This window comes from Thunnus maccoyii, chromosome 1, assembly GCF_910596095.1.
Source record: "Thunnus maccoyii chromosome 1, fThuMac1.1, whole genome shotgun sequence".
NCBI classification, from domain to species: Eukaryota; Metazoa; Chordata; class Actinopteri; order Scombriformes; family Scombridae; genus Thunnus; species Thunnus maccoyii.
Window position 1 is genome coordinate 2,498,841 of NC_056533.1, and position 288,358 is coordinate 2,787,198.

The following is a 288,358-nucleotide window of genomic DNA, read 5'->3' on the forward strand; positions in this document are numbered from 1 at the left end:
ATACTAAGAGAGGTAAATAGTGCATTGCAGTAGTCAATGCGAAAAGAGATAAAGGCATGTATAAGCATTTCTAGTTCTGTTGAAACTACAGATCTCAGTTTACTGATATTTCTCAAGTGGAAAAAATAAGATCTGGTCAGTTGCTTGCTTTTCAGCATTGAGCTGTAGAAAGTGTTCTGCTGTCCAGTCTTTAATAGCATTAAGACAGTCCAGAAGCCTGGATAACCTAAAAGCCTCACTAGGTTTGAATGAGCAGTGGAGTTGGATATCATCTGCATATAAATGATAAGCAACCAAATCTGTTGATGATCCGTCCCAAGGACAGCAAATATAGAGAGAATAACAGGGGCCCCAGAACCGAACCTTGTGGGACACCACAAGACAATGGAGAGGAATCTGACACAAAATCACCAGTAGAGACGGTAAAACTTCTGTCAGTGAGATAAAATAAAATTCAGTCCAATGCTATGCCTGATATGCCCACCCAATCACGTAACCTCTTTATCAGGATATGATGGTCTACTTTGTCCAATACAGAAGTTTTCAATTCAGTTCAATTCAGTTTTATTTATATAGTGCCAAATCACAACAAAAGTAATCTCAGGGCACTTTTCACATACAGCAGGTATAGACCGTAGAACTGAGGTCAAGTAGCACTACCACAGAACAATCAACCGCATCAGAGGACATTAAAATGTCATTAGAAACCCTTAGAAGAGTAGTTTCAGTAGAGTGCTGTTTCCCAAACCCAGACTGAAACTTATCATAAATACTATGCCTCTCCAGCGCAGTGGTGAGTTGACTGGCCTCAGCCTTCTCTAAAAATTTTTGACAAGAATGGGAGTTTAGATATGGGCCTATAATCCTTGGGCAGAGCAGCATCTAAGTCAGGTTTCTTTAATATGGGCTGGATAGTGGCATGTTTAATATAGGAAGGGACACATCCTGAAGACATTGAGGAGTTGACAATAGCTAATATAGCGGTGCCAATAATTGGCAAAACTTGTAAAAACAGAGAAGATGGCATTACATCTATTGGGCTAGAGGATAACTTCATTTTCCTAGTCAGTACTATCCGATCTTGTAAGCTGATTGATTAGAAAGACTCTACAACGAGAGAAGATAGAGTAAGGCTAGAGCTGGGCAGGCAAGTCCTAGGATGAATGCTAGACCTAATAGCCATTACCTTGTCCACAAAAAAAGTGAGGAACTTGTTGCAATTATCGCTAGAGAAAGATGGTAATGTAGAGGGCAGCAGTGAGACAATGTTATTTATAGTGTCAAATAAAATCTTAGGATCTCTTCTTGAGGAAGAAATTAAGTTGGCAAAATAAGCAGTCCAGGCTTCCTTAACTAGTGCATTGGAAGAGTAATGGAGATCTTTATGTAGGTGATGCACCCCTAGCCCAGTGGCTTTCCATAGTCGTTCTGTCCTGTGACACTTCTGTCTCATGTGGCGGACAGCGTTGGAAGTACAGAAAAGTAGGTCTACTGTGTTCTATCTCAGATCAGAGGGAGGGGAGTGTATTCTTGTTTAAATATAGGCCCAACTCTGCCCAACCCAGTGTCTGCAGGCTCAGCTCAGAGATGGAAGTGAAATACTGTCAGGTCAGGGCCAGAGAGAACAGAGAGAGAGTTTCCTGCTCTCAGGCTGTTTACTGAGGATGTTTTTTACCCTCTTTTCCCTCTGAGGTGTGGTCCATTTCCTTCACACAGCACAGTACAGTACAGAAGCAGAGCCTGTCTACTGTGTGCTATTAGATCATTGTGGTTGAGTTAATTTCTCCACTGAGACATCCAGCATATAACCAAACAAGAGACATGTACTCTTACACCATAATAACATTTACCATAACATTTACAAGCCAAATGGTATTTTTTAAACTTACAAACTAAATGTCTACATTAAAAGTTAATCACAGAAAATGACATGTCAAATTACATTTTCAAACATAAAATACTTAAAACTTAAAACTAACATACAATCATGATGTGTATCAATGAGGAACAGACATAGAATGGTAGTTATAAATTTAGCCCTATCCCAGTTTATATAGACTCTTTGACTCTGGTGTACAAGCTTTACCTTCAAATATCTACTTTTAAGGACCTGTTTTTGCATGTTGTATCTCATTCACTACTGCATACTTAATATGGGTAATATGGGTTATTATTCAATTCACTACAGAATGAAAACCAGGCTGCAGAAATATGCGTGTGATAAGTCATCCATTACAGTGAATGTCATGCCTAAAATGTTTTTGTTAAAATTGCATTATAGTGGTATGATAATGTAGCACATAATTCAAACTGAGGGTGCACAAGTCTGGGTTGCAGGGGTAAAATTCTTGCTGAGCACAGCAGTGATGCTCAGAGTAACTCTGAGCTTGGTCATGCATTCCAGTGAACACATTAAGAGGGAAGAGTTATTTCAGGGAGCTTGGGGGTTCCAGTCTTTTTTGCATAGACAATGTTAGGTGACTGGCAGTTGGATCACTTCCAAGTCTTGGATGCAACAATTCCTCCAAACTAAAACACTACATACAGTCACCTTTAAAAATATCCATGTTTGTGCTTTCTGATCTGGCTTCCATATAAGTACTTTCCAAACTGTTACAAGTCATTATGAGTCACTGTCACAGAACTGAACATTTATTGATCTGGTGTGGTTAGGTTTGTCCAAAAAAACAACTTGGTTATAAGGTTAAGGAAAGATCATTGTGAAGATTAGGAAACCTTTGTTGTCATGGTTAAACTAATAGCCACTTGGTTATCGTTGGGGAGTGATTTGAAGAAACAAGTGATACTCTTTTTCTTGGAAGGACAGCCTCCTTAGATGTGATTGCAACTCTCCTAGTTGAATCATCAGTATAAAAGATAAGCAACTGCACTGAAAAATAAACATCTTCATGAAAGGTACAAGGCTGTGCTCAGAAAAAAGCTTTAAAAAAACTCCCAAGGTGCACAGCAGTAAGAAGCATCAAATCACCAACCTTAAACTTCTGTGCCCCACACAGTAGAGATACTTTGTATAATCCTGTTTACACATTCAGCCGTTTCAAACAATTTTGTTTCAGGTCAAGGTCAATTTTGGATGAATTCAGCAACTAAAGTAGACTTACAGTGTTTTGTTCCTGATTGTAATGACGATGTGTTCAACATTTGCACCTGTGGCTGGTTTCTTCTACACACTGATAGTTTTTTTCACTGAAGTCATTAGAGATGTCACAGTGATGAATGAATTCCATTTAACTGCTTCAGATTCAGGGTCCAGGTATTGTGCATGCTGGCTCACTGTCACACTGTCATGGCTTACTGGAACACTTGAGTAGAACTGAACCATCATTGATGTTAGTCGTAACACCTGTGCTTTTCCTACCATCACAAGTTAAAATGTCAGCTGTGAAAAAGGCCTATAGCCACTAAGGCTACCATACTATTTGAAGCCATTCACTATACTAACAGATCAATCAAGAAGCTTGATTTCTCAGAAATATACCGTAGTTGAAATATTTAGGTCAAAACATTACATTATTGTAAAACTATCCAAAAGACATTCTGAGGAACATTGAGGTAATCTGTAATGAAGGTTTAAAAGATGAATGATACTTCTGGTATCATGGCTCTGCCCTCTTTTTTGCTCAACTGGCATTGATCAGGTGGGAAGCCAGTTAAGGTTCATGTCATGGTCACTGCAGCAGGGACTCCTTGTGGTTGGTTGAGGTCTGCCCTCTACTGCACTCTATTGGTACAGTAGACCAAGCCCAATTAATGTTCCCCCTGCCATGACATGTCATCAGATTGCCTCACTGAGCCTGGCTGGCTATAGGTAAGTCGCCTCAGCCCTCCTACTACTTTATAAACCCAGCCCAGCTGCTTAAGTGGAGCAGTAGGGGGCTCAACCTGGCCCAGTAACATGAACATGAACTGGGAAACCATGGCCTAACCTTGCAGGGGTCCTTGCACACTCCATTCCCTGAGTCATCTTGGATCACAGGACAATGCAGGGGGGGTGGGGGGTAGTAGAGCACAGACCTTGAAAAGGTGCCTGTCATGTCCAAGAGATAGAGCCTTATGAACAGACAATGCATAGACCAAGACATTTCCATGCATATGTCCTCGACACTCACCCCACTGAATAAGGCAGTAGACACTGCTTCATGAACAGGTCTTTAGCAGCCACTCCCTCTCCATAACACACAAACAGCTGCTCAGGGCACCGAAAGGGGGTTGTGAATTGAACATAACATCCCAAAACATGTACTGGGCACAAAAGGTGCAGTTTTGCCTCCCTGGTGTCCCCATGTTGTGGAGGACAAAACACCTCTAGATGAATAGTTCTCAACCTAAATGAACTCTTAATGTTCTTAAGAACAAAGGAGGGGTCAGTCTGAGAGTCGCACCACTGTGGTTACCACAAAGCAGCAAACAGCTGGGGTGAACCAACAGGGTGCACAATTCACTCACTCTCTTAGCTGAGGTCAGCACAAGCAGCAAAGCTGTCTTGAATGACAACACCTTCAGAGAGGAGCGCTCCAGAGGCTCAAAGGGATCACTCACTAGGGCCTCAAGCACCATCGGCAGTTCCCACTGGGGGGTGGAGACACATATCACCAGCCGTTGTCTCCTAACCCACTGTAAGCTCCTGTAAATGTTTCAAGAGGGGGTGGGTGAAGACAGGTCTATCAGCCCCTTTTCTACCAGATTTTGTAGAAAGGAGAGAACCTCTCCCACTGCACATGTCAAGGGGTCCAGTCTCCTTTCCTTGCACCAGTGTTGGAATTCTAACCACTTACCTTTGTAGCAAGCAATGGTGGACCCTGCTCTTGCCACTTGGATAGTCTTCACCACCTGTGCAGACAGTCCAGCCCGCATCAGCCTGTCCTTCTCAGGAGCCAAGTCTGAAGAGGTTGGCCCAACATGTGCAGCAGGCCTATCAAGCTCACCTCCCGGGACAGAGCCCCCCACACTTGGGGAATGGACCAGGGCTGGGCCACCAACATCTGGGTCATCTCTGTGCACCATGGTGCAGAGTGGTGGTCCGGGGCTATCAGAATTACCAACAGTCTCTCTTGTATCACTCTCTCCAACTGAGGGGGGATGAGATGGAGAGGAGGAAAGGTGTAAAGCAGCATCGTTGGCCATGGTGTGTGTGCAAACGCGTCCGACCCCAGAGGTGGATCATCTTGCAGCGTCAGAGAGAACCACAGTGGGCAGTTGGTGTTGTTTCAACTGGCAAACAAATTCACTTCCACTCTCCTGAACCGGTTCAAAATCTGCTGCACCACCTCAGGGTGCAGCACCCACTCATCTGCCGGAGGGCTGCCTCTTTGCCTCTTGACATGAGGTCAGCACCCCTGTTCTCCAGACCTGGAATGTGGACGGCTCTCAGAGACAGGAGGTGTTCTGAGGCCCACACCAACAGATTCTCCGCCATCTTGAACAGGGCTGTGGATCAGACTCCGCCCTGCCTGTTGATGTAGGCAACTGTGGAGCGGTTGTCTGTTCTCAGCAACACATTTCTCCCCTGAACCAGAGTCAAAAAGTGTTAGATAACCAGGAGCACTGCCTGAAGTTTGAGGAGGTTGATGTGTCGGTTTTCCCTTGAAGGTCACACACCACCTATCGCTCTCCCCCCACCCGGTCAGGGATGCATGTGTGAACACCCCTATGTAGGAGCTCACTCGACCCAGTGGTGTTCCAGTCAACAGATGCCGTGGGGACCCCTGATAATGCAGGTACTCCTGCGCTGATGGGGTAACATTCACCCAGCAGTGCTTGTGCCTTTCGGAATCCAAGCACAGGCTGATGAACAACCATTGCAGATGGCACATGTGCAGGAGCTCTTGTGGAACGATTGGATGGCCCGCTGTCATGAGCCCCAATGCCTGCATGACAGTCCAAGCTGTCACTGCCATACCCCACTTTAGTCTGAGGACTGCCTGCTGCAGGACTGTCTGTCTGGGTTCCGACAGAGCAGCCCACAGCCTGACCAAGTCAAACACGACTCCCAGATACTCCACCTGCTGGCATGGCAGAGGGGCATTCTTCTTCCAGATGATAGCATAACCAAACCGGGTTAGGTGCAGCACCAAACTGGCTGTGTGGAAAATGGCCCGTTCCTTGGACCTGGCCATGACAATGAGGTCATCTAAGTAAAAGAACCCTCATGCCCCAGTTGTGTAGTGGCTGCAGTGTTCAGCACCTTGCTGCACAGGCAAGTAGCGGAACGGTAGTCTGTTGTACTCGTAGGCTATCCCCTGAAAGGTGAAATGCAGGAACTTCCTGTGTTTCAGCACCACCTCGACGTATTTTCTTTGAGACCAGACTCTAAAGAAGAATCCAAAAATGTGTGGCAGGGGAAAAACTGGAGGAAAAGCCTGCGCTAAGGCAAAGACCCACTCCTCTCGTGCCAGGCTCCAGTTCCCAGTCGGCCATGTCCACAGGCTGCCGAGGAAGGGGAACTATGCGGAGTGTGTCAGTACAGGCGCCCCCGTTTACCTGGTAGCTGTGGAGTACCTGACTGCTGAGATCCTGGAGCTGGCTGGAAATGCTGCGTGACTGCTGAAAAATAAGAGTCTTTCAGGTAGATGGTGGTGAACCAACCAGTCACATGGCTGAACCAATTCCAGCAATGTCCTCATGGTTAGCATGCGGAGCGTCTTTCTGGTGATGCATTGTTTCAGAATGTGGAGATCCAAAATGGGTCTGAAACTTCCCATCTTCTTGGGAACCAGGAAGTATGCAGAGTAAAACCCCTTCTGTCTGTCATGAGTGGGAACGATCAAGACAGCCTGTTTCTATAACAGGTTCTGGATCTTCTCAAAGAGAAAATCTATCTCCTCTTGGGAGGATACTGTATTGAACAACCCAGTCTCAGTGTTTTGTCCATCTACTCCGGTAGTGCGCAGCTATGACATCATTCCTCGTAAAACCGTGTCAGAGGACGGGTGGTCAGCTGGGGGGCAGCAGCCAGGAAGCTATAATATTCTGATTCAGCCCTCTCCACTGCCATACCTTCCATAAACACAAGACTGGCCCAGGGGGGGCCGGTATCGAATGGGTCAAGCTGACGGAGCTGAACACATCAACGTCAGCTGCCTCAACAAAGCGTTAGATACGTCTATCCATCATCCTCCGTGTTTTCAGTGTTTTACAAATAACCGGAGGGGGGCAGACCAGACTCTGTGTCTCCTCCCCTCAGTCCATGAGCGGGCCCAGGGCATTACTCTCTAAGGAAGAAGTAATGCTGCCAGCCGCACTAACATAACCCCAAGCAGTGAGCTGTAAATATCGGTCCTGTGCAAGGCGACGTGAACAGCGGGAGGCAGTGCTGACACTAAGCAGACTTGAGATGTCCTCACTCTGGTCAATGTGTGGGCATGAAGCCTTATTCCTGTTTGAGGATATAACGCCACTTGCCGCCTCACCGTTTTCCAGGGAGATGTGCCACGTCTGCTGGTCTGATAAATAACGGTACTAGTGAGTGCAGCAAGACACAGATCTGCTTTTGAGTGTTGCCATGTTGGGCGGGATGTGTTTCTTTCTCATCACATCGCACCTACATTAGTGCTCGTGGATGCGCTCAGCGCTGGGCTTTTTTTGGCTAGCACAGTCTGCAGCTGAATGAAGCCGCCCACCATCTGCTTCTCTAACAGAGAGAAGAGAAGCAGGGGCACAAGCTGAGCAAGTGCTTTCTGCATTACACAACCTCTCTTACTGGTTGGATGACGCAGCTTAAATTGCTATCAACCTAGAATCACTTATTTATACACCCATAACACAGAGACAGCACACCATGTAACATTTTTTACAACCTAACTTTGTGGAAAGGAGAAGGGGGCCAACAGCTTATGGAGAGTCCCTTAGGAGAACTTCGCACCTGTCAATAGCTCAGCATTATCACTGGTGAACACCCCCAACTCCAGGAGTGATGTCCAAATAAGGAAATGTGCGTCATATAGCAGGTGGATGTGACTCCCCTTGTTGAGACCTGCTGATAGACGTAACAGCAGAGCAGAGGAGAGAGACTGAGAGAGTGATGTAACCCACCTGCGTGCTGGTATTTGACATGTTTTTTTTTCTTCCCAAAAACAAATATTTTTTTTATAATATTTGTATGAAACAAATATTCGTAAAAAAAACCCCCACTATTTGTGCTTTGCCAAATAACATATTTGTATTCGGGCACACCCCTAATGGGTCGACAAGACTTGTCCCATTTCAAAAGCTTTCTTGTTGCTCATCAGTTGCTTAATGGAGTATTCAGGGATCCTCAACAACTCAAGGTCATATTTAAGTATCTGTAGGGCATTCAAAATTGCCAAATTCAAAATTCAAAATTGTCTGCCAATTCATGTTAGTCTTTCACCAAGTCTGTTTGGTTATTTTCTCAACAACAAAGCTCTTTAATCCAGGAGATCCACTAATATTACAACATATAAGAGTACAGCTATTTCAAAGAAGGAAAGAGAGATATTTTCTGTTTAAAGTGTACTGCTGCTCTTTAAAACCACGGCCAGCAGTAGGTGGAGATGTCAGGAAACAACAGCTAATTACTCTGTTTTATCTATGAGGCTGATGATGTCACTCCACACTGTTTGTAAGATAGAATATGCTGTCAATATGTAAACAACTTCAGAATCTTAGGGGCTTTTAGACTACTGTTCAGGGATGGTTTATATCCGCTGATGGCAAATGCTTCTTTAAGAAGAAGGATCTCCTAGTATTTACTTAAATAAGTTTTTGTATATTGTCCATAGATGAATGTCTTTTTTTCATTGTCCCCAAGTTTGTTCCAGATATCAATTCCAATTCAACAGGAAGTTTCATAATATCAGTTATATGTATGAATCTGTTGCATGAGGTTAAATGTTCATACGCAGCGCTGTTTGGTTCCCTTAAGTGTTAAATTAATCTGGACATTAAACAGCATTCAGGTTGCCTGTAATTAGCATTACAAGCAGGGCACTTGAAGTTATAAACAGCTGAACTTTTGAATACTTTAGATTTAGGTTCTTTATGGAGTCACTTTTTATTTGTACTGCCCAAAATCACAAATCACCAAATTTACCACAGAGTTAATTTCATGAAAAAGACTTCATGAAACATAAAGTTTGTTATAGAGTCCCATAGTGTTATGACAAAACAGCTACATACTGTACATGGACACCTGTGATTATCCCATCTTTTCATCCAACATCTTACTGCTGGACAGTCCTCAAACTGAAAGAGACCTTTATAGGAATTTATTGTTGTTATTTAACCCCCCCATCCACAGTGACACAGGTGAGCCACTAGAGGGAGGCACAACAGAATACATGGCAAACTCCTCACACTGAGGATATCTGACTCATTTATCTAAATGATGTACAAATGAAGAATTCTGTTGGAAATGTGTTTGTGGGAAGCAGAAGCCTCATGCCACATGTGAAGACCAGCTTGGGAGACTACTGAGTGTATATTGAGGGACTACTGAAGTTGCACAGCCACCATACAGCTGCTCAGGAGCAGCTCAGTGAACAGGGTCTCTCCCAGTGGTCAACAGTGGATGAAAGTTGCCAGGTGTAAATGTGAGGCTTTCCCTTCATGGGACTATTTCCATTATTCATGTTTTGGTTGCTTTCATGCATCTTTCACACACATCTGGGTGAAATAAGCTAATGACTTATTGAAAGGAATTTAAGGGAACACTCAGGGATTTTAACTTGCCTTCCAGCAACTCTAAAGCTGTCTAATTTATAAGTTGCATCTTATTACCTTGCAAGCTAGTCAGCAATCCATCCAAGAGTCATCTTGGTTTTGTTCTGTGTTAAGACAGTGTGCATAACCTTGGCCACCCCAGTCTTACAGCAGGACTTGGATCATGAACAGGGCCCAGATAAGTTCATTTTGGATTACAAGAGGTGAAGATCCACTTGAAATAAGGTTTTTATCCAGAAAAACAGAGCGGCTCTTCAGACACTTGGTCTGAGGCAGTAGTTCCATAAAATCATTAATGATAAATAACCCTCTAATTTGTAAAATATCTGCTTATTTTGAATCCTGTGGTTCTTATCTCCCAAAGCACCATAGGTGTTCTGCATTGTAGACCCTCCTTGCGCACTTTCTAGGAGGCCACTATATATCAGATTAAACCCTTCAATAATGCCACATATAGCAGCCACAGCTGCTATATGCAAGATAGTAAAGTGATCTCACTGAGCCAGTACAGTGGCTTCAGTGGTGAGAAATTCCAACCACACTCCAGTCAATTTATGCCTCATTTATAAAACTGAGTATTTCACTTACACTATAGTACGTTTGGCCAGGATATGAGTATGAAGTGCATTCACTCTGGAAAAATGACTGAATTAAACATATGTCATTTTTGAATGTGATGTTGAACATTACGATTTTTGTATATTAACTGCAAAGCACTATACAATGACGGTCAGTATATAGTAGGGGAGAACAGGGTAACATTGGCCACTTTTTACATTTGATGATTTTAATGCAAAAACGGAACTGTATTTGTTTCAAATAATAGTTACCATATATACCTCAGGTTGTTGTGTACCCATGGAAATTAAAACAAGTTATCTAATCAGTATGGTTTTAGAACAATGAGCCATCAAAAAAAGTTAGTCCTATGGCACAATTTGGCCCAATGTAGGGGTAAAATGAGCATGGGGATGGGGTAAATAGTGCTACCATTAAATACTGATATAAAAATGACACAAAATCAAGCAAATAAATTATAAAATTAAAAATAATGTTGAACTTTATTAATGCCATCAATCTAACAAAGGCGAAAAACTTGTACTTTTAAGTAAAACCATATGTGTGTGTCTTGTTGTTCAAACATTTTCAGTAAAGAATAAACTGTGATCCTTGTGGTTTAGCTCCTGAAAGAATGTGTGTGTAAATGTACTTTTGTGTAAACAGACAAGTGACAAATTAAAGGAAAAACTGGTCCAGGTCTGAATGCTTGACCCCTACAGTGAGGGGATCTGGTGGCTCTGTTATGCTTTGAGGGGCATTTTGTTAGCATGGTTTAGGTCCACTTGTCCCTTTAGTAGGAGGGGTCACTGCAAATCAATACAAAGTTGTTGTGAGTGATCAGCTTTATCCTATGATGAAACATTTCTATCCTGATGGGAGTGGTCTTCTCCAGGATGACAATGCCCCAATTCACAGGGCACCAGGGGTCACGGAATGGTTTGATTAGTATGACAATGATGTGAATAATATGCTATGACCTTCACAGTCACCAGATCTCAACCCAATTGAACACCTATGGGAGATTCTGCACTGATGTGTTAGACAGCGCTCTCCACCACCATCATCAGAACACCAAATGAGGAAATTTCTTTTTGAAGAATGGTGTTCATCCCTCCAGAAGAGTTCCAGAGACTGTAGAATCAATGCCAATGTTTATTGAAGCTGTTCTGGTGGCCCAACACCTTACTAAGACACTTTATGTTGGCTTTTCCTTTAATTTGTCACCCATCTGTATGTACAGCATGTTTGTGTGTGTGGTTTAAACTTAACTTTAGTCAACAATTAGGTATTTATTCATCAACATTGTAGCACTTGTAACAGGGATCAAACATGAACAGTGTCTCTAGTCTCTAGAATATCAGAAAATAATTTTTGGGAGTAAACTGAGCCATTGACTCAACTTGCCCCAACATCACTGGCATGTTTTACCCCACAACCTCCATTATGACAAAACTGTTTCACACAGTGGTTCAGATCCACAATTATGCTGAGTTTATGACCTTGTTTTGTAGCTTACACTGAATTCAATTAACATGTAATAATGTCCAAAACTTATCTTTTTAAATTAAGATACAAGACTGGTAACTTTAGCAACATGATGAATTCACTTGGCGTGACAAAAGTCATTTTTTTTGTTCTGTTTTGCTGACCACTCTCTCCATGTGCTTGTGTCCAAAATGGATTGAGTAATGTGAACTATACTTTTTTAATTTGTGGTCAGATAATTACTTTTGTTTATGGTTACCTAGATAAAGGGGGTGGCTCATTTTACCCACTGGCTCTATATACCCCGTTCTCCCCTATATACTATATATAGTTGGCATTTAGTATGGAATTTGGACATAGCAGAAGGTCTGTAGTAGAGGGGTGCTCCACCAATTTTACATGTTTGCTAGTCATATAATCTAGTATAATTAGTATAATGTGGTTCTGTGTCTCTGGAAAAGTACTCAAGTGACATTAAGTCTCTTTATGGTTGGACACTGTCATGTTGCACTAATTAATATTTTTATATTAACATTGGCTCAAATGTTACACAAAAATGTGAAAGGAATTGCTTGTAGTGATGAACCCACAGATAATTCCCACCAACTCTGCAGTTCCCCTCAGCTCTACAAAGACTTTTAGCCTCTTTCAGCTCATTGTTTTGGTTTTATGCCCCCAACTTTATTGTTTGGTTCACTTTAAAACTCTCCATAGCTGAAGAGCTGCTAAATGCTGGTGAGGAAAATTAGATTTTTTTTTCTCTTAGTTGGTTTAGACCAAACCAGAGCTAAAATCAGAGTGACTATTGGACTTACATTCATCTAGTGGACACTAACACAACTCCAAATCAATGCTAACTGTTGGATGGTCACATTGGCAGCTGGTTGGTAACACATTAGTCATACCAACTTCATACGATCATTTTATGTTTATTGTCTTGCTGCCCCTGAGTGGCCAAAAAAAGCTTTAACGCTTTAAATTTGTAACAGTATGCCTGCATTATAAACTGCGGACAAGATGTGGGTGTTTACTAGGCAGGGAAAGTCCAATGCTTCAAGTCATTGTACTTGGAACTCAGCAAAAAACAACCTCCAACACAAAAATATGCAATGGAACAGTCACCAACAGAGTTTGCCGACAGAAACACACCTGATGTCACAGCAATATGGCGGCACACACAGTGAACAGTGCAGAATTGCCTTTTCATCAATTTTTACTTTATGTAGTTGTTTGTGTTGTGAAACATGCTGTGACAACTTTGTAGTTGCCATTTCCATTTCCATTCAGTTCTTCCATTTCCATTCTTTAAAAGAGACTCCTCCTGTCTCTTTTAAAGTGTGCTAATCTGTTAAATCAGCTGTGGTAAATGATATAGGTCCTTAGATGCTTGTGAAGTTCAGACTTGCCATAAAAACATTAGTTTGCTGTAGGCGTCCATGTTTTCCCAAGCAGATGCACAGGGAGACATTTCGATCAGAAGTCAGGAATACCGACTCGGAACTATCAACTTCCGACTTGCAATGGATTGCACCATAAGACTCTATTCAGTTGCATTATGGGAAGTGTAGGATCCGGTGTTTTTGGAACTTGACCCATGTTAGAGATTAAAAGGAAGGATATCTTAGCCTCTGTTGTGCTGATTTTGTCAACAGGTCAAGCCATCAATTTCCTTATTCTTTCTTAATCTTCTGTGGATATTTTGTGGTTGACACCACCAACAAGCCAAGACTCTACCCAATAAATCTCTGAATAGCAAATGGTTGAATTTGGGTGGTGGAAGGTGATGAGAATTTTTCACTCTCATCATTATTTTCCCCACACATGTAGTTATACAATTCAAAACTAAGTTTGAATACACAACAATACAAATCTTTGTCTTTAGGCTTAAATATCATCAAGTGAAGCTAAATGTGGCTGTTGTGACACAATGTTGTTTGACAGCTCCTGCTATATAGCAGCCTTTTTGCTGAGAATGTTGGAAAATAGCCCACATTTAATGTTCCTCCATATCCTAAACCACATACCAAACCCTATAAAGGCCTCACCTCCCATCAGAGCCTGTCTAAAACAAACTGAGTTCACTCAGAGTGGGTCTGTCCATCCACAGCCTCCACCAGAATCAACCCAGATTTGCATATTTACAGCCCAGTGCTGCAGTTCAAACAGCACTGCCTAAGACTGAAAACTAGACCCATACACACACATACACTAAATGTGGAGTGTGTGTTTATGTGTACACTGGAGTGGGCCACAGAGAATTTATTCATACTGTGAAGTACATGTACCCACACATACTGAGGGCACACACACACACACACACACACACATGAAGCCTTGTAAAAGACTACAACCAGTGTGTGATGCAAAGTAGGTGTGAGGTCAGGCCCAGCTAAGTGCGGTGTGTTTTCCTCTCTGGAGCTGGCTCACAGGAAAGGGGCAGTGATTTTGGGGAGCCGTGCCTTACTGAGACACACTGTTGTGTTCTCCAGACAGAGGGGGAGGAAAAGGAGGGAGGAGGACGGAGGAGGAGGAGGAGAGGTACAGGCACATTACCCCGAGATGAATCACAGTGAGGAAGCCATATGCTCTGAGTGATACGTCAGTTTCTGACCCGATGGTCTGTCTGGACTCCTGCCTGTCTGTCTGGAGTAATTCCATCTTTTTGCACCCTGAGTAGAAGCAGTGGAGGCTGGCTAAGAGACAACATGATCGACTACGGTGAGTAGGACTTAACAGTGTTAATAAAGTTGTGCAAGTTCATGTTTATCTGAACGCTGTGTCTCTCAGACTGGAATGTAATGCATGAAATGACTTAAGATTATATGGCAGAAGTGAAAGTGAGACAATGTTGTTTCTGAGGCTTTGAATATTGTGTAACTATCAAAATTAGTTACAGAGCGGGGAAGTTAAATGATGCACTTGTTGGCCTGAGGGCTGGATGTGTGTGGATTCATGGACCCACTTGCACACAGAGGTCTTTTAGGAAAACACAAATTACATAACACTGTGAATGTCCATTCCAAAGCGACCTTTAGAGCACAAATAGCCCAGTGAGGCCAGCAGTGGCTTCCTCTCTGCTCTCCCCACAGCCACGCATATGCCATAAACCCACAGGGCCAGGCTTAGATACAACCACATGGCCATACACAGCACGTAGTTGTCATTCCACGCTGACACAACAGGGGCCAGACTAGCTGCACCTCCCTAGAAAGTGTGAGTACATTTGCATAAACAAAAATTCAAGATCAGTCGTGTCCCCTTCAGTACCAAAACTCATAAATAATCCCCAAGACTGTACACATTCTAAAAGTGGTACAGTTTTAATTTGCAGCATGACTGAGAGGTTTCCCATTCAGGTGGCTCTCCACTGTCCATTGTGGGTCCCGCTCTGGAAAAAACTCCAAACAACACACACGTTGTTCTGCTGCACAGCCACCCCACCCTCTGCTTTCTCTCAATTAGGTTCTGTTAGGCTGCAGTGCCTGCCTTGCTAATGCTACAAACAGAAAGTATGGTTTCTGTGAGGACACACACACACATATATGAATACGCATGTGTAAACACACTGTTTATTCAGCCTCTATCATAAACACACCTTTCAACGTGACTCACGCTCCTCACTCTCCTCCTCCTTCCCCCATTTTTCCTCTTCATCCAAGTTTTTTTATACTAAACAGTGTTGCTACTGTGAGCCATTACATCAATAGAGTAGAGTGTGTGTCAGAGGAAAGTTGGACTGTACCTCTGCTGACATCACAGGAGGTGGTCTGACATCACAGGAGGTGGTAAACATCTTCAGAGTTTTGAAAGAAGAGCTTTTTATGAAGGAAGGCTGTAAATATACATATTTACTAACACACAGCCTGCACTGAAGGGCTTTAAAGCCCCCTGACCTGGGGACTTCATGGAAAACTGTGACTGTCCCAATTCAGAGGCTGGATACAACCCATGAAGATATGTCTGTTAGGAACTTGGAGACGAGGCTTAACTAGAATCTCCTCCACAAATACTAAAGCCGTCCCTGAATCTCATTGGTTTAAACTGCATATTTACTGCCTTCAGAGCAACTCAAAGGAAAACTTCAACATTTTGTGAATACACTTATTATTTTTCTTTACAAAAGTCAGATGAGAAGATAGATATCAATCTCATGTCTGTGTGTTACACAGAGCAGGAGTCAGAATGTGGTTAGCCTAGCTTAGCATAAAGACTGGAAACTTTGCTTCCAGTGTTAAAAAAACAACAAAACCTCCTACCAATATCTCCAAAGCTGACAAATTAACATGTTATATCTCAGTAGCCTAATCATGTCATTACTGTGAGGCAGTGTTGCCAACTTTGCAACTTTCTTTGTAAATCTGACAACTGTTCATATCAGCACATGAACATGCGCTCATCCTGCTCACTGTGGCCACAGCCTTCTGGACTGCAGTGAGCAGGACAGAGCAGCAGCAGCGCACGTTCAGTCAACTAAAGGGGCCAGTATACTCCATCAGAACTGCTTGTTGGAAGTTTAAATAGCTTCAGAATCCCCCTCCTCCCCACACCTTTTCAAAGTCCGATTAGTGGTGGCTGAGTCCAACCATTTCTGTGACTTTCAGAAATGGACAATCTGACGTTCACACCCACTTCATACAGTGATAGTTCAGCTGTGTGGAGGTGAGAAAAGAGCCAGTGTTTGAACTTCTCTCCCTAGCTCTCTTTTGTGCAACACTAATACTAAGACAACACTAATGCTTCGACAAAAAAGGCAGTGCAGTGCACCTTGTGTTTTACAATCTGCAAAAAGCGATCTGACTGACTGGGGCCTATGACTGCCTTCCAGGAGAGATTGTCTGAAAATGTTGCGTCATTGCGTTCCCCATATTTAAAATATATCTTCTTAAACTATAGCTTTTCACTCCGCCTTAGAGTGTGGCTGTATGGAACAACTATAAACACTTAAGATTTCCATTGTGGACAATGTATGACTAGTGTACCAACTAGTTCTGGTCCAGTATAAACCAACCCTAATCATTAGCCAGGGAGAAATGTGCCTGAGCCATGAATGTGCATGCTATAAGCTAGGCTAATCATATCATGACTGTGCAGGGTGTGGATGGACGTCGTCAGCAGTGTGCTCTGTTGCACCTATAACCACACCTAACAGTGATGTCACTGTCTACTAACACACCCTGGAGTACATGTCTGCATCACTGCAGCAATGTGGCAAGTTAAACCACTGGAGGTCAGCAAAAACAAGATGTTCAGCTGCTGTTAAGTTGTTCTTAAACAAACTACAGTGCATTTTTACCTGTGTGCAAGTTCTTTTAGTTTTCTGCTTGAATTTAGACATAAAATTTGTGCTAGATCTGTGTGAGACTAGATCCTGACTTCCTTCAAATACAAGAACCAGATCTGAGATCAGAGACGGTTGCTGTCTTTACCTCAATGCAGATGTAAACTCATATTTACCTAGCAGTCCAACGGATATGATGTTTGAGCAGTTGGTAGCTGAGATCGATTTCCATTCCACTAAGTGTTCCCATTGTGCTGGCATACATCCAGCTGGAAAGTGTGTCGGCCTATGAAAAGAGAAGAGAGAGGGAGAGATGAAGTGTAGTCTATGGGGCTTGTAAGCCTCCAGCATAGAGATCCATGTCTCTGTTTCCTGTCTATCTGGCCAGCACAACAACCAGGCTAATGTTCCATAATTGCTAACACACTTCCAGGATCAGAGCTACAGATTCACCAGAAAAGAAAGCTTTTCTTCCATACTCATCCACTGGAACCAGGAGGATCATTACTGATTTATTTATTTATTTACATGGCTATTCAATTATTTATATGGTTTCGATGTTTTCATTTAGTTTATTTAACAATGCATTTATGTATTTTAAATGACTTCAATTTATCCTTCATTTAAATATCTGATATGTACCATGATTGACATCATTTTATCGTTGTCATTTTATTTCATATTTCACTGTGTAGCCTATCTCAGTGGTTCAGATGTAAATGAAACTGGGAGTTGAGTGCCATGTGGTCAGCACATTATATTCCATATTTACAGTTTGTTCTATTATATTTCACTCACATGTAATATTCACAGCACACAGAGGCATTTGTCAGCATATGGGCTGTCACATCACTGTAGCAGAACAGCAACAGCCAGCTGTACTGACAAATACACACACACCACAAGCTCAGACCAAAGATCAAGAGTCTTTTCTACCATTAGGCTAGGTGGATTTATCCAACTAAATACAGTACATTCGAAATGACATTATGACAGAGTGCCTCACTTAAAGCAACATCTGCACTGTAACTCTCTAGACCAGAGGCCAGATGTATTGCGTATGCACAAATACCATGCACACACCATTTCCCACACATAAACTGGTGTTTAGAAAAACAGAATGTGTGGTGAGAATGTGTGTGCGTCACGCAGACTTCTTCTGACCAGCGTACACGTTTTTCCAGAGCCACTTACAGTGTATAAGATGAGATGGAGATAGACACCTGTGATGACAGACAGAATCTAAATATAATAAATCATTGTATGTTTAGGTTGATAACCAACTGCACTGACTGTGTGAATTTAATGTGTTTAACACAACAATCTGGAAAATGCCAATCAAAGGTGCATTTATAAACTTAATTTTGATTAATTACTTTTGTGTGATACATTTTATCATTCTTTTAATGTACATAGAGGGCACTATTTTATTTAACTGTTAATGTTCTTTTTATTTTACCTTTAACTAGTGCAGTGCCCGTTCAAAACGTTCCTGTTCGGAACAGGCTGATTTCTCAATACCTAGAGAGTTGTGCCCATCCCTGAAACGCCTCTCAGGCTGACTATATGTATGCTACAATTTACTGATGTTCCCTAAATGCCTCACACTAAGGGTATCAGTGGACGCAAAATTTACGCCTGTTCAAAACATTCCTGAGACATCCTGCACTGTGTCTTGAACATACATACAAAGTTCCCGCATGTGAGGAACAGGAATGTAGCTTAACTCTCTAAACTTTTTCAATTCATTCTCTATAGTAGTTCTTATCACTATGAATGTAATCCCACCTCTGACCACAATGTGGATTACAATGGCAGAGTGATGCTGTCTGTATTTCCGTTCGTTGAATCAACATGCAGAAGAAGAAGCAGAAGTAACATTATTTATGAGGTATTTTTATATATTTCTGAACATGCCTGAGATATCCAGCACTAACTCTTAAATGTACATGCCAAGTTTCATTCACACTTTACAGTTCAATAGTGGAGTTTCGATCTCTTACACGCTAAGTCATTAACACTATGGATGTAATCCCACCTCCAACCACAATGTGGGTTGCAGAGTGGCGCTGTCCATAATTCCGTTTGTTTACTCCGAGGGCAGAAGAAGAAGCAAATCAACGTTATTTATGAGGCATTTTTATATATTTCTCAAAAAACGCTCATCAAAACAATAAATAGCTGGGATCCTTTAATAGTTAGTATGAACAGGAGGAATGATTACAGCAAGCAAAACCGGTTTCAATGTTCATTTGGACATATGGCTGACAGACTTGAAAAATTGTGAACTCGTCCTTTAAGGTGGCAGCTTTTGGACGAAAAAGATAGTGTGTTTATTCTGTTCTATTGTAACACAATGCAATGCACAAATTTGAGGAGGTACATATGACTGATGAAAGTAGATTGTGGTGCGACAGCTTCAGAGACACCCGACGAAACACAAAAAAGTAGAAATCCATGGAAAGACATTTTTTCTGGCTTTTTTTCTGGCATTTGAAAAACTGTATGGCATGCTGGAAAGTTACATTTTGTTAGCTGTCTGTTGACATGTTTCTTGTATCATTTCCTGTACAAAATGGTAATTATGACCCAGAGGTCACATGTGCCCGGAGGTAGCATAGAAGGAAAAAGGAACTGTTTTTTCAACAACGGAACCTTGAGGCACACCACATGTGATCAAAATGTGTCCACAGATATGAGAAATCTTCTATCAGTCACATAGCACAAGAACCAGTTAAGTGCAGTCTGTGAAATACCAATATTAAAGCACTGAGATTTTAAAAAATATATTTTGTTTTCCATCTTATTCAGACTCTGTTGAGATTCTGCGTGTTCAGCACAGAGAGCACATCTTGGCAGAGCTGGAATAGTTTGGAATAGTTTGACATTTTGGGAAATTTGCTTATTTACTTTCTTGCCAGCAGTTAGATGAGAAGATACATAAGTACTAGGAATGTGCCCAAATACAAATATGTTATTTGGCAAATCACGATAGTGGGGTTTTTTTACGAATATTTGTTTCATACAAATATTTTTAATTTTTTTTGTTTTCAGGAAGAAAAAAAAAACATGTCAAATACCAGCACGCAGGTCAATTACATCGCCATCTCAGTCTCTGTCCTCTGCTCCACTGTTACATGTATCAGCAGGTCTCAACGAGGGGAGTCACATCCACCTGCTACATGACGCACATTTCCTTATATGGACATCACTCCTGGAGTTGGGGATGTTCGCCAGAGATAAATCTGAGCTATTGACAAGTGACCTGTTGTTCCCCTGCTCCTTTCCACAAAGTTAGGTTGTAAAAAATAGGCAATAAATAAAAAGTGCAAAGCAAGAATCGCCTTTGAAGTTCTTCCCTGTCTGTCTGCAATGAGGCGATGAGTAAAGCTTTAGCTCAGTAGTCAGCACAGCTGTTATGATCTGGGAGACTCCAGTTTCAGACCTGGTGTGGGGACCTCCTTCATAAGGTAGTTTATTCATGAACACTTATTGTAACACTTTAATTTTCTAAAATTAAAAGCATAATAAAAACAAAAACAGGATTTTTAAGCCTCTTTCCATTTTTATTTGAATACAAATAATTTTGCTGCCTCAACAAATACAGATACAAATACAAATACTGGGCTCTCTGCACATCCTTAGTTGGTACCACTCTCATGTCTTTGCATTAAAGATGAAGCTGGAGTTAGATGACGGTAGCTTAGCTTAGCATAAAGAGTGGAAACAGAGGGAAACAGGTAGCCTGCTCTATCCAAAGGTAACAATATCTGCCTATCAACACTCTAAAGCTCACTAACACATTATATCTCCATTGTTTAATTTGTATAAAAACTGAAGTGAAAAACTGACAACTCGCCAATTTTTTGTGCAGTTTTGTTTTGGATTATTTCTCTACTACTTCTACTAACAGTGGATACTTCAAGAAATTAGTGGTCCCGGCCAGGAAATAGTTTGGCACATAACCTGTACTACGGTGACTTAATTGAATATTTTCAATTGAATGTTTTCAATTAAGTCAAGTCTCACTTCTTCATTTTTGTGACTAACGTCTGCATGTCAGAATTTTCTACATGTTCCTTGATATTGACCAATAGGAGCACAGAGCAGTCTTCCATGCACCACTGTGATTATGGTGAAGCAAAAGAGAAATGATGTTGTTATTGTCAGGTACCTGCCACCTCCTTCCCCATCACCTACGTATGCACATATGCAAGTCGTGAAAGATGGCGAGCTGTGATTGTTGAGGGTCCAACATGTAGTCTGGCATGTCTCTTAGTCAAGTCACAGCAAGAAGTTATGACTCTTTGATCGTCTAATCTGACACAGTGACCGTCTGAAAAGACTTAAATATCTTGTCATTGATCCTGTCATTAGATGTGTAAACTTAGATTAATGCAAAACTGGAAGCAGAGGAAAACTGTTGGTAAATCTTTGATGGTTCACCCTTTCTTGAAAGAGCTCTTGTACCTAATCACTAAAACCTTAAGCTGCAGCAGTCACAAAGGTGGAGCTTATTAGTATTCTATCAATGGGAAAGGATCCCAACCAGGAAATTGAGAAAGTCACATCGCTCTGACAGTGAGGGGGCTGGGAGAGAAGGTAGCAAGATAATGATGTCAGCCTTATGGGTTTCAGTTAAAGAGCCTCTGCACATTGTTTACTAAGTGTTCATGGCAAATGTGAGAGGACATCTACACTAGCATGTATAATGCATTTGAGGGTCATCATGTAGTGCTCTCTGGAGTGTGAAGCGTTCAAGTGTGCAGATCATCATTCACTCTAGCCCATTAACGGCACCAGTAAGCCATAGCTAACACCATTATCTGTTCTAACATAGTATAGCTTGTGTGCACATTAAAAAGAGTGAGCCTCTAATGCCTCATCAGTTTCTGGTTTTGTGTCCATGTTCCATGTCATTTGGTCATTTCAGGTCATTTCATTGCACATCAGTGTGTGTGTGGAGTGTCCGTGTATCCATGTGTTTCTCTCAACAGCAGTCTGATTAAGTCGCAGTCATGAGGACTGAGGAAAAACTTTGCCTCTTTTTTTTTCAAAGCAGGGAAAGAAAAGCGCTTTTATCCTCCCTAGTCTCCACAATTGCCTCAGCAAATTCTCAGAACACACACACACGGATGCAGTCAGACTGTCCTAACTGAATTTTCTAATTGCTCTCCAGAGCGTCCCTCTCCATTAGGCTTTGGACCAGCTGGGAGGGGTGCGTTGGTTCCTGAGCTCCCGGCGCACACACATACACACACACTGACAGCCATGCCTCAGAGATACTCCCACCAGAAGAGGAAAGCCAGCACAGCGGCTGCTAGGAGGATGGAAAGGAGACGCAGGGACCAGGGGAAAAGCAACAACAACAGCAACCCAAACAGCAGCCAAAACCACCGCTCCAAGAAGCTGGCCATGCTCTCCAGGTACCCTCACCTCGGTACAGGCTTAGAGCTAGGGCTGTACAGGAAGCAATAGAAAATAAAGTTAAGTCAGGTTTGTTCATTTATGGACTTTGCCTCATTTTTGCCATCAGTTTTCATTGTTTTTATTCCTTAGTACAACTTTACTGTGGTGTATTATTTTAGGAATAGGGTAAACTCTATGTACCAGGGGCACAATAGTGTATTCTGTATGTGTCTGTACATATGGAGGTTTTGTACCTACAGTATATTGTGTGTACCTTGTATGTTTCTGTATGCAGCTTTATGCAACATATTTGTCCTCGCGGACAATGTATATCTTATCTTATCTTATCTTATCTTATCTTCTCTTATCTTATCTTATCTTATCTTATCTTATTTAGAGGCTGATGTAATTTTTAATGATCAGTATTTAGATTCATAGCCAATCACAGACCAGAGGTACTAGTTATTTTAGCTTTAAGTTCTGATATACAGCATGTTTGCGCACATCAGTGTTGCTTTTACTCTTCCTGCCCTGCAGGACTGCTATTTTTGTCCCTCTCCTTTAATACCTGACTTTCACTGACCCCGTCTAGGTCCCTGATCCTGTGTCACTCTAAGACCACCGATGACTGCCCCGGTCCAGAAGAGAGGCATGCTGGGGAAGTGTCAGAGGGGCGCAGGACATGGGGTCCAGGCTGGAGGACAGATCTGACTGCTGGGAATACAACAGGCTACAGAGACACAGAGAACGGACAATGGAAAAAATCAGCCATGGAGAAAAGAGGAGGCACAGATGCAGCCAACCAGCTGCATCACACCACCACACATAGGGAGAATAAAAAGAGCATAAGGAGGTCCTTCAGCATCAAGGTATGACTGCAGGACTTTGCTCTGGGGTAGAATCTATGCATACCTTTTTAGTTCCTCAAATTCCTCCTCTTTCCTCAAAAGAAGCCATTCATAAAAAACAGTTGTTAACAAACTTCAGATAGAGTTTGCTGTGTAGCTGATATTACTGAGTCCATTTGCTGACTTTGACTCTTCTTGAGTTTCTGATACACTATGTTTTAACAAGAAGTAAACACAGTGTTGCTCAGCAGGAGACATACTTACAAGAAGGTGATATACATTTCAGGACGTCCATGAGTTGTAAAGTTCATCAGACACCAAAACACTGCATAGCAGTTTAGAATACTCTGAGGAAGGAGTTTACAAGTCTGGAAAGTTATCACTGTGGCGGTCATTTTATTGTCTCTCTCAACAGTGTTAAGGTAAACAGTGAAATTACACCAATCACGCCTCAAAGTAATCTACTAGGAATGATCACTTGCATATAATCAAATACATGCGAGTGAACATTCCTAGTAGACCAATGTAGGGTGTTGTTGGATTATGTTGTGTTGTGTTGCTACAAAAACTGAGGCAGGTCCACCCCATTGGCTGATGGACTGCCTCATTGAAAGGAATGAGGGGGCTGCGCTTCTCAATGCAATGCTGATACCTATCAGTGCCAAGGCCTTGGGCTGAATCAGAATATCTGGACTTCACACTCACAGACTTAAAGTCGAATGCCTTTTTAACCTTTTTAGATCACATCCCCGGTCATATTGTGCAGCTATTTAACAACATGTGCCAAAAAATTACAAAAAAAATCTATTTCTTTGTATTCTTATATCAAAATCCAATGTTTTCCTCCTGTAATACATAATATGATGTGTGCTTATGTAGGATTGGACCAACCCATTTCAACCAGTAATATCATGACATCCACCTATCAATCAATCTTCAACTTTTAGCAGCTCAGAGCTAAGATTCATTATGACATGCCCACTTTTCAACATTCAAATCAAATTCCTCCCAACGTTATGTCCCGCCCGTCTATCCCGTTTCACTCGGAAGTACGTCATGATACGGAAGTTAGATACACTCAAAATGCCATTTCATATGGACTTTAACAGCTGTGTTCCCAGGAAGTTTTCTTGCCTGAAGGGGCTTTACAATCTGTACAGCTCACGACATCTTCAATGCTCAGACCCTCGATTCAGATAAGAAAAAACTCCTCAGAGAAAAAACTTTAATGGGGAAAAAAAGAGGAAGTGGAAGTGGGGTTTTAGAAACACTATGAAAAGCAGCAGTTAGTGACACTGCTTAAGTACATGACTGAAAGGTTGTGTTGGATTCATGTTGCAATGAGAGTAGTATGCCATGTGAGTCAAGTGGCACCTTGAGGTGGCCATCTGAACTCAACACTACTAAGAACCATTGACATTAAGTCTTTGAGAGGGGTGACAGGGTCAGAAATGTTAGTTCATCTCAGTGGAAACAATTCAGGTCCTTAGTCCCCTCTCATAGCACATTTTATCCCAAAAGTGTCCAGAGGTGAGCACATCAGAGTGCATATGACCAAAGTTCCACCACATGAGCGACTTTACCCACACTCACTTCACTATATGATGATGTCACTAAAACAACTGACTTAAGACGTCTTGGGAAATGCGGTGAAATTGAAAGTGCCATTATTCTGTGATTACCACTTGTGGCCACAGTGGCCGCTGTTCCACTGTGTTAAGCTGTTACATACATAGTCTGTCTTTGAATGTGCAGCCACTGCTGTTTTTTTTCTGTTGTGGATGGTCTCATAATAATTCACAGTTCTTAGTTGCTGCACTGTTAAATGTGTGTTTCCACGAATTACACAGTAGATAGTTGTGGAACAACTGTGGCATGGATGTGTTCCTATTTTAGATGTAGAGACACATTTGATGAAATTTATATGGCTGAACTAACCAATCAGAAACAAGTTTAGCACATCATAGTCACAAGGCCTTCACTGTCATATTCATTTCACAGTAACAACATGTTCAACACATGTGGCTCCTGCAGCCTCCCAGAGTTATTCCTTTCAACTGACCGACTGAAACTGACCATAAAGCTCTAGACTGTCAGATTCATGACTTACCCAGCAGTAAACTCATTATGATACATTCAACAGTTTTCATTCTGGTCAGAATAATATGTAGAGTTGAGTGTCTGTCGTTTGTATATCCCATGCCTGGTATGGTACGAGCGTGCTAACACTAAGCTATGTACCCTGTGTCGAGTGTTTCTTGTCTCAATGTAATGATAATCACATGCCCTGTGTTGGTTGAGAGCTGTGGATGGCCTGAATGTCAAACATTCAGACAAACACAGGGTTTGTTGTGCTGTGGTGTTTCTACAGCTTGGCCTCACACCACATTCCACTGATGTCAAACAGGGTTAGATTGTTGGTCACTCATCACTCACCTCACAAAAACACACGCAGGTTAAATAGATGAGTGATGATACTTGTTCTCAGGTTAGACTGATACTGTAAAATGATTTTCTAATACTCTATCTGCTTAGCTTTTACTAACATTTACACCTGGAAGAATGAGGACCATTTGTTGTTTTCATGAAATTGTTGCACAGTTTTAAGCAAATTAATTAGTTCAGACTCTTGAGATCAACTCCATTCCACTGCTACACTCACATGGCATAGTCCTCTCACAGCAACATGTATCCAACATACCCCTCTCGTGATGGCAGAGGACTACTCATCAGTTCTCTGCTTATTCTTTCGCTGGATGCCTGCTGCTACACCGCTCTGATGCGGTCCCTTGCTGCTGCTGCTGCTGCTGTTTATATAGCATTTTATAAACTCCACCTCCACCTGTAGGCCCTGAGTCTACCTTACCTTTGGGGAGAAGCTATTATTGTCACTCCCCACTCCCTGCTGTACTGAACTTTGGGAGTGATGAGGTCAGAGCTGAGATAACAAATACCAACAGATCATAGGGCATTTCATAGTTTTTTGTCAAGATGGCATTTGTGTTTTTAATGAATTAATTTGTCTCTTCTGATCCATGTGTTTCCAGTCTGTCCTAGGAATTACATCCATATAGGAACATTCTGTACCTCATGATTAATGGTACTTTTATTGTATCATTGTCTAAATTTTTTGTGTCCTGTGCTGTTTTGTATGTATTTCAATTTGGAGTTTTTGTATTTTAAAGACCCATACAGATGGGCACTGCAAATTAGCGGAGGCTATAAATGCTGATATCGGTTCGTGCTATATACTTGTCCTTATACAAATAAACATTGACTAAATAACTACAAATTTACATCCAGTGCCAACCTCCAGTACCAAAGCAGGAAGTAGTGTGCCCTTTATGTAGTGAGGTGGAAAGTAAAGGTATGGAATTTAAAGTAAATTATATACAGTATATAAATTTGGCCATGCCTTTAGTTATTTAGTTATAGGTCAGATTAATGAGGGGCTGTTTAAAGTCTATTGCTCAGTTTATTGTAGAAGTAAGACATTCATATCAAGCCTCTGCTGCATTTCATTGTTTGTCTGCATGTGTCCTCTTGACAAGCTGTACATTTTGTCTTTGACTTATGATTTATTGGCTCTAACTAAAAAAAAAGAACAAAATAATATGAATGAAAAAATAAAGCTACTACTCCTAAGAGTCTACAGTAAGAGCAGAGGCTCTGTGTTAACAAACATGCTGGTTCGTATGCTAACTGGAATGCTAACATTTGCTAATTAGCACTAAGCACAAAGTGCAGCAGAGGCTGATGGGAATATCAGTAGCTTTGCAGGTATTTGGACATAAACCAAAATATAACAGTTCATCCCAGGGGAACATAAATTCCTCTACCAAATTTAATGGCAATCCATCCGATATTTGACAAAATCTTTCAGTTGAGACAAAATTGGTGAACTGACCAACTGATACTGCCATCCTTAAATAACAGTATTCAACAACCCATGACAAGTCCATTTTTATATATATAGCCCAATATCACAAATCACAAATTTGCCTCAAGGGGGTTTACGGCCTGTACAGCAATATGACATCTTCTATCCTTAGACCCTTGATTTGAATAAGGAAAAACTCCCCAATAGGAGTTAACAGGGAAAAAATGGAGGAAATGTCGGGAGGAGCAACAGAGGAGGAATCCCTCCTCCACGGACAGACATGCACCAGATATGTGTACAGAATAGACCAAGATAGCAAAATTATAATATGGAGAAACAGGATGATAGAAATTATAGATAAATTGATAAGTATATGAACTGCTGGGTGCCTCCTCACACATGACATGGATTAAACAAATCAGTTAAATTGTTGTGATCTTTCCACAATACTATATAGCAATATGAATACACAATATTAACCATACCAACCATAGATAACATAGATTGCATGCCCATTGTAATGAAGATGTTACAGCTTGCTGTTGTATACCACTTCATGGAATCAAGCCCAAGTTGCTAAACAACCCCGACTGAGGCTGAGCTCAACAGTAATTTAATGGAGCAGTGCTTTTCCTCTGGGGCTAATTCATGCTAGGTTGGACATCAATCACTCTTAATCACCTACCAGACAGAAACATCATGGTCATATCATTGTGCCTTTCATGTTGAGACTGAATCCTGTATCATCGAATAGAGGTTTATGAATGAAATCTGTGTGAATAAAGTCATATTCTCATGACTTGTCAGAGTGTAATTTTAGTGTGTTATTCATCACTTCTTGGATTTCTTTGTGTCACTTGCTAAAATGATCCCCTCTGTGGAAATATAACGTGTTGTAATCTCATTAGGTACATTTTATGACATGATTGCTCCATATTAAAAGTCATTGATATAAAGGAAATACTTTGTTATTCCTTTACAGAAAACAACCATTATGTCTGTATTATATCATATATATAATAACGTGGTCATATACTGTTCCCTTGAGAGCCATTTAAACATACACAACCATGCCTCATATGCGTAACCTCCAAACACTAAAGGCTCAGTTCATGCACCTATAAAATCTTACTCTTTGTTTTCTTTTTCCTTGGCTGCCACCTCACTAACCCAGATGGTTGATATGCTCATAAAGCATGCTTTCTACCTCCTAGTATAGAGGTTCCCTTATGCCTGTTCACTTTGTGTGTGTGTGTGTGTGTGTGTGTGTGTGTGTGTGTGTGTGTGTGTGTGTGTGTGTTTGTGTGTGTGTGTGTGTGTGTTGTTACAGGAGAGTAGTATTTGGAGGATGTGTGTAGCCACAGGGCCCACTGAGGAGGTGTGCGGACCACAAATGGCTGATAACAGCGTCCAGACAGACGACAAAGACACTAATGTGGAGCCAGGGAGGAGTGGAGGGGACCTACACAGGTAATAAAAGCCAAGTGCTTTCATTCCCAGGAATGTGCTGGAAAAATAGGAAAAGCTTAATTGGGTGATATTTTCATACAAAAATACTCTATATAACTTGTCTTATCAGGCTAAAAGAGAAACACTTCCCATCATCACCAACAGAGAAACTGTCGATTCAGAAATTCTTTCATCAAGTAGAGTATATGCAGCAGAATGGCTTCCAGAGACTCTTTAGTGACCGCTACATTATGCAAGGTGAGGGTCACATTGCCAAGCTAGTGGTAGTGCAAAGCCAGCTTCTCCACTGACCAATCACCCTCTTACCAAGTAGACCTAAAACAGCCTTGTGTTCAAAAACACAAGGGCGCGTGGACGTGTTGCTTCAGGTACAGTGAGATGGTAACTATGAAGGCTGGTTGGAGTAGTTTGAAGGCTTCTCAGAGTAAACACACTGCATATCAGTTTATAATACTATGAGACAGGATTTTACAACTCTCCAAAGTTATCACAGCGATAGTCATTTGAAACTGTAGAAATATACAGTTCATATTACACATATTTAATCAGCCAACACAGAGTTGAACTTTTTAGCCAGACAACCCTGAATCTTTTTGCCAGAGCTCTCTGTATCAGCAGATGCCTTTGGCTGTCTCTGTCATGTGACCCTCACTTTGCACATCATAGTGGTCTGTCAAAGATATCCAGCATCTCTCCCCGGACTCTCACCAGATCTGCTTATCTAATTAGCATATTTAGAGCCAATCACAACTATGAACAGAACAGAGAAAATGAGAATGCCCTGGTGGTGACACACTGTAAAATGTGAGAATGAAATGCATTATGTCTGCTGAGCAAGAGGAGAGAGACCCAGAGAAAGCTGGAACCGTTTTAGACCTTTTTCCTCTCTTTGCTTTTTGATATACTGTATGTTGGTTAGTTTTTAAGCTAAGTGATCACATCACTGTTCAAACATTATGACATCTGTCTTCAGTTCAGTCTTGGGATAGAATCCAAAGTTCAGCTGAGCTAACAATAACACTTTTAGTCACTGTTGAGAGAAGCTTCAGTGCAAAAGCTTTGGATTCTGTCAGTGACACTGATGACTATACTCCATATTCATATTCAAGATAATTTGTTCATGTACTGTCTGAACAACTCCAGTTCTTGGTAATGTGCAGGTGTTGTGCATAGTAAAGCTCAAATTTTTAAGTCACTTCTGGCCACTTCTAGTTATCCTTTGTTTTCCTCACAATACTATTTAGCCAGCTACAATAAAATAAATAAAAACAGGTAATAAATTAGACCAAAATATGTTCAGCATCCATGCTTGTCATTCCTATTTGTGGTACTGTACACATGAACTGACACATTAGTTATCATGTCTTATAAGCTCTCAGACAAAAAAAACCAGTTCATATTTGTTTGATGACGACAGGACTGAGAAAAAAGTCTCACATATCTGGATATTTTTAGGTAGGTATACAGTAAACTGACCTGCCCAGAGGTGAGTATAGGCCTACAGTACCTGCGTATACCCACCTCTACTAAGGATGTGCAGAAAGTCCAGTATTTGTATTTGTATCTGTATTTGTTGAGGCAGCAAAATTCTTTGTATTTGTATTTGAATAAAAGTGGAAAGAGGCTTTAAAATCCTGTTTTTGTTTTTATTATGCTTTTAATTTTTGAAAATTAAAGTGTTACAATAAGTGTTCATGAATAAACTACCTTCCGAAGGAGGTCCCCACACTAGGTCTCAAACTGGATTCTCCCAGATCATAGATGACTGTGTTGACTACTGAGCTAAAGCTTTACTCATTGTCTCATTGCAGACAGACCTCTACCTATTTATACACCCATAACACAGAGACAGCACACCGTGTAACATGTAGGGAAGAACTTCAAAGGCCATTCTTGCTTTGCACTTTTCATTTATTGCCTATTTTTTACAACCTAACTTTGTGGAAAGGAGAAGGCGAACAACAGGTTATGGAGAGTCCCTTGGGAGCACTTCGCTTGTGTCAGTAGCTCAGCTTTATCTCTGGGGAACACCCCCAACTCCGGGAGTGATGTCCAATTAGGAAATGTGCGTCATGTAGCAGGTGGATGTGACTCCCCTTGTTGAGACCTGCTGATAGATGTAACAGTGGATCAGAGGACAGACACTGAAATAGCGATGTAAACGACCTGCACGCTGGTATTTGACAAACATTTTTGTAAAATTTGTACGAAAAAAATATTCGTAAAAACCCACTATTTGTGCTTTGCCGAATAATGTATCTGTATTTGGGCACACCTCTAACCTCTACATCTCGTCTTGACAGTCTAGTGGTGTCAGCGATGAATGCTTTCTACAACATTTCTGATTAGGTAAATGGTAAATGGACTGTATTTGTATAGCGCCTTTCTAGTCTTCCGACCACTCAAAGCACTTTTACACTATGAATCACATTCACCCATTCACACACATTCATACGCTGAATGGGTTCAGGGGCAAGGTCCCAACCAGCCCATCAGAGGAAATCTAATCATTCACACACTGATGGCACAGCCATCATGAGCAATTAGGGGTTAAGTATCTTGCCCAAGGACACATCGACATGCGGACAGGAGGGGCTGGGAATCGAACCACCGATCTTCTGATTAGTGGACGACCAATCTTCTTGTGATGACATATCCCAGACTTGAGGAAACAGTCCTGGGTGATGGGGTGCACATTATTTCCAGATAACTGCTTGGCTCTGATGTGGCGTCCTTATCAGTGTTCTAAATGAATCCTGATAGTTGCAAGGCTGCTGGTTTCAGCTGCTGATAGGTTGCAGCTTGTCTTACTTGTAATGTTTACTCAAAGGTTCACTTGGGTTCCTTTTAAATATCAAGTCCAAGAGCAGCAAAACCAACTCAAGACTGAGACCAAAGAAACAAAACAATACCGATATACTATTCGTCATTCTGTTGTATTCCTGCCGTTCATAGCAAGAGTCAACTTTGATATAACTTCAATCACTCTGTACAGTGCTTTGGATTTAGACAAGGATGAAATGTGATTGGGACAGCTAGTCAGGTTCATACTCCTTCACCAATACAAATTAGAGCATTTTATGTGTAAATTTGCCTGGATGGTGTCACAGTTAGCAGTTATTTAGCCAACTGTGACAATATAATACTGTATCTCTTCACACATCTTTGCATGAAACTAAAATGAGGATGCTTGGTTGTTATATGGCAAAGACACACTGTGGAAAATAAGTCCCAACAGTGCTTTTAAGTCAGTGCGGTAAAGTGCTGTGATGAACTGACAGCTGACTTGCAGCAGAACATCCTCTCCTGTCTGCTGTGAGAGCAGCCAGCCACAACTGGATTCTGTCAACTCCAAACACTGTGATGGGTGAGACCAGTGGCAGAGACCGAGACACGTCCGAGTCACCCACCACCAAGATATTAGAAAAAAAATCTCAACTTCAGTCTTGACACTGATGGAACTTAAGTACTACAGTCCTGATATTGATAGTTTATTGAAAGGCATTGGCTAAATGATGAAAACTGAAATAAAACAAATGAAAAATTCTTCACAAAAGCTAAACTTACACTTTTAACTCAATAAAAGACCTTCTACCTCTTTAGAAGACCCAAAATATTTTACATTTGGATATATTTGGCTTAAAAATTGGCTTCTAAATCACATATAGGCTCGTATTTTGAACTAGTTTTTGTGCAGTGTCCTTCATTTTCAGCTGTGTCTATGTGTGTCTCCTTAGAGGCTGCAGCTTCCTGAGCCCAGACAAACTGGCACCCTTTAACGGACAGAGTCTAAACGGTGGTGCTTGGATGGAGGGGGAGGGAATGAGGAGCGTTCACATTAAAGCCTACAGTGAGGTAATAGCACAAGACACATGAAATGGGCTCTGCTGTGACATTTGTTCCAAATGATTTAAAACACTATCCTACTGTCTTCAGTGCAGTACAGTAAAGTACTACATCTCTAAATGTTGGTAATGGACACAGTGTTTAAGGTAAATCATTTCTACAGTGACAATTCATCAGTGAATAATGTTTGTGGACATATGGCTTTGATGTGTGTTTACTGCACATTTGTTACATACTGCATTCTGTATCTTGAGATAGTTTTATTTCACCATGTCATAGTGCAACCTCTACAACCTCATATCGTGCATATCATATTTTTGATTCTTTTGTCTGGCCACAACATGTACTACTCCTGCATATGCGATTCTCTTACATTCTTTCAAACTTTTTGAAGCATGTGGTGATCAATGCCCTTAATTATTCTAGTTATATATTAATATTGTGTTCCATTTACTTTAACTTATTATGAAGTATTCCTTTAGAAGGACTTTGATTTGTTTATGAATCTACAAAATACACTAATCCAAGGTAAAAAGCCCTGGTATTATAGCCATGTTGAGCATGCCCCAGTGTTATCTGTGAACACAGAGCCCATTAATGATATTGTACTTAAGTTGCAGCTTCTGTTGTTCTATACTCCGCAGCAGCCCCACACTCCTGAATTCATCACTACAAAGAAGTTTGAGCTCATGCAATTAATAAATATTAAATAATGTTATTTTGCATCACCTGATATGTATCCCTAAGTTTAGTTTTCAGTCTAGATTTATCCAACTGTAATAAATCTTTTGTAGGTGTTGTTGGATCTGGGAGATGCACGGCTGGTAATTAGCAATAATTATTATTTATAATTATATTATTATGAGTTATAAACATTAATAAATATATTAATATGAATTAACAATAACAGTTCACCACCCAGAAACCAGGACTGGAACCAGACAATGAGGTAGTATCATAAAAGAGTTCATCTAGAATGCTAATATCTGATGGATATCAACGTTCACAGCTGACTCTCTCAATCAGCCACGTTTCACAATATATATAAACACAATAATGACAAAAGACGACAAAGTTAGCCGATGCTTTGATCAATAAATCACTATCCTAAAATCTAATTCTACCTAAGCAATAACAACAGCAGCTATGTACAGTGAAAACACATGCAAGCAGGAGCATGCGTGTGTGTGTTTGTGTGTATGTGTTTGAGAGCAAGATGGTGGACGTGATCTTAGAAGATGATGTCATGCAATATTTAAGACGGCAGACGTGATTTCGTAAGATGAGAACCAAATGGTGGATGTGACAGCGGTGTCTTGGTTAGAACAACAGCAAGATGGCACTGCCTGGGGGTCAGCGTCTCTGTGTCCCACGTTATTTGACCGTCAGATGTGTAAGAGAAGTGTGTGTTGTGTACGTACATGCATGCATGTGTGTGGGTTAGTAGCACGAGAGGGAAGAAAGAGGAGGGAAAGCAACCGTGGGGGGGGGAGAAACGGTTGCTTTGTCCACAGAGAGCGCGTGTACAGACAGCAGTCTGTACGGAACATTGTCTGATTTTCGATTGCAAACAACTTAGTTTTCACTCACGGTGGCACAAACACAGCAGTCCTGAGTGGGACAAACACAAGACAGTCTAGCGTGGTGAACACAACTAAACAGGCAGCAAACTTTAACTACTCTTCAGAGTATAGCAGGCAAAAGAAATTGGCGGCTCAGCAATTCTCAACAATAACACAGGAAATAAAGCTTAAAAAGCTAAAAGCTAACAACACACAATATAACACTGTCTCTGCCCAGACTTAAGCCTCTTATGTGTGTCACTTAAAGAAGAGAGTAGGTTGTGTTTCAGTCCGTCTTTGGGCCCGGCTCAGTTCCTTGGCTCGGATGCTGACAGGGCCATCCTTGTGCTCTGTCGGCGGGTTTCACGGCAAGCTGATCCTCAGTGGCGTTGAAGAAGAGCGGGGCATAGAAGTTATCCTCATCTTCATGAAGAAATCCTTTTCTTCCTTCTGCAGGCAAACAAGAGAACGCTGGGTTGCAACAGCGATCTGTCTCTTGGATCCGGTGATTGTTGTCAGGTGAACACGGGGCGAAGTCTCAGCTTGTCCAGCGAGGGGAGAATCTTTCAGTCGGTGAGGGGGACACATACACAGGGTTACCTCCTTCAGTAAACTGGCGCAGTTACAATGAAAAGGTGATGGGTGTTGGGGTGCAGCTGGTACTTAAAGCTGTGGTGACGTTACAGCTGCGTCACCATGTGTGACTTCCTCTGGCGTTGGAGCGTCTCTGCCAATGAGAGAAGAGAGTTTGGAGCTTCCTGGATTCAATTCCAAGGTGTGAACTGAGAAAAGCATGATGAGAAATGGAGTCTGATCAGCAACATTTTGGTGCTGCTCTTCTGTTTCAGGGGTTAAAGGACAAAGGCAGCCTTGTGGTCAGTCTTCAGAGTTCACATGTAGGCCTGCCTTTGTTTAACCCCATGACTGAGGCCCAACAGCGTTTAAGAGAATCCTACAGTAACATCTAAAATATTCTGGTGGGCAGTAAAAAAATGCTGTAATCATAGTGATGTGAACAGATCATCTGGTGTTATTTAGAGTTAAAGCTTGGCTGCTGAATTTAGAATAAGGTGAAGAGAATTGAAAAACATCTTTTTTCTTAACTTATTTGCCATATTCTTAAGTGTGTGGCATGAAAGGCATGAATAACTTTCAGTCTCAAGACAAGACAGGCAAGACACAACCGTGTGATGTGCTAATTTGAGTTAAAATGTAATTTAAACATCGCAATTTTCTAAACATATGCATTAAACTAATTTAAATCAATTCTTAAATTCTGAGATGCATACTCTACATGACTACACAGAGAGTTGTTGATGGGTTGAAAATGACAGAATAGTGTCTGTAATTCCCTTCTCTACAGTAACTGTGTCTGTGTGGGCATGGCATTTTTCACACGCTGCAATCACATTCTCAGTCATCCCACACACACACACAGGCTCAGTCAGACACAGTTAGACACATAAAGGAATTTAAAGAATTTAAATTTGGTCAACATGACGAATGTGAAAAGAAGACAATTCAGTAACATTTATATAACGCAGGCTTCACAGCGCTCCTGGAATTTCTGGAATATTATGGTGTCTAGAAAAAGTATAATCCAGACAGGCTCAGTCAGAGAATTTGATACATTCTGACATCATTAATAAACCAGGAACAAAGAACAGTCTGGGGATGTCTCCAGTTTAGTCACGGAAAGTCATGGAAATATTTGTATTTTAATATCAGGACCTTTTTAACATCTTAAAATGTAAAATCATGTTATTCTATGCACACAGATTTAGTTAGGTGATACAGTACAGAGAGTATTACCTTTAGATCAGGGAGAGCATCAACAAGAATGAGCAGCACACGCAGTATTTATGGCTATGCCATTGCGCAGCAGAGGTGTTGGTACTGAACCCAGCATGGTGTGTTTTCATTGCTCCTGAGCAGCCTCAGAGGCAGTATATGAGGGCTTTTTCAGGTTTTAGTATCTTTGTTGCAGCGCGAGCTTTCCTGCTGGGCAGTGTAACACCTTATCATCCTGCCAAGTCTATTTGAGTCACTTTTAAGAGGCTGTGGAAACCTGAACAGCAGAATGAAGGAGAAATGGAGAAAAAGAGCAGTAGGAAAGAATGTCTAACATGTGACGGCTGGGCTCAGCTGATTCTCTTTTCAACGCTCTCTCTGTTTGATTTTTTTATATATATAATGGCTCCCTGACAGCAATGAAACACCCTCTTTCACGTGGTTCCAAAGACTAGTTCATAATAATACAGAGAATAAATAGATCATGTTACCATGGATACATGGAGCTTTAAAGTCCATAGGAAATTAAACTGCTTTCTTTGTCTACTACAGCATACATACCTGCTCTGTATATCACTCACAGAGTGATACAGTGCTGTGGTCTCCTTTGAGGAAAAAAAATCATAAACCAAAAGGGAGAATTTCATCTTTTAAATTCTTTGGTTTATGATGGCTCCTCCTAGTTTTGTATTAATTTGATGAAATATCATTCTTTTATCCTTCTACGTAGCTGGAGTCCTTATTTCAATACAGCAAATCAAATCTTGCATAAAGTGATAACGTGGTGTGATGCATTGAGCCCTATTAAGGTTGAGGTACTGAGGTTATTTCCTCTAGTGCACCACAGTTGAAGAAGAGGCGCAGTAGAGGGTGTGGCGATGTTAATCCAGTAGTGCACTGTGATCCTGGTGCCAAGAATGAGAGTGTCATGCGCTCACTGCTCAGCACTCTTACATTACATAATATTTTGCCACTTTATTTGGTGAAGGCACACCCATATAAACAATCTCTCTGAAATCACACAAACTGTTATGTTTTGCTCATCCACTTTCCACTTACAGTTTTTTCTGGTTATGGCATTAACGCCCATGAGACTGAATTGAGATTAACAAGTGATTCTTACCAGCATCTGTCATCCACAACAGCTAGCACTGACGGCCTTTCCTTTACCCTGGTGACTCTCTGTAAAGCCATGTGAAGGCGCCATAGGGATCAGAAGAATAGAGCCCATAGTGTAACAGTAGCATAAGTAGAGAAAAGTCATAAAGACAAAGAACTGACTCAGTAATGTCAGTTATTCAACAGCATTTACATAAACTTTGCTAACATTAGCCACCACACAGTAACCTGCTGGTCATACCAGACCAAGTAAGGCTTATAAATGATGTTATTTCCTCTTTCAAAAGTTACGTAATCTCCTTGCTAAACAGTTTATTTGAATCTGATATACATGCTGTATATCCATGATACTATACTATTCTCTACTATACTATATTAGCCTTTATAACACTACTGTATAATACTATACTATACTACTCTATATTATATTACTTACTCTATATTCTACTCTGATATACTGTAGTGTACCATAGTATACCATATCACAACTCTACACTATTGTGTAATATACTATCCTGCATTGATTCTACTCTACCTTCTATACTCTACACAATACTAGATTTTACTATCCTATTGCATAATATACTGTACTGCCTTGACTCACTTCTACTAGCTATACTCTGTATAGCACTTTGAACTGCCATTGTATATGAAATACGCTTTACTAATATACTTGCCCTGCCTTGTCTTGCCTGCCTTACTACCCTGTGCAGATAACTGTCCTGATGAGCAGGATTTAGAACCACAGTAAACAGGGTGATCTATTAGAATGATTATGGCGATGTATTGCTGTGTACTGTACATCAGAATCAGTCCTTAGACGGCCATGTGAAATGTGTATAATGCATGAGGTTAGGCTAAAGTGAACTTTAAAGATATTCTATTTCTCCTTGCTTGTGTGTTGTGTACTGTAGAACATTTCCTCATGTGAAGAAGCTCTCCATTCACATAGTCTGGCTATAAGCCCGCAGCATCCAGCTCTCATTTCCCCATCTGATCATCTGTCATTGCCTGGATACACAGATGAAGAACTTACGGCCAACAACAACCATCTCAAGGTAAATTCATCTTTTGCCAAAAGTATAGCCTGACCCACTTTAATATTTATACTTCTATGAAAGGAAAACAACCCACACAGGCATCTTTATGTCTCCCTTTTACATTAATGTTTGAGGTTATGTGAATCCATGTGTTCATCCAAGTGTGTGTGTGTGTGTGTGTGTGTGTGTGTGTGTAGTTGCCCATTCCAGAGGTGAATGAGGAGAGATGCTGGGAGACAGAGAAAACCGAGCAGGACTCACCAGGACAGATGGCCAGCAATAGGACACGCTCCAATTCAACTAGTGTGTATCATACAGTTCTATCCCAGTAGTAAAAATCATCCACCAAGAAGGCTAAACCAGTAATTGGACTGCATTTTACTTTGTGTGACACTGGGTTAAATTTAGGTAGAAATCTGCACAAACAGGAAGATGCAGCTGTTCTGTTCTATCAGTGCAAAGACAGTTAAAGCTTTTAGAGTCTGCAGCAAACACAGATAATGGAAGGAGAGAGAGAAGGTGATGGGAAAATTATTTCTAATATGTTTATTGTCTTCAGTGAGGTATGAGGGTGGTGTGAGGCCAGGGAGTAATATCCTTTCTGCTCCAGGAAGCCACACCACCTTTGGGAAATGTGGTCCTAATTGTGTGAAACACTACCACTTACAATTCCACTGCTGTTAGATTGAACTGAACAGATTGTAGATGCCACTGTGGGTTAGGCTAGTTGATACAAAGACAGCTAGTTTGACAATAGCATTTATTTCCACAGAGAGAAACACTGAAACCTGAAACAACTTGTTGCCATACAAATTTTATACTGATATTAAAGGTCTTCAGAGGATAAATCTTTATGACTTTGGTGAACCTCTGACCTTTCATCTACAGCCAGTAGTAGGCTGACATTTTCACCAAATGACACCACCACTGATTGCCATGAAATTTACACATTCATGTCCTCCTCAGGATGAATTGTAATTGTAACTGTGATCCTCTGACTTCTCCTCTAGTGCCATTGTCAGGTCAACATTCCCATTTGTCAAATACTTTGGTTTACATGTCCAAATACCAGAAAAACTAAATACATCTAATCTGTACTTGTTTACAGCTAAGTTCATTTTAAGTGTTAGCATGCTAACATACTAAACTAAAATGGTGCCCATGGTAAATATTGCATGTGCTAAGCGGACTGAATTTATATAATGCCTTTCTAGTCTTCCAACCACTCAAAGCGCTTTACACTACATGTCCGCATTCACCCACTCATACACTGATGGCAGAGGCTGCCATGCAAGGTGCCTGCTCATCAGGACACTCACACACCGATGGCACAGCCTTCAGGAGCAATTTGGGGTTCAGTATCTTGCCCAAGGACACTTCAACACGCAAACTGGAGGAGCCAGGTATTGTGATTAGTGGACAACCTGCTCTGCCTCCTGAGCCACAGCTGACTCCTGAGTATACTTAATTTCCTCACTTTCCAGTATGAATTTACTCAAAATTAGTAAGTAGAAAGGACCTGGGATACAGCTTATGTTGTAATAATTCTACATACAGTACATATTTAAATACTGAAATAGGGAAGTCAGTGTAGGTTTTACTGGAGAGTTTTACTGTCCCTGATGGTCTTCTTAACAATATAGAGCAAAAACATTTTGAGTTAAAATCCTGACATTTATTTTCTGATGATACTGTATTTATAACCAGGTGTTCATCCTTACTGGATTGGGGATCTGGACAGCATCATCATGAAGACACCAGAGCTGTATGCCAGTCATCCTCATGGGAATGGCAGTTTATATGGAAACAGGAAGTCTCTGTCCCAGCAGCTGGAGTTTCCTCACACCACTACGCAGGTATTTGATCCATCTGACATTATAAATAGAATACACTGAAGATCACACCTGGTAATCTATGCGTATTTATTCATATAATTTTGAAATACACAAAGTTGGAAAATAGCATTTAACTTTCTTTCCTCTTAAAAAGAAGACAGACAGCAGACAGACGGTGATAATCGATATTTTTCATTATAACAATGTATAGATGACAGTGTTTAGGCCTAATGTGTTGGTCATGGCTCGTAGTGATGAACCTACAGAGAATTATCAGCAAGTCTGCAGCTCCCCTCGGCTTTACGGAGCTTTATAGTGAGTTTCAGCTCATTGTTTAACTGTCCGGTTGCAACTTTATTGTTTTGGTTCACTCTCATCGCTCTCATAGCATCGTTTTCAATAACAACAGGCAGCTTTGTTCAGAGAAAAAGCTCTAAAACCCCACAGTACACTACCTTTTCAGCACCAAACAGCAAACACACTTAGCTGTAGACTAGCTGGTGAACATAGTGTAGCATTAAATTAAATTAAATTAAATTAAATTAAATTTTATTTATATAGCACCAAATCATAATAAAAGTCATCTCAGGGCACTTCACATAGAGCAGGTCTAGACCATACTCTTTAATTTACAGAGAGAGAGACCAAACAATTCTCCACATAGCACTTACAGCGGTAAGGAAAAAGTCCCCTTTAACAGGAAGAAACCTCAAGCAGAACCCAGATCTAGGTGGGCGGACATCTGCTTTGACCGGTTGGGTTGAGAGAGAGAGAAGAGGGTGGGGGGTAGGGGACACAGAGAAGCAGAACAACAACAGCAACAACAACAACAATAGATACATGACTAGCAACAACAAACAGCAACAACAGCTGGAGAAGGACAGGGGAATGACGTCCCCACGTCAGCACAGGTCATGGGGTTTCCTGCGGATGAGAAAGCACAAAGAACTCCAGGGAAGAAGTCAAGTTAGCAACATGCATTAATGGTAAATGAATACATACAGATGGAGAAGAGGAGAGAGGAGCCGGCAGTCTAGACCTGTAGCAGCATAACTAAGGGCTGGTCTAAAGCGAGCTTGGTCGGCCCTAACTATAAGCTTTATTTAAGGAAAGTTTTAAGCCTACTCTTAAACGTAGAGAGGGTGTCTGCACCCCGGACCGAATCTGGAAGATGGTTCCACAGGAGAGGAGCCTGATAGCTGAAGACTCTGCCTCCCATTCTACTTTTGGTGACTATAGGAACCACAAGTAAGCCTGCATTCTGGGAGCACAGTGTTCTAGTGGAACAATAGGGTACTATGAGCTCTTCAAGATATGATGATACCTGACCATTAAGAGCTTTGTAGGTGAGGAGAAGGATTTTAAATTCAATTCTGGATTTTACTGGAAGCCAATGCAGTGAAGCTAAGATGGGAGAAATATGATCTCTTTTTCTAGTTTTTGTCAGTACACGCGCAGCTGCGTTCTGGACCAGCTGGAGAGTCTTTAGAGACTTGTTGGGGCAGCCTGATAATGATGAGTTGCAATAATCCGGCCTAGAACTAACAAATGTGTGGACTATTTTTTCTGCAAAAGGATGTGCCTGATTTTTGCAATATCATGTAGGTGAAAAAAGGCAGTCCTTGAAACTTGTTTTATGTGGGAGTTAAAGGACATATCCTGATCAAAGATAACTCCAGATTCCTTACAATGGCGCTGGAGGCCAGGGTAATACTATCTAGATTAGCTATATCATTAGATAATGTGTTTCTAAGGTGTTTAGGGTCAAGCACAATAACTTCAGTTTTGTCTGAGTTTAGTAGCATAAAATTGCAGGTCATCCAGGTCTTATTGTCCTATATGATTTCATCTGGCTTCATTTTCATTCAAAAACAGAGCTAAAAGAGAGTGAATATTGGACTTCTATTCACCAGGTGGACAGTATTACTTTAATTAACACACAAATAAAAGCTTCAATCAACTTCAGTCTGTAAACTCAAAATCATTATGTCCTTTACAATTAAATAGTAGCTAGGTAAGGTATCATCAAGAGTCTATAGCCATGCCAGTGGTTCTGTGAGGTTGTACGCTGGCATCATGGTGCTTTGAGCTAAATGCTAGCATCAGCTAGCTAACATACTCACAGGGACAATGCCAAGATACTGATGTTTAGCAGGTATAATATTTACCATGTTCACCATCTTAGTTTAGCATGCTAACTTTAGAACTAAACACAAAGTACAGCTGAGGCTGATGGGAATATCATTAGTTTTGCATGTTATTTGGTCATAAACCAAATTATTGGACACATTTTGACCTGATGATGGTGCTAGATGAAAAGTAAAGAGATCACACAAAGTTTTTGGTACAGACATTCATTAACCCTGAGGGTGGCATGAATGTCCAGACCAAATGTTATAGTAATCCATTCAGTTGTAAAGATATTTTAGGCAAAACCAAAACATCTAGGTGCTAGGGGAAAAGGTCAGGGGATCACCGAAGTATCTGACTTTCCGTACAAGATGTTATGTCAATCTAATGAATATTCGTGTGTGTGTGTGTGTGTGTGTGTGTGTGTGTGTGTGTGTGTGTGTGTGTGTGTGTGTGTGTGTGTGTGTATGTGTTTGTGTGTGTGTGTGTGTGTGTGTGTGTGTGTGTGTGTGTGTTGCTTGCTGTTCCTCTCCAGCCTGTGCACCGCCCGTCACGCTCTCTCAGCTCTGCCCAGCTAGTTCACTCCTGCAGCAATGTACAAGCCTTCATAATCTGTAATATTGTGTTGATGAAGGGCCATGGCAAGGTAGGAAGCACACACCACCATCAATTTGAATTGTCTCTCATGAGCTAAGGTTGTAGCAGGTCTTTTGTTCCTCTAAAACCTGACAGTCGCAGTTTTATCACAGACCATAATAACAACTGGACTATAAGTCAATATTTATAGTAACTTTTGAAAAACTACTGTCTCTGCACTAAGAGAGGTCACTTAACACACACTTTAAGTATCTTCATCCTGTTAACACTGTGTACACCAAACCACCTGATTCCATTGCTCAAGAGCAATTTTGTATTTATTTATTGCAACTTAATTGTCAACTGGGTCACTTGTGATTCAACAATACACATTGTTGTTATTATTTATACTATATATGGTGTGTACAGTACCTCTGTTTTTATTGTCATGCCTTATGTTGCATTTAGTAGGTGCTTATAATGTATAAAACTCTACTTTGACAAATTAATCTTAAACCAAGTTTTGGTTAACTTCTCTTGTCTATATACTGTGAATAACACACCGAAATGTTAAACTGTTCCTTTGATTATGATCATGATTACAATTATGATTGCGACAATATATGTGATAACATTAATTGTCACCGTTGTTTGATGACAGTTTAACTAACGATACTAGCATTGGATGATGAGTGATGATTGTGCTGCTGTTCCAGGGTCTGGGCTTCAGTATAGTGGGTGGGAGGGACAGCATGTACGGACCAATGGGGATATATGTCAAGACCATTTTCCCTGGAGGGGCAGCAGCTGCTGATGGAAGGCTACAGGAGGGTGAGGGAAACACACATGCACACACACACACACACATACACACACACACACACACACACACACACACACACACACATACACACACTTTATGAGTGTTAAAGTAATCTAATCTCTGCCACTGTGAATAAGACCATGTGTTACTGATTGGTTACCTATTTCCAGTTCTAAAAGACACACACTGCAAAAATACTCCAACTATCAAATCTGCAAAGGAAATAGTTAAAAGAACAGTAATGACCACAGCCCTACACATGACTATTAGAATGCAGTCAGTCAGACAGATTTGAAAAAATCTGAAACTATCCCTTTTAGGTTTTTAATGCTGTAGCTGCTTGATATGATGATGTCTTTCGTGGAAAACGTGATCTGGGTCACATAAATGATGTGTTTTACAGTTAGTAGTAATTAAGCTGTGCCTCAATAACATTTTATGTACCAGCCATGTTCAGAGTATGTAGTTCATTCACACTGAAAAAATACAATATGAAGTATATTTAAAGATGTACAGTAAACATACTTCTTAACCCAGCTGAATCATGTTTTTGCTGACCTCCAGTGGTTTAACTTCTGATGTTGCTGCTGATGTAGAAGTGTACTCCAGTGTGTGAACTCCACCCGAGATGTTGGGTGTGTTTACAGATGAAACAGTCCTAAAACTTTCAACCAGACAGGGCAGTGAAGCACTGCTGTTAAACCATCTCACTGTTGTCCCACAATAATATGATATTTACTTTAAAATCACATGGTAAAATGTAAATACAAATCATCCCTTTGAGTCAAATGGCTATTTAGAGCTTTACTGGAACAAACTGTATACGTTCCATCAAGATTTTGGTAAAATTAAATTTAAAACATACAATTTAGTTTCACTCATTAAGATATGGGAAGTGTCAGGTTTGATACTTCTATATTAGTGTTATATACAGATATAATAGTCTAATGATGTGATCTCATACCCTATGTGTGTCTCTGTGTCTGTAGGTGATGAGATACTGGAGCTGAATGGAGAGTCACTGCATGGTCTGAGTCATGATGAAGCCTTGCACAAGTTCAAAGTAAGGCAACCGCATGATGATACTGAACAACAGATATGAACTGGAAAGGGGCTTTCGGTAGTTTTACTTATTCAGTCAGGCATTAAGTTCTGTCCTTGTTTTTGATGGTATCAATGGTATTTTGGTATTCAGACACATTCTGTAAAGCACCCTGATGAAGGCACTGTCCTACACATGCTTGTTGAATAGATAGAAGACAATTCTAGTGAGTCATTTAGTTTAACCAAGTTGTTTTCTCACATTTGGTTCTTTATTATTTGAGCACCTTGTAATCTGGTGAAGTAGCAATAATACACACTTCCTAAAAGCCTTTTTTAAGTGTCACAGGTCCCAAGCAAAAGGGTCAATCTGTCTATTTTGACCGTAGGAGGTACCAGCTATGAGTCAATTAACTTTAGAACTGAAAACTGAATAACTGAAAAATATCAATTTAATACTCAAATGTATCTCATTTTAAATAATAAAGGGTCTCTGTTCATTAGATAGACAAAAGGGCCACCCGAGATTCTTTTTTTACAACAATATGTATAAAATATTCAATGAAATACCAGAAAAATAAGAACAACTGTACAATCTAATGCAATACAATACAACAGCCCTGGAATCCATCCTGCCTGAAACAGATTATATTCAGTTTTTGTTGAGTGTTGGAGATAACTGATGTATTTCTCTGATCATTGAGAGGCTGAACTGCCTTATTAGAAAGATGTTTCTAATATTTTGTCCACAGAGTGGTAAAAATATTAGAAAATGTACATGTGCTCTCTGCAGACATTTTGCATTTCAAGCATGTTGAGTCATAAGAGCTTTTCAAGCAACGTAAACAAGTTGAAATGTTCATTTACTGGTAAGATATTGTATGGGAGTAACAGTTGAAACACTGAAAGGTTTTGACATATCAGTTGAAAGAGTTGTGTTGGCAGGTAAAATGTAAGTGATGAAAGCAGTTGATACATCTGTTGAAGGTTAACCACTGCAATGAGAGAAGTTTCAGTTGATGAGAAACTGCTGAAAACAGTTCATTTAAAGAGTATGAGATGAAAACAGTTGAACTGTCAGTTGAGTAGTAGAAGAAGAAAGCTGTTTAAATGTCAGTTTACATGTAATAAGTGAAAGCAGTGGAATGTTTAGTTAAAGGTGTCCTGTAGAGTTTCCTTGCAAAAAAACTCAAGTTCTGTTTATTATGTGTATCCGTGAGGTCTAACAAATGTGTCAAATCCATTTCCTTCCTGTTAAATCATTTGGAAAGGTGATTTTTCTGAAAAGTTTGAATCCTGCTTTGTCTAAATCCCTGTGTAGACTAGCTTGCAGTATTCTTTTTTTCTGCCTTTGTTGGAAACAAACTAACAGCCACCTGTAGATCAGTGGAATCGTGTGAAACCACTGGCAGGACTATGTATCACCTGATCTGTGTACATGTAAGCGTGCATGTGTGTCATTGTGCTCATGCATGAGACAAACATGCCCTACATGTTAATCCTGTCCCGATTACATCTTCAGCAAAGGGTCAACCCTTTTTTTTTTGTCTTTTGAAATGTCTTGCAGCAAATCAAAAAGGGCCTATTGACTCTGGTGGTGAGGACCAGCCTGCGTGTGGGGGCCCTGTGTGGCCAGGCCCAGGTAGCTCAGCTGTGCAGGTCGCGCTCCCTCAGCTCCACTACAGGCATGGCCAGGGTCAGTGCTGACATGGGAGACTACAACTACCTGAACAACACTTGCAGCAACTCACTGAGCATCCCGGGTCAGCCTGCTAAACCCAGGGATCGCATTATGATGGAAATCATTCTGCAGAAAGGTCAGCCATGGGTGACATTATACACATTATAGTTATTGATGATGATATGGATGTTTTTGCTATTTTATCAAAGATACCAAAAGTTAGTGGTTAGAGTTTCTCGAATGGGAGGAGTTGCTTGCTTTTCTTAGTTTCATATGATTATTAATGGAATATTATGATGTCATTTAGTTGTTTTTTTTAACTGCTGACAAAATAAACTTTTTAAAGGGTTATTCCAGCACATTTGGGGATTCACAAGAGAGATTACAAAATTGTCAGAATGGAAGCAGCAGAGGCCAAGGTATCGACATTTAATTCCTAGAGTGAGTCAAGCTCCAAAGAAGCTGAATCTTAGGCCGTATTCAGACCAAATCAGGCGGTGCGGCATTCAGCCGCAGGGTCGAGCAGAGGTGTGGGGGGGTTGTGGGTGTGTTTATTTGTGCTCTAGAATGTAAGCTCTGTGGAACAATCAGAAAATAACGTTTTATTGATCTGATTCACTGGCTTTCTCGCTACCAGCGCTCCCTCTCTTCATCTACTCTCTAGCTCGCTCGACCACAGCTGCTCTCTCTCTTTCTCTCTGTCTCACCAGTGCTCTTTCTCTCTCTCTTTCTCCCTCATCTTTTTTAAAATGAGTGAAGAAGCTGACAGCAAAGTCTAACTTTACTTTTAACGTTATCATATGAAGAGAAATGTCCTCTCCTTATCCTAGTAATGTCTTTATGCTCCCTCATGGCAGACTTTACAACTCTGATCAATCTGATCTCTGGGTGTGATTGGCCACCACAGCCTTCAGCCGCAGTGACGTCAGGTTGTGTTTCTCCAAAAGTTGACTCTGGCTCAATTTTCCGGCTGCAGTCCAGTGCGGCACCGCAGCGGCCAAAACAGCCGTGGCCAAGCTGCACTACCCCCATTCAAATGAATGGGAGGACTGGCATTTTCGCCGCACCGCCTGATTTGGTCTGAATACGGCCTCACACTTCCCATAATGCAACCAATAGCATCTTTTGGTTACAAAACACCCACCTCTTTCAAACAACAATAACACAGACTCTGTGTTCTATAAATTTATAGTTTCTGAGCCATGATACATCAGTATTCATCAGATCTGTGATCTGTGATTTTTCACCTAGCATGTCACATTACATTAACACAACTTGTATTACTATTATTATTATTCATCAACATCATTATTCATCTCTTCTCACTTAGAATATACCTCACATGTTTTTCATTGTAAATTTCTTTCTTTTTTATATTATTTAGGATTACTTAATTTTGTGTATATTTTGACTGCTAAGCACCATAATAGTTAGGGAGTTCTCCTGCTCTGCACTATGGCACTGCAGATGGACTCAGCGATTACCTTCAGCACTTGGTCGTGGCACCAACGATAGCAATCGTCTCTTAGTGCTTTAGGACAGCTGCTGAGAATGTGTTCCAGTGTTCCTCTTCCTTGGCACAAGTGACATTTTGGTGCTTCGACCTTGCCCCAATAAAAGAGGTTAGATGGGCTGGGCAGAACATCATACACAGACTGGATGAGAAATTTGATGCAGAAGGGTTCGGCCCTCCTCAACTTGGACCATGAGATCTTGTGGTCCATCACCTGTTCCCATCTTGTCAATGCACCCTTTTGCTGCATCCCCACCATCTGGCTTGCATGCAGCTCCTTAACCCCGGGTCTCACTTTCTTCTGGACCAGGTCTTGACTCTCTTTGCCCTTGGCTTTGTTGTAGTGGGTTGTTGGAGTGCTGCCTAAACTTCAGGTCCCACGGGTTTTTGCCACCACGACACCAAGTCAAATTCTGTGTATGTGCAAACCTATGTGGCAATAAATGTGATTCTGATTCTGATTCATGATAAGTAAACTGACATTTATGTATTAAATCACTCGAGTTCCCTTTTAAGACATAACTTTGGTCACTTGTTGGTCATTTGTCATTATCTTTAATATTTATAGACTACATGATTGATTGCTCAATCAATAATGAAAAGTTAGTTTCTAAAACACAGTTTCTTTCTCTCTGTTGTGGTTTACTGTGGTGCAAATGCTAAATCTATTTTTAAGAGAAATCATTTTGATCATCATAATAAAACTTCATATGCATGTGTAATTTTTCAGAGGCTGGTGTTGGTCTGGGCATTGGACTGTGTTGTGTTCCTTCTGGTGATGGATGCCCTGGGATCTACATCCATACCCTCTCCCCTGGATCTGTAGCACACATGGATGGTAGACTCAGGTAAGGGCTGGATACATGCCAAGATGTTCTAAATGGAACCAGGAGGTCAAACATAGGTCAGTTAGTAAAAAATGGGTACTGTTAGGTACATATTGATATGATGTGGACAAGAGCACACTCATCTACCTGAGTGACATTACCAACTCACTGATTTTATTTGAATTATCTGAGTTGAACTATGGATTGAATAAAGAAAATAAGTACTCTTGTATATGATAACCATTTTACACAGTTGACAGAGTTTTAAGGAAGCACCGATTTTATTGGAGACCATTTAAAAGTCATATAACCAGATCTTTGGCTGACAGTGTATATACACATTTATATGCACTGTGCATGTACACATGTTTCTCTCTTTCCAACCCTTTTACCTGAACTCTCCCTCCCTACCTTTAGGTGTGGGGATGAGATCATGGAGATCAACGACACTGTGGTTTACAACATGGCGCTGAATGATGTCTATACAGTCCTGAGCCAGTGCACACCAGGTCCAGTCCAGGTCATCATCAGTCGACACCCTGACCCCAAAGTATGCCACACCTCCACTTCATTTAATTTAACCATCACTAATACTATGCTCACATTTACAGGCAGATTTATGGGCTTACAAAGCAAAACCACTACTCTCTCAGCTGTAATGTTGCCTCATGAGTTCAAATGTGGGCTTCTGTGCTGTTAGCATGGACTCTCTTTGGTTTCCAACTTGGCGTCCTGGCTTTTGTCCAAACTCCAACAGCTTGTAGACTCTTAACTTGCCTGTGTGTAAACATGAGTATGGGTGTCTTAGTCTTTGTATATCTTAGCTCTTTGACAGTGGTGACCTTTTTCCCTCAAAAAGTTTCCAAGACATCTTCCCAGTGCATGCTTGGATAGGTTGCAGACCCACTTGTGAAGCTGAGAGGAAAAGTGAATGATGATGTCAGCAACAGGCAGTAATTGCTTGTGATGACTGGTATTGTATTGTATTTATTTATCGGGACAGTGTACAGTTTTTAACATTTAAGATGCACTGCACCAGAGTTAGCGCAAAGCTAATTTATATCTGCAGTCCTCCACAATCAAAACATACAACAACATAACAACAAACAGTACAAAGAAAAAAACACACAGAACACATTATACAAAATACAAAATACAAAGCCACACACAATAGTACATCACATACACCCACAATGTCAACTGGACATTAATAATGTAATTGCCCTCTGGCAAGCTATGTAACACGAGTGGAGCAGCTAAGTGGCCATAATTGGAGGTTTATGGTTGTAGTAGTGACCTGTTCAGGCTAAATTAGGTTTTAAGCAAAACTAAGAGTCTACAGCCATGCTAGCAGCTCTGTAGGGCTGTACTTATTCACAGTGGTGCTTTGAGCTGCAAATTAGCAACAAGCACTAATGCTTAAGTACAGCTGTAGCTGATGGGAATGTCATTAGTTTTGCAGGTATTTGGTCATTAACCGAAGTAATTATATAAATTGAAATTTTGACCTGATGGTGACATTAGATGAAAAGTTACAGGATGACAGAATATGAGAGTGAAAGAGGAGGAGAGGGTTAGGTTGATATTTATGGGATTACTGGAAGGGGTGTGGTTGAGGTGTGGTCCTGCTCCTGAAACTTTGCTAGATAAACTTCAATTTTAAAAAATGATCAAAATTGACGCAGCACAAACAGAGATATCCTCCTTTCCGATTCAACACATTCTTCTTCCTTGTAAAAATCTAATGCCTACATTGCCCACAATGCTACTCAACCACTAACAGTTTGATCGGAGATTCAGGTGTGTGATGCTAGTTAGCAGCTAATGTATCCTGGAGCTGCTAGCCTCCAGCAGAGATGAGGATTGGGCTACAGAGGCTTACTAACCTCACTTCTTTCTAACTCCACACCCCCAGATTCTTTTACTTTTCAAACTTGTAGTCTTTAGACTTGGACTAGCAACCAAAAAATCTGTAAAATCTCACAGATGATTTGTTTTTCGTTTAAAATTTTAAGTTCACATTCAAAATCTTGTTCAGCTTCAGTTCAGTTTTTGATGTTTTCTCTCTACATGAAATGCCAAATTACTTTTATTTTAATGTATTCATGAGTATATATGAAGGCATATTTTTAATATTTTGTGTCAAATAATACTAGTATCAGCCTTAGAAAACCAACTTAATTGCAATTTGTGTAAAAGTTTAGAATGTGAACTGTTAGTAAATGTGACCAGCTGATTGGCAGTCCTCTGTCTAAGAAGAAGTCCTCAGTAGAAAGGAAGACCTTTATTTGCTATCTGCTGTCTTTGATTTCCAGTTTCTTACACTGTATCTAGCATGTGATTGGTTGCTGGTTTGCCTCTCAACTAAAACACTTACTCTGTCCTCTGCACCCATCATCTGTGAAGTACCACATGGTTCATTTTAGGCCCTGACTTATTCTGTTCACATATGCTGCTACTCGGGTATATTTTTTAAAAAAAACATTCTGGGTTTTTTTCTATCACTGTAGGCAGTTATGTTCCATGACACAAACCTTACCTGTTCAAAGATAAAGTTGTCCATTATTCTATAGTTCTCTTATCAACAAATCCAATGAAAAGACCAAATCTAACAATGTGTTCGTCCATCTCTCAATACTTTCTGACTTCCCTACCCTGTCCCCCCGTGGCTCTCAGCTCCAAGCCCATTGGTTCCTTATGAAGATACACATCTTCAAAAACAGCTCACAAATAAATGGTCATAATAGAGTATGACCTTTAAAAAAGGCTCAGCAATTGGTCAGTAATGATCAATGTAGTTTCTAGCAAATGTTAAGAGGAGGAAATAGTGCTTTTTTAAAGGACTATTTTCTGTAGCAGATGAATCCACATTTGGTGCTCTAGTGCACATTTCTGGCAGCAGGATGGTGGGTGTGGGATTGAGTCAAAATAAATTGCAGTGTGTGTGTTCATGGTAATGAAGGATTATGACACACAGTGCAATAGTGTGACTCATTGATGTGTTTTTAATATCTTTGAAATATTTGTGAGTTGCCCTAAGCATCATTTGGTTTTCATTCTCCTGAGTTACAGTATACAACAATAGCTAATGAATGCACTGTAATGTTCATATTCCCATCTTCTTCACTCTGTATGTCACAGGTATCAGAGCATCAGCTAAACGATGCAATAGCTCAAGCTGTGGAAAACAGCAAACTGAGAAAGGACAAGAGCCAGTGGAGTATTGATGGTAAAATATTCATTTTTTCCTCATATATTCATTCTTGTTCAGGGCCATGGATGTTCTGGAACTTCCAGCACTTTCCCCACAGAGCTTGCATGTGCCACCAAAAAAAATATTGAGTTTCTTGTTTTGATAAGGTTCTTTACATGTCACCAAGATAACAATTTTTCTTATTATTGCTTTATTCCAGATTATTTGGTTAAAAAAACTTTAACAACATAAAACTCTATCTCTATAATCTTGCAAGTTATTTCACAAAATCGACAGATTTAAAAATCAATCAAAGCATGTGCTCGGTCTGTGGTCCAGGGGGGTTGAGATACTTGGCACTGGGCACACTGTTAAGTCTGCTACATTCATCGAAACATAAAAAGTCTATTCAGCTTCAGAGAGGTGCAGCATGTGGTCAGGAAGGGTAATCAGGTCATCACTGCTGATAGACAGACAGAGGGAAGCTGTGCTCAGTGCTGATGACAGTGAGGATGTGCACTGAATTTAAGAGCACTGTCATTCCTTTTTTTAAATTTTGATTAAACTTGTCTACTGCACAGACAAATTATACACAAAAACAAAAAAAGTAAATACTCAGTCTGTCATAATATACAAAGTCCTGTCCGTTGTCATTCCAGCCAGCCTCCCAGCTCTCCTGGATATTCTGTTTGTCACTTACACTGACATCCCCACCACATCAGAATACAGTAGTTCCAAACATTGCATATAACAAGCATTACAATGCATGATCCACATGATCCATATCAGCTTGTCATTGAAGGTAGATATTTATGGTGATCCAAACATTCATCTCTTCCTGTTGATAACTAATATTGAAAAATAGCACAAAGTACTATATATGCTGATGCGGAGGGGCGTCTCATTAGAACTGGCACAGTCATTGTTTCTTAGTTGAGGGGTTAAATCACAGACTTGCTAATTTCCATTTGAACTGCTCCTTTATTTCCACCACATTTGAAGGTGTACAAGGAAAGGTGGGTGTATGTGTGGTTCTGAAATAAATATAAATGAAATATACAGAGTATGAAACAACAGTGAATTATAATATGCCGATGTATATGTTATGGATGACATTATTACAACAACTTATCAGCCAAAGTGAAGAAAGTTAGCCTAGTGCAAGGAATAGTTCAACCAAAACTGTCAAAATAATATGAAAAATACGACAATGATACATCATTTGACACATCAGAACAAGATAAAGTGTCAAAGTGAGAAACTTTTCATGTTATTAAAATGATCATGATGGGAGCAATATGCTGCCACAGCATTTATAACTCTGACATTGTATACTGTAAAAACTCCTGATTTCAAAATGCTTAATATAGTACTACAGTTTATGAGTTCTATACCTGATGCAGAAGTGTTTTAAAGCCCCTTTTACTCCCATTACATCTATAACTGAGCTACATTAGGATCAATTCATTTTCATATGATTATAAAGTCATTCAAAAATCACCCCAATCAGCATCCATGCTTACAGCAACACACATTTTCTTCAGGGAAGCTTCTCTTGCTTTTTTTAAAATTATATTTGATGCTATCGCTTTATTATATTTCTGTAATCATTATTAATGTGCTGCAGGGCTGCGTCGACTGGACTCATGCTCTCACAGCCGGCAGAGATGCGAGTGTTGTCTAGAGCGGAGTTTCAGTCAGCTGACGGTTCAACGAGCTCAGAAGACCATGACCCGCTCCTGCAGTGACAACACCAACAGCCACCACCACAACCGCTGCCTCACCATCCACAACCTCCACAACACGCACCATAACCCATCATCCCGCGTCCACAGCCTGGACACACCCAAGGTAAGCAAAACCAGCAGAGGATGATCATGTATGTTTTTGTACATTTTTATCTATTTGTTTTTTTCTGCAGTGTGTCAAAATGTTGATGAATGAGTTTCTAAATTGGGAAAAAAAGTATTAGTTTGTGTCTGATCTGATCTTGCCCGTCCTCTGTAGGCTATGACAGAGACATGGTCTGACAACAGACTGTCGGTGCCTGTGTATCCTGATGAAGACTATAATGTTCCATACAACTCTGCTGCTGCCAACCTGTCCAGTCAGCAGGCCCTGGATCTGGCCTACAGGAGCAACAAGGTACCTCATCCTCCAATGATCCATCGTTTCTGTTTCATGTTCACATTGACTTATTACTAACTAACTAACAGAAGGACAATCATATGGACTGACAGGTAACTCATCCACTGGATAGTTTTGGTGATGCCATCCTGCATCATCAGCACTACGTGAACCCATGTGGGAAATCAAATGAATGTATTTATTTATCTTCTCTGCCATCACAAAGAAATTATTAGTCCACCACAAACAAACTGCTGCAGAGTTGTTTGCTTGGAACCTTTTCCAGCAGACTCCTCCATGTGTGTTTCTTCATGCTGCAGACATTCAGTTCAACTTCATCCTTACGATGCTAAGCTAAGGGCTGTGATCTGGCCCTATATGTGTTAAGCATCTCACACATATTGGGTCCTACTTAAAGCATTTAAAGCTTTTATCCCAGGAAAGTCATTCTCTTCCTGTGTCTAAAGAGAAAGCTGCTAAGAACATAACTATCAACAGCAACACAAGCATGAGTGAGACAGAAATGACTCAAGTGTTCTGTAGTGTGCTTCGGTAAAGCTGCTGTGGTCAGAGCAGTCAAGAGTACAAGAAGACTAATCATCCAACCCTGTTACAAAACCATGTTCTTGTCCAACTCATTTGCATCAGTAATATGATCTCTGGGAAACACAATGCTGCCAAGATTGTGTTTTCTTCTCCACATAAAAAGCTTGGTGTAACATGTTCTAACATACTGTATGACTGTATCTCAGTGGTAGATGATTCTCTGCTTTCAGCACATCCTCAAATATGTGAATAGGCTCACTGTGTTCATAAAGCAGCTAAATAAAGTACAATGTTCCGCTGTATATTCACAGACATGTTTCATGTGTTTTACCCAAGTTCATGCAAAGTTTAATGGCATCATCAACTATATAACATCTATTGGACATCTGACGTTCATAAAGACAATAAATTACCACCAGTCCCCCCTGACTCATGTGACATGTGCCAGTAAACGTGAATAAATTGTATATATGCTGTTGTATGTTTCCAAGTTAACACAGCTTAATGTACACATGCAATCATTTCAACGCATTCCAGAGTTAAAATATGATTCAGCATAAAGCTGTAAAAGTCTGAAACTAAACCATAAGCAGAGCTTTTTTTGAGGTCCAAGTCAAGTCACAAGTCTTCAAAAGCAACTGACAAGTCAGTCTGTAAGTTGTTCAGATCAGGAACGCTGAGAGAGAAACCTCAATGACACAGAATTTAAATGTTTTACTTTTTTGGATGTTTTTTTTGTTTTTGCCACATTCTCTATGAACTGCAATCATATAATCCTTCATCAAACATTAAATACAGTTTTAGTCAACACTGTTGATACCTCTGACAGAGCTGTGTGTGTGTGTGTGTGTGTGTGTGTGTAGTCCACCTCCAGGCTACGTGCTGCTCCACGTCGGTACTGCTGGCCTCAGGATGTGACCAGTGAGGAAGGTTATAACGGAGACTCCAGCAGCTCCAGCAGAGGATCCCCAGTCAGAGACGATGGACTGGAACCTTCATCACACTCCAGCTGCCAGGTATTCAGCTGCTCAGCAACTACCACTACAGAGGGAATGTTTATTGTTAAAGAAGCCATAAAAAACATTCACTTTTTTGACATAGTGAACTTTTTGCACATTTGCTTTTATTTTTTAATTGCTCTTGATGAAATAAAGCTAAAGCACTGAGGTATTGTTTAGTGCACAAATTAAAAAAAAAAAAAAAATTCTTTGACTACTCCTCAGGTTGCAATAGAGCCACCGTCATCATAATGATTCACTATCATATCTTACACAACAGAAGAGAGCATTGGCTCCCTTTTCAAGAGTTCTTTTACCCATAACTTCATGAAGCACAGATCTGTGGTGTTTTTTTCTGTATACAAATAGTTATGTTTACATGGAGAGTTTCTCATCAAAATAGTAGCATACCAATACACTAACAATAAAATGTTGGATGCAAAAATATTCATTCCGTTTGTTATCTTGGGCTGTAACCTATTCAGTAAGTCTTCAATGAGAAAACTTAACACCCCTTGAAAGTGGTGTTTTCGCTGACCTCCAGTGGTTTAACTTCTCACCGTGCTGTAGTGATGTACAGGACCCATGACATCACTATTGGATGTGGTTACAGGTGCAACAGAGCACATTTCTGAATACATACAATTACACCCATCAGTGGTGCCACATGTGGTCAGATGTGAAAGAGGTTTGAAATTTTCCTCCAAAGAGGGCAGCAAAACACTGCTTTCATAGATGACCGACTGTTACTTTGCCAGGCTACAGCAACACAGCTGCACACTGTCTCTTTTGCTCTCGGCAACACATGACATGAAAGATGCAAGTAGGGCTGCAACTAACGATTATTTTCATTATCAGTTAATCTGTCAATTTATATCTCGATTAATCGATTGGCTATTTGGTCCATAAAATGTCAGAAAATGGTGAAAAATGTTGATCACTGTTTCCCAAAGCCTGAGATGACGTCCTCAAATGTCTTGTTCACCCAAAGATATTCAGTTTACTGTCACAGAGGACTTAAGAAACCAGAAAATATTCACATTTGAGAAGCTGAAACCAGAGAATTTAGACATTTCTTTCTTAAAAAATAACTCAAAATGATGAATCCATTATCAAAATAGTTGGTGATTAATGAAATAGTTGGCAACTAATCACTTAATCGAGTAATTGTTGCAGCTCTAGATGGAAGGACTCAGACAACGAGCACAGTCAGAGAAAAAGAGGAATTTTGTAATAAATTACATATTGAAAATAATCAAACCTGAACCTGACCCCGGCCCAAATCTTTATGCAACAAAATGAACCTGACCTAAAACCCCATATTTTGGACTTCTGTGCCAAAATATGGAAGAAAAATCAGTTAAAACTAAATCACAATCATCCTTCCATCACTACTGCAACTGATTTGATGTTCTGTAGTTTCTCATATTCAAAGTATTGACTTCCTCTGAGAAATGCTGCTCAGATGAGGCTAATATGGTCATCAAACAGTGTGTCAGTTCAGTTCCTGTATGAGGATGTAGAGAGTAGTGCTGAAACCAAAGAAGCCTGTCAACTGAATCTGCATCTCAGTCTGCGTTTTTCACTTCCACTTTAAGTTCCTCCTCTGTTACACATCAGAAGAGCAGGAGGCGGGGACTACTGCCTGCTCACTGTCCTGTCTGAAAGTGCCAATCATGCTTGTACTAACTATGTTTCTCTAAGTGTGCTACTCATGCTTCTTCTGAAAAAGAACAACACTTAACAAGCTCCTTTCCTTCCACTGCCTGCAGTTCTTCAGCAGTATATACAAGGCATTGCGAAAGATCCTGAGGTTACTCTTAAGGAATGTATGTGAAGTGATGTGGCTTTCAGTGTGTCGCTAGTGAAAGCATGCTGGCTGCCTTCTGCTTTTTATGATACAACTTAGAGAGAATGAGGTGATTGTTTCAAGCACAGTAACTTTACAGTACAGTGTTTGACTTTTCTATTGGTATTTTTGGTACCACTTTTTAATAAGACCCCTTTATAGAGAGTTTAAAAGTTGTAATGGTTAATCTTTTAATGCTGCTTTAGGTCAGTTATAAGGCAATTTAGAAACATTTACACCTGTATACTTAATGGGTTATTGTAAGAGCAGCCCTTTTCCAGAGGCCAAACCAAAAATTGTTCATAATAATGGCTCATTACTGATTGAGTTAGTTAAATAAAGCCATTAGTTTCAACTTACATACGCTTCATAAAGGATGTTTTAATAGAAAGAGGTACTGCTTTAAAAAAAAAAAAAAAAGCAACACAATATTGATTTAATTGTGTGTGTCTGTGTGTTTGAGAGTTGTATGTTTACTATATGGCCACAAGAATGCAGACACATACTCTTGTGTACTTTTTGTCTGGGCTGTTACTTCCAATGAAGGTAAATATTAATGCAACAGCATACAGTTAGATTTTAGACAACAGTGAGTTCGCAACTCTGTATTCTGCAGTTTCCTGTTTCAACATGAAACTGCTCTAAGGTTATAGTGGCTGAATGGGAGCAAATCTCTGCAGCCACTCCAACATCTGGCAGAAAGCCTGAAAGCAGAAGAGTGCAGGCTGTTACAGCTGCAGATGAATGCCCAAGGTGTCGGAATCACATGTTCAGCTGTCACATGAGTGTGATGTTCAGGTGTCCACATACTTTTTGCCATGTAGTGTATGCTTGTGCTTTTCTATGTTTGTAACAATGCTCATTATGCATCATGCATGCTTTGTTTGTGTGTGTGCATGTCAGTGTGAACATGTACGCCCTGTGCTTGTTGCTGGTTAGGTCGAGGGCCTTTTGCTGACTGAATTAAACAATGTGAATGCAGCAGCAGTGGCATGGAAGAGTGTTTGAGCGGAAGAAGGGTACATTATTGCACCTCTCTGTGGTTGCTGTTAGAGAAGCTATCGTGACACAATACTTCCTGTTTGTGTAGCAGGAAGGAGAACGAATAAGAGAACAGTCAGAGGGGAGCAGAGAAGATTTGACTGCAGCCTGCACCGAGGACAGATTACACACAGGTAGGACCACCTTACATTCAAGCACCTGGATGCTACTTCAGAAAGCTGGTTAATGAGACAGTTGTTCCAAATATATAAAGTGACAGGAATCTGAACCCAGAACCCAGTTTATGGTCATTAGTGTTCAAGTGGAAAGTAATTCATTTTCTGTTTCCTGTTTCAAACTGTGTTTTTATGTGTCAGCAAATAATACTTAATCAAAATATGATGATGGCGTTCAATGAGACAACAGCAATATTCCCTGCAACATCACCTGCTTTACACCAAAGGTTCAATTTTAAAAGTTAAAATTTAGTATAATTGATTTCACTAGCAATTTTACTACTTGTATACACAGCCTGTATATAAAGATGGACGGCTGTGGCTCAGGAGGTAGAGCGGGTCGTCCACTAATCGGAAGATCGGCGGTTCGATTCCTGGCTCCTCCAGTCCACGTGCCGATGTGTCCTTGGGCAAGATACTTAACCCCAGAATTGCTCCTGATGGCTGTGCCATCAGTGTATGAATGTGTGTGAATGCTTAGCTTCCTCTGATGGGCAGGTTGGGACCTTGTATGGTAGCCCCTGTACCCATTCAGCGTATGAATGTGTGTGAATGGGTGAATGTGATTCGTAGTGTAAAAAGCGCTTTGAGTGGTTGGAAGACTAGAAAGGCGCTATACAAGTACAGTCCATTTACCATTTACATAGTGAAGTGTGACATTGCCCATTGGTTTCATTGGAGCCAGGGTGTTGCCTTTCACACTCTGGAAACATGGCCCGCTACCTCAGACCCAAGCTAATGCTAGCTTACTGGGAACACCAAGCGCTGCACACTTGGGCTAACGTTAACTACTTTACCTAAACTGTGCTAACAGGGCAGGTATCGTAATCAAGTAACATTAAACTTAGTGAAATATTGCAACAATAGTCTGACTCAGTGCAAGTCCTGGAGCCGGGGAGAGCAGCAGGTGAGCCAACTGTCAAATATGGCTGTCAATCAACACCCACACAGCAGACATCAAAGGCACTATAAGTCTTCAATTCTTATTAACAGAGCAATAACTTCCAAAAGGACCACCAGCATACTTATTAGAGGGTCTGAATTTAGAGATTGAGATTGTAATAACTCTTTGAAAAAAAAGTATTAATAGGGAGAAGTTGAGGGTTTTTCAATGGGAGTCAGTTGGAACATCTAGTGGCCATCGGTGAAACTTTAAGGTACTTTTGCATTGGCTTCAACCTCAGCCTTAGTGGATGCTGATTGGTTATATATAGTTGTCCTGAGATGTAAAATGAAGACCAACTGTGGTGACACATTTTTAAATATAGTATTGCCACATTTAGACTTCACACCTAAGGTGTTGTGTAGGAGTGGGCAATACTGCATGACTGACATCCTCTATCATATATTATTATATTACCATATCAATATATATCATGAATACAATAAAGTATTAGAGTCATTTTTACGGTCAGGTAGAGCAGGTCACCCACTAATCACAGGGATGGTGGTTGGATCTTTGGCTTCATCTGTCCACAAGTGTATTTGAGCAAGACAATGAGCCCTAGAATGGCTCCTGATGGTTAGGACAGTGCCTTGCATGGTGGCTCGCTGCCACTGAATGGGTGAATGAGAGACATGTCGTAAAGTGCTCTAAAAACACACTCCATATACCTTTCGTATAACAGCTCTGCTCACTTGCATTTAAATGGGGGGATACCTAAAATAAAATAGTATGGCAAAATCTCAGACATTATCTCACATTATTGTCATACATTTTGTATCTATATGTCTATTGTAGAAACACAAGTCAAACATTTGAATGTAAGCAATGGTTGCTAACTGTATGTGTCTGCTGTTTGGTGCTGGGCAGGTAGTGTACAGTGAGTTTATCAGAGCTTTTTCACTGAGAGGAGCAGACTGATGCTGTGGGTTATAAAACCAAAACAATGAGCTAAAGGATGCTTAAATGCCCCATAGAGCTGAGAGAAACTGCAGAGTTGATGATAATTCTTTGTGGGTTCAAAAGTTTGGACACACTTCCATTCAAGTGAATAAAGTGTGTCCAAATTTTTGACTGGTACTGTATATGTATAGATATGTGAACTCAAAATGTTTGAGGCATGTGACCACCTTTAACTTCTCTACTTCCTCTGTGTGTGGACAGGTGAGTCATCAGCTGTGTTCTGCTCACAGCCAAAGAGAGGAGCTCTGAGAAGGCAGGCACGGATTGAGCAACATACCCAAGAACAGCTTCAGGATCCCTGGATCCGCCTTTCAGACAGCCCCCCCAAAGAGCCACCCGACATCCACCACAACCACCACCATCACCACCTCCACCACACACAGCCTACCACCATGAGTGATGAAGAGAACACCCCTGAGCTCAACGGCACTCAACAAGTGACTTCAGATCCTCAATCTGACCTGGCTCCTGAAACCAAATGTGAGACCTCCCCAGAATCAAAGAAGGGGCCCCCAGTGGCACCCAAGCCCGCCTGGTTTCGCCAGAGTCTGAGAAAAATTCGGAATGAGCAGGCCCAGAAGAAGATAGCTAAACCTGCTGAGCAGAGGCCCACTGCGGGCTTCAACAGAAGCTTCGGAGTCAAATCTGCCTCGTCTGCAGCCAACCTGTCCATCAAACAGAAGATCCACTCTTTTGAGACTTTTTCCACTCCAGAGAGTCCAGAGAAGGGGGACAACAGAAGGCCTGTGGCCCCCTCCACCTCCCTTCCTCTGATGGAGAAAGAGTCTGGAAGTCAGAACTCCCCACTTGGAGAGTCTGGAAAGAGCAAAAATGAAATCCCCAAAGAGATCCAAGTGAGCCAGTCTGCATCTGCAGGGGAGACAGACAGCACACCCTCTGCTGTCACCTGCTCCACTCCTGAAGCTTGTTCTCAAACAACAGCCACGTTCTCTGAAGCTGAACCATCCACCCAATCCCCCACAGATCCCCCACCTTCTGACACCACCAGCACTGATCCAGAGTCAGGGATAAATGATTCTCATACAGCTCCAGTCCACAACAACATGGATGTCTCACCATCCGAACAGGAACCTGACCCACAAAGAGAGAATGTCAGCAGGTCCACAGAGTCAGAGGTTTTACCTTGTGCTGGTCTCACCTCTGTGACATCCAATCAGCCTGAAGGGGAAAGTCCTCCAGTTGGGACAGAAGGGGATGGAAGCCAGAGCCAAGGAAAACTATTCAGCCAGACCCCGAGTAATCCTGCTTCCACAGACATTAACTCCCTAAGAGGCCTGGAGGGGGAGAGTTTAGGGAAAATCCTTGCCTTCAGTAACCAGGTATTCTACTAATCATGACAAAATGTCAACTTAAATATATTTAAGTATATATTAAACACAGTTTTATTGAAGTATGAACCATGGAAGCATACTTTAAACTGAAGTATGGATCAGTTTATATATGGATCGTGGGCTTCCATGGACCATGGCTGCAGGGACCCCCGTGGTCCTGCTTGACACCCACGCCTGATATTATTATTATTAGTCATACTTCTATTATGGTTATGATTATGATTATGATTGTTTCTCTTAAAGAGTATGGTCTATATAGTATAGTATATTGAATTGAATTGAAATGAAATAGTAAAGCTCTTAAACCTAGATTTCGACACAGAGTCGCAAGATTAATTAATCATGCAGGCCCCACCTTAGTTGATATTGCATTTTAGTGATGCAAATTCTGATATTGTCAATGAATCAGATCTCCAAAAGCTTAGGGGGGGGGGGGGGGGGGGGGTTGGAGCTCTGGGGTAGCTAACCACTCTGCCCAGTTGGTTATCCAAACTTGGGTTCAGGGATGTAGTGGAGGGTAGATATGCAGTCCATAGTTCTCCCACTGTTTTATACAGATCCACACATATGGACAGATCCACATCTATACTTCTGCACATTTGAAATTTATCAAGGTGAATAGTTTCACACTTTCTCTACATGGCTTTCAACAAGAATGTAATTATCATTTTTGGCACATATACAGTATTTGGACACATGTACAGCATGCACTCACATTTTTTCCAATTACCAAATTCTTTTCTTTGCATTCATATATATTTTTCTTCACATATTAATATTTTTTTCACTAATTTCATGACTGTGTACATTTCATATTTTGTCATATTTTATCCAGGCTGTTTGTCTCAATGCTGTATGTTTTTGTGTGGGATAAGGTACTGGGATACAATCACCTTATCTGTGTGTGTTCATTCACCTAAAATATGTGAACAGGGATGTCCTTCATTCCCAGGATTCAGTTTTATTAAAGTCCCCAGAGTTTACATCCCCTGGAACCTGATGCAGATTAGATAACTGCATGTGAATTTGAATAATTTCTGCTCTAGCTGTATGCTCTGTCCTCTGGCTCTTGATGTTTTGCAGTATTTATTTGTGTTTGTTTTTATTAATTACTGGTTTAATAGTATTAGTTTGTCTTATTAGATCAGTCTATCACTTTGGTCCAGACTGAAATATCTCAACAAATATTGGATGGATTGTCATGAAATTTTGTGCAAACATTCATGATCCCTACAGGATGAATCCTGCTGACTATCAGCAAATACCTGCAAAACAAATGACATTCCCAACAGCATCCGTTGTACTTTGTGTTTTATGCTAAATAGCAAATGTTAGCATGCTAACATACTAAGATAAAGTGATGACCATGACAAACACTATACCTGCTAAACATCATGTTAACATTGTAACTGTGAGCATGTTAGTATATCTTTATTGTTCACTGAGGTGGAAAATTTAGCCTGTCTGGCAGTTCATTGAAACATGAACACACAACAGATGAACCACAGGGTCAGCAGTCAATATAAAAATACATTTGTATACACGGTTTAACAAGTAGTTTCATTGTATTACTCCATTTTAATGTATTATTCTATTTTAATGTGTTGTTTTGTTCCAGGTATCACAAGCGTTGATGCGCTCCCTACCCATGTCCTCCTGCCATGGTAACCCTCGCTCCCAGAACCTCCAGGACCCTGCTGCTGAGGATTCTAAAAACCCTCAGGAGTGTGACTCCGCCCTGGACACCACCGACAGGGGATTCTCTGTCAGGTAAGACTTCCACACTGTATATAGAGATGAATGTAACTTATTCTTCTAGCAGAGACTATTCATCAGGAAGTGGGTTCAGGTTGAAAAAACATGCTTCCTGTTTCATCAGAGAGGCAGTAACGAGTTCTTCTTGTCACAACAGACAGTGAATACAGCAGAGTTAATCGGTGTGGACATATACAGATGGTCATCCTTCCTCTCTTTAAACACAGCTTGGCCACACTGAGGGAGTGTACCATTGAGCGAGCGGAGGGTGGAGCTCACGACGAGGCAGCAGTCACTTCTGCTTGCGCTCACTCTGTCATCTCAGCCATTCCGTCACAGGAAATAGAGAGGATGATCCAGGAAGTGAAAGCTCTGGATGAAGACACACTGAAGGTATAAAAAAAACTCACACATCCACCTTGTTTAGCCCAGTTTCACCAAATCAAGACATTTTTCGAAACAAGATATAAAACCATGGAGATTTTGATCATCACTAACACTCAACAAGGATGAAAAAACACAATTTCACATTCTCACATTGTATTTAAACAGTAGTTACACGTTAATTAAATAGCGATGTACAACAAGCAGATGACAGCAGAGACAAATTCCAACTTTTGAACATGTAATTGTCAGAGAAACAATAAAATTATATTTTTAATTCAGGGCTGTAGTCAGGATTTTTGAAATAATGAGGTCATGAGTTCACTCCCAACTATACCCCCCCCCCCATACTGACCAGCCACTAAAAGCAAAGTCTCTAAAATGTTTGAATTACTTCAGTTTCTCATATTTACATTCATTAAATATCCATTCATTCATTCATACATTGTTTTAATGCTTCTTCACTATGTCAGGAAAAATATTCTGAAGGGGGAAATGCTTAATGCTTTATTTATTTATTTTTTGTTGAGCTAAAAGTAGATTTAAATGTATTAAAACTACAAGATATGTGACTCTCCTCACTGACTCTGTTCAAAACTAAAATAAAAAGGCAGGGCAGCTTTATTTATAGAGCACATTTCATTACATGGAAACTCAATGTGCTTTACATTTAAAAAAAGACACATAAAAACATCAAGCATATGCAATGCAGTGGTAAAAAGAGAAAAGAGAGTAGATTAAAAACCAGCAGGAGAATTTGAAAGTGAACTCTCTGTTGGAAGGGAAGATATTGAAATGATTTAAACATTGGAGTGATGTGATGATGTTTTCTTGAAGAACACTGGCGGCTGAATTCTGTATGAGTTGAAGTCTTCCTATTGAATGTTTAGATATTCCAGTGAAAAGAGCAAAAGGGGTTTATGCATTCATTCTCTTTAAAATGAATGCACAAACCCATTTCTTAGAATCTATTTGTTATATGAATCTTCTTTTTATTTTTGATATGTTTCTCAGGTGATAGAATGATGATCTCGTAATATTTGATAGGAGATTTTGGAAGTTAAGGTTTCTGACCTGCTCACTGACTTAAGGTATGAGTTGATTTTGGTGCACAGTCTTGTCCTAACAGTGAGGTTGCCTTGTGTTTGTGTACATTATTTACACAAATGAAATACGACATGTTAGTCGCTGAGCTTTAGAGATGTTGTTTTTGAACTTTGAACAGAGCCAGGCTAGCTGTTTCCCCCTGCTTCCAGTCTTTATGCTAAGCTAGGCTAATTGTTTCCTGACGCTAGCTCTGTACTTAACACACAGACGTGAGGCGGACATCCATCTGAACATTTCACTCTACAATGAAATGTAGAAAGTGAATAAGTGTGTTTTTCATTATATTGAAGTATTTATCTCTTTATGCCACAATTAAAATGCAAAGTTTTCCTGACTTTGTTGGTCTCACTTTTAAGAGGAACTAAATCCAGGTCACAAATGTTTTCATCAGTTCATAGACAGATGATTGATGGATTACGGTCACCACGTTCACTTGGTTGAACATGGTGTGGGTGTAAATCCGCTGCCACCTGGTGGTAGAAGACACTCTGGACATCTAATGAACCTACAGGGAATTCATCAATATAATGAATCCAATAGGCCTTCAGTAAATACTGTTAACCTCTATGTTTTATATTGTTAGCAGTGCTTCTGTATTGGATTCTGTTATATTGTACACGTCATACTGTTAGTTAGCTTGGAGGTCTGTAATTTGTGTGCTTTGTGCCACTACTGTGCACTGCGCGCGTGTGTGCGTGTGTGTGGCCTAAGGAAAAGCGTCACGTCTGCAGGTCAAATGGAAATCTCAGTTACAGCTCAAATATGCGACCATGTGGGAGCCATCATGTGCTCAACATCTGCTGTGTATTAAGTATCACACTGTGGTCCTTCTGTGAATACAGATGATCTGAAAACACACAGTGCCTCTGTTAAAAGATCAGTGCACTGTACCGCACATACACATTCTCACAGTCTCAGAAACGATCTGCAGGTGCTACACACCTTCAGTGTTCCTTTTACCTATGTGCTTGTTCCAATTAGGCTATAAGGTCATATCATTTTAGATTTCATCTGAGTGAAATATACCTTATTGTCCCCCTGTCCTGTTATGTACAATATTAATCTTTCACCACTTACTGACACTACTCATCTACAATGATGTTAATCATGAAATCAGGATCATTTAAGACCTGTAATGTCCAGGTGCAATCTTGTTTTTTCAGCAGACTGTGTGTGTTTTTCCCGTTCCTTCTGTTGTTTAGTATAATTATACTGTTGGTTTGGCCAGGATTTGGAAAAGAGGCTTTGGATCTCAAGTAAAAATGAATTCATCAGCATGACATATTCATTTTGGAAACTCCATGATGTTTTAATGAAAATAAGATGTTGTGGGTGTGAACAGTGCTCGGTGGCTCAACATGTGAACCTGAAGCCAGTCCGCAGAATTTTGAGCTGATCATAGAGGGAATAAATGAACTGCAGCGTTACTACCTTCTCTTTCTCTCACAGCAACTGTTGGACATCCATGTTGTGATTCTGCATAAAGAGGAAGGAGCTGGTCTGGGCTTCAGCATCGCTGGAGGATCTGACCTGGAGAGCAAAGCTACTACAGTAAGCAGCGTACCACACATTCAGACTGATCCCATTCAAATAAAAGGTCAGGGGTCAAATTAGCATTTATTTTCCAAAGAAGGAAATTAATTTTGGTCAGAGGTGCAAAACATACACAGAAGCAGTAAAAAATACACAAAGTAAAACAGAGACAGGTGTTACCTAGCATGTTAACGATGGCTCTGCTCTATTCAAGTGTTCCAGGAAACCACAGTGACAGTGAACCACATAAACTGAATTCAGCCATCATTCATTTGTATTTACACCTGTTTTTTTTCTCCTACTGTCACATGTCAAAATGTCTGCTGTGAAAAAGCCCCGTCTATAAAAGAACCAATACTATAGATCTGTGCATCATCTCAGGATGCTGTGTCTCATATGTTCATACACATTTACACCACAGTTATAACCATAGAAATGAATGACAAACTTTAAATAAAAATGTTGGTGTTGGTAGCTGTAGTTACAGACAGCAGCAGAGTTTTGATCTTACATTATTTATCATTTTTATGTTTTTCTTACTTTCATTATTCAGTCCTGTCCCTGATGCCATTACAAAGCATTTTACCCTATGTACTCACACACACACACACACCCCTCCCTCTCTCTGTGTCCTACTCTGATTGTCCTCTCTGTCCAGGTCCACAAAGTGTTTCCCAGCGGCCTGGCAGCTCAGGAGGGCACCATCCAGAAAGGAGATGAGGTGTTGTCTATAAACGGACAAACTCTGCGTGGCCTCACACACACCGATGCCACCAACGCTGTGCGTCAGGCTCGTAATCTGAAGCTGGCCGTGGTGGTCGTCTGCAAGAGAGCAGAGGAGGAAGCGAGAGAGGGCGGAGGCTGCAGGAGCGAGCAAGAGTCCAGCTCTGCAGGTGGGTCGTACAAACATGCCGAGTGAGGACGGTTTGTAGTCCTAAAACCTGCAGAGTTACAACAGGCTACTCTGATCTGTGATGATCACACGATTTCATTGCTGCTCTGCTCTGTTTGATGTCAAACTGGAGCTAGAGGCTGATAACTGATCCTCTGAGGAGGGGAGGACACTAAGACAACAAAGCTCCTTAACTGACAGTGGTGGAAGAAGTACTGAGATCTTTTACTTAAGCAAAAGTATATATATATATATATATATATATATATATATATAAGTATTTCTTGAAAAATGTACTTTATAACATTGAATCAAAGGGGATTTAATGTGACTTTCTTGACACTGATTAACAGAAAAAGAACAAATAATGTGAGTGAATTAAGTTCTCTCCAAAGTCATCTAAATTAATCACAAATATAAAATGTAAATATATAAAAAAATATATAAAATCCTTCCTCTGTTTTACATGTCATCTAGATCTGAAAAGTAACTACAGCTGTGAAATAAATGTAAAATATATTTTCCTCTGAATGTGGTGGAGTGGAAGTATAAAGTAGCATAAAATGGAAATACTCAAGTAAAGTACAAGTACCTTAACATTGTAAGTAAAGTACCTGGTAACAGTACTTTATTCCATCACTGATAACAGAGTCATAATTTACAGCCACAACAGAGTGTGTGTAGCAGATGTTTGTGTGTGTGTGTGTGTTGCAGTGGAGGAGCAGGGAGCTGCTGTCAGCCTGCAGCTGGAGAAAGGTGCAGGAGGAGTCGGTTTTACTCTGGAGGGAGGAAAAGGCTCCATCCATGGAGACAGACCGTTAGTCATCAGCAGGATCTTTACAGGTACATTAATGATGCTGATATGAAATACTCTCATGATATTTACAGTAAAACTACTTCCCATACATTCAAAAGTGATGCTTCTATACTTGAAGAGCTTCCATAGAGAGGCCCTGTGGAGTTTTCTAAACAAAAGTTCTGTTTACATCAGAGCTGCAACGATTAGTCGATTCACCAGTTAGTCATCTGACAGAAAATTAATCAGCAAATATTTTTATAATTGTTTTCATAATTTTTCAAGTAAAAAAAGCCAAAACTTCTCTGGCTCTAGCTTCTCAAATATGAAGATTTGCTGCTTTTCTTTGTCATATAAAACAGTAAACTGGATATATTTGAGTTTTGGACTAAAGAAGAGATTTGAATACATCTCCCTCTGCTGCCGGAGATTATAACAGGCATCATTTATAGACTCTATGATTATTCCAGAAAGTAACCAGGAGATGAAGTGGTAATGACAATTATTGTTGGTTTGAGCTCTGCAGAAGTTTAGTGTTACACACAAAAACACGTGTTGTGTGTGTTGAATCTGTTTCCTTCCTCGTAAAACATTTGCAAAGATGATTTTTTAAGTATTGTTATTTAGTTTAAAAATTATAAGTACTGAGTAGGACTGTGTATGGAACCTCTGCAGAGTAATGACATGTAGCAACTATGAAAAACTTCAACCATTGGAACTTTCTGGCTTGTTGTAGGTGTATCAGCACTGAAATTAACTATCAAAATAGCAAGAGCTAAAAATGAGTAATATTTTTATAACAGTATGTGTGAATGTGTGTGTGTGTGTCTCAGGTGGAGCAGCAGAGCAGATAGGTCTGCAGTGTGGAGATGAAGTGCTGCAGGTTCAGGGCATCAGTCTGCAGGACATGACTCGCTTTGAGGCCTGGAACATGATCAAGGCTTTACCTGAAGGCTCCATCGCCGTGGTGATCAGGAGGAGAGAGAGAGCAGCAGAATGAGACGCAGACACAGAGGATGTTACACACGAGGAGGCCAAAGAAAAAAAAAAAAAAGAAACAGCTTGAGGCCCACTGATGGACTTTTATCAACAATCTCATGTTGATAAAAAATCAGATTACTCAAGGATGACCTCTCATTATATTTCTATTATTTCTGACCAGATATGGAAGTTTAAATTTTACATTTTTTTAAAGGATAATTTCAACCAGATCACAAGAAGAAATATGATAGTTGTGTGTCCTGTTTACTCTGGATAATCTACAGACTTCACTGTCATGTTTTGACCCTCAGCAGAGAACAGTCCCAGTCTGCTCTGTAGATTTTCCAGAGAACAACTGACACACACAACAAAACAAGAAACTTTCTTCTTCTTTTTTCACAGAAGCTTTTGCTGATGAATACAGAGTTGGCAGGTGGCATGGAGAAAAGAAAAAAAAAAAATCATGCACACAAATGATTTATTTGTGTTCCTGAATGAGCTGTGTGCACAAAACAGTGCATAACTTTTAAAAAAAATAGTTGACAGTTTCACATACAGCATGCTTGAGGGATGTTACTGATAACAGTTTTTTGTTCAAAAGGGAAAAAGCTAATCTGGGGGTGTTTCCACACATCTCCATCTGAAATCAACTCAAACCACTGCATCAAACCCAAGCAGCTGATTTAGATCAGTGCAGGCTGCAGATGACAGATAGAAGCATCATCCAGACACTTCACAGTGAATGCAGAACCCACACATGGTTCACTCAACATCCAAACATCTGCACATCTGCACATTGTTCTATCTGACATCTGTTAAACTATATGTTGTATGCTATATTCTGTTCATCTGTCTACACAAATTCAAAAAAAAAAAAAAAAAAATTAGCAAACAATGTTATCTTCTTCTCCATGACACTGGCCATGACAGCTGTAAGGCTTCTTAAAGCCTGACTGGAAATCTGTTTACTCACGTTGATGTGAATGAGGTGGTGAGTACAGTCTTCTGCTTCATTGTTTTGTATATTGGAGATAAATTAGGCAAAACTGTGACAGTCTAATTAAAAAAAAAAATCCTTAAAAAACACTGTAGCTTTAGTCCAAAAACACAGATAAACAGCCTTAAAGACCTGCCGTCAGAGTAAACATACTCAAAATATAATCCCATACCATAGTCATGCTTTTATCTGCTCTATCCATCACTGTACGACACATCAAGCCACAAATCACACCATGTGAGACACTTAACGTATCATCAACAACTGATCTTAGCAATTGTGAAGCGGGGGGGGGGGGGTGTCTCTGGTCCCCCCCACCCCCCACCCCGCTACAGCAGCTGCCTCATCAGTCTGAGAGTCTAGAAAACGTTTAGTCTGAGTCAGTTCAGACATTTGCACAAATCTGAAGGAGAAGGGAAAGAGATAGAGAAGGTGGACACAATAACAACACCGCCTGCACACATCTGTGCTTGTGTTGTACTGGATTGACTCAAATTTGTTGATGTGTCTGAAGTTGCAGGTGTTGACCGGTGTTATTGTGGCTCTGTATGATTAGTCTATAATGGTATTTAAAGTGTAAACAAAGAGAATTATATATTAGAGTAAACATCTATTTTTTATCAGCGGTGGTACTGTATGTGTATGTGGAAACAGAAGACCAAACACTGTTAAGCACTTTTTGTTGACTCAGCAGCTTTGAGTTTAAGCTTCCTGCCATTTTTTACCAAGTTACCCCGTCGACCTGCGCTCACCCGGAATGTTCCGCACTTCTATTTGTGTCTCAAGTCTGAGCGCGCAACATTCAGAGCTCAGAAAAAAGATTTTTTGCAAGCACATCAATTATATTTTGTAGAGAAATGATCAAAAGATTAATTTCAGTGAACAAAAGACAAGTTGTGTGTTTACTATCGTAATTCTGTGATCTCTGCAAGGTCTATTTCAATCAATGACCAACTGGTGTAAACATGACAGTCGTCAGCGTAGCTAATATCAGCTTCATTTTGGTACAAATGACTCTTCTAAGCCTCCATACAACTGTTTGCCCCCCATCCTGCCACAATGTGCCATTAGAAGAATAATAGCACATTATAACTCTCCTGCAAGCTTATGTGGATAACATTCAAAACACATTTATTGACTACAGAATAGATTTTTTTGTTCACTCAGAATAAATTCTCTACAAAATATAAATGATGTGCATGAGCTGAGGATTAAACCACAAATATGCCATAAAATATCTTTGTATGCAACCAACAAACTGTTTTCTATTAAGGTACACTGAAAATTTACATAAACAGTTTATACATTGACTTATATCTGCTGTAAAAAATTGAAAATAACTTGTATAAAACTGTTCAAAACTTAGCCAAAACCCCAGTGTGATGTTTCATTGTCCCGAGTGTGTGGATAGCTGGTGTCAAGTGTTTCTGTTACAGCGGCTAAAGAAAGACCAGAAGACAACATGATGTTCATATTAATCATTTTTAATGCTGGTGAACTGGGTGCAGAACAGTACAAGATAAACAGTTTCATGTGTTCTGACTAGACATGTAAAACTCAATGTTGTGAGTTAGCAGCCGTTGCTTTGAGTAGGAGGAGAAAATTCGAAACATTTACATGTGTCATTTTTACATATATTCTGTTGTACCAGTAATTTATTTATTACCAAAGATGTTTGTGTACTCTGCAACTGCAACTAGTGTAACACAGGAGACGGTTATCTAGACTGGTTGTTGGACCACACGTTTGCCATAACGATGCACAGGAGGAAACTTTGGATTGGTATCTGAATCTCAATCACAGAACACTAAATTCTGAGTATTTGGTGTCATCGGAGGTCAGAAAGCCTATCAGAGTCAGAGTCTTATAGGTAAAGGGTTTAACTAGGACTCGTTCTGCCAGTTTACATGCTCTTTGACCTGCAGTCATTCTGGATGACAGCAAGATGTACAAAGGGTAAATCAATACTGAATCACATGCTGCTGCACTGCACTGTATGAGGTCACACTTTGAAACATGTTGCATTGGGTTTTTTTTTTTTTTTAAAAGATGTATAAATATAGAAAGGAGTTCATTAGATTAAGCCAATTTTCACTAAAAATATATTTTCCCCAATGATGAAAACTTGTATATCCTGCTGTCAGAGGACAAGTTGAGTAAAGTTTAGTAAACAGCGCCCTCTAGTAGTGAGGATAGCTCTAAATATTTCAAAACTCTTGCTGCTGGTGATTCTACAGATAAGACAAGAGTCTGAACAGCAGGTGTTTCCTGTAGGCTGGACAGGGAATGTGAGCTTTATCTCTAAAAACACAAGTTGTTGCATGTGTGAATGCAAACGGAATGCAGTCAGAACACATCTGGATGATTCACTCTGATCTTATCTCAGAGAATAAATATAAATGACATTTGGCCACATTTTCAAAAATAAAAAAAATTAAAAAAATTGCTCATCAAGTCAGGCGATCTCAAGCTGCCCCGTCAAAAAGTTACAGACGAGTTCTTCCTGAAGAGGAAAGGCAGGAGACTCTCGCTACAACGTGAAAGACGAGGGTTGTGTGACCGGACGAGCTAGCGCTACCGCTAACAGGCTTCCCGGCTGATTGCATTCCTACTGTATAAATCATCTTGGCCCAGTTAGCAAGGTGTTTGAAAAGCAGCCTAAAGAGTCCAATCACGTGAACCCTCGCCTTACATCTTGTAGCCAGTCGCTCCACAGTATCCGCGTCACCTTTGTTGATTCTGCCTGTTGACACAGTGAGATGTGATCACAATGCGGGCAGAGCTGATGATAAGAACACTTATTGACGGCAGGAGTCGATGGATAAAAAGGTAAATGATAAAAGAGAGATTAAAAAAAAGGTGATTCAGTGTTGATTTACTTGGGGCAGAAATGTGTGCTTCTCTGGTTTCGCTGTGTGTATGTTCCTCATGTAAATCGGGTGTCAATTTTAGCAGCTGCATGTACATTGAGACAAATTTCACATAAAACAAAACCTGCAGGCTCCATTTAAACAGTAAACACACATGAAAAAAAAATGCCTTTAGATCCACACGGAAGCAACGACATCTCAAGCACACGTGGAAATGGTGGGATGAGATTAAGATGACTGGCTACACTGAGGTAAGAAGATGTTACAGGTTAAAGGAATCTTCACACTCCTAATAAAAAAAATAAAAAAAAAAACATGTCACCCTACAGTATATGGCTTCTCATACACATAATGGCTCTGGAATAAGAAGGTAATATGTCACTAGAAAGTTCAAATCTGATATCTAGCCTCTAATATCTTCATTCTCAGACATACTGGTTTCATACTGTTTCTTAATAAGGTGCTAAATTATGTTCAAGCAATATATTTAATCTAAAGTAGTTCAGTAAGAAAATCCATAAGTTATCATTGAGGATGTGTCCGCTCCGTCTTTAATGAAGAGGGGATGAAGGGAAGGCCGTTCTAGATGATCTTACTTCCTCTACCAAAGTGAGCCTCAGTGTATGGAGGTTAAAAGAAGTACAGTACATTTGTGGTGACACTTACATTTTTTTTTTTTTCCTGAATACCTGAAGAGGATTCTGGCAGTTGTGGAATATCTTAAGTTTGTATATGTTAGATAGCATACTTAGGTGAATATTTAAAGTTTAAGTAACATTTTAGCAATAGCAACTTTAATATTGTTATTAAATACAGACATGATCATTTTTTTCCCCCCTAAGTGCTATAAGTATTGATTTTAGTGTGCAGATACAGAGGAGTGAAGTGTTTCACTCTAACCTGAATATTAAAAAAAACTAGATAACATGGTGAAAACAAAGCCGAAGGACCTGTGTCCACTTATTACATGTGTCTATTAGTGTTAGATAAGAATAGAAGACTGCTGAGACATGTCCTGATCTGAACATGAAGAAAAAACTCTCATCATACTTCAACTTCCACAAGTACATTTCCATTTCTGCTCCTCAGACAGAGCCTTATTATTATGAACTACAATGTGCAGACAGTGAGGTAGCTGCATGACAAACTATATACTGGAACTATACTTCCACTTCTTACTGCTAATACACATAGTATATCTATCACCTGGATCATAGACACATGCATTGGTCTTTGTCCATATGGATTTTTAAAAAAAAAAGTATTTGAACTGTATGACTGAATCTACAATACTTTTTGATTTTTTTCTCCACGTCCCTTTAATTATGAAAACTGTCATAGCTTTGAGCACCTTTGTGCTGTAGTGAATCTTTGAGAAGCGAGCTCAGATCTACTGAGACAAACTGCATGTTGCTTTAGCTCTGATCTTCCCGCCGCATGAGGAGTTTCAGGGACTGTTTATGAAGAGAGAGAGAAAGAGAAATGTACTTGAGAAACTGATGCCATGAAAAAAAAGGGGAAGACACTTTCCTGCTCAATAGAGCGGCGCTAAACATTTCCTATTCAAAAGGCCTTCTTTCAGATAGAAAAAAAAAAAAAAGCTGCCTTTGTTTTAAAAAAAGGCCATGATGCTGTCCAGCCTGTGCTTCAGTGTAGCTGATAAAAGAGGCAGATATTCATGGTTGACAGGTGAGTGGAGATGAGCAAAACTATGGCATTTCAAGTACAACACAAACAACTAAATATGAGGTATGAATCAGTAAACTCCAAACCAACAATCTGATACCAGCATAGGGTAAATAAAGGTCCATGCAACATGCATGTTTACTGTACACACTGAAGTATGCGAATACTAGATGAGGAAAGATCCGGAGTCACATGATTCTGGTATAATGTAAAGATCTCCAGATACTCGGTACTGTTAGCACATGTACAAATATAGATTGTTTTTTTTTTTTAAATCTAATTCCATTCTTTAGATTTGAGGGAAATAAATTCATCCCACAGGGGGGGGCGGGGGGGGTGTAATGGAGTCCCCTGTTTTTGAGTTAAAGATGGAAGACTCCGTTCTTATTTTGGGGACTCGTCTGCTTTCAGATAGGGGGGAGCACCTGCAGTAACACAGGAATGTAGGAATGCACATTAAACATAAAACTTGATTAAGTCATTGTTTGATAATGTCAGCGTGTTGATTGCTGTTGAGTTTGGACTGTTTATAATGGAATGAAGGTCTGGTCTGACCAGTCATTGGGCCTCAGGCGTGAGAGTAGGTTTCTTATCTCTTGGTGTCAGAGGTCCTTGAGGGATTTAACAGCCTTGGCCAGGTTGCTGTAGAACTCGGCCATGCTGGAGGGGAAGAACGAGTCGACCACAGAGCGAGGGAGGAAGCCACCCAGGTCTGTCTGGAAGAAACTGAACACCTGGGTTTTGTTGGGCTCTCTGGACATGGAGTGAAGGAAAGAGAGAAGAGAAATTGTAGTGCAGTGAAGCTGAAGTTGAACCTCCTCTCTACAAAACTGTTTCCACTTTACTCACCCTGAGATGGGGACACAGATGCAGCCACATGGATGGTTGAATCCCCTCACGTAACCAGACTGGGTAGGACAGCCTGGGTGACTCACATTGGTGGCTGTTTTGACACGACACAGAACACACATGCAAACATGCAACATTACCTTCATTATATTCATCTTGTGAAGGTCTGTTTTTCTCCATCTGTAGAGCTGTGGCTCTAAACCGTGTGAGCTCAGACACTAAAGCAAGACTCTGCAAGTTTTCATTTCAACTACACATGATAGCGGAGGCTATAAAAGTCCTGTTTGAAGGTGTTTCACTCTGTGAATTCATCTGGTGGAACCGTTAAAAAGCCTGAAAACTTGCAGACTCTTGGAGCCTAAAACACACAAAGCTGAGATCACACAAAGTAAAGGATACATTCATTTGATAACTTCATTACATTTCATGTAGGCTTTGTCCATCTCTATCAGTTGTAATAACACTGTACTCTCTAAAGTCATTGTCAAGATGTGGAACACAGTGACATCACTAAAACAAAAATGTGTTATGTGAAGAGACACCAGCAGTCAGGTTGCAAGAGATGACAATTAAACCAGATGATTAAAAACCATCACAGGAAGTGTCTCTGTGATGGAGGTTTACAATGGACGGTGGAGGTAAACATCTCTGTGTTAACCTCCATTGGAAACCAAAAGGTAGGGAGGTAGGGCATTTGCATATAGGATCAAGGCAGCATAGTAAGAGGAGGGGGGGGGCCGTATTGTTGCCGTATTATGTGAAAGAACAATATGGAGACATTAATTTTTATCATTTGTTTGTTCGCCCTGTTCTGTTAGAATTATTTTGCTTAATTAAATAAAACATTTCACACCTGACTGCTGGTGTTTCTTCACCAGTCTGACTCCTTTTTTAGTGATGTTGCCAGATTCAAAGATCTCAGTATTTATTTGTGTGAACAATATTACACTAACCGATAGAAATGATGGCCAAACCCTCAAAAGACAAGACTCAAATCTTAATAAACAGACTGCTACGTCTTCTTTGATAACATGACGAGCACTACAAACAGTCAGTTCTGTACTGCGCTGCACTACACTGAGGACAGCGCCTGTTAGACCGATCATGCCATTATTCTGCAGCAATTATTTCATCAAGTGGCCCAGAAGAATGTAACAGAGTACTAGTGGCACTGGTAACTGAACATAATGAGCGTCCACTGCTGAGATTCCCTACGTCCATGATGAGATTAACGTGGAGTCTAATTTGGCCAATTAGACGCCAGGACGACTGTTACAAAGAACTGTAGTAATGCTGTTTCATTGTAAATAATATGTTGCACACACACCAGCAGGATTCCCCACAGCACCTCCACTAAAGTCAACTATTACATTTTTTATGAAATATCAGGCTTATTAAAAATGAGCAGGGGTGCTACATCACACAGCAGAGTGACTGTCAGTAAGTGTGTGATGTTTTCAGTCTGTTCAGGCTTGTAGTGTATCCTCAGAGTAGTCAAGCAAGCAGCAACAGGTCAGCCCTTACTGTCTGGCACGATGACTCTTATAATGTACAAAGCACACTAGTACAGGAAGTAGAGGAGACAAGAATGAGTCATTACGTACCATTTGATGAAATGGTGCCATCTTCGTATTGCTTAACTAAAATTACATCTACAAAGTCTCGTGGAGCTATGATACCCATAGCTGCTGAGGGCGTGACTGTTCGGCAGATAGAGACGTCCTGTTAAAAGAGCGGGAGACGAGAGTGGACTCAAAGTCAAAAACAAGAGAATGCAAAAATGGATATCACATTACATGTATACATTTAAAGCTGCTCTGGGTGAGATTATTCTGTTTAAACAATGTAAGTGGATTTGTCAGATTCAGTAGGTTGGAAATGGTAACTGGCAGAACACACACACACACACACACACACACACACACAAAAGATGAGTGAAAGTTGGATCAAAATATGTGCAGTTTATTGACATCACCTCACTACATTCCAGGGTACTACAGTTTAAATAGGGTGTTTGTGCCACATGAACTTTCCCAGGAAACCAAGAGCCTTTTGAGAAACTCAGGAGCTAAAGCTGCATTTCCACAGGAGGAACCAGGGACTAAATTTAGTTCCTGTAGGATAGTTCTGGGTGTAAAAAACTTCCCTGCTCCGGGGGAGGTATTACTTTCCAAAGGGAGATTGAGGGGCGGGATTTGCGGGAATGACCATGCTGATTTGTCAAAAACAGACATGTGGCTGCTTCAACCCTGCTTCATTCATAAAACAAGGAAGTACTCCAGTATTGATATCAGGATGAAAGGAGGACATTTATCTGATTGTTTCATGGCAGTTATGCTCTAAAACAAATAAATAAGCATCAAACACTCAGGAGATATTTACTCTGGAGAGAGGTGCTCTGGAGTTTCAGTCTCATTTTCCTCCTCTAATTTTCTCCTGTTTTTATTCATTCATTACATCTAGAACTCAAACATTACAGTTGCAAAAAAACAACAGGAACAACAGGAGGACTGCTACTGTTTCCTCATGTATGAAAATTGGGTTTCAAATGGCCTCATCATTATCTAAACTGCCATGGGTCTAGTTTGTCTAATCAATATGGTTCTTCAGATGTGGTGGAAGCACAAACAGGAATGAACAACAGGGACTTTTAGTTCCTAGTTCAGTTCCTGGGATTAGTTTCCTGGTTCCACAGCTCCTGGAACTTTTTGGTCAAAAACTGGCTTTATTTTTCAAATAGTTTTACTGCCATTTGAAGCCACCAATATGCAAAGACAGCTAGTGCAGCTTTAAGAATAATCCAACAATCTTTGATGAAAGTAAAAGAAATGACTACTGAATGGAGTTAAAACTGCTTTAAATAATAAAGAATGATCATGAAAAAAAAGCAAATTACTGTCAGAAGAGAGAAATTTGTAACACACCTCTGTGATTTGTTCCAAAAGCTCAAACCTTTTGACATTGTTGTCCCACTTGACTCTGAGCCCGTTGGGTACTGGTTTCAGACACTCCCACACTTTCTCCGGGCTGCCGCTGACAACTCCATCCCCCTTATAACTGCAGGGGAAGTCAGACACAGGATAGAGTCAGGAGGACAGATAATTCAGGCATGACTCTGCTGTAAATTAAATTCATACATTCTTGGGAGAGGCCAAACATTTAACCCCCTCACACAGAAAACTTCATCATGTCTCCTGTGCTGTGCACCATATGGTCCAAACCTGGGAAAACTCTAAAACATGGCTAATTACTGAAACTTACTGCTCCATTTTCAGACCGCACTGTCATGAAACATTAATACAGAAAACATCTTAAAAACATCATTTGAGAGAAAATAATCAGTTAAAACGTTATAAATGTGATTTACTGTGAAAAGCATCTGGAGTTACACAAAACATCAAGTCATAATTTAGTCTGACTGTTCATTGGTTTCATGTTCAAAACTCTTCCAGGACAACTAATCATTTTGGCTGAAAAGCTGCAAAAAAAATCCAGGTATTCCAGGATACATTGACTAGCCTATGTGCTACAATTCCACAAACATTGTCTCAGGTTTCCGATAAGGCCAACCAACAAACTGACTCTCCCAATCAAACCACTTTCAATCTTTCAGACTAGATTACTATATACTAGTCATTGCTGCTCACACGAGAGCTGTAGCTCCATACACAAGTTGTCACAAGTTTTCTAGCTCCTCAATTCTGGAACAGTCTTAGGCCCTGCAGCTTTTTGTAATAGTTTTCAATGAGAGTGAGGCTTGTTGCCTGCTGTAAAAGGGGGGAGACAAATAACTTTGCTTTCCATTTATTCTGTACAAGACTTACAGCAAGGAACTTTTGCCCATGGTCTTAAATGAAAACAACATTCAAGATGTCCAATGTTTAAATAAAATGATAACTTATAAACATGAACACGGATCTTGTCCTGCAGCTCAGTTTGTTCAACGAACCACCAAACAAACATCAGTTAGCAGCTAGATAGATAATTGGCTGCTAAGCTGCAGCATATTAATAGCATGTAAACATACCTACAGATGTCACTTCAGACCCGTTAGATGCTGGTTTGGTCGCTGCTCTTCAAAATCTCTGTTGGCGACACGCTGTCTTGACTGACTTGTACTTACAGCAGTTTGTTTACTTCGTCTCCAGTGAAACATTACATTTTGCAGTTAACGTGTGCTGAACCATGGAGGGCGATCTGTACGGATCACAAATCAACTACATTCCATTACACCACTAATATATAGTTGGTAAAGACCAACTGTAGTTGCCATGATCAATAACTTTCTAAAAAAAATAAATAAAAAGGTACAGATCTGTGAGATTAGGCTATTTCACTGCAAAATAACAGTTAAGCTAACGGCAGGTGATTAAAAAAAAGCAGCTCTTTTTTTTTTTTTTTTTTTTAAATTGTAGGCTTCAACAAAAAAAAGGCAGTGCGGTGCGCCTTGTGTTTTGCAACCTGCAAAAAGCACTCTGTCTGATCGGGACCTTAGAGAATGTTACGATCCTGTAGGTTTACATTATGACCACCGTTGTCAATTATTTCAACTTCTTTTCTGAGAAATAATGTTTTGTCCATGATTTTGCTGAATGGCTAAGAAAACTACAATACCTATTAGCCTCTTCTGCTGTTGCTATGGAGAAGAAACCAGTCAGTGGTGCAAATCAGAACACTTTGTCACAAAAGTTTTGAACAAAACATGGCACCATAGTAAGTGAGATCACTAACAAGTATCTCAGATATTAAAACCAAACTGACTGCAGATTGCAATATCAGTTTTCGCAACACTGTCTTCTTTTTTTATTTTCTAGTGATGATTTCACCTGGACAGGGTTTACATTAGTCGGTATATACCAGCTTTTTGCAGGTGTCACATATAGTTGCCGCCAGATGAAAATATCAGTAGCCAAATATGTCGAATACCAAATAAATAAATAAATTCCCTGATAGCATATTAAATAGCCTAATATAGTGTGACCTATAATATGTTGTCAAGACAACTCAAAGATAAACGTGTACACCGATCAGCCATATCATTAAAACCACCTGCCTAATATTGTGTAAGTCCACTGTGTGCCACCAAAACAGCTCTGACTTGTCAATGCATGGACTCCAAAAGACATCTGAAGATGTCCTCTGGTATCTGGCACCAAGACATTAGCAGCAGATCCTTCAAGTCCTGTAAGTTGCAAGGTGGGGCCACCATGGATTGGTCTTGTTTTTCCAGCACATCCCACAGATGCTTGATCGGATTGAGATATGGGGAATCTGGATGCCAAGGCAACACCTTGAACTATTGTTCATGTTCCTCAAATGATTCCTGAACATTTTTTGCGGTGTCGCAGGCTGCACTATCCTGCTGAAAGAGGCCACTGCCATCAGGTAATACTGTTGCCATGAAGGGGTGTACTTGGTCTGCAACATTGTTTAGGTAGGTGGTACATGTCAAGGTAACATCCACATGAATGGCAGGACCCCAGGGTTCCCAGCAGAACATTGCTCAGAGCATCACACTGCCTCCACCAGCTTGCCTTCTTCCCATAGTGCATCCTGGTGCCATCTCTTCCCCACACGCACCCGGCCGTCCACATGATGTAAAAGAAAACATGATTCATCAGACCAGGCCGCCTACTTCCATTGTTCCATGGTTCAGTTCTGACGCTCGCGTGCCCATTGTAGGCGCTCTCGGCAGTGGTTAGTGGTCAGCATGGGCACTCTGACCAGTCTGCAGCTACGCAGCCCCCGTATGCAGCAAGCTGCGATGCACAGTGTGTTCTCACACCTGTCTATCATAGCCAGCATTAACCTTTTCAGCAATCTGTGCTACAGTAGCGCTTCTGAGGGATCAGACCAGATGGGCTAGCCTTCGCTTCCCATGTGCATCAATGAGTCTTGGGTGCCCACAACCCTGTTGCCAGTTCACCAGTTGTTCTTCCTTGGACCATTTTTGGTAGGTACTGACCACTACATACCGGGAAGACCACATAAGACCTGCTGTTTTGGATATGTCTGACCCCGTCATCTAGCCATCACAATTTGGTCTTAGTCAAAGTCACTCAGATCCTTACATTTGCCCATTTTTCCTGCTTCCAACACATCAACTTCAAGAACTGACTGTTCACTCGCTGCCTCTAATTAAAATGGCACCTGATAATGTATGTTATTCACTTTGTCTGTTAGTGGTTTTAATGTTTTGGCTGATCAGTGTACTGTGCAAAAATTTGTTTTGCCTCCAAAAACTCACTGATTGTTTGGTCAGATGTGACTAAGCATGACTAAGTGAGAATGAAAAGTCGGCACACGCTCCAGCAACAGCCCTGCACTTTGGCTCAACAGCAGTTAACATGACTCCAAAAAGTTTGAACGTTTTCTCTCAGGTAACATTACATCCCTCATCCCCGGTCCCAGTGAGAGTCAGGAGACGGCGGCAGGTGGAGGTGGTGGCGGAGCTGCAGACTGCCCACATGGCTGCATTAAATTAACAACAGCAAGGCTATTTGTTTCATTCTAAGCCTATATGCTTAGTTTGTGAAGAGTTCATTCTGCTGATTACTTTTAATAAAATACATTTGTTAGATCATAGCGTTTGTGTTTTATTGCTGTTTAAATGTAGGTTGTTATATGGCTACTTAAACATATGTCCGGTAGTTGTTCTATATGGCCGGAATTCTGGAATATTAACAGCCATACTGGCTGTCAAAAAAAAAAGTCTAGCTTATACTCTGAACTGGGAGAGTTTCACGTTGATCCAAGTAGAAGTAGAAGTGCTCAAACTGTGAGTGACACCACACTGTCTATGGGAAAAAATGAATCGGATTTTAACTTCCAGAACCAGAGGTGTCGGAAATAGCTCCTATTTTGTTCTCTTTATGTTTCCTCTCTGTATGCACTTTGCTACTTGGTTTACTATCTGGTTACATGCTAGACTACATTTAATTGTACTGGCACTACTACTAGAACCGTGTGCAATGACAAATATAATCCACTCACTCTAATAATAAAATATTAATTTTTATAAATGTATCCATTTAAAAAAGCCACAGGTCAGTTTATACTAATGATGCCAGCAGCTCACCAATTACCAATGTTTGCTGCACAATTCCAGGCTCACAAGCAGTCATTGCTGCGAGCCACTAGAATTTACACTCTGCATCCTTGAACAGAGTCTGAATTTCAGACACAGACATAGGGTGAAAATATATTTTGGGAGCTTGTGACACTCATGACACTATATAACAGTCTATAACTTGTAATTTTGTTGAACACTGACAAATGACAGGTTGTGCAGCTTTTCCAGAGATGTGTGGTGACTCTGCTACTGTACACTTTACTCAACTAATCCTAAAATTATAACTTGCATCTCCTCATGTCAAACCTGCCTCAACCATTGCTCAGATGATCCATTTTCCACTAACTCTTGCCTCATTGTGAAAGTGGTATAACACTACCTGCTAGTGGCATTTAACATGATCGTTTGAAACATTTAAGTGGAAGGTAAATAATGTACCACAGATCATAAGGTCACTACAACCTCACCACCTTTGCCCCTAAACACTTCCTGAAGGATATTATGTTGGGAAATAGATTTGGTCATCAAACAAAAAACTGACCGCACTTTGTCCTGTGATGTAATCATTCACTTTAGCATGATAACAAAGTGAACAAACACTAGAAGAGAAGAAAAAAAAGAAATTTGAAATATCTCACACATTCCCGGGGAACTCAGATGAAGGACGCCATGACACGACCACGTCGTTCTGCCGAAGAAAACAGCAAAGAATTTATCATGAGTGACATATTTCAAAACAACGCAGAAAATGATGTCTCTCTGCATCCATCAGGACAGAGACCTGATACATCAAACTGACCATCAGCTCGCTTGTGGTTATGTAATGTCTCCAGCATTGGTGGCACGAGGCAGCATTAACTGTTCAGCATAGTAAACATGTTCATTCAGTGTCACAGACATAAGTTACCATTGTTACGGAGAACAAATAGAAAGAAAAGTTTGTATAGTGAAGCAGAGTTGCATCCTGTTTCATAAGGGATCTCTTCACTGCCTGACCTATACACTACAAAAAAATTGAAAAATATCCAAAACTAATTACACAAACAGTAAGATACATGCAATAAATACCAAAACACAAGTGAAATGAAGAAAAATGTGCTCAAACACAAGAAACAGCTGCAAATGGCAAAACACATACAAAAAGGGAAAAAAAAAACACAGACTTAAGGAGACACACATAAACAGACTAGATACACTGGAAGTTCTCCAGGCCACTAGGTGGAGTGATGAATTCTATGGTGAACAAAGTGTGTCATGTAGGGCCTTTTCCAAAGAAAGCCCCGACACCCTCTTCCTACCCACTTCCACACCGTTTGCACATTCATGTGGAGGCTCCGCCACATTATAAATGCCATCCCAAACATAATAGTGGGGACTGGAAGTGTGTTATAAAACCCTCACACAGTGAGCCTGCATCCATGCTAACTTACTAAGCATTTGCAACACCTATGGTGTTCTTCATGGAAGACGCTCCGTACAAACGTTAAGTTCTGTGTAAAGTGTCGTGTGTTTACAGGGACTGTTGCTAAAACCAAGCAGCTTATAAACATAAGAATATTAGTATGTATTTTTCTCCATGAGTTAGGTCTACTGTGGAGTGAATGTAGTGAGTCTGCCACCTCACTGCCCACACTGTTCCTTATGTAGGCTATTACTAGTGCTGTGTATAACAGATGATGTTTCTGACCTAAATATTTGCTTCACTGTCCTCTCTGACATATAGATTCACAGGTTCATTATCAAGGAATCGGACCTTCGGGGGGGTTGTATCACCCAGATAAGCCACGAGGAGAGGAGGAGACACAAGCAAATTACTAAACAAACCCAGACATTTCTGACCTGAATTTCAAAAAAATGGTGAAGATATAAGTTGTTTTTGTTATTTTATTTTTTGGGGGCGTGAGGTTGATGTCTACCTGTATGTTTGAAAGTAGTGTCATTTTTTATATATACATTACTGGTTTGGAACTGAAACTTCAGTAAGTTGTACATTTATTTCCAATAGAACAGAGACAACGATGTTCACAACCTCTGGCAGGTGCTAACTATACTTCTGACTACAAACTTAGAAAGGAAAAGAACATTCATTAATGTTTGTATACAAATGTAATTACCACATATACTACATTTTATTATGCACAACAGGCTCTCAGTAACACCTGCAGTATTACTGTGCCATTGTGTTGCCATTTACATGTGAAATTTAGCAAACGACAATATAACCCAGGATATTTAATATGAATAGTGAAGCTAGAAGGAAAACTTTTTTCAACTGCAGCATAACAAGTGATGTTTATCTTTTCAATGGCACATCTGAAAAATGGCTCATCTCCACTTGTACAAAATGTTCACTATGCGAGTAGTGTACTGATGTGGTTTATATCCAAGAAATGTATTTTTGATAATATAAACATTTTTAAAAAAAAAACATATATGCCTTCTGGAAGATCTCCTTCTCTCATCTTGCAACAGCTGGTGGATGAGGACAACTGTTGCCACTCCCAACCATTGACTGTATATAAAGATTTATTATAAGTACATATAAACATTTATATACAGTCAATGATCCCGACAGATGCTGATTGGAAACCATGGTGACAAAAGTTACGTCAGTTCCTGTTTCTGCTGGAGAGAGTGAAGTTTGTCCCAAAGCTTTCTGCTGCATTTATAACATACACCTTAAGAAGGGAACTTCATTCAGCTGTGAGTGTGACTACATAGTGCACTCTGTGAACAAGTGGGAGTGGAGAGGGTCAGCTTTGGAAAAAGCCTGCAGACCCCGCAACACTGGAGATACTGGTTTTCCCAAGAACAACCACACATGACCAGTGTTGCACTGTATTCTGTCACCCATCAGATTATGTGACCTGGTTGGAGTTTCCGCAGCATTGCCAATGCAAATGATTTTATAGTATTTTACTGGCATGCTTTAACTGATAGCTGACACTAAACATGCTGCTGTTTGTATTTATTTGGATAAGCTCACAGAATCTGATGGTTGTGGTTTTGGTACAGGCTGCCAAAATCTGTGACATGCCAGTTTCTGTAACACTAATATATGAAAAAGACTGAAGTGTCGATCAAGATTTGTAGATCAGCTGTTAGTGCTCTACACACACACACACACACACACACACACACACACACACACTACAGTTTTTGCCATCACACAAAATGTTCATATATATGATCTGAACATACAGACTCACAAGTCTTGGTTAACAACTGTAAAATGTGTCATACTGTTGAAATACACACTCCGGGTTAGTGTTTTATACCGCTTGTAAATTTGAAATCAAGCAGAGATCATCTACTTCATTTGAAAATGTCAGTTTATAAACTGGCCCACACCCCTCACACACCGGTGGCTGAGCGAGGCCACGTCAAGTAACATTATGTCTCAATACAGCTACGCGTTGGATCTCTATATAAGAGAACAGCGAGTATTTTCTCATTGAGAGTATCTCTGGACTAACCAGAGAACAGCATGTACTAGGGCAAGTGTACAATTTTATATCAGATAATAACAGCAAACATTTACCGATTTCTTGCAGACTTTCCACCCGGATTCGTCCCTCTTGTAGCTCATCAGGCAGTCAGCCACTGCCTTCGCTTTATGTTCATAATCCATAATTGTTTGTATAGATAAACGTTACCGACAGTAGTTAACCTAATTTACTGTGCGGGCTAGCTGTCGTTACAGAGGTTAAGTGGCTGACACACGAGACTGAGTTCTCTTACTTCAACAGAAAATTAAAGCAGCTCTGTATGTAACCAAGTCCAGCAGCGAGAAGTACCTGACATTAGCAAGCCGACCAGCTACAAGCTAGCGTTAGCCAAAATGAATGAAACGTGCGGTGCGATATACACATCATTCACTAACAAGCGGCTAGCTCGTGGTGACGACGTTTGTGAATAGAAAACACACCAACTGTGTCAGTTAACTACCGATAACTATAAAACCACGACATCTGCCCGAGTTAAAACATTACATATAAAATGAAATTCCCCAATAAAAACAGGACAGAATGGTTAGCAATTCTGTCAAATCAACCAGAAAAATGCTATTTCCGGTTATGGCTTTCAATAGAAAATAGTTATTCACAAACGTAAGCATTTATCAAAATGTCATGTGCTAAAATTACAATTTCAGTATATTTTCACAGCTTTTAGTGGTTTATCTAATTAATGTACTGTTGTTCTGTACAAAAAGTAAAGTTTTATGTAAGCGACATGTTTCACGTATTTTATTTTGAAGACAGAGCCACTGACCTTTTCTTGTAATCTGGTTGGCTTCACCCACCTGCGACCCACCGTACTCTGCCTCTGATTGGCTAGTACTCGTTGCTTTCGTTCCTTAATTTGTATGGGGCCAGAAACCAAACGGCTCTGGTTAGGGCAAGAATATCAGGGTCAGCCAATCAGAGGCAGAGGGTGGAAAACATACCGTGGCTGGAATCTTCCCCTGCTGGGAGCAAATCACGCTGGGAGTTGTAGTAGCATCTTCATTCCAGATGTGTATTCAGCGTTCAGGCCAGGTTTGATCAATGTAAGATGATCAACTATTTTATTGTGATTGCATGGGAAGCAATCAAATTATGTAAGATCTACATATTTTATTTATTTACATTAATTGTTACACACTGCTACAATAAACATATAATTGACCAACATTGATTTCAAAATCATACAAGACCACACGTAGGAGAAAAAAAAAACATTTATATTAATATATTCTCAGCTTTCAATCCATTATATTTACCCCACTAATAGAATATATTTTGAGAAATATATTAACAGAATAAATAATTTTAGCAAAGGTGTTATACATTGGAACAGACCAGGTCATTTGACTCAGAGACATTTGAATCAAAGTTGGTTTTGGACTTCTTTTTGGCCAGCTTTCCTTGCCTGGTGTCAGACTTGAGATAGCGCTCCTTGTTGTGGATGACCTGAATGTACTGGTCAGTACTGCTGTTCTGCTGGTCACTGCTGGAGGCCAGGGAAGCTGAATCTGACTCAGTCAGAGAGGGCTCTAGCTTCGGTCTCGTCTTGGGCTTCACATAAGATTCCATGTGCCTGGTCCTGGCCGGGGACTGACAGTGTCTTCCTGGAGAATGAATGTGACGCCTGGTTCGCACCAGAAGAGGGTCTCCTCCTCTTACATTGGCCTGGGACCGGGAGTGTGATTTTAAATCTCGCCAGTCCGTTTCTCCCTCACCATCCTCCTCTTCATCCTCCTCTTGGGCTCTGTATCTTCCTCGAGCTGCGTGGCTGTCTTTAGCCATGGACATGTGGCTCTCTACACGTTCACCGATGTAGAAGTGTGCTGGCTGGTGAAGGTCAGAGAGAGAACGGGGCCGATGAGCCTTCCCCAGCGACATCCTTCTCCTACCTTTTCCCTCTTCCTCCTCCTCTTCCTCTTCGCTCAGATGCTGCTCTGACGGGTAGGATCTGTGAGGATGCGGTGGATGGTGAGTGGTGCGGGGTGTGTAGCGTTTGATATTGCGTGGGTACAACTCCAGGATCTCTGCAGGCTCCTCCATGAGGTAATGGCGTGGGATCCGTGTGGCTGAGCGCAGTAACTTCTTCCTGGGCTCGTGCTCGTTGACAATCACATAGCGGGTGGTGTGACCACGCCGTCCTCCATAACTCTGTGCAGTGATGATCCCGGCAGCTTCAACAGGATGAATGGAGCGTGTGGTCTTCCTGTACAGGGGGTCAGAGTGGATGTTGTCAGAATAGCGGGCTGATGGATTGTATGCCATGTGGTGGTAAGACTTGGACCTGCAGGTACCACTAGGGCCACCAAGAAATGGTGGGGGCCTGTTATGAGAAAGAACAACACATGAGAATCAGATTGTATGATTACAAATATGTATTATTATTGTTGGTATGTTATCATTGCGTAATGCTGTTGAAAAGCATGGACGGATTGCATCATTTTGACAAAATAAAAACAGACAATGTTCACTGTGATGGATAATTAAACAGGTTTCAAAGACTGTTAAAGTAGTGAAATTAATGGAAACAAATGGCTGCATGGAAAACTTTGGTATGATTTGTGAATTAGTCAGCAGTGATATAATGCATGATTTGTACACAATGTGCTCAAACATGCAAAAAGTACTGGCATAGTATTTAAAGCCAATATTCAAATATTCAAATAAAATTTGACCTTTTTCATGCCAAAAAACATTTCCATAACTTACAAGTACTTCCCACCGAATATTATTCTTGTCAGGGTGGAAAAGCATCTGAAACAGCATTTAGGAAGCTCTCTACTGAAACTTGGATTAAAATATAATGTAAGTAAAAAGAAGTGTAAAAGTAAGAACAAATTAGGGCTGAGCAATTAGTTGTTTTTATATCAAATTTCCCAATATTTTTAAGGAGTGCAATTTTCATATTGTAAGAGCCACAATTTAAGTAATAGCTTGCATTAATATTATGTACAATTTTAACAAGCTGTAAGAGGGAAAGTTGTAGTTTCACAGGCTCCAATCAACTGTCGCTGGCAAATTTAGTCAGCTGTAGCTCATTAATATTAATTCTGTCAGTTGTCCAAACTACAAAAAGAAACTGTGCTGCTGTCTACACTCAGCCAAAGATTGTTTTCCCAACAAAGATACACTACTCTATTATTTTTGATGCTTGAAAAGAGAGAATGGAAGGTGTCTTTATGTTCTTGAAAAAGACCAACAGAGTGGTGAATCTTTCTCTTAATGTTAATTAAGAGCTGCTAAATAAACAGTTTTACAGCCACTGAATTAACGAACCTGCTTGAGGGTTTAAGCACCACAATATTTTCATGCCACCTTTAATTACAACAATTAACCTAAAATTAAATATGAATTATATCTGATGATGATGTAGCCTGATGTGTATGAGAGGAAATGTCTAACTGTCTGTCATAATCAAAGTAATAACATGATGTCAGCTCATTTGGCTAGGCGTGAAGATGTGTCCTCCAGACAGCTGCTCCAAAGATCACACCGTAATATATCAAACACACATCAACACAGTCAGTAAATGTGACGGCATGCAGAAAGAGAAAGAAAGCTGTGAGCAGCATGCGCTCTAACTCTATTGACTGGTAAGCTCTTTTACACATAGTGACATTAATAGTTGTTACACTGGAGCAGCTCTGAAGTTTTTTTCTAACCCCACTCCGGATTTAAGATAATAAAGATAGGTATGATTTACATCAGATTATATTGAAGCCTGTGTGAGATCATAAAATGTCATAAACCATTTACATGATGTCTGAACTGTATAACCAGGCAAGTTGGAGGAAGTGAAATAGGGTGCGGTTACCTTAAAAGTCAAAACGAATGTGAAATTTTCACCTAACACACTCTGTCAGTGTCTCTTTGTCCAATTGACAGTCAGGTGCAAATTCAAATCAGCACAAGTTGGCAACTGACCCACAGCCACACAGATGTTCAGACCCACATTAGCTCTGTGTCAAGAACAGGGCCAGCCCGTGGCATAGGCCACATAGGCAGTCGCCTCGGGCACCAAATGAGTGGGTTTTTTGTGAGTGCTGCTGTTGATGGAGATAGACTGCACATGAGGGGCTTTCCTGTGTGTTCATCTGTGCTAAATATATATATATACTAAATATGAATTTAATATGATGGCGTTGTCTGAGATTAGGTGTCTGACTGGCCGTTATAATTAAACCATTATTCGGAGTCCTATAAGCAGACATGCTAACCAGGTGGGAGACTTTTTTCCTCTGGGTAGCTGATCCAAACAGAGCATGTTGATCACCGTCACAAGTTCATCACTGTCAGTAAATGATTAGAGTAACAGCTGAAGAGGTGCAGGAGAGAGAGGGAAACAGCTGTGTATGGCACACGCTTTCTTGCTACGCCTCCAGTAAGCTCGGCTTTTACAACTGATTTTTTTTTTTTACGAGCAGAGTGATACATGTAAACAAAGCTCTGTGTTTTGGTTACAGTTCAGCTAACTGTGAAAGAACGGGTGATGAAGCGTGTGATTCCAGATCAGTTCGAGGACTGAATGAAGCGCGTGCAGAACTGGCAAAATGGACGTTAACCACTTGTTTGATGGTGATTGGGGAAATGAAACCCTGATACAGAGACAGAATTGATCCTCTGCATGTAAACACACCTCTGTGGTTTGACCCTTTCCCCTGATAATAATCGTACAGTCCCTTATGAAACTTAAATTGCAAGTGCAATATTAATCAAAACAATTACTATCAGATATTTGCCTCAAATGGTTCAGCCTTTGCACAAACACTAATACAACTAACATGTATACTTGTGTGAAATCTTACTAAATTGTCTTATTAGACATTCCCACTGGCAACATTTTCACTATTAATTAGCTAAACCACAAATTCATGCACTAGATTCATCCTGATGAGCTAAAACGATATATCAGCGTGTGAGACCTGTTAGGTATGTGCTCCAGCCTGTGTTTGGGCAGTATGGACACTGTGGGACTTCTGGAGGATCCAGCTACACTTCCTCTGTTCAGGTCCAACCTAGATGCTGACTGGGTGATTGTGCGGATGCTGTTGCCACGACGAACAGGAGACTGAAAGTTTGTGACGCTGCCGTTCCGCCGTGGAGATGGAGTATGGATGGAGGCCTCCTGGCTTGTGATGTCGCTCTCCTGCTGATCCGGCTTTTTATCCGCTGCAGCCTCTGGAGCCTGGAGTCTTGCTGAGGATGGGTTAGATGTCACAGGGTCAGAGGTCACAACACTACACAAACTCATACAACGCACAGCAAGAGAGAGATATTGTACCTGCAGCCATCTGGAAGACTTTCTTCTTGTCCTCAGTGCGCTCCTAAAGGAATTGAGGGAGAATTTCACCTTTAGACACACACACACCATTAGATATCACCTGTAAAGTTCAGCTCATTCCAGAAGTTATGAAGTATTGGTTAAAAAAAACCCTCTACCCTCTACCTCTACTGCAGTTAGTGCCATGTTTCTCAGAGTGCTTTTAGATATTCAACAGTTAATGATGTATTTAGTTGGGTGTGTGTGGGTGGAGAGCGCAATGCGTGGAATCTAATCTACTGCAGCTGCTGAGACGTTGATGTTTCTTTCTCTCCTACAGTGGATTTCTAATTGTATGACTGTTGAATGAACTTAGTTAATTTGAATGAACTGTTGAACTTAGTGCAACATCATGAATGCCATTGAGGAGGAGAGATTGTCTAACATCGTGCGCTGTTATCCTCAGATTCACTGAATCCCAACAACAAAGACGGAGGAGATGCAGCCAGCTACGACAAAGTTACTGAGAAGTCGTTGACAGTTGTTTATTTCTGCATCTGCCTCCTCTGTCCTCACTCACACTGCCCTATCAGCCGGTCCTATCAGACTGCTGAATATTCTTATTTTTATATTTATTTTTCAAAACTGCGATGTTGTGTGTAGTACTTTTCAATTATCATTATTGATAATTGAAACATGTTTGTAGAAGGCATGTGATAGCTGCCTCACTCTACAGAAAATAAGTCTTACTGGTGGCTGGTTAATGGTCCTGACAGACTCTTGTTCCAGGAGCTAAATTCTTTTTCTATTCAATTTTGCTACAGTCTCATCCAACACTTTGTTTGTTTTTTTTATTTTGTTTTTTGCTGCTTCTTTTTCTTTGTTTTTAATCCCTAACTTCATTCTTTTTCCTCTCTCGCTCTCCTTTATTCATTTCTTTTTTATTTCTCCTTTTTTTCTTTTTTTTTTTACATACACACTTAAAACTTTAATACCAATCTCCTCCTTTATACATACAAATGCACCACACTTATATCTATGCCCTGCCATCTGTCTGTCTAAAGTCTTGATATTGTAATATGTACATGTCACTGTATGCATATACATACTATATGTAGTGTTACTGTCTGTTAAATCACCTGTTGTGTTTTGTTTCACCAATAATTGTTTTTTTTTTTTTAAAAAAGGCATATGATGCTTGAAATTGACTTTCACATGCCAAACATCCTCGTCTGGCTCGTATATTCATGTATTTGCTACAAATTCATAATAAGCCCCTGACTAGCACCAGCAAGAAAAAATCTTTGGCGCTGGCTACACATTGAGAGCCAACATGTAAAGCTACACAATGCAAATGTGCTAGTATGTAATAGTCCATTCATCAGAAACTCACAGTCTGGAGCTGCATCCTCAGCTGGTTATTGGTGAATTTGAGGGATCTGGCAATGGACTGGAGATAGTATATCAGCATGCTGAAACACACAGGGACAATTCAAAAGTCATGATGATATATTGAAATGTAGACGTGTGTGTGTGTGTGTGTGTGTGTGTGTGTGTGTGTGTGTGCACTTACAACAGCAGCAGCAGTGCTGGCAGCACTACAACAGGGCTGGTGATGTAACTCATCACTTTACTGAACCACATGGGGAAGTCACTGGCCACTGTCTCAGAGATGATGTCATAAATCTTCTCTTGACCACTGCAACATACATTTTCATACTTTCATTTATGTTCACATTTAGAAACAATATAGAAATTAAACTCACAAATTTGCCTGCCTGAACCTGAACCTCTGCTCTAATATGATACACAAGCACACCCATGGGTGAAGTAACTGCCAGTGACTGCACAAAAAGAGGAGCATACTTTAGCATCCCTGTTGTCTGCAGCCTTCTTACTACCAACTTATCAAGATTACCCAGACCGTTCCAAGTGTTCCTTTAAACTTTTAAACTAAATGGATTCCTCTTTACCTGAATGGTCCACAGTGCTGTGATGGTCTGTATCTCACTATGGCAAAGATGGTGGGCAGCATACACAGAAAAAGCATGAAAAGAAGCATAGCCAGGTAGAAATTGTTTGATCTGAAAAAAGAGAACATAGAAGCATGAAAATGTGTGTATATTGAACAGGGTCCATAAGAGCAAGTGTGAATAAACAACACTGGTGAATAGTTTTTTATAGACACTGTACCTCAGAGAATAGGCTACTGCATTCTGTTAATTGAGAGGGAACCCATTAGGACTACTATTGTTCTTTTTAGTAACTTCCTGTTGACAGACAGATGGGACATTTGTCTTGGGCAGAGCTAGAGTTATATGTCCCTAACCTCAGCACCACTCAGTCATTTGTCACTCGTCGATGTTTTAAAAGGGACATATTATGCTTTTCGTGGTTTTGTGCTATTTATATTCTGTTCTGATGTCAGATGTTAAACATTGTAAAAGTTCCCAAATTTATGGTGAACTTGTGTAGAAATGCTTCCTTCAAGTCAAAAGCCAGGGCTTCAACCTGCTCTGAACACTTCCTTTGCAATGTTTTTTCCTACCTCGCTGATGAGCTGATGTTGGCTGGTCGTGAATGCCTATAATTGGCCGTCCGTTCCATAGCCTTGGTTGCTAAGGTTGTTGCTAAGGTTTTTCCATGTATTGTCCACTCTCATATTTCAGATCTGATTCAGCTCAAACACGTACAGATGTATTTAAGAAGTTGACATTTTGAGTAAAGAACGAGAAAAAGTAGTGAAATCCTGCTAATATAGTTTATTTCATGGTTTGTTGATGTAGCCTCCCAACATGCCAGAAGTTGGCCGTGACGCAGCTTCCAGAAGCTGACCAATCAGAACAGAGCGGACTCATTGGGAGGGGGGGGGGGTCTTAAAGAGACAGGTGCTAAAACAGCCTGTTTCAGACAGAGGCTGAACTGAGGGGCTGCATAAAGGGCCAGTATAGGATAAATAAGGATTTTTTTTAACTGTAAATCATGCAAAGATATTCTGGTAGAGCCCCAGAATATAAATATAGAGCTGTAAATGTGCAGTCTCATTTGAATCTCTGCTCAGTCTCCTGCTCTCTGTGATCACATACACTATGTTTTAATGCAGCCAAATCCACCATATAGTTGTTCTCATTTACATTCATTTTGTTCCTGTTGTCAGACATTGGAAATGTCAAATATGATCATGGTTCATAAATACCACTTGTTGACTAACAGTTACAGTGTTAGCAAACTACTGAGCTGCAGATACAATTATTTTATAACTACATCATCTGACAAAATGAACAAAAATACAGGTTAATGACAGCAGCTGTGCTTATTCAAGTCATATTCAAGTACAGCCACAAAGCACCTGTTACCATCCAATCAAGCTACAAATGCATTCAATATGTTTGTAAAACATAAAGGAAAAGAAAGAAATCAGAAAAAACAACTCTGAACTATATTAGAAATTAGAACAGATGCTCCACTTCTGAAACGTTTCCAGTGGACACTGAAACAGCGACAGAGACATGGTGCAGCCGGAATATGATGCAGCTGGATCCTGTGCACATAAGGAGTAAAACTGACTTGTATCTCATTTGTTTAATCCAGGACACAGCAAGGCTAGCTGTGTCATCCGTCTCCAGCTACGCCACTCCTGTGTGACTGTTATTTTATGGACAATCCAAAGATAGTATTCAGCTTTGATCAGTACACTGTCAAACAATTCTCCTCCTATTTTTGCTGTTGCATTTCTTGTTTGACACCAGGAACACCAGACTATTGCGATGATGCTGAAACAAAATCCATATTATCACCAACAGAAATATTGTCAGTGTTACACACCTTCAAGTGTCTCAGTACTCATTATATTAGATTATATGAGTGGTTATGAGTAGGGGGCGTATAAAAGGTTCTCCTTCCTTCAGCAGAAATGCATTTAATGGCTCACATGAAGTGTTCTCTCAGTTGTATAGTTGATTGTGTGTGTGCATGTGTGTGTGTGTGTGTGGGTGCTTGTATTTTCCACCACATCTGGGAGTGACTGATAAGGACTCAAAGAGGCAATGACAGCATCGTTACATAAATCAGTGTGGGCTGAGGGCCTTAGGCCTGTGTGCATGTGTGTTGGTGTGTGTGTGTGTGTGTGTGTGTGTCTGTCATAGGCTTCGGGGACAAATTTCAGACTAAAGACCAGTTGATTGGCGACGGCTTGTCCAACTGGACACAAAATCCATGTCCCAAACTGGGACAAAGCTGACTTTTGGGTCAGTGGTTAGGATTAGGGTAAGTCTCCACGAAATGAATGTAAGTGTATGTAATGTCCCCATAAGTGACCTAAGACAATGTGTGTGTGTGTGTGTGTGTGGTGTGGAAAATGAAAAGACATGAGAAATATAGACTGAAAACCAAAGTTGATAATGTGTAATAAGAGCAGTGTGCTGATGCAGTTTCAGTCTTATCAAAGAGAGGATCACATGAACACACAGTGCTGAGTTTACACAGGAAGGAATGTGTGACATATGAGAACATACACACAGTCATGTGTCCTTTCAATCTGGAAGTGTGTGTAAAATGAGAGACTTTTATGTGTGTTTGTATAATTACACTTTGATCTTTTTCTTTTAAGCTATTAGAATAATATTAATATTATTATGTACATATTAGTCATCATTTTGTGGACAAAAGTCATACTGTTATTACTTAAGTGTGATTTGTGAGGGTGTTTTTGAAATGTTTTAATTCATGAAAATAAATCAGAACCACAGTGAGCCTATATAGACTATGACGCATATTGCAGCTGTTACAGTAAGATTTATAAAATAATTATAACTTCAATGAATCAATTATGAAACTTGAACTTGACCACTGCATTTACAGGAATATTTTAATCCTTTTTTTAAATTATTTAAATCCCCCAACACTCCTCTCAGTACTGTGGATACTCGGCCAGACGTGCCAATAAGTCACTCTTTAATCCAGCTCTATGCTGCGCAGCAAACTTCAAAATTGAATAGAAAATAATCACAACATGCAATAGCATAACATGCTGTCATCATAAGAATAAAGAGACTACAGTATAAGCCTACTTGTCAGACTAAGAAAACAGTCTGCTTTATGACAGACTTCTGTCTTCTTTTTCTGCTCTCCTGTGGAGGATCCGCGGCGTGTCGCACCTATTTTAGCCACATCTCTGCAAATGTGCGAGCAGGGAAGGAGGAAACCCCTGGTCCATTTACTGAATCATCACATAGCCTAGATGCCGTCTCATCTCTACTGTCACATGAGCACTGACAGTGAAAGTCCATTTATGGTTTTATTGTTGTTTGCACTAATTGTTGTCACTTTGCAGCCCTTTACCTGGATTTTTTTTTAAAAAAGGCTACTTTTATTTTAGATATTTTAATTTGCTCTACGGTTGAAGAAGCTTAAATCACTATGAGGTTGATACATTTTTGCCCTCACCAGAGATAAGCTAAATTAAATTAAAATAATTCAGCAGAGGCAGGGATATATAGACCATGTATGGAGCATGTGACTATAACTAACTTTTGTGCCTCCCTGAACTACAGTGAGGCTCCATTTATTTATTTTTTTGATTTCAACAATATGTTGTTACTTTTTATGAATGCTAAGACTGTTATGCCATTAACAAATTTGACTAGTTAAAATTAAATTGTTTAAAGGACTGGATTTTAGCTTCCAAATATGTATCTGACTGAAAAAGGCAACATTTCAACCCTGCCTGGCCTTAAGAGCTAAGAGTAAAAGAGTATTCAGCAACAATAAGAATATGTGCAAATATACGAACAAAAACACCATATAACCACAAACATACATGTGTGGGTATGTGTGTGTATGAGTGTCAGACCTGGAAGCTCTGAACACCTGCTGATGGGGAACATTACAGGTGAGGACAGCCCAGCTTCTCAAATACATCAGACCAATCAGCTTCAACACATTAAAGGCAGGAAGACAAGGAGAGAAAAAAGCTCCCATCCTGGATGAAAAAACAGAAATGTCAGCTACACACACACACACACACACACACACAGCTACTGGGGTCACACCTCATATAAAAGACATTACATCCGGTGTCTCATGGTTTCACTTCATTATGTTCATTGCTGTGAGGTGACATTTCTGAAATGAGCTGAGGAAATACATTGCAGCTGGACACAGAGGTGTAATGGAGAGAATATAGGGTCATGGAGACTGGTCAGCACCGGCCAGACTATTAACTCTGAATTAGATCTTCTATTACACACACAGTGGCAAGATAGAGGCAATGCAATGGAATTCTAAAGATGTCCTCAACATTTCATTTTCTGTCAGTTGTTTTAGACAATTATTCTGACTTACCAGATCATCCCTTGGTTATAAATCAGATGCAAGACATTCTCGGCTATTTTGAATTCTCCATATTCAGGCTGAGAAAAGACAGAAAAAACTTTATTGTTGTGTTCTTTAGGTTACTTACATTTAAATGTGAAATCTTGGTGTTGTTTTGTTCTTTTGGCTTTAAACTTTCACTGCTGTAAAAATTCACTGCTTCCTCCTCAGCATTTGTAGTCTGGGCAGAAAATCCATAGAAACAGACCATGATGGGACCCTAAAACTCTTCAGTGAGACGTGAACTGATGAAATTGGGTTAGCTCCTTAACCTCTTAAACTCAGAGACCTAACACAACACATGCTTTGTAACCTAGTTACAAACTCACAAAACTTTGTTCTAGTTTGTTCTAGTTTGTGAGTATGTGTCTAAAAACATCTGCCTCCACCCCAATACAGTTGAAGTGAACAGAATTTTGATTGTGGTGCTCACAGCACTGAAGAATGACATTTTAAACAATGTGCTAATTTCTTATTATACTCATCAGATCTCACTGTGGGCAATTCAGTGGAATTTTGACTGGCAGATACGAGTAGACATAGTCTGTGGATTACCCAGAGTAAACACAGCATCCTCTTTGGAAAGACAGACTGCTATTGAGTTTATTCCATGTTTTGAAAATCCATTCACCTCCATTATCTAGGGCTGGCAGCAGAAGTCACAGATAAAAATCTGACAACTTCAACAAATAAAAAACCAAAACTATCTGCTTGGTTAGATACTAACAGATGTGTGTGATTTTTTTTGTGATTTGGGTGAACTGACACTTTAAGCCAGCCCATATAAATAAGAGTGAAAATAACACTATCAGTTTAGCCTTGGAATATATGCATTCATGTAAAACTCAGAAGATTGACAGTGCTAGATTGTGAGGAAAAGAGAGTCTAGAGACAGTGTACAACTTACAAACTTGCTCTCTAAATCCCAGCAGCAGCAGTCACTCAGGTAGCGAACCACCAGACCTCTGATGAAGTCAATCAGTAGGATGCTGGCCACCGTGAAGATCATGTCAATGATGGACAGCTTCAGCATCTCCTGGAGACAAACCATATATATGTACAGATGGGTGACAAATTAAAAGAAAAACCAGTACAGGTCTGAATGCTGGACAGTGAGGGGATCCGGTGTCTCTGTTATGCTGTGGGGGGAATTTTGCTGGCATGGTTTGGGTCCACTCGTCCCTTTAGAGGGAAGGGTCACTGCAAATCAATACAAAGTTGTTTTGAGTGATCATCTTTATCCTATGATGAAACATCATTATCCTGATGGGAGAGGTCTCTTCCAAGATGACAATGCCCCAATTCACAGGGCACAAGTGGTCATTGAATGCTTTGATGAGTATGAAAATGATGTGAATCATACGCTATGGCCTTCACAGTAACCAAATCTCAACCCAATTGAACACCTATGGAATATTTTGGACTGAGGTGTTAGACAGCGCTCTCCACCACCATCATCAAAACACCAAATGAGGAAATATCTTTCTCTCTTGAAGAATGGTGTTCATCAGCCTTGGCATTGATTCTACAAGTCTCTGCAACTCGTCTGGGGGGATGAACACCAATAGATAGATAGATAGATAGATAGATAGATAGATAGATAGATAGATAGATAGATAGATAGATAGATAGATAGATAGATAGATAGATGATGTACATATACAGTAAGCTACTCAGTAAAAGCTGGGTATGACTTAAAATGCCATGTGAATGTCAATCAGTAGAACCTGTCCAACGTAGGTCTCCCAGCATTGGTCTTGTTGAGAGCGAGTGTTCTTCTCAAACAGAGCTGTCTGGTTGTTGACAGTCCCTAAACCGCTCCTACTGCTGTTTGTAACATCCAGCACCGTGGCAATGGTTGCTATGGTGCTGTTGCGATGCTCAGAGACAGAGATCTCAGACACAAGGGTGGACAGGCTGTCCACCTCAGGCTGGGAGATGGTGGCCAGGAAGGAGCTGGTGTCAGACCAGTTGCCTGGACTCACTGGGACCTGGAAAACACACAAACACAGTGTACATCACCTGGAGCTATCCTGCTCTTAAATGGGTAATTAATGTAATTAATGTCATGTAAAAGCTTACTAATCAACACATTATATCTCATTTGTTTCGTCCCTACAAGGAGAAATGTAGAAATGACTATGTCTTGATGAACAACAGCCAGACAACTTGTGCTATCGCTGGAGATGGACCTGTTGGACCAGCATGTAACTCCCCCTAAAATCATAAACTTTTCTGTTCATAGTAAACAAACAACATAATGTAAGAAAGCCAAGTTTTAGAGGTAGAAGTATTTTTTTAACTTTGGTCAGCATTAAGCTAACTATTTCCGTCTGCTTCAAGTGTCTATGCTAAGATAGGCTAACTGTGTCCTGACTCCTGCTCCCTACTTAACACACAGACACGAGATGATATTGATCCTTGTTTCATCTCACTCTCCAAAAGAAAGCAAATATGCATATTTTAAAAAATGTTGAACTATTACTTTAATAATTAATAATAAAATGTGATAAAATATCCCTTTAACACACAGAACACATAAAAACATACATCATAACAGTTTTTTTCTAGTAATAAAGATTGTCATAAAATTAAATATCACTGATAAGATTGTAGCCGGGGTTTGGGTGAAATAACTTGAGTAATTAATAGAATTAGTTATAAGATTATGTACCTGATGTTCATCACCAACTGACTTGAATGATATGGTTAAAGGGTCAGTTCACTAAGATTATCAAAAGACATTTTTCCACTTGCAACTGCTGATACTATACTATCCAGAAAGGTTTGGTACTCTACTGAAAAAAAGAATCTCTATCCAGTGAGGTCTGATGATTATCCAAAGGACCTGGGGCATTGTTTCTCAAGAGAGATGTTGCTGTCTGATGTTTTTCAGGTGCAATTTTTACATTTTTTGGGGAGCATTAACAGAATTCCACTCACCACAATTGTTTTGGGGTGGTGACAACTTTCAGAGGTGGATATCTCAAAACCTTGGCACAGTGTTTTGTAATTTGGGTGGAATTTCCCTTTATGGCGTTGCTACAATCTGTGAGTATTGAAATACCAATGTTTCTGTCCTACCAGACTCTCCTTATGATAGAGTCTTTACGTTACAACCACATCATCAGATCTCAGGAATGAAGGATTTGATCATAATTTATCATAACTGAACAGAGTGATGGCCAGAACTATGAAAAAAAGACCCAACAAGAAACAAATTTTCCTCTGGTGTCTATACTCACAGCAGAGCTCATACTGTTGACCTTATCAAGGAGAGCAATAATGAGGCTGTAGAGATTCCCCAGGTATAAAACAAGCACTCTGTGAACAAATAACCACATCACCACTGTTACTGTACAGTAAGACCTGTGATGTGTTATATAGAATGTAATTAATGCTGCATTAAGCAGAAGTGGTTCATAATAAGGAGTACCTGGCCAGCTGGAATCGCAGTGATGTTCGTGGGTGATACATCTCCAGCTGAGCCACTAGCTCAAAGGCAGACGGAGCAATCATGGTGATGAGAGACACCACCACACTCACCTGGAGGGAGAGAGGATGTGAAGGTCACAGACATGGGGGGCTTATTCCAGAATTCATCCTGTGAGATAGGGGTGTGTGATATGACAATATTAGATCGTGAACAATTAAAACATCTCCATGATCTGCCTTTACAGAGAGATTGTTAGTATCGTGCTACAGTGCACATGAACTAACATGAAAAAGAATCATGATAAGATTGTGGCTCGTGATCCTGCCTGAAAAAAATCATGATATGATATTTTTGCTATATCACCCACCCCTGCTATGAGAAAATGATTTCAACTGAAAATCATTACACGATATACAGATACACATTTTCTTCTGTCTGTCCTTTACCAGTAAACACTTTACTCTTTACTTTTTCTCAAATATAATCCTCAAGGCATCATTCATGTGTAACATCATGTGTGTTCATACAAGGTTTCTTCATCAGCACAACTAAATTTGGTGGACGAAAACTGACCATTAATCAGTTATCTAAGAAATAACTGATGACAGTGATAATTGATTCATCATTGATACCATATATGAAACATTTGGTAGGGCTGGGTATCATAATTCTGTATCTTCATGCAGAGGTGGTTGTAAGTCACACGTGCAAGTCACATGCAAGTCTCAGTTCTTAACCTTCAAGTCTCAGCAATTCCCAAGTTACTGTAGTGAGAATCAAGCAAGTCGAGTCCCTGCTATAAGTCAGGCAAGACAAATCAAGTCATTGCTCAGGTCAAGCAAGTCACAAGTCAAGTCATATGAAATTCTGATGATCACACCCAGTTTTCAATTTCAACATTAACAAAAACTGTTGCAGCCTGCTTACACCTTATAAATCTTACTGATATTTGACATTTTGTGGCAATCAATAACATGCCTCCTGAATGAACAACAATGGAGAGTGGGGCTCTGAAATTATAATATAGCCCTATAGCACTAAAGGGCTCTAAAATGAAAACGGAAGATTGTAACAGAGCAAGCACACAATTCAAATTAATGGTGCATTAAAGAGGCGCTTAAAACAGCAGAGAAAGGAGTTCAATGGCATCGTGTGACTCGAGTCCCCCACCTCTGCCTTTATGGTAGCAATCAATATGCTTAGGTAGTACAGAGTATTGGAAAATGAACTGCCATTTCCTTCCACATATGAATATCGGCTTCAAGTAAATATACTCCCTGAAACCTGGTTCTGAATGGGGACCAGTTGTAACAATCTTCTGTTGGTGCTTGAAGCACCTAGGGAGAATAAACTGCTGTAAAGTATGGTTATATTTTACTTAAGTCTTTGACAACAATGCTTGTTGCCATAGTTGCAGCAAATCCTGCCAGTACAGGAGATAGAGTGAGCTATTTATCATACACCCTTAGCAACAAACAGAACATAAATATGTAGAAATGCTATGTCTTTAACTGCCTTGCTAGTGGCCATGCAAAGATCATTAGGCTAAAGATGAATTCTAGCGATTAAGCTAAGAGGGAAAGCTAACTGTAAGTGACTGTTTAGCCTAATTAGCCACATATTCTGCAGCTTCACAAATCAATATTTTTATATTAACAATGGAAAAAATGACTACATATAATGTGAAAGGGGTTGCTCTTATTGACAAACCCTCAGAGAATTATTCACAACTCTGTAATTCCCCTCAGTTCTATAGAGCTTTATAGTGTGTTTCAGCTAGGCTTGGGCGGTATCAAGGTATTATGGAGTACCAGGGTATTTAGAAATCCTGAAGGTATGATCCATTTCCATTTCAACGCTCCTCTTTCTATTAAACTGATACAGAGATGCTGTATTGAGGTGATGTATTGTAGCGCACAGCAAGCACCACCAGAGGTCAGGCTCTAATGGTGCAACAGGCAGCTGAGCTAACAAAGATGGCGACTGCGAGTGGTGAGGATAATGTTACAGGACTAGTAAAAAAGAAAAATGTCTCTGCCGCTGTTTGGGTTTGCATTTTAGAGTTTAGTCCTGAATGCCACAGATAATTTTATCCTCAGATGACTTATTCCAACTACAAAAGCAGCACATGATTTTATTCAACTGCCAGTCTGCCATCACCATTCGCACATCATCTCCGTTCATCCCACTGATGTGTGGCATCACAGCAATAAGTGTCATTGCGTCCTGCAGCATGAATCTATGGAAGAAGGGCACTTATTTTCTATCTATTCATTATTCTATGGACTATAAGTATTCAAATCCAGAAAGACTTTTCTACGTAGGCTAATTGCATATTAGACACACAGCATTGTAGGCTAGACAATGTCATACATGCTACAATGACTTCTATCACCAGCAGCTCAGCTTTTACGTTTTTGTTTGTTTTTTTGTTTGGTTGGTTGGTTTTTTAAATTGAAATAGAGGATAAGCTTGTTGAGATGCACCATCTCGTTTTCTAGGAGGTCCTTAGGCACAGAAAATAAAAGTTACAACATTTAAACAACACAAAATACATTAGTAATAATAATGATGATAAATTAAACAATACAATAACACAAAACAATCAACATAATATCAACATGGACGTACACATAAGGGCTCTCGCACCATCTCAAACCCCACCTGCTATATCTGTTACACGAATCATTTATACAAAGAATGAACGAGAAATAAAATAAATGAATAGATCAAATAACATTATGTCAAAGTATAGAGTCTACGTATGAACAAAAATGAAGGTACATACAATCAAAGACAAGAACAAGTAGATTTAAGGCAAACAAGCAAAGAAGTCTTGAAGTCATGGAAAGAAGTAATTGATCTGAGTGAGTTAGGCAAATTATTCCAATCTGATGGTGCTTTAAACTTAAAAACATGTCTCCGAATGTCTTTAAAGATTCTAGGCACAATGAAAAAGAGGATGTTGAGTGTGTCTGAGTGAATATGATGATCTGAATGGAACCAAAAAATGTTTTAAGTATTAAGGATAGTTAAAGTAAATGCATTTGGAAACAAAGAGCTTTGAATTTTAGTGATGTCTGAGTCAGATGTGTATATAACAGTTTCATCTGCATATAACTGAACAGAACAATTAGAACAAATTTTAGGAAGATCATTAATAAAGATTGAAAAAAGTAAAGGTCCTAACATAGATTCTTGTGGTACACCCTTTTCAACAACAGTTAGATTGAGTGTGATGAAAAGAAACACACTGACAATGGTTATAAAGGTAAGAATTAAACCAAAATAAAGCCTGTTGAGAGTAACCAATAGCATAAAGATTATCAAAAAGAAGATAATGGTCAACTAAATCAAAAGCCTTGGTTAGATCAATAAAAACTGCACCTGTGAATTGACCTTTGTCTAAGGATGAGAATACATCATTGGAAAATTTTACAAGGGTGGTAGTGGTAGAAAAATTAGAATAAAAAGCAGATAAAAATGGTGATTTTTACACAAATACCATCATATACTGTATACCCCAGTGAAATGTCAGGAAGGTATGGAGGTATGAAAAAATAGATACTGCCTAAGCCTACTTTCAGTACATTGTTTTGCTTTTATAGCCCTCAACTTTACTGTTTTGGTTCAGTCACAGCACCCTCATCAACCTGGTTTCCAGCTGCAGCAGCTGTTTTCAGTGGAAAAACCTCTAATAAACCCACTGTACACTACCTGCTCAGCACCAAACAGCAGATAGACAAAGTTAGCAAATGGCTGGTGAACATAGTGGAACATTTATCAGCTTAAGAAACATTTTTCTTGGGAGTTGTTAGAAACCAAACCAGAGTGAATTTTGGACTTACATCAGGTGGACACAAACTTGACTCCATAAAATGAATGCTACTGCTTGATTACCTGTTTCCATCACAACTTTATAAGGTGATAATATGTAAATGTTGTATTTATAGCTTGTTGTGCTAACCCCAAGTGGTAAAAAAATCAATGAATGCAGGTTGGAAATTTGGCAAATCCTTGTGGGCCTCCCTGAGGCTGAGACCAATCAGCCTCCCTTCCTACTACCAGAGGTACCTGCCCAGCCATGGATCCCTTCACTTTTATATTAATTCAGTTTTTTGTTTGTTTGTTTTTATTGCACTGTGTGGAAAAAGGGAACTAATAAGCTGTATTAATAAGAGTAGTTATATCAATAAAATCCTAATGATATCCCTACTTTTGCGTCACATGGAGGTTTAAATTTGTGAGGATTTGTTGGTTTTCTCTGTTTCATATCAATGTCCATTGAATATATTTTGAGGGCCTTTTTCAGACTAATTAAGCAATCTGAGGACATCACTTTGGGTTTGTTATTGTTTTAACATTAAATAGTCTAGTCACAGCTGTATTTCTATTATGACCTTATAAACTACAATGTTACTGATTAATAGTTGGACACTAAATTAGATGTCAGAAGTGGATAATTCTGTCATCATGGTTACAATACATGACTTATACACAGTATTTGGATCCAGAGCTGAACACCTGGTCCTGGAATCATGAAGCTGAAACAGCAGCCTGTTTGTAGTTAAATTAAATGATCAGCTGTCTCTGAGAGATAGAAGCTTCTTCCACTGGATCAGTGTCAGGCCTCCACTTTCATTGATTCCTTGGAAATGTATTGTATGTTTGATAATCTAATCTAACTAATGATGATGATTTCTGCTCTGCTCAGCTACCTCATTCTTCTCCCACAGTGTCAGTTCCTGCTTCTCCTGCTCCAGTTTCTGAGAACGATCCACCACAAAGTAGATGATATAGATGCTACCGGCCAGAGACAGCAGCACCAGGATGTTGGCTAAGATACGGAGACTGATCAGAACGGCCCTGAAGAAATACACAGAAATACATGGATCAGTTAGACAACGTTAATGTCACCTTTAAAATCTTCAAGTGCTAACTCCAAAGTGTTTGGGAGTAGTTTCAGTACAGAGGAAGCTACAGCTAATACCATATTCTGTGCTTGCTGTTGGTTGGGAAAAGCCACAGAAACAGCAAGACTGTAATCCTGACATGCAGGACACATCAAAGTAGTTACGACAATATATCATTTTCCCTTTAGGGCTCACTAATGTTTCATCCTGATCATACAATATTTTCATGTATACTACATTTGGATTGTGGTTAAAATCAAAATTCATCTGAAGGTCTTGCCATAGAGGACAATCAATGTCATATTGATTAGTTCATCATCAAAGATAAGAAACACTGACTGATGTCTAGGACATACTGGCTCCTGTTCTGGTCATACACACCTGTGTGTGTCAGAGTGAAGGATGACATCTAACCACAATAGCTGAGATATGGAGCGGGAAAATTAGTGCTGCTGTGTCAGAGCACTCATAGATCTCAATTTAATATACTCTGTCACTCCAGTGATGTCCTTTTAGTGATTTACAGTCAATCTCTATGATTCATGTCAGGATGAATGCACATCACTAATAAACTACATAGATTTAACATGCTAAGTGCTGTAAATCAACTGGATTTGAAAATGATTCAAAGAGGAAACAAATAAGGAGGTTGATGAAGTCACTGGTTGGTTGTTTCAGCTGACTTAACAGGAGGAACACTAGACAAAAACATGCAGAGAAAACAAGACACACAAACAAAAAAGACACCTACAGACTCGTATCCTTCTTCTTTTCCTGCTCCTCGACAATGGCTTCCTGCACAGAAAAATATTTGGTATCATATGTTTGAGGGTTTCCTTTTCATTTCTATTTTAGTGTACTGTGCATGAAAAGTGTCAAGAGATACACTGATACAAGAGGAAAAGAGATAGCCCTTGTTTGAGGATGAATAAAACAGCATCAAAATGTAACTACTGTCCCATGAGTTTGTGTCTCTCTGACCCTGATGTTGTTGACGATGGCAGCTCCTTTGCTCTCTGCAGCCTCTGGGTTTCCTATCAGGTAATCCCAGGCACAGAAAACCCTCCAGCAGAATGTGAAGTTCTCATCAGAGGCACTGGCCAGGCTCAGACGCGAGTTCTTGGCCATTCTGCAGGAGAATTATTATTCAGAATATATTATGAAACCAAACAATATGGTGATGTTATTTAGGTAATCAGTCAGTCCACAGGTCAACAAATCCAGGCAAGATTCCACGTGGGTTTTCTGTATATTTATGACTGATAGAGGATGAATTATTTTGTTGGCCCCTTAACCTTTCCTCTGGTACCATCATCAGGCTAACATATCCATTCACAGCCTACACATAAAATTATCTATTCTATTGAGTAGATTGATGTGAAATTTACAAAGCATGGTCTCATGGAAATACCACATTGACATTAAATGGCCTTTGCTATGGTAACTGCCTCAGGACAAACCCACGACTCAAAAGGCTTGAAGAATGATGATTTTATTTTTTTAAATATGCTGTTTGGTGTGTCCACTACATTTGTATTGTGGAATGTAATGAGACACTAGAGGGGCTTCAGATTGTTTAAGTGTGTCACACCTATAGACTGTATATAAAGATGGACATAGCAAGGCATGACATCACCCACTGGTTTGCATTGGAGCCAGTTTCAAGCCCAGAGCTCAGTGTGACCGTCTGCTCTGACTATGATAAAATGCCACATTATCACTTTACGCAAGGAAACAAGTTCTCCATCTACGTTGACAATATTCCAACAGATTGAGGCAAAACTGGGGGGCACCACCATGAAATCAAACACAACATAAAATATTAGTTTCTTCCTTATGGTTTCAGATTTTTTCTTAAAGGAGAACACAGGACAGCAGCTATGTTGCTGTAGCATACAAAAAAATGCATTTTAATTTCACTTGCACCTTACAGTAAGCCAAACGTGTACCATTGACTCCTGTCTCATAACTGTCTCCAAACCATGTCTCTTTTATGAAGCAGTTTATAGTCTCACTGATTAGGTTTTTATAGTGGATGGTGCAACACAGCTAATAGGCTTTGATATCTTCCTCTTTTTTGGGCTCTGCAGCTCTCTGTTAACTCATAGATCAGCACTGTCAAGACAGTTTACTTTTTGGTCAACAAGAAGAATTTATATGTAAACATTCATCAAAGTTGAACTTGTGAAAGTGAAAAACTTGAATCAATGAAACTGAAGGAATTCCAATGAAATTCACTGATTTCAGCTGTTTTAAATGCTGGTGTTACACTTTTAATCATCTGTTAATCTTTGATGATCAGCTATTGTCAGCAACAAACCACTTTCAATGAGCAACAAGTCGTGGATTTTTACTGACTGAATTGACCTAAACAGCAAATTATTACAGCACATGATCAAGTGATTTGATACAGACTTGATCAGCCTCAGGTATCACATCACATGATAACATCATCAAATATTATTACATCAGTTTAAATTGTGAGGAATCTGATGATTACTTTCTTAACAGAATAATGAAACTGTAAGCAAAGACAGCCATTCCAACCAGGAAGTAGGCGAGGGGCAACCGGTACCCTGCGCTGCCAATTTTCCGCACTCTTCCATAGTAACCATAGAATAACACAGAGTACTGCAGGTAGCCCTGTGGGAACACACACACACACACACAACACAGCACAGCACAGATTACATGACAAAGAAGCCTACTACATCTAGAGTATGAGGATTATGTAGTCAAAACTAGCTAAAACACAAATGAAAAAGTAAATAGAAAATCATTAGAGATCTCCATTAGGTAAAAATGGACCTCATCAATGAATTCTGTTTTAGTCGATCTGATCTTTCCTTTAGTGCCACTGTCATATGAAATATGAAGCTCTACTGGGGATAGTTACATTCTGTAAGGATTAATAGCTAATATATAATATTTGGCATATTTGATTAGATTCTAACAGCATTTTGACTCTTATCATACATGAAAACTCTAAGATCCAGAAGAAGAAAGCTATTTAGCGTTAGTAGCTTCTTTAGAGAGAGGTGACTGACACACACCTGTTCAACACACAGCAAAACTTTGGATTCATTATTACCTGGATTCATTAAAACTTTAAGAAATTAAAAAAAAAATATTGCATATTTACCAAAAATGCAATATTGACAGTGAATGACATGGTAGAGATTTAACAATAATAGAGGTCTTTACCACTCCAGTATATAATTGTAACTCTAAACTGCTAATGTAACTTCTGCGAGGGAGGAGTGGGGGGTAAATTGGTCCTGGAGTAGAGGTCAGGGAGGCGGTAAAGTAATGTTTGAATAATGGTCCATTGTATCTGTAAGTAATGCTCTATTGACAGAACAGTAAAAGGAGAGAGAGGCTTGCCCCAAGAGACCAGATGGTGTCCAGGTCCTGGGCTGAAGCCAGGTGTTCCTTGGGGATAGTTTTACTCCTTGTTGTTCCAAACGGAGCTCCAGCCAGCAGCTAGTACATACAAACACACACCAAGTCACTGCATTAGGATAATAATACATCAGTGGTATTTTATATGATGGGCATGCAGAGAGAGAAACAAAGAGAGGGTAATAGATAGTTTAATTTAAGTGTTTTATCATGTGAAACAGATATTATTCTAGCAACCAGCAGTGATGGGAAAACAAGACAGATTTTTTTCCAAACAATACTTCTTAAGCTAAAATTTTCCATCTCGTTTGGACACACAAAGACAAATAGATGTAAAAATGATGTGTGGTTTTATGGTGAGTCATGTTCTATTCTAACTATTTCTTGACAAACAACAGCCATGTAGAGCATCCCAAAGTTTTGTCAGCACAGTGAAGTTGGAAGGTTTCACTGAGCACGTACAGAAACCAAAACCAAAAGCTGTGCTCATAGACTGTATCTGGTAACCTGCACTACAGCCGGAGACACTGCACAGAAGTGCTGGTGGACGGATAGTCTGTTGTTTGTCAAAAATAGCTCCAGCACATAACTGCTGTTTTTACATTTCTGTTTTAAATGAAGACACAGTGTGTCAGATACAGAGCTTTAGACGTGCTGGTAGGTGTATTTATGAACTTTGGACAGAGCCAGGCTAGCTGTTTCCCACTGCTTCCAGTCTTTATGCTAAGCTAGGCTAACCACATTGCCATGAATTAATCAACTAATCACAACAATTCCAGGCAATAATTTAGTGCAAATGTTAAACATGCTGGGGTGAGCAGACCATGTTAAAATGTGTTCAACATAATGAATGAATTTACATAAAACAAAGTTTGACTGTTCATGCCTAATATAATCAGCCTGAAAGGAGCTTAGTGATATAAGTATTGCCTCTAACTTGTATGCCCTGGGTGTTACAACAAAATGAAGGAGAGTAGTGTATCTATAGTGTTACCATAGAAGGGAGGCAAACTTAAGAAATAAAAAGTGAGTAATAACTGAAGTGGACTGACCCTCCATTCCACTCTTTGTTGCATAATTCACAGCACATATACAGACATCAAATCTGACACAACATCCATGATGTTTGATGTTGGATGAAATTACTCAGTGAGTGGAGGTGAGATAAAGGTGGGGTGTGAGAGAGGAGTCATAGGAGGGTTAGTACCAACAAATAAAGCAATGAGATTGGGGCCTTAGGAATAGATAGGATAACTCATGTGTGGGGAAATTGCTTGTGTCTGTATGTCAGAGACAGTTATAAATCTAACAGCATTTTCTTCTTTTGTCCTTTGTGCTCATCTATAGTTTCTGCTTTTCCTGAAGCTGCTGTAGAATCACCAGACTTTACAAACTCTATACTAAAGCATCCTCTGAAGGGCATTTTTTACATTAAAATTTAAATGAAATATATAATACACCATTAATAATGATGCAAGGGTTTTATGTACTATCATTAAAGAGGACCTATTATGCTAATTTCCAGCTCTAAATTTTTATTTTTGGACTCCCTTAGAGTAGCTTTGCATGATCCACAGTTCAAAAAACTCCTTATTTATCTTATACCAGCCCTTTATGCAGCAATCTAGTCTCTGTTTCAGGGTTTTATTTTTCCCATCACAGTCACATTACTAATAGGACCAATACTATGTTAGTTTTTAGGAACATGTAATATGTGTATTTGTATAAATATTAGTGGTAAAACATTATTTCTAGCAATGGTCTTTGCACACACATACTTTACAGGTTGAAATTAACATGTGTTTAGATATTTAACACTGTGCGGAATATTTATCTGGAGGAGGAATCATCTCCTGCACAACTAGCCATGTGATGCTATAGCGCTGGCATCCAGTTAACATTATAAAGCATCATCTGATATGATTCATATTTATTTTTATTATTTGGGTATCTGTCCACTGCTGCCTGAGCCTGGTTCATGCATTCAGTGGCTTTAATAACCATTTATGTAGCAGATCAAAAATAGCAAGTGGAATAATTACTATTTTGCATGTACGTTTGTATACTATTCATTTGGCCATTACTTATGTGGGCATTAGTGGTTAAAGTGAAAACTATTATTTAATACATATATTAAATAAGGACATACTATTTTAAATTCTTTATGTTTTGCCTCTTTTAGTTATTATTTGTGAATTGTATTGTACCAACTCAGTGATGTGGTGGAGGGTGTTGATGTCAAGGATCCAAAGAAAAAGAGAAGAAGAAAAAAAGGACTTTGCTGTTTTTAAAAAGGGATATTTTTTGCACAGACCCTAAGTGAATGGAATCATGATGTATTAATCAGATCAAAAAGAAAAAAAAAACCCGACAGCACCAACCACAAAATCCTGAATCAATGTTAAGCCAACAATTCATGATAGGCAGTGTTCTGCATGAACATTTGTATAGTATATAGTGTGACAGCTTGCTGACCTCTGGTAGGACGATGAAGGCTCCAGTCATGATGGTGAGGACAATGTTGATCCCAAACAACCAGCGAAGAAAGATAAAGTAAGAGGCCACACCTGACCCAAAGTGACCTCAACAAGACAGAGGAAACATCTGAATTAGAACCACTGACATGTTACAAAGTGATGTAGCGGTACACTTTATTTCACACAGTCATTATCTTGAGCCAAACCAATACCAACCAAAAGATTATATCTCCAAAAAAGCTTTCCTTTGCTTTAGCTTTCCTGTGCCCTAAAATGTCTACCTTAACATGACTTACACCACATAGTACAGCCATGTTAATGGGTATTATCAGTGATATCAAAACTTGGAATGAATTCTCTAGTAAAATCAGACAGAAGTCTCACTTTCAATTTTCTTGATCCTCACTTCCCAGGGAATGAAGAGGACCACAATGTTGTAAAGCAAACGGGACAGTTTCTTCAGCAGCTGCAGGAGGAGAAACAAGGTTTAAACAGCACGGAGGAACTGAGGACTTACTTTAACCTCTGACTAACACACACTTCCATATGTGCAGTACTCAGCATATGTTGATTGGCAACATAATTGACCATCTAGTAATACTTCCATAAAAACTCCACTTTTGAGAATTGCTTTTATAACTAAAGTAATCTGTACAGTATAGTTATAGAAATCTGTACACATTAAAACAGCTTCCTTAGTCACTCCATTGTTGCATCTCAAGCTGGAATCATTACACTACAGGATACGGCTCCCTTTATACTGTGAGGCCCACAGTGAAAACAGTTTATACTAATAATTATAAATTTTATTTTATTTATAGAGTGATGTTCAAGATACTCATACACTTCCACATGAAACATTAGGGACCTTAAAACCTAGAAACCTATAATCACAATACACATGCAGAATTTTAGATTGTATTTATTGATTGGGACAGTGTGCAGTTTTAAATATTAAAGATGCACTGCACCGGAGTTAGCTCGAAGCTAATTTGCATCCATAGTCCCCCACAATCAAAACAACAAACAGTACAAAGCAAAAAAAACCAAACACACAGAACACACCATACAAAATACAGAATACAAAGCTACACACAACAGCACATCACATACACCCACAATGTCAATTAGAAATTAATAATGTAAACTTATCAAATTAAAAGCAAAACTACCTGCGCTAATGAGAAGACCATAGATGGAGCTTAGACTCAGTAGTCACACAGCTGATTGGTCTTTAATAGATTTTTTAATTTGGCCTTGAATGTATTGATTGAGCAGGACATAAAATCATAGCTATTCTCTGACTCATATATAAAGCATTATGAACTTGTAGCAATGGTAAAAGCCATAGTGACTAGAGTCACAGTTGACAGTTACAGTTGATTGAACAATTATGCGATCAACAGAAACTTAATCGCTACCTATTTTGGAAATTGAATATTTGTTTTGAGCTACTTTTTTTAGATTCCAAAACTCTGCTTCCAACTTCTCAAATGTGAATATTTTCTGGTTTCTTAACTGAATATCTTTGAGTTGTGAACAGTTGATAGGGACATCTTAGGACATTTTAAGGATCAAATGACTAATTGATTAGTCAATAAAATAATCTACAGGTTAAAAAAAGTTGAAAATATTTGTTAATTGCAGTCCTGATGGTGAGAGAGGTAAACAAGAACTAACAATGTCATTTACAGTCACAATATGGCAGTACAGTGTATAGTTTGGAGTTTTGACTGAACTGATGCATCGGTGCTATGTTGTGTCTTCCATAATAGCTTTGCAACAAGTCCTCCAAACTCAATGACAAAATAAGTCACATATCATTGCCTTCCAAAATGACACATACGACCATTTTCTGATCTGGTGCCCCTCTCAGGAGGCTAACATCATTTGTCAGTGCCTTCTGAAATACATATGACCATTACAAATTGATTCACATGCTGTTTGATTTCCTGGTATCCTATGAATCTTGATAAATTTGCTTTGTTTCTGTGGTTGTGTATCGATGTAGCTGACAATCAATCAATCACATAAGATATAATCACAGTGAAATGTAATCCCACCAGATACTTCAATTTGTGTATTATAAAGACTTTAAATAGAGTAGGAATAGTAATGAATATTAATAAATATATGTGTATGATGCCTGGTGTATCCGGTACCTTCTTCCCGACCACAGCAAAAAGAAAATGATTCTCCTAGCTTTATTCTTGCAGCGCCTGGTGTAAATATCCTTCAGGCAGGGTAGAGCACCACCTATTGTCTGTTCAGCCAAACTAACTACTCTCTGCTGGGCCTTGGAGTCCTGTTCAGTGCTGTTTCTGTACTAAGCAGTGATGTTCCCCATCAGGACGCTCTCAATGGTGCAGGAGTAGAAATTCCTCAGTATTTGAGGGGATACCTGCAATTTCCTCAAGTGTGTGAGGTGAAACAGTCTCTGCCTTGCCTTTCTCACCACTGAGTCAGTATGCTGCAACCAGGTCAGGCCCTTGGTGATGTGGACACCAAGGTACTTGAAGCTATCCACCCTCTCCACCAAGGAACTGTTAATATTAAGGGGGGTGGAGTTCCTTCCCTGCTTCTTCCCAAAGTCCACTATCAGCTCCTTAGTGTTGCTGACATTCAGGAGTAGGTTGTTGTCCTGACACCAGTGGGTCAGGTCCTCTACTTCCTTCAGGTAAGCCTTTTCATTGTTATCTGTGATCAGGCCCACCACAGCTGTATCGTTAGCGGACTTGATGATGGTGTTGGCTACACAGTTGTGTGTGTACAGGGAGTACAGCAGGGGGCTCAGTAGCCCTGGGGTGCTCCAGTGTTGAGGATGAGGGTAAAAGAGGTGTGTCTGCCTACCCTCACCACCTGGGGTCTGTCTGTCAGGAAGCCAAGGATCCACATGCACAGTGAGGTGTTTAATCCTAGGCCATTGAGCTTTGTGACGAGCCTGGAGGGAAGTATCGTGTTAATCGCTGAACTGTAGTCAATGAACAGTAATCTGACATAGCTTGCTTTCTTGTCCAGTTGAGATAGGGTGGTGCGGAGGATGTGTGCTATGGGGTCTTCCGTTGATTGGCTGGGACGGTAGGCAAACTGTAGTGGGTCCAATGTGCTGGGTAATGAGGAGCACATGCAAGCCTTGACAAGCCATTCAAAGCACTTCATTACTACAGAGGTGAGTTCTACTGGGCAGTAGTCATTCAGGTAGGCTGGTCTTGTTTTCTTGGGCACAGGAATGATGGTGGATTTCTTGAAGCACGTGGGTATGACAGACCGAGCCAGGGACAGGTTGAATATCATTGTGAACACCGGCGCTAGTTGGTCAGCACATAGTTTGAGGACCCACACTAAACTAAGTTGTTTAGCTCACTTGCTAGTGACACATCAGCGCTTGACAAGGAAGGGGTGGCAGGCTTGTAATCTGTCATAGTTGTTAGACCTTGCCACATGCTTCTGAGATTGCCCTCTAGGAACTGTAGTTCCACTTTCTTCCCCTGGGTCCTTTTTCCTCCTTTACTGCTCTTCTTACATTGTAGGCTGCTGCTTGTCCATGTTTCCAGACTGCAGCCCTGAGTTGTGGGCTGCAGTGTGTGTGTTTATGGCATCCCAGAGGGTTCTGATAATCCATGATTTCTGGTTGTGAAATGATTTAACTGCAGTCTTGGGTACAGTTTTCTCTGTTGTTTCACAAATTAAATCCACCACAGACTCAGTGAATCTGTTTTTATGTCATCTGTGACATTGATGGTGGTGTCCTGGAACGTGCTCCAGTCTGTGTCATGTAGTGCAAACTGTAGGGCAGCCTCTTATTGGCCTGACCATTTCCTGACCCCTCACATCAATGGGGGCATGCGTCATAGTTTGTTTACATACTGTGACCTCAGCAAGATGGCTGAATGGTTGTTCTTCCCAAATGCGGACAGTGATTCTGCTCTGTAGCTGTTTTTGAATGTCATGTAGCAATGATCCACCTAACCCTCTTAAGGTTAGCCTGATTGAAGAGGTCCTTGTGAGTTAACAAGGTTTGAATTGTTTGAACAAATGCTGTTGTTTGTCTAGAGTGGACCGTCTCTAACTTTGGTTTAGAAATCATGATAACTGTCTCTGGAGACTGACTTTGGTTTTACTCTTTGTAAGTCTCATGTAATTTGCATGATTCAGGATCTGATTTTACGACACATCCATAAATTCTACACCAGAAACCCCATGAAGTGTGCAGATTTTCAGATTTTATGATGTCAGGGAAAATAAAATCAGACCTGAGATGGTGATTATAAATCAAGATAAGGTCAGCTGGTTTAGTGATTTTGAATTTCAGTTAACTGGGAATCAAACTGTAGAATTAATAATTCATTGTCAGACTGCTTGCTAAAAGTCAATTTATTCTAATGGGGCCTGAGCAGCCAGAACATTGTAATTAAACTGAGCTATAACAACAGGCTATAAATTCACTCATGCTGCTGTGCTATTGCTGCATAGCTCTCTGCCTCTATCTCTCTGTATATGTGTGTATGTAATACAGAGAGACAGATAAAATGATGTACGTTTTGTGTGTATTCATCCCACAGGAGGAGAAAAGCTTTGTTAAAATGAGAACTCAGCAGGCTGCACAAAGGAAATCAAACATGTTTTATCATTGTGGCTCTGATTATCAGGTTACTGCAGTGCAGTGGAAATAACACAAAGTAGCTCGGCTGCTGTACAGAGCACATATTTCACTGAGGTTGCCCATTCCAGACACACCGGAGGAAAGAAGGCAAGACGATCTCAAGTCAGGCAGAGCAGAAACATCTTTGTTGTTGTTAATTTCACATTTCTGTTGCACCATAATTGTTATGAACATGGTCATATTTTATGTGCTGGGGGCAAAATCTGTCCTGTTGTGATGCATCTTTGCAATAAACACATAAATCAGTAGACTCCATAATCTGTCTCTGTGGCTGCTTGAGAAATGAAGCTTGACCACCTTGCTCAATGGATCTTCAAAAAGGACCCCTAAAATGCCAGAAATATTCAAAACCAGCAGGACTAAAGGAACTATTTGGGAGCCATCTTTTGATTTGCCACTTTTCTTATTTTGGTTGGTTTGTTAGTTTCTTCATTGAAAAGAATCCATGAAGGTCAAAATAATGCAACATTATACATGTGGACGCCTAATAGTGGACTACAAACTGTTTTTCATTCTCTGCAAAATTCCATTTAAAACTGAGATCAGTGTCTCTTCATGTTGTGTACGTACATCAGCTCCTGCTGTCTGGTAACCTCTGGTTCTGGTCAGTCGGCCCTCGTACTTCAGAACAATCTCTCTGGCCTGCCTGTGAAACACACGCACAGAGGGTTACTGAGTGTATTTATTCACATACTGATCTTGCTGTGGTTCACTCAACTTTTTGTGAAACTTTACACTTCTACTGCTACTCCACTACGTTTCTGAGGGAAATGTACTTTAATCTCCTCTACATTCCTCTGATAGCTGTGTGTTTTTTGCACGTTTAAGAACAATGGATAATGAGTGGCGGCCCCTGGTTTAAAAGATGATGAACGTGGCAGATTGTCAAGACCACAGTGTGAGGTAAATAGTGTTTCCTCCACCAAGTCCATTATTATCTATATCAGGACACCTCACAGTGCATTATCAGTTATAATGCATCCATAGGCAGAGTCAGGGGTGGGCTTAAAGCGCTTAAGCTCCAAATGTTTTCTGCAAAGCCCTGAATCTTTTACTGTTCATCACATGTGGCATTTTTGGTACTAAACCTAAATCATAGCTTTATAGCGACCAGTGTGTTTTGAACAGATGATCAGAGTGAAGTGCTGACTGAGCAGAAAACCCCTCCCCTATATAGTCTTATTGCTCAGCCACTGGTGCCAACCAGGCAGGTTTCCAGTGTCCTCGCCCCCTCCCCCAAACCCCAATCAACACCGAGTGATGCCAGGCAGAGTCCCACAATTGTACCTTAATACATAATGTTACCCACTTTGTTCATTCAGTGGCAGCGAATAAAAACCCTTGATTTATTACCTGGCATACCCTGTTATTTATTTAAAACTATAAAGTGTATTGTGTTCTGTTTTTTTATGCCTCTGTAGCCAGTTTCAGCATGAAACATTGTATTTTTTCAACACAAAAAGAAAAACATATAGGCCTATATTTTAAAAGGGAGAATGCTACGCTACTGTGAGTCCTTAGGAAGGAGAAATATACAGAAATATCTACATATATTATATAGTATTTTGGACAGATGTGAATGTTTTCTGCACACTGATCATTTTGTTCTGTTTGCCATAACATTTGTCAGTTGCTAATTTTATTTACTCTAATGCAAGGTGGATTTTTTGATCATGATTTAATGCTGACTGAATTAATTGTCTTAAACATATGTCATAAAACATGTTTAGAGGGCTCTTTAAACCTGCAATAACATGTTTTGTCTACTAGTTTTCATCAGAAACAAGTAGTGAACACAACACTGACATATCATCAGCTTTTAAGTTGATGTGTTGAACTTGTTAGCAAACAGTTGCTTATTTCCACATCCAGCAGTTACAGAACAACATTATCATTCATTTGGAGTCGTGTTTCTGTCCACCTGGTGAATGTAAGTCCAATATTCACTCTCTTGTCGCTCTGTTTTTGCTCTCTACCAACTCCTGAGGGAAATATCTGGCTCTTTAGCTGCCAAATGCTCCACTATGTTCACAGCTAGTCTACAGCTAACTGTGTCTGTTTAACATTTGGAGCTGAACAGGTAGTGTACAGTGGCTTTTTAAAGCTTTTCCTCTGAAAAATGCTGCCTGCTGTGGCCCAAACTGATGCTATGAGAATGAACTAAAACAGTAAAGTTGCAGCTGGACAGATAAACAATGAGCTAAAACTCGCTATAAAGCTCCGTAAAGCCAAGAGGAGCTGCAGAGTCACTGATAATTCTCTGTAGGTTCATCACTACGAACCACAACCAACACATTACACAAAGTCATTTGATACATTTTTATAATAAATACATCAACTATAGCTGCTTTAAGTAAATGATCTGAATACTTCTTTCAACACTACATACAGAAACAGATATTACTGTATTGAGATTAAATAACCAAGCCAGTATATCCTTTAAGGGATAAATCTCAATACTGGAAGCCTATGCTCTTAAGGAAATATGCTTATTCACAAGTTAGACGAGAAGATTGATATTAATCTCCTGTCTGTGTGATAAGTACAGAATTTGAGTCAAGGCATGATAAGCTTAGCTTGGCTTAGCATAAAGACTGGAAGCACAGGGAGACAGCTGACCTGGCTCTGTTCAAAGTTCAAAAATAAACCTTTATGCTAAGCTAGGCTAAGCACATGCTGACTCCAGCTCTGTACTTCACACACAGACAAAGGTCCACTCACGGTAGTAGCTTTTTGAAGCTTTTGTCTCATTTCACGTGTTATCTTAGGACCAAAGTTCCACACTTGGGTGACATGAAGACACCTGAGCTTGCTTCATTTGCTGGTGAAGACTGTGAGATGCGGTTAAAAGCTCTAAAAAGCTAGTTCGGTATGTAGACATTTTAATTGGGGTTATTTTGACACACAGATTTGAGACTGATATAAATTTTCTCATATCAGTCTGAGAAAGAAAGCAAATGTGTATTTCCCAAAGTTTTAAAATATTTCTTTAAAACACACCTAAACCAATATTTTTACTTGTACTGTGGTGTGTGTTCTGTATGTTTTAATTATTATGTACATTTTCCTTTTTTATTACATGTTTATATCTTTGTACTTGGCATTTTTTTATTGTTTACATGCTTCAGAATCACTCAGATATTTGTCCCAGTAGAATTAGTAGTATTTCTACCGAGGTTCTATTTTCCTGTAGTCTTAAGTCCATTGGTTGCTAATTTGTGTATTCTAAAATGTGTAGTATTTAATACTGTCATTATGCTGAATGGCCTTACCATTTTAGATCATAGTGTCAACCAGTGCTCCCCCTCTTCTAAAACCAGCCACAGCTGACTGGTCCCATTAAAATAAATTTGCTAAAGCTTTACAGTCCATGAGACATTGCAGTGAAACCAGCTCATCCTGTCACAGATCTGGAGACATTTCAGGGGGCTATGAGCCATGTATTAACCAATGAAGACACCCAACGTGTACTTTACACTCACAGCCATGGAGATCAACTGTGGCTTCTACAGGTTTGAAGTACATGTGGTTTTATTTTGTGATGTGATGTCAGCTATGGTGAGAGCTGAGGTTCGAGTCAATGCTCGGAGAATAACTCAAAGTAAAACATGTCAGAGAACATTCGGATTAAAATGGGAGTAAAAATCTGTAATTTGTGATGTGAAGTATGAGCTGTTATTGCAGTGGGAGAAATCACAGACATTCAGCCTGAGATTAAAGAGGATGTAAAAATGCAGGCTTGCATCCCATCCCTGATGATGGTAATAAAACCCCTGCAGTAATAACAAACTGCCCATAAAAAACCTGTTATCCATGGCACATACTCAGCACATCTTAGAAGCTCTCTATCTACTCTAGCTGCCTTTCCTCTGCCTGCGCTCTATCTACAACTCTTATTACCTTTAACCAAATGCACACAACCTTTACTCCCAAAATACAACACTTAGGAATGAGCCTCTTTAGAAATGTTGATTTCCACAAGCATCATGTGGCATTTGGACAGCTGACAGAATGTTATCTGCTGAGTTTAAATTTTCACATACTGTATGTTGAGCTATTGTCCACAGAGGTGTTTGTGGTAACAAGGCAAAAGGTGACCAAGTTAGGGTCATATTTAAAAAATATAAATGTAGTTGCAAGCATGTTGTTTAACAGGACTCACACTCAGACTATTGACACAATATTTCACTAATTTTAATGTTACTAGAATATGATACTGGCTCTGTTAGCACAGTTTAGCTAAAGTAGCTAACGTTAGCTTAAGCGTGCAGCACTCGGTGTTCCCAGTAAGCTAGCGTTAGCTTGGGTCCGAGGTAGCGGGGTGTGTTTTCAGAGCGTGAAAAATGACACCCCGCACTCCTTATTTCAAACTTTTAAAACAAAATCTTAAAACTCATCTCTTCAAATGTGCTTTTACCTAGAAACCTTTACTATATTTTAACCTCACCTACAGTATTAAATGTCGTTTATTACAGTATTAAATTTACTATGGTTATTTTTTCATTTCAAATCTTTTTCCCTTATTTTAGTCTGTTCAGTTTTTTTAATGTTTCTATTTCTTGCATGTGTTTTTTCTTTTTTTGTGAAATACGTTGTATCACATCTTTTTGTATGAAATGTTTACTTTATTACTACAGTGGAAACCGCTTATAGTGATCACGGTTACAGTGATCAACTGAAAATATGTACCAAAATGCTTAGGACAGAATCATTCCTATACAAATACTGTTTAAATAATTTGCTTATAATAATCAAGTAGTCCACTTACAGTGTTCATTTGGGGTCTTTTCATACATGAAATGATATGGAAAAAAAAAAACAAACTACTGCAATTCCGTTGTTTTTTTGTTTTTTTTAAATATACTCCCATTTTTTAAAATTTACTCCCATTATACATGTATGATATGTACTTAGTGATGGCGGCACCAGTATTACCTCACAGTAACCCGTCTGCTTCCAACTGGTGACCTGAGGTTGGTGCTGTGTGCACACTGAAATCATGATGGGAAAAAGAAAGTCATTTTCTCTCAATGAAAAAAGTAGTCTCCTTGAAGCTTATGACAAACTGCCAAAAACAGGCCAATGAGATACAGCAGCAAAACTGCAGCAAGATGCAGCAGTGAAACAATAAGCGTTTCAACAGCTGTTCTGTATTTTGAAACAGTCAATAAAATTCAGTAAACAGCGAAGCTGCCTGTTTCATTACTTTATATTCATGTAATAAATATACAAATGTTAGATGGTAATTTGCATTAGAAATTAAGAAAAGAGAAAAAATTGTTTATCATAATCATCTGCTTATAGTGATCAATTTGACCTGGACAGACATGATCACTATAAGCAGTTTCCACTGTATTATTTACTAAAGTTCTTTTGTTGTGTAAACCAAACTAACCAGGACACAAGATATCATTTCAGTATTTTGTATTCTGACCATCCACCCTGACCACTTCCATACAGTAGCACTTTGTGGACTAACAGTTCATGTCTTTGGTCAAACCATTTAGTTTATTTAGTAGTCTATAAGACAGGCTTGCTTTAAGTGTCACATGGAGTTGTATCATGAACTGTCCCTCACAAGTGATGAAATAATCATCAGGTTTATACAATTTTCTCAGGCAAATGGGAAATACTTCAATAGAAAAGTGTTGAAGGTGAGGCCTGTTCAGATTCAACTGTTCTAGTAAGGCAGGTAGCTGCTGACTGTCAATGCTGTAGACACAAACTAAATTCCATGTACATGCATTGAAAATGGTTTTGTTTACCTAAGTAATTAAGTAATATGATGTCATCATATTTCCCTCCTGAGACCTGGGGGTTTGAGTGGGTGAGCTGCTCAGGTTTTAGCACACTTGCTTTAAATTCAGTGACATGCAGTATTTTTCCCAGAACACATTCATGAAGAAAAGTTAAATCTCTCCAAAAATATATGGAGGGGGAGAGAGAATGTGTCTGTGTGTGTGTGTGTGTGTGCGTGCGTGTGTGTGTGTGTGTGCGCGTGTGTGTGTGCATGTGTGTGTGCGTGTGTGTGTGTGTGTGCGTGTGTGTGTATGCGTGTGCATACGTGTGTGTGATAAATACTCCACAGATACAGAGGGAAAAATCAAACAGGAGGGTACTTCAAGACTTTAAGCTTGCGTCTCATTGGCCAGGGTCTGGTCCGAATGTTGGCGATGATCTCCTTCTGGTACTGAATGTTCTGGAACATCTCTTCTGGGTCGTTGCTGTCCACCCGCTCATCTTCTTTATCTTCATCATCAGAGAAGCTGAGGGATAAGACACAGAGACATCTTTGTTAAATTATAAAGAAAAGCAAACATAAAGAATGTCTGAAAACTATCTGGGGGGGGGGGGGGGGGGGGGTCTGAATCCTTTGTTTCACTTATTATTTATTTGTTTTATAAATGTTTCACACCAAAAATGTGTACAGCAAGTATTTCTTGCCAAATGCAATATGGGTGCAGAATGAATAGGCTACTTTGAATTTTATAAAAATCTGGTCCTTCTCCTATTTTATTTGATCATATTTAATTTAACTAAATTTCCTTTGAACCCTCCCCTTCACTTGGAAAAAATTGCAACACCTTCCCCCCAATATCTTTAAATAATATAGCAGCATGAATTGGAGCGACTTGTTTCAGTAACAGGCAGGACGCTGTAACACATTTTAAATCCAGTTCAACTATTTTTGAGCCTCTAAATGAAACTTTGGGTTACCAGTGTTACTGATTATTTTGCCCCACCCTCATATACCAAATAGTAAAAATAAATAAATGTGATTATTTTGTGGCCTGATATGTATGAGATCAGATATCTGACTGTCTGCCATTATTCAACCAATTACATGATGCCTGAGTTGTATAACCAGATGTGTTGGAGACTCAGAGGGGACTATTTCCTGAATATAGTTGTTCCAAGCAGTGCACCGTTAAATTGTATATAACAGGTCAAGTTCTACATGTAAATGGTTAAAATCACTGCTCACTGACTGAGTACAGTACGGTAGGCTAGCACTAAGCTGGGTTTACGTGCTGATAATGTGGTTTTTCAGCACACGGTGATGACAGTTCTACATGTTTACAGTTCAGCTCACTACAGAAGAACAGACGATAAAGTGTGTGTCCTCATCCATCATGTGCACTCATCATGTTAGAAACATTCCAACATGTGAACAGCCATGTTTCATTTCACTTTTTCAATCAGTACGATAGCTTCACAATGTGTGATGCTGAGTGGAATTTTTAAAAAATCCAAGTATTTTGGTAGAGATAAGGTTCAATCTCTAATAACTGAAGTTTTAACTGAAGCTTTTTAGTATTTTTTTTTTTTTAACAAATAAATCTCATGAGGGAAGAATAAAAATATAAATCTTAGGTGATAAAAAAATAAAACTAAAGCCCTCTAACTATTTTCACACAGTCCCTTATCAAACATCAACATATGAATCATTAAATACTGCTGGATATTACAAACACAGAGGAGCAGGACTCCCTGAAACACAGTATTAATACTGAGCGGTTTGCTGGATGTTTTGATGTGATACATGCTGAAAGATGTAAACACAGTGCACAAGCTGAATGTCCTACTTTCATTTCTTTTTGTCATTTCATTTCCACATTTTGCATCCTCTCTCTTGCATTCATGAAAAATGACACATTGTTCAATCATTCGTTATTCAACATACTAACATGTCTGATTTTTTGTCATGTCAAGATTTCAGATCAGTAGACACAAAGGTGAGAAATGTTTTCAAGACATGCTCTACTTGTGGCTATAATGCAAAGTGTAAAGATTGTGTACTGTGTCATGCTTTACATGGACAATATGTGAGCTCCGTTAACACTGCTTTATCATGGACAAATGGCATCCAGAGAATATCCAAAAAGTTTAACCAACAGCTTGATGGCAGAACAAAGACAGAGTGGACAGATGCATCGATGATGCTCCCTGTTGAACTGTATTCATGAAGATACCATAGATTTCTTTCATCACTTATTTTCAAACTGATCAATATATGTGTATCAAACTGACACACTCAAAGTCTAATGCAACTACATGTGATTAATGAGCTCAGACTAAATTCACAAAAAGGGCCAACATGTCAGAATGTCCCTGGATGGTAGGAAAAAATAACACAGCACACAGGAAACTCTTTGTAGTTTTCCTCACTAATTAGATTTAGTAAAAGACTAATTGTGTAACCTACAGGATATCATCTAAGGCTCAGGCAGATGACAGCTGTGAAGTGAGAGTGAGAAAGAAAGAGAAAGGCACAGAGAGTGGAGCAAAAAAGACGTCCTAGAAGTTCCTGATAAAAGTATGATTCAGAGTGAGCAGACTCACCCCTGCTGGTGGTCCTGGTAGGCTGAATAAATCCTCCTGGAGTTCTTCCTGATACTCTTGTGTCTCTTGGCTGCAGACAGGGACCTGCTGCTGCTGCCTACCAAAGGCTCAGACACTGTACTCATGCTGACTCTCCTCAGAGTGACTGTGGTCAACTTGCTGATCTGGACCCCGCTGGAGCATCACACACACCAGCAGTGCAGCTGAAACACACTCACCCATCAGTCCAATCACAGACATACTGAACACTTAAAGGGCCAGCACCACACACACACACACACACACACACACAATTTTTGCTAATAGTGCGATGTGCCTTGTGTTCACTTGGTGTCTGACTCTCTTCAGTTATCATTTAAACTGAGGAGCAGAAGGATCAGAGAGCTGAAATGAGGCACTGGAGGCTAGACAGATGTGTGTTGTTTAATTGGTGGCTGTTTGACTGGACTCAGTGGAGTACTTCTAACTATGGAGACCAGTCACAACCTGCAGCTTTAGATGGAAAACCTGAGTGTTACAACATAATGATTAAACAGAGTTTAGGCAAAAAAGCTGGAATGGTAAAGCTTGTACATAAATACCAAATAACACCAAAGTGAGACAGATGTGGGTCCTGACTTTTTAAAGCATGTTAGTGTCAGTGTTGCCTTTACATCATTATTAGGAAAATTTCACTCTCTCTTTAAAAAGATTGTACTGTGAGAGCACCTCTAGCTATCACAGTCCTTGATTTTAAGGTGGCTTTTCATTTCTATACCTATTTATCCTTTGCAAGGTAACAGGTGTTAGAGCCTCACAGCACACACTTGGCAAGAGGCAGTGTACACTCAGGTCACCAGTGTATCACAAGGTTGTCACAGCGTTTTCAGTATTTTTACATACATTTTGACCCCCCCCCCCCCCCCCCCCCCCTCTCTCTCTCAACCCAACCAGTCAAAGTAAATGGCTGCCCACCAAGAGGGGGGATGTTGGGTCTCTGTAAATTAAATAAATTTGATATGATAATATTTTTGCATTTTCTGAATATCTCTCTAAAGCATGGGCTAGGAGGACAAAAGTAACACATGGATAAATTCCTCAGACTCTGCTCTATATAGATTGCAGACTATTGGTTCGACCTGAGGCCCAGGCCACACAGCCTCCCTCTACCTGAGCAGCACATGTGTTGCTAAACTGCTGCTGCTTGCTCACCTGTGGTGTCCACACAGACACTGCCAGCTCTATCTTTCTACATCGAGTTTGGCTTTGATAATGGCCATCAATAATAGCATGTTTCATATCATTTCATTATAAATTTCATTTATATTTAGTTTAGACAGAAAAAGGTTAAGAAGCATGTGCTCAATTGTGAAAATAAATAAATATGTGAGGTGAAACTGGCTTTCTTTTTGATGGGGTCTAGTTGGGGATACTTCTGTGTCAGCCACATACACTCCTCACACAGGACATCACTGCTCCAAGTGAAGATCCAAAATCCCTCCAGATGACACCAAGTCCCCCAAATGAGCCAAACAAACCTCTAAATTAACTGTCGGGAGAGAAACTGACAAAATAACAAGTTCCCCACCAGAGAGGCTCCCTGCCCGGAGTACAACCACAGGCTGTCAGACAGTGGGGACACTATTTTTCATGTCTGTGACATATTCTACAGACATAGACACTGAAACTATAGTGAAAGGTGTAATGTTGCTGGTATGATGTTAATATGACTGTCAACAGATCACTGTCTATTTTTGCTGAGAACTGCATGCAGCACATGGAAAAAATAAGCAAGATGCCGAAACTCTAGATGATGCAACACTGCAGCTGCATGTGAGATGCGTGTGACAAGCTATATAAGATAAGGGCTGCAGTGAAAGACTTCCCAAACTGCAGTTCTAACCCAACATCAATGCTGGAATATATATACAATGACAACCTCCTTGATTTATATCCCAACCTGAGCATTGCATTCCGTCTGCTTCTCACCCTTCCTGTTACTGTTGCCTCTGGGGAAAGGAGTTTCTCAGCTCTAAAAGCAAAAGAATGTGTACCGACGCACCGCAGCACCATCTTGAAGTAGTCAACTCAAGATCAGCCTCATGAGAGCCAATTTCATCATAGCGTTTCATGGTTTTTGCGACTGTACTTGAAGAAACTTTCAAAATTCTTGAAATGACTGATCTTCATGTTGTTGTTTCTCTTTACTCAGTTGAGCAGTTATTGCCATAATATGGATGACTACAGTATTGGACTAGGGATGTTTACTGTATACCAACACTACCTGCTCTCAAATGCATTAAGAAGGCAAGAAATTCCACCAATTAACTTTTGACAAGGAACCACTGTTAACTGAAAACCATTCCAGGTGACGACCTCATGAAGCTGGTTGAGATACTGCCAATAGTGTGGAAAGCTGTCATCAAGGCAAACACTGGCTACTTTGAGGAATCTAAAATATGAAACACATTTTGGTTTGTTCAACACTTTTTTGTTTACTACGTAATTCCATATGTTATTTCATAATTTTGATGTCTTCAGTATTGCTCTGTAATGTAAAAAACAGTAAAAATAAAGAAAAACTTTTGAATGAGTAGGTGTGTCCAAACTTTTGACTGATGCTGTATATAAACACATTTTTCTCTCCACATGACAGTAATGTACAAATGTACCGCAATATCCTGTATATAACACCAACATCAAACAACTGTTGATCAGACAGTAATATTACTGTTCAAATTAGTACACTTTCTAATGGTGTCACTGTAGGATAAGCAGAGGTGTCACTGATAACATTACAGGTGGCTCTGTTCTATTCAGGTGTCCCAGTAAGTCATGACAGTGAGCCAGCATGCACAACACCAGGACCCTGAAACTGGAGAAGATAAATGGTATTCAGACATCGTTACTTTTATTATTTACATCTGTGCTTTTCCTACTGTGACATGTCAAAATGACTTCTGTGAAAAAGTGTGATACAGCTTTACCTGGTAGAAACTCAGTAGGCCACTTACAGTAATACAGATCAGCTGAGCTCAACAAGCCAGACACATTCTGTACTTCCATTTACGTGGTTATCTATTAACTGAATTAGATAAAGTGACATAATGCAGCTTGTCAAGCACAGCATGGCTCCCTGATGTCCAGAGTAGGGATGTGCAGAAGGCCCAGTATTTGTATTTGTATCTGTATTTGTTGAGGCAGCAAAATTATTTGTATTTGTATTTGTATTTGAATAAAAGTGGAAAGAGGCTTAAAAATACTGTTTTTGTTTTTATTATGCTTTTAATTTTAGAAAATTAAAGTGTTACAATAAGTGTTCATAAGTCAACTACCTTATGAAGGAGGTCCCCACACTGGGTCTTGAACTGGAGTCTCCCAGATCATAGACGACTGCGCTGACTACTGAGCTAAAACTTTACTCATCGCCTCATTGCAGACAGACCTCTAACTAAAAATATTTTTTTAAATATTTGCATGAAACAAATATTTGTAAAAAAGAAACATTATTTGTGCTTTGCCGAATAATGTATTTGTATTCAGGCACACCGCTAGTCCAGAGGTACTGTTTCTGACACTGTAGGTCCTCACTTTGTCTTAAAGATTCTCTTGAGGATTTTATTCACATCATCCAACTGTTGATTACATGCTAATCATTAAGTCAGCATGCCTTTCAGTAGTACTGTCAGCGAGGACCAAGGCCTCAATATTAACATGAGTCTCAAATCATGAACAGTCAATTAGGTGAAGATTATAGGAGCTTATTTTAAGGGGTGGGATGGCAGTCTTGTTCCAGTCATAGAAATGTCCATAGACCTTGCAGCAAAGGCAGTTATCACAGTTTCTATATGTATGATTCTACTTGGAGCACATCATCTCAAAGGTTTTCAGAAAAATAACAGGTAAGAGGGCAGTATCTATAAAGCTAACTATGATCTAATTGCAGTATAAAGCAGTTGTATTAACTATCACACTGTGTTGAATCTACAGAGGGAGTCAGTATCTTTGCTGCTGCTTCATTTCTCACAGCGTCATGATTCAGTTTTGTCTTGGCTTTGGCTTGATAGTGTATAAGAGTTATAGTTCTGGACCACACATGTAAGCTGAGCCTCTCTGCACAGATGACCACATCTGTACTTTATAGCTCTGAGGACCAACCAGAGCAGACTAATATCTCTGACCTTGCTGAGAATTAGAGGTCGGCCAGACAATCATACTCATGAATCCTGTCAGGCGTAAATCATATGGAGCTTTGGTTACTGTACTTGACTTTCAAGCGCCACACTCTGCACGTTGATTTATGCCGGCGTGAAATGTTGTGGACTGTAATTATTATTTGATGTTTGTTCGGCAGTGCAGATATTTGTGTATCCATCTATGTAGAGATCAGCCATTAAACATCAGTTAAAAATGGATTATGGACCACCTTTACTATAAATCCTAAAGTTTTATGTCAACACAACTTGTGCTCAATCCCACTGAGAGAATAATCCATTTGAAAGTGCATTTTCCTTGTGAAAGTGATATGTTGAGAGCTGTGCTCACAGTGCTGTTTGAGGCTGTTAGTCCACTCTGAGTTTCTAAAATAGAACAACAGCAACATAATGACCAGTGGAAATTAGATTGTGTCAAGCTGCCACTCTTTTGTTGGCCTCCTGTTGTGTGATCTGAAAGGAAATATGTAGAACACATCTACTTCAAACCCAATATACTGAATTTGATAATGCAATAATTGTCACAAACCTATTAGTGTCAGAAAATGTACAAAAGTGTAATGTAAATGGGCATACACAGTGAGAATGATGCCAACACAACTTGGACATACTGCTGAAAAATTACAATCATCATTACTACAATCACATACCAAGGACCATTGGTAGGATCGGATGCTCGCCTGTGAAATAGTTAAGCAAAGGCTTTGAGGATCATTAAGTTAGACTCCATCTGATTCTAAATATTACAAAAATATTTCTTTTTCGTGTTTTTGCTGGTGTACAGTCTGTCTGGTGTTTCCCTGTTTGAGGTTTTTCTCTTCCTTCAAGACACATGCGTTTAACATGCAGGCCTCCTTCAACATCCAAATCAAGTACAGGATCCTACTCATCCTCACAATCTTCAACATCATAATAATCACCATCATCATAGGCATCATCGTCATTGCATTGATAATGTCTGGAATATGAAGCTAGAACATCATAGTCAGTGGTGGACAAAGTACACAACTCCATTACTTGAGTCAAAGTATAGATACTCCTGGTCAAATATTACTCCAATACAAGTGGAAGTTGTTCAGTCAAATTTTTACTTGAGTCAAAGTACTGGAGTACTTGCTTTTAAAAATACTTAAGTATTCAAAAGTACATTTTCTTTTTAACACATTGTTGTATTGTTGCCACAATGCATTTACAGAACCTAATGGCTCTGAAACAAGCTATTGAATGCAATGACTTGCTTGTAGAACCTGTAGAAAAGCTTGTAGAATATTTTCATTTTTTTATTAACGTCCCCAAGCCCACCCCCACAAAACAGCATGGAAGTATTCTGACACAGCTCTGGCAGAGTGTGTTTGTGTGCATGCGTGCATGTGTTTGTGCACATGTGCATCAGGCACACATTGGAATTGCTGTAGATGCAGCCTCCTCAGAAAATAATAAATAAATAAAACAACCAACCCACCTTAAAATCCCAGTTACACACCTCTAGCTTTATAAATGCCCAACAACAACACTACATTCATTTCAAAAATCTGGACTTCAGATATGGCCATGGGTGCTCTGGTTAGGAATCATTATCTTTATCTGCTGTAGCAATCATTTCCACTGCCAAGTGTAAATTAAACGCACTTTGAACTTGACTGTCAGCGTAGGAGAAGTTCACTTGGATTTTCTCCTGTGACAAACACAGCATATGGCCTATCGCATTTTAGAAAAGAAAAGAAAATTCATCCGCTGACTTCAAAGCTATGCTTCATAGTAACGAATAATAGGAACCTCCTTAGAAATGTAGTGGAGTCAAAAGTACAATATTTGTCTTTCAAATGTAGTGGAGTAAAAGTCATAAGTTTCCAAAAAATTTAACACTCAAGTAAAGTACAGATGTTCAAAAAATGTACATAAGTACAGTACTTAAGTAAATGTACTTTGTTACTGTACACTCCTGATCATAGTAGCATTATACAGCTTATTCTCTAACAGTATGATGCTACAAACAGCTTTGGCATCAGGGGGACTGTTGTCATAGATGGATGTATTACGTAGTGTAAAATCATGCTGCTGGAGGTGATGAATCAGTCTTCATTAGAGCCTGACTGATAAATATTTTTATATTTATGTTTTTATGTTTTTTATACTTTTTGCTGTTGATATAAATAATTCCAAATAAAAATGTTTAGATTCTATAAATGCTTTTTGATTCGTATCTGATTATTTAATAGGTGTTCTGGGGAACGTAATGGCAATGAAAGTCAGTCAGAAGGGCCACGAGGGATTTTCTGCCTGGGGCCCCATCAGACTCTAGAATCAAGCATTACAACCTTTAACCTTATCAATAAGTGACAATGTTTAGCTTGCTTTAAGCAGTGCAGGTGGTGACTGACTGACATGTTCTACCCTTGGGGTTTACCTAGCCACAGTTTGTGCCTCATATATTACATTACATTCAAATCCTTTTGTCAGTTAATACGACTTATTCTCCAGATCAGCAAAGATTGTTACATCTGCTCCTGCTGTCTCCCCTGACACTCCCTCCACATCTAATTCTGTGCCTTTCTAATTGTCACTTCTCCAGTGGCTGTCTCCTGCTTCTCCCTGTGTGTGTGTGTGTGTGTGTGTGTCTGTGTGTCTGTGTGTCTCTGTGTCTGTCTGAGTGGAGACAGGTGTACCAGAGTCAGAGCAGAGCACCACCAGATGCACGTCATCCTGCAATCAACCCTGCCTATATATTCCCAGCTCTGTCACATCCACTCTATCAGATCGTAGCCTCTGTGCTGTCAGTACTATGTTTCCAGCTGTTCGGTCATACCTAAGCTTATTTGCTAGTTACCCATTACTTTGTACACAGTCTGACCCTTATTCCCTCTTCCCTGCAGTTCCGTCTTCTCTGCCCTCCGGCCTCCATCTCCTGGACCTCGCCTCATCTCGTCTACTCCACTCTCCTAACCTGGACCCACAAAACTCCATACGTCATCTTCAGGATCTCCGCCTGGCTCTGCTCTGAACCACTCCCTGTGTCTCACCTGGCTAACTTTACCCTGCTGCTCTGAAAATAAAACACCATTTCACTCCAACCATGTTCACACCTGGGTTCACTTGCTTAGCTGCCACATGACAAAGATGGCCACAGGAAATGACATTGTCCCACTCATTTTGGGTGACCCAACACAGAAATCGAAGGCAGCGTTGCCAGCAGTGGCCTGTGAATTATACAGTTTTCACAGTGGGAAGCACTTGGCCAAATTAATTTGTATTTTTTAGAGTTTTTATCACCTACAAAAGTTTTTCTCTTACTGTTTTTTATACATAAAGGAACCTGGCGACCAGCGTTACTGGGCCTGAGAGATTTGCTTCTTGCCTCAAAATCTTCCCCTGGCTTCAGACCTTCAGATACCTGATCTCCAAGTGCTAAGGCTAGTGGGTTAACAATATACTAGGAGTTGTTAATCTCTGCCTATAAGCAGTGGCTGTATGTGTGAAGTGCCAGCTGACCTTCCTAAAACTGAGCTTAAAACACTGCAATAGTCATCACAAATATTCTTTTCGTTTGTACATGTAGTGTGTGTTGATGGACAAAGACAGATCCTATCAGTAGATGCTACAAAGCACAAATGTATGTTATGTATGCTAAAAAATACTTAATGTTACCTCAAGCTCTCTCTGAAAAATTGGCATCCCAAGTTGGCCTCTTTTCTCTAGCCACAACTGAGTCCACGTTTTCCTCCTCCTCCTCTTCTTCAGATTTTTTTCACCATACACATAGATACCACTACTGCAAGGGCTCACTTCTTGCTTAGCGCCATTGTTTACCACTATAGCAGCGCAGATGGATGATGCTGATGACGTTTTCTTGTATATTGACTTGTAAAACCTGGGAAAAACAGGAGTAACGTAATTTAAATCACCAATGGCCAGACATCTCAGTGCTCATGATCATAATTTTAAAGAGGACCTATTATGCTCATTTCAGCTCTAAATTTGGACTTATTTATCTCATACTGGCCCTTAAAGCAGCCCCTCAATATACACAGTTTCTCTTACACTCCGTTTTAGCTCCTGTCTCTTTAAGGCCCACACCGATGAGCCCACTCTATTCTGATTGGTCAGCTTTATGTATCAGAGTTGTGTAACTTTACCATCAATGCAAACCAAACATGTCCTGCTTTACTGCTTCAAATTAAAAGCTTTTCAATGACTAAATAGTGGGAAACTTTTATTGTGAAGAATTTAAAGGAAGTAAAACAGTGTTTCTCACTGAATTAGCAGAGCTTCGTTAGCGGCGCTAAAAAACCGGTTGAAACAACAACATATGGAGCTATTTGTTCAGCGGATCAGTTACATATAATAATGCAGAGAGGACTAGTGCAAGCAGAAACAGCCACAGTGAGATGTTTTATGAAGAGCTGCAGACAACCAGCACACCTCCAACAGGTAAACTACTTATTTTACTTTGCTGTGCTGTGTAATGGCGTTGTGGCTTGGCTTAACTGCTCGCGCTGTGCACATAGCAGATGTCCATATAAAGAAATCCATCACGAACTGACGTCAGCTCGGGCTGAAAGTAGAAAAAAAGCGTTTTGCACTGACTTTCAGTGCAAAAGCAGTCTGGATGCAGGTTAATTTGTCCATCAAAGTACTGCATATTCACAGACAGATAGTTCATGTACTGAAAACAGAGTTCACACTGGAAACAACTTACAGAGAGAACTGATAACATGGTGTACTGAAATGAAACGTGACAAAAAGCTATGTGACAACACAGTCCAATTGTTATAATGGTTGTTTACTGTATTTTACAACAGAGAATTGTGTCAAGTCTAAAGACGATAAAGGTTGAGTCACACATTCTATGTAAGTAAACTGCTCACGCTGTGAACGTAGAAATCACATGAAATATAGAGGCCTAAAGTTTGACATCTTGGACATCTCAATTCTCTTCTGTTCCTTCCTCTCCTGGTCAAAAATATGAATGATGGTGAGAATGAACTGAAAAAACAGTGGGGTTACCTTTCCCTGAGAGCTGCAAAGCATATTCATGGATTTTACTGATGACACTTTTATTGATTGGTTCCTACTGAGGATGTGAAACATAATCAGTAATATCCAAAAGTCACTGTAGTTTTTATCAAATGTTACTCAAACAGAAGAAAACAGTTTATTTGTTGGGAACTATTTTTGGTGGTGGATTAATTCACATTAGGTGTTCTGGTGAGTATTTCTGGCAGGATGGTGTGTGTGAGATTGAGTCAAAATAAACTACAGTGTGTGTGTGTGTTCATGGTAATGAAGGAACATGTCACCCAGTGCAGCAGTGTGGCTCATTGATGTGTTTTTAATAGTTTTTGGACAACAATGGAGCTCTATGACACAGAGAAATAAGAGTTATCAGACTTTGATACACACACAATACTTGTTGGTATAACAAACATTGTTGGTTTGGGTTTTTTCATAGGACTTGTTGACAATAATATGCAGCATTACTTATCCTCTAACTTGGACTTGTGAACCTTTCCTTTGCACTGGAAGACAAGCTGTCATATTAAGAATCACATTTAAGTCAAGAGAACCATATAAGAAGGCTGTCAAATGTAAATCTTTTCACATTCGTACACATTCTAAATTGGCTTGTACTTATTTTTTTGTTGTGCTTGTGATATCAGTAGCTGTTCCCAACAGTGCAGCTCCTGTGACACGTCTATGTGAGAAACAATTGGGAGAATGGAATCCTAGAACCCTGGGTGTCAATGTTCTGACATCACAATAGAATGAAGAATTTTCTCAGAACTAACTCTGCACTCAGTAAGCCCAGATCAACACAGATCAACACTGAAGACACATTGTAGCACCTGCAGTTTATCCTTGAAGACAAAAAACAGATCAGATATATTTCTACTTTTGCCACAGGCAACTGCCAATTAATAACTGCTCTGTAATTTGCAATTTTACAGACCAGTTCCTTGGAATTAAGGTGAGTCTATAAACCTGTACATAGTATCACTCCTTAATTATGTAGTCTATCATTAAGTATTAACAGGACTCTGCTGGTGTGGACCAATTTAATCACTGGCATAATGTGAAATTAACATTTTTGTTTTGTTCTGTAAACTCTTCTCAGAGCCACACATGACATTTTCTGCTGTTAATGAGTGTGGGTTTGATGGCTCACTCAGGGCTGATAGGACCAATATTCATCACTATGTACGAGTTACATTAATCAGCTGGTGTGGACTTGAGAACAAAAGCACTGGCATAATAATAACTTATTCATGTTGTTGGGACATAAATCTGTTGTACTCACCTGCTGTTTTTGGGACAAATTAATGTGCACCACAATGTAAACCATTAACCTTTAGGGTTAACATTTGTTTAAGGTTAAGATAAGGGTTAGGGTCAGGATGTAGTGATTAGGGTAAGTAATGTCCTCTTAAAAATAGTTTGACATTTTTGGAAATGCATTTATTGACTATCATTCCAAGATTCAGATGAGAAGATGAATATCACTGACATATCTTATTGATCAATACAAAGCTAAAGTTAGGACGCAGTTAGCTTAGCATAGCAGAACAATCAGAAACAGGGTAAAAACAGCTGGCCTGGCTCCACCCAAAGGTAATAAAATCTGCAAACCAGCACCTCTAAAACTCACATATTATATAACATGCTATATATCATTGGTTAAAATTATAACATGTGAAACTACAATTTGGGGTTTTATTTCCATTTCTTGGCCGTGAGCAGTAACTTTCCTTAAGACTCTGCTGGTTGCCCGGCAACCTTGCAGTGATGAGAAGTCCTCAGAAGTTGAAGTTTGATATTTAACAGACAGATAAGAGAGTGATAACAATCTTCTTATCTAACTTTCACCAAGAAAAATACGTGAATCCCAAAACTCTTCCTTTCAGTGATGGAAAATCTGTATTTTCATGAATTTCTCCTTCAAAACTAATCTTAGTATTGGTGACTTGGTTTGTATAGATATAAGCCTCATGTACATACACTGATCAAAGTAAACTGACAGCAAATCTACCATTTTTAATATACACATAATATTATATGAAAACATGTTATTTTGTTGTCTGATTCTTTTAGTCAAAATGGACCAAAGAGGAGATGGATCCCACAACCGTGGTAATCGTAAGTACTTGGTCCACCGTTTAACAGACGTTCGGTTTTTTTTCTAAAGTTATTCAATTTATTTGTATGAATGCTAATGTAATTGTCTAAATGATCTTGCAGGCCTACAGTTTCTCCCCCAATTTATCCCAAGCGGAGATTTTTCACCAGCCAATCACGTTCGGGGTGGAATCTTAGCTTGGCTGGAATTTCTGGAGGATCTTGGAATCCTGGATGGAGGCTTTGGTGCGGGGCTGAACGTGTTGCAGCACCAACATGCGGCTGACAACCATGACAACATCGGCAACAACAATGTTGAGGACAATGTTGGCAACGGTGACAACAATGTTGCAGTTGAAGACGCTGGCATGGAAGACAACCAGGACATGCCAGAGGAAGACCCCCTGCCTGGAGGATCCAGGAGGAGGTCAAGAGAGGAGGACGAAGACATCGAAGAGAGAAGCAGCAAACGATTCCGTTGGTGGGACGAGTTTGCTGACAGCGACTCCGATGGCGATGATGATGTGGACTGCACTGGAATGAATCTAGTCCAAGATCCTGGTGCTGACATGGAAGTCAACCAGCATGTCAGCGAGGAAGACTCACTGCCTAATGGATCAAAGAAGAGGTCCAGAGAGGATGATGAGGAAGAGGATGAGCGAGGCAGCCGAAAATCCAGACGGTTGGATGAGTTTGCTGACAGCAGCTATGATTGCTGGTCTCGCCATGATTACTCTGACAGTAGTGGCAGTGGTGATCTTTCTGAGGATGCAGAGGAAGAGGAAGACCCACTGCCTGGAGGATCAAGGAAGAGGTCCAGAAAAGAGGATGCAGATGAAGATGGGAGGGCTGGCAAACTATTGAGGCGTTAAAAATAGTTTGCCATCACTGACTATTATCACTGACTCAAACAGTGACTGTAGCTCCACTACCACACAGAGACACAGGACAGGTTTTTACTTTAAAAGGTTGACCCCTGTCAACTTTACGGTCAGCCAGTTTCTCCTCTATGTTGTCATCCAGGTGCATGTGCAGTAAATTAGGCTGTGGATAGTAAATCAATGAAAAAATCTTCAAAGTGAATGTGCTGACATGTCGCGGTAAGTGTACTGTCTCATTTTCAGTTGCCAGCTGTGTTACTGATCTCAACTCATTTGATTTTTCTATATTCTTCATTACTGTGGATAATTACAGGGTTGCCAGCTCTCACGCTTTTGGCTCAGACATTCCTACCGTAGTTTCTGTTGTATCATCCAGGAGTCTTCTTCTAGGAGTTCAGAGGATCATATATGACACTAACTGACATGTGCAGCATCAAATAATAATGTCAGACAAAGGACCACAAAGTAAGTAGCTAGCCAAAACTCTTCAGCAAAAAGTGGAGCTCAAGTTTTTTAAATTGACATTAGTGTTTTAACCGTCCAGTTTATCTTGTGTTGCTGCTTTAGCCTACTTCACAGGAATGTTAATGTAACGTTAGCTTGATAGTTTGGATAGCTTGACTACTGATGCATCTCTACTGTGTGTTTTGTCGAACAATTTCTGTAATTAACACCATACAAGTTAAAGTTCTGCTTTATGTTCACTCAGATTTTTAAAGGAAGGCTTTTTATATTTTCACAGTGAGTGAAGGAATCAGGAGAGAGGAGACAGAAGTGAGGAAGAATTGCAGGACGTAATAGTGTTGAAAGAAAAACAAGGAGAAAGTAAAGAACTGATTCAAGATTGAAAGAAAAAGTTTGAGGAGAAAAGAGAAACACAGAGGCCACCTCAGCGTCATCTGATAGAGAGACATGAACAAATTCAAAGCAGGAAAACTGGTGAGGAAATTACACCTTTATCTAGATGAATTACTGGTCTGGTAAATATTTTAACAGCACAATCTGTTATCCAAATGTAAACTAAAGGACATCCCACTAACAAAAGTCAAAGAACAAGATTGGAACCTTCTATAAAAGATATTAACACTTCACAACTACTCTATTAACCAATATAACAAAAATGCTTCTAAAATACATACACCCTAGCTCTAAGGTAAGCCTATTTTTAATTCGGATTGTATTGGCTGTATTACATATTCTATGTCGTGAGATGACAAATTAGTAGGCAGATTTACTTCATGGCTAGTGCAGCTGTCTGTCCTGCCAGTGCGACACCCATAAAAAAAATAGTGAAGAACACTGATGTATATGCTGAATGAGTGTGTGTGTGAGTGTGTGCGTGTGTGTGTAAACCCTTGTTATTGCCTTTTAACTTGTGAACATTCAAATTAAGGTTGTAGTTTTGATATTAGAAAAAACAGATCAACAAAGTTGGCAACCCTGTAATTATCAACTGTAAATTTTAATTTACACTAGTTCTGCTCAAGCAGAAGCTTAGCTCTCTCCTTCGTTTAGCGCTTTTTCTCACTAATCCCACAGTTGCTAGTTACTTTAGCTCAGCAATTTGTGTAGCAGCTAACTTAGCTTAGCATTAGCATTAGAGGATTAGCATGGCTTCTCTCTCACCTTTTTGCTCTCCCGCTCTTTCTTGCTTGGTGTATCATATGTTTAACTATTCCTCTGCCTCCTTTAGTGATAATGGTATATGTAATAAATGTTGTTTACGTGCCATGTTGGTGGGGAGGCTCAGTGAATTGGAAGCATTGCTCCGCACCATGGAAAAACAATTGTTAGCTACTGTAGTTAGCCGGTGCGGGCTGACCTAGTGTAGCTCCTACTCCCCTGGTATTTCCTGAGCAGCCGGGAAGATAGGCTGGCTGGGTGACTGTCTGAAGAAAGCATAGCCCTAAGCACAGTTCACCACAAACCAGTTCATGTTTCTAACAGGTTCTCCCTACTTAACGGCACACTCGCTGACAAACTAACTCTGATTATTGGCAGCGCCATAGTGAGAAACGTGAAGTTAGCAACACCGGCGGCCATAGTCAAATGTATTCCTGGGACCAGAGCAGGCGACATAGAAGCGTATATATGTTAAAATCTTTAATCAGTGGTTAAGACTCCCGATTGCGCCAATTGGAGGTCACTAAAATTAAAAATGTTGAGTCGGTGTGTGCATACAAAGACAATGTCGGACTCAGTAGTTTTCTCTGGGCCTCTGCCTAATCTGACTAGTGATGACATGTATAGCCGCATATTGTCATGTTAGTTGGTGACCAGCAAATGACAATGGACTCCATCACAAAGTTTTTTATTTTTAGAATGAACTGCCTCACAATATGAATACATTTTGTTTATAACTTTTATTTTGTTGGTAAATGTTGTATAATCACAATATTAGACTTGAGGATGTTCTTTACCATCATTGTTGGCAGGACAGTGATGCTGTCAGGAACGAGTTGCTTGTGCTGAGTTCTGTAAGTTGGTATCTTACCTGTATTTTGTGCTTTCTGGTCTTGCAGGAGATCTTCAGCTGCGGACGGACTGCTGTTCAGCGTGACGCCTCATCGCTGCTATTATAATTAGTCATTTCTGCCCACTGCTACCACTATTATTATTAGTCATATTACTATTATTATTATTGTTGTTGTTATGCTTCTGTCTCTCTCTCCTCTTCCCCTCCCTCTCTCTCTCCAAACCCAACCGGTCAAAGCAGATGGCCGCCCACCTAGAGCCAGGTTCTGCTTGAGGTTTCTTCCCGCTAAAGGGGAGTTTTTCCTCACCGCTGTCGCCAAGTGCTTGCTCATGGGGGAATTGTTGGGTCTCTGTTAATTAAAGAGTATGGTTTAGACCTGCTCTATGTGAAAAGTGCCCTGAGATGACTTTTGTCGTGATTTGGCGCTATATAAATAAAATTGACTTGATTTGACACTTTGAGTGGAGCTACTCACTGGTGACTGAGATCACCAAAGTCAGCTCAGCCAAGATTCAAAGATTCAACATCATCATCAACGTATTGATAGTTTTTGATTTATGCTGCTATGTCTATATATAAGACAAATCTTGAATTGAAATAAACATCAAGAACATCATCATGTCTTCACATGGTAAAGTTTTGTGAACCCCATCTCTGTTGAAATACTCATTACTAACCTGCATCATACTGCAGATCCACTACAAAGAGTAAAATTTCTGATGTGAAACAATTGTAATAGATGTCTGAACAGTGATATGTACAGTGCTTCCAGAAATAAAAACAACAAACTTTAATTCTGCCTTCCCTGAAGACATCCTCTAGATGTCTGAATCTGAAGGATTTCCCATCATTTAAAAATTATTACTCTTTTCCAGGAATTTCTTGCCACAAATGAAAATGAATTTTAACCATACAAATGCGGATAATTCACCATTAAGTGTTTAATATAATGTTTTCCTAAATATTAATCATTTTATGTGGTAGTGAACAACAATTCCCTTAAAAAGGTGGAGCATAAAAAAACACTGCTAATCATTTGCTATATTATAAATAAAAATGTCCTGAGAGATCACATGGAGCTCGGGACTCATCTTGAGGAAAGTTGCTACATTATAAACTGTACATAAATGGCACAGCACTTCTCTCAGTTGGGAGATGTGCATATCAGTCCTCCAGCAGTATGATGGCTACAGGTATTTCATATATTTGGAGGAAAAGATCCTACACACAGTTTTGGACAACAAACAGAGCATCAGTACTAAAGTTTCTGCTAAATCGTAGCCTACACTCAGTGACGTGCACTATTGCCTATTATAGACTCAGCCATAAGCATATTAAAAGTAGCATTTGATTGGACATTTCATTCTGTAACAGAGCAGGTTTATATGAGAAATCCTGGGAGATGTTGGGATCTCAATTCTCAGCATTTAAACCTAGTCAGAGATTTGGCTGTATCAATAAACAACCACAGATCCGACCCAAATTCTTCACAAAATTCAGGAAAAATCAATATCACTGTCCCAAAGTATGCTCCTGTGTGTGTGTGTGTGCCGGATATCAGGTATAAAAATAATGTTTGTATCTCCAACATAAGGTCCGTGCTGACAAGGCTGTGTGACTGAGTCATGGTGTGCTGAGGTCATATATGGGACTAGCTACTGTAATATTATAAGTATAAAAGAAAAACTGGAGAATCAGACTCTTGTTACATACATACAAACATTATACTGTTTAGTGGCTTAGCTTGCATACTTTGAACAAACAAGACAGATTAGACTGATATTTTATTTTTTTGAAATTCAATCATAGCGTGTAACATTTAATTCAGAAAAAGGAAGAGTTTGGCTGGGTGTGTTGGAGAGATATCTCTCCCATATCTGATACAAGGCATTACAGAGCTTAACCTGCACTCTTACATAGTAGGATCTGGTTACCCTGGGTGATGGTCCCTTCACTGTTTGCTGTGGTTAAAGGCACTGGGATGCAGGAGTGGTTCACCTGTTTGCTGCGAGTGTGTTTAGGTTGCTGTGACTGCATGTGTGGTGAGTATATGGTAGCACACCTGGACACACCTCAGTGTAGCCAGCCATCCCATTCACCAGCCTCAGCCCATTCCACTTTTGTCTTTCTTTGAAATATTAGTAGTACACTTATACTTAATGGTTAAAGATTTTAATTATATTTTAAAATAGTTTTGTAATAAAAGAATACTTTTACCACTTATATTTATATTTTAATCACTACTGTCAGTTTCCTTTTTTGATTAATAAAAATACCTATTTTGAACCACGTCTCTGTCGCCTATTTTTTTCTTTTTCTTTTTTAAAGCATGTATTAAATACAGCTTGTACCTATTTTTTATACTTATAACTGATTATTGGGGAAAAAAATGAAGCAAGTAGGCTATTAGTAATGAACACAATATCTGATTACTGTAATGCAAACTAACAGTGGACATGGAGTTTTAAATAAAGTATTGTAACTTGATCATCAATAGACTGTAAAAGACCTACACGCTGCAACTAATCTATTCATCCATATCAACACCATTCTCATCTCCAGCTTCACTTTGCTTTCTCTTTCCATGAAATGTGGTGCCTTGTATATATTTTGTGTATTTTACATCCTTATCTTATTTCTTCAGCTCCTTTTCATTTCCTATGAACCTGTTTGCCTCCTAAATACATTAATTATACAGTATACTAAAAATAAATTATGTAATATATTGAGTAATAGCAGTTTTTCTCAGGTGGAGGAAGAACATGGCCAAAAGTAAATGTTTGCTAATCAAAATTCACGTCATTTCTTTTCTGAGTTTGATCTCATAGAAATCCCACCTTTTTAACTATCAGCTATCCTTCACTCTGATGTTAGTTTGTCTTCAAATATAAAATATTTGAGAGAAAACCTTTGGCGTTGCAAACAATATTTAGTTGCAATCAAATATTTAATTGCAAGTAAAAACCTGTTTTGAGGTCAAATACAAATTCATTGAAAGCATTTCCAACCTCATTATTTCAAACCAAAAACCATCACAAAACATTTCCCCTTTGCTTGGAGTTTACAAAGTTTTGAATGGACTCTTACAAGCTTTGTTCTTTGTGCAGAAGTTTTTGTTTTTTGGTTGCAAATCAAACTTTTGTGATTCAAAATGTTTTGGTTGTGCATTAATCACAAATCCAGTGGGCAGGATGTGGTGTAAGTTTGCTTCGGAAGGACAGCGTGATGAGCTAATGACTTTAGCCTGACACCTGTGACCTCTCAGAGGTTGCACACAGACTTGAAAAATGAAGAATGCTGTTGCAGTAGTCAGTTCTGGATGTTATGAAAGCATGGATCAAAGTTTCAGCGGTGGAAAAAGGCAGTTTTGGTGATTAGATTGACGTGGTGTTCAAAGGTTGCTGTCGAAAATGACTCCGAGGTTGCAGATGTGCGGGGAGGGAGACAGAGTTGTTGATGGTGAGGCAGAAGTTGTGAATGGTTTTGGTAGTTTCGTTCAGCTGGCCAAGTTATTTTTTGAGTTATTTTAGTAAGAAAGTTAGTCAGTCAAGGAGGCTTCAACGTAAATGATCCACTCCTCCACGGACAAAGACATCTTCAACTTGCTATTCCCAGAGACAACCGTATCAACTCAGCCTCACAGCACCTGCAACGCCCACGAGCAGAAAACATCCGCTGGGGAGCTGTAACTATAAACAGCTGATGTCTCAGCTGCAAAGCCGACTCACTCACTGTACTGGATGCAGCAGACAGCCCGCTGAGTCATCAGTGGTTCCTCTGAGGACAGCGCTACCACTGAGCAGGATAAACAAACCTCTCCTGCTCTTCATCTGCTGCTGTGATGAAAGAGTTGGTGTCATTTTAATTGATACTCTTTCTGTGTCTCCTCCTGGCACAAGTGAACATAAAAAGGAGGTGGTGCCCTGGTTATTATGAGGTGAACTGATTAATAAAAGTAGGTATAATACCCTACAGTCTTCTTCACTTAAAGAGGTTAGTGGCAATCAGTTTTTTGGCATGTAATCTTGCATTGAACACTTTACAAAGTTAAGTCGGCAGTATTGCAAATGCTAGGGATGCACGATGTAGAGAGGGGAAAAAGAGGAACACAGGGCCACCCTGTTGACAATAGATCATGTTTACTTGCAAAAACTGCCAGAAAAATTATATATTCATTTTTTTCCACTTTGACTGAGTAAATTTTTTTTTAACATTTTACAAAGGGCACAAAAAATGAAAATATACATATTACAAAAAACATGATGTGGTTAATGTTGCACAAAGTTACAAGAATCACACCATTATATAATTAAACTTCATTACATCCGGTAAACAACTGACTGAATAGGATGGGTAAAATTCCCTAAGCAGAATGGACTACAGGTCCTACAGCTGTCCCTCTACATCACTAAATGGGAAGGGTGAGTAACAGGGGACCTAGTGGCTCATCTCTCCCGAAGAGTCCAAATAGCCTGTGGAGAGGAATTTTTTTTCCACTTTGACTGAGTTCATTTTTTTGTAACCAACTTCAGTCCTGATCATAACTACCAAATATTGACTCATTTTAACTCTTTAAATGCCAGTTTTTGTGATGATACCACTAAATTTTGTAAGAGAAAAAACACAAAAATTGAAATATTTTCAACATACTAAAGGCAAGAGGGGATTTAAAAAAAAAAAAAAACATATTACAGTCTGGGATATGTCAATGTTTAGCAACAACATTGATATTTGTGCATTATTATTTTTAATGCAGTATAAGATTAAAGTAAAGAATCTGACCTGTTAACCTGTAGTGCACCTAAAGTGTCCTATTACCCTTCAAAGCTTTTACTTTCTAAGAGCATATTACCTCATTTTGTTCTAGAAACACAGCATAAATACAGGAGGAGCTGCAGTAGTGAGATGTGTGAGCTTGGCAAATATACTTGCCTCACTTGCAACAGGTGTTGGCAATCTTCTTCCTATGGTTGGTGCAAAACACGCACCATCTCCTCATTTTGGGGGGGTTGGGGAGCTGTCTGGGTCCCCCGCTGTCTTCTCCTTGCTTCTGCCACCATGGCAGCGGAGCTTGGTGTGCAGGGGAGCCGCTGCCGATGTTGCACCAGCATTCTTCCCAGCTCCTGCAAGAAAAGTTGGCATTTGTAAGTTGCCCTGGTGCCAGGAGGGATCCACAGCCATCCACACAACATGAATGAGTTGAATGCAGAGACGTCCAGGAGAACAGGGCCAGTGGCCACATACAGGTCCTTCTCTTGCAGCTGTAGGTGCTGACAACCTGCAAAAGAAAAAAAAAAATGAATGAATACAAATATTCTTCCTCATCACACCCAAATATTCATTTTTGTATAAATGCAAAAAATACTGACAAGCACATATATTCACTAAGCGTGTGGAGCTCTTCCACCAGTGCATAAGATGTAAAGAAGTTATCACATGTCACTGTCTGTCAGCTCCAAAACAACTCTCCTCCCCTGGTTCAACTCCACCGGACATCTGTCTTTTTTTTCCCCGCTGTAAACCTGCATATTTCAGGCATATGATGTGCAGACATCAAATCTTGATCCCGTACTTCCCCGGTTTGTTTGGCGTGTATTGTTGGAATTTGCAGTGACCTTTGAACTGCACCAGCTGTTCATTCACACAAATATCCTGGCCCGAGTTGAAGAGAAGAGGAAGTTGTTCCACCCACAGCGGTGAAAGGGCAGCAAGTTTGTTGTCTCTCTGGCATGCAAGCCTGTGAAAGCCGGTCATCAAAGCACAACTTGGAGTTGATAAATTGGAATTGACAGTGGGACATGTTGGCCTGGAGGATTTCATGTCCCATATGGTCATCCCACAGGCTGCGGGTGGACTCATCCCGTGACCAGTAAACACCTGCCAACACTGGACCGACTGACCCACCAGTGGACTGAATTGATGGCGGGGGAAACTGTTGAGGTCCAGACCACAGTGGCAGCTCCTCTTTGTATGCTGCAGGCGTTCACCATTAACAGCAGCCGCTCCATGTATGCAGTGCAGGGCGGACACAGGCATCTCTGGCTTGGCTTGTCCAACCTCAAGGAGGATAAGTAGCATCAGCTGCTCATCACACCACTCTGTGCATTGGACGGGTCTGCTTCAGAACTCAGAGTGCCTCTCAGAGTATGCTGAGGGGGAGAGTTTTTGCTATGACAACTGTGAACTTTCCCCGCTGGACAGGTAATTAAAATCAATGAATCAATAAATGCAAACAAAAAGTGTTGTGCTCTCAACTGTGGGTCATACAGATTCTGATGATCCCACCATCACCTCCTGTAAGTCTCTGAAAATATCCCTGCTCAACATCCTTGACAGGACCATTTCAGGGGCGGACTGGTTGAGTGCTGCCCCTGGAGTGCAGCATCCATCTGATTATACCACTGCCAGGTGGCAGCAGTAACCCCACCCGCCTCCACCCCTTTCCCTGTCGGAGGATCCCTAAGTTCCTAAAAGTAACGCCTTAATGAATGAACGCTTTGAAAACTTATGTTGAACATATTTACAGTCCCAAAATGTTCCCGCAGTTTAAAGGCTTCACAAATGATCTGTTTATTGCAACACTATGCTGCTTAAATTCATTTCATGTCAGGTCATTATACAACAGTTATTTTAAGATGTCTTGCAAAAATGAGGTACTACTGATGCCAAAGGTACTGTGCAATAACAATATTTGTTTCCAGCTTGACTTTTTTGAGCTGATGAATTCCACACTTAGAAAATAACAAAAGTTAGAATATGTAGTTTAATATACAATTTTAGCACACTTACTGTTAAACAAGTTATTTGTTCTTGCATCCACTGCATCTGTATAATAAGTTTTCCCCACTAGTCAAAATAGTTGCATATTGAAAAGCAGATACAGTGGTAGATTACCTTGTATTTCTCCTTTAGATTATTTCATTTCTTCATGGCCTGTTTGGCTGTGATAGCCAAGCCTGACTTGTTCACAAAGACTCTGGACAAAGCAAAAAAAAAAAAAAAAAAAAAAAGAGACAACTTAAACATCACGTCTCTAAAAAATGGTCTGGAAAACATGTTTGCAAAACATGGCACGTGTGCAATCGTTTGTCAAAACGGACGTTATGCAGTTGTTGATTCCCATGCACGCAGTGCTGCTGGAATGGCAGATCCTAATGGTCAAAGCGTTATTGTATATTTTAGTCTTAAAGAGGTGTATAATTTCATATGTAATTTGTCTACATTACTCAGTGAAAGTCATTGGCCTTTTGAGATCACTGGTGTTCGTGTCATTCACACAGGCCCACATGAAAGCAGTTGTAAGTCTGAGTTGAGAAGAATGAAGTGTACAGATTCTGTCAAGACTTTTGAAACACCATCGTTGGGTTTCGGTTCATCACTGGAATGTGGTATTCCATCAGCAAGTAACATTGAGAGAGGTACAAAGTGTAAGATTACAGGGCAAACTTGTGATTCTAAGAAACTGAAAAGGAATGATGTTACCGTAGTGAATTCAAATGTTGTGTTTGTCAGCGATGTGACTTCTAAAAAGCTGTGGTTTGATCCCATTAGTAAAGACATTGCACAAGCACAGTTTAATGTGGAGTTTGAGAAACCTGATGTACCAATGTCTACAGCAGTTGGTATGTTGGGAACTCCATGCAAGAATGGAAAAAATAGTGGCTGATGGTAACTGTTTCTTCAGAGCAATTTCCCCCCACAGGAAAATCATACTTGCTGTTAAACAACTAGAGAGTAATACGAAAGTATTTTAAGAAGTGAATATTCTTCAATGGCAGAGTACATTAAGAATTTAAAGATGTGATATGTTGGCAGTTGGGCAACCAAAGTAGAAATTCAAGCAGCAGCAGCAGATTGTTTAGGAGTGAATATCTTTACATATTATGATGACCGATGGCTAGAATATAGCTGCAAATATAGGTGTTTGTCAAAACAGGGGATCTACTTGGAAACACCAAAGTGTACAATATGAGACGGCAGAGTGCAGAGAAAAGTTCATGGGCTAGCTCAGAGCCTTAGAGAATGAAAACAGTTGAATGTACAACTGGTTTGAGTCCAGTTGTAACAAGTTATGGGAATGGAGTAGTGTATATTGAGAATGATGTAACAGATTGTGATCTTGATGAGGTGAATAAAATCACATTCAGATTTAGTCCTATGTGCGCTGAAGTTGCAAAAACTTAAAACGAAAATGTAATGTGGAATTTGAGAGACAGGATGTACAAGTGCATACAGGATATGGGTCTTTAGGTGCTGTGTGTAAAACAAATAAAATTGTGGAGGACAGTAATAGCTTTTTTAGATCAGTATCTGAAGTTATCTGTGGTTCTCAAAAAAGTCATCTAAAAGTTAGACATACTGTTGTTAAGTACATAGAAATTATGCAGATCATCATGCAGAACACATGGAGTTTTTGGATAAATATTATGTTTCAGTAGCAGAGTATATTAACATGTCACAAATGAGGTATGCTGGCAGTAGAGCAACCGAAATAGAAAATCAAGCGACAGCAAATTCTTTTGGAGCGGACATATTTACATACAGTGGTGAAAGATGGGGCAAATACAGTAGCGATAGTTCAATGTTGACAAATGAAGGAATATACCTGAAACATTGTGAGAATAATCATTTTGAGCCAGTGGTTTGTGTCAAACAGGTTGATTTGTGCAAAGGGTTATTATTCTGAGACAGTACATGCGTAGAAGGAATTCAAAAGTACAGGCACTGAGTACTGCAAATATTTTTCTAAGTATTTGAACAAGAAAAAGAAATTCCAAATGAAAATGAAATATCAGGAAAATGTGTTGCATAGGGAAAAAATTAAGGCAATGAGTATAGGGAGAAAGATAAGGAAATATAAGGAAGATGTTTTGCATAGGGAAAGAGTTAAGACAATGAATTGCACAGGCAGACTGTAAAAGCTATGAGTAAAAGGAGGTGTTATGGAAATTCTGAGCAGAAGAAGCGTGTTATAGCAGGCAACAAATTGAAGAGGCAACAAATAAAAGGAAAAGGCAGAGCAGTTTTTGGTGAAAGATGGGCCTGATTTTGTGTGTTGCGTCTGCTATAGGTTGTTGTTTAGACATCAGGTTTTAACTTGTAATAAGAGATAACAAGACTAAAGCAATAGCGCCAATTGCAGATAAATGTATAACTGAAGAGTATTTACACAAATGGAATGAGGACTGTGTAATGCCATGTCATTTGTTGGATACAGCTAGAGGTCAGCTATGGATTTGTTACACATGTCATTATCAGATTAATAAAAGGTGAAATGCCACCTGAATGTGCACTAAACAATTTGGTAGTTCACCCCATTCCAGCCGAATTGAATTGTTTGAATAGTTTAGAACAACATTTAATTACGTTACATGTAACATTTCTGAAAATGTTAGCTTTACCTAAAGGTGGGCAAAATGGAGTACATGGACCTGTAACATGTGTTCCAGCAAATGTTGTGCAGACTAGTAATTTGCTTCCCCGTTCAGATATGGAAGGATCTTTGTTGTGTGTAAAATTGAAGCGTAAACTCACATATAAAGGCCATTATGAGTATCAGTTTGGTGACAGTATGCATATAAAGCAGGCATTGCGATATTTAAAACAGAGAAATGTGCATTATAAAAGATGTACAGTTTAATGAAGCGTGGGTAAATGAGTTTTGTAGAGAAGATCAGGACGTTTTAGGGAAAGAGACTAGTAGTAATGCAGAAAGTGGTGAGGGTGATGATGAAGATGAGCTTTTGCATGATAGACAACAACATTGTATGTCTCATGCCTGTTGATATTGGTCAGGAAATGACCAATGGATCAATATTTTGATGATATATTGAATCTTGCACCAGCAGAAGGGAATAATCCTGTTAAATTGCTTTCTGATCATGCAAATGAAGCCAATGTCCCAGTGTTTCCACAGGGACGTAATACATATCATGAAAGCAGAACAAATCGTTTGACGTTGTCGCTATATTTTAATAACAGAATCCTACATGCGGATGGTAGGTTTGCATGTTGAATATATCTTTTCTGCCCAGTACATGTCTGAGATTGAACAGGTTGTGTCTAATGTGTATCCCATGTCTTTGTTTAAAGAACGTCTAGGCAAATTACTGGCCAAAGATGCATTGAAAAATCTAGGCAGTGTCTATCTACATAACGGAGATGTGTGTGCGCAAGAAGCTGTGTATAGGTTAACAAACTTGTATCTAAAGGAATGTTCTAGAAAAGTTGAATTTGTGCCAACAGGTGATAATGTTAAAGGCTTACTCATTTTAAGAGAATTAAAACAAAAGGCATCGTCATGATCTTACCACAGAAGACATGAGGATGACTTGTACAGTTGACAGTTATAACAGGCCAAAAGATGCTACCTTCAATGACATGTGTATTGCAAAAATGAAACATCTCTAAACAGGATTAAATTGAACAAGGCTTTTGGGTTTTGTTATGAAAAGAACTCAAACACAACCCGCGGTAGTTCGTTATGTGCGTTGTTCAGTGACAAAGAATCCAGAATTATTTTATCAAACTAGTTTGCAATTGTTCCTGCCACATCATGATGATAAGGAGCTAAAAACGTCAAGTTTTAATTATTTTGAACTGTTTTACAAGAATGGTCATGTGAGGTTTAGCGATGGCTCGACGCATTTGGTCAAGTCAGTTGTTGACAGAAATAGAAAAATGTTTGAAATGGATGAAGTGGATAGTATCTAAAACTCTATTGATAGTAGATGCCTGGTACGAACTGTGTCCAGAAAAAGAAGTAGAACGTTTAGAGTGTGAAAGAGAACAGATAGTAGAAGAACAGCACATCCAAACAGACTACTTGATTTGCTAGATCCAAAAAGTGATACAATTGCTGTAATAGGAGATTTTAATGACGACATTTTGAAAGTCTCAACAATTTGTAATTTTATGATGGACAGAGGGTATGTTCAAGTTGTCTCACAACCCATTACTGAAAAAGGCACATTAAACGTTAAAACAAGACATGATGTGGAAGAAATAGTGTTGCCAACATATTTCAGTGATCATGAGGGAATTGTATGTTCCTTTACATATAAAACTGGTGACGAATGAAAATAAACTAACTTTTAACCTTCAACATCTACTTAGGACTACATTACTACATTGCAGTGTTCTGCACTGCACTGAGAAGGAGTTCTCTCTCTCTCTCTCAGATGAAGCAGCCTCCTTAACACCTGAATGTTCTTTTGTGTTTTTGAGGATGGAGGTCTGGTAGTCCAGTTTTCACAGCGTTTTGTATTTCATTTTAAAACTACTTCTTGGGATGGCGTCCTCTTTATATGTTGCTGGTCACGGGGTTGACTGTTTCTTTTGTTGTTGCCATAACAGTTGGGTGTCCAAAACTCAACAGCTTAGGATGTTGAGCTGTGTTTAGCACTCTAGTTAATACTTTAGTTGTTTGTGTATTAGCTAGGTTTTCCTTTTTTGTTTACACCCTTAGGATGATTAGGTGACTAGTAAGTTTGTATTCAAGGAAGCCTTGTGTACTACTGGTGTTTTGAGTTTTGACTGAGCTGAAGTATTGTGGAGAGAGCATTTTTAAAAACTACTTTGTGTAGTTGAATACTACGTTTCTTGGATACTTGTGTGTATTGACACTGGTTAGGTGTGTTCTCAGTGTCTTATTTCAACTATATGGCTGGAAAACTTGGTCTAAAATGTGACAATACATAGACCCTCCTAAAATCTCATGTGTCCTTGGTATCACTGACAGGATGTGGTGGATGAACTATGGTTCAGGTCAAGGTTTTGAAGATGGGTTTATCTTTGCTTAAATGTACTGCTCATTTAAAACATTTTGGTTCATGCTACTTGGGTTTAAGCTCCATCAGAAGTGGCACTGTATACATCTTGGCCTTGATCATGTAGCTGACCTGTGGTGGTCTGTGCTGACCACAATCACTAGTTTTTCTGAGACAAATGTCTAACTTGTCTAACAATGTCTGTGTTTGAGTTACTTGTACAGTATTTCTATCCTTCGAAGCAACCACGTACTGGCTGATGCCCTCCCTAGGACATAAGTGGTCATTCTACAGGATGTAGAATTAGTTTGCTGCCTCATTAAGGCATCCTTTATGGGGGGGGGGGGGGGGGGGGGGCAGTGTTACATCCTGTGGAATGTGTTCGGTGTACCTGCCATTTGAGCGGAGCTAACTTTCATAACAGGTTTCGTTTCCTGCATTACAACAGCATTTAAAAGTAAAACTCGCAAACATTTAGGGCTGGAGTCAGGCGAAGGCAAATTGTAGGAATACAGAAACAAAGATTAGGAACGCTGTCAAAACTGAATCGAATCAAAGTTAGGAGGCTAGAAGCGCAACTGACTGCGAGAAACAGTCTACGATCTGGCGGTGAGTAGGAGGTTGCATTCAGTATTTAAGCAGAGCTCCTGATGGATGGCAGCTGGTCGCCTGACTCCCACACACACACCTGTCTCCACTGCTGTAATTTGGGCATAGACAAGGGAGAGAGACACACATACCCCCACACACTAGGAGGTAGAAGTGGAGGGCATGACACAGGGGGTTTTTCACCACATGAAAATTTTGTTATTTGACTAAAGACAATGCATTTTCACATAATTTTGGACCATTATCATTATATAATTAAGTGCTATGTCCTGAAATGATCCAAATTCAGAATAGGATTAAAATTCATTTATATTTTAAATATAAGAAAATATTGTTTGTTGAGCAACAACAGTAATTTATTTAACTCAATACTGCAGCACCATTAAGTCCAGTCAGCTGCTGGAATTGGAGAAAGTGCACATGGTTTATACCTGTCGTGATTATGTACAAAGTGAAATTTCAGCAATGGCTTTCATCATTTAGTAACAGCACTACGCTGCTATTGAAAGGATAGAGGGGAAACACAGAGCATTTATTCAAAACTGCACTAATTACATAATTATCCAGATTTGGTAAGCAAAATTAGTATAATTATAACATAATATGAAATGCTGTTGCTAGTGCAGGTTTTGCTTTACCATGTAGTGTCAAAAAGCACTGGTAATGGTAATCCTGGTTTACTGGAATGGGGTTCGATTCCCTGCTAATGGTTTTGGCATTGACATGAAAGCCCATATTTTCACTCAAGTGTCTCAAATGTCACTAACTTCCATAACACTACATTATATCCCTCCCACTGTAAATGTAGTTTAAAAAAAAAAAAAAAAAAAAAAACATTAAAAAAAACTCCCCAAATGCTTAAGCCTGGCAGGCCACCTGGCTTGCAATACACTGGGAGAAACCCTGTAACTAATGACTTGTTTTCATCAATGTGTTTATTTGACAAGATTAAAAGATGTATTTCTGTAAGTAAGTTAGTTTGTGTGCAGTAAACAGAGCAAACATTTAAAACTATGAATCTTTGTTCATATCAAAAATCTCAAACATGGACTTGAGATATGGCCATGGGTGCTCTGGCAGGGAGGAATCATCATTTATCTGCTGTAGCCATCATTACCACTGCCTGGTTAAAACTGAACTGTTCAAAAATGCAGCAAACACTTAAATGTGACTGACAGCATAGGAGTGGTTTACTGTGATTGGTTTTTCTCCTGTGACGAACACAACATATGGCCTATCACATTTCAGAAAAGAAAAGAAAATCCATCCGCTGACTTCAAAACTATGCTTCATAGTAACAAATAACGGGAACCTTCATAGAGATGTAATGAGTCAAAAGTACAATATTTGTCTTTAAAATGTAGGCTCTGTTTACGCCTGGCATTAACATCCGTCTTGGGTGATCCGATCGCAAGTGAAAAGCTCTAAGTACAGGTCTGAAAGCACCCAAGACGCATTGAGATCCGATCACTCAGACCACATTCGGAGGTGGTCTGGGCCACATTGAAGGTCCGCCTATTCAACTGACGTCCTCTATTTTCCAAATGAGTTAGTGTCTGTTTATAAGTGGTAAGAAATCATAAATTATCTTTTATGTTTACCAGTGGGCTTGGCTCTGTTAAATTCAACAATGTTTGATTAACGTAACTACAAATACAAAGTCATTTGTTATGATTTATGTTATCTGTCAAATTGAGCAATATGTTAACAGAGTCTGAATGGTAGCCCGGCCGGCAGTCACTGAACTCCAAAAGAGTGTTTTTTTTTTTCAGAGCAACAGGCCTCCAGAGCAGTAGGCTTTTGTTTTCCGGACAACAGGTCATCAAACTATGGGCTTTCGGTCCAATGGGACGTTTTCGATCTATTGGGGTTTCGGAATAATGTATTGTCTAGAGAAAGCTACAAAAGAACCAGTTTTGGCGGAGATGAAATAAGACCGATGAAGCTGAAGTGGCATCCTTCATTGAGCAACAGCTACAAACGTCCGGCAAACAGCACGATTACAGATGGATGCACCAGAAATGTTTGATGGCGGGGATAATTACCAACAGAGAAACTGTGCTTCAGTTGATGAGACTGATGGATGTATATGGCGTAGACCTGCGTGCAAGCAACCATTTCAGATGGCGTATGTATGTCAGTCGTGGGCCAAACTATGTATGGCACATAGATGGGTATGACAAATTAAAGCCTTATGGCATATGTATCAGTGTCTGCATGGATGGCTTCTCAAGAAGAACGACATGGCTAGAAGCATACAAAACTAACAGTAACCCTCATATTATCGCAGGTTTTTTTTTATAGATGCTGTGACTGAAAACAATGGACATCCACGAAAAGTCCGTTTGGATCACAGGACTGAGAAGACTCATGTTGCAGTGATGCAAAGGTTTCTGCACAACAGTGAGGATGAGTGCGGTACGGAGTGTGTCACTTCAGGTCCAAGCGTTGGCAATCAGAGGATTGAACGCTGGCGGTGTATCTTGCAAAGTGAATGTGCTCAGTTTTGGATGGACCATTTCGACCAGCTGAAAGCAGACGGCCATTTTGTTGACAGCTTCATAGAAAAATCACTGATCCAGTTTTGCTTCCAAAATGCCTTACAGGTACAGTATCCTAAAAACCTTTTGTTTATTGTCACAGACTGGCTCAATGAATGTGACAAACAGAGGAAGCAAGTCAGGTTCAGGTGCCAAGTATTTGTTTTATTTAAAACTAAAACAAACATATTTATATAGAAAAGGCGTGAGGAGTGGAGAGTAACTGCATCAGTTGTGTATGTAGTGTGTGGATGAGTGAGCTGTGTATATGCTTCTGTTGAATGCAAAAGAAAAATACCAAAGCAAACAAAAACTGGGAGAGATGTAGATCCAATGAGAGACAGAGAGACAATGGATGAGGGTGGTATTTATAGTCTTGGTGGAGGCCTATCCAGGTGTCCCTGCATTAACCTAACGACCCTCCCTGACTGCCAGCACCTGCATGAAGTGGCCAGGTAAACCACTGCGGGCAGAAAGGGAGGGGTCGTAACGTTATCAACACAGATATAACTGTAGTCATTTTCAAATATGAACTATATATGAACAGGAGTTGCCCTTTCAGACGTGTAACATACAATGGGAGCTTGTCCGTGTCAGACACGATGGAAGTCAAAGACGTCATATTTAAGTTGATGATCTGCTTGTCCAACAGTTTGATAAATTGCGCGTACTATCCCACTTACTGCCAGATTTGGTTGCACTTACAGCAGCGAGCAGTTGTAGCCCGCTCGCTCACTGTGAATTCTCTGGAGAATTCAGTGCTGTATTCACACATGGGCTCGATCTAGGGAGCTGGCAGGGTAAAGTCCATTTAATGACTGGTCCGACTGATTCGGACATTTGCGTTCACACACACACACAGCTCCTTCGGGTAATGTCCAGATAGGTTCAGGGTTGCGGTGCATGTGTGAAAGGGGTTTAGAGGAGAGATAACAGCATAAAACACGGACTATTTTCTAACAAACTTTTTCACTCTCTTTCTGTACATTCTGTAGGAGGACTTTGATGAAGTTGTAACTGCCTGGAATGACCATTGCATAAGAAAAACCAACAACCCTCGGGCTCCCAGTGGTTGCCCTACCATGATGTATGCAGTTCCCAGCCTTTATGGGGCTCAGAATTTCTTGCATCCAGCAGATCAAATGAAGATAGAAATATGTGGAAAGGACTGTTGTTTTAAGGACTATCATTGTGATGAGGATGTGTTTCACTTATGTATGGAACTGATGGCTGAGCACAACCTGGAAATGTCTGATGACGTGTATGAAATTACCAACCTTTATCTAAGACTTCATCAAATGATTATTGATGGGCTGGAGGAGTAAAGTATATGCTTTGAGAAAAAGCATCAGTTATGCTTACCATTGTAGCATGAACAAATATGCCCTGAACTGTTTACTGTACATTCCATCTGAAATACAGGCACACAGGTTGGATATATCAGTGACAATGTCTTAAAATTAATTGAAAATTAGCGTTAAATGATTAAAAACAGCAACTTTATGCACTAATTACTATTTTTGCCCCCAAAATTTAGTAAATGCCTCAATTTTTTAGACAGTGGGGGCAAAAGTTGCCCCCACAAATTTTGTTTCTTTTTTTTACACTGACATAATCATTCCATTGACATGAAAACTAAATGATAAATGACCAACCAATTAATTCCAAACAATACAATACACTCAAAGAAAACATAAAATTACCTGATCCCATACAACCCCCCTCACACACACTCACGCTCGTCCACGCACAGCCAGTTAGTGTGTATGACCATTCATCCACCCTCTCAGTCCTCACAAACACCCACTCATCCACACACACACAGTCCCGACTGGGCAACTGCTGCTGGAGCCGGCCAGCTCGGGGACAAAGACCGGGGGGTCGAGCAGTAACTTGAAGAAAACAGTCACAATAGCAAGCGAAGCAGAAAGCAGCATGCACCGCAGCTATAGTCTATGTAGCAGGGCGACAGAGCAGTCCCAAGCAAAACCGCCACTGCACACCGAGGGTGGGCGAAGCAGCAGCAGTGTTCCTGCACGTATCTTAATGTCCAGAGTTCAGCTACAGGTCCCCATCAGCAAGCGTCCTCCCAGTGAGGAGAAAGATGAGAAGGCTCTGCACTGCTCTGTGCTAACCGGAGCATCTGTGGTGCGTCGGTGATGTGTTCAGGATCCACTGAGTGCTTTACTTGCTTATGGCTAAACAATGGAGCTCATCACAATCACCTTAACCACCATGGACCACCGCATGGAGAGCAGAGAAGGAAGTGAAAGGCCAGGAAGTGGTACATAAACACACTGAATGTAATCAGCAATTAAACAGCCAGCTGCTGAGGATAGAAACTAGAAGTCCCAGATCCAGGGAATGGAGAAACGTTAAAGTTTCACAAAGACATCCCTTCGGTGTTACCACGGACATAAAGTTATGGTCATTTGCACGTTATGACAGTTTGGTCCAGATAAAAGCATAAATAAAGTAGGCAACACAGTTTCAACAGGCTGCACGCGCTGTAGTGGAGGAGAATCAGTTATGGCAGAAGAACACTTTTTGGCACGATACCGGATCTTTTCCCCACTTCACTATCTTTATGTGCAATGTCTATTTTTGCCGGACCGGCTCGCACACAACAGAAAAAAATAAATAATTGCGACAACACAAACGGGCCTACAGGTTGCTAGCCATCTGGCAATCTATGGCGATGGGGGTGGGTGCTGCTGTCCACACCCCTACAAGAGTTGTATACTTTGTTTTAAATAAATAACAGTGTGTGATTAAAAGGCGGAAGACTCAGCAGCCACACATTCACACATTTCTCCGTTCTCTATTTCTCTGTTCAGCGTCTTTAGGTTAGGCTAACCCATCTAACCGATTGATGCTAACTTTGGAGCTAACCCCCTTCACTTTCCCAGCAGTTGGAGAAACAACAGAGGTGACTTTTCTTGGTCTCGAGAAGCTGCAGCATTTATTAACTGACACGCTGTAGCCTGTACTGTACATTCACTACCAAACTGATAACTTACGGCTAACCTTGTCCTCTGTTCAGCTTACATTCACTGTCACTTCTCTGTTGTTCGCTCTCTCACTCAACCACTCACTCACCCACTACGTACACATATTACACACTTCCCTATTCCTTTAAGAAGCTACGCTAGGAGTTTCCCAGGCAACGACACAGAGGTTAACTCAGGTTTCGGAGTAGTGCTGCACGGAGTCTCCCAATTGAATTGAATTCCGAATGAATGGCTATTTAGCGTAATTTTTGGCATTAAAAATATTTTCTTTTGGCCTGGCGGGAGTTTTCGTTGGCCCACCAGGCCTGTACAAGTATAAGGGAAATACAGAAATGGAATTCAGTTAGTGAAACCCAGTAAAGCTAACATGAGCCAAATCAAATTTACCGGCAGAGGTCACTCACATGTTGCATGCTATCCTCAGCGTTAATCTGGATAATATTGTGCGTCCATTTAACATTATTTTACTACATCTTGTCATTTCTACAAGTTGATGCACATACCTTCAAGATGCTCACATCTAGGTTTGTTGTCGAGAGCACTAGCATGCTCCACACCCGTAACGTTACTCCGAAATCACTTGCCTATCAATGACAGAAAGCTAGCTAGTGCATGTGACTTCTTGATGGTAGGCCGAAGTCAAAATATTGAGAAGGTTTCTCATTATTTTGAGACACTACTACTATTTCTCATAATTACATATTTTCTGTCAGTTAAAGAATTGTTAAGGGTCTTATTTATTAAGAATTTTTTGCAAACTAACAAATATGAAACCAAATTTAATGAATCTGTATTTACCAACATTTTTTGTTTTTTTCTTATAAATTGGACTTAATCCCTGCCATCCAACATTTCTGGTGCATCCATCTGTAACCATGCTGTTTGCCGGACGTTTGTAGCTGTTGCTCAATGAAGGATGCCACTTCAGCTTCATCAGTCTTATTTCATCTTCGCCAAAGCTGGTTTTTTTCTAGCTTTCTCTCTAGGGTCCAGAGGCTTAGTTTGATATTATGTGATTCCTCCAAAACCACTAATATTTCACGATTTGTGAATCCACATCTGAAGTAGTCTTCAATGATGACAACCATTTGGGTCTGCTAAGCTTCGTCTTACCCACTTGCTTCTGTTGCTTTGGTGCATATGAGGAATAGTCCTATGCAAATATTATACTTAGTTTCTCATCATTTTGAGATGCTAAGTCATTATTATGAGAAATTATCTCATAATAGTCACTGAGCTCCAAAAGAGTGTTTTTTTCGGAGCAACAGGTTGTCAGACTATGGGTATTCGGTCCAATGGGACATTCTCCATATATTGGGGTTTCGGAATAATGTGTCTTCGGACCAGTGAGCAGTCTCCATGACGAGTGAGTGACTCAGTAGCTAATTTAGCTAAGCTAGCAGCAACAGGCTGACAAAATATGTATTTCTTAATCCATTCCAACATCACAGATCGTTAAACAAAAGAAATCTACATGCACCAGTGCAAACATACAAGTGTATTGATTATCTATCTTCTCCGCTCCCATGGACTTCAAAACTCCCTCCCTCGTTTACTTACTGTGTATGTTGCTAAGCTGTCACTCTGTTCGAGACTGGCCAATAGAGACGTGTCTTACATCTTTCAGCATAGGTTCCGCCCACGAAATTCAGCTCAACAGCTATGGAGCTTTTTCCCCTATCTTTATTCAAGAGCGTGGTATATCAATTTGAGAGCATAATTTATTGATTTCATGCTCAAATTTTGCAATTTGTCCCTCAAAACCCTGCCCTCGCACTCAAATAGCCTCTGCTTGCACTTAGATTTGCTCTGTTTCTGCTCAAACTGTGTGCTTGCAGTCAAATATAATGTTGCTTGCACAGATTTCCTGCGCTCAAACTTCAGCTCCTCTCCTCGCACTCACGTTGCTTCTGCGTGCTCGTGGAACTTCTGCTCTCAGATTTCTTCTCTGCTCTTGGATTTTTTGTGCAAAAACCAATAGAAGGCCAGGTTTGGTGTTAACCAATGAAATGATCCCTGCCTCCTTGCAAACTTGTTTGCTTCTTTATAAAAAGTACTTCCCTTGCTTTCTTTATGACTTTTGAAATAAAAAGACGGTTCATTTATACACCAGCACCTGTGATTTTTACTATAGTAGCTGCATACAGTATTGTAGTAGCCGCATGGCACATGGCACAGTGCCCGCCTGAGAAAACAATGTCACCCTCATCATACACGTTTTTATGGTTACGCCCATGTGAGAAGGCTAGATGGTCACTTGAACTTCATTTTTTATATGTAAAATTGAAGTGATAAGCGTTACAAGGACCCACAGTTGTAGTTTTACTTCTTTTCGGGACCCACAGTTGTAGTTTTCTCAGGCTGGTTAGTAGTTCCTTCATCTGGACTGCTGCTAGCGCAAAGCCACTGACACAGTTAGCTTAGCCTGTTAGCACCTGCTACTGCTGATAGCGTATTCAGACCAAATCAGGCGGTGCTGCGTTCAACCACAGGATGGAGCTGAGGTGTGTGGGGTTGTGGGCGTGTTTATTTGAGCTCTACAACGTAACCACTGTGAAAATGGAGAAAGGGAGTGCTGTCGGCGAGAATGCAGGTGAATCATATCAATAAAAAGTTATTTTCTGATTGTTTCACAGCGGTTATGTTTGGAAATTTAAAAACAACAACAACCAAACACTTTGTCCATGATTAAGTTTGCTGAATTTTATCGTAAAAAGATCAGAGTTGAACCATTTTGTCTGGCATTACTTAGTGACCAATAATGTGGGTTGCAAAATGATTATATAATTAATAAACACTGAATCAAAGTTTGGCTTAAGACACACAGAATACTCCAGCAAAGCATTGTTTTGACTTACGACTGGCAACTGGTAAATATTCTTATCTGAAGTCACGCCAGAGTGAAGAGAAAAGGGGGGGATAAGTGTGTGTGTGTGTGTGTGTGTGTGAGAGCATGGAGTGAGAGGGGAGAGAAGTTCCAAGGTTAAAGGTTATCACTGATGAAGTCCAGACCTTCTTTTGGGCTTTCAGAGGCATGCAGCAGAAGAAAAAGGGGGCACTGGGTCTCCTACGCAGGGATAAGTAAAATGACAAAGTTGGGAAAAGTATGAACAGAACAGAAGAGAAGAGAGAAGGATGGCTCTTCAAAGAGCCTCTGAGTTCACTTTTAAAAAGGATGGACTGTTTTGGTGAAGTGGCTGGGAGAAGATACTGCAAAGTAAAAGAATTATGTATCAGTGAAGAAAACTTCATAACTAGGCTACATTCAAAATAAAAACTACAAAATGCATACAATAGGCCTATGTGTGTGTTTAGGCAATATTTTACATTTAAGTACATTTGGCTTAATCCAATAAATAAATATCATCAAACAGTTAATTAAAATAGAGCAAATAAAATTACAGCTCAGATAACTACTCAACGTAAAGACAATGATTCAAACAACATGCAACTACGTGGTTTCAGTGATAGCAGCATCCATAGCAACCACCATAGCAACCATAGAAAACCTGAAAAAATTAAAAACAAAACTAAACATCATATACATTCATTGAACGAAGAAAATAAAACACACATCTCTCGCAAGAAATGCATTTTAATGCCAAAACTATATTGAAATATTGCATTTTCTAATAGAGTCAAACTTGAGTCACATGGGTTGGAGTACTAAATTGGAATTGGACCATACAGACTGTTTCTTGGACCATCCAATCATACGCCACAATGGGAAGGCAGCAGGGATCAACGATGAAGGGAAGGACACTTGCACCAGCTGACACTGACAAACAAGCGCACAGTAATGTGCTCCCTGGTGGTTGTCTGCTGACGATAGGCGTGTGTTAATCACAACTGTAATATAGGTTAGCTTTATAAGTCAACAGCATCATAACCTTTGAGTAATGTTTGAATATTGAACACATAGCACATATTTCTTAACCTAGGGGTGGATCTGCTGTCCAGGGGTATGCTACTATATGGAAAATGGACTCTGCACCCAGCAACTGTGGCGCAAGTGTGGCTGCGTTATGGCCGGGCCAAGGTGGATCTGTTTGCATCAAGAGAAAACACACAGCGTCTGCTGTTCTTCTCAATGTGGGGGGTTAGGTGCACACCTGTCCTGTACACATTTCCTCCTTTTGCTCTGATAGCTCTCACTCTGTCCAGAGTGAGGGAGCACCGCCACACACTGGTTCTAGCCCCTCATTATAGCTTTGCACTGGCCAGCAATGCAGTGGCTGGCAGAGATTTATCTACTGCTGTGTGGACAGCCGTGGCAGCTCCTGCTATGCAGGGACATGCTGTGGCGTTGGGGGGTGGGGTGGGGGGGGGGCAATATTTCACCCACATCCGGAAGGCCTGGCTCTATGGGCCTGCTCAGTGAGTGGTATAATTCAAGCACAGTGGTGCTGCCTAAGAATGTAATTGACAGCATTCAGAGTGCTAGACTCAAGGTAAGAAAGGTGCAGCACAGACAGACATTGCCAAGTTCAATGTAATTACCACACAAATAGCCTTTAATGTTATATGTTTATTATTCTCCATGCACAACTGGCCCCAACTAAGAATCAACACTACCAGCACATCAAGTTCATACTGGTTCTGTCAAAGTAGGGTGGGTCATATAATATAATAACATAATTTCTAATCATTGCTTTCAATGGCTCACAAGTGATTCATAATATATCAACAAATGATTAATTATCTAGCCTATTTCATGCCTATAAGTCATCATTTATAGATGACTTACAACATATTTGTGATGTTAACATATATTAATGTTTTGTTCATGGTAGTACGTCATTAAATAATGTCTTATAAATGACTTACTACTGATTGTTATTATAAAGTGTCACCTCAAAGTTTAGTCAACATGAAAGCAGCACTTAATCTTTGAGGGAGATCATCAGGTAGGTGCTGGGACACTGGTTGGCTCCTGTGTGGGCATGTGGCTTTATACAGGTTTGCTGTCAATTAATGTAATAATAAATAACAACAATAATTATACTAGACAGCAGCTATAAAAAGAATATGGATCTGAAGTCAAACCGGACCTTCTGGATTATGATGGTGAAAGAATCGATTGCACTTTTAGTCCAAACAAACTACAACACACGACAAAACTATACAATCCAAAGAGAGTTCAAAACAATCCCAAAATACAGAGAAAGCCAAATAATCCAAAATAATTCAAGAACAGCAACTAATAAATATACCTGCAAAACAAACATCAAATCAAGAATATTCTGCCATGTGACACGGATACAAGAAAAAAGTTGCTTAACGTCTAATTGCGCGAAAACTGCACACTTGTTGGCTGGGCATGCCATGACATACTTGATAGGTGTACATGTCGCTTCAAAGCTGCAGGAGGAATAGGGCACCGAACAAGGTCTGAGAAAAGGGAGACACATCAAGAAAAGGGTAAAGAAGAGACCAGTGGATCCCAGCACTAAAGAAAAACAGTGCAGAAAGTGTTGATAGTCACATCACAAGAGCGAATAGCAGCAGAAGCCATAACGCAGACAATGTTGATGTTAAAGAAATTCCCCAGACCAGAGACAGAGAAATGGTGCAGGATAAAGAAAATACTATGAAGGGACAGATTGCATTGTGGAGAGGAAGTTGTTCATGATACAGAGGATAAAGATGCAACAAGTGCAATGAAAGTGACTATGATGGCTGAAGTACATGGAGATAAAAGGGCTGAGTGTGTTGATGACACCTTATTTTGTGTCTGTAAACAGCCAAATAATTCAAATGAGCCATATACCCAGTGTAGTCTCTGCAAGAACTGGTTTCATCCGGTTTGCATTGGCGACCAGAGTGTGGAAGACATTGCTACCATATCCACATGCCCCTGTCCTTCCTGCAGTACAAATGCCAAGGTGACAGACTCTGGACATGGTAAAGAGGAGGTTATCCTTTGGAAAAGAAATGCCATCTAGAAATCCAACCAGATGAGAGGTAAGGATACAGTCTTTAAGAAAGGCAGGGCTGACATAATCAGCTGTTAAATAAGTACTGTGAACAAATTCTGTGTCCTTTCATTCAAGAGTAACAAAGTAAAATTCAGAGTCAACAGGCTAAAGGGCATTATTAGTGGGGTAAAGCTGTGTGTAAATTCACAGGCTGCACAAACGATTCACTTTTAATGGCAGCTGATCCGGATATTACCAAAGGTAAAAGAAATGTTCATGTCACAGTTCAAGGAAAGACCTCAAATAGTTGTGATGAACAACACTCAGGACACTGTCAGTAACCAGAGCACTAGAAACTGAAAAGACAACTTGGAGAATTCACTCCCATGCCTGTCCACATGAAACAAATTGCCAGATGAAGATGAAATCATAGCATGAAATCTTCAGTGTCAACTCAGTCTCAGAGTTCTTTGGAAGACATCCGTTAAGAAAAATTTTGACAGTCGCTTGGATAGGGATGTGTTCATGGAGCGCATTGAAATTTAACAAAAGCAGGATGTGGAAAAATTGAGCACAGGAGTATACAATATGTTGCAATTTCTTCTTTTATTGTTCATTCATATTCTGAGTCCCAGAAGACCTACAGAAGAAAATTAGTTGTTTGCTATATTTGGATGCCACTGGCAGTGTAGTTGCCAAACCTCACCCATGTAGCCAGTCAGTAGTTCCTGGGGCTGAAACGTTAACATCAGTCCTGCACTGGCTGACTTTCTTGCGTCGTGATTTTTACAAGCTGTTTCAGAAACACTTGAAGCCACAGAGAGTATAAACAGATTTCAGTTGGGTGATTCATGCAGTAGTTCACGTGTTCGACATGATCAGCGTTCCAGACTACCTGAAGCTCTGCTTTGAGGTGTGCCAAGGGTAGCAGACAGTGGAGCTGATGGTAATACACCTCTGTGCTGCTCATATGCTGAAGTTGATAAATATGACACTTTTTGTACTGTTTTGTCCTTCAAAATGCAACAGACTTTGCTGAGATCTTGTCGATTTCCAGGTGTATGGTGTACATATTTTCATCAAGAACTGACACAAGGCGTTGCTGACATAGGATGCTTTACATCCAACGAAGACAGACAAGATAGAATTGGAAAAATGAAGACCAAAACCATGATGATTTTGGAGACAGGCAACAGCATCCCCTTTCTTTGCTCATATGGAAGGGGTCATCAGGCAGGCATGGGAGGAAGCATGGAAGGATGAGACAGAGGGAGTAGGACAATCAAATGCTCAAGTAATTCTGCGTTATGCTGGTACTGTTCCACTGTGGACAGGACTTATGCTGAAAAATCTTGGCAAAACCCGGGTTGAGAATTGATGAGAATTGGTTCCGTATAACAAAATCTGTCAACCTAGCATCAAAACTACACAGAAGAGCTGGAGATTTTTCTTCAGCTACAGCATGAGTTTGTAGTTGGAAGACTTAATGGAATGGCAATCACGAATAACACATCCCAAACAAACTCTCAAGACACACACAAACCCACAGGCTCTGACGCATTTCCTCTTTCTGAAGAGGACACATGAAGGAAGCAAAGTGCAAGTAGAAAATAGTACTCCCCTCCTCCAGCAAAAAAAATATCCCAGTCTCAGCTCAGTTAAAAAGAGTAGCATGATCAGAAATAAATGTACATTAATTATATATTTCTATTAATTGTTATATTTCTAGGACGCAGGTGAAGAGCAGGACGGAGATATGGAGCAGAAACAGGGAGGGTAGGAGTCTCATGCTACTAGCTAGCTTGATTTCCAGACGTTGCCTACCCTAGCTTTAAATTGTCCGTTATGCTTGACTTGCTTGGTCCCTGACACTGCCTACGTAATATGTTGTATGTCAAAAAATGACAGAGAGCCAGTGGAGGGAAACAATAATTGGAGTAATATGTGATGTTTTTGAGAGAATGATAACCTTATGTGGGTTTGTTACTGCAGATGTGAAATATGAAGATGTGCTGTATGTATCGGAATGTTATTTTTCAGGGTCCTTTTATGCCTTTATATTTTATATGTTGCTATAATAAATAAATATATAAATGTAGAATTATTAAGACCTGCGAAAACATTACATTCATGATGCTTCTTAATTATTGAAAAGATAGCAGGGTGGCTGTTTTTTTTACTCAATTGTTTACCTTTCAGCTTTTCAGGTAATATATAATAAATAAATATAGGTTTGTTGCTTAGTTGTAGTTATTGATTCAGACCCATGAAGACTGATGCTCTTTGCAAATGTTATATTCCAACAGCACCACTAGATGACAGGAGAGAGCTTAGTATGACTCTCTTCCATTCCTATACACTCTATACATCGTCTCAGCCTGCAGACATGTTTACATGTTTAAGTACATTACATTTCATGGAGAAATAAGTTATCACAATGTCCTTTTTTTTTAAATCTATTGTCAAGAATTAGGAAAGACTAAGATATGGCAGAGAACCAGCTAACTGATAAATAGAGAGACTGGATGTATTTGGATGTGTTAATCAACCACTCATAGATTTTTGTGATTGCATATTTATAATGAACAGCCAGAGCAGTCAGCATAAAAGCTCTCATTATGCAGACAGGCATGTTCAAACAGACTGAATTTACTGCAGCCGCCTCACTGTGAAGACATGATGAAAGAGTTGAGGGAGACGGAGGCGAGTGCCAGTGAACTCGCTGTGAACTCTCTCATCTTTCCACAGCTCTCTGAAGGAACGAGAGAACACAGAGAATGGAAGGAGGAGGACAGGTCTGAGGTAAGATACACATCTTAACATGTTGCATTTGTGACTTATTGATTCATCTTCAGGTTTTCTTTTGTGAACACAAATTTTTATTTATTGTTTTTGTAATACATGGAACACAGAAAACACAACTCTAAGATTGAGACAGAACAAAATATAATATATATGATGTAATACAGAAGATATCTTAGCCCATATAAAGAAATAAAGAGATTACATAAATAAAATACACTAAAAAAACTTTGAATAGAGAGCACAGAAAGTATCAATTTAAAGAGAGAAGGACAGATAAGGAGAAGAAAAGAGTGGATGTTTCGAATCATCATTGGTCTGCACTCTGTCTTCAACACGGTTAATAAATAGTAATAACGGTGAAATGTATCTTCCTGTTCTTTTATTTGAATGAAATGTTTGTTTGTTTTTTGTTTTGTTTTATTGATTAGTTCTTTTTTTTTTCTCTAGTTATAGGTGCATCATTACTTCTCTCATCCGACTTGTATTTTCAATTTTCATTTCACGAACACATATTACAGGCCTTTAGGATGCGCAGACACTCACAAAGCTTTGCACACTTGTTCGAATGAGTACTTTTGATATCATAGATGGGCTTGGGCATGACACAGCAGTTCTATAAAGCTCCTTCATTACTTTTGGCATTTTTGAGGTGCTAGGAATGCTTGAAAATTCATGAAACTTTGCACATTCATCAGAAGTGGTAAAACTTGATGTCACATATGTGACGCGTTCCATCAAAATGAGTCCGAAGTCGCATCCGCTTGTTCTTGAAGAAACACATTTTTACATGAAAAACATGATTTTCAGCTGTTTTGGGTTTTTGTATGTTTCTGAATAAATAAAGTCTCAGCTTTCATACAATATCAACATTAATTTAAAATTCAAATGATTAGTATAGTTTTGAAGTTCTTCAACATAACGTTAGGTCAGAAAGTTACATCTGACAATAACTGGACTGAGCTAATTTTGGATTATTTCACCGCGCCAGCGAGTGAAAGTGGAGCGGAGTCTGACAGCAGCGCCGAACGTCGGACTCGGACATCCCGCCGGCTAACATTAGCACCGATCATGATGGTGAAAGTGAGATGGAGGAAGACAAGAAAGAAGATATTCCAGTTATGCCTGACCTGATGATGGCATACAATGTATCAGATTATAGTTATTTAAACGAGGACAGCGATAAAGAGCTGAAGATGTAGCTGCAAACTCTACAACAGTGGCACTACAAGCTCCTCACACCGGAGGAGATCGTGAGAAGACGCGACCAAATTAAAGAAATGACTAATGGTAAGTGTTCAGTTTAGTTACACAATCCTTTTGTGTTTATTTGTTCGTAAAGGCTATTAAAAATCACAGAATAGGCTAAGAAAGTAGTCTAGCTAGTGTTATCAGTGACTAATAACGTTATTTGTGTAATTTAGCAGAACAGTTGTGTTACATTGTCACCACAACATAAGTATGAAAACAATTTAATAATACAAACGTAATTTCTAAGAGACAGGGTTGCTGTGAGAGACACAAAAGGTGAGGATATCATTTTAAATATAGTAAAACAAATATCCCAACATATAGTAAGAGTATAGGTTGCAAAATCATCTGATATCACATGGTGATATTGATTATATTTCTGAATATGGGGCTGTATTAATATGGAAATGATCATGCCTCTTTCAACAATGATTCAACATGATTTAGACAGCTTAAAGTCTTTGTGATGACTTGATTTTTCATTTTATGCCATGTCATTTTGTAGATGAAAAACATCTCTTTCTCCTTGGGAAGATCAGTTCCCATATGACTCTGTCCAAGGATACGGTATTCTCCAAGAGAAGCCAGCAGAAAGAGCGCAAGCATCAGAGGACTGCCTACTTCCCTGATGGACAGCAAATATGCCGGAAAACCTTCAAGTTTCTGCATGCATGAGTTAACTTTTAAAATACACTTTACATTAAGCACTTTTACCTGTAAATGGTATGCATATGATATATCTCCTAATCTAATTGGTATAATGGTTATTTATTCCAGAATATCTCAAAACAAGCTCACCAACCTTATAAAATTTTATAAGCAACACGAATTGGCACCAAGGATGAAAAGGTTTGGTGGGTGTGTTTTGAGCAGGAGGCTGCTGACTGTTCAAGACATCCAACGAATTAAGCAGTTCATCGCCAACTTTGCTGATGTCCATGCCATGCCACTCCCTGGGCGCATCCCTGGTTTCAAACAATCAGATATCCAGGTGCTACCCACAATGGAGACCATGACATCAGTGTGGTGGAGATACAAAAGTCAGACTATGATATGAATTGTATTTTTTGCTCATTAGAATTTGCAATTTTGTAAAATCAATTCAAGAATACAAGTACTCAATTCAAGTATTCCTCTCCCTCTTAAACATTGGTGTAGGCCACCGTGCTGCTGGCAACAGCACATTTCGAAAGCTGTGGAGGCAGCAGACCCCCAACATTGTCATTGGGAAACCAATAACAGACTTGTGCTGGGTCTGCCAAAAAAATAATAATGCCATCTGCCACAGCTCCAATCTACCGGACTGTGTGAAGTCTGCAAAGTTGAGGAAGCAGGAGCAACACCTCTGCATTGTTGGCACGGAGTGTCAGGCACACCAGGACATGGTTATATGCTGCAGGGCAACAGTTGGTATGCTGGGTGTCAAGCTTGGGCCAAATCCACCCTGTAGCCAAGACCTCACCATGCACTACAGCTTTGATTATGCACAGCAGGTATGTTTTATTACAACTATAATGTTTCAATGAACATTTAGGGTAAATTGTTGTTCGTGTGGTGTATTTGGAGTCTGCTGTGAGAGTGTGCCTCAGCAGGTCAACTACTTGATCAATGAGGCTCACTGTATCAGCAAGGGCTCCAATGCAGTCATCTCCTATCTACAGCATTTCTTCTCCCAGTACAGGTTCGGTGAGAAACACATCCAGCTGCACTGTGACAGCTGTTCTGGACAGAACAAGAACAAGTTCGTGCTGTGGTACCTGGCTTCGTGATGCATGGTGGGTCTTCATGACAGTGTGTCCCTCAATTTTTTAATTGCTGGCCACACCAAGTTTGCCGTGGACTGGTGTTTTGGGCTGTTCAAGATAGGTTGCGTTACACAACCTGGAATGGTCTTTGCCAAGGAGTTCACAAACATGTAGGAGGAGATGTTCTTTTCTCCTTCACAATGAAGGAATCCTTAACCCTGAAGCCCTGCCCACTGCACAGAAACCACCTAGCCTTCGTGAGATGCATCAGTGGTATCTGTACGACAGCATCAGGGAGTTCTGCACCTAGAACACAAAAGACCTGGTTTGTCCGAAATTAGCTGTGGCTCGTCCATGACTGATTACGTGATGTGGGAACGTAGTGTGCATGTTTCAGTGCATGTGACTGTGTTTAAATGTTAAGTAATATATACATACACACACACATTATATATATGTGTATATATATATATATATATATATAAATCATATTCTGTATTATAACATTAAATTACATGAACTTAGATGATATTACATTATATGAACATAATTGGCTCAATTTTGTGCAAGTGGCTATATTTAATTATATATAATTATCCCACATTAGTCTTTCTGTTATATCTGAAAATACTATATATTATATAGCATTATATGTACATAATATTTCTTCATATTCTATCCATTTTCTAGTATAGTTTTTTTAATTATTTGGATAAGGACTTAGGGGCTCCACATTTAATGTTTTTCATTTTATGTTCTTCAAATGATTATATTTAAATACACTATCATATATTACATCATATGTGCAGTGTATTTGTTAATATTCTATCAGTTATATTCCATATGTTTTGGATTCTTGTCTACATGGGCTTCTAGGCCTGTACTTGCACATATATGTGAACGTCTGTTTAGGCTACATACCCAACTGTGGGGTATCACATAAGACCCAAAAATATTGAGTTCATTTTGACTTGAGTCTTAATAAATTTGTTTTAATCCATGTGAAAAATGCTTGAATATGAATTATTATCTTTAATGCCATTTTACTCAAAAATAACGTTTTGAAGACTTTGGAAGAGCATATCTCATAGAGTAATTGGTGTAGAAAGATAATGTCAGTATCACCATAAAACTGAGACTTTTCTCTTTACAGACATATTGAAAACTTAAAAATGTATTTCGGGTGAAAGATGGCGCCAACCGGTGGTCAGTAACGTTTCTGCACACTTGTCTGATAGCGGATAACAAAGGGCAGAGCGGTGCTGTGTCCCACACTATCTGACCGTAAGATGTATAGAAAATGTGTGTAATTGTATAGGTGTGTTTGTGTATGTATGTGTTAGTACAAAGAGAGGGAAGGAGAAGGAGGAAAAACTGACTCTCGGTCTCGTGACCATGAGAGGAGAGCAGCAATTGCTTTATCCACAGAGAGCATGTGTACGGACAGTAGTCTGTACGTACGTTGTCTGGTTGTGAACTGACAAAGCAACTTACTTTTAACCCACAGTGGCACAGACACAGCAGTCTAGTGTGGTGAACACAACTAAACAGGCAGCAACTTCAAATACTCCTCAGAGTGTAGCAGGAAAAGGGACTCGGCGGTCCGTTAAATCACACAACAAAAAAACCCCACAAGCACTAAACTTATAAAACACACAAATTAAATACAGTCTCTGCTCAGACAACCTCTTATTTTTATTGCTCTTGGAATGAAACCAGTGTGTGTTTCAGTCTGTCAGTAAAATCCAGCATGGGTCCTCAGGGTGGTCAAGTCGGTTGACAGTGGGGCGTAGAAGTTGCATCTCCATGATGAAAATCCTTTCTTCCTTCTGCAGGTACAGTGAGAGCGCTGTGTTGCAAACAGTGGTCTCTCGTGGATCCGATAGTAGTGTTCGGGTGAACACGTTTCGAAGTCTTGTCTTGTCCAGCGAGGGGAGAAGCTCCAAAAAAGGAGATAAGTGTACATGCACAATTCATCTCTGTTAATAATCTGGCTGGCGGAGAAAGCGGACCTTTTCCTAGCTCGGTTACACTGGAAAGCAGTGACGTCTGTCTGCAGCCGATACCTACAAGAGCAGTGACGTCATGGCTGCAACATTGGAAATGGAGTCTTAGCAGCATTTTGGTGCTGCTCCCTTGTTTCAGGGAGCAAAGGAGAAAGGCTTCAGAGTTTACATGTAGACCAGCCTTTGTCTGACCCCATGGTTGAGGCTCAACATCATATTACTATGATGTTGCAGTCAGGCTAACGTTAGCTTGTTTCCGGCGCTAAGACTACTGGTTAGCGTTGTTTTATTGGAAAGTTGCTGAAAACATCTTTATGTAGTGCAACGAGCTCTTTCTCCTCCCGTACTCTGAAGAATAGTTAAAGTTTACTGCCTATTTAGTTGTGTTCACCAATTGTCTTGTGTTTGTGCCACCATGAGTGAAAATAAATTTGTTTGTCAATCGAAAATCATACAACGTGGACCCCCACCCCCCGGTCGCTTTCCCTCCTCTTTCTTCCCTCTCTTGCTACTTATCCCTACCCTTTTATCTTTAAAGATAAGTCTTCTGTGATTATTGTGCTCATTTATTGTGAAAAGTGGCTGATTTAGAGAGTCAGAGCTCAAACTCAAACCTTTGTTCACCTGTGAATGTTGACATCCATCAGATATTAGCATTCTAGGTGAACTCTTTTATGAGACTCATTGTCTGGTTATTGGTCTCTGGTTTCTAGGTGGTGCTCTGTTATTATTAATTGATATTAGTAACTTTATTAATTTAATAATTAATAATGATCTCTGATGGCTTTGGAGGCAGGGCTGGACCGCAGTGGAGAGGACGGGGGAGGGACCTGAACGTTGTACTCCGTCTCGTTCTCTTCTCATTCCTACCAACTACAACGTTAACATGCAATCTATATCTGGATATCTAGTTCTCTTGATAAGGGAAAACACACGTTAATGTAGGTGTAAATGCACTCAGAATGCATTGTGATCAGAATGCAAATGGATTGGTCAGACTACGTTTGGAGGTGGTCAGGCTCTTATTGTGATCAGATCTTGGCAGGTGTAAATATAACCTGTTCAGCATGACCATTCAGGATGTGCCATTTGTTAACAAGTCTGCCAGCTCAGGCCCTATTGAAGCTGAAGGAATTATTATTAGGCCCTGAGCACCGAACTTGGAAACAGAAGGCCCTGTTGTAATTGATGGAATTATTATTATTATTATTAAACACATTTTTGAGGGGGTAAACATGCTCGAAAACTTGGCAAAATGGCTTGATGGCGCCCCCTGGAAAATTTCAAATTTGAAGCCCCTCCTTTCAGTTTCATGTAGACAAATGAAATTTGGTAGGCACCATGGATGTATAAAGAGAACTGGATACAGGAAGAGCGCCAGGCTTTGAAGCCAATTTGACATAGCGGCCAAACCATGTAATTACAACGTCACGTGATGCACACTGGCCCAAAAAGACATTTTCCCATAGACTTACATTGTGAAAGAGGCGTCTGTAAATCAGCTGATAAATTTTTCTGAGCGTCACAACCCCCACGAAATGACTTGTCTCACTATCAGAATTAAATCCGTTCTGTCCGATCACATTTCAAAAGCTTTGAAGAGACGCATGATTGAATTGTTTTATCCCCATTCAAGTTAGCCGGAGGGCTAAGCCGGAGGGCTAAACCGGAAGTAGCCAACTCGGCCAGTGAAAGTCACAAGTGTGCATGCTCTATGGGCCGCACAATGTGGAAGATCTGGGTACTTTCATACTGGGAAGTTGATTTTTTTTTTTTGCTTTATGTGCCACTGAGCAACTTTCATAGGAATGAATAGGGCCTCGCCTCCAACGCTGTATCCAGTTCTCTTTATATATCCATGGTAGGTACGTTTAACATGTCCAGCCTTGTACTTTATGTACTGTACAAGCCCAAGCGAGTTTAAGTGGAAACTGTCATCGTGATCCACCTTTACTGGTAACCTTCTCTTTCTCTGGTTCAATACCTGTAGAACCCATTAAATCTATTGAACCACTCTGTGCGCCAACGTGATCATCATCAAACTTAACATACACTTTTTGAGGAAACTTATTATTCTTGGAACTAATTGTGTGTTATGATACCACAAACCCCATTAACCAGACCATCCATAACATCTGCGTTTTTGCACAACATTACACAGGCATTCTTACCCAACAACAGCTGTTCATCCAAACTTGTTATAAGTTTTGGCATAATGTCCAGTTTTCAATTCAAGTTTCCTCGTTTTTTTATTATTTACAAAATCCTGAGCATCTATCTGGACATATTCAGGACATGTCTTAAATAGCTGTGAAACATTATGCTCGTTTACTTCTATTTGTAGGAAATATGTGTAAATCTGAGCTGACTTCACCTGTTTCACAATGTTTCAATATGTCAATGTCACTGTCTAACTTTGGGGTCCCTTTTGAACGAGTTCCTACCCTGTTTAACAACTCAGCAAAGACATTATCTTTTTGCCGAACCATTTCTTTTAATTCCACAACCTTAAACAGTCTAGACCACAAGTTGACACCTTTATCGTCTTCATACAGAGGTTTCCCTTTTACTGGAGGCAACTGGAAAAAATCTCCAACATTAACTACACTTACATTTCACCACTTTGTTTGATCTGTCTTAATTTACCATGGATATAAGACAACAGTCTGTGATCAACCATGGATATTTCATCAATAATCAACATCTGAAGATCACTATATGTAGCATGCAAAGAATTTACCTTTTCTTCACCCAAAGGTGTGTACGGTAAGCAAACATCTTTTCCGATGTTAAACATGTTGTGAGAATAGTTGCTGCATGCTAATTTGTATGCAGCAACCCCTGTAGGAGCCGTTAACAAAACACAAATGTTGTCAGGATGACGACACGCTGTTGACGTAACCTCATTGCCTCATACTGAATGGCTTTTATTAAATGGCTTTATACTGTCCCTGCACCACCTGTAATAAATACATGGATTGGGTTTTTCCCTGTTACTTTGTCTAAGCACCACTGTCAAATCTGACAATAGCCAGCTGTGTCTCATTCAAAGATCTAATTAAAGCCAAACCGTCACTTTTACACATGATGTTATTTTTCTTTTCCAAATGTGCAACATGTTGACTACTTACTGCTAAATCTGGAATATTTCCCTCATGTTCTTCCAACTCTTGCTCTGGGCACAGTTCACACCAAGCATCTTCTATTACACCATCTGTATCAATCCTACTCTGGATATTATCTCATTTATCTACTTCAATTTCAGATTTACTTCTGTTTAAATTGACAACTGACTTGACTGAATGTCTTGATCCATCACTAAACCTCACATGACCAATCTTGTAAACTTGTTCAAATGTTTCACAATGTGGAGGTTTGAGCTGCTCATCTACATGATATGGCAGGAACAGCTGCATTATACTTTGGTAAAATAATTCTGGACTTTTTGTCTCAGAAAAGCTCACATAACGAACAACTGCAGGTTGTGTTAGTGTTCTTTTAGTGATTAAACCAAAATCATTGTTGAACATAATTTGGGTCTGGGATTCTTCATTTTTACTCAAAACATGATATTCTGATGCAAATACATATGCCATATACGTCATTAAAAGCACAAGTGATTTACTGGATTTTAAAGTCATTTCAAAATAACTCAAAGGCAGTGATTAGACTAAAAATACTAAAGAAAAACAAACTTGACATATAATGGTTATATTACCATTAACCAATTAAAGAGATCAATTAGTGTAATAAATAAATGGCAATTATAATAACTTCAAAACTATGCATTCAATTACTTACATTTTAATGTTGACAATACATTACATACATTAACTTATTAATGAGACATATACACATTAGTCAATGAAATTAAACACAACAGTGATAGTTTAAACATCAACACAGAGCCCAAAGTGCAACATTTTAAAATGTTAAATAAATATAATAATATATAATAATGTAATACAATCAGTTAGGGTTAGTTAGTTGGTTTTTAGAGCCTGTGTATCCTCACTAAGCTGAAGAAGTTGTAAACAGTAGTGAGTTAATGCAGCGCGCCGTTTCTGTCGAGCATATTTAACTCACAAAGTCCATTTTTTGTGGGTATGACACTTGTGTGAATAAAATCATTCCTGAAGTGATGTATATGAATTCCCTCTGGTGTATTAATATGTCACAAAGAAAATGATTTAGGTTATTAATACATTACAGACAGGCAGTGTTTTTAAAACATGTTAATAGGTAGGTCAGTGGGGAGAAGGGGTTAGCAAAAAATCTGTCCTAGAAATGTAAATTTCTGCATAAATCTGTGTACTTGTCTGTTTCCTCCTACAAACTCAAAATGAAAACCCAACAACCAACAAATAGATCAATAACACAATTTTTATTTAATCATAACTGAAGAACATGTTGAACTGAAAATATAAAAAACATGAACACATTTTACAAAAAACAAACAAAAAACTAGTCATTTGCATCAGGGGTTTCTTTTTGGGGGTCCAGGAGGTTGTGAGGAACACTTGGAAGGTGAGGTGGGATCAACAGTGTCTTCATCTACAGACATGTGACAGATATGCACACATTAAGTTTGACATTCCTTTTTTTGTCATGCTAATTCTTTGATAATGCAATCAAGAACAAAAATATATTGACACTATCAATGTCACCCTCTCAGTTCACACACTCAATGTGCTCAATTGTGACCAAATTGTTCCAGGGAGTCATTTCTGTCTATAAATAAAAAGTTCATCTACAGTTTTCTGTACTGGTCCCAGTAATATTTATTCTTAAAGTGTACTGAAGTAGCGTATCACATGACTTGATTAAGCTACATTTCAGTCAAATAATTGGGGACTGCTTTTATTTAATATCCTATTCATTTTAAAAAGAGTAACAGCCGATGTGTAAACTCCAATCAACCAATAGCATAATTACATCACTCACTGACACTCGCTGGCCCCCACTTTGCTACAGACCAGCAAAAAAACACACAAATCACATAAACTCTATGATATTATCACACAACCACACCATAGCAGTCTTACCATCATCGATCAGGCAGGCAGATGCTTCAGCAACATCCAGCTTCTGTTTGGTTTCACGCAGCAGAAGCTGGACAATTGTTAACTTTTTCCTCTGTGGCCCGTCGGAGCCTCACCTGCCTTACCAGGAGGTTCATGGTAAGACCATCAAGCAACACAAAACCTGTTCGTATTTAAATCTGCGCACATAACAATAACAAATGACTTCTTGATGTTAAATCAATCATGGACGGGTAAAAAGCAAGTTTTGATTAAAAAAAAAGTAACATTGAGAGGTTGTATGAAAGCATAGTTCAGTAGCTTATTACATGTTTGGTACATACATGTAATTTAATTTGTCTGAGCATAAAGTTTGATTTTTTCACTGTTTTGTCCCACTTCTCAAGAATCACATAAATACTAACAGCACAAAACCCACCACATTCAATACTCAGTTAGCAGTTGGCATAACTGCCTCATGTTGTCCACCTCTGGGTCATTCACATCAGCAGACTTGCTAGGAGATCTGTAAGCCATCTGAACCACAACACAAAACAGGACACAATAAATAAACTACAAACAACATTCACAGTAATAATTAAGTAAGCAACATACAGCGAAAACACAAAGCCATACTAGGACTGCAAGATATGACCAAAATCTTATATCCTGATATAGGTCATTTCATATCCCGATAATGATACCTATGTAGCACATTTGAATTCATTCAATGAATACATAGTTGGTTCACCCCCACCTGTTGTCTGTCCATCCTTTGCACAGATTAAATTAAATTACTCTTCTTGGCTTTTTACTTCCGAAGCATTTCTTGCACTTAACGTGATGGGTGTAGTCGTCATCAACTGGAGTACTTCACCTGGTTCACTGTCTCTCCTGCGTCTGCAGCACACGGAGGGCTCAGCCCCACTCACAGTGAACCACAAAGAGGAGAGGAGAGGAGAGCAACCATAAACAACAGCAAAACACAGCACACACTCTCACACTGAGCTGAAATTAAACGACTGCACATAAATGTGGTTAATAACATAAATAAAGACAGTCTCTACTGCGTTTTGCTGTCATTTACGGTTGCTGTCTCACTACTTCTCTCCTCTTTTCTGCTCTTTCTCAATGCGGGCTGCCAACATCTGGCTTTGCTAGTAAAAAGCCAAGAAGAGTCATTTATTCATGTAATCCGGGTAAAAGATGGACAGACTCCAAATGTTGAGACATATTGCTGTAAAAAGTGTGATTTGCGTCATAATGAAATAAAAGACAGAGTATAATATGAAATGGTAGACATTTTTCTATTGACACAGGATAGATATGGTCATATCTCACAGCCCTAAGCCATACCCTTCTTAACACCAACAACAACTAGAAACACATTAAAAAAAGATGCTTACCTTCCCAGTGCAAAAGTAAACCTGGTCTGACCCCCAGACTGACTCCTGTTTTTTTTTTCACTGGAACTCCGTGATGACCCACCCCTACTCTGCCTCTGATTGGCTAACCCTAGCTCTAATTGATGATAATTGATGCTCCCATGGTGCACTGCAGGCATCAGATTTGAAATTCCCCACACCACAGAACCAACACAGGTTTGTCATTTTGTTCTTTGTATTAACTGCTGCATTAGTTGGATGGAATGAATGAATGAAAAGGAGAAATGCTGAGGAGGAAACTGAAAGTGAAACTAAGAGCGTCTGTGTCCACAGTAAATCATCTGTTGACTCTTTGATGGTTATTTATTTATACTTTAAATCATGACTGCTGTGAAATAATAGGAATATAAGGTTTTATTTCTCTCATTCAGAGGTTTTGTTCTCACTACCATTCACTTTCCTTGTTCGACCACCGCCACACTGTCTCTCTCTCTCTCTCAAAAGGTTGACATAAGTTTAACCCCTTCTACTGTTAGTCTAATGTAGGTTTACATTATTTTTGATAGTCATTTGATAGCTCTACTGACTGAAACAACCAGTCCCTGTATCTATTATAGTTGTGTTATATTTCATGTTAATTACTTAACATAAATTCTTTGGATGTATGTGTTGAAATAATTGCTGTTTCTGAGTTCATTTCATTACAGCATGATGCAGGTGAAGGTAGCACTCTGCAAACATAGCATCAGCCAAGAACACAGCTAACATTATGTAAAGCCTTATGACAATAACTGATGATATACTAAAACAAGATTATTATTATTATTATTACTATTGTTAATAATAATATTATTATTAATAATAATAATTTTATCATTTGATCTCATTTTTGACAGCTTGCACATGGGCGTGACAAAATGCCCCCTGCGAGTCAGCAATCAGTTATGTGATAAACATCATCTGATTTACATGGAGTTTACATGGTGTGGTCCACACGTTATACAGCAACATGATATATAATGATGCATTTCTTTCTTATTTTCTATGTTAAATTATATTACTGTTACATATAAACTACAGTACATACTGTGAATGAGAGACACACAGAAAGGTGAACGCTGACCATGACTGACTGAACTGTTGAAACTGGTGTCTTTATTCAGTCAGCTGTAGATAATCCTGACTGTATATACTGTATGCCTCGATGAGAAATCACACGAAGAAACACAGTTTTAGTGTCCCGTCACACTGACACATTCCTTTTAGATATAAACAAACACTGTTTGATGAATTGATTTACTCTTCAGGCAGAGTTTAGAGGTTTAGTTTAGATTAGACAGAGTGAGGGCCTCTGCAGGACAGATGTAGCATTGTGCTGCTCAGTATAAACTGATGTTGTTTTGTAGAACTCAGAAAATGTGCAAATGAGAACAACTGTAAATATTTACTTCATAATTGACGGTTCTATAGCATACAGATATAATGCATTATTTTGTTAAAAAAAACAACTTTCAAATATTTTTTTAAAAAACTGATGAGGTTAATATTTTCTTTGTAGAAACATGGAAGAGATCCATGATCCATATTATAAATTCATTTTCATGCCAATCTTCTAATAGGTGTTCTGATGATTTGTGAATGATTTGCTCATCTTCTTTTTCTGTTTTAGATCATCTCTAGAATGACTTCTTGACAACAGAATGATGAATATACAGTATATGAGGATGAGAGAAGAAAGTGGCTGTTTTATTAGTAAAAGACGGTTACCTGTCCTCTCTCTCCTGCCACTCAACAGATAGACACACGCAGGGATGCAGGAGGTCTCTTCACCTCCTCTCTGTGTGTTTGTGTCTGTCATGCAGTCTGATCATGGAGCAGAAGAAGATGCGGGGTGGGAAGGAGAACACCAGCCAACTGTAATATGGATTAAGGCCCTGAAAGAGTTTATGGCAGCCGCCAAGGCCCCACTGTTCCAGCATGACAAGCTTAAAGTTAAAGCCCCACAGCCAAAATATATCTGTTTGAGCAGAAGGTTCATCCTTTTCAGAATGACGGCTTCCTAAATTAGAGTGATGAGTGAGGTATTGGCTCAATGATTAATGCCACGTAATCTCATTAAAGACCTCAAAGCTAACACTGAATATTATCATTTCCCTGCAGATGTGTGTGTTGTTTGTCTTTATACAGTGTATAGTATGCAGATTGAGCAGGATGAGATGAAAGGGACGGAAAGTGTTTGTTTTCAGCTCTATCCACAGAAACACAGGCCTGTACCAGCCCTGCTTTACTTTTTACTCGTCCTTCTTTTTATTGTTTAACTCTTTTATTACATTTTTCCACTGTTATGCAAACTGTTATTACGGAGCAACACCATGCAGCGATATATTTACCAGAGAGCAGCAGACACGGATATACATTTTCATGAGTATTGAACATTGCATGTAGGAGATAAATATCATATATAAGTGTATATATATGTATATATAGACCAGATGCAGATGACTTGAGAGATTAAAATGACGAAAGAATTTGACTCTAGGCCAAGGTGTATGAGATAATTATGAAAATGTAAAATGGATTTTTACAGCATCATCTTGAGGTCAATGAGTGTCATGTGTCTTAGTTGTCAGTGGACTTTGCAACCCACCTGCCAGTCTCAGGTCTCTTAACTACATCCGTGTTTCCCTCACTTTGTCACTCCCACCGAGGATGCATAGAGAGACACAAGGAAACCATGCAAGGAGAGAAGAAACCAGGAAATATGTTTTTAGAGAAATGAGACGTCCTTTCCTCTAAAGCGTCACGTGAAGCTACGTCCGTTTCCGATGACGGCGACAGCTGATCACAGCTGGATCAGCTGTCAGTCTGCTTTAACAGCTGTAGAAACTTCTGATGGAGTTTGTGTCTGCACACGTGCGCTGTGCTGACACTAATAAAGGCTCTCAGTTATCGTTACCAGCAGCTGCTCTCTCTCTGCAGCCTGTTACCTGTTTGACAAGCACCTGCACATGAATAAGAACCTGCATTCTGTATTTATAGTGTGTACTGTGTCCTGCTCCAAGGCAAGTCAGCCATTTCTACAGGCAGAATGCGTTTATATGATTTATTGATATCCTGATAGTTAATTTATTATTTAATAACTCGGAATATGATCAGGGTGTCTTTTGAACACTGGAAATTATTTATTGGGCTTAATGTTTCAGGGAAAAAGGAAATGATGTAACTCACATCAAACCCGACGCTCAGGAATTTTCAGCCTCACATGACAATAAATATAAAATGTCAAATATAAATGTGTTTAAACTGTTTCTTGCTGGCAGACAGACTCTCCCTGACTTTAATTTTATCCATAATAACAGTTCATTTCTAATAAAAGAAGAAAGTTTTTTATGGTTCTTTTGTTGATCAGACCGACTATTAACACAAGATGATGAATCAGAAAACAAATCAAAAATAAAACCAGGGAGTTTATTCTGTTATCTGTATTCACTCCAATATGAAACTGCAGTGATGTTGTGATGTTTCAGATCAGTCTGATCAGCTGCAGCGTCCAATCAATAACTGATATCCAATAAGGGGGGCGTGTCAGCCGGTAAAAGACTTCCGTAAAGGCAGCTCTCATGTATCCTCGCTCATAGCTCCTCAGAGATCCCTCCTCACTCCTCAATCCTCACTCCTCAGAGCAGAAATAAGAGCTTTGAGACGACCTTAATGATGGTGAACCGGAACGTCTTCCGGTTCAAGTGAGGATCGAGGAGTGTGGAAAGATCACATAAGAGAGTTGAGATGTACCCATGGTTTCCACACACCTCACAACTTGAGGCAATGACATCACATGCAAAACTGGGGTATTTATGTCTATTTAAAAACTTAAATGCTCAGAGTACAAATTATAGCAAGATATTGAAAATTATAAGTACATAATTTGACATACATGTACAACTTCTAAAGCACAAGAGTTCAACAGATAGGCAGAAACAGGAGGATGCACACATCTTAATGCCAAGCTGCATTCAAACAGGTGACTTTACAGTTACAAGGCCTGTGTTTAGACCACTAGACCATCAAGATAACAGCAGTTGACAATACACATTAACTTTAAATGACTAAATTACTGCATTGAAGTCAATGAGAGTGAATAACTTGGATGAATGAAGTGTGTGTGATGCATGCAAACAAAAACACAAAATCCTAACCCATCCAGCTGGTGGAAAACTACCCTCTGCAACCCTGCTCACTGGCTCCTCAGCCAGGAAGCCAAACCACCCTCACAAGCAGAAGGCAGAGAGAGGGACATCACAAAACTTCATTCACAGCAATGTCACTTTTTGGGATACAATTCTGGAAAAAAGAGAAAGCACAAAAAAACCTCAACCTGCTTTTCTGGAAAGTATTGTCAAATATTTTGGTGAAATTTGTTTAAAAATCAGATGGAATAGAAAATGGTTTGCATTCAGTACAAATTCAACTCATCTGAACACCATTTGAAACACCGGATCTCTAGTATCCGAAGAATGTTTGTGTCAATTTTGGTAACAATTGAATGAAGATTTACGGAGATATAGATGTTAATAATTTTGAAAAATATAGAGTGACAGACTTCTGAATGGACCATAGGTTGAAGTGAGGCAAACTGTTGTCACACAGCGGATGTGCTGAAAAATTTTCAGCTCTGTAGGACATATGAGTGATTTTTTTTTTTGAAATGTGAAATGTCTACAAGTTTAGATTTGTTGTAATAAGCCACGCCTACTTTAATCAATCATTACCAAATTTTATGCATCAACTGAGTCATCACCCTAGATCGTGCAAACCCAATTTCCTATGACTACATGTAGCCGACTCTGCCACCAATGGGTGACATCTGTCAGTATAGTGGGGTATAACATGGTTTTTAGTTGTATCTTGTACCTGAAAGCTATTTCTTTTGCTGTATAGGATGACGCACGTGTGGTGGTTAGCTTGTGGAAGGAGGCTGCCCTACTGGACATTAAAGTGGGTGAGGTGGTTTGCCTCACCCACATAAAAAGGGACACACTCAGACTACGGCTACAAACTGCAGTCCACTTACTATGCCAAAATTTGAATAAGTGATACATGATGACCTGGAAGTCAAATCCAGTATAGCAATGGATGTCCTCTAGCTGTCCTGTGTAACACTAATCAAACAAGGCTATGTGTAAAACCTGTCTAGACATGTTTGCCCTCTCTTTTCAGGAGGAAGGGAGTGTCAAGTGGCAGTGTGTGACTGTTTTAGGTGTCCTGGAGGAGAGTGAGGGCTTCCACAAGGTGCTTTTGGACACACCAAAGGATGACCAGGTTTTCACCACTGAAAAAACCCTATGGGAGGTTCAATTTTTTGACCTAACAAAGTTGCCAATAGACATCCAGGTCAAGTTGTGTGACCAGAAGATTACTGATTTGCAAGTGTAAATTGTGGCTTTTTTGTGTGTAAATTCTCAATGTTGTAAACCCAACAAGAGGAAGTGTTTTTTTGTTTACTGTACTTTAAACTCCTGAGTTGCCTTATGTTAACACTATCTGTAAAAAGCTGTGTAAATGTTTGCCTGAAAGTGCATCAAGTTAATATCACATCCAGGAAGCAGGGCAGGGCTGACAAGACTGATACAGTGCAGGTGGGAAGGTAACAGGGGAAAAGCACTGAGAGCAGGGCAGGGCTAACGAACATGATGTAGGGCAGGTGTGGAGGGAAAAACAGGCTGGAGAGGAGTGCAGGAACACAGAAGGGAAACAGAGCAAACTGAAAACCAAAACCCAGAAAACAATACCAGCATACATTAACCCATCCAAGAATACACATGAATATAAACCCAAATACACAACCTCATAATCTAACTAATAATGCAAGCCAGTCCTTTAAACCTACAACCCAAATCATAAACGAGCAAAACCATAAGACCAAAAGGACTGGACAACAGAAGTGTAACCAAGTGAACAAAAAAAACACTGAGCCCTATCTTACACCCGGCGCCAAGCACGACACAAGTGTCTTTGCTAGTTTAAGACCGATGCAGTTGTCATTTTCCCGTCCAGCTTCTTCTAGCTGATGCCAGCAGCAGGATCAGCACCTTGAAGAGCTGATCAAGTCTGTGTTGATGATTCTTTACATGATTAAAATTAATTATTTAATTTCTGAACAATATTTAACAAATATTCTTTAACATTTTTGAGAGTACAGTGATCAGGTTTCCATACTTTCAGCAATTAAAACCCTGCTGATTTTAGCTCTTACTCCATGACTGAACAAAACGATTTTAAAGAAACCAAAGCTGTAATTAAAAAATAAACCTGTTCAAAAACCAAACGAAAATACATTTGCAACATATTAATGACCAGGATCTTAAACTGGTGGTTTGGGGCCACAGGAGGGTTTGGGAGCAGCAGAGGCCAGTGTGCTCGATATGGATTGTGTGATTTCACTTTGCACGCAAGCAGATCCATTGCCTCTGCAGAGAATCGTTCCCTCTTACTACTTGGCAAATGCGCCGTAATAATAGCAATCCGCCAAGGTGCAAGCGCACCTGGCTCTTAAAGGGAATGGGAGATGACACTTGATTGGTTTGTTGCATGATATGCCGAAAACACACCCATGATTAATTAAGAGACTATGGACAACCCCTTTGAACCATGCGCCTGGTGCATCGACCATTTTGTCCACCGTTTAAATAGCAAAAGTGGATTTGGACACACCCTCAATGCATTTGCGCAATGCGCTTCAGACCGTGCGCTTTAGATCGTTAAAATAGGGCCCAAAGAGTCCAAAATTCATTAGTCCATGACATAAAGTGGAATTAAAGGAAGATAATTAAAAGCATTACAGAATTTAGCTACAGAACCAGCATTGAGAATGTGAGAATGTGTTGTAGGGTGGAGACTAGGAATAAAAAGCTTTATTGGAACTTTTAAAACAACAGTACCACCATATCCACCAAATTAAGACGAGAGAGAGAACCAAATCTAAGGTGTGACCTTTAGAATGTGTGGCCCCTTTAACAGATTGATTAAGGTTAATAGAGTCTATAAGATCTAAAAAATCAGAGGAGAGGGAATGCCTGTGTTTTGGCCGCCCAATGGAGCTACACATGGGTGGACAGTACTGTATAAAATCTTTGCGGACAACACACCCCCAGAATATTTGGATGTAGACCATCACCTCTGAACAGTTGCCTGCGAGGTTAAAGAGGTTAAAATTGTCAGTGTAGGAGACTTTATGGAATTCTCAGGCTGAGGAGAGCCAAGTGTGCAGCGATAGTGGCCTGCTGAAATGTATGTAACCGCAGCTGTAAGTGGGAATTGGACCGGATACGTAAATGCGACTCCCGGATTTTTGAGTGTTTTGAGTGTTAAGTAGATGTACAAGGTTGGACTTAAGTACCTCCGACTGCTGAATACGGATGTCATTGGTACCAATATCGACAATAATCTTATCAACGCTTGGCAAACTAGATAAAACCTTAGGAGCTTTGTCATCATTGTCACAGACAGTGGAACCAGGAAAACAGTACGTTGTTGCTGATTTCACTCTGATATTTTTGATTATTGAGTCACCAAAGGGTAAGGTTAAGGGCTGACTGGAGGATTTGGAGGCCCTATGGGCCCTCTGGAATGCTGAGGGAGATTGCGGTGGCGAGGGGGAGCTGGACCCAGGCTTGAAACTCCAGCTCACGGCATGGACTGCTGCACCAGACCAGGAGGAGGCTCCATGTCCTCCAGGGAAGGGGTGTCTCATTGAGTGAGTGTCCTCTATGGCTCGGAGGCCCGAACCAGATGAAGGGTGAACCAATGCAGCTGGGTCACAAAGAGAGTGCGTTGAAAAGGCATTGAGAGTGGGTGAGATGGACTCCTTGGACACAGCCGTGCATCTCATACGGCACTACACCAAAGATAGAAGTCAGAGGGTTAGGATTGATATCTTGGCTGCATAGTTCTGAATACATCTGTCCAGAATTTGGTTAATTTGGGACATGCCCAAAACATATGACTTGCGGTTGGATGGCTCTTGGTTACATCTGGGGCAAGTTGGGTTTGACCCCGGGTACATCTCTAACAGCATTGCTAATACCTGTTTTCTCTGTGCCTACAGTTTTGCCTTCGCCTGACTCCAGCCCTTGTGTCCAGCCTTCCTGCCTCATCTGCCTGGTTCCCCTCAGCATTCACCCTGCCCAGGTTCACATCCAGCCCAAGCCCCAGGTTCCAGGCTACCAGCCCAGACCCTAGCCCCAGCCTCCCAGCTACCACTTTGCAATAAATAATCTTCCAATACCACTCGCTGCCTCCTGCCTCAGTGTCCTGCACTTGGGTTTGCTAGCCTAGCCTTAACAGGAAGGAGGGAACAGAGGGTTTGACAGGATGGGGGGCTGTGGGAAGGGCTTGTTTACTGTTAAAGTGGATTCTGAACTGCGACCACATCCTGAGTGTTCCATGGATAACTGGGTTATTTGTAAAGTAACATTTGCTCAAAGGGTATTGGGGTACAAACTTAAGAGTGTAATGATACTGGATTGCATGAGTGTTGCTCCATAAGAGACCAAGTTGGAGCTTCTTCATCCGACAGATCTGAGACTAAGAATGTCAATTTATGGAGGTTGGCTGCCCAGTAGTAGTACATATTAGGCAAAGCCAATTCTTCCTCCTCGTTCTCCCTTACCAAATACTCTTTCCTTATTCAAGGTACATCTTTACTTTAAATAAAAGTCGATATACACTTGTTTAGATCCTTGAAAAATGATTTGGGAATAAAGACCGGCACTGTTTGGAATATAAATAAAAATCTTCACTCATCTTTCTTAAGTGGCCAACATAACTCAATGTTCTTCATCTCTGATATTCAGAATACTGAAGCTGTGAACAGTGAACAGTGTGTTCACTAAGGCCTTATTCTAATATGTGCGCTGTAGGTTATTATGAAAGTGTGGCATGAAAACACTGATTCAGTTTTGTGATCACTCCTATCTTTCTCCTGTTTCCTAATTGAGTTTCACCTGGAAAAATGGAGCACAGCACTGAAGTCATGTTGCTGATTTGTTGTTTTTGTTCAACAAAGCTGAGGAGAAACACTATTTGGATTTATCTAAATGAAATGGCAATGAACCTGAATGTGATTGAGCGAAACATTCCCTTACATACAGTATGTTTTAATTTAATGTGGTCCAACCAAGGCACTATTAGTGTGTTGCCATATGTTCATCAGCATTATTGACTTACATCTCACATGAGAAGAACTTTGTTTGCATTCAAGTGAAACTGAAACATGCTTGTTTCATAGATTGAGGATTGTAGATTGCAGTTCCTCTGATGTTTTGGGGGTTTTAATGCTCTCCCTACCAAAACATAACGAGCAAGGAGCAATCATTCTGCTTTGGGGAATTGGCACCTCCAAGAGCAGAGCCTTTTCCACCAAATCAAACTAACTTATAAATGGTCAGTTCCTTGACGTAAGTGTCTCTGACTGAACTAAAAATGATAATCATGATAAGTGTGATGCTCTACATCACTTGCTCAACTGGCCCATGGTCCCCTAGTGATCTGTGGAAGAGATTTTTGCTCATTAACATTAGAGTTATAAGTATTTGTCCTCAGTAAAACTGTTTCAATCAAGGGTTTCACTCATTAAAATTATCAGTATGAAACTGCAAAGGGAAATCAATGCAAGAAGCAGTCATACGAACGCATCTGTTTTTAAGTGGCACGTTTGAGTGATTTTAAGATTGTTACATTCACCAATTTTTTTTGTAGCCACCTTGAATTTTCTCTGAGGTATGAAATTCCTGTGGTCCAGACCTGTCGTACCAGTCATGAACAGATATTCTGACTTTCTTTAAGGGCATAACACATTCATGAAATCATAATGTCTTAATCTGAATGAATTTGAAGTCTAACATACATTTAAATTAATGTAGTAACATATATTTAAAGTATATTACGGAGGTTTATTGGGAGTGATGATGTTTATGTCAGTAGTAATGGTAAACAGCTGGCTCAGGATGTTTCTGCAGGTTTCTGTTCAGTATCATTTTGTGTTGCAGCTGACAGTGTAACATCACCTATTGTAGGCTGTAATATTCTCTCCTCTAATATCTCTTTGACTGTCACATGACCACCTCTCATATTAGTCACAGAGCACTTTGCTTTAGAAACATGTTTTTTAGTATCTAGCTTCATGTCGAAACGTTCCCTGTTTATTTCTGTCACAGCACAGCGCTGCTCTGATGAAACATCGTTGGCAGCAGCAGTCAAATTGAAATTCTGTCCAGGTTCATCATGTGACGCGTAGTGGCCCAAAAGCATTCTTCTCATAAACATTAATTCGAAAAGGAGCAGCTGTAAAACGGTAAATACTCAAATCCAGCTCAGCTGGTGAAAGCCTCTAGTGAGTATACTCTATGGGAAAAAAAACATGGAACCATGTGGAATATCCAGGGAATTTTTTCGGCCAGCAGCAAAGTATTTTCCAGAATCAATCACTTCATAGCCAGTATGGACATAAATGATTAGAGCGATCAATGACTCCTTCAATATACCTAGAGGAGTGCAGGTATTGTATTATGACAGACTACAACAGAATGTCAGACCTATACTTTAAAAACTTGTTTCTGCATGAAAGTCGCCACAACTTGTGTCAGTGTTCAGTTAGGCAGCACAGTGTTTCAATCACTCCACAAGTATGTTTCTGTGTCTCCAAACACTTTACAGCAACAGCACTCCAGCTCCCCAGTGACCCTGCAGCAGTGACCCTTCTCTCCCATTAGTCCCCCCACAGACAGGGTTACCCTTCCCTCACCCCACCAACACCACCCCTGTGACCCTCTCCTCCCACTCCCGTAAGCCCTCAGTCAGACGCTTGACCTTCCCTCCACACCCTGTCACCCATGTCTGCTTAATAAAGCACATGAGTGTTATTCTTCTCTCGTCCACCTGGCCAAATGATGTCAAGTCTTCAGCACACACACTTGAACAGACAAACACAAGTACACGCAAAGATTCCCATGTGTTTAATTCTGAAGCCTCCACTGTTGAATTTGAACCAGTTACTTATAGTTCCTACTGATTTCTCTTTGTTCTGTGTGTGTGTGTGTGTGTGTGTATGTTTGTGTTTTCCACGTTATCTAGAGCAAAATACATTTAGTTAATAATAGCAGTACATGGTTCATGATACATCTATTGATTGTTAGCAGGATTTGAACAGGGTGTCATGTATGTTAATGTATATTCAAAAAAAGTTGATCAGCAGGTGCTGGACTGAGAAGCATCAACTTAAACATAAATAATAAATCGACACACTAGGATAATGCACATACAACATTTATTAAAAGGAAAATCCACCGATTTTATGTGTGAAGTTAAGTTTACTGGACACAGTTTTTTCTGAGAAACCAACACTGATGACATCACTATGATATCATCAGGGTTAGGCTTGGACTTGGAGACTACAAATTTATAACAGAAAGGCTGAATCCACATGTCCAGACTTCACCACACTTGCAGACTTGCAGACTTTTTCATTCCCACGAAGTCTACAAGTGCTGGTGGCTGTCCAAATTCACAATTCACCAAATCCACAAGTGGCCTCAAGCAGACTTTCTGCAGACTTCTAGAGAGTCCACTTGAGGTGCAGACATCACTAGACTTTGCTCAGAAAATTACCCATAATCCACAGCAATATGGAAGTGACAATGTAGCCTAAAAGAAAATAATATGTATTATTAGTATTATCAGTAACAAAAAAAATTAATAATTATCATCGGTATGTAAAACATTTACTTTTGATGACATTTGCTTTTTTCATTTTTGTTAATTGATGTAGTGAGGTATAATGTTTATATTCATAGGACAATAGGCTTAATAATGTGGATTTATTTATTACAATCAGCAATAAATAAATCCAGTTGATGATTCAATGTGAATATAGCAGTGTTAAGCAGTTTATGTAAAGGGGAAATCTCACTGAACTGTGTAAATCAGAACACCTGCATATATTATAGTTGCCATTATCAAAACAATTAACCGTTCAGAAAAACACAGTGAGTTAAGCGACAGGGTCAGCAATTTCAGTTCATCTCCATGGAAGCACTTTAGCTCTGAGTCCCGTCTCAGAGCACATTTTATCCCCTTGCTGCTCAGCGCCCTCGCAGACTTGACGTGATGACAGAGAACACGTCACGGTATGCATGACTGAAGTACACGAGGGCTAAGTCCTCAAGTCCACAGGGTGGATATTTGGATTCAGCCAAAGCCTTGGGGTGAAGGGTGTGAAGTTGTGAAAGAGAGGGGGTTCATGGAAAGATGCTATTGGTTGCATCATGGGAAGTGTAGGATACAGAATTGTTTGTAAATGATTCATACTAGTCACTAAAAGTCAGATTATGTCAGCCTCTATTTCTTACTTTTTTTTTTTTTTTCAAATCTGTCTCTTGTGAGTCCCACAAGTTCATGCAAGTGTGATGCTTAATCACTGCAGTTCCCCTTTATGGATGGTGTTTTAAATGTACTTTTTTTTTACAACACAGTTTAACCATTTAACTCCTTCCCCCTTTTAAAATGTAGTCTGCCTAAATCAAAACATTTGGATAAAATTCAACAATTTATTCCATTGTTGGACTGCCAGACTGCTATGAAAAGTTATGTAACTTGTATCATTAGATACAGATTTGATAGATTTTGATTTTTTTCCTCACAGACACATACAGGTTGTAAAAAGATGTTTAACCCAAATGAGGATTTCCTGGTTAAATAAATAAACAACAGCATAAAAAAACAGATAATAGAAATAAAACGTGATGTAACGATGGACCTCCCCTAAATATAAGAAAAGACTTGGTTCTTTTAAAAACGAGATGCACCAAAGAGATGCTTAACAAGTGTGTGAAAGTTCTCCATAGTGCTAGTGTCCCATGGACTGAAGAGTGGGTGGTAAAAGATGAATGAATTCAACCCTGAATACCATCATTTCCAGGATTTGGAGGATATTTTCCATTTGTTCATGTTACTGGCATTAAACTCATGACACATGATTTGAAGTTCAGCAGATGTGTAAACAATCAAAAACCATCTTTTCGGCTGAGATGCTGACCACAGCTGACTGTACTGTTGTTGTCATCAACATTTAACAGCCAATCAGCTCTGCTCCCTTATTTCTCCAATAGTGTAATTTCATTCCATGAACAGGTTGAATATTAGTTGAACCTAGTGAATAATGTAGGGGTTGTTATGGTTAGTAGAGCTGATGCAGCACAGTAATATTTCTTCTAGTAGAGCACGAATATCCATACCGCCTCTTCCGAATGAATGCAGGTACTTATTGTGTAGTGTCAGACCTGTTTACTGATCAAACAAGCAAAGAAGGAAAAAAAAAAGAGGAGGCAAAAAAAATCTGTGCATCTGTGTGAGGCACCATATGTGGTTTAGTTGGAAAGCTGATGGATAAGCAGACTGAACAGCAGTTTTCCACCCAGGCACAAATATATTGTAAAGTGGCACATCTCAAAATTCTACTTTATTTGCCTCACATCATAACGTAGTGTATATTGAGGTGTAATTTATATTTCTTATACATGGTCTGTGCCCCTAAATACTGCATGTGCATGTGAGTTCACAGTCCACTACCTACCAGTCACATCTTTCATGGTGCTCTTTAGTTTTGAGTTTTGCTTCTGATGAACATCAAATCTCTTTGGAAATATTTACTCATCCAGGAGCATCAATTCATTAAACCTGAAGCTTATTTAAAAGGTCCCCTCATCTAATATCATGTATCCTTACATTTGTAACCACTGATCTTTGATCAGATCTAATTTAAACATTAAAAATTAAACATCACATCCAGATAGTGATATAAAATCCCAACACAGTTATTGCAGTGGTGTTATGAGGCGCGGTGCTGCTGTTCAGTGTTGGACCACTAGGGGCTGCTGTAACACCAGCTGCTGCCCTGTTATGAAACCTTTGCTCCTCTTTGTCTGACTGCAGCACTGCTGCAATGTAGACAGACAGGGGTGGGGACCCTCTCCCACTCTCACTGCTCTCTCTCCTCTTATGTGTACGTGTGTTCGTGTGTGTGTGTGTGTGTGTGTGTGTGTGTGTTACTGCAGTGGTCCTGTGCTGTAGACTTTTCTAGGGCGGGGTCTGTTTTCACTCCCATTTCAATTCTGTTCATTTATTGTCATGACAGCTTATCAGAAATCTAATAAGGATACAAAAAACACATGTAAATCATTCTAAAAATAAATACACGCATAGTACAGTAAAATAGAATATGCAAACATACCAACCACTCACAAGATCATTTGAGTCTAACTCTGAGCAGTATTATTATTCATATCATGTCTGGCTCCTCTGATTGCTCTCTGGCAGCTAGATTAAGCAGAAATCTGATACTGATGCTCATCATGAATGGAACAGACACACACACATCAGCAGAGGCAGCAGCAGCTCTACAGAGCAGGAATGAAACACGCATCCCAGAGCAGAGGCACACTGCCAGACAGGTGTGGTTCAAACATTCAGGACATGAATCTTTATAGAAATATTGCCAAAGCGATGTGTACAACTTTTGTCACAGATTTACATTCAAACCATGACAACGACAATGCACTCAGCTGTGTTCAATGTGACCTCAGTTTAACCCTCCTGCTCTGTCTGGCTGCACAACACGTGATGCTGCATTGTACAGTGCAGCACTTAAGACATGCACAACTGGTCACATGCTACTGTGCTACTTGGGGGAAGGAGGAAGCAGTATAGGTAAACACTGCAGCACCTCAGGGTCCCCTCTGTCAGGGTGGGTTAGAGTGCAGATCTATTAGCTGGGAGCTGATAAGACAGCTCTGCTAATTGCTGCTCATTATCTTTCCTACATTTGCTGCAGTAACGGCTCTTTACTGGTGAGTGTACTGGACCCACTGACCCACTTAGAATGGGAAAGATGGGCGATAGCACCCATGGGAGCCTCAGCCTGCTTAAGATAGCGAAGGTAGAATGTCAGAGTCACTGTTCAGTGAAGGGTCTGAGTGCTGAAGACACAGCCAAGTAGCTGACAGTTACAGTTGTCAACTGTCTGCACCAGCAATGACCTAACTGTATTTTGACAGCTGTCAGTCATGGTATGATATTTTTTGTGGGTTCCTCTCATTGCTGATATTAGCTAACATGACAAGCAAAAAAAGCAGTTTTCACAAGAAAAGTTAAAAAGAGGAAGAGAAAGATGCAGGGCAAAGCAGGATAGTTTTATAATTAAGCATAATTATGATAAGATCTAAGAGCACATCACTAAGATTTAAAAGGCTGGACAGAGTGACATTTCTCAAATTCTCAAATTCAGTGATCGCAGTGTCCAGCATTGAGAGATAAACTGGTTAACTCGTTTGGTGAATCTGGCATCACAAGGAAAAGGAAAGTGATAGTAAACTAGTCAAAATCTAGTTACTTTTGATGAGGCCATTGTGTTGATCAGTTAGTAAGTCAGTGGAGCTTCACTCAGATGCTGCAGCACCAACACAAGCCAGTACCAGTGTCTATAGAGGCCACATCTTCAGGTATGTACACATTACACTCCTGTCCAACCAATATTACTGTAGTTAGTTATTGTCATGCACATACAAGTGCCCAGCCCACACAGACTTCCAAGACACCAAAATAGAGTTGCAGTGGTAACACATTTGTCAAACATAGACAAGAACATAACTTCTTACATTACACTGCAAACAAAGAACTTTGTCTTCTGAACTAAGTTCTACACATAAAATCAGCCACACAAAAAGGTGTTTAGAAATGCAGAAGTTATTATTCTAGTGTGTTTCATTGCTATTTTTAGTGCATTATCACACTACCAGACTACAAACTGTATCGTCACTCTCATACACTGTTTCCAGTTTATAATTGCTCTGATCAAAATCTGTTTATTACCTGCAACAGAAATGTGATATCATGCTCTTATGTTTAAAAGTGTAATGTGACTTTACCTTTTAAAGAGCAACTTAAGACCTTGTGTTAACTCCCTACCCTCATGGTACCCTGCCATGGCTCTGTCAGATCGTTTCTCCAGTGTTCTTCTATTTCTACCGCTGTCTAACTGGTGCGTTTCAGATGTTTTCAAGCCAAGATATAACATCTAATGATTAGAAAAAATTCAGAACTGTAGTTACATAATATGTAACTTGTTTTAACATCTATACCAGCTGGTAATTGCTTGCGTCACCGGCTCAACCCAAAGCATCCTTTTGACTGACTGAATCAAAGCAGTGCCAGTGCCCTCGAGTCTCTGCTTTCACTGATGGCCAAGATCGTGGTTAAGAGCAGTTTGAACCACTAGCTTAATGTTAGTTTTGAAAGCCTTCAGCAGAGGTAGCACAGGCAGTGGAGAATGACAGAACATAGGATGTGAATAAGTGGTAGTAAAGTGGTAAATTTGCCATACTGATCAACACTGTAAACTACAAGCTTACAAGTAGCACAGGCAGATTTTGTACCACTATAGTATCTTTACTACTGCTGCTCTCAGTTGTATGCTCTCAATCCTTGATACTCACTCTGGTGGACATGGTGTCCACACTGCTCAGCTGACTGCTGTATTTATATGTCAGGGGTGGAGGGGTGTGTAGAGTCCAGGGTGGGAAAAAGGAAAATAACTTCTTTGGCAATAAACGCTAAAGTGGGAGCAGGATCAATTGATATGTAATAAAGTGACTGTACATGCAGTTTTGATTTGGGAGTTGCAGATACATGTACACTTATTTGTGTGTAATTTTGATAATGTAGCCAACACACACACTTCCCAAATCTCAACAATGCATCATACAGACTTGGCGTGTTGAACACCCCGAGTAATAAAATGTATAGCTCCTCTTTCATTCGCTGATTCTTAAATGTTGAATGATGTAACTGCCAGTTCTGGCAGCCATTTTGCCACCAGTTTGTTGACAATTTTGTAGTTCTTTTTGCAGAAAAATACTGTAGAAATATTTGTGTAAATCCCAGATATCTCTGAATCTGAATTAGAACTAGGTGGCTCACAGGAAGTGTTTATCCCAGGAGTCCCCAACCTTATTTGCATTTTGGAGTGTTATATTGACTGTGTCCTTGTGGACCGGACAACAATCATTTTGGGTAGCTAGTTACAACAGTAATGGAACACACTGATGACCTCTGATGGCCATCTACAACTTTTCTTTGGCAAATCATATTGTTTCCTCGCAACATGATAGCAAATGTTCTGTGGCCAATAACCATCCACACTGGCTCAGCTTCCCTTATGTACATCGATCATGACAACAATAAAATTATGCAAGGAAAAATGTTTTTCTTTGCAAATTCACAGTCAAATTCACAGATATTAAATATTAGGTATGGGTAGCTTCTTTTCCTAAAGTTTGGCCCACATTTTATCATTCAAGTTTTAGTTGAGTTTGGAAAATATTTAGAAACTAGTTTTTTCTACTTCACATTCACTGTGCCAACAAAATAAGTGAATCAGCTGCTGCTGTATCGGGAATGTCAAAGTGACAAATACTTGCATTAGGAGGTACAAAATAACAGGACAGGACTCAAAGCAGACTCCAATTAAAGTGTTAGACTTTGAACAGAAAATGTTCCAGTATCGTACTGATAGGGTGTGTATCCTGCTAGCCTGAACTGTCTGCTTTGTTTGCCAGTGTTTTGTTTTAGCAGACATGAATTAGCTTAATTGGAAACTAGAAGCCTGTTAAAGATGTAAAGCCACAATAACAGCTGGATGTCTTAATTACTCAGCATTGATTAAACATCAGCATCACAGACATTCTGTCTCTGTCACTTTGACTGGATGAACAGCAGGCTCCACAAAGTACCTCATCTGAGTGTATTTCATCATTCAAAAGTTACTGACATTTCATTAATGGGGAACTGGTGATTATACAGTTGAATTACTCTTTCAACTCAAGAAGATTGTTTTTCAATCAAAAAATTTAGTGAATCAACTTACATTCAGCTTAATTTGCTAAATAAAAGCTAGAAAATTTAACAAACGTATATTAAATGTTATTTCTGATACTAACACGGACTCAAATTAATGTATGACATGATTATAGTACTGAACCCCACTGAGAACAGTACAGTAACTGTACACAACCTTTGCTCATTGTTTTCATTCTATGGCTGCATATTCACTGAATAGTTGAGTATCATGGATCTCACCAATACCTCAAAAATCATTGTAGGCAGCCATTTTGAGTAAAAAAGGTGAGTGCATGCTAGCCTAACACCAAAGGTTAAGGTACACTTACCCCCTCAAACACCCATAATTGAAGGCTCTCTCTTGCCTTTCACGAGGCTAAAGCTTGCTGAAGTCTTTAGCATTGAGCACATAATTTACATGAGTGGAGTAGAAAACAAGTGTTTCTGTAGAGGACATTAGAGGACATTCACATCAGGATGTTTTTTAAGGTTCATTTCACAATGAAAGACATCCTGTCATGTGTCTATTGTTGGAGTCCATATGGCTGAACAGGGATAATGGCTGATGAAGATATTATAATGATGAGCAGTTAAAGAACCACATATTTTGCCTTGGTGGAGACCAAACAAGAGGTAGTAGTTCTCAGTGTTGGGCAGTCACGCATTACTGTAATGTGAGTGCTTTTTTTCATTAGTGTGAGGGATTACAATTTGAAATTCAGTAATTACATTACTAATCTAAGTAACACTCCATTACTTTGATAATTTAGGGGTGGACTTTAGAGGTCTTCACAGGTCCACTTGGTTCTGAGGAAAAGAGATCTGAGTCGGACCCGGTCCAAATGCTACTCAGTCTAATTGGGTTGGGTCTCCTTTTACTGCTGCGGGTCTCAGGTCTGTATTTGAATATGTCTAATACCCAAGTGGTTCCAAATGGACCCTACTGTATCAGCTCTGATCATGTGATACGTCACAATCACTGCAGGGAAAAATGGTGTGTTTTGAGGAGAGGGAGAACTTAAACTGTGAAGTGAAGAGAAAAACGGAGGTGTTCTTTGTCAATGTGAGGAACAAGTTAAAAGAGAAGGAGAGGCAAAACCAGCTGGCACATCACTTGATTGCCCCTGTTTTATGCACCTAGTCAAAAAAAGGTCTGACAAGATAACTGAAGCCAAATTTATTTTAGGAAAATCAGTAGTCTACAAGATTGACTGTATGCTGTTAAATGAATTTTGGAAGCAATTACTTTCATTTCTATGACTTTCCATTCAACTTTACATTTGTTATTAGGACATTATTATTATAATGTTGCTGCTTTTTCCCACTGCGGCTGCTTATTGAATTAATTGATAGTGCTTTAGGTTGCTTTCAGGATTTGTGTTCCCTGTTTGGGTCGACTGCATTTTGGATCAGGTCTGTTATGTTCCGGTCCATCTGGTTCGGGTCTGGCTGCTCGGGTCTTCCTCAGAGCGAGTCTCTCTTTTTTGAAAATTAACGATAATTAACGTCAGGTTCAGGTAGGCTTTCCACAGGTCCGTTTCCGAGCAGGTCCAAGATAGACCTCTAGTGGACTTGTTTACTGTCTTACCAGTGGTTTGATGGAGGGTTGATATTGTTTTGGACTGGTCCACTACATGCTAGCTTGGTGCAGGGGCTGGAGGTGTGGAGATGCAGTTAGCCGCCACCAAAAGAGGAGAAATACAACACCAATGTTGTCTTATTTACATGCTGTGTCTTCTTAGCTGGCTTACTAATGTTAGCCACTGATAAGGCTACAATCAGGGATCAGCTGGTTTAGTTCAGAGTTGGAGGCTGTTAGAACAAAGCAGCTTCACTGAGAGCAGCTAACGTTAAGCTAGCTGTCGATGGTCAGTAAATATGTCCAAACGGTCGGCTGCTGCTTGTTAAACCACAACATCTCCTTGTCTTCTTCTACACGTTAAACACAGAGGATTGAACATGTGAACGGGGAGTCTTTGCAGCTGTTAATAAAGGGCACCTTCGATTGAGCTGATAGTTGACTAATGAAAGTAAAGTAACCATTAGATTAGAGTTAATTTTATTGTCATTCCACAGAGTACAAGCACTGAGACAACACAATGCAATGAGACATTGACTAATTACTATATGTATAACAATACATAGTGTGTAACTTATTACATTTTTCAAGTAACTTCCCCAACACTGGCAGTTTTTTAGCCATAATAAGTTGGTGAGGTTAACAGTATATCAGGGCCATGTTTCTGTCACTTGGACTTTCAGCCCCCTAGTGGTCATAAATTATAACTATAACTTTAAGTTTGGTTCTAGTACATGCCAACCCTGTCTGCATGTTGGCTACAGAATGGACTATTCATCAGGCCAGTCTGCCTCAGGCTAACTTTATGGAAGTATGTGTCACCCCACACCATCCACATTAACACAAACCAGTCTTTGTGCCTTGCATCCTTTAGTCCTGACACAGCAAATTAAAACATGGACACACACAGACACAGACACACACACACACACACACACACACAGACAGACACAGACACAGACATACACACACAGACACACACAAAATGGAGTTTTGTCTGTTGGCCAATCATCAGGAACAGTGCCCTGTCTTTAACTTTGGAAGGAGAACCCAGCCTGACCTGCCACCCACCCTCACCCAGAAACATAAACAGTGGAGTCCTGCAGGGGTTGGGATGGGTGGTCCACTCTTACACTCCACTCTAAGAATGAGGAGCCGCTAGTAGAGAACATCAGTAGATATGGATCACCTTTCTATAGTCTGTTGCAAGACCAAACAGGGCAATGCTTTGCATTCTGGTCAGGCCATGTGACAAGTTAGTTGCCTCACAATAGTAAAATATATGTGTAACATTGTTTGTCCATTTCCCATACAACAGTAAGAAAAGGTTTCCTTAAAGTCTGTGTAAAGCAATAATAAATATATGTTTGGAGTTTTTCACACCACGGAAAAATGTGTTATTAACCACTCAGCCAAATTTAACTGATCAAAAAAAATCGCCAAATATATAAAATTAGGTTTCAAAATCATGAAAAAACAACTGTCCACTGAAGGTGCTGAACTGAACAGCCTCTGAGACTCTGAACTTAACAACGTTCATGCTGAACTCCCTTAAAAAACATACAATTTAAAATAAGTCTTGTTTGTTGGTGTAAGACAGGCAACATGGATGATATTTTAAAAATAAAGTAACACTAGTAGCCACTGTTTAATGCGGCACCTATTTTGTAGGTAAATGTGGACTTCTTTCAGTAAAAATGTAACTTACATGAGTAGTGAACAAGCATCCATCACCAATCATTGTTATGTTAAACTGTCATTTTTTTCAGTGAAGTTCAGTGTCAATGTTAGTCACTTCTTTGATGCAGTAACCGCAGGAGTACGTCTGTATGTCTGTACACAGCCCGAGGCAGCACGGGTGAGACTGGACAGATAGGCAGAGAGGGCTGCTACACCAGCACGGCTAATGCAGCAGTGCTGCATGAGCAGCAAGACATACATATATCTTCTCGGTGGATTGGAGCCGGTCACCCCTCTACGTCATGGTGCAGCCGTTTTAGGCTCTCCCAACAAATCCTGAACACAGAAATGGTGAAAAACAGTTTAACAGACTAACTTCACAATTCAGTACTACATGGTTCATAGTCTTTTCACATGTTTTCATCAATTATTTTCTAACATGTATAATGTGTTTCAAACGAAATCTTTGATTTCCCTTTCAATGGACTTTAAAACAAAAAATTGGACTGTAATTTAAGGTTATTCAATAAGTTATTTTAAGGTAATGAAGTGCTTTAGGATGGATGCTTATTCTACTTTAAGAATGAACTAAGGTATGCTGCACAAATCTACTCTTTACTAAACGTTTCAACATCCAACTCATTACAAGAACAACTGCTGCGAATGTGTTTGTGGGCCATGTTAATTTAATCTGAATAATTTAAAACAAACTTTCTGCTCATTTTTTGTTGACTTCAGCAAAAACTTGTATAAAAACTCAAATGATATGAATGAATAGTTTAGAAACAAAAGACAATACTCAATACTTCAACATGTTAAACAGCTAAAAGAGAAGATTAGCTCTCTGAAAAGGCATGGAATAAAAGACTTTAATTAAAGTCTCTGCAGAAATTGGAAATATTGTCAAAAGGCAATGTGCAATGGTACATACAACTGCAAGAACTTTAAGCACCCATTAAATAGAAAAACAGTTTTGTATTAGCCAGTCTATTACAGATCTCCTACATGTTTTAATCTATATAAACATGCTCTGCTTTGAATAATAATTTGTGTCTGATAGGATTTTTCAATTCAAAGTTCAATTGCCTTGTTAAAAAATCTTAAAATGACATCCACTTCTTCTCCCTCATTAAGAATCTTGAATCTTGAATCTGAGGCTTCAAGTTTTCACATCACACTTGTAAGTTGTATATTGTAGGGATGCAAGTATTCACACATAATGTAAGTGCAATTCTATTTTTTTTTTTTTTAAAAAAAGCGAAAAGATTAACACTTACTCCAAAGCCATAATTTTCACATTTGAAAATTTTTTTTCAAACATTTTCAATCTCTCTAAGACTGAACTCCAGATGGTCACAGCCAGTCTTGTTCAGCACAGCATCCTCCTCACTCTCTCCAGCAAAGTCTGCTAGAATCTGGCTGTCATGATTGATGACCAAGTCACTTTCACCAAGCATGTTGCATCTGTCATTCGGTCATGTAACACACATAGTTACATAGTATGAGCATAAAATCAGTACTCTCATGTGTGCTCTGTTAGATTCAATCAGGAGAATCTGTCAGTATTCAAAAATCACTTGAAGACCTCCCTCCTCCAAGTGTACTTATTCACCTAATATGCTCTTATATAATATCTCTCTTTCTTTCCATCCTTCTCTATATATTTCTCTCAAATTCTCTCATTTTCTATGCACTTATGTGTTACTTTATGCACCAAACCTTGTGGCACTCATGTCAGGTGGAACGTGGAACTGAGTGCTGAGGCACTTATTGTCCTTGACCCACTGTGGCTTGGGCTGTATCTCATTTGCATGTCACTTTGGACAAAAGCATCTGCCAAATGAATAAATGTTTTAAAAAAAGTAAGAACCCACCATCTCCCTTACATTTAATTGTAAAAATAAGTCTCATCAGATTAGGTGAAATCACAAAGTTCCATGAAGTTGGAAGCAGGTAGACTTTTACCACTCTTGCAGCTTTTTCTAATATTTTTAATTGAAATACAAATTCTACACATGATACTATTTGAATGACTCTATTAGTGTTCTTTGTTGTAAATGCCCCGGTGTTAGTGCTGTCTATTCAGTTTACAGTTCACTGTAACCAAAAGCAGCAAGAGGAGAAGTCCTAGAGCATATGTAGTCTGTGACAGATAGCAGTATTGATGCCCCTACATGAGCTGCAGGCTTGTCTGGTGGTTAATGAGGCTGGCAAATCCCCAACTTGACAGTGCTTTGTTGTTCTCAGAGTAGTCTGTACCTGCAGAGGTGTCCTCCATTGACCCTGAAACAGCCAGAGGGAGGAAAGAGAACTCTTCCTTCTTGGAGAATTAATAATGGAGATGAAGTCGTCTTTTGTGTCTTCAAACAGATAAGAATAATATCCATGTGATTAATGGCCCGGCTGAGCGGCAGGGCTGTGATAAATGACCTTCCTGTCTATGATCGGTGTAGTCTCAGGTGAAGTCTACCTGACAGAGCTGCAGTCGCTACAGAGCCACTGTTCTGCCTGGAAGTGGCAAAACTCTATGCATGTCTATGTAATACGCACACACTGTCATCAGGAGTGATAGAGAGCTTTACAATGTTTCTAATGCTCACTCACCCATTCACACACACACACACACACACACTGATACACTGATGGCACAGCAATCGGGAGCAATTTGGAGTTCACTGTCTTGCCCAAGGACACTTAGACACACGGACTGGAGGAGCTTTTGATCAAACCACAGATCTTCTGATTACTGGATGACCCATTCTACCTCTTTAGCCACAGCCGCCCCATGAGTTAACTTTAGGCAACAGGAAGTAATTGGTTAAGGATAGGGAATGTACCAGGGAATTGTGAATTAATTTGTGTAGACAAATTACTAATTTGAGCTCTCCAATTATTTAATCTGTGCTTCTGATTTGCTACATTTTATTCCTAGATTACTTGTGCAGATAAATGACTAAATCTTGATCTCAAAATAATTCATGCTCACAAATTAGTTTTTTTTTCTGGAGCTATATTCTGATTGTAACAGTTTTTTGAGACTTTCCAATATGTCCTGTGAATAGTGGTGACTTAATCCATAGTCTGTTCCTTTGAACTGTTTTTCTTGGCGTTGCACTTGTTGTTTCTGTTTTTAATGTCCAAATTTGACTATTGGCCCTGGGTGCTTGTTGTTGTACTCTGTGAAATGTGATGCTATTTGCTGCCTCTGATTGTATTTTGAGTTGTGTGACTGATTTTTCACTGCAAGATTGTCCCTCATGCCTTTAGGTCAAGAATGAGCTCTTTCATTGCTTTGTTTTTGGATGAGCTGAGTGGTGAGGTTGCTGATAAGTGTTGCAGTGTTCTATTTTCTTTTGTGAGAATTCCAGGCTGTTGTGTAATGTAATCAATAAAAGCAATTCTAAATCGAGTTCAAATAGTTTATTTATGATGGATATGAAGATCTTGCCCACCTCTGTGCCACATGTTTTAGGAGTTGTAGGTGGGGATGTAGCTTACCTCGCTGTTAAATGAGTTCAGTCAGTCTTTTGGGGTTTGGTGGCAAATTGGTTTCACCTTTTCTTGAACTTTGTTCATCAAGCAAAGCCAGAGGAGGCACCCTTAATCCAATTTGATTGCTTATGCAGTCCAATTTTGAGAGTGGAAAGGAGCTTGTTTCAGGAGTGTTGTTTTGGATTTGCAGTCTAGCAGTAGGAGGCCTCTTATGTCATGTACCTGGTCTTGTAAAAGTTGCATTCACAGCATCATTGGGTCTACCCAGCAATTGCATCAAATTTGCATGAATTTGATGGTAATTAAAATGTATTCAAAAGTAGCTTAGTATTGATGCATTCACCTAATAAACCTTCCCACATTTAAAAATATAAAGTTTTTGCATCTGCCATCCTAATGTGGGCCAAAAGAGGTCTGGATACTCTTGAGAGGATTCAGTGAATGTAATTTAATTTTTCTGGTAAAGTGTTCTTTAGGTCAGCAAATTTACAAACTAAAGTTGACTTTGGGCTGATGGTGATTGTGTTCTTGGCTTTATAGCAGGATTTTTAAAAGGTAAGTATAATAATAAACTCCTGTGCCTCTGGAGAATCTCTAGCTCAAAACACAACTTAATTTTACGTTCTTACAGTGTGGGGAAGAAGGTCAGGCACCACAAAACTGATTGATTTTTATTTCAGTAGGGAGAGATCAATCTGATTTCGAGGACTGAGATGACAGATGAGTAATCTTTTACTGCTTAAACTAGACATAGCATGGCATGTAGCCATCCATCCATCCATTTTCTGTTGCTCATCCGGGTCCAGGTCCAGGTGGTTAGGGTTGGGTACTGAACTAGGTATACCAAAGTACGTCAGTACTACCAAGTACCTATTCGGTACCTTGTGAAACTGAGAGTTAGCGCAGCCCCAAAATAAGTTTTAAAGCACACATTTACTGACCGAAGCATCTCACACAGAGGCTCCTGACAGGAGCACTAACCTGCAGATACAAAGAGATGCAATGGATCCATTTTACTAGCCTGCATGGCAGCTAGCAGCTGGTTGGCATTGCTAGCATTGTTAGTATAGCCATGCCATGCTGTGTGTAGCCCATAGACTGTATAAAAATAAGGTGTAGCTGTGGTGTTTCTGGCTTAACAGCACCATGGTGGGCAGGTGACAGGAGACAGGTGACATAAACATATGGATATCCATATGTTTACGTATGGTCTCTCTGTCATAACAAAGTACGTACTACTTTGTTATGACAGAGAGAGTAAAGAACTGAAAAAAGGTACCGTTGGGTACTGGTACTGAGTTGTAGGTACCGGTATTGGTTCAAATGTGAATGGTGCCCAATTCTGCTCGTGGTAGGATGTTACCTAATGTAGTCCTAACATCTTTCTCTTCAGCCACGTTCCCCAGCTGCTCGTGGGGGATCCTGAGCCTTTCCCAGACTATATAGAATATATAATCTATAATCCCTCCACTGTATACCATGGAGGATTCTCCTAGCTGGACATGTCTGAAAAACCTCCAGTTGGAAGCATCCAGGAGTCATCCTTATCAAATTACCTACACCTCCTCAAGTGAGAGAAGCATTGATTCTTCTCAGAGCTCCTTCCAAAAGTCTGAGTTATTTACCCTATCTCTAAGGGTAAGCCCAGACACCCTGTGACGGAAACTCATTTTGGACGCTTGTACCCTTGATCTCATTCTTTTGCTCATTACTCCAATCTCATGACCATAGATGAGGGTTGGAATAGAGGTCAATAGGAAGATCGAGAGCTTTGCTTCCAGCTTGGTTCCCTCTTTATCACAACAGTGCTGCATCACTGCCAAAGCTGTTTGTCTCCCAGTCCATCTTACCCTCACTCAAGAACAAGACCTCAAGATACTTCAAGTCCTTCACTTGGAGCAGCAACTCACTCCCAGCTTGAAGGCATCAATCCACCATGCAGCATCCTAAAATGCAAGACAGCATCAGACAGGACGACCCCTAGAGATGCTGGAGGTGGTGAAGAGCCAGTAGGTGGATGATGGACTACCCTCTGAGGAATCTTCCCACAACAATCAGACCGTCATGATGGTGAAGGGGGAGTTAGAGGGCTGTTCAGTACGGGGTCTGAAAGATGGAATGACAAAACCACAAAGATATGAAACAAGCAGCATCCAACAACCTATTAATTGGTAGAACACATGAAGTTGACTCATTAGATATGATAAAGCTTTGACAGTGTGAGAAGGTGGAAATTATGGAAAGATTTCTAAAATGAAAATGGGAGTAGGAAGAGAAATTAATAAGTAGAAGTACAGTACCAGTCAGATGTTTGGACACACCATCCCATTCATTTGAATGAGAAAGTGTGTCCAAACTTTTGACTGGTACTGTATAAAAGTGAAATGCAATAGAAAAGATCTTCCTTATTAAATCTTTGTAAAATCTGCATTAGGAGCATTCCTGATCTTAGTGGAACTCTTAAAGGTAGAGTCAGTCATTCTGGAGAAAGATTGTTAATATGAACTGTTAAGTTCAATTATATTAACAATTCGTTAACACCCAAACAAATACACTCGTCCCCTCATGCTCCTTCAGAAGCTCTGCCCCCCAAAGTCATGGACGCACATTGCCAAGGCAACGACCAAAAGAGAAATATGGTGTAATCCAAGGTGATGTGTCACTGTGGAGTCACTTCTGTGCCTCTGACACTTTATAAGGAGTGGAAAAAAAAAATTGTCTCACGTGAGCACGACAGACCATCCACACTCCCCGCCTCTCACTCGACCTGCGTTCAGCGTCTCTGTCCACAGAAGCAGCCGTCTGAAGGACAAACTACCTTCACCAGGCTGACTGACAGCAGAAATTTACTGAACCAAAACGGTTTGCATGTCAGCTGAAGAGGAAGAAATCAACACTGTTTGTTTTTATTGATTGATTGATACAGTTAATAAGGTCAAACACATAGACAGCGAGACTGTCCTGAGACACTGATCTGAGACTGTCTCAGGTTCAGTGTGAATTGATAAATTTAATAAAATAGAAATATGTCTGTTCCATGAAGAAAACACGTGGCCAATTCTATGTGAATTGACAGCCTCTCTCTCTCCAGTTCACCAGCCCTCCCCCACCATTCAACAGGTGCTGGAGATGGGAGACTGTCACGTCCTCACACAGACAGCTGCTCTGATAACTTCTCCCTGGCCTGTACGCTAGCACGAATGCCCCCTGCTGGAGTAATGTTGTGTGGCTCGGTCACAGCCACTTTGTTTGTTTCCCATTTAGTATACTGAACAATCTTTCTGCAGAATCACTGACTCTACTGTTAAATGATAACAGACGACAATCAGCATAACCAGCCAGCAGCCACATGTGGCAGGTACAACCCCAGGGATGGATGAGTAGCTGACATCTTAAACGGACCACCCTGCTGGAAGTGGCAACCCTGATTGGTCTTTGTTCCTTTGTTTGTTAATGCAAAGCTTCATTTATGGTCTGTAGTCTTGATATATTTTTCTCTTACCAGCTAATGTGCTGGAAGGCTTTTGCTTGACTCCACTGGCCAGGATTTAGAAAACGCACACAGAGTCACTGTGGGTCACACATAGAGTAGGAGCCCACAAGCTCTTATGAATACAGACACACCTAATTTTCCCCTTCCTTTTGTCCCAAGGTGCCTTTAGTTTTTCCTGTGAACACTCCTTACAACAAAGTGAAGCCAAAACACAGAAATGTGCTTTGCTCTGAGATGCAAAGAAAATACAATCTTTAAGAGAGCAGAGAAGATTGCTCATGCTCCATGACATACAAAACTTTCTCACAAACTCTCTGACTGTAATTACAGTCATCAGCTTTTATATTAGACTGAATAACTGCAGAGTGGACCAACAAATGTATCTCAAAAAGTACATTTTTGAGATACGGAAAAATGGGGATAGGGATGTTGCCCTGATGAAGGGCAAGAAAAACTAGAGAAGTAGTCAGATCATCAGATAAAGTTACAAGTGTTTCATACCAAACGCACTAGTATGACATGATGCAAAGCAAGGCCATTATTTCCAAGGGTGAGAGCAGCTGTGCTGTTTTTACGCCAATTTTTTTTTTTTTTTTTTTTGTACATCCAGTTGCAGTCTGGCAATGATAGGAAGTTATGGAAGTTATGATGGCACCAATTTCACAGTAGAGAATAGGCTAGACAGATAAATCTGGTAGCCCAGTATATTGGACAGTATTAGCTTTTTGTAAATATATTGGCATTGGCGTATATGTAAGTACAAAAAATGCCAAACATATGGGGTAGTTTAGAAAAAGTGTCTGTATAACTTTTTTTCCCCCATCAGAGAGCACTGGCAAGTTTTTCTGTGGTCACAACTCTTTAAAAGAACAAATTTACAGGATCCTTATCAAAAATATGTTGTCTGTTTTATGTAAAAGAACATTTTATTTTTTTATTAATATCTTAGAATTTAATATCAGTGTTGGCCTCAAAAATCCATTATTGGTTGGGTTATTTAATGAAGAATGAAGGAGAAGTTGATTTTCTGTGAAAATTTATAAAACTCTACTCTGTGATCCTACAAGGCCTTGGGTAAAAGTTCAAAGTTAGAAAATTAGAAATCAAGTTTTGAAACTGTTATTGATGTACTGTTGTTTACATGCAGATGTATTGCTGTCTAGAATTATGTGCCACTCTTCATTCTACACACCACCTCACACAAACTGTGCCTTTTTTCACTGTTGTTGTAAAATTGGTATTTGGAAGCAATACATGTAAGTAATTAAGTAAGTGCGTAAAGTTTATTTAGTATAGCACCTTTCACAGAGCAAGGTCACAAAGTGCTTCACGAGGGTAAAATAGTTTAAAAAAAGCCAAATCATAAAACGATTCCCCAAACTGTCCACTGTAAAGATCCGTCACAGCTTACAGATTGACAACTATCACTACTGTAAAATATTATTAGAGAATTCTCAAGTAAAATTCTGGTATAATTTACACATGCTTAATCAAAAGCGACTCAAAATATTGGACTTTTCCTCTTAGTTGACAGGAGCTTATATTTTTGTTCATTATTCTTGTTCTTGTTATATTGCTTTTGACCCCTCTTTTTGCATTAATATTCATAGCAGTATTTTTCCAAGCTTTCTGCAAAATGCCAAGCACCCAGAGTGAAAGGAGAAGCACACATTCACTTTTTCATTTAGCATCTTTACTCTTTTTGAGTAATTAAAGAGAGGAACAATAAATCACTTCAACTTCAAACACAGCAATTCCCCCCATTTACATTCATTCATATTTACACAACAAGCTGGCTGAGGAGAGATTAAAATATGATAGCCATATTTTTATTCTATTTATGTTCCAGTTCAGCTTTGAATTGCCCACATGGAGCTAACAGGATAAATCCACTATTATGATCTAAGTCTGTGCTACATTTAAAAAACACAAGGCCTTCTCTCTCTCTTTGAGCCCTCAGGAGGACTTTCCACCGTTATTTCCTGTACGTTTGATGGGTTTTTTGACTCTAAAATCCTGAACGTCTCCTTAATCGACAAGCACGCAGCTGTCAGATGCTATAAAATGTGTGGTGCTGTGAACGAAAGCTAACGTGTGTGTGTGTGTGCACGCGGATGTTTAAATGTGTGTTTTAAATCACCACAGGTTTTGGACGATGATGATATGATTCAGGCTACATTTCGTTTCAAAATGTAATGAATATGAGGTGAACGAGCTTCGTGAAACAACTGAAATGTCAGCTTGAGCAGAAGAGCTCCAGGCTGAAACTGCAAGACCTCCACTTTCCCCAGCAGTCAAAATATGTCCTCAGTATTGTAAGCTGTAAATTCTGGAAGCCACTGTGCATGTCAGCAGGAGAGAAAGCCTATTTCCTTCATTACACCGTAGCCATAAAAAAGATAACATGAGGTAGAAGAAAAACTAATCTGTGTGCCTGCGAGGACCTTGTCTACTAAATACATCCTTTCACCATTAAATGGCTGGGTGGTGAGACAGATGACGGGAAGGATGGAGGTTGGGTGGGAGGGAGGAAGTGGAAAAACAGGGATAGTGTCAGTGTATGGGGGTCATCATAGTGTACATGCGTGCAGCTCACAACAATGCATGACAGATGATTGTGTATGTGGTAATGCACCTTTTAGTTAGTATATCTTCATTTCACCAACTTAAAGTTAAGAATTTAACTTTCCCATCACACCATATTATCATAACATATCTGCTTATTCACCCCCTTACTGAGAGTGAGATAAGAAAATGGATCTCAATCTCATGTATGTGTGTTAAGTAAGGAGCTGGAGTCATGGTGTGGTTAATTTATCTTAGCATAAAGACTGGAAGCTTGCTTCTACCTACCAACACCTCTAAAGCTCAGTAGTTAATATGGTGTATCTATATGGTGTACTTACAAAAAGCTTGGCTCTACACCCACTGTGAATTATTGAGGAATATTTTGATATACAAAATATATGAATTTCTAGATGAATGATAAATTGGTAAGCCTACAGTAATCCTTGGAATAAGAAAATATCCAGAAATAAGCAGTTTTGGAAGCTATGATGCCAATTCATATTAGCAAATTGGACCCAGATTGAAAGCTAGTACCAGTGAACCACTGGAAAGTTGTTTTTTTTTTACTATAGTTTCTTAAAAGGCATTTTTAAGTTATTTTATTTTTTAAATGGTCATTTTACCCTTTATTTGATTCTAAGACAGTAATGACTTTGAGTGACAGGAAACAAAGGCTGAGAGTTATAATGAAGCAGAATGTTGGAGTTATATGGTGTACATCTGACCACTCATCCATCACATTGCCCCCAGCACTGGAGGTAGCTATAAAATGGTGGAAGAGGTTATCAACTGACTGCTAGATACATGCTCAATAAAACTGATCTTTATCCAGATTTGGGCATTTTTCAATCTTTCCAATGCCTTGGCTCTTGGCATGTCAGTCCAACACTGTGGACCACAATGAACAACTATTGGATGGGTTGACATGGAATTATGTGCAAACATTCATGCTACCCTTTATGATAAATTGTAATAACTTGGTAATCCACTTTCCATCTGATGCCATCCTAAGGTCAACATTTTAATTTGTCCAACACTTTGGTTTATGACCAAATACCTGCAAAACTAAAGACCTTCCCATCAGCCTAAGCTGTACTTGTACTTGTGTTTAGTGCTAATTAGCAAATGTTAGCATGCTAACATGTTAAACTAAGATGGTGAACATACATACTTTATACTGTGGTGAAACATACTGATAAAAACACTGCTGACAATTTCTAATTAATGATAGTAATGGAAAGACCACTGTGTCTGCCTTATCATAGGGCACTATCAACACAGCCCAGCGCTCCTGCCTTCATTAGTAGTTTTATTCTTATTAGCCACAAGGGAGCACCTCCACCAGTCAAACACGGAGTGACCACAGCAGGGCCTAGAGCCAGTCAGGATCCTTGTTTGTCTGGCAACACTTGTGTGAAAACATGAACAGATGTACACAATTAACAGACACTATGCTGCGATGTAATGTAATTTACAGTCTGTACTGTAACTGTCCTAAACTTTAAACAACCAACCTACTCACACTTATGATGTTTTGTGAATTCTTCAAACAGTTCACTGCTCAATTTATTCAGTTTGATAAATCCAAGGCAAACATGGTTTTAAGTAATTTTACTATATTTCAACTCCAAAGTAGTATTTCAGTAAAGTTTGATGCATTATTGTGATGATATGGGGACTATTTTGGCCACAATAATTGCAGAACGAAAATGTGATAATGTCACATCTCTACAAGTTAGTTAACAATAGTGGGTAAAGGTCATAAGCCTTTGCTAACTCAGAGGTGTACATCACATCAGTTACCTGTATATCACGTTTATATCTCAACCAAACCAATCAAGGCAGAAGGCGCCCACCTAGAGCCCGGTTCTGCTTGAGGTTTCTTCCAGTTTAAGGGGGGTTTTTCCTTGCTGCTGTTGCCAAGTGCTTGCTCATGGGGGAATTGTTGGGTCTCTGTAAATTAAAGAGTACGGTCTAGACCTGCTCTATGTGAAAAGTGCCCTGAGATGACTTGTTGTGATTTGGTGCTATATAAATAAAATTGAATTGAATTGAACTCATTGCAGAAAAAACAACTTAGTGTGGACAAAACAACTTGGAGCTCAATGCTCTTAAGCCAAGTGGAGATGGTTGTGGGTTTCAGAAACAGCCCAGTTCCACCCACCCCATCACCCTGTGTGACTCCCCAGTCGACACTGTGCAGTCCTTCCGCTTCCTGGGAACCATCATCACCCAGGACCTCAAGTGGGAGCAGAACATCAGCAACTTCACCAAGAAGGCTCAGCAGAGGATGCCAAAGTCAATGATGGTGCACTTCTACACCGTCATCACTGAGTCCATCCTCACCTCTTTCATTACTATCCTGGTACACTGCTGCTACTGCCAAGGTCAAGGGCAGACTACAGCGTATCATCCACTGTGCTGAGAAGGTGATCGGCTGCAACCTGCCGTCCCTCCAGAACAGAGTAAGATCATGGCCAACCCCTCCCACCCAAGACATAAACTACAGAAGTGCTACCCTCCGGCAAGAGGCTGACAGTTTGTTCCCATCTGCAGCCGGCATCATCAACAATGTCCAGAATGTCCAGACATTATACGTTATATTAACGTAAAATCTCATAATCTTATATTTGCACATCTGTGATTTAACATGGTGCATTACATTAACACAGCTTAATGTAATGCAGTGGGCCCCCAAACACAGGACCATGTTGGGATAAAGTTGCTTGGATGTCTCATCATTATGGACATTATACATATTTTTTGAAAATTTTCGCCAGACAGTAAGTCAGCCATTTTGGATTTTGTGTGTCAATTTTCATTTTAGGAACACATTCGAGTCCTTCAGGATGCACAAAAACTTTGCACCCTTGTTCGAATTCGAAATTTTATAACGCATATACTGTTTACACTATGTACATCTGAGTATTCCTGGTCAATATTTTGTACATTTCATTTCATTCTCTTCAATTTAAAATTCAAACCTGTAGCAGCTAGTGTCACTCTGTTTTACATATCTCTTATTGTAAATTCTTTCTTTCTTATATTATTTAGGACTACTTAATTTTGTGTATATTTTGACCGGTATGCACCACAACACCAAGGCGAATTCCTTGTATGTGCAAACCTACTTTGCAATAAATCTGATTCTGATCCTGATATGGTAAGTGTATCTGCCTCTAATGATACAATGAATAATGTTGGTATCTCAATACAATAGCAGTGAGGTCACATGGAAAAACGGAAAAATCCAAATTGGCCTGGGTAGGAAACTCCTCTTAAATCAAGCAGCCACTGCATTTACTCTCATATGCCAGGGCTTTTCTCTGGCTAATGAGCAGGGTTAAAACATGTCACTAACAAGCAAAAATATCATCAGAATATAACAGCTGGAGAGACAGGGAGACTCAATTTGATGTTGTTGTTTGTCCCTGACTATGGAGCTTTCAGCTTGCGGAGCAAAAAGGAGGAGTAGCAATAATGATGTCTAATGGTAGAAACTAGTTAGACCTCCAGATGTAGGTCTCAGTGCGAGCCAGCCAGACATCCATCTCTGATTCCTGTGTTTATTTTAGGGCCTGTTCACCCTATATGTTACTCTAGCCCTCTGCAGCTGGCCTGACTGACTGCCTTTGTTCATGGTAACCCACCACCACCATCACCCCCAACCCCAACCCCTCCCCTCCTCCTCCTCCTTCTCAGCCTCTACTCTCAAACACGCTGCCTGTACTTTTATTTTTCCTGGCAGTGCTCACCTCCTGCAGCTCTGTCAGTCTGTCAGAGAAAAGCACAATACTGTGGGAGAGAAGCAGAGGAGATACCTCTCCATACAAATCACAACCAGATGCTTTCCTTTACTTTTCTTCCAGATTTCTTCTCTTTTCCCCCTATTTTCTCCTCTCAGTTTTTTTATTCTTGTCCTCTGCTCTCCTCACCTTTCTCCCAGAAAACTTATCAGTATCCAGCTTACAGTCATAAACAGTTTTTCCACAGAAACAATCTTAGTTCATTCAATATTTCAAAAACTGTCTAATGTTGAATGTTTAAAAGTTCAACTAAGGTCACTTGCTTGACATTCTACATTTACAGATAATGATGAAAGACAGCTTTCTGAAGCACTTTCTATGTTTTCCTTCTTTTCTACCCTTCCACACTCTCTTTCTTAGGCCCATTCTTCATTGCTCAGCTCACTCGCCCTCCTTTTTTCCGCCTCAAAACTTAAAGGCCCTTAATATTTGCCCAAGGAAGTAAAGCGAATAGGAAAAGTATTTCTTGGCTCAGTGCAGTAGGGGCGGCATGTCTCCCCCCGCTACAGCTAAATCATATCCAGATGGAGTATAAAAAAGGAAGGAGTCATGGATTAGCTGGAGGTAGCTGCCATGTAAATGGATGTTTCCTGTTTGTGTTAGTCTGTTTGCCTGGGTCCAGACCTGGGTCCACTGTCTGATATCAGGCAATTAGTCTGTTAAAGACAGAGAGCCTCTTTATTATGGCAACCAATGACAGCATGTCCCCAAATAACAATAGCAGGTCAGGCAGCCCTGGTTAAGGTGCCATCACATTGGAGGATCAGTGGTGGGGAGTCGTCTTTTCTCTACGGTACTGTTAGAGACCAACATGATCTGTGGTTAGTACTGTTTTACATGTAGTGGGTAGAAACATACATTAGTTACTAAGGTTGGATGTTGTTTTAATTTTATTGATTCCGATTCTGCTTATTGATTCCCAGTTTCAATTCCAATATGGTTAAAAAAAAGAGGTCAAATGCTTAAATAAGAAAAATATCCTTATTCTTTGAAGTGTTTACTTAGACTTTCATTGTTATTTTTTTATTGTTTCATTAAAACAAGTAAATTCAGTCTTTTTACTGAACATTACTGAACGTTCTGTCTCGTCCTTCCCTCAATGACATAGTGTGCTGTCACTGTAAAGGCCAGTCCATGCTTTCTTCATGTTCCACATGTAGTTCCATACATACTTTTTTCAGAGGTTTGTGGAAACAGACAAGTTCCACATGTACATACTAGTAAACAGGGTTGCAGTGTGATAACTTTCCAGAGTTGTAAAATCCAGTCTGAATATTAAAACCACTGTGCAGTGTTTTTCAGATCAGTCTTTAAATGCAATAATCTGTTACTCAAACTGGACTTGCTGGATTGTATTTCATTGTCTCACTGGCACTTTAAACAGCTCACCCCCACCAACACAGTCTCTTGTATTGTTTTAGACAGGGCTGTTTTCAGTTTGAGTGCAGCTGAGGAGTTCCTGTATGTTTCAACAACAAGAAAAAGTCGGAAAATAAAGAGAGACAGCTTGATGAATGTACATACATACACAGTGTGTCACAGCTAGGTATCCCTGGTTCTATTGGAGGTGCTAGCGTGGTGCCAATGCTGTCTGATGAAACACTCGGGCTAGGAGACCACACACAACACTGGACATTCTTTCAAATCGATACTGTGCTGCCCTTAATGTTTGGTCAAATTTGATGTACAACCTGACTTACAGCTAATTAGCTTCTCACATGCATTGCACTTTGCTTTTTCATTTTCTTTAATATAGTGAAGCCACACTTTTGAGTGTTTACCGTGGTCCATCTTTAACTACTGTTGTGACATTAGCCATGCATGCTCTTATCTGAACAAATCAACACACTCTTGTGTTGATGCATGATGTAGACAGGTCCTGGCAGATACATCCTTGCAGATATGTAACCTTTGTTCGCAAAAATAAAGGGTTATCGTGTTTAGGAACTGGCAGGGTGCAATTTTCCAGGGAGATGGTGGGAAATCCCCCCCCCCCCCCCCCCCCCCCCGACTCTATATCTCTGCTTCTAACGAATTATTTTTATCTCTGGTGGGGACAAAAATGTATCCCCCTCATAGTGATTTATGCTGCTTCACCCACAGACCAAATAAATTATCTAAAATTAAAATAGCAGCCATTTGTGCAAACAACAATAAAACCATAAATGGACTTTCACTGTCAGTGCTAATGAGACAGTAGAGATGACACAAGGTCTAGGCTATGTTCCTGCAAATGCTGTGGTCAAGTTCAAGTGTCAAAATTGTTTTATTAAAGCATAATCATTTTATAAATGTTACTGTAACAGCTGCAAGAAATAGCCTAATAGACTTCATAGTCTCCAAAGACCCACTGTGGTTCTAATTGGGAACTGGTTTTCAGTTTCCAACCGTATTAGTTACTGAAGTGATGCTTAGTGGAAGACCACAACTCCAATACAATCATCTGAAAGAGAGGTGGCTCTTAGGTTTAGACTGGTTAATTATAACTGGCAGGCTAACTATGTTTAGGTCCAGTCATTGTTTTCCACCTCTACTATAATGAATATGACTACAATATCATTGTTGAGTTAATAAATACTGAAACTCATATGTGACAGTGCAGTCATCTTAAAATTCTCTTAGCTGAAATGACTGAACGAGAAGTGGGACTATCTGTGTGCAATGATTTGTACAAATGATTTCAATTCTTCAGTTCATGAGAGTATGGATCCTATAGTATTTGAGTATCTATAGTATGAATAATGTTTGTAAGATAACGTTGTGATGTCACATACAATACACGTACATACAAAGTAAGAGAAAAGACACCTTGTGAGAAATATTCTTCTGCCTAAGTTGACTGCAGTAGATTGGAGAGTAGTTGGTTTGAGAGGGAGTAGAAAGAGAAGGATGGCTGTGAAGCTGTGTGCATGTGATCATGAACACACTGTTTCCTGAGTTATGTCTGTTAAGCCAGTTTTGATTAAGTTCGCTATTGTAGTTTTTCTTTTTTTCATTTTTAGGAGACGTGTTCACTTTTCATTGCACAGTAAAACCAAATGATCTTTTTGTGTCCTAGCCACTCCGGCTAAGCTGCCCCACATTTATCCCCCGACAGGTTGTCAGTCTGTCACAGGGCTAACACATACAGACAACCGCTCACAGTGACAGCAACAGCCAATTAACCTAATCTGCATTCTGACTCTATAATGTTTGTAACGCTGCTCTGTAGTTCTTCAGTTCAGTTCTGTTCTTGTTCCTAACCATTGCTCTCATGTTTGTTTTTATGGATTTCCTATCAACAACGTTGAGAAAAAAGTGAAGTCATCCCAGACACTGTAGTTTGACTGTTAACATGCAGAGTATAGATGTTGACATGCAGATGTAGTAAGGCCTGCCATTCAGAGAACACATTTTGAGCTTCTCTTTGATTCTATCTTCCTTATTTCAAAATAAAACTCAAAGCTAAAGCTAAAACACTGAAGGTTTTGTAATTCAGCATTTTGCAGCACAAACATTAACTAAACATTATCGTAACAATAATTAAACACTGTAAAAGAGAACTTTTTTGTACAGTGAGCCCTTTTACCTTTGATACTTAATTATAGGCATGTTAAGGATTTCTGTACTACATGTGACAGTCTCCTAGTTAAGACAGGACGCTCTGCTCGGTTGCAGTCCTGAGTTGTGCTTTAGACTGAGAAGACATTTGGTCTTTTCTATTCACTTCTTGCCTACTGCAGCTTTAAACACAGATTCTGCATCCTGTCTTTTTTCACACAGATATTATGTTTCCCTTTATGGATATGCAAGTGCATAAACATCCATGAATGCTGAATGAACTGGCTCTCTGTGTCTGTGTCAGTGGTGACTCACCCAGCCCACTGCCAGACTCTGTTAGGAAACTGACCTGAATTCCAGTTCGTGAGAAGAGAGGAGATGTAGCAGTGCAGAGAGGAAGACAACATCTCTGACACCACACTGGTCATTTCATCTAATTACACTGAGTGGTATGGTCCCAGGGCTGTCATCCCTGACCTAAACCACTCATACACATTTGTCTCTTGTGATGAACAACTCCAGGTACAGGCTGGTAGAGGTGTGGAATGAGTGTGCAAGGCTGGCAGAGAGTAAAACTGCAGACTGAAAGATTCTTCTTTGTTAAGTGGTGCAAGAGCAACACGCAGTGACTACTTACAGGGGTTGTTGGCTAACCCTGTCTCCTAGAAATTATGTTCATATACAACTAAATTGCAACAACAAATATGTTTTGCAAGAAACATAATGCTGGATGAATTATGTTTTCTCTCAAGATAATGAGAAAATGTTAATTAACATATTTGACAAGTGTGCAGTGACAATGTAGTTCTTTTTTTTCTCCACCAAAACATCCCATCTTGCAGTAGTGTTGCCTGAATCTGAACACACATCAGACTCAGGATGTGAAAGTCTCTCTGGTGTCAATGCACTGTGCCTTGTTTAGCCGCCATTCACCTTGACTTCAGAGCAATATATTAATGTAAAACTTTATTCATTAAAAAAACATTGCTTGTGAACCAAGCAGGAACTACCACAGCTTGAAGCTGAAGGCAATGCAGAAGTTCCTTAAAGTTCCACTAGATGCTCCAACTGACTTACATTCAAAAAGCTTCCACTTCTCTCACGAAATACTGGTCTCAATCTCTAAATTCAGGTGGTCGTTTTGGAAATTATTGCTCTGTTAATAAGATTTGAAGACTTACAGCAGCTTTGCTGTCTGCTGTGTGGCTGTTGATTGACAGCTGTGATTGACAGGTGGCTCACCTGCTGCTCTCCCCGGCTCCAGGACTCGCACGGAGTTGGACTATTGCCGCAATATTTCACTAAGTTTAATGTTAATGCTAGCTAAAGTAGCTAACATTAGCCCGAGTCTTCACCGCTCAGTGTTCCCAGTAAGCTAGTGTTAGTTTTGGTCCAAGGTAGCCGGGGCGTGTTTCCAGAGCGTGAAAGGCAACACCCTGCACTCCTGAATGTCCCATTTCCAAACAGAAAAGATGGTGCCGACCATAAGCTGCAACTCTGGGCTTCAAACCGGCTCCAATGCAAACCAACATGAGACATCACACCTCGCTACATCCAGCGTTATATACAGTCTGGAGCAACAGTCAGGAAAACAGTTTAGTACTAAATGAGCAGAAATTCTGGGAGACAGTGTTGGGCCAGTTACTTGAAAAATGTAATCATTTACACATGATGTGTTACTCATTAAACAGTAATTATGTTACTTTACTCAACTGCAGTAATTAGTTAAATTACTTGTTACTTTCTTTTTGCTCCTCAGCCATCAGCTCTGTCAAAGTTGTCCTTTTAACAACTTGAACGCCTTCACGCTCACAATGATGCATCCTCTGAGTTTAACGCATGTAGAAGAAGAAAAGGAGACATTTTGGTTTGACAACAGCAGCTGACAGTTTGGATATATTTAATGAGCATCAGCAGCTAGCTTAACATTAGCCGCAGTGACTGCATGAAGTCCTGTCCTCTCAGTGAAGCTGCTTTGTTCACAGAGCCTCCAATTCTGAACTAAACCAGCTGATTCCTGAATGTAGTCTTACCAGTGGCTAACATTAGCAAGACACAACATGTAAATAAAACAACTTTGAAATGACGTGGAAAGAAGAAAGGAAGGGAATAAGGAAATATGGGAGGAAGGAAATAAGGTAGGAAATAAGGAAGGAAGAAAACAAGGAAATTAGGAGGAAAGGAAGGGAACAAAAAAGGGATGAAGGAAATAAGACAATAAAAAGGAGGGAAGAATATAAAGAAGTCAGGAAAGAAGGAAATAAATCTTCCACTGTATGTGAGCTGGCAAAAAGAGATTGTCTCCTTCCAAGGAAGAACCAAACCCCTGGGAGGAAACAAACAGTTTTCAGGAAACTCTATGCTAATGTAACTGATACACTGCCAGCAATTAATTATATCGACGTAAAAACAACCTCAGTTAGACTAATTACTGTTCCAGTGAAACTCCAGGAAACTGCACTTTTAAGCATTCTTTCAACAACACTAAATAAATCCCAAATCCATCTCTAACTTACACACAATTCACTTTTTTCTAATTCATACAAAATAATAACAGTTATCATATTCATTATTCACTTAAAGTAGAGAACTTAAACTGATATCTGTCCTATAAATTGTTAACAAGGCAACTTTGATTTCATTTTTGCTTAGTGCAGGGGCTTGAAAATTGAAACAATACATTTTACTTGTATGTGTTAGTGTTTGTGTGTGTGTAGATACAAGTATACACTGACTTGATTCTTTGGCAAGTTTCCAAAGTGGTTAGCACCGACTCAGTGCCACAAGGAAGGTTCTCTTCTCTCACGGCCAGCACTGCCCTGTTTAATCAGCCTCCAGTCAAGCACAAAGAAGTAGCAGTTCAGAGGGCTGGGGGAGCAGGGTCAAAGGTCACCAGAGGTGGTGGACCCTCTGCCCCGCTCCACTGTGCCCTGACCCAGCAGATCGCCTTTCAAAGGTCTTTTTGTGAGAGCAGTGAAGAGGAGAGACTATCAATCTTCTGCCTCAACCGTGTTCGGGAAAAGCATTGTGGTGAGGAGGATGTGAGACGTCAGAGGTAAATACTGCCTGTCATTCTTCATGCATTCATACACACACACAGCAAGTGCATGCAGGCACCCACATACCTATACTACTGCATGCATACGGAGTGTCAGTTTTAGTCTGTTTGTGCAAGGTGGGAAAACCCCTGAAACAAAATGTACATATCTTCACATTAATATTTTTTATGAAAATTCAGCTCTAATTTTGGTGAATGTTATCCTTGGTTTACACCTGATAAGTAATCAAAGACAATAAAAATCCCACCTCTCTAAACAATCTATTGTAAAAAGCCTATAGAAATAAATACATTAAAGTTACAGGAGCTGCAAACAAGAAGGATTTAAGTGATGCATTTAAGCATTTATTTTGATTATGGAAATTATGTTACTAATCCAACTGAAGAAAGCCAAAAAACATGCTTGTGATATATATGTGACCCTCCTAATTTCATTTTATTACTTTGTTTCATGACTACAAGGATTTGCATCAATGAAGTCATAAATAAAACACCTTTAGGTACATTTGCAGCCCCTGAATACACACACACACACACACACACACACACACACACACACACACACACACACACACACACACATATGCAAATGCAGAGACCTCATTAGGGCTGGAAGGTTCATGTCTCTTGCACTCTGCACACTGACAAGAGTGCAGCAAAATACTGCCTGTCAATGTTGAAGCTTTACTGCTTAACCTTTTGAACAGTGTTCCAACAAAAGAGAGCCTACAGATCTCACTCAAATTTCCATTTTTCCCACCTCAAGTTAAATTCAGCAAAGGGAAAGCCTGGATTCAACCAGCTAGTAGTCTGCCCTGCTGTAAATTGTCACCGGTAGAGACACCCAGATCTGACAAGTCCTACTGTAGTGTACAGGACACCTTTAAGGGCTAAAACAACTTCATCTGATCCTTAATAGACCAAAGTCTAGCCCTAAATGTAGCAGTATGCCCTATCTGCCCTTACTTTAAGATGAAAAGGTTTAACCACTTGGTTGAATATATATTAAGTAGTTTCCTGACCTTTGAGCTTGGAAAATATGGGAAACTGAGCCATGAAATGAAGTGACCCTAAGCTTATATGAAGTTGTACATGCAGAGATTAAAAAATGATTAAGGTACTTTCAATATGTTTTTCTCCAAGGGAAACATGTAGGCAGGCAATAGAAAAAACATATATACTTATCTCATTAAGAAATGCTCACAACATGAAAATGAGAAACTTTGATGTACTGCCTGACAAAGCAAAAACTTCCGCAATCACTGGAAATACCACAAACTTAATTCAGCACCTGAAGCATTGCCATCCAGTAAAGCAGACAGAATATATATATGTATATATGTATATATGTATATTGTGTATTGCCCAGTCCTAACTTTGTCAGTACAAATGAATAAAGCTAAAAATTCAGCCACACACTGCACTGACACTCTCAGAGAGTTGCTGAGGAAATCATAAGTTGCTGCTGTAGCCTCTTGTCTGAATCCTGCGCTCTTATCTTGCAGACCTGTGCCAGACGAAAAAAGGCAAAATCAAATCGTTGAAATACTTATTTTTAAGTGATGCAAAGCATAATTTCTTCACATACAAATGTTAAGCCTATTTGTAGACAAAGGATTTGTGTATATGCTTTAGTTTATGCATTAGTCTCTGCTGTATCCTATCAGACAATAAAGATACTTTGATGGGACTGACTCATGATGGAGAAGCCATGGAGCGGCATGCTTCATTTATCAATGAATCTCTCCTTGGACCTAATCAAAGCAGCAGCCCCCCTCTACATGTTACTGCTCACGCATTATGTTATTCTTTTATACATTCATCTGGAAATAAGCCAAAGTTTGAATAAAATATTTTGACATTGCATTGTTTTTCAGAGTAATGCAGAGTTGTAGTTCACTTTTTGTCCAGGGACAGGCAGTGCAGACAAGACAACAAATATCCATTTTCTTATGTCATGGCGCATAACTTTTGGAATGTCATTTTCATTCAAGTGCATTTTTCGCACAGCTGTCATTATGAGGATTTTTTTTGGTCAATTTAATCATTCTATAATCTCCTTAATTGGACACCTCCTTAATCAATTCACAGTGGGACATTATGCTTTAGACTTGTTTGAGATGAATTTCACTTCACCTGTGAAGTAGGTCGGAGCAGGCAGCTACAAAAATCTATCAGAAAATCTAGCAGAGCTATTGTATTGCATTGCATTTAATGTTTTTTGAATAACTTTTAAAGAGCAACTTGCAGATTGAATTTTTTACTGGATTTACCGTTTATGTGTCATGAAAATTATCCTGTGAAAGATTAATGTATAATTTTATTAGTTTAAAGAGACATAAAAGCAGAAATTAAGACGGTATTTTGAGCATCCTTAAAACGAGCTTTTTTTTCAACAACGTGTCATGTTACATCACAGAAGGGTGTTGCTCACCCCTCCCAGCTGCAATACACTGTGAGGTACTGAGTACTGAGTCTGAGCTGTCGTTATTTAGTGAATTTGTATTTTTTTTGCTAGTTTTGTTTTGCTTTTTATCATTTTTCATCATCTTGAATAATTGTGTTTGTGCAGGCTGCACAATTTCCAGCCTGTCAGGTCCTGAAGTCCACTTTCCTAGCAGGAAAAGCAGCAGCTAGTTTTCATGCAGGTGAAGAGACGGACTTCACTGCTGTCTCTGTGATGGAAGAACATGGTTAGTTAGCTAACATTGTTAGCCTCCTATTTTGTAACCATTTGAGACGGCGAAAGTGAAAAGTAAGTTGCTTTGTCAGTTAAAGCTCAACTATCGTCCGTACACAAGCTCTCACGACCTCTTGTTATCTACCATCAGACTTGTGTGTTTGATACATTGAACCGGGTGAGCGCAGAGATGACAATCCCCAGGTGCTGCCATCTTGCTATTGTTCCAACTGAGGCATTGCAGTCACATCTGCCATTTGGTTCTCATGTGACGTGACTTCATCTCCCAAGATCATGTCCACCATTGTTTAGATTGCGTGACGTCATCTCATTATATTACGTCAGCCATCTTAAATCTTGCATGATGCCATAACACCAGATCACGTCCGCCATCTCGCCTCGATTTCCAGATGTTGCCCCATTATTATTCATTCATATGAATGATTTTATTCATTTTAATAATTAATAATTACCTCTGATAATAATTTTTTTTAGATGCGGAAGTAAAATTATCTCACAAAAACAACTCCAGAAGTCATTCTAGTGTATATATAAGTTGTTGTTGTTGTTGTTGTTTTAATGAAAATCTAGTTCCTACATCATTTGCAAGTTGCTCTTTAACCCGTTGAAGCCAACTGCCGTACCTTTCACCAAAACCACAGCCCTTCCTCTCAGAGTCATACAGAACTCAGTCTAATCACCACAAACCACATAGAAATAACCTTGAAAATAAACTTTTATTCTCTTCTTTAGAGAGTAACTTAACAACAATAAATCTGATTTTTGCTGACTTCCAGTGGTTTGACTTCTCACCTTGCTGCGATAATGTAATGTAGAGGTGTACCCTAGGATATGTCAGTGCACTGTGACATCACTATTGTGTGGTTACAGGTGCAACAAAGTACACTTTTAAGCACACCCAACACTACAGCCATCAGAAATTCTGGCTGTGGTCAGATGTGAAACAGGCTTGTAACCTTCAATCCAAGAGTGCAATGAAATACTGATTTTCATCCTGGTGTTAAGATACATTAGGGTACTTTTTTTTTTTTCTTTTTTCTTTTTTACATTACTATTACTACTACTAGTGATATCGAAGAAATAAAGTCAGCCTTTTTTGAAATTGTTTTGAAATGAAATGAAATGAATTTGTTGTATTTTACTAGTTACTATTTATTATTTTAATGAAACAAACTGTTGGTATTCAACTATAAAATGCTGCCTTAGTACATAAATGTGTCACAACACAATAACCAAATCCAAATCCCAGAACATTGCCAAAAAGCTGTTTTATGTAGTGTGTTTGGGTAAAATAATGTATATTGGCCATTCTATTGTGACCATATTTTTAAATTTACAATGAATACATTTCTTAACTGTTAAATATTTGTATCAGCCTCAAAAATCCCGTATGGATAGGGCTCTATAGTTTTATCGATACAAGCTTACCATTTCTAGATAATTCTTTCCCAAGTTCAAATCATATCAATGAAAATAGATTCTAACAAAAACATTTCATCACAAGACAGTGCCTCATTTAGCAGTGTGCTCATTATCTACTGGAGACATGCATATGAATGGAGTGCCAGCGGCCCTGCTAGAAACAGCCTACGTGAACAGATGGTGGAGGGTTGATGCAGTTGGGTGAATGACAGTCAGTCTTTCCTGATTTTGGTGGCAGTGGGCCAGTCAGACTGTTCATCCTTCTACTAAGCCAGGATGTTTTTTTACTGTGCCTATAAAGTCATGGTAGATTCAGTAAACCCTGCACTGTCCTTGTTATGGCGACCTGAGTACAGGACAGTGAATGTGGACATGCTCAGATTATATTTTTATTAACAGAGACATGAGCCCTTCTCTCCTCTCTCTATGCTGGTATACTTTTTTTTATAATAGTTTAATGTTTTGTATTATACACCATTACCACCGGTAATCACAGGTGTCATTGAATCAACCAGGACTAATCTTAATGATTTGAACTTGAAGTGAGTGGATACTCTTACAGCATTCAGTACTTTCAGCCTCATGAGTATGTGTATCCGTAGTCTGTGTATGTGCATGAGTCTGTGTGATGCTGTCTGTGTTACCTGCTGCTGTGTTTCTTCAGCAGCTGTGCGATCCTGTTACAGCTCAGCCTGTAGACCATGAAACCTCCCATCAGACCGTGACCTGATCTTATTCCCAAAGTCAGATACCAATCTCTCTGTGCCATTCCTCCAAAGAGCTCACCAAGCCAAAGCTGAGGGACAGCTGCTCTACCCTCGCTTAGGACCACAAGTCCACCAAATTCAAAGCAATTTCAAGGGGTTTAACGTTGGACTGTTAATGTTTCACATCAATAAGTTCAGACCTCCTGTCTGGCGCTGCTGTGGATAATATCTGTGAAAGGCTGGGAATAGAAGCTTCTGAAAATATTAGACACATATGCAGGGAGGGATGTACTGTATAACAAACACCTAATCGTGGGGTGATTACCAAATATTAGAGCAGATACCTTGGGTAAAACAAATTTTAACTAGCAGTTATACACATTAACTACTAGAGGTGATGCTAATATGAATCTGTAATAAAAATGGAGCTCATTTGCATTGATGGTATCTTCTTGACAAAAACAGTTTAGCAATCCTGCAGTCAGAAAGATGCCAGAAGAAGTGTGACAACAGTTATTTCATAGGGGATATAGTGTCACAATCTTTCTCCTACAAATGAAAAGCTTATGGTGGCTAATGTTAGCTAACCGACATTATTGAGTCCGTTTGCTAACTTTATGTCTCATCTCTACTTCAAGAAGTTACAATACAATAAACAAGAGGTAAACATAACGAACCTCTCTAGGAGACATGTTCATTCAGGTCTTCAGTCAGGTCACCTAATGATCATGTCTGTGTGTGCAGTTTTTATTCAAATTTAAATTAATTTAATTGCAACTTGTAGTCTTATACAGGGGTTAAAGTGGGATTTGGCAGGTGGGAAAATACAAACAGCGCCACTCTGCCATTGTAACCCACATTTTGGCCGGAGGGAGGATTTCATCTGTGGGTTTAACTGGAGGTTCCAGATCATTCTGGCCCACTTTAACCCCTGGTCTTACACATTATTACAGTCTATGTTGCTCAAACAACATAAGTGTGTTTCTGACCACCTGTTGGATATATGTTTCACTCTCTTTTTACCTCTGAGTTTGTCTCCACCAACTCCAAAATATCTCGTTCTTTAGCTGCTAAACATTCCACTACATTCACCAGCTAGTCGCTAAATCTGTCTGGGTTTACCAGAGATTTTCTGCTGCTAATGAGAGCGGTGAGAGCTAAAACAGTGAAGTTGTGGGCCATGAAACCAAAACCATGGGCTGAAAGAGGCTGAAAAGTTCAGTAGAACTAAGGGGAAGTGCAGATTAAGGTGATGATTCTTTACTCACTCTAAGCAACCCCTTTTACGTTACAATTTCATCCACTGTTAAAAAAAAAGAATTAGTACAACTTTGAATACTCAGACATTCAATGTGTTGTTATTCCATTCAGCGAAGAAAAACTCTAACATAATTCCTGCATCTTTACCTTATAAATAGTTTTACTAACATTCTCATTATTTTTAGTTAATCACAAGTAAGACTACAGCATGCTGTCAGGTCAGTGATTACATCAGAGGTAACGTTATCAACCAAGTAATCAGTCATGTATAATAAATAACATTTTCTAAGTAAGTGGTGTTTTACCCCGTGTGAACTGTGGTGTGTGAGTCAGCTCCAAGACAAACACAGTGTCTGGGTCTGCAGCAGACTACAGCTCTGAGATGCATTTTTCTATAAACACCCCTATGACATCAGCCAGTTAGGTACAGCAGGGACTGAAAGAAATACATTCCAGCATGTGAATGTATAATATCTCTTCACTTCAAATGGTTTTATTCATCTGTGACTGGTTCCTAAGAAGACAAACAGCCCAGAGTGTGTCTTTGAAGGGAATGTTACAGCTGCTGTTTGGTAATTCATTACTGTCTGTGTTTTTTGGGCAGACAGTGAGCACTCAGACTTTATTCCCAAAGGATCACATGCTTCTCCAAACTGTAGCATTGTCTGTGTGTGTGTGTGTGCATTTACAGTATAAGACATAGTCTTACATAAGTTCATGGTCATTGGTTATGATTCTATGTCCATGTTTTATGGGTTAATTTCCGTTAATAAAACCCTTAGATTCAATGAGAAATATGATGCAGAATGCATGTCTGACTCGCATCAATCAAGAGGGACTCACATGTTGGAAAAACCTTTACCCCCTTTCTCTGTTTAGTTTCTTACTCTACACCACCAGGTGTCACACTGTATAACTTTGAAAGAAAAGTTAAAAATGGAATCATGATTCTACATCTCAGCATGGAGCAATGCAGTCATCAGACAGATATTGATACTGGACAATAGTGTGAAATCTTGCATTGTATTCAATGACCAAAGGTTTGAATGTTAAATGCCAAAATTTTTAAAATGACCCTATTTTAAAATGATTAGTATTTTACACTGTGGTATTACTAGTTTCCTGTAGTAAAGGCTCTGGGTACTTCCTCCACCACTGGAAATACAGGAAAGTGGACCTTTTGAGTTGAGAGTTTTGTAACACGTACTGTGAATCCAGTGTTAGGCAGTAACACATCACTTTTAACAAGTTACAGTAATGTGATTAATTTTTTCAGTAACAAGCAGTGTAAGGGATTGCAATTTGAAATTTAGCAATCACATTACGGTTACTAATCTCAATAACACTCTGGTACTTTGACAGTTTAGGGGTGGACTTGGTTTAAGTCTTAGCAATAGTCTGATGGAGGTTTGCTTTCAGTTTGGTCCACTGAGTGGTTGTTTGGCGGCTGTGTGGTTTAGCTATCTGAAGCTCATGCTATTGACAGAATTGGCCTCTATTGACAGAAATCCGTCATAGTGATGGAGAACTTCAATCCCTGAACTCCAAACTTGTCTTATTTTCATGCAGTGTGTTCTTAGCTGGCTTGCTAATGTGAGCCACTGGTAAGGCTACATTCAGGAATCAGCTGGTTTACTTGAGAGTTGGAGGCTGTGAGAACAAAGCATCTTCACTGAGAGGACGGAACTTCATGCCGTCACTGTGGCTAACTTTAAGCTAGCTGTTAATGGTCAATTCGGTTGATTTAAAGTTGTTTAAAGGACAACTTGACACAGCTGGGCTGAGTAACAACATTAACTAACTAATTAACTACTTTTGTTGTTGTGTAATTAGTTAAGTGACATGATTGCTTTTTAACGAGTAATATATCATGTGTAAATTATTGGATTTTTCAAGTAACTTGCCCAACACTGTGCAAACTTTGAATAAAAACTGACCGCTCTAGTGTGTGTGTGTGTGTGTGTGTGTGTGTCTCAGTTTTCTGTGCTTTCCAGCAGTTAGCTTTTAGACAAGAGAGGAGATAAGGGGTTACTGCAGATGGTCACACTCCAGTAGACTGATAGATAAATGCTGGGAGGTCTGATCCTCACTCCAACTCTGCACTCGCCACATTTCATTTCATCTCTCCAAACCACTCGGCAGCTTATTCAGTCCAAAAGGTTACCTTATTCTATTAATGGGCTGCTGCAGCCTGAGGATGTCATCCAAACTGTAGAACTCTGCAGCAATATTTCTTTCTTCTTCAGACTGTGTATGTACTGTGTATGTGTGTGAGAGAAGCAGTACATGCGCAATCTGTCTGGTCACTCTGGAGAATATAACAGTCACCTGTGGGGTTGCTCTTACAGAGACATGCTGCATCCTACTACCTCAGGTTATCAAAATACAGTATGTTTCTGTTTCTGCAAAGGAACAGCCTCTAGGTATTTTGATGCAATCCTGAATGAAGGAGGAAACAGGAGGAAAATATTACAAAATTTCTACATCTCCAAGGTCCTCCAGCGGGGTTGTGATTGACCCAAATGATGAGTGAACACTGTGTGTCATGCTGTCTCACCTCCCTCAGAGAGTGAATGCAGCATGTGTTGAAATGAGCTGTGATTGCGTGGTGATGTTAAATTGTGGAGTTGTGAAATGAGTTTCTGAATATTGAGGGTGACAGGTGATCATCTGTTTTCTCTTCTCCTTCCCGTCTTCCTACATAAACTCTCACTTTGTGTCAGTGTGGAATGAGCTTTTTTGGTGCTTTAGCTCTCAGCAACTTGCAGCTCAAATGACAGTGTATTTTAAGGATGTTCTAACAAAGCAGAAGTTTTATGCTTGATTTGTTTTCCAGATGAGGGTTTTGCAAGCTATGTGAAAAGGTATTTTAGGGATATTCTCTTTTTAAACTGTGCTGTTTTGTAGAGCCTGACCGATATTATTGGCTGATATTAGCCTATCATAAATATATTGGTATTGGTGTATATGTTGTCCGATATGTGCCTTATATCTTTGATATCTTTGTCACTAGTGTTTGATAACCACATTTGAGGGATCATTGCAAAAAATGTGTGTTTATGTATATATTCTGTATATATAAGATTATCGGGTTACATATCGATATTGGAATTTTTTTATTCCCTCATATCGGTATCGGCATCGGCCCCAAAAATCCAGTATCGGTTGGGCCCTACTGTTTTGTTTTGCTTTTTTATTTTGGTTATTGTGTTCTTGGGGACATTTTAAATCAGTGAATAGTATTTTATGGTTGCTTACCTTGGACTGAAATTTTAACACGACTGCATTGCCTACAAGTCCTCACTGATACATTATCTGAACGTCTCCCTCTACTGCCAGTCAAGGTTTCACCATTTATTCAGCTCTATAAATCATTTGTACCAGTAAACGTTTGTAGTGCTCACCCAGTGCCTCATTCATACTTTATAGTTTTTCAGGTTTCTAGTATGGATGGGATACTTTGCAGTCATTACAGATTTTTGGGGAAACCAGACTAAGAGTCTCTATTCATTTGAATGAAAACTGGCGCCTGGATGTATAAAGGGAACTGGATACAGCGTCGGAGGCGGGACCCTGTTCATTCTTATGAAAGTTGCTTAGTTGGCCAATGGCTAACTTATGGTTTAGCCCTCTGGCTAACTTGAATGGGGATAAAATAATTCAATCATGCAGTTCATCTAGACTTTTGAAATGTGATTGGAGTCATTTCGTGGAGGTTGTGAAGCTAAAAAAATGTCCACTGTTTTACAGCCGCAACAGTAGTGACGGAGTAGGCTACGGTGGAGATTATGATGTAAGCACGTGTCAACAGTGTTTTTGTAATTACTTTCACTGCCAGAAGGCGGAGACAAAAGTCCTGTACTCCAACTTTAAATCACTTGTATGTGCATCTTAAAAACAAATCTGTCCGTTCAAGTTGTTCTTGCATGAGGCCCATTGTCTGGGAACCATGCATTTCTGTACCAATATATCTAACAGAGTTTTGTACTGAATGAGTGAAAAATGCACATTGTCAAGATATTTCACTCCAAACCACAAATGTCAACCTCATGGAGGTGCTAGAGGAAAGGTCAGCGGAAGAAAGTAAAACAATTTCCTGGTGTGTTTATATAGATTATAAAATGATTGAAAATGGAAAAAAGACACAGTGATGCTTTGACACGACTGCTAATGTCAGCATGCTAACGTTCTTATTTTGACAATGGTAAAATGCTCATAAACAACAGTATTGGACAAACTGAAGATGTGATGGCATTAGATGATTCATCCTGTGAGGAAAATAAATGTCTGGAGCAAATTTCCTGCCAGTCCATCCCATTGTAGTCTACTCATTTCACTCTGAACCTAAAATTTCTACCTGCTGGGAGTTGACATTCATTTCCGTGAATTACTGTGCAAAGTTTCATTACAATCCATTCAATAGTTGCAGACATATTTCTATCTGAAAGTGGCAGACTGGTGGAACGACCGACATTGCTATGCAAAGAGCCATGCCTCTAGCACTAAGAAAAGCACATATCTGCATTTCCATGACAGTTTTGTGATTTGTTACTTTAAATCAAGCTGAATCTCAGTGTACTTGTAACAATCACCCCGTTCACATCACTACTGCTACTGAAGAGCTGTACACATACAGCATTATGTGTGAGATGCTATTATTACAAGAATTCAGTTAGTGTTTAAACCATTAGATTAGATGATGTCTCGTATTCCTCCTCCATACAGTGTGCTGGTGTCAAAGTCAAGTTGTTTTATTATGGCACTGACTATTATTTTTATGTGTACAGTGGAATCCTCCTTGTTATCCTTATCCGTGAAGTGAATTCAAACAGCCGCCCTGGGGGGGAGAATACTTTCTATGCTGCTCACGTTGGCAAAGAGATCTATAATTCCTTCCAGTCCCCTGTCTCCCACACACATCTCTACCTCCCCACCATCATCAGTGCCACATTCCAACTCCATCTTCTCTTTTTTGTCTCCACCTTTCCTTTCACCTGCAGTGCAGATTTGTGTGATCAACATTTTTTTGAATTTTTGCTTTATGAAATCAGAATGTAGAAGACATGTCTGTATAGGTTCAGGAAGATACAAAACACCCCCCAATTTCTGTCTTTAACCACAAAAAACTCCCCCCAAAACCCCATGGTAAATACAGATGTGAATTCAAAGCAGATGTTGGTTAGTGTTTCAGAAATGAACTTTTGTATTCACTGTTGATGCTGATTTCAAAAACCATGCATGCATGCTAAATGCTAATAAACACAAACATTCAAAGTCTACTAGTGCAAAAATGAACACATCTTAATCAGATGATTTCTTGCAGAAGATGCACAACATTGTTTTCATAGCAAAAAAAGCAAAAGGCCATTCCTTTTGAAATCCCTTTCTTTCTTTTTATATCACACTTTCTTCAAGTTTGTTTCTCTACTTCCTGCTGAAATGTTTTACTCCAATAATTCATTGTCTTCCTCTTCTCCTTAAAGTCCCCTCCACTCAAAAATGTGTTTTTCTTCTTGTTCCTACAGTTGAATGTTTGAGCTTCAGTGTGCAGAATGATGTATGTGCAGAGTTTGACACTAGAAGGCAGTTTTCACATTCATCTGCAAATTTTTGTTCAAATTGGAGTATTCTATATACATCTTAAAACATGTCTGGAAGGGATCTTTAAACTGGACAAGATCAACAAACATATATCTTTCAGCAGCTACTGAAGATAGATGTTGCATTATTGTAAATAATGGTAATAACAATATATACAAAACAAATATTTGATAGTGATAGTAAGATATTAATCAAATAAAAAGGAAAAGAAACTAAAATTATGATAGCTCAGGGAACTCACCAAAAAACTTTTCATATAATAGTTATGTTATGTTTATGTTTAGTCATAAGAAATCTATGCATGTCTTAAAATCAGGTCAAAAAAACAATAGGGGAGAAATTTGTCTCTGTGTATGTGAAATCTACGTATAAAAAGTAGGAAAAAAAAACAAAAACATAAAGAGTTCATGTTACATTCAATTTTAGCTGTAATGTATTTTCCCACAGTTGCAGCAGAAGACCCAAGTGTATTGTAAATGAACTCCTGCATGTGTCCACACCATACTCGATGATGGGAAATCATGACATAAATGCATAACTGATTCTGTCTCAGTATTACAAAATTTAACTGTATTGTCGACATCACCAAATCTTGAAATTGTCTTTTTACAGGACTGTTTATTATGCAAAATCTATAAACTGATTTATCTTATTTTATTTGAACTACAAAATTACAAAAAAAAGATAACCATGCTTCACACCAATCTATGTTATCTAATTGTGAATTCCAAAAGATTTTCCTGAGGAGGTTTCAGGATCAGGTGAGGTTTTATAAGTACTCTGAAGTTCTTCTCTTAAATACTTATGTGTGTTTTATTCTACTGACTTTTAGATACAGTTAAAATCTGTGGCTGGTTGGAGAAAAATCAAGGACATTGACATGTGACACCAGACAGCATCTTTAAACAGAGACAGAGGTTACCACATCCCACCATGAACACCAGTGGTCATGTGACCAAAGATTCACGCTTAGGTCACATGATGACACTTGAGCCAGGACCAATCACTGAATGAAGACCTTGACATGTGGTTGAAAGCTAGTAAGTGGAGCCTTGAGCTTAGATTATTTTGTTGCATATACCAGTCCCAAAGCTCAAAAAAGAACTTCAATGTTTAAATGGAGACAGCTCTGTGGAGAGCAGCTCTGTTTGGGGCGGATGTCACTGAGCATTCTTGAGGGTGCAGTTTTGAGTTCTTTTATATATTTTCATAGAGGAACATGTCACCTCAATGTAACAGTATGGGTCTTTTATGTTTTTTGATGATGGTGGAGTTGTTTGTTGTATAGCCTGTGGCTATACAGACAGTACTTGCTAGGCAGGTTTTTGTTGGTTTTGGTTACTTCATGGGATTTGTTGATGATAAAAAAGATAAAACAACCAGCCGTATCCTTTAAGTTCAAAGTTAACTAGATTACCTATTAATTCACTACATGATAAAATTTCCAGGCTGATCATTGTGTAAATATCAATGTGACACTGCGTCAGCATCCTGTTTCAACAGTTTGACATTGGTTTGTCATGGGTCATCAGGTTTGGTGTAAAAGATTTTCTATTTGGTCAACTAAATGTTTGGAAATAGTAAATGAACACAGGTCTTCAGTCTAAAAGGCTAAGTATAGTTCAGATGTGGGCGTTCAGAGCAAAAAATGTAATACTGCGTTAGAAATTCAAGGGTCTGCATTGGTGAGATAGAGCTACAGGTGAAAAAAAGGAGAAAAATATCCATGAATTTATTAGACAACAAAACACTGCACAGTGGTTTATAATATTGACAGAAACCTTGGCAACAATCAATGTGTGTTCCATCTTTGCAATGACAAGGTAAATTAGGTCTCTCACAATGCAGTAATGTGCCAGAAAATATGCACTTGCATGGATTTTACTATTTCAGGTCAATTCAGGACATTTCAAGATAACTTTATATTGTCATTTAGCATTACACTCTCATTGCACTATTACACTGTCAGACTCACAAATGGACCGTGAAACAAAGGTATCAAAATGCAGCAGAACCAGAGATACTGTCTTTTTTTAATTCCAAGCTGAACCAAGCTCAACTTTTGGTGCAACACTTCATCTGGAAAGTCGTGGTCAATCATTTACGTGCAAGTGCACAATCCTGGTAGACTACTTTGTAAGGAGAACAATGCATTTCTACTGTTTTATTCTCAATCGTTGCGGTGAAAAGAAACAATAACTGCCACAGTGGAAATGGTATAAAATCCTTTCTCTGAGTATTATAAACTACTGTACAGTTTTCCTGGATCTCAGACTCAGACTGGACTTCTCACTGGTTAGGGCTGTTTTCAGTCTGAATGCCTTCTTATCCTTCATATGCTTTTAGGAAACAGGACTCCGGTGAATCCAGTTCAGCCCACAACAGTCTAGTCCATTCAGTGCTGTGTGATTCCAGTGACATATAGTTCAGTCAAGTTTAATCCAGTTCCAACCAGACCAGTCCATCCACTGACATTCAACTAAATTCAATACCTTACCTTGCTAGTCTCATATGCTACCTACTCTCAGCTCACCTGCAGAAGAAGGCTAATCAAATGAAAAGCTGATACCTTCCCATGACCCCCCCATCCCATTCACCTTTCACTGTCTTTCTTTCCTGCATTCCCTCCATCAACCCCCCCCCTTCCCTCCCCCCCCGCCTCACCACCACCACCACCACCACCACCACACACACACACACACACACACACACACACACACACACATACACACACTCTTACCACCAGTTCCATCTGCTTGGTAGAGCGAGCAGCTTGCCTGCTCTGCTGCCTCCTTTTCCCCAGAGCCCATGGATAGCGCAGGGCCAAACAAACACAAACCAGGCACCAGCAAACACACTACTGCTCCATTGGAAATTTGGACATCTGAATACATAATGAAGAGCTTTTTTCTAATGTGCCTTATAATATTATAATAAAAAAACATCAATTCCTACATTACAGCAAAATATAATAAACCACAATTAAGTTTGAGAGCCCTTTTACTATTAAGACCAGGAAATGACAATGTGAGAACAAAATAAATAAGGAGAAAAGCAAAGAGTTGACCTGTATGTAGAGGAGGAGTGATATAACAGGTGTATGTTCATCAAGAGAACATGGAATCAAATAAAGGATAAGCCCCAGTGTGCCAGATGCCCTCCATTTAAGCACTACAGCACACCAGGCTCAGGAAAAGGGCAGGAAGGATTGCCCTGGACCCTGCAGACCCAGCCAACCATCTGTTCCAAAAACTTTTCTAGAAGACGAGAGCAGAAACACCCAAAGATCGTTCCCTGCCCAGCTCCAACTTGCTCAGTCTCTGGGAGGCTGTTCACTGTCTTGTGGAACTTTTTAAAAGCCAATTGATAATATGACTTTTTACATGTTACATTAAATGTTAGTTTTGATCATCCAAGTATTGCAAATGAATAAACCAATGTATCATACCAACATTGGGTTTAAAATTGAAATGTCCCCTCAGTGCACTCCACCTCGGATGGTAAAGTTTTTGCCTTGACTTAACATGCTCCTGAATCGCCTACCTACTTTCTGAATGCATTTAATGACTCTGTTATCCCACTGCTCACAGCCACTTGTGGGAAGCACTCTGGCTGTATCTTGGACATTAAAATCCTCATCCAGTAAGCCTGATGTTTTTGTCAGCAGTCATCTAGACCCTATTTTTACATCTGGTATAATCCTGTGATTTTTCTGATCATGGGGCCTTTATATTTACACGTAGTGTTAATTTAGTCAACAAAAACTATGATGAAAAATATTTGATGACCTTTTTCATGACGAAAACAAGACTAAAACTAAATAAAAAGTAACCATTGAAAACTATGACAAAAAGAGATAAACTAAAAGATAATGTGAAATGACTGAATGGACAAATACTCCTACTAATACTGTTTTATTGCAGTCTTATTTAATGAACTGCATGTATCTGTGGAATTAGATACTAAAGGTGCTGATCTGTAAAACAAAGCACCTGCAGCAGCATTAAGCACTCTTGTTCATAAGTTGATTTAACTGTTTGACCTGTTGCACTACTGTAAATAAGAAGCATCTTGCATTCGATACTGTCTTTGTCAGTAATGTTATCTGACGTTACAGATTTATGGACTAAATTCATCTACAATAAAACAACTAAAGAAACTAGGAAAACATGCAGGCAGCATGCCGACGTTTATAAAAAGATAAGCTAATGGAACATTATCAAGTGCTGTGGATGTGGATGAAATGTTAACATTACTTTCAGTCAACCATCTTTCCAGATTCAGGATTAATGTCGGCAGTTAACCATCTAAATCTTCCTCCAGTGAACAGGTGACTGACTGATCAGCTGCTCTGTAGTAGTGAGCAACAGTAGCTTGAGTAGCTCTTAGGGGGCACTACAATGTGCGAGGGGAGGGTCCTGTTACAGACACACACAACCAAAGATCCATCTATAGATTACTTTTCAGCAGCCTTGTTAAGTAGGCTAATGTTCTTCCTGCATCTTGTTGTGGCCCCTGAGATGCAGCGATGCTGCTGTAAGAACTCTAATTATTTTTCCTTTGCAGAGAAGAGCTCATCTTGGCTTTTTGATAGACAGCTTGAGATAACAGGAAGAGGTGGAGTTAGGTGACCTTTCAGCATGTCATGTGAAGTTTTTTCTTAAGAATATGGCCAAGGACTTCTGGCAAGAGGATAGGCAAGAAGCAGCATAACTTTGGGGTTACCAGATGTTCTTGCTACTCCCAAAATAAGAATTGGTTATTCAAGTTGAGAAAGGTGTAGCATGAAAGGGGGAAACAAAAGAAACACTGGAAGAAAACTGCAACAAAATGAGAGAATAAATGATAAACCATCGACTGAGGGTACCGGCGACGGTGCTTGCAACCAAGCTGAGCACGAGGCTATGGAGGCAATTCAAGCTAACATTACTGCCGAAATAAAGGCGGCTCACTCGGACATAGAAAAAATAAAAGTTTTCTTTTTCCACTGCAGCACAACTAAACTGTTTCAGTAATAGTTTTGGCCAATGAGCCACTACTGGATGTCACATTGTTACTTTCTACCTTTCTTTTTTTTCTGCTGTACCGAACCATGACCCCAAAACCGAGGTACATACCGAACTATGAATTTTGTATACCGTTACACCCCTACTAAGTATTTACATAAGCTTCAATGTGAACAGGTTTACAGAAACCTATCAAAGAAGCAAGGCAATAGCTAAAATGAAACAAGGAAAACAAGATATAACTTTTTGCAAGAAACTCAGCTCTATACTGAACACGAGAAGTTGCGAAAAATGGGGTTTAAAAATTCTTATTATTCTTCTTTTGAAAGGGGACCCAACTGATAAGCGTTTCACTTTCTTCTCCCACTCTCTCTCTGTGTATTCGAGAATTGATTACTTTTTTATATTTAATTTTGAGAGACACATAAACTGTGACATAGGGCATTTCTGACCATGCAGGGATATATTTAACATTACATTTAGACAACAAACCCAAAGATACTTTGTGGAGACTCAATACTAGCCTTTTGAATGACCCTCAATGTCAAAAGTATATAAAAATTGAATTTAAAGATTATATGACTCATAATAATAATGGAGCGATGTCTCCCAGCATGCTCTGGGATGCTGCAAAAGCTGTTATTAGAGGTAAACTCATCACGTCAGCTCAGAAGAAAAAGGAAAAAGAGAAACAAATTAAGGATTTGATTGAAAAGTTAAAATGTTCAGAGAGTAAACATATGGAATATAATGACATCAATGCCTTAAATCAAATTTTGGATACAAAACAAACTAAATAATATACCATATATGAAAGTCAAATAGAGAAGAGAGCTAAATTAATTAAACAATTTTTTTATGAGAATGGTCCTAAATCTCAAAAATTACTTGCATGGAGAATACACAAACAACAGGCTGAGAGATCTATGCATAAAGTGAAAGACCCCCAGACCCAGATGCATCACAAATTGCAAAAATCCTTTGAATTGTACCATACGAAGTTATATATTCGACCCAAGGCAGCTGGGACAGCAGACATCAAATTTTTTTAACATCTTTAGATTTATCATTGGTAGGAACAGAGCAGAATAAAACAATAACCCAGAAGACAACAGAAGAAGAAATAAGCAAAGCTGTATCAAGATTAAAAACAAATAAATTTCAGGTGCTGATGGCTACCCAGCAGAATGATACAAGACCTTCAGAGAGACATTAATACCAGTACTTAAGAAATGTTTTATCTGTGGTCTTGGAGGTGGGGAGACTCTGTAGTCCTGTAAACAAGTAGACAACAAGATGGGAGAAAGAAGCTAACATAAAGCTAACAGACAATAATTGGTTAAACATATGTAGACATACACATATACAGTCTACCACCTCAGGCTCAGGTCTGTGGAGAGAATTCTCCTGGAATTGTCCTTTAAGGTTTTTCATATCTCCGAAAATAAAAATGTTTCAAAGTAACAAACCTGAACAGGGTCAGTGTTGGAGAATGTGTGATAATACGTCTGCTGGTCATTTTCATTTTTTTGGGAGTGTTCTAAACTTTCTTCCTACTGGTCAAATGTAGTAACATAAGATAAGATCAATAATCAGTTCAGAGTTTGATTTTGAGTTTGGTGTTATATACTTGGGAAACACTCCAACTGGGCTCAAAATGCATGACAGGTATTTATTACAAATACTACTAGCAGCAAAATAGCAATAACCAGGAAATGGCTTAACAAAGAGCCACCAATAATACTCTGATGGATAGAAATAGTTCAGGACATTTACGTCATGGAACAACTGACTCTTTCTGTGAGACATGCCTCTGAAAAATCTAAAAAATACTGGAAAAACTGAGCATTATAATCCGAAGAGATTTCTTTACTTTGTATTTATCTTTGTTTTATTTCTCTCTGTGCTAGAGTTGACAGAATGGACTTTAGTTTAAAACTGAGTGGAAGAGCCTTCCTTCCTTGAAAGCACTTTAGCTTTGTGTGGGTCAAAGTGAAGGCCCTCTATCACTCTAAAAGACAATCATGGACATAAAAGACAGACAGACCTGGATAATGCAATGTAACGCATTTTGATTTCATTTGCTGTCTTTTACATCATGTTACATATTTTATTTTACCTATGATGACCCTGTCTGTTGTCCTGTTGTCTCTTGTAAATAATAATAAAAAAATAATGCTAAAAATAAAGTATGTATGAAAAAAGAATGTGGTAAACTGTACAGATGTCATTTATATGTCCTGGCTGAAATCTGACCACAGTATAAGTGACCACCTCCAGATGTGGTCAGGTTGATTGCAGTAAGATCTACTGCTGGAGGTGGACATATTGATATCTGAAATATTGATACTACTGATACTACGATTAAGATATCCAGATACAGACTGCATGTAATACCAGGCAGAGACTGGTTCGTAATTTGCTACCCTTTGTCACTGAGTCCACTTGAAATGTGTGCGTTCTGATGTCCGGACATTTAAGTGAGATGCCATTTCATGTACTCAACAAATGTATCACTATTCCATTTGCCAGCAAAGCTTCAGTGTCAGCTGAAAATAAAGTCAGTGACCAGAAGTCAGATACTGAAAATCAAATCCCAATCGTGTGGAGACACCAAAAATATCTAACGAGAAAGCATTGTCACCCAGAATCCTGCAGTTCAGTCTGAATATCAGGCGGCCCTTCTCAGTGAGTCACTGTTCTCATGTGTGAATACAGAAGTCCTTCCAGAGTGGTGTGGGTGGCTTTTACTCACTAGCCTGTAACAGCATGACAAGAATAAAATAGTGAAGGAAACACTGAATCCTCAATTTCCTAGCATGGAAAATGGTCAAATTGAGAAGATGATAAAAGGAAGAAGCCATACTTTTAAAGAGCATCTACTGTTCATATTAAGGTATACTAAAAATACTGGAACATACTGTGACATTGGCTTTTAGCAGCATCAGTCAAGAATATTGTATCAGCCCTCTAAAACCCTTATTTTTCAAACCATATTTCCATTTACACAACACAGTATCAAATTAAAGCCCAACTTACTAGCATGTTTTGGAGCTTTCAATTGTCTTCAGCTAGTGATGTTTGATCAGTTGTCATGGAACTGATATTCAAACAATTTTTCTGAACCCTTGTGGGACTTTTAATACATGTTGATGTTTAAGTTGAGCTTAAATGTATCTTGGGTTGTGTTAACAGTCGTTCCACATATCTCTCTCCTCCGTCATTTCTTGTCAACTGTCTGATAAAGGCATAAAATGTCCAAAAAATACTTTAAATACTGTACATTCTTGACCCTGGAAACGGCAATTTTACAAAACAATTTCAACTGAACTTCCACACACCAGGCTGTGAGTTGTGATTATCATGTATCATTCACAAAACTCTGTTTCCTGTATCTGTATTCTGCTTCTAAATCATAGTGGCTAGATTTATGGATGGCTGCGCTGAGGGCAAAAAGTTAAGAATAACTGTGGTAAATGTCCACCATCAGAGCACAGTGTTTTACATTTCCATATGAAGCAGGAGAGCATGGCTCTTGATGTGTTGTAAAGTGTCCTCTTGGCCTGGACATCCATAATGTCCATGGAATTATTGTGTGTTTCTGTTTGTTCTTGTTCTTTTCCCTCACATCCCATCTGAAACAATCACTCCTGTTTGGTTTGACTCCGTCCTTGGTTGTCCGTTGAGCTCTACCACCCATCTGTCTGACTTCTATATCCCTCCGTCTCTCTATTTCCCCCTCCCTCTCTCTGTCAGTTTTTCTCACTCTGGTAGCCTGGAGGCCTGCCAGCTTTGTGTTTCTCAGGGCTCTGCTGGCCTGCCTCAACACTATCAAATATTTAACAGGGAACATGGATAGATAGATATCCATATCATATCATATCATATCATATCTGTTCACTTACTCCTCTGCTCTGACCACTTGAAGCAGAATTCAGAATCTATTTGACAGTTTTGTGTAGATACACTCCCTGATGCAATCCCTGATTTTGTGTCCAATACCACTCCCAAATCCCCACATTTCCTTCCAGCTCACTGTTGAAACCAACACAGTTCACACTTCACATAACATCAACTGTGAGCTGGAAGAACATTTTAGGATTTTGGGTTGGTGCTGTAACAAAATCAGGAGGTGTATTTTTAACATGAGGAGCTAGGTTGTCTAGGTTCAGTTCAGATTAGTTTTTTCCCTCAAAAACCATGAGACATATTAGCAATGTTAATAACAACGAAGAATTACTCTTTTGGAGACCAAAATTGCTGTGATGTCACAGTGATATAAGCACATTTTGGCTCTTGGCTATGTATTTTGGGATGAAGCTCATTTGGGTGTCTCAAATGTTAAAGTGGTGTATCTCAACCCAAACAATTAGTTGATGTTAGACAATTGTGCAAAATATCAGATCACATTAAATGACAGCGTGTCAGTGTTTTTAAAATGGTCTTTTTACAACATGTGTGCATGGAAGCTGGAAAGATACAATTTTAGCCAGGAAAAACTATAAGAAATACTGAGGTCATGTGCCCAAGTCTCCCCTAAAATATTTTGACCAGGCGCCCAAAATAAAGTCTGTAAAATGTGAAGATCCCAATGTGAGGATCTAAGGTATTTCAATTTATTTTCAAAGCGTTCTCCATGCGTGATCTGTGTGAATACGTCCTTGTGGGGAAATGCCGAATTCTTTTCTTATTTCTTATTTCTTGTCGACCTAAAATTATACTCCAATGATGTTGGTCCGTGCACTTGAATGACATGTAGAAGTGTTTTCTGATCTGATGCCCCTATCAGCAGGACATCATTTGTCCTTGCCTTCAAAAACTGTCAGATAGCACTGTTGAAAATAAATATGTTTTCTGATGTGACAGTGCTATGGTTAAGGTTTGGTTATGTTTAGGGAAGGATCATGGTTTGAGGTAAAATAAGTACTTTGTGATGCTTAGGGAAACATTGGAGTTTGGGTTAAAATTACTACTTTCTTAAGGTTTAGAGACGTCATTGTCATGGTTACAATAAGAACTACAGTTAAGGTTACAGGATGATTGTGGTTATGTTTACATGCACACTAGTATCCTGATTATGATCGGGTTTTTGGAGTACAAGGGTTATGTTTTGCACATGTAAACACCCTATCCTGGCTTCAGAAACCTAGATATGCTACCTGGAGTACTCTAATAGAAACCAGGATACTGTCACATGTAAACACTTGATCCAGGTTTCTGAACATTCTTTACTTGTACAGAATACAGTGGCTGAGATAAGAAATCAAGATACAACTGCACACAGATGATTGAAAACCTTTTTACTGTTAGAATCATGTAAACAGGGATAGGAATAACCAGGTTTCTCATGTTCCATGTAAACGTCATATCCCAAGTATAATCAAAACGAGGATAGGACTCAAAGCCGGGATGCTAATGTGCATATAAATGCACTAAAAATGTCTTAAAAGGTAGCTACAGCCCTGGGGACAGATTGTGAAGGTAAATAAACTATGGTTAAGGTATGATTAAAGCTGGCAACTAAAACACTAGATTAAAGTTAGACATAAGGTTGTGAACAGATTCTTGGACTTGCTTAGAGAAAATATGAAATGAATACAGTTTGGTCATGTAAATAATGTGAACAGTGTTTTAGGGGGGAGATTTCACCTCAACCAATCTAATCCTGGAAAACCATGTCATTGCTGGAGTGTGTGTCCACCTAGCACTTTCCATCAGACAGACAGCGCCGCAGCAGGGCACCTATCTCTGTAAAAAGACATTTTGCTGCCCTACTTCCTCCAAAATAGGTCAGATCAAATCACCATAGGCCATAATCTGCATCTCCAAGCACTAATTATAAAACCCCTCCTCTCACTCTAAAGCTATTTCAATGCAGGGCTGCTCTGCTGCAACTTGTACAGGCTGTTGCTAAATGCTTAATATATATACCAATTAAAGTGTACCTCTGTGTCTAATTTAGGGGAAATTGTTGGAGCATGTGGGTGGTCCTGAACAAAATGCTTCAGTACTTCTCCAATAGCTCTGGGAACCTGAAGAAGGGTGTGAAGGGAAATGAGACTGCAGATAAAGAGGTTCATGACTCAGTTGGTCAAAATGATGAAAAATACATCAATACATACCTCATGTAAGTATACCCCGATGCAATACATATCTATGAACATCGTACAAAATCCATATGATACAGATACATGTGTACCATTATGACAGGCTGACTGAAATCCAGTTTAATGTGATTTGATTATGTAAACTGAAATTTAGAATTACTTCAGCTCAGATTCTTTTTAATTAGTTTTGAATATTGAAGATCAATATTTTAAAATTCCACAGAAACTTATCCCTAGTGCCACACCAACTACAGTAAACACAGACAGTGATACGTGGAGTAACTTAGTTGCTAAGGAAAAGGAAATTTTCCATTAAAATGCTGCCAGCTGGATTTAGTTTACTTCTTTTCACAGGACAGTGTCATCCATCTGAATTTGGTATTTTCATAAGTGCTTCATAATGAAACAGCTCAGGGCTGTAATTGCCTTCAACTGGGAGGAGTTAGGGGCAGTGTACTTTAGAAGTAGCTGCTAATGCTAGCATTACTCAACAGACTGATGTCTTTTTATTTTATGAAACCTCTGTCTGTTTTCCAAATTGTTAGTATAATATAAGTATAGTGGAGTCTAGTATTACTTTCAATGTGGGAACTTATTCAGGGAGCAGATTGTTCAAAGTATGTGGTTGTAGATTGTAGCTAGCTAGCAAAGAGCAACAGCACAGACACTTGGAGAGAGTTACTTGGAAAGATTGGTTAGTTGCTGTTTGTAGGTTGGTTTTTAACTGTGTGTCTATATAGCTGCATCTCTGACTGTTGTTTCAGTTCTACAATACATACTGAATCTGTTAATCTTTACATCCCTTTAATTCCAGTCAATTATCCCAAGGCAACCCTTTCTCCTAGAGGTTACATTTATATACAACTTAATTGCAACAGCAAATACATTTGGAAGGAAACATATTTCTGCCTGAGTTACATTTTATGTCAACATAATGAGAAAATGTTGTTAATTAATGTATTTGGCAAGTTGTGAAAATGTTGATACTAAACCTGTGAGTGAAATGTTCAGTTCAGTTCAGCTCTTTTTATATGCCAAAATATCATATCTTGTAGTACAATACAGTATCTGCTGGTAGTAACTATACAGCATTATTAAATGATGTCTGACTTTCATGCAGGAAACCGGATTTCACATCCTGTCACAGATCTGCAATTAACATTTGCCTCTTTATTAACCATAACCAAGATTTGTTTAGTTGCCTAACCCTAACCATACCATGACTATTGTTTATTTGTCATAACCACAATCTCCTCCCAACTTTAACCATACTGTATTTGCCATCCACAGATGGTATAAAAAGCAAAAATTTTCAAAATGCCATTGGATGTAAAAAGAAGTCACTGAATGTAATCCAGGGATTTGCAGAATCGTCAAATATCAGTGTTCTAGTCTGGCAGTGGGGTCCATAATTCAGGCTAAAAAACCATAATCCTACAAAAGATTGCAAATGATGAACATGTTACCTTTACAATCTAATATTTTGTACTGAAAAGGCTGCTGGGTTGTGCTACTAATTAAATGATGTAGTAAATGATGGTGTTATTAAAGCCCCATACTGTGACCTGATATGCATATAGTTACATACAGTTAATGGTCATGTAAAAGAAGCCAATAACAGACAAGGGGTTCACATAAAACTAGAGGTGTAAGGAACAAAAGTAGCTATATTTTTAAAAGGTAGGCTCCAGATCATTTTGTGAATCTTACAATCATAATGTGCAGGAATGAGAGATGCATTGGTTCATCATTAGATAGAGCCAAAGGTATTTTCAGACTTCATACATACCCACATGTGCATAACCAACAGATGAGAGCAGTAATGTGAGTTTTCTAATGCTGTATGAGTGAAGACAGGAAAAACATGCACTCCCATTATAAATAGGAGAATTTTTCCCCACTGATCGTTTCTCCTGCAAACACATATGACACTCTTACTCACTCTGTATTTTTAGCAATGGTTTTAATGGTTTGATGTTACTGAAGCAAAATGTTGAGATTGCCTGATTCTTTGAAATAGTTTAGTTTCTCGTTTTAATAGAAATACGTTTTCATTCACTAATTCATTTCAATCTCTTCTATTCCAGCGTTGTTTAGCTACTGTCAATAAAACTCAACACTTCTTGTAGATGTTTCAAATTAAAAGCCTAACAGGAACAGAAGACATGATGCACTTTGTCCACAGATTGTATATAAAGATTATCCCGGTTTCAAACTGGGTGTTCTGAGTCCAGTATACTAACTAACTAACAATAAAATGTCCCAGTTTTCAACATTCACTACCAAATTGTCCTGGTTTTCACCACAATAAAAATAATAAAATTAATAATGATAATAATCAATTATAATATTATACTTGTTTTCAGCGCTTACATAGACATTCTGTCTTAGTCATTATTACCTAACCCAATATAAAAACATAAACAATGCACCACGCGTCTGAATTTAACACTGATTTGTCTGTATGTGTGTCAATCAATCAATGTGTCGTTGTCAAGGCTGTTGCTAGCCTATGACGCTTGCTAACGGTATCAGTATGCTAATGGTTAGCTATCATGCTGAAGAGAGTCAGTCTTCTGTAAACAGTTTCAGGAGACTTACTCTTTCCTACATAAAGTACCCGGCAACAAAAATGCTGCGTTCTGCACACATTGCAAGAATACATTTTCAGTCACACATGGTGGAAATGCTGATATAAAAGATTATATTAAGATGACCAAACATAAGTGATCGTTTCCCTGAGAGCTGAGAGCTCCAGAAAAGAAACTCTTAACTAAGAGGAAAGACTGCAAAGCACAAAGTACGTGGCAATTTTCGTTAAGGTGACTTTCTTTAAAGGCTCTTTCTTGGTTTATGTTAACGAGGTGCAATTGTGATAGCATAGTGTTTTGAAGATATAAGTTATTGAAAGTAAAAAAGTTATTTTTATGCTATAGCCTATAAAATTATTATAAGGCCACAAAGAGATGTGTTTAAAAAGAAAAAAAAAGCTGGCAGAGAATGTGTCACAGTCGGCCATTTAGCCGCCAGCCTGTGCTTGTGCACACTGACAAATACCATAGTGGATTTTAGGAGAAAAAACATAATTTTTCGTCAGCTGAGGCTCTGTCCATGGTGTTGAAAGGTGCACTCAGTGCTAAGCACTGAAATAATTGTCCCCCATCCTAATGAAACACCTATGGTGCATGCATAAGTGCTGTACACTTGAGGGTCCCGTTTTAGGGGTTTGAAAATATGGTCACCCTAATAAAGATGGATTTAGCAAGGTGTGACATCACCTGTTGGGATCATTGGAGCTGGATTGAAGTCCAGAGTTGCAGCTCATGGTTGTTGCCATCTTTTCCATTTGGAACCATTACCTTCAAATAAGGAGCACGGGGTGTTGCCTTTCACGCTCTGGAAACATGCCCTGCTACCTCGGACCGGAGCTAACACTAGCCTCCTGAGAAAAGCAAGTGCTGCATACTTCGGCTAACGTTAAATACTTAAGCTGAATTGTTCTAACAGGGCAGGTATCGTAATTAAGTAACATTAAACTAGTGAAATATTGCAACATTGGTCCAACTCAGTGCGAGTCCTGGAGCCGGGGAGAGCAGTAGGTGAGCCAACTGTCAATCACAGCTGTCAATCAAGACATCAAAGCTACTGTAAGTCTTCAAATCTTATTAATGGAGCAATAATTTCCAAAATGACCACCAGCACACTTATTAGGGGGTCTGAATTTAGAGATTAAGACCATAATGACTTGTTGAAAAAAATGATTGACTTAGTGCTTCTAGAGAGAAGTTGAGCCTTTTTTAATGGAATCAGTTGGAGCATCTAAGAGGCCATCAGTGGAATTTTAAGGTGCTTCTTCATTGGCTTCAGCCTCAAGCTGTGGTTGCTGCTGCTTGCCTTTTGGTTACTGGAAGGAATATGAAATATCTGTGCAGGAAGTATTGAGTTTCATTAACAGCAACTTAACAGCAAACTGCAAGCTATTGGAAATATTAGTGAACAAAAACAGTGATTTCAGCAGAGTGGTGAGTACATTATGCTGTTGTTCTGATCAAATGAGTACTGTGGAAATGAACATTACACTGAATTTATCAAAACAACTGCATTGAGTTTACATTAACAGCAAACAGCATCAACAGCAAATGAAAAGAGGAGTAGATCAGGCTTCTCACCAAAAAATTATCAAATATTTTTATAATGTAGAAAATGAAAAATAAAAGTCTGTCTCTAATATAAGCCTGTTTCAATTAAAGGGGTTAATTGAATTACTTAAATTGGATCATTGAATGTATATATTTGAATCCAACAGTCTAAAAATATTAATGTATTCTTATAGACAGCAAGGACAGAGGAGTGAAGATGGGAGGAAGCAGAAGAAGCAGAATGGAAAGCACCCAATATGTCTGCAGGTGTGGGGATGTCTGGACATTAGGATTCAGGTTATGAATAGTCACATATACAGTATTATTTTTTCATCAGATAAAGGCCAACCCACCTAATGCAAAACTGGCAGGTTAGAGAACCTTATTGGTAAAGCTTAATTAAAATAGTAGTAGTAATTGTTTTATCACCACAGAAGAATTATCATGAACACATCTGTCATTGTTCAAACGTTTAAAAAGGCAGAAGATGAGTCAGAAGAGATATCGAATATATGTGATGTACAGTACTAGTAAGTTACTGTATGTGCATATATGCCTCTTACCCAGTGTGTTATAGAAGTGCTTCCAGGCTGAGGCTTGTAAGATTAATTATTTTTTCAGAGATGGCCACAAAGAGCGATAATCTGCGCTATACCATCCCACTCATATGCAGCACTCTAACCTCAGAAGTGGTCATTAAGATTCAGGGCACTGAAGAGACGGCTGAAAGTAGAATGACTTACCTCGCTTTGACATTCCTCAGACTCTATTCAGAGAAAGGTTGAGATGAGTTCTCAGGGAGCAGGGAAAATGCCAGCAGTGTTCAATGGCTGTTGCTGATGCTGGGCCAGATTTGATTCCATTCATACTCATGGCTGTTTTGGATTGAGGATGTCATTTGGTGTCTCACAGTTCCTTAACCAAGATATCTCAGTATGGTAATGAGTGTGATTGTGTAACGCCTCTATCTAGGTAAATGTGTCAGAGGTGGGAGACATCCTTTTTGTTTTTCCTCTTGTCTGCAGACCGGATGAGAGGCTCATTATGCAGCAGGGAAATGTAGCTTCGCTCCTGGTTGCTGACTCCCACATGTTCAGTCAATCTGAAAATACAGACACACTCAAGCGCGCGCACACACACTGCACATACAGACACATGGACATTTATAAAAGCATCTGCACAGAGTGTGGGCGTAGAGCAGATTTTCAGGTGCAGATGAAAAGCTTCTGCTGTTGTTACTGTCTCTCTGCTGACAGGAAAAGCAGACAATGTGGGAGCAGAGAGAACCCAAATGCAACCATACTTCCCCTGTTGATATTGTAATTATGGCCAACTACAGTGTCTAGTGATCATGTATGCAAAAATGCCCATTTTAACATGCCATTAACTATTGACTTGTATTCAGTGTTAAGGCATTTTCTTTCTTAATGGGGCACTTCACTGATTTTACAAAACAGGATCAGTTTAATAGTCATAGCTAGTATTACTCAGTCCGTGACTGAGACAGTAACCCCTGATGATCTTATTTGGTTCAGCTTGGGCTGAGGGACTATGAGGTCTGAGGATGCCGTACCTGCAGCAACACATGTAGTTTACAGAAGAACTTTGTGTTTAAATGTTCTTTGCGATGTGTCGTCTGAGTTTTGACTTCCTCAGTTTACAAATATGTAACAGAAATCCACCCTGTTTTACACAGTTTTTGCAAGATTTTTGTAAAATTGTATTTTAACCTTTATTTGTTCCTTTTCTACTATGTAAATGTAGGAATGAATGTTGTAGAAACTGATGTATGGAACTGATAGTTGACAGGTGTCAGATCGTATGTTTCTACAGGGCCAATTATCTTTTTTAAATTCCAATTTTATATTTCATTTTATTCTTGAAAACCTTGTGTTTGTTTGAGGAGGCTTTTACTCCTATAACATTGCTGGACTCATAATGGGCTGGTTTTTTTTGTTTGTTTGTTTTGTTTTTTCTTTTTTTTAACCATTTAAATCAATGTAGCAGAACCAGAAATACTGTCTTTTTTTATCCCACGCATTCTTCTTTTTCTTCAATTTGTCAAAACATGGCTCCCACATCACTAACAATGCAACTCTACCGCCAACAACTGCAATCAGAGTTTGGGGTGTGTTATGCTAACAGTGGCTAATGTAGCCTGGAGCTGCTAGCTTCAAGCAGGGAGTCTGCTAACCTCACTTCTTTCAGATTTTTTAAAATTTTCAAACTTGTAGTCTTCAGCCCTAACTGACGCTGACTCAAGTGACATCACTTGAAACAATATAACAGATTTCACACACCTCCCTCTGGAGACACAAAATGCTTTATACTACTTTTTACACATATGCAGTACTTCTCCCCAACACCTGTCCTTTAATAATGACAGGTTTATCTTTATATATATAAATTGTGAAAGTAACCTTCAATATACAGTGAACCTGCTCTCATGGAGTTTTTTTTTCACAGAAGAGCTATTGATTTGTCATAGGTGTAATTAATACCATTTACAATCGCTCTGATCAGTCAGGTATATCAGTGAGGTGTTTCCACCTGTGCTGGCTACAGTGTTCCTCCAATTATTTTTCTTCACTAACACGAAATCAAATGTCAGCCTTTGCTTAAAGAAACAATGATAAGATGGAACCTTCCGCTCTGTCATCCACTTCAGGACGATAAGAAGCTGAAAACATCCTCTGCTGATGGCGTTCTTTCAACAAGCTCTTTCCAGTATACATCTGGATCATCCAACTCTGTCCCATCAAGCTCTTCAGATGGTTCTTCTATTCCATCAATTGTTCTACAGCAGTCTCGGAAATTAATGACTCTCTCTCCAGTATCCATAAGGAGGTCAGTAACTCATTGTAATGCAAACAGTGTATGTGTGAAAACCTCACAGATCGCCTGGCCAAACTGGAAGACTACACTTGTAGATCCAACTTGAGATGAACTCTCTTACCTGAGGGAGTGGAGGGGGATGATCCCACTGCATTCCTCCAGCCACATTTACCAGTTTGGCTCTACAGTCTTTCATCTTAAGGGAATATCAGGATAGAAAGAGCACATCAGATATATACTCCTGCAAAACCGCATGGCAAGAACCCCACTACTACACCACTACTTTCTTATTCTGACAGGAAAGCTATTATGGTTGCATACAGAGCTGCTGGCTTTTCCCTCTCTTATGAGGGTCACAAGCTACTCCTATTTGTGGACTACTCTGCCTCTACCTCCAGGTCAAGAAAGGCTTCCACCCAAGTGATGTCCAAAAGAAGGGCATCCAACACTTCCTAATCTATCCAGCTAAGCTGAAGGTGTCTTATAAGAGCAAGCAGTTCCTGTTTGAAGTCCCAAAGGATGCTCTGAACTGCAGTGAACAGCCTAAAGTATCCCTGTGTGGAGTGAGCCCTGTTCCATTTCCATGCACACAAACACACACACACACACACACACACACACACACACACACACACACACACACACACACACACACACACACACACACACACACACACACACAGTATATCTCTGCCACTGGTCTATTAGACTATAGACCTGGTTATTTATGAACTATGGACTTGGGATCACTACAATGCCACTAATCCAGAAGTAAGACTATTTTGATCCCAGTGTTTCTTTACTGGGTTTGTGAAATGATACTCATCATAGTGGTAGCTTACATGGACTACGGTCACATGCTCACACTCCTTGTACAAATACACTTTCATTATCCCTAATTGTTTATCATTGCTCCTTTAAAGATGCCCATTTAACTGGTGTATTAACGATTATCAGAAGTACCTAATTTGAATATATATTCTCAACTCTTTATAACTATGTTCTTCTTAGGTTTTGTCACTATTTTAGATCATCCTGGATATATGTTTTTGCTCTCCCTCTTTTGCCTTATTCACACTAAATCAGCCCTGTTTGGTGGCTGATCCACTTCTGTTATCTCCTCTTTATTTCATTGTCTCTCGGCCATTTAATAGAAATTACAATGACCTGATAAGTTATTTTTGATCGCAGTTTTGCCCATTCTTCTTTTGATTTACTATGGTATGCTCTATGTTGCTCTATGTCTACCTTTCATTGAATAATGCTCCATTAATAGGTCCTAGGCTGTTATTGGGCTATTGACTTTAATATCATTTTGATTTTTTTTTTCTCTTTCAATGATCACACTTTAAAGGCACATAAGGATCTATTCAGTTTTGCTATATATTTTCATGCACTTTTTTGCATTTTAATTGGTTATTAGAGAAAAATAAATAGCTACCTAATTTGGTTATAATTCCTTTTTACGTTGTTTACATTATTTCGGTATAGCTATCTCTACCGAGTTCATGTTATTGGCCTTAAATAGGCCCATCTTACAATGGCAGAGAGTGAGTACTATGCTCTCTCTATAGTTTTGTTACCATGTTTGTTTCTTTAAATCTGAAACACTGTCTACAATGTATTTAGTTTGTAACTTGCAGAGCACTCCCCCTTGCTGTGTCAGTATTTCAGAAATTTTCTTTGGAAAGCGAAGCGTCCCTCTTTTAGTTTTTCCGCCCCAACACATCCCAAAACACTAGGAGGGCTCTCCCTGCCCAATTTTAAAATTTCAAACTTTAAACTTACTGATAGTGATGTATGTGACAGGTGTTCCCATTCTGAACTAGGAACCTTTATGCATATATTTTAGGATTGTGTAACCATGAAATCTCTCTGGGTACATGTTGTTGAAACATCACAGTTACTTGATAAACATCTATTATTTTGCCCAGCAATTTGGCTTTTTGGTTATAACCCAAACGTTACATTATCATATGTAGTGAAATGAATAATTCTTGTTGCCTGAACAGCTGCAAAAAAGACCATTCTTAAAAGCAGGTTTGACCAAGTATTGCTTTGAATAGAGTCTGGGCTGTACTGTTCTACGATATGTCTTTTAGAAAAATCAACAGCAAAGGTCAATGGTGTGAAACTTGAGACTTTAACCACCTGGTCTCATGCTATTGCTTATATTTCTAGACTGTTCGAACATACAGCTCTTACTTTACTGGCTGTTTTTTTTCTTTTTCTTTAAAGATCCTTTGCAGTGGAAATTGTGTTTTTTAGTATGTTAATGTTAAAATTCCCAAATGTACAATTAACACAATTGTACTGGCACATGTTAATTCCATAACAGTACATGCTTTCCTCACAAAAAACATTTTTACTATTTTTTTGTTTGCTTGTTTTGGTTGTATATTTCTGTTTCTTATGATATGTGTCTGTTATTTGACTTTGATTCTTTTCCTTTTCTTTTATTAATATATTTTTGTATTTTACACTTTATCTCTCATGTTTGCATTCTGCCATGTACCGTTAAAACTTTAAAAACAAATAAAGTGTTCACAAAAAGTAAGCCAGCATACACAATGTTATGGCCTTAAACAAGTAAAGCTAAATAGAGTGCAGCCCTTATTAATGTTATTAATTACACCTGTGCTTTTCTTACTGTGACATGTCAACATTTGGCTATTAAAAAAGGCCTATTATACATGAACTCATGTATTGCCCCTGGTGACCCTATCTGTTCTGTTACCCTATTTGACCTATTGCATTTTGTGGTGTTTTTATGTTCTAGTCATAATTGTTTTGAAATATCAATCGATATTAAGGTAAAAAAAAATACAACAGAAAGCCTGCATTACAAAGTTGTGATGTGGACTTTTACAGAAGTGTAATACTAAATCCCTGAAGTATTACTTTGGAACAAGTAACCCTAACATTTAGAAATGCAAGTATGTAATACACTCACAAAACATTATGAGGCATCTCACAGATATAATCAGTAGGTGTGACTGGTGTATGTGTGTGTTAAAGCTAACAGTAAACACAATGTAGAAAATATTTATGATGTGTTAAACTAAAAGGAAAAGAAATACAGTTGTGGACTAGTTGATTCTCTGTGGGTTTATCACTATAAGCAACATCTTTCACATTACATATAGAGTCATTTGATTCATTATTTATATGTAAATTATGGTCTGCTCTGCTAGGAATACAATTGTCAACACTGTAGCTGAGTATCAAACCTCAATACTTTTTCATGGCATCAAGTATCAAGTTTCCAGTCAATGTTTGGTCAGATTCTTGGACTTGTTTACTTAATATTTAAACACATAGTTTTGATCATCATCATCATCATCATCATCATCATCATCATCATCAACAACAACAACACTAATGCACTGAGCAGTTTGTGTAGACATTTTACAAGCAACATGAAGTTGCATAACATTACATTTCTGCCCCTCACTCTCCACTCTGAGCCATACACTTTTAGTTTTACATAGTTACTATATTGTTTTTTTTAAATTATCTTATTACTACTTATAATACAATAAAGTAAATATAATCAACAAATAAAAGAGGGTTTATCTCCCTGAAATTACGTCACTAACCTTATCTATCCCACAGTGCAAAGGGTGCTTAAAGGGGGATGCCACATGATTGTGATTTTAAAATGTATTCCATTACTATTTCCACAGCTGGAATGTCATACCTATAGATTTGTTTACTGACTACAGTCTCCCACAGTTTACTTTGGACTGGAAGTATACTAACAGGGTGACTATTAGCATGGCATCAATGCATCTCTACCCCCTACCCTCATCTTGTGACCAACATCGACCCATAGTTTTAAAACCACTGATATAGAATGTGTACTTTCAAGCAGACACTATTCTTTTACTTACATAAAATATTTAATGCAGGACTTAACTTTCATGAGAATACTATTCTATCACGTCTACATAAACATGTGGTAAGCAGCAAGTGGTATGTTATGTATTATAAAGAAGACCTACTTCTCAGTGGGTTGTCTGATCAGAATGAATGTTGTTACGTATATGGTCAAGGGTCAGAAGGGAAAATGCCTCTTTCAACAAATCTCTCTACCTCCTCACTAAAGGCTTGGCCATCACCATTTGAAATATGGTCATAAAGGCAGAATCATATTACCATATTTAATTTCAATTTTATCTAAGCAATAAAAAAAGCAGGTTAATTATAAAAGACATTAACCTGAAAAGTAAAGTTTGAGTTAATCACTTTACCTAACTTTTATGCAGTAATTGGTGGCTCTGTTATAGTGTTCATCCAATGGACTATACACTACAAAATGCCCATATTCCTCATTTGGCCAAATGTTCCCTTTACTTGTGAAGAACTACCAACTATTTGATTTGTGTGTGGTCACAGAGGCCTCAAATCCCAAAAGACAAAACTGCCATCCTGTTATCATTTTATGACAAGGGGATGGCTTTAAAAAGATCTCCCCTTGTAGGATCTGCTGCAGTGGCTGCTGGACTCCCAGTGCAAATTGTAAAGGTAACAAAGTAAAATGGATGTAGATAGTGTATTGGGGAATAGGATTTTCTGTGTATTTTACATTGGTATGTCGGAACTGTGGGGATATCTTTCATATAGCCATAAGTAGACTTTACCTTTAGCTCTACTGCAAAAATAGGCCTACAAACCCACACCTAGATGGCCATGACAACCCTTACAAAGCTCAATAAGTTGTCTACAGAAGACAGAGTGATGCCCTCTGTGGCATTTGTACAGCAACCAGGAGCAATGAAAATAACAGTGTGAACATGTACATAATTCTCCATTGCACATTTTGATAGTTGTCTTGTTGTAACCAAATAGGTTTTGTGGGTTTTATTATTTTAGGAGGGAAGAGTCTTTATTGTAATGAAAAGTGCCAGATTGGTAATGGATCAATGATGAAAATATACTGCATATACAATATGCAGCCTATGTATAAAGCCTACATGGACATTTTTAAGTTGTCTTAAAACTAACATTAACTCTCTAGCCTTTTTGTTTAATATGTTTTGTGATTGTTTGGTTCTTAATTCATTTTTTTCACCATTTTAGTTGCTTCTTTTAACTTTTGTTTAGTGGTTTGGATTAACAATCAGCCATTTCTTTTACCATATTAGTGTGGGGTATATTAACATAGGTACATTCTTTAAGATCATTGTCAGTTGAAGATAAGCTTTTTGAAACTTACTTAACCCATAGAAACCTGGTATTGTGCATGCTGGCTCACTGGCACAATTAAATGGAATGGAACCATAATTAATGTTATTAATTACACCTGTGTTTATTCTGCTATGACATGTCAAAATAGCTTCTGTAAAAGGGTCTACTGTATATCGGAATACAGGGCTGTTTTGCTAACCTGACCCGCCAGATGGTCTGTTACACAGAACCTCTTCCTTTGAAACTGTTTGGAATTAAAAAAAAGACTTGACAGGGAATCTTTGCCTGTAGAGGACGCTGACTGGTCTGAACCACTGTGGTTTGGGCACAATGGCATAACTTAAAGCCTGGCAAGATGGATTCTCTCGTGATCTTGTGAAGTCAGATGCCGTGCAATACTGTTTTACTCCAGTGGTTACAATGTGCTAGTCCTTGTAGCAAGAGCTGAGTCAACCAACAAGAGAATAAAAACATGTCTATGTAATTATTTCCTCACATTTGGAACACTGATTGGGTCTTGAAATGTGCTTTAGGTTATGGATAAAGTTGAGTTCAGTGGAGTTGGATGTTATGATGTTACTAATATTGTGTATGCTTTTCTTGGGAAAAGAACAACACCATAGTAAATAATGGAAAGCTCGATGCTTGTTTTTGTTATTTAGGGGACATTAAAGCAGCTGGAGCTGCTTGGGCAGTCATGCCAGCAGAGGAGAAAGAGAAATATATAGAGAGGGAAAGAGCAGAGATAGTAGGTGGAGACAGTGAGGAGAGCAGGCTGCTAAGGAGAAAGAGGTTGATCAGAACACTGAAAAACCAGGCCAGATGGAAAAGTAATGGATAAGTTGCTTGAAACCCTTTCAGGTGGAAGTTTTTTTAAATTATCAGAATACTATTATTAAATTGTAGACGTTCAACACGTTTTTTGTGGAATTGTGCTTCTAGGGAACACCTTAGGCCCACATTTATTTCCTGTCAGTTATTGATATTAGGAAACACTGCAACAGGAAATAAACTTGGTAGTGTCTACATCCCATAGACAGGAAGGATGTTTGTACATTTATTTTTACTTTTACTTTGTAGATGGTGGGAATGGTTAAGGTTAGGGTTAATGTACGGGATAGGCGAAAATTATGATGAATTTATATGATGAAACATGTCGATGCTTTCATGCAGAGCAGCATGATTGGTTTTGCACAGCTTTTTGAAGGTAATCACTATATTGTAATTACAGTATGTTGATGTTATCTTTACCTTAAGGTGTAATGTTTAATTTCTTATAGGAGGAAAGAAGGACAAAAAGGTCAGCCACTAGGAACTTTGGAAAAAGGTCCAGGACCTAATCAACAGAAAGTATAGTATGTTTGAATATGTCATTTACAAATTCAGCATTGCACCAAAAGATATAACTAGTATTGTTCCTGATCCACTCATCACAAACACAAAGGTATTTTGTTCATGTATACTGTTTATTTAAAAAGCTAAAAAAACTTTTGTGTATTTGTTGTGGCATGAACTCAATAATGTGTAGAAAGTGCTCCAAAGAGATGCTGGGCCCTGTGTCTTCACTGTTTCTGAAGGTTAAAATAGTTAATGGTAAACAAATAACTATAAAAAATTAGTCAAGGAATAGGGACAAATATAAACGCTGACATTTCAGCAGAGAATGCCTTCCTTAGAGCCCAAGACTCTATGGAATAGTCCTATGGAAGCATCCCAATAAATTGCTTTTGGATTTCCAAGTTGTAGTTAAAGGGACAGTTCTGTTTTTTTTTTTTAACCCAAGCCCTATTTCCTACTTGCCAGTACGTCAGACCGGCAAATCTGGGTACTTTGGCTTTCTTTGTGGCCACGCCCACTTTTGGTGGAAAACACAGACACCATTCCTATTGACTGCTTTTGTATTTGGCCTGTATAGAAACTGTTGACAGAATGCTTACATTGTTTGAAACCTTTGTTTCGTTAGTACATCAAGCAATTACTTTCCAACACTGGCTGCCATTGAACGTTTGCACTATTGTCCATCGGGCAGTGTGGCTACATAGGTAGGGTTCCAGGCTGATTGGAAGATTGCTGGCTCGAGTCATGGTCAGGCCGTTGTTCAAAAGTGGTGTTGTTGTCCAGCAGGAAGCACTCTGTCCTCTGGACTAGGCAGTAACAATGCCCATGTCACAGTGATAGGGCCACCGTACAGTTGCGAGTGCCGTCCTTTGGATGAGATGTTAAACTGAGGTCCTGACTGAATTTGGTCCTTAAGGAACCCTTACATTCTTGGTCAAATTCTCAATCAGGTCTCTGAAATCTAGGCCACCTAATCATCCCTCCCTCTAATTGGCTGAGATCAATCCTTGTTTTCTGAGCCTTTCAGCCACTGTGTAGTGTATTGTGTGCCTGGTGCCAGTGTATGGCAGCCATTGAGCCCACTTAGCCCAAGGTTGGGTGCTACACAGTGGTGGTGAAGGAGGCAATTTTCACCCTACATTGTAAAGTGCTGTGAGTATCTAGAAAAGTGCTATATAAATGCAATGATCATTCATTCACTCATATTGTGAAAAGCTACATCTGATGCATTTTCAAGCATGCGCCTTCAGTCTTCCCGATGGTATTTATCCATTCCCCTACCTGGATATTTAATATTTTAATATTACGCTTTTTAATTTCTAGGTGACCTAAAACTAAGAGGGAATGACTATTTCTGGGACGTGATAATCTTCGGCATGAATTATATCTGTTTGTTTTGTCCTAAACTTGTAGTTTGTGAGCAAACGCCGCATAACCCCTATTTACTCCCCAAGTCGTTTTCCCCCAAAAAGAGGCGTGGCGATCACACATCAGGGCAGATGATGTGATGTTGGTCTGATGTATGATGTTGTTGAGTCCTTTCACAGCACAATTGATTCTGTTAGTCAGCTAGTTAGTCACAAACCAATGCAAAGTCAATGGGGTCGAGCTCCTGACTGTACAAACTGACTGAAGCTCACTGAAATTCAGCCTCTTGAGCCCCCCGAAAAAAGCAGTAATCTACAGTCTATCTATAGTACTGGTTCCCAAGCAGTTGCCTTTAACAAAAAAGGTCCCCACTCAAATGACTTGGTATAATTCACACACTGGCCACAATACAAAGTTACATTAGAGTATCCTTTAAAAAGACAGACTTAATTTGACCAAAGGAGGCAAGCACATCTTTTTACATGTGGTTGTTTATAAACCTAACATTTACCTTAACCTCACTGGGGACCTTACGCCTAACCCTAACCTAAAAATAAAGATCACTTGCTGAAATACAGCAACATTTGGTGGTTGATATCCTATCTTTTTCAATTATTCATCAAAACTAAATGCACACTCACAATGACATGGATACCTGTGTGGCTGCGTGCCATTTTCCTCCCACATTTACTGACCTGATGGGGAATCTACAAAACCCAGGCCCTATTCAAACATAGTCTGGCATGATCTTGACTAGTACAAGCCATAATGTCATTGTTTGCTTTAGTATTGAGAAACTTAGCCTTATTGCTGCATCCTCTCACCAGGCTCCAATACAATCCAATGGGGCAAATGTTTTAGCCTTCAAAAACTATGATACATTTCCTTTTCCAAAACAGGAAACTCACAGTATAATCATGTGTCTTCATATGCAATACTGAAGAAATGGTTGCAAACTGCCTATGAGTTTCATAGGCCATAGGCCTTATGCATGTCACTGGGCAACTCATATGCACAAGAGCAACTGGACTGTATTGGAGCCTGGTGAGAGGATGCAGCAACAGTACTAAAGCAGTCAGTGAAATTATGGCCTGTACCAGTCAACATCATGCCAGACAATGTTTAAATGGGGCCTGGGTTCAGAAAAACCTGTATTTTAAGCGGTTGATGTGCAGATTCACGGTGGAGTTTGTGAATGTTCACGTTTCCCAGGAAATGTGCAAAATCACTGTGTTCCCACGTTTACCTTAATATATACTGTATGTCAGATGCCTATTTAAAACCTATACTAAATTAATACATACTTAAGGTTTTTTTTTCATTATTATTTGCAAGTAATACACTAGGGAATTCTCTACGTACATGTAATTTACTGCGCAGCTGGACAGCCCCAATTATTGTCAGTTGTACGTGCTATACCAGGCACGAGCATGTGACCGCATATGTGAGAGTCTTGTGCTGGTTGTGAAATAGGAATAGAGTCTATTTTTTGGTGATATACTTCATCCAAAAATCACCTACATAGCCATTTTTTAAAGAGTGGGTACATTATTTTTTATGTTTTTGAGGTGTTTATATCATAGCTTCACATTAGTATTCCATATCTCTCTACTAAAGGAAGGAATCTCTGTATGTACGTATGTCTGTATATCCTTTGCGTATCTCGAGAACCGTTCATCCAATAGACTCCACACTTGGCAGTTGTATGACTGGGGACCAAAGGGAGTGCAGCTTCGAATTTGGTGCAATTTGGACACGCGATACATGTAATTTTAATAAACTTTGAATAAACCAGGGATCAGCGAGCTGCTGCTCTGTGCGGGGGCAGGGCAGAGCGTCAGGACTTTGCCGACTGACTCTGGCATGTCAGAGAGAGACCAAAAATGAGGCATGAGTGTAGTCTTTGTAGGAATAACACTACTCTTGAAATTAATATTAAGCACTTATAAATTGTATGGGTCACCACTCTTTACTTTAAAGAGAAAAATTAAATGAGCCAGTCTTATATCTGAAAGTTGTATATTCTGTATACACTGACCTCCATCTCTGTCGTAAAGGAATACACAGATACAACAACTTAGCGATAAATCAAGATATTTATCGAACTACCAAAGGATAGGAATGAATGGGAACAATAAGCATATATATATATTTAAAATGAATGACTGAATGCATGACTGAATGGGTAAATTAAATTAAAGTTATTGCTGGCAGAATGAATGAATGAATTGAATAACATTATTGAAAATGAGTCAAAAGTGCAATAAGGGGCAAATAACTCTAAGTAAAGCCAATAAAATTTTTAAATAAGGATTTTGGATAGCGCTTTGCATCAACTCTGAGACAGAAGCATGGCAGATGGTTTTTGTACTGTTTCCGGGTTGATGAAGGGCTGATGATGAGGCGAACTTCCTGGAAAGCGCTGAGCAAGGTGGAGCAGACTCGGTGATCCTCGGGTCGCCAGGGTGAAAGCCAGATGAAAACCGCTGCAGCAGGTTCAGTGAAGCACTTTAGTTCACTGCTTCCCAGGATGGTGAATCCAATCTCAGACTTAAGGCTCATTTATGCTCCCTTTACGTCCGAAAATAAATACATCCATTTAACACGATGTAACTGTCACTGCCCACATACTTCCATGCATAGTTTACGTTGGCATGGATGTTAAGCAATACATCAACTAGAGGGCTGTTCAGAGTCAAAAGTTTCTGACAACAACAAAGTCCAGTTCTGACAGTGGAGGTCATTATAATGTGCCTGTTAAGAAAGAGGCAAAAGTGGAGGCAGCGTTGTAGATGGTGGTGGTCTATGAGGCCATTAAATACATCGCGACATGTGGATGGAGAATTCTTTTCCGCGATATTACCGATGAGAGAAATTGACAACAATGTAATTTCCAACACTTTTGGATGTATGCCGGGGCATTTGATAACTTGCTTTGCCGGGTGGCCCCCACATCAAGCATGGGAACTTGCACAGTGCGCCTGTGAGTGAGGCTGAGCAACTAGCTTGTCACCATCCGCTTTCACGCTTCAGGGATCAGCCAGCAAGCTTTGGCAGCAAGTTACAAGCTGGGTTCTGCAACTGTGAGCTGCATTGTCAGGGAGTTGTGCCATGCTATATGGATTGGACTCAAGAATGGATTTTCCAGAGGGGGAACAGTGGAAGGTAATCACGAGAGATTTTTAGGAGCTGTGGAATTATCCCAACTGCGTCAGGGCTATGGATGGGAAACATCAGAGTGAGAGCACCAGCCAACAGTGGCAGTAGTTTTTATATCTCCAAAGATTTCTTTAGTTTCATCTTGATGGCAGGTACAAATTCAAGTGCGTCAATGTTGGAGCTTATGGCAGAGACAGTGATGCTGGGGTCTTCTCAAGGAACCAAATTGGATCCCAGCTCATCCAGGGCAAATGAAAGCAACATATTTATCCTCACAATTTTAGCAGGTTTTAAAGTTTTATAAGTAGCATAGTGTATTGTGGCTTTCTTTATTGTACTCTTTTAATTCACTATTCGCTATTTGTGCTATTATTAGTAGCAATGTACCTAGCATTAACTATCAGCAGCAGAGGTCCTGGTTTAAATAAGTCCCTTAGTTATGATTCAGGTTTTGGTGTCAGTCAATCATCAATCATTGTTTGCTTTGTCACAATAAATTTGATACTGCAGATTTTATTCCGAACACCAACATTGTCAGGGTTGCACCTCACAGCTGATCAGCAGATGTTCAATTGCCAGCATTCTGGGGCAAGGTGAGTTGTGGAGAATGCTTCTGGTATACTTGCAGCAAGGTTGAGAGTTTTTGGAAGGGCCTTGGAGTGTTCAGTTTAAACAGCAGAGGACATCACAAAGGCATGTGTTATGCAGATCAGTTCGAGCCAGAAATTGAAAGGGACATCACTCCATTACTGATGGACACCGAGGGTGTACTCAGAGAATGAAGACAGGTGGTTCAGGGAGATACCAACCTTCTAGACACTCAGCATTTCACTGCTGCTAGAGCAACACGGGATGGCGTGGCTGTTTGAGAGCGCTTCAAAGAATATTTTCTGACTGATGAGGGAAGGGTTACTTAGTAGGATGCTGTCATCCAACAAGCCACATTATATTAAAAAGACCACAAAAGCCTGAACATAACAGCTCAGTAGAGTACAGCACAGAATTCATTTCAAGTTCAGCAGTTTTTTCAATTAAGTAAAATGACAATGTCATGGCGTATTGTAATCTAGCCAAAAGCAGTGGTGAAGGAAGTACTTAAGTAAAAGTAATAATAGCACACTGTAAAAGTGCTCTGTTAAGTAAAAGTTCAGCATGGAAAATCTTACTATGCAAGTAAAATCAGTAAAATGTACTTGAAGTATTAAACATGAAAGTACTCAATGCAGAAAAATGTCCCCTGTGACTCATTAGATTTTTATTACTTGTAGTTGTTTTATTACTTGTAGCCCTTTTAGTTTTATTGCTTGTAGTTGTTTGAGGTGGACCTCATCTTGAACTGTTTTGTATAGGACTGCAACTAATGATTCTTTTCATTATGGATTCATCCAATGATTCTTTTTCTCCATTAATCAATTGATTGTTTGGTTTGTAAAAATTCTGAAAATAACAAGAAATGGCATCACAATTACCAAATAATATATTTACAAAATGAAGCCAGTAAGAAACTTTTATTGAATGGAATAACTGGCAAATGACAAGAAATAACAGCGTGAGCTGCTGCAAACAATAAATAACAAAACAGTGAAAGCTTGTGTAAACAATACATAACATTAGAATGTGAGCTCCTTTAAACAAAAAATAAAGTGCAGGCTCCAGTAGTCCAAAGTTACAAAGTATTAAAGCATACTTTTTACATGCATGTATGTGCAACAAAAGCAATAAGTAATAAATTAATAAAAATTTCACATTTTGCTGAAATCTGGGGTATGCTTAAAACAAAAACTACCAAACTACATTAGGTTTTTAACTACTCTGGGTCTGTGACAAATAAGGCTTAGACACCGAATACAAACAGTACATTTCATTATCAATTACTCATAACAAAGCATCAGTTGCTATATTTCTTTTACTAGCTGCTTGGCATCAGCTTCAGGAAGCTGTAGCAGATGTTTGTTAAGGTAGGTCCCAAAAGTTGTGTACATATTTTTGTTTGCCTGTGTCTCCTTGCGAGTTTCTTTCAGCCTTTGTAGTAATGTAGTAATGTAGGGTCAACTGGATTTGGTAAATTCTAAATTCTTTGAAAGTAAATTGTCTTTCAAAGAATAAACACAACATCTGCTGTTTTTAATTGCTGATTCCATCCCATCCATCCATTGCAGTCAGCATTGCATATGGTGCCATTCTGAGAAAATGTCCAACTATTTTTCAAATACCACAATGTCATTATTTGGGTAATTGGTTGCCGTTGATCGGTGATTAATATATGCCTTGAGCCACCCCTGAGGCAGAAAAATTGGTGGATTCATCCCATCAGCAGCTTCCACTTCGCTTGCTCATGGACTTGTGGGAAAGGGAGGTTCTGTCAAGTTTATGGCTTCAGAGAAAAGACTGTGGTGTGTGATTTTTAACCCCCACAGGGCCACTAAGGGGGTTTTTTGTCCAGGGCAGCTTTGGGTTGCGCCCAAAACACCTGTGGGAAGACGTTCTGGGTTCAGCTGAAAGAGGCTGTTTTCACTTAATCAAGAAGGCCTATTATGCTCATGGCTTCAGAGACTCAGGCACTGAGTATGGATAGATAAACTTAAGAGAGTTACTATTCCTGCTGTGCTGCGCGGTTGGGTCACGCGCCACGTCCCCAGTGGGGCTCCTACTGGGGTGGTTGCCCCGCTCATGACTACAAGCCATATAATGTAGCCACTTGATTTAATGATAATAATATAAAACAAAATACTAATTATTGAAGCTTTAAAGATATACTCCATTAGTGACAAATAGTCCGGACTCTTAGGGAGGACAAAAACTTGTGGAGTGTAGTTTGGGATTTGAGTCTAGTTGGCATATGCCACAATACACCTGTCCAATAACAGTTAATCTGATGCAGATATGCAAAATTTGCCCCTCTGTGTCTGTAACAAGCTACAGAAAGCAAGCCAGTGTCCAGAGAAAGCCTCTGCAAATGTGATTAGTATTCCAGCTGTAGTGTTGAAACTGGTGAAATTACCTGCAATTATTCATGAAGCTTAAAATCTCTTCCTCAGCAGCTGCAATCACAATCAATATTTATAATTGTAAAGAGACAAGAGAAACATATCCAACTGTCAAACTTTGTAGTATCACAGGGAGACATTACCCAAACACTAATACACATCTAATCACTAACACACCTAAATCCATGTCCATAAATTCATCAAACTGAATTCATATTCTACAATCAAACAATAGTTTGTGTCTTCTATGTCTGATATGCAGTAATAAAGATAGAAGAATAGACATTTTGATATCATTATACAAAAGTATGCATGAATATGTAGTATTAGCATTTTATGGTTATTTACACAAAGTAATGCAAAGCAAGGCAGGTTTAGCTGGATTTAAAGGTAGTTAAAGTATGGGAAAGTCTTCAGTCTTCTAGGTCTAACCAGCTGGAAATGAAAGCATGGACCCAGATCCTTCTTGCCATGTTGTTAAGATGACAGTATGCAGACCTCACTATTCATTGGATGTGACTTTTATACTTAAACTCTGAATTCATGATCTCATAACAAGATTTCTGACTTGATAGAGAATCTAGATGAGTGCTGTCGCTCAGCCTTTCTTCTTTTGAACCAGAGACAGTTATTTCAGTTTTGTCTATTTAGCTGGAAGAAGTTTATCCACTCATTGATTTGTTGAATGCACTTGCATGTAGTCTGTTTGTGACTGTTTAATGTTAATTGCATAATTTGGCCTAATTGAGGCATGTGAAGTTAAATAACAGAGACCTAGCGGTTGGTTTATGCTTGATCAGAACAAATTCATATGACCTGTTGTCCAACCACGTTGGAAGTCAAAAGTGTTTACAGCTGTGTAGTTGAACAGCTGTGGCGGAGTGCAAAGTCATAGAGGGAGGGAGACATGATATCATTCAGGTATAATAGTGCACATTATTAGACAGTCTCTCATAGTTGTAAGCACCACATTAACAAGCTAGTTCTGTTTTGTACTTATCCAAAAAAAAAGCATCATTCAAACAATACTCGGTTTAAAGACACTGAAACTTTCATACATACTGTCAGTTTGTCACATTTTGAGTATTGCAGTGCACTTTTCAGCTGTGTTGATCAGAAAGCCTTAGACAGGCTACAGATTGTAGGGGTGACAAAACCTTTCCTGTTAAGGCTCAGAGAATCTGGAATGCAACCTCAATGCAACAAAAGTGAGTAAACCTGTGACCACAGAAAGAAAAATTATTACACCTGTGACTTCCAATTAAGACTAACTGCCTGAACAAGGTTATAAAAGAACCTGTGAACCCCACAACTTCCTCACTTTTAGCCTGGGTTGTGTGTGATGCAACATGACTCCATATGGTGATGAATTGCCTAAACAAGTAAGAAACCAGACTGTGAGACTTCATAAAGATGAGAGAAGGTACAAGACCTTCAGTAGGCTACTGAACAGAAGCCAAAACACAGCTGCAGCAGTGGTTAGGAGGTACAGGAGCCATACTAGCAATACCAGAAGGTGCAGAAGCCATCCTCGAAAAATGACAGTACGCACAATTCACTATTTACGCAACCTTGCACTGAAAAACAAACAGGCAAGTGCTTCTGACCTGACACAAGGATTATCTGTGGTTGGTGTTTCAGTGACTGCTCATGCATTGCATGAAGTCAACATCTACAGTCAACGTCCAAAAAGAAAAACATTGCTCACAAAACTGCAAGATTAAACTTTGCCAACAAACATGAAAAGAAGCCTGATGAATATTGGCAGCACATTCTTTGGTCAGATGAAACCAAAATAAATTGGTTTGGATCAGATGAGGTCCAGCATGTTTGGTGTGGACCTGGCCAGGACTACCACAGTGACTGCATAGTGCAGGGGGTGGTCACAGAATTAAGGCCTTTACACACGACATGAAAATGTGAAATACTTGCCTACGAAAATTTCGCATGAAAACTATTCACACCGGCAGCGATCTGAATATGTTCTTATCACAATAAACATGCACAATAATGACAAATAGATTTCTCTTTAAAGCTATAAAAGTGTTTATTAATCTTCACAAGAATCAACAAAGTCAATGAATGTTTCAGTTAACACTATACTACCAACTAATACTAATCAAACGACACACATAGAACAGCAGCTGTGTATAGTCAAACACATCTAAGCAAAAGTGTGTGTGTGTCTGTGTGTGTGTGTTTATGGGTGACAAGATGGCAGATGTGATCTGGCCAGCTGACATCACGCGACCTTACGATGACGGACGTGATCTGGCGGGATGACATTGCACAAGATTCAAGATGGCTGACATGACTTTGGGAGGAAGTCAAGTCACACGAGAACCAACTGGCGTAGGTGACCACAGCGTTCTGGTTAAACAATAACAAGATGGCGCCAACTGTTGGTCGCCGTCTCTGCACTCACCCGATTCAAGTTATCAAATACATGTCTCATGGTAGATAACGAGGGGCAGAGTGGTGCTGTGTCCCACGCTATCTAACTGTCATTTGTGTAGGAAAGGTGTGTGGTTATGTACGTGTGTGTGTGTGTGTGTGTGTGGTAGTAACAAGAGAGGGGAAGAGAAGGAGGAAAAGCTGACTCTCAGTCCTGCGACCATGAGAGGAGAGCAACGGTTGCTTTGTCCACAGAGAGCGTTGTCTGTTGTAAACTGACAAAGCAACTTACTTTTCCCTTGTGATAAAAACACAAGACAGTCTAGCGTAGTGAACACAAACTAAACATGTCAGCTCCATGGGAAGAAATCAAAAGTGTATTATTGATATTATAAATACATGATGATGATGGATATACATGATACTTCTCTTTCTTCTTCTTAGTCACACAAGAAAAATGTCCCCAGTGAATAAAGGCCTATTCATAAGTACCTCAGCACCTTAGCCCTCGCACACTTGATGTTTCTACACTTTAATCTTAAGTGTAGTTTCTGAGCTTGCTGCTCATATTGTTCTATGCTGGTTTTTCTTGCTTTGTTTTTATGTACTGTTTTATGTATTGGAGCGTTTCGCCCCGGTCAAAACAATACAGCTTAGCTGGCCTGCTGTGTTTATCCAGCACCAGTTGAATGTGTAAAATAGCAGCTGTGGATGAGAGGGGAGTTGACTGCTGGAAGTCAAAGACACTGTATTTAAGTTTATGTTCTGCTTGTTCAACAGTGGTTTGATATTGAATTGCTTGTACCATCTCCCTTACTGTTGCACTTATGGCAGTGAGCAGTTGTAGCCCGCTCACTGTGAATTCTCTGGAGGTTCACTGCTGTATTCACACATGGGCTCAATCGGACATTAGACAGACTTTGTACTAGGGAGCTGGCAGGGTAAAGTCTGTTTAATGTCCAGTCCAACTGATTCAGACATTTTCTTTCACACATACAGCTCCTCCAGGTAATGTTCAGATAACTTCAGGGTTGCAGTGCATGTGTGAAAGGGGCTCCAATGTCAAGAAGGTTGGCAGGAGAGGAATTTTCCAACATTACAATGATCTCAAACACACTGCAAAAAATCCCACAAGAGTTTTTAAAGAAGAAAAAAGTGAAAACTATGACCTGACCAAGTGTGTCCCCTGATCTGAATCCAATAGAACACCTTTAGAGTATTTTAAAGGTAGAGGAAGGTAGAGCAACAAAACCCCTCCAGCAAAAAACAGCTGAAAAGAATTATCTGTGCAGAGTGACAGAACATCTCTCCACAGATTTGTGCAAGACTGGTATCCATGCCCAGGAGGATCCAATCTGTCATCAGAAATAAAATATTAAAAAATAAAAGAATGGCATCTCTCTAATGAAGGGTGTGCTGACTGATGTTGCCGTTCATTCTTAAATATGGACTTTTCATTATTAGTCAAACATTCTGTTTTTCACGTGAATTGGCTCAATTCTTCTTGGGTCTTATCTACAAACAAATAAAATTGTATTAAATGGAAATTATTTGTAATTACTTAACATTTTAGTGATACTGATCAAGGGTGTATTCAGTTTTGTTATATACTGTAATAGACAATATAATGACCAAATAGTAAAACAGTTCTTGAGTGTGAGCAATAAAACACATGTATCAGGTGACTTACTCCTACTTACAGCAACGTGTAAAAGTAACTTTTAAGAGCAACTCTCAAGTTATCACATGATTGATCAAATGAATGAATAGACAATCAGAGATATGGATTGACTGTACATCTGCCATATTGTACATTCTTTTAATAAATCCATATAGTTTATTCAGCGGTGTGTCATTCTGCAACAACATATGTAATTAAAGCTGCAAGCAGCGATGATCGGGCCCTCGCACCCCAGCGCACGTCGGGGCGCGGCGCAGTCGAAGGGTTTCTGTCACTCACACGTAGATGTGTTCAGACCCGGGCTGTTTTCAGACAGTGCAAGAAGGAGATAAACATCACTTCCTTTGTCCACTGTTTTGCCTGCTGCTGGGGCTGCTTCCTTGAAATTTCCTTGGGGGCACTATGGAGCCATTTTGCATTACTGATTTAATATTGTAATATAGACGTGTTCAGGCAGTGACTCTTATCAAGCATGCAAAGTTTGGGGCAGACTGGAGCATTTACACTAAAGTTATAGCAATATCCTCTGTCATGGCGAAACAAAACTCAACGCCACGCCACGGCCACACGCTTCAACGTGAACTAAATCTTTTAATAACTTTTGATCATTAATTATTCTAGATTTCGTCAAGTTTCGTGACCGTGGACCCATCCCTTGTCCCTGAAAAACAGTGCCGTATTTCATGGTCATGTTTACGTAGCGTTGATACTTCATTAAGATGATGAGGATAGGTGGACATGTTAAGTTTTGATTTAACGTTAGTCAATCAGAGACAGAGTAGCAGGTCTACATGGAGTGTATGTGAAAAAAAATAGGTGGTCAACCAGATCCCATTAAGCAAGGAGAAGGTAAGCATCTTTTCTGATGTGTTTTCACTTGTTGTTTGTGTTATGAAATATATGAGTCGGGCTGTGCGATATAGCATTTTTATTCTGTACGACGCAAATCAAACCTTTTATGGCAATATGTTTATTAGTTTTGAGTCTGTTCATTATTCTCGCTTATTATGTTAATAAAGTACTCTTCTTGGATTTTTACTTGCAAAGCTTTAGTCGTAGTCAATTCTTCAACTTCTCATTGCTGTGTGTTGCTGCTCTGCAGCTCTGCACACATTGTGGGTGGGGTATGGGTAGTGTCTCCCGCGCTGAGAAAGAGCAGAAAAGAGAAGAGAAGTAGCAAGACGGCGTCTTGAAATGACAAAATTCAGTAGAGATTGTCATTATTTACACTATTTATCAAATTTTGTACACCCGTTTAATTTTAGCTTAGTGTGAGAGTATCTGCAGGCTTTTGTAGTTCTACGACCAACTACTTTTTCTTTGAATTAAAATGAGATTTTTCTCATATCGTGCAGCCCGTCTTGTTGTCTTCCTATAGTATGTGGTTATTAATTAAGTATTTATTTATGTTGTTTGTAGTTTATTTATTGTGTCTTGTTTTATGTTGTTGCTCAGATGGCTGAGGCATCACCATCAAAATTCTTAAATATTGATGATCCGGAGGTGGAAAAGCTGCGTCAGGAGTGCCAGCTTCTTTCAGTAAGTATTAAACATGGTGGTTTTTGTGTTGTTAGTATTTATGGGATTCTTAAAGAGTTGGACAAAACACCTTGGAAAAATAAATATGGAATTTGGAAAATATGGATATGAAAATATGGAAAAATAAAATGTTATGCTCATATAAATCAAATTACATGTACGTAACATGTAGTAAGCTACTGAACCACACATTCATAAAACCTGTCAATCCTATTTTTATTTAAGTGTGATTTTTACCTTGCTATGATTTATTTTTGTTAATATTAACAAGTAATTGGTCATTCAAAAGGAAATTGGAAGGTTAGCATTAAAATGTGTTTAGATTTGTACTATTGGAATGTGATCACAGAATATCAAATCAGTATGTTATGATCTGTTGACAGTATGCCTGCAACGACGGAGCTGTCTCAAGAGACCAGCTCTATCAGCAGAGTGTCGGGGTCCATGGACGCACTTTAAGTGTGTCGGTGTGGCAGGTCCGCCTCCGTCGGGCTGCGCAGCAACAACTGAATGAAGTCAGAGAACAGCTGGAGGTGGAGCGGGCTTCTGCCAGTTTTATGAAAGACAGTAATTGTTTGTTCAGTTGTGGTTTGGCTATTGTCCATGTTATGACTGCCATTGCATGTATATATTCATATATATATATATATATATATATATATATATATATATATATATATATATATATATATATACCATGTCTGCAGATGAAACCTGTGCCACCTCACCTCCAAGCCCCACCAGTGACCCGACAACCCTACCCTCCACCCCTCGAGATTTTTTTTTTGTGTGTGTGTTCATTGTTCAAACTGTGTTATTTTAATGAAAAATGTTTTGAAATCTTCTTGTGGTTGTTGATTGACTGTTATCAGGTGCATTAGTCAAAATATAATTTAACAGCCACCTCTGTTGAAGTTCTCTTCTCCATGCAGAGGAAACCCCCCCCCCCCCACTATTATTAATAGGTTTAGTTTAATAGATTTATACTATGTACCCGCTCTATATTTGGGTTTTATTGATACACAGTCACTCCTCTGTTCAAAAATAAAACATTTTATTCAGTTTTCTTTATAGCTTTATGATTATTTCCATAATATAGATTCATCTGTAAAAAGTCACTAATGAAATGGTGCAATTTAAATGTTACAGAGTAACGAGTCAGTAATTACTTATTAATATCCATTGTTATGTTATTGTTAATATATTTTTTATCGAACAAGGTCATTATTGGTTTCTCTCTTTTTTTGTTTGAACATATTACTTCTTGAATCATTAACACTCAGTTTATTTGTAAAGTACTGATTAACTTTAAATGTAGTAGTTCATTACAATTATATTTCCTTTTAAAAACATTGTGCACTGAAACACAAAGACTTTTATTTTGACAACTTCCGCAATGGTATCCGGTATGTTTTTCTTTCAGCTGCTTTGCGCAGACCTGTCGGCACTCCTGATTGGTTCATTTGAATTTTGAAAGGTGCGCAGGTGAAGGTATAAATACAGGTGAGATGACGTTTGCTGCTTGTTGCTTTGTTTTCGGACATTGTGACAGCTGGTGAGAGAGCGAAAGCACGAACAAGCTAGGTTGTGAGCCTCTCAGCGATTCCAGCAGCGATTTGAACAGTTTTGGATTGCACTCTTTGGATCTTCGGTGGACTTTTAGTGAATACACTGTAAGTGAATTTAATGTTTTATTATGAGCGACAAAATTTTAAGGTAGTTGTGGCTCGTTATCATTTTACTGCCATATGTATCATTAGCTCCTTAAACTGTTGCAGCAAAACGGCTTAAATGGCATCATGTCAAAGTGGCAACAGTAGCTGGCGGCATGATTATTTTTGTGGTGAAATTGACTAACATGAAGTCAGTTATAGCTTTAGGAACTGTGGTTTTTATGCTTCGATTATAGCAATTTGAAACGTTTTTTCTGTGAGTGACTTACATTTTGTTTTAACGGCTTTAGCTCTGTTTTTCGCTATCGAAAATGAGCATTTTCACCAGACCTGATGTGCGTGCCAAATTTGGTGAGTTTTTGAGCATGTTTAGGGGGTCAAATTTAGAGTTGAAGTGGCGGATTAATAAAGAAAGAAACAAACTCGCGAAATACAATAGGGTCTTCGTCCTTTGGACTCAGGCCCTAATCAAAGCTGTAAGCAGCAATGAACGGGCCTTCGCGCCCTTATGCACGTCAGGCCGCGGCGCAATCGAAGGGCTTCCTTGATGGGCATGTAGATGTCTTCAGACCTGGGCTGTTTTCAGACAGTGCAAGAAGGAGATAAACATCACTTCCTTTGTCCACTATTTTGCCCGCTGCTGGGGCTGCTTTACTGAAATTTCCTAGGGGGCACTATTCAGCCAGTTTGCATCACTGATGGAATATTGTCATGTACATGTGTTCAGGCCGGGGGTCTTATCAAACATGTAAAGTTTGGTGCAGACTGGAGCATTTACAAAAAAGTTATAGCAACTTCCTCCAATATGCTGATATTTCCAACGCACTGTGGCCGATTGCCGATGCCGATATATGCACATATTTTTACCAGCTGGCTGAGGAGGCTATTATGCATGTAAGCATAGATTATACTATGATCAAGAAAGACAATATATGAAGGAAGAACTTAGGAAGACTGGAGTTCAGTAGCTCAGCATTCAAGTTCTTCCCTCATACAGGCTATAGTCTTTCTTGATCATTAGTACAATATATGATTGCATGTGTAATAGTCTCCTCAGCCAAGTGGAAAAAAATATGTGCATATATCAACATCGGCAACTGGCAAAAATGAAATAATTGTGATCCAATATTGAACAAGATAATCATGATTATCATTTTTGCCATAATCGAGCACCCCTAAAAACAACATAAATTGTGATTTACATACACACACACAGAGAGAGTTTAAATATGTATGTAGTGAATTGTTTTCTTTAAGAAACTGTTACTTGAACATTTTTCAGTGTGCTCCTAAAGTTATATGTGGGCTCCTCCTTTTTTTCATTTAGGAGCACATGTACTCCTTGAAAAAAAAGTAAGGATTGAACACTGCTGTCAGATGTACGTCACAGAAAATTATATAATAAGGAGAATTTGACAATGAAGTTGATTGTAAATCAAACCAATGCAGATTTATTCTTTTTGTTTGCACTTCTGATAAATATAAATAAAAAAAGAAAAAGTGGTGTAACATCCTATCAAATGTTTAAATCAAATAATAGGCTAAAATGACTCTTCTTAATGATCCTGCTTCAATAATGTATTATTGATCAATGATATTTAGTCCAATCAGACAGAACAGAACAGTCATCCAGGATCTACTCTGAAACAACTCAACACACCTCTGTAGCTCTCTGACATTTAACAGCATTCTGAAGTCAAAGCAAGTTTGATGAATAGTTTTTATTCTTAAGTCCAACATTGTCCTTTTAGCAGTTTGATAAATACAGGACTTGGACTGAAATTTTGCCTGAATCAGTTTCTAGGCAAACATCATTCAGAACCTTAAGGTACTGTGGTGGGAGCAAAATCCATCTTAAATATTGTCAAAATAAACATTTGAGAAAAAGTTACTTAGTAAACTGGTGGAGAACTGAGGAGAGGGTTTGATGAAGGTCTGTAGTTGCTAATCACACATCTATCCAGACTAAAGCAGTAGTAATACTACCAATAATGTTCTTTGTGTCCCATATTCTAAATGCTGTTTCACAGGTTTCCCCCCCGACAACAACAGGATACTGAGGGAAACACTGAATACTTGTCAACATTTATCCTCCAATGTGTTCAGTCAGTCGTGCAAAGAAGCTAAGATGTGATTGGCGTTGAAGGGACGTGTCTCTGGATTCCTTCACTCTTGTCCTAAACTCTTTGTTTCAACCCTTTTCTCTTTCATAATGTGCTTTTCTATTTATATCGACAATTCTTTTGTCATGCCAGTGTCCTCTCCTCCTGCCACTGACCTCTCTTGACCTCTCTAAGCTGCCACAATGTCACACTATAGGTCCAAATGACCTTTGACCCCCCCAAGGATCTGTGAGCCTCAGCCCCTGACCAGTGGGAAAGTGGAACCTTCCCATTGAAACTGAAGAAGGATGATATGCGTACGCGCGCACACACACACACACACACACACAATCCTAGGGAGTGAGGGGGATGGGTGGGAGAGGTGGGAGGATCTCCATCATTATTGATACTCCTCAGAAGAGAACTTTGCTCTTTCTCTAATCGAAGGTCACCTCTTTGTTCAGAGCACTGCTGCAGTACAATCAACTCAGTGAAGTGAATGTGGCAAGCAGCACACTAGAGAAATACACCAATGTGTTGGTAGACTGTGTCAGTTCAGGCATCATTTCATGAGAACAGAACCTGCAATCATGTGTCTCATTATCCCTGCTCCTCTGTGTTAAAGATACATCTCTTGTTCAGTGATTGCGCCTAATAGTGCCCAGTTTTAAAAGTTAATAGTTCACTGTTGAGTTCCCATACATCAACAAGCTCTTTGCTGGCGCACACAATTTACTTTCAATCACAGCTAACTGTTCTGTAAACTATGCTGCAGGGTTGTTGTGTTTACCACTCAAGTAGCCATTGCTTTTTATTAATTTCCATACAGTGTTGCCATCTGTTAGCAAACTCCTAAAAAATTGAAGTTGTGTAATTTCCCACAGTAAATGTCAAGTCTGCATACGTTTTTACACTCTCATGATTGTTATAGACACGGTGCAGACTGTTAAAATCAATCTGCATTTAAACTGAATAACCATGCAACAATATTGCAACACAGACCAATATTCATGCAGATTCATTCTGATGGTTTATACAAGTAGCAAGTCTCAAGAGTTTGCTTGTTCATTTTCATATCAAACAGAAATGAATGGAAATAAATGGAGGCCTGGTTAGGTAGGAAAATTACACTCAGAGGTCTAAAACCGTACAGAATACATTTGAAAACAGTTTGCAAAATGTTAATGTTTAACGTTAAAATGTACCATATTAGCCTAAATGTAAGATGACCTCCATCCCACTTTTCAACACCGATTTTTTGAAAAAGCTTTTTGAAGATGCAACACAGTTTCACTTTCCGTATGGGAAAGTTTCCCTGAAGAAGAGAGTCCTCATCCTTGAAGCCTTCCTCTCATAAAAGTGAAATACCTCCATTAAAGCAGAATGTAAATCCTACATTAATATATCTTGTCTATCAGTCACACACTCACACTCCCTCCGGTCTGTTTGTCTGTTTGAGCTCCTCATCATCTATGACAGCGCTAATTCTCGGCTGTTTGACAGATGATTCAGTCCTCGCTGTGTTTCTGCAGTAAAGATGTCATTTTCACTTGTCGTTAATTAATTTACTTTGTGACAGAAAAACACGTCACAAGAGCTTTTAGAAACTCCTGCAGGTTAAACTGAGCTCACAAACACGAGCTGACTGACCAAATAAACACTGAAACATGTTTTTCTTGTTGTAATCATTCCTCCCGTTCATACTGACCATTAGAAGATCCTTTCATAATGCACTTACAATGTAAGTGATGGGGAACAAAATCCACAGTCCTCCTTCTGTGCAAAAATGTATTTAAAAGTTTATCTGAAGCTAATATGAAGCTTCCATCATCCAAATCAGTCTAATCAGGTAGATGTCTTTCAACCTTACAGTTTTTTTAGTGCCAAAGTCCCTCTTTTTGTTACTATACTTCCTCTGCAGCTCAAACACTGTCTGAGGAAACACAAAGAGGGAATTGGATGCTAAACAGACTGTAAATGTGACAGATATCCACTTGATATCATGAACGGTTTTAAAGGGGTGGCAGGAATGGCCAGTGCCACCCCTACAATCTGATTTGCCACTCCAGATGCCACCCAAAAATTTCTGCCACGTCATTGGATTCCACCTCGCTGTAGGGCGGGTTTTTGGCCAGCATGTTTATTTCTACTGATGCACTGTGCCGCTTTGCCTTTAAAGGGAGAATTGTTTTGCTATTGATGGAACATAAATTAAACCAAACAATACATCCATGTTCTCATGTCAGTTTTGATAACAGGAGGGGGAATAATTATTTAGCTGCACAGCAAATGTCAGGACGTGTATAACAAGCTGCTAGCAAAATCTTATGAATGACTCCATCTTTGTGATACAAGGGAGGAATCATAATATTTGAGACAATCTGCATAATTGATTAACATAACTTTGTGTGCCCTGTGAGTCTGGTTTGACTTTTGGGCCCAAAAAGGTTGAGAACCACTGTATTAGGGTACAGTGTGTAATGTATACAACCAAGACTACAACCTGGGACGGTCTGCTACAAACCCATATCTAACAGATAGCCTGGAAGGATATCTGACGTCAATGTGAATATGTGTATGTGTTAGCTAAAGAGGTACTTCAGCCTGATATCTAACGTTATCTCATCTGAGTCTGGCACATGGCCAAACTATGAACATTGTTGCACAATTTCAATCAGTTTGGGCATCAGCAAGTTTAAATTTGGTGAACATTTAAATGTATGTTGAGTATTTAACTTCAATGAAATTATATTGGTAAATGCTGATAAAGAATAGCTGCAATAGCTTAGACTAGACAAAAGAAGCAATATTTTTCCATGAAAAAGTTACATAGAGCAGGTTTCACAATTTTGATTGGAACTGTAACCTATGTATGCTTGTGCTATTATACCATTGCATCACTTGCAAAACAAAGAAATAAATGAATTAGCTGATAGGCGAAAAGTTTTATAATTTGGGTATGAGTGTAGCAGAAAGCAATTCAATGCTGTTATATGTGTTAGATGTGTCTGTTGAAACTGGAGACAAGGATGGTGAGGACAGCACCCATGAAGAAGGCACCTATGAGCCTCTGCCATCTGCCCCAAAATATGTTGCTCCCAATGGACCCATTGGTATATTTAAGTGTTTCATCAGTACACAAGCTTTATAACCTGACGCGCCAGATGGTTTGTTACACAGAACCATCTGAGAAGTCGTCCTTGGAAAGTGTTTGGAAAAGGACAGGCACTTTCAAAAAATACTTGGCAGGTGATTGGATGAACCATCTGTCTATGACCGTCTTACCTTGCAGGGCAGCTGGATTCACAAGATCACAAGATCACATGAGAATCCTCATAGGATGCTGATTGGTCCAAACCACCGGTGGTTCAGACACTAGTGCATAACTTGAAGCCCGACAAGATGGATTCCCACGTGATCTTGTGATCTTGTGAATCCAGCTGCTTTGCAAGGTAACAAGCTTTATGGACATACACTGTTGTTTTAAGACATACTTGAAAAGTTGTGAGCCTATCTTTTAAGGCTACAAACAACCCATAATGCAACACTCTCTGTATGAGCAACTGTTACAGTGGTACTCTCTCCATCCAAAAAGAATATCTGATGTCGCGATCACATAATTGTGTAGTCCTTGATCATCTTATATTTGGGCCACTAGATATACATGATGTGTAGCTGAGTATGGAGACTTAAAGTGTTCAAAATAAAATAAATAGATAAGAAATAATCAATCAAAGTATCTCATGGATAAATACAGGAAAATATATAATAAAACCATTGAATGTTAAAATAATCTAATTAATTTTTAAAAACTCATTATCATGAAATTTAATTTCATCCTATTTCTTGTCAGACCAAAGCAGCAGCAAATCACATGACTGGAGTGAGAGACAAAGACTTTGCTATGAAAAATTGCATTATGAAATAAAATGTGATAAATGGTGTGACATGAAATCAGATGAAATTACATAAAAAATGACTGGCAACAAATTCTATTGTGAAAGCAGGAAAAATAACAGATTTTTCCTGCTTTCAAAATGAAGTCCATGATTACAGTTCAATAAACAGTGAAATGTTCCCCCCCCAAAAAAAAATAAATATATGTATATATATATATATATATACACACACACACACACACACACACACACACACACACATATATATATATATATATATATATATATATATATATATATATATATATATATATATACACACACACACACACACATATATATATATATTATATTTAGTCTTGATTGGACAGTTGACAGTATACAGACAGGAAAGATGAGGACAGAGAAAAGGACTGTGACATACAATAAAGCTTAAATGCCAGAACGATATAATGTGATATAATGTTGCAGCTGTGTAATATGCGTCCAGTAGGCCACAGGACACCCCAAATCCAGGTCTGTTAATCAAGTTAAATCTATTGTAATTTATTGACAATTGCGATAGTTTAAGTATTGTTTTATCTGCTTTATTTTACTTTAAGTGAATTATCTGCATACATTTAATCACAGTGTGAAACAGACGGACAAGGGGAGCACATCGTTACAAAAATAGAGACATGAGAAAAGAAAGACAGACTAGGCAAACAGAAACATATAAAGATAACCTATAGTTGCTGTTCATTCTGACAGCAGGAGGGCTGTTTCCTGCTGGGTAAACTAATTGGTATATCCTGCCGTCAGGATTGAATATGGTACCACAGGTTGAGCTGCCAGCTAATGAGCATGCTGCCTCTCCACGACTGAGAGAGAAAACAACTCCCAGTTCCTGATTACAGCATTGGATCACAAATAGAATTTAGATGTTGTTGTCATTTCTCATCTGTTGTCAGACTCAGAGGTATGATATGGTCTGTTTGTATTAGGGCTTAGTTGCTTTATTTTTAGCCACACTAGCAGCTAGCTGCCTGGTGTAAAGGTCTCAGTATGCTTTAAACAAACTAAATCAGCATGTCACCTGAACATGTCTAAAGGCAAAAGTGTTTCTAACTGCTCCCAATGGCCACACTTGAAGGTGATATGCCTGCCATTAAAGCCTCCTGCCAGCTGCATCCCACTGCCTCCCTGATGTCTGTCCAAGAACTCTGTGCCTTTTGCATGTCTTTGTTGTCTTGATGACATGAATCATGATAACGGTGCACCCTTTGATCAGTCTGCTCAAAATCATTTATGGTGTTGTTGTACTCAGTTGTATACAAGAAAAGACACAAAAGTAGTTTTGTGAAGAATATTTTTGAGTTTCAACACTTACTCCATAACCAAGTTCAAGTCCTACAAACTTTGACACTTCTACACTAATTGTGCCAATTGCTGCACAAAGGCCTGGTCACACCAGCATATAAAACATATTTGTCATATTTGGCAGCAAAATAAATTAATCTCAATGGAATTTCAATGGACACACACAAATTCCTGTGGTTGAGGAAAAGCAAACTGTCAAGACTGTACTGACCTGTGAGGGAACAGAGAGCCAGAGTCCAAAACAGAGGAAGCAAATGTGATGTTATCTAAACAGCATATAACATATGGATGTTCTTCCATGAGTACAGTTCAAGGTGCTAAACTGTGGTGTTGGCACCTTGAGTTAAGAAAGTTCATTTGTGTTACTTACATATTTGGTTTTCTTTAAGTTTTTGTTGCAAGTTATTGTGCCTGAAAATGTTACTAAAAAAAAAAAAAGACAATTTTAGTATTGCTGAAACATACATATTAGAATATGACTACAAAATAACAAAAAACTGTAACATTTTATTGCAGTTTTTATAGCTGCTGCTAATTAAGTCATTTTGTGCAGAAATAATGACAAATAAATATTGTAATATATTTTTAATTTCACCATCTTCTGCCAAAAAATCCAGTACAATGGATTTGGATTGCTTCTGACACAATGAAACCATCACAGCTCAATACAACTAAACCACTGTACTGCATAAATGAGAAGTATTAAAATATATTCACTCTTTTGCAATCTGATCATAATTTGGGATTAGAATCATTTCAGGCTAAAATTTTCCCACTGTGTAGCACGGATCAATACTACTAATCATACCAATATTGGAGGCAGAATTACAGGCCACATCAGTCTTATCCGGGTTTGTATGCATACCTACACACACACACACACACATATTTGAGTAAATATTTGTATGAATATCATCTTACTGTTTTTGGACAATAAATACAATTTTAATATGTCATCTTGGGCTCTGTGATGGGCATGTCACTTTATTCTGACATTTTAAAGGGGGCCTATTACGCTTTCCTTATTTTCTGTCATATCTATAATGTTACGATGTTGGATGTTCATATTAAATGTGGCCAAAGTTTCAAATAATGAGGTAAACATATGTAGAAGTAATCCCTGTGAGCAGAAAGCACCGGCTTCAGACTGCTCTGAATACTCTGTTTCCAATATTTTTTTCTACTTTCAAACCGAGCTGACATCAACTTGTGACAGATTTCTTTATATGGTCATAGCAGCGTGTGTGTCAGCTGCTCTCGTTTGAGTTCACTGCTCCGCTCTGCTAACATTATGGCGTTTCTGTGACTCTTTCTGCTTGTACTCTTCCTCCCTGCATTATTTCTAACTGATCTGCTGAACAAAGAGCTACAAATATCTCCAGATCTTGTTGTGTCGATCACTTTTAATGGAAGAACAGTGCTGCTAATGAAGCTCCACTGAAACGGTGGATAAACACATTACATTCCCTGTAAATTCTTCACAATAAACGTCTCCCATTATTTAGTGATTTAAAAGCTTTTACTTTGAAGCAGGAAATGTTGGGTTTTCATCAGGGTTAGGGTTAGGGTTAGGGTTAGGGTTATGCATATTCAGCATATGGATTTCAACTCCAACAAGGACGGATGTATTTGAGTAGTTTATATTTTGAATGAGCACAATAAGCAAAATCCAACTACTATATCTCATGGGAAGCCTCCTGAATCTGGCCAATCAGAACAGAGTAGGCTTTTAGGAAGGGGGGCAAAGGGGAGGGGAATCCAAAACAGCCTGTTTCAGAGAGAGGCTGAACTGAGGGGCTGGATAAAGGGTCAAGGAGTTTTTTTTAACTGTGAATCATGCAAAGGTACTCTAGTGGAGTTCCAAATGAGCAGTTTAATTGCAGAAAATGTGCAAAAATTATGTTTTTGCCTGATTTCACACACAACAGATATTCGTATATAAATGTACAAAAGAGTGTGTCAGTGTTCAAGTGATGTATGAGCCATATTGATGGGACATCGTGAGACATAGTTCTGTCATTGAAAGTGCAAAATAAAAAAAGTTTTGTCTTGACAAAGCTCCTCCAGAGACACAGGTGACATTATACAACTGACTTGTCCCCCCCATGACAAGTAAACACATTTTAATGTGTAAAATTGGTAGACTTCCCCTTTAACAACAGCAGTTCTGTTTGAACTGTAACCATGGATCCACGGACAACTGTTACCTGGATTACTTTCCATATAGGATAAAACACTTTATGATTATGATGCAATATCTGAAGTTCAGATCTGAGGAAGTGTTTCTTTTCTATGATTCCTAAGTGGATTTATGAATGTTTGTGCATGATTGACATCAGATACCACTATCACTGGGAAGAATACCACGACTGTTTGGTTGTCAGACTCTCTGACTTTGCTTTTCAACCTGTTTGTCTGTCTCTCTGACTCTGTGTCCCTCTCTCCATCACTTGGCTCCATTCATCAGACTTCTCCACACATAACTTTGAGTTATGGAGTCATCAAGTTCATGTCAGAGCAGAATGTGGCTGACATTTGGGTCTGATCACTGGAAATACTGATGGCTGGAAAGCCTGACCCTCAGAGGCATGCCTGCCTCAGTCAAAACCAGTCATTAGCAGGCCGGTGCCAGGCAGCTGGAGCACACACACACACACACACACACACAGACACACACACACACACAAAGTCCTTGCTTATGACAGACAAAACAAATACAGTGAGAACATTAACCTGTCACATGGCCTATTTAAACAAATTATCAAATTACTTTTGATACCCTGTTATTAGGAATTAAAATATACACTCCTGATTGTGTTACAGCATCAAGTCACCCCAAATGTCCTCTCACCTCTTTGTTGATATTTTGCAACTCAACTGTTGAGATATAAAACAGAGATCTAGGATCAAATGTAGGGATTTAGGGACACTGTAGGTGTGCATGATGTCAGTGTCGTAGAAGAAGCCACGGTTACTCTACTGAGCAGTTAACACAGCAGTCAGCATCTGTATTCGTACATTCACATGATAACAAACAGACAAACAAAACCCACTGAAAATACACCATAAGATCACACAGTGCAAAATATCTTGTCGGTGAAGGGGAGGACAGACTGAGGGAGTAGCAGGCAGGGCCAACAGGTATGTGGATGATGGGAATCTCACCCTGATTTGGGACCTGGACAAGAGACTAAATGAACAGAAACAGACAGCATCCGCTGTATCTGAACAACGGCACTATCTCCATGACAACTGAGCAAACTCCATTTTCTGATGAATGCCAAAAGACATAACTGAAAGCTTCAGAAAACTTTCCTATAAGTGGACTTTGTGCTAAGAATTTTTTGTCAAACAACTGTATCCAAGATAAATATTAAACCTTTAAACTCAACAAAAATACTGTTATATAAAATATTAAACACAAAGTCAATTTACAGAGCTATTCCCAGAGCTTGACTGCATTGCATAATGTTAACGTAGATACAGTATATGTCTACATGCTCAAATAAATACTGTGTTTTATAGACAGCTTAGGGCTCAAGAGAAGAGGCGATACTTTGTAACCAAACATGCAGGTCTCTGAATAAAAATATATAAAATCCTCAGATAACCAGAATATTTAATCTACTCTCAGTTGTCAGTTTATGACATTTCTTTTTTTTTTTTTACACTTGTTAACGCACATTTCTCTATACTGAGTTCACTGTCTCAAAACTGTTCACACAGCTCTCTTAACCAAAATGCAGCTAAGCACATTTAATCTCACATCTAAAATGCATTAATGCAACCAACCAGGGTGAAACGCCACATTGCCCCACACAATTACAAAATGTTCTGGATTCATCTCACCTGCCCCCTTTCCATACCTGTACAGGTCTTTCATGTCAGAGAGGTCTTTAAGAAGTGAAAGGAGACACTCAGTGTTGAATGTCCCAATTAGGGGTTTATGCATCATTTTTTTAATATTTCGTTTTAGATGTAGATGTAGCAGAATGAAACAAATTGCTGTCTAACTTACAGTCATTTTGTGTTATGGGCAGGGCTCTGCTGGATAAAGATAACGTTTGCTGAGTGTCATGTATTTCTAGCTCCAATCAGAGTTTATTTATTTATTTATTTATTGGGACCATGTACATTGTTAAACATAAATGTTACCCTTTGACTGATGCACCAGAGTTAGCTTATAGCTAATTTTCATCTGCAGTCCCTTCGGCAGGTCACAGTTAAAACATATAACAGCATAGTAACAAACAAAATAATAATACAAAATACAAATTGTTTTATTGATGCCTAAATGCAGCATGCATCACTGTATTCATAGGCCTCCATCATTCTTCCTTACTGAGAAATAGTTCCTCCTCAGGCATGGGGCTGACCTGTTCAACTCCACAGGTTTCCATTCACTGAATCAGAGTTTTGTTGGATGGTTTGTTCCAAAGTAGTAGTGTCTGGTTGAAACTTGCAGACACTCTCAGGAGTCTGTGCTCTCTCTGCAGCTACGCCTAATCAATTTCAACACACACAGCTGAGGTAAAAGAAATAAAATATGGTGTGTGTGTATGTCTGTCTTAGAAACCAAGGAGTGTGTCTGAAAGTTCTCCATTGAGAATGAGACAGTTACCTTATTTAACTCAGATAAAGAATGCTGTTCACATTCAGCCCAGCAGAGCCAGGTCCCTTAAGGTGAACAGTAGAGAAAGCACCTGTGTCATCCATTACAATCATGGCATGTACACATTGTCTGGTATTAGCACGTGGCCATATTAGAGTGCCTGCTGATTGTAAAACTATTTCCTCTCTACAAAGTCCCATTTCAAAAATGTCCTACATTTCACAACACAGAAATTCGTGCGTCTCAGTCTCCTCATGTCGTCTACAGCCCTGTAGTCGACATGAGGAGGACCAGAGCAGCGGAGTGATTCAAGACCACGGCTCCCAGCAAGTGCAGTGAAAATACCTGTCAAGGTTTTACTGCATCAGCAGTAGGCAGAAGACAACAGGAAACTAGTCTGAATTTAGTTAGTTAATGTTATGTAGCTTTGTTTTCTGCTCTGGTTTCATCAGAAATACTAATTAATCAATTTATTTTTTCTATCTCATTAGCTGAGACCATACATAACTTCATTATAGAATTACAGAGTCGGTGAAGGAGGAAACGCAATACCATATAAATTCAAATATGTGTTTGGAGTTAGTTAAGTAGAGAGACAGTGTAAAGAAAAAAATATAAATAGTATAATACAATGCAAGTGGAACTGTGATAAATACCAATTAACTTAGTCATCAATGTTCAGTGTTTCTTGATACTATTTTAGTGGTTTGTGTGTGGACTATTATAAATGATGTCTCTGATATTTTGTCCACCTCACAACTTCACAAACTACAGTTATGAAATTACCATAAAATCTGATCACAGTGTGTAAATAATAATCATAACATTACAAAATTAAATGATTGTATTATTATTATATAACATTGTATAGTTATTTCATTCAGTGTTTTACAAATGATCATCAATCAATCAATCAATTTTTATTTATGTAGTGCAAAATCACAACAAAAGTCATCTCAGGGCACTTTTCACATTGAGCAGGTCTAGACTGTACTCTTTAAATTACAGAGACCCAACTATTCCCCCATGAGCAGCACTTGGTGACGGCGGTAAGGAAAAACTCCCCTTTAATGGGTAGAAACCTCAAGCAGAACTCGGCTCTAAGTGGGCGGCCATCTGTCTTGACCGGTTGGGTTGAGAGAGAGAGAAAGAGGAGGGAGGGACAGGGGGAGGGGGGGTAAATCTCCAGGTGGATTTAGGAGGGCGGGTCCGAGTCAAATGTCCTGGGCCAATTTTTATTCTCACTCTGCCCCTGACGCTGACAGTCAACGTGGATGCTTGTGAACATGAGCAGAAGCAGACAGTTAATAAAAATCCTGATGTAATATAATGTGGCAAAATTATGAGAAGAAATGAGAGCCACATGGACTTGTTTTGCCTCTCAGGGTACATACTAGCTGCCTTATCTTCAGATTGCTGGAGCTTGTTGGAGCTACATACACCCTAACAGTAAGATCAGTTCAATCAAAAATCAGGCAGTAAAGGACCTGCCTTTTTCCCTTTCAGTAACTACGCAAATACAACATTCTCCATCGTAAAGTAATGGGTCTCTCAGAGTATAAGGGGCTGGTGCATTAAATTGCAGCAATTTATATGGTGTTTACATTTGTTTTTGTTAAATAACCATTATTATGGAAAACACACTAAACCTAAATTCATACTGAAGTGACCCACTGAAGTCATACAAATCAAAGTGGAACTGACTTTGACCTAAAAACCTGCTATGACAGGGCCATTCTATTGGTCAGAGTGAATCCATGTTACATACAACTATCGATTGTACTAACCAATGTTGTTGCCGTGGTAACGACTTGTCAATCACAAGGTAGCCACACTCTAAAGCATACCCTGCTTTATCAGCTATTTTGCTCAATTGGACCATCATGCTGTATTGATGGCGACTTGAAACTAGAGATTGAGACCATAAACTCATTAGGAAAGTGTTTACTGAGGTAAATCAAGTGAGAAGTAGGGTCATTTTCTCATAGACTTCCATACAATCAGACTTCTATTTGGAGCCAGTGGAGTCGACCCCTGCTGGCCATTAGAGTGAATGCAGGTTTAAGTTACTTCCGTATTGGCTTCACTTTTCAGACCTGGAGCCACCCGCTTGTTTTAGACATAAGTGCCTGATAGTACAGTGATAAGAGGGCAGCCCTAATGGATGTTGAACAAACAGTGCTGAGTGGCCATTAAACTGATGTGAAATCAGTATTCTAAATCACATTTTCACCAAAACATGGCAGTGATAGAGGCATGTGATGTGTTGACTACTACTTCCAAGTGTTTTCATCCATCCATCCATCCATTTTCTTTACTGCTCATCCTCTAGAGGGTTGCAGGGGAGCTGGAGCTGATCTCAGCTGACATTGGGCGAGAGGTTGGGTACACCTTGGACAGATCACCAGTCAATCAAAGGGCTAACATATAGTATAGAGACAGACAACCATTCACACTCACATTCACACCTACAGACGATTTAGAGTCACCAGATGACCTAACCTGCATGTTTTTGGTCCGTGGGAGGAAGCCGGAGAGAAGCCATGCAGGATCAGCGGGAACATGCAAACGCCACACAGAAAGGCCCCAGCCGGCTGGTGGGTTCAACAAACCCAGAACCCCCTTGATTTCAATGCAATACAATTCTTGTTCAGAAATGTTTGTTATTGTCTGGCCTTTATAGTGATTTTCCAGATTTTATGTATTTTCAAATTGCCCTTTAATGTTAGAATAAGGGGGGGGGGGGGGGGGGGGGTACAGCTGTACTCCAGTGATGGAATCAGTCTGCTCTGACAGTGATCTGGAGGCAGGCCTGGTCAGTGGAGCAGGGGAAGTAGCTGACTGGGGGGTGGTGGAAACATCTGTTACTAAACTACTATAAGTGCACAAGTTATTCTTCTTCTGTGATTTCCTGGCTGTTACCAAACATCTTCAGGTGCATTAACACCACCCTCTGGACTAGAGGAGGGTCTACTATGTTTTTCATGTTGCCCAAGAAACCCAAGACAGGTGCTATAAAATTTGTGATCTGGCCAACGGAGATGCATGTCTCTAAATGTAAATGGGGTCTTACAGCAAAAACAGTGTAAAACAGGATCAGTGAACATGAAAGTTCAGATATGCTGAACTGAATTATTCTGTTTTTGAAGTTTCCCACACTGTTTCTGGAACAGAAGTGTACTGGACACACACATTAGATTATCTTCCTCCTGTGGGTTTAAATGATGACTACTGATGTGTTTTGAGAGTTGTGGGCACTGCAATTTTCGATGTTTTTTTCTGATGTGTGTGCAAAATAAATCTCCTTCTCTTTGATTTCTTTATATGGCCATTATGTTGATTTCCTGATTACTTCCTCTGATGATCTTTCCGCAGTTTTGACAATATGTTGTATCTGTGGAGTGTCATGTGTATTTGGACCTTGGGAACTACAAGTGAGCTACATTTCCAATGTGCACTTGCATGAAAAAACAACACTGTGCTCTATTTGATGTTGTTATAAGCTCCAAAATCCCATTTTGATTAAATGATTGCTTTAGGTCCAAATGTGCAGAGCCTTCCTTTTCCAGATTGAATTCATTTTCAAATTGCTTTTTAATGTTAAAATTTCCCCTATTTCTCCCAACTTTTATTTTTATTTTCAAATTCAAAATGTATTTTGTCATAATCATAGTGCTGGGGGATATGTTATAGCATTTATCATTTAGTGGTGGTTTTGTCTGAAGTAATTACCCATTTTGTGACCCATTGGTTATTCACTGCTTTCAATTATGCACCACCAGCCTGTGCATTTGTATTTAATTGTTTCATTCATGTCAGGTCAATACAGTGCTTTTGTACAGTGTTTTGGGAAACAGCAGTATTGGTCCTTTTTACAGTGAGTCAAGCTTACTGTTCCTTATAGTGATGTACTGTGCACTCTCTGTTGTAGATACTGTGCTGTCAGTCTGATTTGAGTAACTGAAATATGTTCCTTCTCTGATATGCTGATGTGAAAATGTGAACTGCACCTTTTTAATGGAATCGTTATGGGAATCATCTTCCTTTCTCTTAGTTTGAGAGTTTTGTTTTATGGCTTTGCAGTGCCAGATGGGATTCATTGTGCCAGTCAGGATGGATCAATGACAGGAGACTGTTCCTGGTTTCAGTTTGTCTAAAAACAGTTCAGGATGTGCTGGAGGTGTCACACTTTCTTTGGTCTGAAATGATTAATGTTCACTGTCAAAAACACAAAATGAAAAAAAGAAAACCAAAGCTATTAAACAAAATAATGTGGCAATTGAGTCATCCTGATACAAATACAAGCTTCATGTGTGTCTATGTGGTGTTTAATGTGGATCTCTCCTGGTGTGGGCTAACAGAGTGGGAGTGACTGCATCTTGAGTCATGCATGAGGTCTGAGGGAGGAACAGAGAGGCCTGTGGTCCAGGTGCCCAGCAGATGCCAGGGAGGGCTGATGTAATTGTTGTGTTGTGGTGTCGCGCTGCAGAGGTTGTGGTTTCCTGTCATCTCCCAACAATAAAGACAAAAGAAACAGCTGGGCCCAACACGACCCAGCCTCAACCACAGTGCACAGCTGGGCTGCAAGACCAGTAGAAGTCACTTTGTTGGCTGGTTGGTCAATCGGTCCTGACAAGTTCAAAAAACTTCACTTTTCATGTGTCATCTGTTGTGATCAACAGTGAACATCTGGAGTTGTGGGAGTTTTGGTTGGTTGACTTGAGTCAAGCAATTTGATATAAAAACATAAAGTTTTGTTGTTCAACATCAAAGTTCATCCTCAGCTGAACTGTGTTGACTTCCAAATCATCATCAGCTAGGAGGGCATTTTGGGGATTAGGGAGTGTATCTTTAACATATACAGATGGGTGACAAATTAAAGGAAAAACTGGTACAGGTCTGAATGCTTGACCCCTACAGTGAGGGGATCTGGTGGCTCTGTTATGCTTTGGGGGGCATTTTGCTGGCATGGTTTGGGTCTACATGTCCCCTTAGAGGGAAGAGTCACTGCTAATCAATACAAAGTTGTTCTCAGTGATCATCTTTATCCTATGATGAAACACTTCTATCCTGATGGGAGTGGTCTCTTCCAGGATGACATTGCCCCAATTCACAGGGCACGAGGGGTCACTGAATGCTTTGATGAGTATGAAAATAATGTGAATCATATGCTATGGCCTTCACAGTCACCAGATCTCAACCCAATTGAACACCTATTGGAGATTTTGGACCAAGACAGCGCTCTCCACCACCATCATCAAAACATCAAATGAGGGAACATCTTTTGGAAGAATGGTGTTCATCCCTCCAGAAGAGATCAGAGACTTGTAGAATCAATGCCAAGGCTGAGGAACACCGTTTTGGGAAATCTGCTTATTTACTTTCTTTTCAAGAGTGAGATGAAAAGATTGATATCTGTCTCATGTCTGTGCTAGGAGTAGAATTGAGAGGAGATGTTTTAATATTCCCAGGGGGCAATTTGGTCTGCAGACAGCAACCGCTGAGTAGTAAATCCAGAAAATAGTAAATACATTCAAAAATTAACAAAAAAGCAAAGAAAAGTACACAAGTTAACATTTATTTCAAGTGCATTAACACATAAAAGTGTCTCAAAATAATACCGCGGTAATATCGCGGCGGTAGTGAAGGGTGTTATCCAGGAGTAGCTGCAGTGTGCACCAAGATCCACCAGGTGGCACATGTGAGCAGTCCAGCTACAGTGTCTGACCATCTCTCTGTTTTAGTCAATACAAAAGCAGACGCGACGGGGGGAAACACCGTGAAACTGTTTGGTCACTGCACTCTGTTATATTTTCTGCCTGTATACAGTATAGTCTTAATTTCATAATTTTATGATATTTAAACCAGCCATCCGTCAACACAGTTTAGACCTCAATATATGAAACATGGAAATTTGTCTTCCCTCCAGTATTTGTAATTGACTAGACATCAGATTCCCCCAGAAGCTGAAAGAAAGCTGATTCGTTCACCTCAATATTCAGAATTAAACTCACTAAAAAACACACTGGATGTGTATCATTCACAGAAAACCTGATGCGTCTCATTTATGTTCATGGTCATTAACAGTGAAAAGCAGCTGTGAGCGCAGTGTCAAAGCTTTGGCTCCGTCCTGTAGCTGTGGGCTGCTACTGCTTCAGCCCTAAATGTATTGAGCATAGCCCTGCATATTTCTGCTCCTCAAAACTGATATTTTAATGTAACAGAGTAGAACTTAATGTGGAGTGTCGGAGGGAGGGGGAGAAATATGGTGCTGCACATTACAAATGCATACAGGCTGTGGATGTATTATAAGATCAGTAAAGTTATTTTTTACAGTGAGTGGAGCGGTTTCTGCACCTGTCTCCAGTGTTTATAATGATAAGGGCGTCTTTAAATTTAGAGTGATGTACACATTTACACACGTGGCACAGCAGCAGCAACTTCATTAACACCAGATCAGTCATAAACTGACAGTAATTAATGTTCTGTGTTCTGCTACACATCA

The 288,358-nt window shown here is 39.4% G+C and overlaps 5 protein-coding genes and 3 long non-coding RNA genes across 23 annotated transcripts; 4 read left to right on the forward strand and 4 right to left on the reverse strand.

The window, feature by feature from the left end:
- Positions 1–22,230: 22,230 nt before the first annotated feature.
- Positions 22,231–71,413, forward strand: il16 (interleukin 16). Its single transcript, XM_042397170.1, has 25 exons — positions 22,231–22,452; positions 23,028–23,304; positions 28,494–28,633; positions 32,371–32,488; positions 37,866–38,009; positions 38,189–38,294; positions 39,699–39,847; positions 42,492–42,602; positions 43,249–43,363; positions 44,345–44,418; positions 45,964–46,213; positions 48,321–48,438; positions 48,835–48,967; positions 51,559–51,646; positions 53,238–53,461; positions 53,618–53,755; positions 55,147–55,299; positions 58,221–58,305; positions 60,455–61,593; positions 63,224–63,375; positions 63,588–63,753; positions 66,301–66,402; positions 67,043–67,277; positions 67,991–68,119; positions 68,906–71,413. Exons 1-25 carry the CDS (start codon positions 22,298–22,300, stop codon positions 69,070–69,072), a joined length of 4,668 nt encoding a protein of 1,555 aa, XP_042253104.1. The 5' UTR covers positions 22,231–22,297; the 3' UTR covers positions 69,073–71,413.
- A 100-nt stretch (positions 71,414–71,513) lies between these two features.
- stard5 (StAR-related lipid transfer (START) domain containing 5) lies at positions 71,514–86,585 on the reverse strand. Of its 2 annotated transcripts, XM_042397371.1 has the most exons (7): positions 86,069–86,585; positions 83,166–83,215; positions 78,380–78,512; positions 77,060–77,177; positions 75,456–75,549; positions 75,162–75,359; positions 71,514–75,031 (listed from the first exon to the last, which is right to left on the reverse strand). In XM_042397371.1, exons 1-6 carry the CDS (start codon positions 86,156–86,158, stop codon positions 75,209–75,211), a joined length of 636 nt encoding a protein of 211 aa, XP_042253305.1. In that variant the 5' UTR covers positions 86,159–86,585; the 3' UTR covers positions 71,514–75,031; positions 75,162–75,208. The 2 variants fall into 2 exon arrangements, with proteins under 2 accessions (XP_042253305.1, XP_042253220.1); XM_042397286.1 differs by having other exon boundaries at positions 71,514–75,359.
- Positions 86,586–87,082: 497 nt separating this feature from the next.
- Positions 87,083–139,645, reverse strand: LOC121896530 (transmembrane channel-like protein 3). 6 transcript variants are annotated; one of them, XM_042410480.1, is made up of 24 exons: positions 139,575–139,645; positions 132,735–132,957; positions 124,897–125,144; positions 122,673–122,819; positions 117,124–117,199; positions 112,275–112,356; positions 111,889–111,995; positions 109,396–109,494; positions 108,512–108,654; positions 106,993–107,140; positions 106,763–106,806; positions 105,817–105,964; positions 101,099–101,208; positions 100,908–100,986; positions 99,390–99,653; positions 98,570–98,698; positions 97,633–97,700; positions 97,142–97,270; positions 93,264–93,374; positions 92,864–92,989; positions 92,684–92,762; positions 91,312–91,354; positions 90,953–91,226; positions 87,085–88,353 (listed from the first exon to the last, which is right to left on the reverse strand). In XM_042410480.1, exons 3-24 carry the CDS (start codon positions 125,019–125,021, stop codon positions 87,351–87,353), a joined length of 3,534 nt encoding a protein of 1,177 aa, XP_042266414.1. In that variant the 5' UTR covers positions 125,022–125,144; positions 132,735–132,957; positions 139,575–139,645; the 3' UTR covers positions 87,085–87,350. The 6 variants fall into 6 exon arrangements, with proteins under 6 accessions (XP_042266419.1, XP_042266418.1, XP_042266414.1 ...); XM_042410479.1 differs by lacking the exon at positions 139,575–139,645 and adding an exon at positions 138,707–139,025; XM_042410481.1 differs by lacking the exon at positions 139,575–139,645 and adding an exon at positions 133,128–133,139.
- On the forward strand, positions 133,254–139,689 carry LOC121896596. 3 transcript variants are annotated; one of them, XM_042410486.1, is made up of 5 exons: positions 133,254–133,517; positions 136,176–136,220; positions 136,323–137,299; positions 137,394–137,545; positions 137,823–137,862. In XM_042410486.1, the coding sequence occupies exons 1-3, from the start codon at positions 133,475–133,477 to the stop codon at positions 137,069–137,071; spliced, it is 837 nt and encodes a 278-aa protein (XP_042266420.1). In that variant the 5' UTR covers positions 133,254–133,474; the 3' UTR covers positions 137,072–137,299; positions 137,394–137,545; positions 137,823–137,862. The 3 variants fall into 3 exon arrangements, with proteins under 3 accessions (XP_042266420.1, XP_042266421.1, XP_042266422.1); XM_042410488.1 differs by lacking the exon at positions 133,254–133,517 and adding an exon at positions 134,479–135,054; XM_042410487.1 differs by lacking the exons at positions 137,394–137,545; positions 137,823–137,862 and adding an exon at positions 139,603–139,689.
- Positions 139,690–143,822: 4,133 nt separating this feature from the next.
- On the reverse strand, positions 143,823–160,417 carry LOC121900759. 4 transcript variants are annotated; one of them, XR_006097055.1, is made up of 4 exons: positions 157,988–159,005; positions 146,451–146,532; positions 144,993–145,613; positions 143,823–144,834 (listed from the first exon to the last, which is right to left on the reverse strand). It is a non-coding gene; the product is annotated as an uncharacterized LOC121900759 (long non-coding RNA). The 4 variants fall into 4 exon arrangements; XR_006097054.1 differs by having other exon boundaries at positions 144,926–145,613; XR_006097053.1 differs by lacking the exons at positions 144,993–145,613; positions 157,988–159,005 and adding an exon at positions 159,045–160,417.
- A 5,780-nt stretch (positions 160,418–166,197) lies between these two features.
- LOC121895816 lies at positions 166,198–169,640 on the forward strand. Of its 3 annotated transcripts, XM_042409302.1 has the most exons (4): positions 166,198–168,130; positions 168,233–168,495; positions 168,614–168,948; positions 169,117–169,640. In XM_042409302.1, exons 1-4 carry the CDS (start codon positions 168,084–168,086, stop codon positions 169,222–169,224), a joined length of 753 nt encoding a protein of 250 aa, XP_042265236.1. In that variant the 5' UTR covers positions 166,198–168,083; the 3' UTR covers positions 169,225–169,640. The 3 variants fall into 3 exon arrangements, with proteins under 3 accessions (XP_042265236.1, XP_042265219.1, XP_042265228.1); XM_042409285.1 differs by having other exon boundaries at positions 166,198–168,495; XM_042409294.1 differs by having other exon boundaries at positions 166,198–168,495; positions 169,132–169,640.
- A 5,354-nt stretch (positions 169,641–174,994) lies between these two features.
- LOC121895842 lies at positions 174,995–178,631 on the reverse strand. 2 transcript variants are annotated; one of them, XR_006095854.1, is made up of 4 exons: positions 176,985–178,631; positions 176,667–176,764; positions 176,252–176,427; positions 174,995–175,760 (listed from the first exon to the last, which is right to left on the reverse strand). It is a non-coding gene; the product is annotated as an uncharacterized LOC121895842 (long non-coding RNA). The 2 variants fall into 2 exon arrangements; XR_006095853.1 differs by having other exon boundaries at positions 176,252–176,764.
- An 88,616-nt stretch (positions 178,632–267,247) lies between these two features.
- LOC121905640 lies at positions 267,248–269,052 on the forward strand. Of its 2 annotated transcripts, XR_006098455.1 has the most exons (4): positions 267,248–267,518; positions 268,125–268,208; positions 268,592–268,741; positions 268,916–269,052. It is a non-coding gene; the product is annotated as an uncharacterized LOC121905640 (long non-coding RNA). The 2 variants fall into 2 exon arrangements; XR_006098449.1 differs by lacking the exon at positions 267,248–267,518 and having other exon boundaries at positions 267,628–268,208.
- Positions 269,053–288,358: the final 19,306 nt, after the last annotated feature.

Bases quoted from the DNA above. Each gene is read 5' to 3' on its own strand.
- LOC121896530 (XM_042410480.1), bottom strand. From the start codon at position 125,021: ATGAGTACAGTGTCTGAGCCTTTGGTAGGCAGCAGCAGCAGGTCCCTG. The intron at 106,807-106,992 runs GTCAGAGAGACA...TTTTCTGTGCAG, and splicing joins CCATCGTCAACAACATCAGG to GAAGCCATTGTCGAGGAGCA. The intron at 100,987-101,098 runs GTACTCCTTATT...ATTTGTTCACAG, and splicing joins CTGCGATTCCAGCTGGCCAG to AGTGCTTGTTTTATACCTGG.
- LOC121896596 (XM_042410487.1), top strand. From the start codon at position 133,475: ATGTTTTATGAAGAGCTGCAGACAACCAGCACACCTCCAACAG. The intron at 133,518-136,175 runs GTAAACTACTTA...TGATTCTTTTAG, and splicing joins AACCAGCACACCTCCAACAG to TCAAAATGGACCAAAGAGGA. The intron at 136,221-136,322 runs GTAAGTACTTGG...ATGATCTTGCAG, and splicing joins ATCCCACAACCGTGGTAATC to GCCTACAGTTTCTCCCCCAA.
- stard5 (XM_042397371.1), bottom strand. From the start codon at position 86,158: ATGGATTATGAACATAAAGCGAAGGCAGTGGCTGACTGCCTGATGAGC. The intron at 83,216-86,068 runs GTAAATGTTTGC...TTTCTTCGGCAG, and splicing joins GGAAAGTCTGCAAGAAATCG to AACGACGTGGTCGTGTCATG. The intron at 77,178-78,379 runs GTGTGTTACAAA...CTCTTTTAACAG, and splicing joins TTTTGGAACAAATCACAGAG to GACGTCTCTATCTGCCGAAC.
- il16 (XM_042397170.1), top strand. From the start codon at position 22,298: ATGCCTCAGAGATACTCCCACCAGAAGAGGAAAGCCAGCACAGCGGCT. The intron at 32,489-37,865 runs GTAATAGCACAA...TGTGTACTGTAG, and splicing joins ACATTAAAGCCTACAGTGAG to AACATTTCCTCATGTGAAGA. The intron at 68,120-68,905 runs GTACATTAATGA...TGTGTGTCTCAG, and splicing joins CATCAGCAGGATCTTTACAG to GTGGAGCAGCAGAGCAGATA.
- LOC121895816 (XM_042409285.1), top strand. From the start codon at position 168,084: ATGGACAGCAAATATGCCGGAAAACCTTCAAGTTTCTGCATGCATGAG. The intron at 168,496-168,613 runs GTCAGACTATGA...ACATTGGTGTAG, and splicing joins AGTGTGGTGGAGATACAAAA to GCCACCGTGCTGCTGGCAAC. The intron at 168,949-169,116 runs GTATGTTTTATT...TCCTATCTACAG, and splicing joins GCTTTGATTATGCACAGCAG to CATTTCTTCTCCCAGTACAG.